The sequence below is a fragment of the Ranitomeya variabilis genome, chromosome 2 (assembly GCF_051348905.1).
Source record: "Ranitomeya variabilis isolate aRanVar5 chromosome 2, aRanVar5.hap1, whole genome shotgun sequence".
In the NCBI taxonomy this organism is placed as follows: domain Eukaryota; kingdom Metazoa; phylum Chordata; class Amphibia; order Anura; family Dendrobatidae; genus Ranitomeya; species Ranitomeya variabilis.
Window position 1 is genome coordinate 367,595,805 of NC_135233.1, and position 286,625 is coordinate 367,882,429.

Here is a 286,625-nt window from a genome sequence, read left to right on the forward strand (position 1 = left end):
ACACTTAGTACTTAGTTTTCTACAAGTAACAGAAAGGCTACTCTAATGCTTTCTTATTTTTTTTCCTTTCTTTTACTGTTTTACTATCTACTTGCAGTAGAAAATATGGACTATGGTACCAAAAATGGAAAGTGTGAAGAATACTACAAGTAGTAAAGAAGCTGGAGAATTTATAGCTGAAAGATGGAATATGCTACCAATGTTCCAATGTTGGAAAGAATGGAATATTTTTCAAGCGGTAGGAAGGCTGGAGCATTAGTGCTTGCAGTATGAAAGATAGAATATGGTCATAATAATGGAGAAGATGAAGTATGCTACAAGTGGTAGGAAGGCTGGAGTATTAGTACTTGGAATATGGGATATTCACTATAGTACTAATATTAGAAAAATTGGACAGAGATGAGCGAACCTTTCAAGGTTTGGTTCAGTTCAGCTCGGTAAACACCCCGATGTTCACCGAACATGTTTGTCGAAAGGTTCAATGAACATCTCCAAACCCCATTAAATTCAATGGGAGGCAAAACCAAATACATAGACAATACCTTTAGGGGGCCATCAAAAAGCTGCCAAAACAGCTCAAATTAGGGGCACACACCAGGAAAAGTGACATCAAGTGACCGATCAGTTGCGCTAGAAATATTAAAAAAAAAATTGATGTGGGTTCCCTTTTATATTTGAAAACCAGCCAGGCAAAACTGACAGCTGCGGGCTCGCAGTACCTGACTCATGGACGTTAATCAGTTTAGCACTGGCACTTGCAAAGAAAGAGAAACAACTGATATAAACTCAAGTGACCTTACTGTTCTTGTTGACAATTAAAAAAGTAATTGAAAAAAACACATGGGAATCCCCCATAATTTTCATAATCAGCAGAGGGAAAGCCAATGGCTGGGGACTGAAGTTAATATTCTGGGAAAAAGACAATATTCATAAAGGTGCCCAGGCTATTAATATCAGCTCACAGCTGTATACTTAGCCTTTCCTGGTTCTTAAAATGGGGGATCTCAGCCAAAAAATTACGTAGGCTCCCCCTATATTTAATAACCAGCAAAGGCTATGCAGACAGCTGCGGGCTGATATTAATAGTCTAGGAAGAGGCCATGGATATTGGCCCCTTCAAGACTAAAATCATCAGCTCTCAGCCACCCCAGAAATGGCGCATCCATAAGATGTGCCAAATCTGGCACTTAGTCTCGCTCTTCCCACTTGCCCTGGTGCGGTGGCAAGTGGGGTGATAGTTGTGGTGTTGATGTCAGCTTTGTATTGTCCGGTGATATCAAACCCAGAGCTTAGTAATGGAGAGGCACCTATAAGACACTCCCATTGCTAACTCCTAAGTTATTTTGAATAAAAAGAAACACACCCAGAAAAAAGACCTTTAATTGAAAGAAATACACAGAATCCTTTAATAAATCTAAATTAAAACATACTGACGTCATCGTCCAATCTACTGAAGCCATGGTCTCCTGTAACAATTAAAATAATAAACAGCAATATTCCTCATCTGTCCGCAGAGAAGATAATAATCCATTTGTCCCGCAACGGGTCTAGCTCTGCTACATCTAGATGGCAGGCTGCATGGTTGCATGATGCAAACATACAACCTGCCATCAAGTAGAGACACTGCGAACAGTATTGCTGATTCCCAGTCGCTGGTACATGTCACACTGACAACACACAGATGTCATCAGTGTGCACGTGTGCAGGACGTTTTGCCGCCCGTACTGCTACCGGATACACTGATGTCTGAAAGAGCCCTTAGTCAACTTGATCATTTACCGAACTTTGACTGACTTTTTCCCCTTTTTAGGGAAAAAAGCTCAGGAATCCGAACACGAATCCGAATGTGCAATGTTTGTTGCCGAATTTGAGATTGGTGAACGTTTTCCGATCAAGTTCGCTCATTTCTAGCTACGAGTGTTAGGAGGGCTGGAGTGCTAATAGGAAAGGAGGAATATGGTAGCAATAATGGAAAGGATGGAATATGTGGCAAATGACAGGAAGACTGGAGTATTGTACTTGAAGTATGAAAAATGGAATATGGTATGAAAAATGTAAAAGATGGTGCAAGGTATTTTGACCAGATTATAATGGATTTAGTATGCTAGGCACAGTGGAAAGCATGGACAGAGGATGAGATGTCTTCTTATTCTCTTATTATGTAGAGTATTTTCTTTCTTTGGTGCCAATCTTTTATAGGTGGGTCCAAAAATTATCTAACTTACTTTACTCCTTTTTTGAGTTTTAGTCACAATCATTCATTAAACGCCTCGCCCCTCTTGTTTCTCCATTGAATGTAATACATTGCATGATCTATCAGAGCTGGGGAGTCACCTTCACATGGAGTTCTGCTTTCATTATCCTCATTTTTAATCAAATCTGTCAGATTTTCATAGATTTTGTATATTTCTTACGTCGATAGTATTTTAATGAACTTTGTCTCTGCAGCTTCTCGGAAATACGGTCTAAAGTGCATTAAGCCAGCTTTGCTTATCGCTCTGTACCGATCGCCGTAATTTTATTCGGACTGTGGGAATTTTCCTATCGCTGGAATATTTTCATCATGAGGGAAACAAGTTGTTTTTATTTAAGATCTGAGAATAGAAAAAAGTGGATAAAAATACACCAGACAGGTTTATTATTGGAAGCCTGTCTAGAGAAGTCAACGCCATCGATGTCCCCTAATAGCAAGCCCATTTCCCACAATCCATTTTTCGGCCTCGAAAATGTAGTGAATCTCTGCACAAAACGATCTAGCAGGTTCCCAATAATTCAATGATGTGCCCTCTGTGAAGTGAGTTTCCCAAAAATGACCACTTACGTTTCCCACAATCTGCCCTCTTGCTTTAGAAGGTCGTGAAGTTTCCCAAAATCTAATTGTGCCTGAGTAAGATTTCTGCTCTGCCTAAACTTCAAGCTTTCCCACCATAAATCCATTGAGTTTTTTTCAATGTGAGGTCAGCTTCAAATATCTATCTGGGTAGGGTTATGTCAGAAACTCTACCCATAAATTTATAGCTTATTGGTTTTTACATCCCTTACTCTAAACTCACTCAATATTGCATCAAGTTTTTATGTTTGGTCCCAGTAGGTGGTAATTATGTTTAAAAGCACTTGGAAAATATTGGGTCTATAGTATAGAATAGACCACAAGGTGCATGTGTATTCACTAGAGGTAAATTAAGGACAGTGCTGTAGCAATAGAGATGCAGTGTGGTTGATGGTGACCATAGTGCAAATTTTGCTCAAAACTTCCATCTCATCTTCTTGGTTAATGATGAGAAGGAAAGAGGCCGTGGATCCTGGGCGTTGAAGTTGAAGAAAACGATTCCAAACTGTAAGTACAAAAACTGGTTTATTCTTGCATCACGTTTCGGAGTGGAATTTACTCCTTGTTGATGCCTGAAGTAGGGGTAAATTCTGCTCTGAAATGAGTTGCAAGAATAAACCAGTTTTCATCCTTATTGTTTGGAGTCATTTTCTTCAGCAGCAGCTCCCAGGATCTACCACCCCTCTCCTCCTCATCATTTACCTTGTCCTCCACCCATTGGGTATGAGTTTAGGGGTTGGAGCACCAGCCACATAATGGAATCAAATCCACTTTTCCACAGAGTTGTGCCGAACACAACTCATGTAAGCGACTAATTGTCTAGTCCATCCTCACCTACAAAGAGAAACCCCTTTTCCACTTACTTAAATTTGATCTTCTTGGGGACTTCTTACCCCAGCTATGGGTCTATAGAGTACCTCTCTGAAATAGTACATCATGTGTTATGAAGCCCATGAGATGTTGGTCTCCACAACAATATGACTTGGATCTCAATCTCCTTGGGGAAATCAGTACAAAAGTCATTAAACTCTTCTCTTCTTCAAGGAATGTAAAGTTGCATGGCGGGGCACCTGGCCCAGAATATGTCCATAAGATTGTGTGAGCCAGTGTGAACGTGTAATGGGAGGTCTTTTTCTGATCTATCCTAAGTAGCTTCCTCTTCACTATGTAGATCATCAATAAAGGGGCTCTAAAATGTATATTTATCAAACACATGTTCATATATAGAGAATTCTGAGATACCAAATGAGGAGCATCTTTTGGGTTAGGATTTTCATCTCTTAGCTAAAGAAGAGCACAGCTATAAAGATCATCTCTTGATGTGTAATGTGACCATTATTCACACAACCCACTGATTTGATGGTGTTGTTGAAAAAAAATGAACATTTAGTGCCTTATTTCCCATATTACATATAAACAGTTTATGATAAGCCTCTTGTCGAGAGATTTATCTAACCAATAAGGTCTTCCCTAAGCCGTAAATCTGTTTAAAGTGTAAAATCGTCCAACATTTGTTTGGATGTCACATATCCCTCCTGACCCCAAAGATATGTCACTCGTTAAAGCATAACTGTGTTCTCCCACTTTATACAAGAACAATTTCCCTCCATTATATACAGAAATGCGATCCTTATTGACGGAATGGAAATCACTCCCTCTCTCACTATTTGGATGCTTTTAAGCAATAAAAATGACTATCCTCCTAGAAATATTATATTTTTTTGAGACTTTACCAATATCAGTCCCACTCAGAGATTTACATGCTTTTCAAGCAGTCACTTTAAATTTCATATGGGCAGTAAGACGTCATAGAATTCCAAAGTCGGTAATGTTGGATGATAAAAATATGGGAGGTCTAGCGGCTCCTAACTTTGTTCATTATTATCGGGCATCGCACCTCCACATGTTTCATTGTGGTTTTCTAAACCTGCCTATAGGAAATGGATGGAGATTGAAAAATTATAGTTAGCCCCAGCTCACCCCAACTCCCTGATCTAGAATGGGGCTTACAATCCCCCTTCAGCAGACTCAATGGGTCCAATGATGCATACCAGAAATATATGGCAGGTCTGCTCTAAAAAATTTGCTCTTACTTTTCCATCCGAATTTCCTTGAAAGTTTAACCAACTTATTTACAGAGGTATAGACTAAATCTGGCTTGTTTAACTTCGCTGACATTCGCATACATTCCTATGATGAGCTGAAAGCAAATTTATGATTCCATTCTCTTACATTATTTCAATATATTAACCCCTTTCTGTCACTGGACGTACTATTCCGTCCATGTGGGGTGGGCCCTACTTCCCAAGAACGGAATAGTACGTCCAGCGCGATCGGCCGCGCTCACGGGGGGAGCGCGGCCGATCGCGGCCGGGTGTCAGCTGACTATCGCAGCTGACATCCGACACTATGTGTCAGGAGCGGTCACGGACCGCCCCCGGCACATTAACCCCCGGCACACTGCGATCAAACATGATCGCAGTGTTCCGGCGGTACAGGGAAGCATCGCGCAGGGAGGGGGCTCCCCGCGTGCTTCCCTGAGACGATCGGTACAAGGCGATGTGCTCACCTTGTACCAAGCGTCTCCTCCCTGCAAGCCCCGGATCCAAAATGGCCGCGGGGCTGCATCCGGGTCCTGCAGGGAGGTGGCTTCACAGCGCCTGCTCAGAGCAGGCGCCGAGAAGCCTCCCTGCTGTGCTGTGTGATCGCCGATCTGACACAGTGCACAGCAAAGTCAGCATCGGCGATCTGTCACTTTACTGTGATGTCCCCCCCTGGGGCAAAGTAAAAATGTAAAAAAAAAAAAATCCTAAATAAATAATAATAATAAAAAAATATTGTTCCAATAAATACATTCCTTTAGCTAAATAAAAATAAAAAAACAATAAAAGTACACATATTTAGTATCGCCGCGTCCGAAACGACCCGACCTATAAAACTATCCCACTAGTTAGCCCCTTCAGTGAACACCGTAAAAAAAAAAAAAAGAGGCAATAAACAACGCTTTATTATCATACCGCCGAACAAAAAGTGGAATAACATGCGATCAAAAAAGACGGATATAAATAACCATGGTACCGCTGAAAACGTCATCTTGTCCCGCAAAAAACAAGCTGCGATACAGCATCATCAGCGAAAAAATAAAAAAGTTGTAGTCCTCAGAATAAAGCGATGCAAAAATAATTTTTTTTTCTATAAAATAGTTTTTATCGTATAAAAAATGATATAAATGAGGTATCGCTGTAATCGTACTGACCCGAAGAATAAAACTGCTTTATCCATTTTGCCAAATGCAAAACGGTATAAGGGCCCCCTCCCAAAAGAAATTCATGAATAGCTGGTTTTTGGTCATTCTGCCTCACAAAAATCGGAATAAAAAGCGATCAAAAAAAGTCACGTGCCCGAAAATGTTACCAATAAAAACGTCAACTCGTCCCGCAAAAAACAAGACCTCACATGACTCTGTGGACCAAAATATGGAAAAATTATAGCACTCAAAATGTGGTAACGCAAAAAACATTTTTTGCAATAAAAAGCGTCTTTTAGTGTGTGACGGCTGCCAATCATAAAAATCTGCTAGAAAACCCGCTATAAATAGTAAATCAAACCCCCCCTTCATCACCCCCTTAGTTACGAAAAATTTAAAAAAATGTATTTGTTTCCATTTTCCCATTAGGGTTAGGGTTAGGGCTAGGGTTAGGGTTAGGGCTAGGGTTAGGGCTACAGTTAGGGTTAGGGTTGGGGCTAAAGTTAGGGTTGGGGCTAAGGTTAGGGTTGGGGCTAAAGTTAGGGTTAGGGTTTGGATTACAGTTACAGTTGGGAATAGGGTTGGGATTAGGGTTAGGGGTGTGTCAGGGTTAGGGGTGTGGTTAGGGTTACAGTTGAGATTAGGGTTAGGGGTGTGTTTGGATTAGGGTTTCAGTTATAATTGGGGGGTTCCACTGTTTAAGCACATCAGGGGTCTCCAAATGCGACATTGCGTCCGATCTCAATTTCAGCCAATTCTGCGTTGAAAAAGTAAAACAGTGCTCCTTCCCTCCCGAGCTCTCCCGTGCGCACAAACAGGGGTTAACCCCAACATATGGGGTATCAGTGTACTCAGGACACATTGGACAACAAATGTTGGGGTCCAATTTCTCCTGTTACTCTTGGGAAAATACAAAACTGGGGGCTAAAAAATAATTTTTGTGTAAGAAAAAAATATTTTTTATTTTCACGGCTCTGCGTTATAAACTGTAGTGAAACACTTGGGGGTTCAAAGTTCTCACAACACATCTAGATAAGTTCCTTGGGGGGTCTAGTTTCCAATATGGGGTCACTTATGGGGGGTTTCTACTGTTTAGTTACATCAGGGGCTCTGCAAATGCAACGTGACGCCTGCAGACCAATCCATCTAAGTCTGCATTCCAAATGGCGCTCTTTCCCTTCCGAGCTCTGCCATGCGCCCAAACGGTGGTTCCCCCCCACATATTGGGTATCAGCGTACTCAAGACAAATTGGACAACAACTTTTGGGGGTCAATTTACACTGTTTCCCTTGGAAAAATACAAAACTGAGGGCTAAAAAATAATTTTTGTGGAAAAAAAGGATTTTTTATTTTCACGGCTCTACGTTATAAACTGTAGTGAAACACTTGGGGGTTCAAAGTTCTCACAACAAATCTAGATAAGTTCCTTCGGGGGTCTAGTTTCCAATATGGGGTCACTTGTGTGGGGTTTCTACGGTTTAGGTACATTAGGGGCTCTGCAAATGCAACGTGATGCCTGCAGACCATTCCATCTAAGTCTGCATTCCAAATGGCGCTCCTTCCCTTCCGAGCTCTCCCATGCACCCAAAGTGCTCACCACACATCTAGACAAGTTCCTTAGGGGGTCTACTTTCCAAAATGGTGTCATTTGTGGGGGTTTCAATGTTTAGGCACATCAGGGGCTCTCCAAACACAACATGGCGTCCCATCTCAATTCCAGTCAATTTTGCATTGAAAAGTCAAATGGTGCTCCTTCCCTTCCGAGCTCTGCCATGCGCCCAAACAGTGGTTTACCCCCACATATGAGGTATCAGCGTACTCAGGACAAATTGTACAACAACTTTTGGAGTCCAATTTCTTCTCTTACCCTTGGGAAAATAAAAAATTGGGGCAAAAAGATCATTTTTGTGAAAAAATATGATTTTTTATTTTTACGGCTATGCATTATAAACTTCTGTGAATCACTTAATGGGTCATAGTGCTCACCACACATCTAGATAAGTTCCTTAGGGGGTCTACTTTCCAAAATGGTGTCACTTGTGGGGAGTTTCAATGTTTTGTCACATCAGGGGCTCTCTAAACGCAGCATGGCGTCCCATCTGAATTCCAGTCAATTTTGCATTGAAAAGTCAAATGGCGCTCCTTCGCTTCCGAGCTCTGCCATGCGCACAAACAGTGGTTTACTCCCAGATATGGGGTATCGGCGTACTCAGGACAAATTGTACAACAACTTTTGGGGTCCATTTTCTCCTGTTACCCTTTGTAAAATAGAACAAATTGGAGCTGAAGTAAATTTTTTGTGTAAAAAAGTTAAATGTTCATTTTTATTTAAACATTCCAAAAATTCCTGTGAAACACCTGAAGGGTTAATAAACTTCTTGAATGTGGTTTTGAGCACCTTGAGGGGTGCAGTTTTTAGAATGATGTCACACTTGGGTATTTTCCATCATATAGACCCCTCAAAATGACTTCAAATGAGATGTGGTCCCTAAAAAAAAATGTTGTAAAAATGAGAAATTGCTGGTCAAATTTTAACCCTTATAACTCCCTAACAAAAAAAAAATTTGATTCCAAAATTGTGCTGATATAAAGTAGATATGTGGGAAATGTTACTTATTAAGTATTTTGTGTGACATATCTCTGTGATTTAATTGTGTAAAAATTCAAAGTTGGAAAATTGTGAAATTTTCAAAATTTTCGCCAAATTTCCATTTTTTTCACAAATAAACGCAGGTAATATCAAAGAAATGTTACCACTATAATGAAGTACAATATGTCACGAGATAACAATGTCAGAATCACTGGAATCCGTTGAAGCGTTCCAGAGTTATAACCTCATAAAGGGACAGTGGTCAGAATTGTAAAAATTGGCCCGGTCATTAACGTGCAAACAACCCTTGGGGGTAAAGGGGTTAAAATTAGGCACTTTGCCTCATCATTATTCCATGGTCTACAGACCTCCATTCCTACCTCCTTCGAGAGACTGTGCAAGAATATTTCAACAAGAGGTTTAATATCTCATATTTACAATATTCTACAGGCTCCAGACACAGATTCCCTAACTAAACCCTCTTATATACTCCAATGGGAGGAATATCTTTGTAAAACACTGACCGTGGTAGAATGGAGAAATGTTTGGACCAGACTGCATCTTGAGTTTCATATAAAGAAAATCAGTACAAAATCCTTCATCTCTGGTACCACAAACCTGAATTTTTACATAAAATGGACCCATCTATTCCTTCCCTTTGCTGACGTTGCGTCCTCTCTAGAGGTTCTATATTTCACATTTTTTGGGACTGTCCACTGATTAAACCATTCTGGGTGATAGTCCAACTCCTCACTAAGCAAGTTTTAGGAGTGGATCTCCCATTAAGTCCTCAGCTCTTTATCTTAAATATTTTCCCTGAATCCATATCCAAGATATCTATTAGACTGCTTTCACATATGTTAATAGCAGCACGCTGTTTGTTTGCCTACCATTGGAAGAAAACCTCTCCACCTTCCCAACTAGATCTATATTCTCACATCAAGGATATAAGGAACATTGAATACCGGCAGCCCTTAATGACAATACTGTAGAGAGATTTAACCTTGTTTGGTCTCCTTGGGATTCCTTTTGGTCCATGTTAAATATATAACCTCTATGAGATATACCGTATATACTCGAGTATAAGCCGACCCGAGTATAAGCCGACCCCCCTAATTTTGCCACAAAAAAACTGGGAAAACTTAGTGACTCGAGTATAAGCCTAGGGTGGGAAATGCAGCAGCTACCGGTAAATGTCAAAAGTAAAAATATATACCAATAAAAGTAAAATTAATTGAGACATCAGTAGGTTAAGTGTTTTTGAATATCCATATTGAATCAGGAGCCCCATATAATGATCCATAAAGTTTATGATGGCCCCATAAGATGCTCCATATTAAAATATGCCCCATATAATCCTGCTTAAAGGTTAATAATGGCCCCATAAGATGCTCCATAGACACATTTGCCCAATATAATCCTGCACAAATGTTGATTATGGCCCCATAAGATGCTCCATAAAGATATTTGCCCCATATAGTGCTGCACAAACATTGATTATGGCCCCATACAGACACTTGCCCCATATAGTGCTGCACAAACATTGATTATGGCCCTATAAAGACACTTGCCCCATATAGTGCTGCACAAACGTTATGGCTCCATAAGAGGCTCTATACAGACACATGCCCCATTATAGTGCTGCACAAACGTTATGGCCCCATAAGATGCTCCATACAGTCATTTGCCCCATTATAGTGCTTCACAAACGTTATGGGCCCCATAAAATGCTCCATACAGACACTTGCCCCATTATAGTGCTGCACAAAAGTTATGGCCCCATAAGATGCTCTATACAGACACTTGCCCCATTATAGTGCTGCACAAACGTTATGGCCCCAGAAGATGCTCCATACAGACACTTGCCCCATTTGCTGTTGCTGCGATAAGAAAAAAAAATAAATCACATACTCACCTCTCCGTTGCTCAGGCCCCCGGCACATTCAATATTCACCTGCTCCTCGTTCCGGTGCCGCTCCATCTTCAGCGTCTTCTGCACTGACGTTCAGGCAGAGGGCGTGCACTAACCACGTCACCGCGCCCTCTGACCTGAGCGTCACTGCAGAAGACGCTGAAGATGGAGCGGCGCCGGAACGAGGAGCAGGTGAATATTGCGCAGCACTGCGCTCCCCTCCCCGTTATACTCACCTGCTCCTGGCGTGGTGCAGTCCCTGCTTCCCCGACGCTGCTGCTTCTTCCTCTACTGAGCGGTCACCGTTACTACTCATTACAGTAATGAATATGCCGCTCCACCCTTATGGGAGGTGGAGCCGCATATTCATTACTGTAATGAGCGGTACCATGTGACCGCTCAGTACAGGAAGAAGCTACTGGCGCCGGGGAAAAGACGTGCAGGGACCTCACCAGGAGCAGGTGAGTATAATTAGACAGCCCCCGCTCCCCTGCTGATCCCTGGGTATGACTTGAGTATAAGCCGAAAGGGGGACTTTCAGCCAAAAAAATGGGCTCAAAATCTCGGCTTATACTCGAGTATATACGGTAACTAGGTTGTAACATTCCACATCATTTCCCCACTTTCCTTTTATCTGAGTCTGTGTGTTTCTTTGTTTGTAAAATTTTACTCTTTATCTACTTGAAAATGTTTAACTATTACTATAGTATAAGATTGGTTGTTAACCTACAAATGATAGTGGAAAAAATCTAAAATGCCTAATTATTTTTCCTTTTGCTGTAAAGTTTGAAAAATTTCAATAAAAATTACAATATAAAAAAAATAACTGTGTCCTCAAAGGAGAAAGGAGAGAAGGCCACTACTAGGCATGATCACGTACAGCATATTGCCTGGGAACAAAACATTGCGCAGGTTGAATTCCAATATGCCCAATCCTTCTTTTCCATCTGGAGAGAGCCAAGACAACCCCATATGTATTCAATATTGGAAGGCTTGGATGACATTCATCTAATGTATATGGCCACCTTAGTGGTCATTGTGGTGGAAGTGAGGTTGTTATTGGCTTTCCTGAGGAGCTGGGTATTCAGGTTGCTTTTGATGTCTTCAAGAGGAGAGGAAGTTTGAGGAAGCATAGGGGAAATCTTGGAGATGGTTGTGTTACAAGATGAGAGCAAAGGATATCTTGTGAGGACCTGAGACTACATGTGGGGAGGTAGAAGGACTAGGTCAGACATGGCATGGAGAAGACAGGTTATGGACAGTCCTAACATCAGTCTTTTTATTATAGGGTCTCTCTGCAGACAGATACATGCACTAGCGCGCACACTAAACCCTGATCTCTATCACTGTACAGACATCTGGTGGACCTGCCCCGGTGACTGAGATCCTGAGATCGTGGTGACACCTTGCTCTATCTCTCAGGAAGTTACCGTGACTTTTCCCCGCTTCCTACAACTTAAATAAACTCATTTGTAGCGGTTAGATGCCAATAAGAATTTTTTGTAGCTTCCTAGTGGAAAATACCTTACTAGCGACAGTTCCCAGAATTTATTTTTTCAGTTGACTTGTATTCCGTTTAGCTCATAATGAATTCTTATTCGATAAATTGATTGAGATTTCAGGGGGAAGAATGGAAACAACTAAAACTTGCTAACATTTGATCAAATATGTGGTTGGTTCTTGAGTGAGACTTATAATGGTTGTGTGGTATTGTAGCTCAGTACCAGACTTTTACTCACGTGTCCGGGTTTCAGCGCCACCAGACTTTGCTTCCACATAACCCGGGGGATGGCTCTCTTTGTGCTAGTGCATGTTGGATTGTTTTTGCAACCCGGCGCCCACCTCTGATGTCATCATTCAAGCCCTTTTAAGTCTACTTTCGCACATCAGTTTTTTTTTTTCAGGCAGAATCCGGCAAATTTTTGAAAAAAACGGATCTGTCGCAAATAGTGAAAAACTGATGCGACGGATCCATTTTTATGCTGGATCCGTGTTTTTTTTTTTTTTTTTTTAACCGAGAGAGAGACCCTAGAACGGAAATTGTGCATGATTGTATGGAGGATGCGTGTAAAACCGGATTCGGAGGCTGGATTCATCATTTCACATGTCAGTTTCATCCGTTTATCGCTGGAACCGTCGCATGGCGTTTTTTCGCCGGACAGAAAAAACGTTTCTATGAACGTTTTCTCCGGCCACCAGAAAACTAATTTTAGACGGATCAGGCAAAAAACGGATGAAACGTGTGGCAATCAGGCGCAATACGGCACTAATACAACTCTATGAATAAAAACGGATCCGGCAGAAAAAAAAGGATCCTTTTTTTCAAAACTCGCTGGATTGTGCCTGACGGAAAAAACCTAATGTGTGAAAGTAGCCTAAGACTGGTTCATGCTGCTGCATGCTGCCTGAGTATTCAGGTGGCAAGTCCATGCTGTTACAACATCATTTCCAGTTTAGTCAATATTCCCACTTGGTTCTATGACAGCCAGGTGCCTCATTGCCTACTTAGCTGTTGTTTCTGAATGCTACATGGCGTCTGATTGTCTATTCAGCTCCTCTTTTCCTGAACCAAGTTCTACTTCAAGGTGCCTGATTGTCTGCTAGCTCTTCTGTTTCTGAGGGCTATTTGGAAACCCAGCTCTCCTACAACAGAGTACTCCATTGACTACTTATCTCTGTTGATTCAAGGTGCTGCCTGCAAACTCAGCACAGCTGCATCAAGGTACTTGCTTGGCTACTCTGTGCTGATTCAAGGAGCTGTCTACTCACACAGTTCTGCTGGATTTAACACTTACAGATCTGCTGATCGACGTGCCATCTTACCTCTTCAGCTCTACTGGTCTTCACTGTTCCATGTACCATCTGGCTGGTCTGTGCTGCTCACCTTGACCTAGGGATTAGCTAATCCACTTCAACAGGTGAACATATAACACGGACACAGCCTATGAACAAGAGCGGCACCGTTTATCCAAATAAATTGTAACAGAAGCTACACAACCACAGTATTTGGTCCTAATGCAAATGGTCTCCAAATTTATCAGCATCTGAATCCCAAATTACAGGACAATTGTAAGCTTTGGCCTGCTAATTCTGAATACCCTGCACCACCCATGTATACTATTGTTGGTAAGAAGAACATGAGCCTTTGACCACTATAAGTACCAAGGCGCTTCCCGTACCTACATCTACACTACATCAGGTTTCTTCTTATTCTCCAACCATTACTCTCTATAAAAGCTTCTTGAATCCTTTCTGCTGATGCTGGAGACAATATTGCATAGTCCCTTCAGACTCTTGGACATCTCCTAATTTGGCCCTGATATTTGATATATGTGTGACTTTCCTCTGTCATGGACTCATCTTTCACTACAGTGAAAAAGCTATCACGCCAGTATTTCTATTCCCATGGTTTTGAGTCTTCTGAGCCATAAAGTCCATTAGGAGTGAAGGCTACGACCCTCAGAAAAGTCTATAAACAAGAAATCGTGATTTCTCATCCAAACTTCTTAATATGCAACTAATTATTCAATGTTCCGCAAAGATACAGAATAATTATTATATTACGCATCAAGTACAGTGTCCCAATCCTAAAAATAACATCATACTCACTCTACAAATGTATAATAAAGGGGTTCACAAGTGGAGATTCGGTGTTGAGGCCTCTTAGGAATATACAGTGAACAGCAAAATGGTAGCAATGTTTTGAACTTTTGGCTTTCAGGCTCCATATCTCACCATCCAATTCTGCTTTTAAGATGAGACTTCCATAAGACAATCAACTTGGCTATCTCATACATAAATTAGACTTGCAGCTGATTAGTTAAGCAGATTCTTGTCATGTCACTGCATTGTTACTGTTTTGCTCCTAAAAATCTAAATTTTAATTTTTATCATTTTGTTAGTATTTTGTAAATCCTCCTTTGGCTTTCACCACTGCCTGAATCCTTCTGGGCTGCTCGCGATCAGATTGAAACATGTCTTGATCAAAATTTGATCCTAGATCTCTTCTACATGTTCCCAAAGTTGGTGCATACTGGTTGCCTCACTTGGGTATGTACAGTATACAGCTGTTTCTTCAACTCTACCCACAAGTGTACAATTGGGTTGAGATCTGGGGCTGTGGGGCCAATCCAGCACCTCTACTTCATTGTCAATTAACTTTTTCTTCGCTAATCTTGACATATATTTCAGGTTGTTGCCTGCTGGAACACTATTTCGTCCTTTTCGTGCCCATAGTACTCAAGTGTACGAAGTAATTCATCTTGTAGAATACTCACATGTAACTCAGCATTGAGACCACCATCGATCCTGGCCAAGTATCCAAAGTCTTTGGCTGTGAAATAACGCCACATCATCAGGCTTACTCCACTGAACTTGACAGTTCCTCTAATTTCTTGATCCATTAGGCCTTGTATCTTCAAGACCCATTTGCACCCATCAGATCATAGTCTATTGACTTTCTTCTGATCGCTTCAAGTCAGCCATTCCAATCTTGTACTGTCCTCTTTACGTACTTTTTTGCAAACTGGAGCCAATGCTCCTCATGACAATATTGCAGTCTACGCTTTCTCACCTTTTTTCGGGCCACCATTCCAGATTTGTGTAACATTTGCCGCACCGTGCTTCCATGAACATCTGTGATCTCATTATTATGAAGCATACAAGCCACCATCACTGCCATGTTTGTTGCCCCGGAACTGATAGACCTTGTGATGAGCCGACTTGTTGACTCTGATATTTTGCCTTGACGTCCACCTCTTGGCTTTTGAATAGATGAACGGACTTCATTTCGTATTCTTCCAACTATCATGGCGCTCATGCGGCGCGCCCCCACACCGCCGCAGGGCCGAGGGGTACCCGGAGCCGGGCCTCTAGTTCTCAGTCTCGGGGTTGTCACGGTGGCTAGACCCGGTCCGTGGCCCTGTCCGTCAGTGGGGGACGTCCGGTGTAATAGGTGGTAGTAATAGTAGCGATGGAGCGGTGCAGTTGTGGGGTGTAAGTCGCGGTAAATAACGAGGACACCAGGTTGCAGTCTCTTTACCTCTTTACTGGAGATCTCTGAGTCCTCAGTCCAGAACACGGTTCACCAGGCTACGCAAGTCCGGCCGGTCCAATGGCACCTCCAGAGTTCTCCTCTCAGGTGGAAATCTGTGCCTTCCTTCTAGCGCTATGTGTTGTAGTCCTTCCCTGCTGTGCTTACGGAAAGTAACCCCACAACGGTTGTGTCTGTTTCTTAAGTTCCCTCACAACTCGATTTGATGTTCCTCTGTAATCCACCCCTTCCCTGTATTCAGGTTGGAATGGCACCCGTTTGTCAGGTAGGCCTGGAGTTCTTCCGGGACCCTAGAGTCGCCCCTCTCCCGCAATTGCCCCCCAAGACTTCATAGGTGATATGTGGTAGACAGCCCGCCTGAGACTGACTGTCCTGCCGCTGTTTGGAGTATGGCTTGAAGCTGTATTCTAATCCACTCCCTCGGCGTTCCGGCCACCGGTATTGCGCCTCAGCAGGGTGCTGCCTCTTTCAACAAAACCCCTGCTGGTATTCTCCTTCTGCTTGATCTCGTTTCTCACTCAGCACAATCTGTCTCGCTTCTAGTCCTTTCCTTGAGTCCCGCCGCTTCCAGGAGCCTGCGCGGACCCGTTACGTTCTTTCAATGCCAAGCCTCTGCCAGGATCCCACCCCTGGCAGAGACCCTACAGTCTCTCCCTTCACAACACCCCCTGCCACAGGGTGTTGCTCCGTTCAATCCCGTCAGCGTTCTCTCTAACTTTCTGCCTGACCCCCAGTTTACCCACTATGGTGGGGAGTGGCCTAATGAATAGCACCCTTAGCTCCCCCCGGAGGCCCAGCTGTGAAACATATTGGTGTCTGTGATACCTGATTGGAGGAACTCCTTCGGTGCCATCGAACGTACCATGGCTCCCCTTAGCGGCGAAGCCACAGTACTGCAACGACCAGAACTCTGGGGCGCTGCACTCCCCCCTGGTTAAACACAGTACTCCGGGACTGGGAAGAAAAACAACAATACAGATTAGTAAACAGACATACAATTTTGTTGAGTGCAAAACAATAAGTATACTTGAACAGGCTTCCCTTTATGGGAGGTGAGGACACTTTTAACGTTACAAACATAGTCAACATTATAAATTACAGGCTATGCATAACTCCTGTTACCCAACCGGGTATTCTACTTAGTGCAAATTCGGGAACAATAAATTAACATTGCCTTTAAGAAACATACACTCTTAGTTTACCAAAGGCCTTCCTATAATCACATTACAGGGTAAGGTAACTTCACATTCTCCTACTTTGAACCTGCAGGACCGCCTGTCCCTATGGCACCAGACCTACTGCCTCTCCTTTCTTTTACAGGACCGCCCTGTTCATCCAGGGCCTACTGCCTTTCTCTACTATACATGGTATAGACATAACATTCCTTTCGTTTAAAGAACTCTGAGCCAGCTCTACTCGGCTCCTTTAAGGACTCACTCTCTAACCCCTACGGGTTCACTCTCTGTCCTTAGTAACAAAGTAACTTTCAATGGGGACGCGGGGTTTACCTTCTATCCTCACCTTCATTATTACTTCGCTTACTTTCAGCTATGCAGATCTCTATCTCTACCCCTACGGGCTCTCTGCATCTTTTCTTTCTGCAAAACATTATTTAGATTTCACATTTCAACAAATTCAACACATATAACTTAGCATGTAAAACAGTTACATTTCTTTTCAAGGCATCATTATGGCATTACTGTTCTGCAACAGTATCTCTCTCAAGTTCAGTTTCTCACATCCCCTTTAAGAGGAGACCAAGTCTTTCTAAGGTAGCTCGTCTTCTCAGCCTACCGGCCCATGCAAAGGTTCCGGCATGGTATCTTCGCAAAGTGTCTTTAACTAGAACCGGTAGGAAAGATATCTTCACAAAGTGTCTTTGGCTCAAACAAATAGGGCAAATATCTTCGCAAAGTGTCTTTGGCTAAAACCAGTAGGGAGCACCTTTAAGAAGGTGCAAACTATTTACAAGGGAAGTTCGAATCATGCACAGTCCATGATTTCTGCAGTTTGTATAACTTTTGTGCAACAACTTCAGAAAAGGAAAACAAACAAAGAGGATCCCGGGTCAACAGAGGGATCCATTAACCCTGGGCGGGTTTAGCAGCAACTTAAAGGAATAAAAGACAAACAGTAACTATTTACATTTTCACAAAGTGACTCTTCTTTCAGAAGTTTCCATGAGGCGCCTCCTGGCGGGCGGACCCCTGCAATCCAGGTTTCAGGTCCACTCCCGCTGCCAGATACACCCCATGGGTTCGGGTCTGTTGCACGACCAGGTCGTGCGCGGCGATCAAGGTCTGTGTTCCCACTTCTCTCTGTGCTGGCACATCCGGAACATCGGTCACTCGAAGGGGCACCTCCTTAGGCACGACAGTGGTGGCGGCGATCGGGTGGCAGATCGCAAGTTCTGTGGTCAGGCAGGTGGGGCCGACCAGGGTGGTTACAGATCGGTCACACGGCGGCACTTTGGCCACAGGGGCTGGTTTCTCTTTCTTGTAGACGTTCAGAGCGAACCACCCCTTTTCCCCAAGGTGCCGGGTGTAGGTAACACTGTCTCCCGGATAGAGGTCTCGATCGGGGTGACCCTCTCTAAGGTGTGACTCGACATCCCGTCGGTTAACAAAGACCTCTGCGTATAGTCCCGGTTCTTTGATGAAGCCCCAGCCTCCTTGGAGTTTAAAGACGGTGATGATGCCCTGCCTGCGCAGGGCCTGGTGAGTGGTGGGGTCCTTACGGGCCCGGTCCTTGACCGCCAAATCTTTTTGATGATAGGCCTCCCGTTTAGCCTGATGTGTTTTCTCTTCCTCTCGCCACCGCTGTTCTAGCTGGATCTGGTATTCCTCCCAGCTTAGGGCCTGTACCATTTCTCCCTTCTGGGTCTCCACCCCGGGGAACCCCATGAGATTGGATCCAGGGTTCACCCAGCGGCACACCGTGCGCTCCGCGCTGACCTCACACGGCAAGGGAGTAGGGGTGATTGGGGCTCGCATACGGTGTTCCATGCCCGTGGCTTCCTCCCATGGTAACAGGCGCTGAAGTCTATGGGTCCCCGGGAGAGGTGGTGCTGCTACGGGACCCACTAACACACCCTCTGCTAGTGGGGTAGGGTCGGCGGACTCACCCACTGGTACGATTCCACCTTCCACGACAGGTCCCGCTGGTTCTTCCGATGTCCGGGAATCCACTGCCGGTCCCACCTGATGCGGGGCCTGGACTCTTACATGCAGTTGGAGGAGCTGGTTATATAAATCCTCCATCTCGGCTCTCAGGAATTTGGTGTTATCCACGGAGGACAAGCTGCTGGGCTCAGCCGGGTAGTCAGGGGAGACTTCCACTTCAACCCCGCTGTCGGGTTCGGAGCTGCTGGCCATAGCGTCCTCCACGTGGGTCGCTTCCTGGTCTTTTTCCCGCTCTCTCCTGCGTGAGCAGTTTCGTTTTCTCTGCCTCCGCCCCCCATTAAGGATTAGGAGGCGGATCTCTGCTGCTGACGGACACGTCCTCACTGCACAGAAATACTTAGACTGGGCGGCCATTACTGTTCGCGCTCTCCAGCTCGGCTACGCCCACTCCACGCCCCTCTTCTCTTCCTGCGCTCTCCTCAGCGCTGCAATGGCGGCGGATTTTGGCGGCAAATGGCACAGCACAGTCTTTTCAATAAAGTACGGTTCAAGTACAGTAAATCACAGTCTCTAGGCACACATGACCTGATTCTTCAGGCTTAAGTAGATCCTGTTCGTGACGCCAAGTCTGCGGCGCGCCCCCACACCGCCGCAGGGCCGAGGGGTACCCGGAGCCGGGCCTCTAGTTCTCAGTCTCGGGGTTGTCACGGTGGCTAGACCCGGTCCGTGGCCCTGTCCGTCAGTGGGGGACGTCCGGTGTAATAGGTGGTAGTAATAGTAGCGATGGAGCGGTGCAGTTGTGGGGTGTAAGTCGCGGTAAATAACGAGGACACCAGGTTGCAGTCTCTTTACCTCTTTACTGGAGATCTCTGAGTCCTCAGTCCAGAACACGGTTCACCAGGCTACGCAAGTCCGGCCGGTCCAATGGCACCTCCAGAGTTCTCCTCTCAGGTGGAAATCTGTGCCTTCCTTCTAGCGCTATGTGTTGTAGTCCTTCCCTGCTGTGCTTACGGAAAGTAACCCCACAACGGTTGTGTCTGTTTCTTAAGTTCCCTCACAACTCGATTTGATGTTCCTCTGTAATCCACCCCTTCCCTGTATTCAGGTTGGAATGGCACCCGTTTGTCAGGTAGGCCTGGAGTTCTTCCGGGACCCTAGAGTCGCCCCTCTCCCGCAATTGCCCCCCAAGACTTCATAGGTGATATGTGGTAGACAGCCCGCCTGAGACTGACTGTCCTGCCGCTGTTTGGAGTATGGCTTGAAGCTGTATTCTAATCCACTCCCTCGGCGTTCCGGCCACCGGTATTGCGCCTCAGCAGGGTGCTGCCTCTTTCAACAAAACCCCTGCTGGTATTCTCCTTCTGCTTGATCTCGTTTCTCACTCAGCACAATCTGTCTCGCTTCTAGTCCTTTCCTTGAGTCCCGCCGCTTCCAGGAGCCTGCGCGGACCCGTTACGTTCTTTCAATGCCAAGCCTCTGCCAGGATCCCACCCCTGGCAGAGACCCTACAGTCTCTCCCTTCACAACACCCCCTGCCACAGGGTGTTGCTCCGTTCAATCCCGTCAGCGTTCTCTCTAACTTTCTGCCTGACCCCCAGTTTACCCACTATGGTGGGGAGTGGCCTAATGAATAGCACCCTTAGCTCCCCCCGGAGGCCCAGCTGTGAAACATATTGGTGTCTGTGATACCTGATTGGAGGAACTCCTTCGGTGCCATCGAACGTACCATGGCTCCCCTTAGCGGCGAAGCCACAGTACTGCAACGACCAGAACTCTGGGGCGCTGCACTCACATGAGGCAGTTTGGTAATTTTCTTGGCGGAGAGACTGCTATCGATGAGCTGGATGATTCTGTTTCTCTTTTCTTGGGAAATCGTCTTCATGACTGCGACTCGATTTGAAACAGTGACCTTTCGTTTGGGAATCGTCCTAATAATACACTGAGCAATTAGGGAATGTAGCAACAGGTTTTAGTTTATAGTATACAGGAAGGGAATATTTTTCCACCACCACAAGCAAAACAGTAGCAATGCAGTGACATCACAGAAATCTGCATAACTAATCATATGCTAAATAGGTGCAAGTCAAATTTATGTATGAGATAGCCACGATGATTGTCTATAAAATTATGGTAGTCTCACGTTCGAAGCAGTAGTGGTGAGATGGTGAGATATGGAGCATGATAGTCAAAAGTTCAAAACATTGTTACCCCTTTTGCTAGTCCCTGTATATGATACATTTGCCCCCTAGTTATCTATTTAGAGATTGTAGAAGGATGCATGCACAAGAGACAGACCAACAACAGCTTTACTCACCAAGAGATGACAAGCTTATTTGTTAAGAGTCATATGAGAGGCGACAAACTTGCTAGTTGCAGTCTTACAAAAGGTGACAAGGTTGTTTGTTCTGAGTCATACAAGAGGAGAGAAGCTTGTTACAGAGTCTTACAAGAGGTAACAAACTTGTTAGTTACAGAGCTTTATAAGAGGTAACAAGCTTGTTAGTTACAGAGTCTTACAAGAGATAACAAGCTTGTTAGTTACAGAGTCTTACAAGAGATAACAAGGTTGTTAGTTGCAGTCTTATTATGGTACCGTCTCACAGTGGCACTTTTGTCGCTACGACGGTACGATCCGTGACGTTCCAGCGATATCCATACGATATCGCTGTGTCTGACACGCAGCAGTGATCAGGGACCCTGCTGAGAATCGTACGTCGTAGCAGATCGTTTGAAACTTTCTTTCGTCGCTGGATCTCCCGCTGTCATCGCTGGATCGTTGTGTGTGACAGCGATCCAGCGATGCGTTCACTTGTAACCAGGGTAAACATCGGGTTACTAAGCGCAGGGCCGCGCTTAGTAACCCCATGTTTACCGTGGTTACCAGCGTAAAAGTAAAAAAAAAAAAAAACGTACATACTCACATTTCGGTGTCCTTCAGGTCCCTTGCAGTCTGCTTCCCGCTCTGACTGACTGCCGGCCGGAAAGTGAGAGCAGATCACAGCGGCGACGTCACCGCTGTGATCTGCTTTCACTTCACGGCGGCACTCAGTCAGTGCGGGAAGCAGACGGCAAGGGACCTGAAGGACACCGGAATGTGAGTATGTACTGTTTTTTTTTTTTTACTTTTACGCTGGTAACCACGGTAAACATCGGGTTACTAAGCACGGCCCTGCGCTTAGTAACCCGATGTTTACCCCGGTTACCCGGGGCCTTCGGCATCGTTGGTCGCTGGAGAGCGGTCTGTGTGACAGCTCTCCAGCGACCACACAACGACTTTCCAATGATCACGGCCAGGTCGTATCGCTGGTCGTGATCGTTGGAACGTCGCAGAGTGTGACAGTACCCTTACAAGAGGTGACAAGCTTGTTAGTTACAGAGTCTTACAATAAGTAAAAAGCTTGTTAGTTACAGAATCTTACAAGAGATAACAAGCTTGTTAGATTGTTAGTTACAGAGCTTTACAAGAGGTAACAATCTTGTTAGTTACAGAGTCTTACAAGAGGTGACAAGCTTGTTAGTTACAGAGTCTTACAAGAGATAACAAGGCTGTTAGTTGCAGTCTTACAAGAGGTGACAAGCTTGTTAGTTACAGAGTCTTAGGGTACCGTCACACATTGAAATTTCCATCGCTACGACGTTACGATTCGTGACGTTCTAGCGATATCGTTACGATATCGCAGTGTCTGACACGCAGCAGCGATCAGGGATCCTGCTGAGAATCGTACGTCGTAGCAGATCGTATGGAACTTTCTTTCGTCGCTTGATCACCCGCTGACATCGCTGGATCGTTGTGTGTGACAGCGATCCAGCGATGTCTTCGCTTGTAACCAGGGTAAACATCGGGTAACTAAGCGCAGGGCCGCGCTTAGTAACCCGATGTTTACCCTGGTTACAAGCGTAAACGTAAAAAAACAAACCGTACATGCTCACCCGTCGGTGTCCTTCAGGTCCCTTGCCGTCTGCTTCCTGCTCTGAGTGCCGGCCGGAAAGTGAGAGCAGATCACAGCGGTGCTGCGATCTGCTCTCACTGTACGGCTGCACTCAGAGCAGGAAGCAGACGGCAAGGGACCTGAAGGACACCGACGGGTGAGTATGTACTGTTTGTTTTTTTACGTTTACGCTGGTAACCAGGGTAAACATCGGGTTACTAAGCGCGGCCCTGCGCTTAGTTACCCGATGTTTACCCTGGTTACCCGGGGACTTCGGCATCGCTCCAGCGCCGTGATTGCAACGTGTGACCGCAGTCTACGACGCTGGAGCGATATTCATACGATCGCTGCGACGTCACGGATCGTGCCGTCGCAGCGATGAAAATTTCAATGTGTGACGGTACCCTTACAAGAAGTAACAAGCTTGTTAATTACAGAGTCTTACAAGAGATAACAAGCTTGTTAGTTACAGAGGTCTTACAAGAGATAACAAGCTTGTTAGTTACAGAGTATTACAAGAGATAACAAGCTTGTTATTGCTTTCACACATCAGGTTTTTTGTTTCAGGCACAATCCGGCATTTTTTAAAAAAACGGATCCGTTTTTTTTTACACGCCGGATCCGGTTTTTTCCCATAGAGTTGTATTAGTGCCGGATTGTGCCTGAAGGACATGCGTTTCATCCGTTTTGTGCCGGATCCATCCCTTCAGGCTTTTTTGCCAGACACAAAAAATGTCCCCTGCAACATTTTTTCTGTGCGGCGAAAAAGCCGGAAGGGACGTTTGCGGCAATAAACGCATGGAACGGATGTGTGAATTAATGGTTCCGGCTACCGAATCCGTTTTTTGTACACTGAGCATGCCCAGAAGCTTTGTTTTTGATTCTGGCATGGGAAAAATCTCTCTCTCTCTCTCTCTCATCCCCGCAATCAGGAAGTCAAAAATTCATGCGCAGTGAAGAAAGCTGGATCCAGCTAAAAAACGGGTCCGGTGCATCAGTTTTTCACAATTTACGCCGAATCCGTTTTTTTGTAAATTTGTCGGATTTAGCCTGAAACAAAAAACCTGATGTGTGAAAGCAGCCTTACAGAGTCTTACAAGAGGTAATAAGCTTGTTAGTTACAGAGTCTTACAAGAGGTAATAAGCTTGATAGTTACAGAATTTTACAAGAGGTGACAACCTTGTTAGGTACAGGGTATTACAAGAGATAACAAGCTTGTTAGATTGTTAGTTACAGAGTCTTACAAGAGGTCACAAGCTTTTTAGTTACAGAGTCTTAAGGCCCCGTCTCACTTAGCGACGCTAAAGCGATCCCGACAACGATACGACCTGTCAGGGATCGTTGTTGCGTCGCTATGTGGTCGCTGGTGAGATGTCAAACAGTGAGATCTTCCCAACGATCACTGCTGCGATCTCACTGTTTGACATCTCACCAGCGACCTGTAGCGACCTGTACAACGATGTCACATGGGAGCTATTATGACGATTCAGTGTCTGAGTCGTCAACGAGGTCGTTGGTAAGGTGTCAAACACAGCGATGTGTGCTACCCAGCGGGACCTCAACGATCAAAAAAAGGTCCAGGCCATTCCGACACGACCAGCGATCTCACAGCAGGGGCCTGGTCGCTGCTACGTGTCACACATAGCGAGATCGCTACTGAGGTCGCTGTTGCGTCACAAAACTTGTGACTCAGCAGCGATCTCGCTAGCGATCTCGCTTAGTGAGACGGGGGCTTTACAAGAGGTGTCAAGCTTGTTTGTTCAGAGTCTTAGAAAAGGCAACAAGCTTGAACAGTAGGTAAAATTTACTACTACAGTGGGTTTGCACATCAGACACCTTATGTAGCCTGGTGACAATCTTCACAGCAGCTCCTCTCTCCCTCTCTCATGGTCACCTCTCTTGGCAGCAGTGCACTGAATGTAGATTGTCAGATTGTCTGGCACTCTTGTGCACTCCCCTATGGCTTAGGGTACTGTCTCACAGTGGCACTTTTGTCGCTACGACGGTACGATCCGTGACGTTCCAGCGATATCCATACGATATCGCTGTGTCTGACACGCAGCAGCGATCAGGGACCCTGCTGAGAATCGTACGTCGTAGCAGATCGTTTGGAACTTTCTTTCGTCGCTGGATCTCCCGCTGTCATCGTTGGATCGGTGTGTGTGACACCGATCCAACGATGCGTTCGCTTGTAACCAGGGTAAACATCGGGTTACTAAGTGCAGGGCCGCGCTTAGTAACCCGATGTTTACCCTGGTTACCATTGTAAATGTAAAAAAAAAAACAGTACATACTCACCCTCTGATGTCTGTCACACGTCCCTCGCTGTCCGCTTCCTGCACTGACTGAGCGCCGGCCGTAAAGTGAAAGTACAGCACAGCGGTGACATCACCGCTCTGCTGTTAGGGCCGGCGCTCAGTCAGTGCAGGAAGCGGACGCCGGGGGACGCGAATGTGAGTATGTACTGTTTGTTATTTTACATTTTACACTGGTAACCAGGGTAAACATCGGGTTACTAAGCGCGGCCCTGCGCTTAGTAACCCGATGTTTACCCTGGTTACCCGGGGACTTCGGCATCGTTGGTCGCTGGAGAGCTGTCTGTGTGACAGCTCTCCAGCGACCACACTACGACTTACCAACAATCACGGCCAGGTCGTATCGCTGGTCGTGATCGTTGGAAAGTTGCAGAGTGTGACAGTACCCTTACTCTCATGGCTACCACATATCAGTCTCTCGCACTCAGTCACCTGTGTCTTTGCTATCTCTGATGTGGCAATCCTCTTCACATTCAGGCATCAGCATATGGCTCCCTCTAGTATGGCTATTCCTTGCCCTGTCAGTGGCTAATAATCACTTAGCCAGCTGATGTACTCTTTAGTCACAGTAATAAGCCTTTTCTGCTCCTCTTGGTGGACTGATTAGACTCACAAGCTGAATATAAACAAGGGAAAGGACAGGTTTACAAAAGAACACATCCCCCCCCCCCCCCGGAAAAATGTATACTTTATTAAATAACAAGAAAAATTACCCTCAGGAAAAAGTAGCCTAAATGGTAGGTAGGTAAAAAAAACTTTTCGGGAGATGTACTCCCCAGATATGACTAGAGTGGACTAATTGAAGTATTGTCAAAAAACAACCTCAATTAGCAAATAGAGGTATACCCACCCACATATAATAGTACCAGTGATACAACAGTGTTGACATTCACTTACTTATATAGATGTGCAGATATAAGTGAGATTTCCCTAGACACTACAAAACACCTGTATATACATATGCCTACCTAGATGCGGAGGTTGGCACCCTAAGAAATTCGAGAATGGCGCCCCCGCTCGTACGATGGCTGTCCCTACTCTCCTAACTACACCCTATAAGGAAACAGTAAGAAATAGAAGGCCAGATGGCTTGTAATACTTGAAATAGCGTATTGTGTGCTATAGCAGACATGAGGCCCACCCACAATGTGATGTGAGTAAAGGGACAGATCCTAATAGACAAATACTATGCACATAAATGTATATAAACAGGGAAACAAATAATTTAGGTACTCTGCAACATCATAATGACTTCAATGTAGCACCAAAGATAAAGTCATTACTTAATGGTACTACTATGATCACATCACATCACTAGTAGCCTCTATGCTGTAGAGCAGGGGTCCCCAACCTGTAGCTCGGGAGCCACATGTGGCTCGCGGTCCCATGAATTGTGGCTCGCGACTGTCTGCCAGCTTGATGCATTAGCTCCAGGTCTAGCAAACAGGTGTGAAGAGGACATCTAAAAATGGTGAATTTTTGAGTAGCCCTGCACAGAAGAGCAGATGTGGATTCACATATACTGGTCTTAGGGGTTTAGAGGTGTTTTTAGGTACGGAGGATGATATTACCTGTTAGAGGAGGTTCTTGAAGCTGGATGCGACAGTGTGTTGTCAGTCCTTGATGGGAGAATACTGAATTGGGGCATTGTGGTATCCCCTGGATCTCAGTGTACTGCTTTGGAATTATTTCTGTCGAAAAGCTTGGGTTATCATTGAACCCGTAATGGGGGCTTTGCTTGACACTACATTGAGGGGGACAGGAGCAGGATGTTGCTCTCGACCCGCTGTCAGTGCTGAATGAAGCTGGCGACCCTCTCTCAGTACGAATGTGGCTCTCTAGGTCAAAAAGGTTGGGGACCACTGCTGTAGAGCTTGCTCAAACTGCTTTGAAGCTGGCCGGCCAGATCACTGGATCCATCCAGCGCCAATGCCCATGCTCTCTTCTGATGCTGTTGACAGCCTGGGAGAGAGCACCGTTTGCGCCAGTGATGCGATCATGCTGTTGATACAAACTGTCAATCTTTGGGAGCGCACTGTTCTTCGGCAAAGCAGGAAGCTGGGAGGCAGAGTAGCAGTGTGCTCCCAAAAATTAAAGATGCAAACACTTCTTTAAGGGCTGGCTGGCAGATTCTGAGCCTGGGAATAAAGTCTGTAGGGAAGGAACTATGAGCTCATATCAGACATGTAGAATATCTACATAGACGATCTATACTAGGGGGCAGCACGGTGGCGCAGTGGATAGCACAGCAGCCTTGGTTCAAGCCCCACTAAGGACAGCATCTGCAAAGAGTTTGTATGTTCTCTCCGTGTTTGTGTGGGTTTCCTCCGGGTACTCCGGTTTCCTCCCACATTCCAAAGACATACTGATAGGGAATTTAGATTGTGAGCCCCAATGGGGACAGCGATGATAATGTGTGCAACCTGTAAAGCGCTGTGGAATATGTTAGCGCTATATAAAAATAAAGATTATTATTATTATACTTGTGTGTTTTTGTATGCAGCTTTTCTATACATGTTGACATGACATGGCCCCGGAATATGTGCGTGTGCCTGAAGAAGTAAAAATTCTGCAAGCTTATCTGCTACACTGGAGAGTAACGTCCAACTTTTCAGTAAAGTGCCACTTTTCATTCTTGGACATCTTTTCTTTTTCTTTCTCTCATTTGCTTCTCTGCAGGTTTATAACTTCCCCTCCTCCAGACAAGTTCTTGTGACCCTGGGAACTCAGAAGAGGACAGTCAGCCAAGCATGATGTCACAGTGTCATGTGGTGCTTTGCGCTCGCTAGAAGGGAAGCGAGCAGATGCTTTTATATGGCTATAAAGCAGTGAAGAGATATCTCATAAACGGAATACAGTTTATCAGATGGGGGACGTCTGGTCACAAAACCGATTTTCAAATACCATATTAGGGACTCATGAGAGAGGTCCCTATCCAGGACCCACAGCTATCAGCCAGAGCAAAGCATAGCTGAAAATCGCATCCACGCATTACACAAACAGCTCAATGACTTCAATGTGTATTGTGTAATGCCTCCTTTCACCTCTGGGAGTGCTGTAGGGAAAGTGAACTCTTCCTGCAGATTACAACAGCTGCACAGCATCTGATCAGCTCATTGTCCGAAGGTGCAACTCTCTCACATGATGACTTTTGGCATAAGGATGTCAGGTTTCTTATTCTCCAATGATGTCTTGATAACAAATCAACTCTCGACTAAACTGTGCGTCTCTGAGTGAACACTTTAAGTGGACAATAGGTGATACAGTTTTCTCACATATCTTTGCTATCTGTCTTTTTAATGATGTAGGAAAGCAGTGAAACGCCAAAGGGTAAACTGATCCAAGAATGGATCCCATATTTTGCCCTAGGATGATGATCGCCCACATCCATCTGACGTATCTGTTGCTGCATGCAGCGTTTTGTAATCTGATTTGCTGCAAAAACTGATGAAAAATCCTGAAAACGACTGATGCTATTTTTTCATGACTTAGATACATGGAAACCAGACCGTACATGTTGGCATTTAGAGACCTTGCAGCACTTTGATCGCTCTTGTCTGTGCCATGTAACCTCCGTCTTATGGACACTAAGCACTGACAAGTATGTGACTTTGTATATAGAAGTGACTGTCCTAATTGTAAAAATAAATAAAGTTTGGGGTAGTAACTCTCACAGCCTCTGTGTACCCGCGCTGTCTACACATGGCAGAGGGACAAGATTGGATCAACAAACGCCTGCAGTGGCATAGCTGGAATCTGGGGGATTGGTGACTGACGGGTATTTTGTCTACTAGTTCTGTGCAATCATTTAGAGAACGGTGACCCTCATCTGCTTCCGAAACTAGTGGGCCTGTGGTTAGGACTTTAGGTGCTGAACGCATGGGGGTCTCTATCCCAGAAATCCTCTACAATCTCTGCCCTAGATGTCCCCATCGGTGTCCATTCTCAATGTGTCCCTTTTAGTGTCTCTCCCTCAGGTGTGCCCTCCAGTGGCTCCGTTCCAGGTGTGCCCTCCAGAGTTTCTTTCCCACATATTCCCTCCATTGTTTCTATTCCAGATGTCTCCTCCAGTGTTTCTGCTCCAGATCTCACCTCCGATGTCTCAGTTTCAAATGTCTCCTCCAGTATCTTTGCTCCACTTGTCCCCTCCAATGTCTCTGCTCGAAATGTGCCCTCTAGTGTCTCTGTTCCAGGTATTCCCTCCAGTGTCTCTGTTCCAGGTATCCCCTCCACTGTCTCTGCTCCCCCTGTCCCCTCCAGTGTCTCTGCTCCACCTGTCGCCTCCAGGTATCTCCTCCAATATCTCCACCCCAGATGTCCCCTCCAGGTATCCCGTCCAGTATCTCTGCTCCACTTGTCCCCTCCAGTGTTTCTGCTCCACTTGTGCCCTCTAGTGTGTCTGCTTATCCCGTCCAGTGTCTCTGCTCTACTTGTCCCCTCCAGTGTATCTGCTCCACTTGTCTCCCCCAGGGTCTTTGCTCCACTTGTCCCCTCCAGTATCTTTGCTCCACTTGTCCCCTCCAGTATATTTGCTCCACTTGTCCCCTCCAGTGTCTCTGCTCCACTTGTCCCCTCCAGTGTCTCTGCTCCACTTGTCCTCCCCCCAGTGTCTCTGCTCCAGTTTTCCCCTCCAGTGTCTCTGCTCCCCTGGTCCCTTCCAGTTTCTCTGCTCCACTTGTCCCATCTAGTGTCTCTGCTGCACTTGTCCCCTCCAGTGTCTCTGCACCACTTGTCCCCTCTAGTGTCTCTGCTCCACTTGTCCCTTTCAGTATCTCTGCTCCACTTTTCCCCTCCAATGTCTCTGGTCCACTTGTCCCTTCCAGTGCCTCTGCTCCACTTGTCCCCCCCCCCCCCAGTGTCTCTGCTCCACTTGTCCCTTTCAATATCTCTGCTCCACTTTTCCCCTCCAATGTCTCTGCTCCATTTGTCCCTTCCAGGTACCCCCTCCAGTGTCTTTGCTCCACCTGTCCTCTCCAGGTATCCCCTCAAATGTGTCCACCCCAGATGTCCCCTCCAGGTTTCCCTCTCCAGTGTCTGTACTCCAGCTGTCACCTTTACTGTCTCTGCCCCTGGTGTCCCCTCCAGTTTTTTCCTCAAGCATACCTCCAGACTTTTTTGGATGGTCACAGATGGAAATATATAGTTCATTCCATGACAGATCCACTTTCAGTGCTTATGTTCTCACTTGTATAGTTTATTATTTACACCTTATCACAATACTAGTTTGGGTTTTACAACAAGTAAAGAACCAGACGGTTTTCTGGAAAAATATAAGAGATTTATGAATGATAATCTATTTATCAGTTCAAAAAGTCCAACAGTCGATATCAGAGGCTGGTGGGTGCACTCGGAGGATCGGCGAGATTCTGCGCATGCGTTTCTTCTCCGCCGTCTGCGCTTCTCTGCTGCTTACATCAGTCGGTATCAGACTGTCTCATCTTTGTGGTTGTGTTGCATTCAGTGTTGTGCACTTCGCAGCTGTTTTCTGCATCATCTGTGTCATTACACGATTACATAGCACAGTGGCTCGGGGATTTTTCAATAACATCATCACAGTACAGATATAAATTACTCACCAATCACCAAGGAATTCCTGCAGATCAGGATTAGGCACTTCAAGTTTTCCTGTTTCAGTAAATAAAGGATTGCAAAATGAAGCGTTAGAAAGTCTCCAATATTCGTCTTGTAACAGTTCACATCTCTGCTTGCAGTCACCAAATATAACCCACTACTGTTTACTTTCAGGGGTTAAAAAGTTAAAATCCCAGAGAACCCCAACCAATGAGTTGCATTTTTTTTTTACCTTTATGGGCCCTGCATCTGCAGAGCCGCTGAGGTCAGTGATTGTCTGAAACTCTTGAGACATCACAGCTGCAGGCAAACAGCAGAAACCAGGGAATTGACTGAGACTCAGCGCTGGACCTGGGGAGTGTGAGTGAAGCACAGTTTCTTTGTTTTTACATAATCATTGTAAGTTTGGTGAAGAGTGACAATACCTTTAAAATAGTGCATTGCAGCGCCATCACCACCCAGAGGAACACAGGAGGAGTTATGCTACATTTAGCTGAACTTGTTAAAGATATTGTATTTATTCTGCAGTTACAGTAACTCCATGTCCGTCCCTCCTCTTCCCTATGGACTAATCCAGACATTAACCCATTAACACAGTCAAAGTAACATAAAATAAAACAGGATTGTGTCAGGGCCGTGAGGTTCACAGTTCACAGTCTCACAACAAATCACAGTCTATTAGGCGCACATGACCCAGTTCACAGGGTCAGTCCATCCTGTTCGTGACGCCAAAATGGAACGCCCGCCAGGGCCGTGGGGTACTCAGTACCGGATCTGGTACTTAAGGGGATGTGTCACGGTGGCAGCAACCCGGTCCGCGGCCCTGGGTGTCCATGTAAAAGGGATTTGAATAAAGTTTGCGTTCGTGACGCCACCTGTGGTATTCGGTCAGTGTGGACCGACGCTGCTTAAAGGGGTCATCTGGAGTGATGGTATGGCAGCTAAGATGGTGTAACTTCCCACAGGTGAAGTTGGGTCCCCAGGGCTCCCGGTGTGTAGATGAAGATGGTGAGTGGCGCAATAAAGAAACGGAGGACACAGGTTTTCTATCTCTTTACATGGTTTACTGGAGACTTCAGGCAGCCACAGTCCAGGGCATCAGATCACAGGTAGAGGCAGGGTTCGGTCTGCTTGGAAATGAATTCAGAGTCCCCTTTACTAGGTGGAGATAAAAGCCTTCCTACTAGCGCGATGGTGTAGTCCCTTACTGCCTGTGGCTTCTGTCAAGGTCCTCACAGTTCTTTCTGTCCTCCTTAAAGGTGGGACACTAACCCGTATGACAGGTGGCTCGAGCCTTTTTACAAGGTCTCTATTATGACCCGGGCTCTATGCGCCACTGTGCCTCCTGGGTGTTAGGGCAGACAGGTTATGTGTAGTCCAGCTGTCCTGCCAGTTTCTGCTGGGCCCCTTAGAGTCTGACACAACCTCAGTCTTCCAGCTACCGGAATCTGCGCTCTGCAGGGAGGTAGCCCAGTCGCAGCTATCCTCCCCAGTTGTCACTCTCCTGTGCTTCGCTCTCCTGCACGCTCTCTACAATTTGTTCTTTCCTTCCGTATTCTCTCTATCCAGGAGCTGCAGCACCTCTGGCTGCACAGCCCCTCACACATCTCTCTGCCTCAGACAGCTCCAGTCTGCTGTCTGGCACCAACTAACTTTCCCTCTAAGCCAAAATATATACTGTATATAGGGGAGCCACCCATAAGCTGGATCAGAGCTCCCCCTTCTGGCCTGAAGTGTGAATATGTTGTATGTTTGTGTTTACCTGATGAAAGAGATCTTTGCTGGCTTCCAAGCGTGACATCACTCTCCCCGTGAGGAAAGCAATGCCACTGTAACAACCAGGACCCTGGGGTGTTAACAGTTCCACCATGTTTCACTTGGAAAGCTTCATCTGGTGGTGTAGGGTATTTGGTATTTAACCAACAGCTAACCAATGAGAAACAAAATGCAGACGTAAGTGCAGGTGTGAGTTATTAATACAATCTCCTACACCCATGATAGCATGCTGAATGCAAACCTACACGGATACCAGTCACATGCCCGTCAAGGTCACATGCATTAGATTGATCACTAAATACTACACTCCAGTGTAATAAATATGGCCTAATCATACTGACAATGTAATAAATTAACAAATGCTCCAGAACAAAAGATGAAAATACAAAGATAAAATCAATAATCTAGTGTGAAAACATCTGTTTATTTAAGCTGGAAATCAATTGAAGACCTAGCTATATACAGGACCTGGGTCACATGAATCATAAAATGATCACATAGTCGCACAGAGTTTACACATAGATACACTGCTCCAAAAAATAAAGTGAACACTTAAACAACACAATGTAACTCCAAGTCAATTACACTTCTGTGAAATCTACCTGTCCAGTTATGAAGCAACAAAGATTGTGAATCAATTTCTCCTAAACCCACAGAAGTTGCTCAGGAAGAGCAGCTCATCCAGGATGGCACATCAAAGTGAGCTGTGGCAAGAAGGGTAGCTGTGTCTGTCAGCACTATGTCCAGAGCATGGACCAGATACCAGGAGACAGGACAGTACACTATGAGACATGGAGGGGGCCTTAGGAGAGCAACAACCCAGCAGCAGGACAGCTACCTTCTCCTTTGTGCATGAGGAGCAGTGCCAGAGACCTGCAAAATGACCTCCAGCAGGCCACTAACATCCATGTGTCTGCTAAAACTGTTAGAAACAGACTCCATGAGGGTGGTATGAGGACCAAACATCCACAACAGGGTGTTGTGCTTAGAGCCCATCACTGTGCAGGGCAATTGGCATTTGTCAGAGAACACCAAGATTGGCAAATTCGACATTGGCGCCGTGTGCTCTTCACAGATAAGAGCAGGTTCACAACAGTCACCGTGTACATACATTACATTACTGATCCTGAGTTACATCCTGTATTACACTCCAGAGATGCACTCACTATTCTGATGGTGCAGTTACTGTGTACATACATTACTGATCCTGAGTTACATCCTGTATTATACTCCAGAGCTGCACTCACTATTCTGCTGGTGCAGTCACTGTGTACAAACATTACATTACTGATCCTGAGTTACATCCTGTATTATACCCCAGAGCTGCACTCACTATTCTGCTGGTGCAATCACTGTGTACATACATTACATTACTGATCCTGAGTTACATCCTGTATTATACTCCAGAGCTGCACTCACTATTCTGCTGGTGTAGTCACTGTGTACATACATTACATTACTGATCCTGAGTTACCTCCTGTATTATACTCCAGAGCTGCACTCACTATTCTGCTGGTGCAGTCACTGTGTACAAACATTACCTTACTGTTCCTGAGTTACCTCCTGTATTATACTCCAGAGCTGCACTCACTATTCTGCTGGTGTAGTCACGGTGTACATACATTACTGACCCTGTACTGATACTGAGATACATCTTGTATTATCCTCCAGAGCTGCACTCACACTTCTGCAGGCTTCAGAGCTTCAGTCTTGGGGCAGATTGAGTTAAGGGCTTATCCCGGGTGGAGCTACTGACTATAGACTCGGATGAAGCTGGATTTAGTTTGCTGTGTATTTAGTGATATATATTTAGCGCGTTGTTAAGGGAAACAGAAATAATATTTTCGTGCCTTTCTCTTGTGTTCCGAAATTATATATTTTTAGGCTGTTCTGAAAATAACCAGCTGTGCACAATATACCTGCAGGTCTGGTGACACATCCATGCCACTCATCCCCAATCCATGCAGCTATTTAATGTGAAAAAAAATCAGAAAAATGAGAAATGCCATAAAAATGTCAATATTAACTTTACAGTAAGATCTGACTGCAAAAAGAAACACAAAAAGAAAAAGTGAAAATGGAGTGAAAACCTCTCCTAGGTCCAGGTATAAACATAGGCCGGGTTCTGCCTGCACAAGCATAGCATACTGACCAATAATAGAGAGCAAAAGTGGAAAATAAAAAGCAGCCAGCTCTAGTCTGCTCCATTAGGAAAAGTGCATTTAGTGACCAGCAGCTCCTGCGCACATCTGTGATCCATGGTGTAACTAATGTCCAAAGGACCCTGGTGCAAGATTCGGACCTGGGTCCCCAGCTGTTTGTTGGTCAGAGGTATGTGCCCTTGTAGGGTACCAAATCCCATAAAGTCATATGTGTTCGCCTCTTAACCCCATGTAATAATGTACCTGATACTGAACCTTTTCCTGTAACAATGTCCCCATCCTGGGCCCCTTCTTGGTATAATGAGCCCCTTCCAACAATAATGCCTCCCATTCTGGGTTCCTTCCAGTAATAATGTCCCCAATTCTGGGTTCCTTCCAGTAATAATGTCCCATATTCTTGGTTCCTTGCAGTAATAATGTCCCCCATTCTGGGTTCCTTCCAGTAATAATGTCCCCCATTCTGGGTTCCTTCCTGGTATAATGTCCTTCATCCTGGGCCCAAACCTGTTATACTGTTCCCCATCCTAAGCCCGTTCGAGTAATATTAGTGCAGCGCCCCAGAGTCCTGGTCGTTGCAGTACTGTTGCTCTGCCACTAAGGGGAGTGATGGTACGTCTGATGGCACTAAAGGAGTTCACCTGACCAGGTATCACAGTCACACATTACACTTCACACTCCGGCCACCAGGGGGGGGGGGGGGGTTCTATCTAGTAGGCGACTCCTCACACTTGGGTAAAACTGGGGGTTGGACAGGAAGTCAGGGAGAAAGGAGCTGGGAAGAGCTCGAGGGAGGACCTGTCAGAGGTGGAATCCTGGCAGAGCCCTAGTGAACAGGAAAGAACGTTACGGAGCCGTGCCTGTGCTTACAGCGGCAGTCTCCTAGGAAAGGACAAGAAGCGAGGGGTATTGTGAAGGAGTGAGAAACGGGAATACAGCGCAGAGGTGATAGGACCAGAAGGAGTCGTGCTGTAAGATCGAGGCAACATCCTTCTGAGGCGCAAAGTCGGTGGCCGGAACGCCGAGAAAGAGACTTTAAGCATTTCTTCAAAACCACGGCAGGACAGCCAATTATAGGTTGGCTGTCTCACTTAAACACCTAAGCAGACAATGGAGGCAGCTGTGGGAGAGGGGCGACTCTAGGGTCCCGGAAGAACTCCAGGCCTACCCCGTCATACGGGTGCGTCCTAACCATATCATCTGGGGGACGGAGAGAACGAACATCAGAGACAGACACAACAGTTGTGAGGACTATCCCGGGGTGCTCAGCAGGGAAGGACTACAACACACAGGCGCTAGAAGGTAGACACTGATTCCCACCTGCTAAGGGAACTCCGGATGTGCCTTTGGACCGGCCGGTCTCAGCCAGCCCTGTTAACAGTGCTCTGGGTTGAGGATCCTGAAACCTTCAGTAAAGAGGTAAAGAGACTGCAACCCTGTGTCCTCGTTATTCATCGCACCCTGCACCACACATCATCACTCTCAACTTTCATTGGACGCCTGTTGTGAAATTGGATTTTGGGCTCCCCCGGTGGCCACTGGTGGAATTGAACTGGTGTGCATGATCCTCTCTGTTCACCTGTTTCCATCAGGATGTGGGAGTCGCTATTTAGCCTTGCTCCTCTGTCACTTCCATGCCGGTCAACATTGTAATCAGAAGCCTTTCTGTGCATGTTCCTGCTGCTAGACAACTCCCAGCTAAGTTGGACTTTTGTCCTTGTTTGTTTTTGCATTTTGTTCCAGTTCACAGCTGTAGTTTCGTTTCTGTGTCTGGAAAGCTCTTGTGATCTGAAATTGCCACTCTGATGTTATGAGTTAATACTAGAGTCTTAAAGTAATTTCAGGATGGAGTTTTGATAGGGTTTTCAGCTGACCATGAAAGTGCCCTTTCTGTCTTTCTGCTATCTAGTAAGCGGACCTCAATTTTGCTAAACCTATTTTCATACTACGTTTGTCATTTCATCTAAAATCACCGCCAATATTTGTGGGGGCCTCTGTCTGCCTTTCGGGGAAATTTCTCTAGAGGTGAGCCAGGACTATATTTTCCTCTGCCAGGATTAGTTAGTCCTCCGGCCGGCGCTGGGCGTCTAGGGATAAAACGCAGGCTACGCTACCCGGCTACTGTTAGTTGTGCGGCAGGTTTAGTTCATGGTCAGTTTAGTTTCCATCCTTCCAAGAGCTAGTTCTTATGTTTGCTGGGCTATGTTCTCTTGCCATTGAGAACCATAACAGTTTGACCGGCCCTAAAGGGTTAAATTAATTGACAGAGAAAGGAGAGAAAAGAGAAGTCTGCTGAAGATTTTTTATTTTTTTTTTTTCCTTCAGTTCTGAGTGTGCTAGTAATTGAATCTCTTGCAGGTCTGCCTATATTGCAGCCTTTCTCTCTCTCTCTCCTTCTAATCCTGGAATGGCTCTGTGTTCACCTGTTTAAAATGGATATTCAGAGTTTAGCTGCAGGTTTGAATAATCTCACCACGAAAGTTCAAAATTTACAAGATTTTGTTGTTCATGTTCCTATATCTGAACCTAGAATTCCTTTGCCTGAATTTTTCTCGGGGAATAGATCTTGCTTTCAAAATTTCAAAAATAATTGCAAGTTGTTTTTGTCCCTGAAATCTCGCTCTGCTGGAGATCCTGCTCAGCAGGTCAGGATTGTGATTTCCTTGCTCCGGGGCGACCCTCAGGATTGGGCTTTTGCATTGGCTCCAGGGGATCCTGCGTTGCTCAATGTGGATGCGTTTTTTCTGGCCTTGGGGTTGCTTTATGAGGAACCTCAGTTAGAACTTCAGGCGGAAAAGGCCTTGATGTCCCTATCTCAGGGGCAAGACGAAGCTGAAATATACTGCCAGAAATTCCGTAAATGGGCTGTGCTTACTCAGTGGAATGAGTGCGCCCTGGCGGCGAATTTCAGAGAGGGTCTCTCTGATGCCATTAAGGATGTTATGGTGGGGTTCCCTGTGCCTGCGGGTCTGAATGAGTCCATGACAATGGCTATCCAGATCGATAGGCGTCTGCGGGAGCGCAAACCTGTGCACCATTTGGCGGTGTCTACTGAGAAGACGCCAGAGAATATGCAATGTGATAGAATTCTGTCCAGAAGTGAACGGCAGAATTTTAGACGAAAAAATGGGTTGTGCTTCTATTGTGGTGATTCAACTCATGTTATATCAGCATGCTCTAAGCGTACTAAGAAGCTTGATAAGTCTGTTTCAATTGGCACTTTACAGTCTAAGTTTATTCTATCTGTGACCCTGATTTGTTCTTTATCATCTATTACCGCGGATGCCTATGTCGACTCTGGCGCCGCTTTGAGTCTTATGGATTGGTCCTTTGCCAAACGCTGTGGGTATGATTTGGAGCCTCTTGAAACTCCTATACCCCTGAAGGGGATTGACTCCACCCCATTGGCTAGCAATAAACCACAATACTGGACACAAGTAACTATGCGGATTAATCCGGATCACCAGGAGATTATTCGCTTTCTTGTGCTGTATAACCTACATGATGTGTTGGTGCTTGGATTGCCATGGCTGCAATCTCATAACCCAGTCCTTGACTGGAAAGCTATGTCTGTGTTAAGCTGGGGATGTAAGGGGACGCATGGGGACGTACCTGTGGTTTCCATTTCATCATCTATTCCCTCTGAGATTCCTGAATTCTTGACTGAATATCGTGACGTTTTTGAAGAACCTAAGCTTGGTTCATTACCTCCGCACCGGGAGTGCGATTGTGCCATAGATTTGATTCCGGGTAGTAAATACCCTAAGGGTCGTTTATTTAATCTGTCTGTGCCTGAACATGCTGCTATGCGAGAATATATAAAGGAGTCCTTGGAAAAGGGACATATTCGTCCTTCGTCATCTCCCTTAGGAGCCGGTTTTTTCTTTGTGGCTAAGAAAGATGGCTCTTTGAGGCCGTGCATTGATTATCGGCTTTTGAATAAAATCACGGTTAAATATCAATATCCGTTGCCACTGCTGACTGATTTGTTTGCTCGCATAAAGGGGGCCAAGTGGTTCTCTAAGATAGATCTCCGTGGGGCGTATAATTTGGTGCGAATTAAGCAGGGGGATGAGTGGAAAACCGCATTTAATACGCCCGAGGGCCACTTTGAGTATTTGGTGATGCCTTTTGGTCTTTCAAATGCCCCTTCAGTCTTTCAGTCCTTTATGCATGACATTTTCCGTGATTATTTGGATAAATTTATGATTGTGTATCTGGATGATATTTTGATTTTTTCGGATGACTGGGACTCTCATGTCCAGCAGGTCAGGAGGGTTTTTCAGGTTTTGCGGTCTAATTCCTTGTGTGTGAAGGGTTCTAAGTGCGTTTTTGGGGTTCAAAAGATTTCCTTTTTGGGATATATTTTTTCCCCCTCTTCCATCGAGATGGATCCTGTCAAGGTTCAGGCTATTTGTGATTGGACGCAACCCTCTTCTCTTAAGAGTCTTCAGAAATTTTTGGGCTTTGCTAACTTTTATCGTCGATTTATTGCTGGTTTTTCTGATGTTGTTAAACCATTGACTGATTTGACTAAGAAGGGTGCTGATGTTGCTGATTGGTCCCCTGCTGCTGTGGAGGCCTTTCGGGAGCTTAAGCGCCGCTTTTCTTCCGCCCCTGTGTTGCGTCAGCCTGATGTTGCTCTTCCTTTTCAGGTTGAGGTCGACGCTTCTGAAATCGGAGCTGGGGCGGTTTTGTCGCAGAGAAGTTCCGATTGCTCCGTGATGAGACCTTGTGCTTTTTTCTCGCGTAAATTTTCGCCCGCCGAGCGGAATTATGATGTTGGGAATCGGGAGCTTTTGGCCATGAAGTGGGCTTTTGAGGAGTGGCGTCATTGGCTTGAGGGGGCTAGACATCAGGTGGTGGTATTGACTGACCACAAAAATCTAATTTATCTTGAGTCCGCCAGACGCCTGAATCCTAGACAGGCGCGCTGGTCGTTGTTTTTCTCTCGGTTTAATTTTGTGGTGTCCTACCTGCCGGGTTCTAAGAATGTTAAGGCGGATGCCCTTTCTAGGAGTTTTGAGCCTGACTCCCCTGGTAATTCTGAACCTACAGGTATCCTTAAGGATGGAGTGATATTGTCGGCCGTTTCTCCAGACCTGCAGCGGGCCTTGCAGGAGTTTCAGGCGGATAGACCTGATCGTTGCCCACCTGGTAGACTGTTTGTTCCTGATGATTGGACCAGTAAAGTCATTTCTGAGGTTCATTCTTCTGCGTTGGCAGGTCATCCTGGAATCTTTGGTACCAGGGATTTGGTGGCAAGGTCCTTCTGGTGGCCTTCCCTGTCTCGAGATGTGCGAGGCTTTGTGCAGTCTTGTGACGTTTGTGCTCGGGCCAAGCCTTGTTGTTCTCGGGCTAGTGGATTGTTGTTGCCCTTGCCTATCCCGAAGAGGCCCTGGACGCACATCTCGATGGATTTTATTTCGGATCTTCCTGTTTCTCAGAAGATGTCTGTCATCTGGGTGGTGTGTGATCGTTTCTCTAAGATGGTCCATTTGGTTCCCCTGCCTAAGTTGCCTTCTTCTTCCGAGTTGGTTCCTCTGTTTTTTCAAAATGTGGTCCGTTTGCATGGTATTCCGGAGAATATCGTTTCTGACAGAGGTACCCAATTCGTGTCTAGATTTTGGCGAGCATTCTGTGCTAGGATGGGCATAGATTTGTCTTTCTCGTCTGCTTTCCATCCTCAGACTAATGGCCAGACCGAGCGGATGAATCAGACCTTGGAGACATACACTCACTGGCCACTTTATTAGGTACACCTGTCCAACTTCTTGTTAACACTTAATTTCTAATCAGCCAATCACATGGCGGCAACTCAGTGCATTTAGGCATGTAGACATGGCCAAGACAATCTCCTGCAGTTCAAACCGAGCATCAGTATGGGGAAGAAAGGTGATTTGAGTGCCTTTGAACGTGGCATGGTTGTTGGTGCCAGAAGGGCTGGTCTGAGTATTTCAGAAACTGCTGATCTACTGGGATTTTCACGCACAACCATCTCTAGGGTTTACAGAGAATGGTCCGAAAAAGAAAAAAAATCCAGTGAGCGGCAGTTCTGTGGGCGGAAATGCCTTGTTGATGCCAGAGGTCAGAGGAGAATGGGCAGACTGGTTCAAGCTGATAGAAAGGCAACAGTGACTCAAATCGCCACCCGTTACAACCAAGGTAGGCCTAAGAGCATCTCTGAACGCACAGTGCGTCGAACTTTGAGGCAGATGGGCTACAGCAGCAGAAGACCACACCGGGTACCACTCCTTTCAGCTAAGAACAGGAAACTGAGGCTACAATTTGTACAAGCTCATCGAAATTGGACAGTAGAAGATTGGAAAAACGTTGCTTGGTCTGATGAGTCTCAATTTCTGCTGCGACATTTGGATGGTAGGGTCAGAATTTGGCGTAAACAACATGAAAGCATGGATCCATCCTGCCTTGTATGGAGCATCTTTGGGATGTGCAGCCGACAAATCTGCGGCAACTGTGTGATGCCATCATGTCAATATGGACCAAAATCTCTGAGGAATGCTTCCAGCACCTTGTTGAATCTATGCCACGAAGAATTGAGGCAGTTCTGAAGGCAAAAGGGGTCCAACCCGTTACTAGCATGGTGTACCTAATAAAGTGGCCGGTGAGTGTATTTGAGGTGTTTTGTGTCTGCAGATCAGGATGATTGGGTTGCTTTTTTGCCTTTAGCGGAGTTTGCCCTCAATAATCGGGCCAGCTCTGCCACCTTGGTGTCTCCCTTTTTCTGTAATTCGGGGTTTCATCCTCGATTTTCTTCTGGTCAGGTGGAATCTTCGGATTGTCCTGGAGTGGATGCTGTGGTGGAGAGGTTGCATCAGATTTGGGGGCAGGTAGTGGACAATTTGAAGTTGTCCCAGGAGAAGACTCAGCTTTTTGCCAACCGCCGGCGTCGGGTTGGTCCTCGGCTTTGTGTTGGGGACTTGGTGTGGTTGTCTTCTCGTTTTGTCCCTATGAGGGTTTCTTCTCCCAAGTTTAAGCCTCGGTTCATCGGCCCGTACAAGATATTGGAGATTCTTAACCCTGTGTCCTTCCGTTTGGACCTCCCTGCATCTTTTTCTATTCATAATGTTTTTCATCGGTCATTATTGCGCAGGTATGAGGTACCGGTTGTGCCTTCCGTTGAGCCTCCTGCTCCGGTGTTGGTTGAGGGCGAGTTGGAGTACGTTGTGGAAAAAATCTTGGACTCCCGTGTTTCCAGACGGAAACTCCAGTATCTGGTCAAATGGAAGGGATACGGTCAGGAGGATAATTCTTGGGTGACTGCCTCTGATGTTCATGCCTCCGATTTGGTCCGTGCCTTTCATAGGGCTCATCCTGATCGCCCTGGTGGTTCTGGTGAGGGTTCGGTGCCCCCTCCTTGAGGGGGGGGTACTGTTGTGAAATTGGATTTTGGGCTCCCCCGGTGGCCACTGGTGGAATTGAACTGGTGTGCATCATCCTCTCTGTTCACCTGTTTCCATCAGGATGTGGGAGTCGCTATTTAGCCTTGCTCCTCTGTCACTTCCATGCCGGTCAACATTGTAATCAGAAGCCTTTCTGTGCATGTTCCTGCTGCTAGACAACTCCCAGCTAAGTTGGACTTTTGTCCTTGTTTGTTTTTGCATTTTGTTCCAGTTCACAGCTGTAGTTTCGTTTCTGTGTCTGGAAAGCTCTTGTGATCTGAAATTGCCACTCTGATGTTATGAGTTAATACTAGAGTCTTAAAGTAATTTCAGGATGGAGTTTTGATAGGGTTTTCAGCTGACCATGAAAGTGCCCTTTCTGTCTTTCTGCTATCTAGTAAGCGGACCTCAATTTTGCTAAACCTATTTTCATACTACGTTTGTCATTTCATCTAAAATCACCGCCAATATTTGTGGGGGCCTCTGTCTGCCTTTCGGGGAAATTTCTCTAGAGGTGAGCCAGGACTATATTTTCCTCTGCCAGGATTAGTTAGTCCTCCGGCCGGCGCTGGGCGTCTAGGGATAAAACGCAGGCTACGCTACCCGGCTACTGTTAGTTGTGCGGCAGGTTTAGTTCATGGTCAGTTTAGTTTCCATCCTTCCAAGAGCTAGTTCTTATGTTTGCTGGGCTATGTTCTCTTGCCATTGAGAACCATAACAGACGCCCCTTAGCAGGGTCACGGACCGGGTCTAGCCACCGTGACAATCCCAGAACTGAGACATAGAGTACCGGGTACCCCTCAGCCCTGCGACTGTGGGGGCGCTTCAATTTGGCGTCATGAACAGGATCTACTTAAGCCTGAAGAATCAGGTCATGTGTGCCTTGGAACTGTAATTTATTGTGCTTGGACTGTGACTTATTGCAAAGACTGTGCATTGCTATTGCCGCCTAGAGTTCCCGCCACAATTCGCCATCGCCGCGCACGGAGGGAGGAGCCTTAGCTTCGTGGGCGGAATCGGTCAAAAAGAGCGCAGAACGAGAAAGCGCGGTAAAGTGCCAACCCCGGAAGAGGAACTCCGACCTCCAGCAGGTTAGTAGGAGGAAGGGACGGCCATGTCTGAGTCGGGAGGAGCGGAGGCGGCAGTCGCAGCCGTGGACACAGAGGCAGCTCCGGTCCCCGCGGCGGACGTAGCCGTGGCCCTAATACCACCACCGGTTGCCGCAGAGCCCGCTGCCCCCATCAGCCAGTCGGAGACTGCCGCCACCACAACGGCCATAATGCCCTTCTCTATGCCGTACCTGCCCGGAGCGGCCTGGCTCCCGCGATACTCCGGGGAGTCGCATACATTAACTGACTTTAAAGAAGGGATCTGCAGCCTGCTCGAGTTGTACCCTTTGACAGAGAAATTAAATTGACTTTCTATGGATGCAAACAGAGACCGCAGGATAGCTTACGGGACTATGCCCTCAATCTCCAGGAGGCGCTGCGGGCCATTAAGCAGAGTGACCCCGGCAGCATGTGCAGCGCCCCAGAGTCCTGGTCGTTGCAGTACGGTGGCTCCGCCACTATGGGGAGCCATGGTGCGTCCGATGGCACTGAAGGAGTTCATCTGATCAGGTATCACAGACACCAATACATTTCACCGCAGGGCCTCCGGGGGGAGCTAAGGGTTCTATTCATTAGGCCACTCCCCACCATAGTGGGTAAACTGGGGGTCAGGCAGGAAGTTAGATCAGAAAGCTGACTGGATTGGACGAAGCAACACTCAGTGGCAGAGGGTGTTGTGGAGGAAGAGACAGTAGGGTCTCTGCCAGGGGTGGGATCCTGGCAGAGGCTTGGCATTGGAAAGAACGTAACGGGACCGTGCCTGCTCAGAATAGCGGCGGTGCCCTAAGAAAGGACTAGAAGCGAGATAGATTGTGCTGAGTGAGAAACGAGATCAAGCAATAGGAGAATTCCAGTAGGGGTCGTGCTGTAAGACCGGAGCAACACCCTACTGAGGCGCATTACCGGTGGCCGGAACGCCGAGGGAGTATTATAACATTCAGCTTCAAGCAATACTCTAAACAGCGGCAGGACAGTCAGTTTAAGGTGGGCTGTCTAACACATATCACCTATGAAGTCTTGGGAGGCAATTGCGGGAGAGGGGCGTCTCTAGGGTCCCGGAAGAACTCCAGGCCTATCCGACAAACGGGTGCCGTTCCAACTGTAACATCAGGAAGGGACGGAAGATTAGAAGAACATCATTTAATCGAGTTGTGAGGGAACTTAAGAAACAGACACAACAGTTGTGGGGTACTTTCCGTAACCACAGCAGGGGAGGACTACAACACATAGCGCTAAGAAGGAAGGCACCGATTTCCACCTGTGAAGAGAACTCTGGAAGTGCCATTGGACCGGCTGGACTTGCGCAGCCTGGTGAACCGTATTCTGGACTGAGGACTCAGAGATCTCCAGTAAAGAGGTAAAGAGACTGCAACCTGGTGTCCTCGTTATTTACCGCGACCTGCACCCCACAACTGCACCGTTACAACACCACTTATTGCACCGGACGTCCCCCACTGACAGACAGGGCCACGGACCGGGTCTAGCCACCGTGACAACCCCAGGACTGAGACCTAGAGGCCCGGCTCCGGGTACCCCTCGGCCCTGCGGCGGTGTGGGGGCGCTCCAAATCTTGGCGTCACGAACAGGATCTACTTAAGCCTGAAGAATCAGGTCATGTGTGCCTAGAGACTGTGATTTGTTGTGCTTGAACTGTACTTTATTGCAAAGACTGTGTGCTACCATTGACCAAGAGAAGTTCCCGCCAAAAGCCGCCGCCATTGCTACTTCGGAGAAGAAGTAGGGCGTGCTATGGGAGGAGACTACCAGAATGGCGCGAGAAATGGATACCGCCCCCTGCGCTTCTGGCTGCAAGGAGATGACCTGCCCCAAAGCAGAGGACAACCCCCTGATTTGCAACGGCGGGAAGCGGGTGATGGAGAAGCCCGACCTCGGAGAAATGGCGGAGTCAGATGCATGCATTGCCACCGATCAACAGATCATGATGAAGAACAGCGAGTGCCGGAACGGGGAAGGAGCAGTCCCGGCTTACCCTCGTTCACTGGAGGTGGACCCGTGTCCTCTACAGCCGGCAGATCCGAAGCCTTTGGAACAGATAGCGGAGCCGAGTCACCCAATCCTGGCCTCGGAGTCAGCGGAGGAGGAACCCCAGCGAGTGGAGCAGCGTTCGGGGTCCGCATTGGAAGAGCCGCGGACCGAGCAGCAGCCGACTCCAGCGTTCTTGTCAGCGGACCGATTCGGCACCAGTGGAACCACATCAGGCCCAGGTACGACAGATATCCCTGCCCCCACGCTCGGTCCCGCTCCCGCGACCGATCTTCCCCGCAGCAGTAATCATTCGTTCACTATTGAGCGGGTGGTCCTCGGCCCCAGTGCGATCGGGAAGTTGTTACCGCCATTACCAACTAAGTGGGGAGAGCCCATAGAAATGGACCCCGGTGGAGTGATGTTTCGGTGGGATACCCCCTGGGTCGAGCAGGACGGGGTTCCAGTGGATGGTCTCACTATTGCGATACTTACCTGGGACCAGTACAAACAATGCGTGCTCCAGCACTGGGGGCAGCGCAACGAAGTTGAAAAACGGGAATTGCAAAGCAAGAAGTTGATATATGGTGGAATGGATGTGGTAAGACGAGGAATTGTGTCGGCCTTCCACCCCAAGAAAGGATGGGGCTCCATTTGGGAGTCGGGTCTACCTACTGGCATCTTCGTTGCTGGTTACGACGTGGAAACTCCCTGCTGTGATCGAGAAGGCGAGCCACTACGGGAGGGAGATCAGGTGACGTACACCCGTCACCAGAATGCGCAAGGATGGCGTGCCCAGAGGGTACAGCGATGTGAGTCTGAGAGAGTCTCACCTGTGGCCCCAACTACGGTTGGTCCAGAGTTGCCGGATCTTGTTACTGTCTCCACTGTGCGCTTTGTAGTAGCTCCCGAGCTTGCCCGCCGGGTTAATCTTCAAATCCAGACACCGAGTGACCTGGTGGCCCCTGCGGGGCTTGCCGCTGGAATCCGTGCCACCGTGGACGGGGCCCAGGGGTCAAGGCCGCCTGAATAAGGATAAACCTCGGAAACCTGAAAATGTAAATAGTTTTCCCGTTAACTGTTTGTGAACTGTTTGTTGCTAAACCCGTCCAGGGTTAACAATTTATGGATCCCTTAGTTGACCCGGGATCCTTATTGTTTGTTTTTCTACAGTTTTGCACGAGTTTTACAAACTGAGAAATCATGAACAGTGCATGATCCAAACTTTCTTGTAAATAGTTTGCACCTTATTAAAGGCGCTTCCTACTGGTTTTATTTAAAGACTCTTTGCGAAGATACCGTTCTGGAACCTTTGCTGAACAAAGACTGGTAGGCTGAGAAGACGAGCTACCTCAGAAAGACTTGATCCTCTTTTAAAGGGGATGTCCAACAGCGTACTTACGAGAGATACTGTTTTAAGAACAATAATGCCATGGTAATGTTGGAATGAGAAAAGTTGTATGTGTTTTAACTGGTTAAATGTAAAGAAATACTGATGATGATGCTCTGGAAGAAATGTAACTGTTTTGCATATAGGAAAGTTATGTGTGTTCAATTTGTTTAAAATGTGAAACCTAGATAATGTTCTTTGAAAAAGAAAGATGCAGAAAGCCCGTAGGGGCAGATTTAGAGTTCTGCTTAAGTGAAAGTAAGAAAGTAATAATGAAGGTGAGGATAGAAGGTAAACCCTGAGTCCCCATAGAAAGTTAATAATGTGTTACTAAGGACAGAAAGTGAACCCGTAGGGGTTAGTGAGTGAGTCCTAATAGGAGCCAAGTAGAGCCGGCTCCATGTTCTCTAATTGAAAGGAATGTTATGTCTATACCATGTATAGTAAAGAAAGGCAGTAGGCCCTGGCTGAACGGGGCGGTCCTGTAAAAGAAAGGAGAGGCAGTAGGTCTGGTGCCATAGGGACAGGCGGTCCTGCAGGTTCAAAGTAGGAGAATGAAAAGTTAACTTGCCCTGTAATGTGATTATGGGAAGGCCTTTAGCGAGCTAGGAGTGTATGTTCCTTGAAGGCAATGTTAAATTATTGTTCATTTAATTGCACTTAGTAGAATACCCGGTTGGGTAATGAGAGTTAATTGTAGCCTGTTGCTATGATATTTAATTATGTTTGTAACATTAAAGTGTCCTCACCTCCCATAAAGGGAAGCCTGTTCAAGTATACTTATTGTTTTGCACTCAACAAAATTGTATGTCTTTTTGCTAACCTGTATTGTTGTTTTCTTCCCAGTCCCGGAGTACTGTGTTTAACCAGGGGGGAGTGCAGCGCCCCAGAGTCCTGGTCGTTGCAGTACGGTGGCTCCGCCACTATGGGGAGCCATGGTGCGTCCGATGACACTGAAGGAGTTCATCTGATCAGGTATCACAGACACCAATACATTTCACCGCAGGGCCTCCGGGGGGAGCTAAGGGTTCTATTCATTAGGCCACTCCCCACCATAGTGGGTAAACTGGGGGTCAGGCAGGAAGTTAGATCAGAAAGCTGACTGGATTGGACGAAGCAACACTCAGTGGCAGAGGGTGTTGTGGAGGAAGAGACAGTAGGGTCTCTGCCAGGGGTGGGATCCTGGCAGAGGCTTGGCATTGGAAAGAACGTAACGGGACCGTGCCTGCTCAGAATAGCGGCGGTGCCCTAAGAAAGGACTAGAAGCGAGATAGATTGTGCTGAGTGAGAAACGAGATCAAGCAATAGGAGAATTCCAGTAGGGGTCGTGCTGTAAGACCGGAGCAACACCCTACTGAGGCGCATTACCGGTGGCCGGAACGCCGAGGGAGTATTATAACATTCAGCTTCAAGCAATATTCTAAACAGCGTCAGGACAGTCAGTTTAAGGCGGGCTGTCTAACACATATCACCTATGAAGTCTTGGGAGGCAATTGCGGGAGAGGGGCGTCTCTAGGGTCCCGGAAGAACTCCAGGCCTATCCGACAAACGGGTGCCGTTCCAACTGTAACATCAGGAAGGGACGGAAGATTAGAAGAACATCATTTAATCGAGTTGTGAGGGAACTTAAGAAACAGACACAACAGTTGTGGGGTACTTTCCGTAAGCACAGCAGGGGAGGACTACAACACATAGCGCTAAGAAGGAAGGCACCGATTTCCACCTGTGAAGAGAACTCTGGAAGTGCCATTGGACCGGCCGGACTTGCGCAGCCTGGTGAACCGTATTCTGGACTGAGATCTCAGAGATCTCCAGTAAAGAGGTAAAGAGACTGCAACCTGGTGTCCTCGTTATTTACCGCGACCTGCACCCCACAACTGCACCGTTACAACACCACTTATTGCACCGGACGTCCCCCACTGACAGACAGGGCCACGGACCGGGTCTAGCCACCGTGACAACCCCAGGACTGAGACCTAGAGGCCCGGCTCCGGGTACCCCTCGGCCCTGCGGCGGTGTGGGGGCGCTCCACATGCAAGATGAGGATAAACTCCTGAAAGAGCGGTTCATTGAGGGGCTCCTGTGCAGTCATCAAAGGGGCCAATTGCACTTCCTGGCCATGCAAAATCCAGACCTGACTTTTGCGCAATTCAAGGATAAAGCCATCCAGGCGCTGCAGGAGCGACAGTCCAGCCGTGCGGTACCCCCCAGGCGTCAAGCCCTCACGTACCACCAGGAGGTGGCGCCAGATGCTCCAGTCGTCGCTGAGGCCGATGCCCAGAGCTTAGAGGACGATTCCCCCGCAGGACTCCGCCTCCAGATGCAGGAGCTGACCAAGAGCGTTGCTGCCCTAGCCCGGACTGTGCAGTCCCTACAGGAGGCCCCCAAGGAGAAGGTCCAGCTGGCCTCCAGACCAGAGGATGTCCCCTGGATGCGACAGAGGAGGACTCCGCCGACCAGAGGCCGGGACGATGATCGCTTCCATCGGGACGGACGACCTATCTGCCACCGCTGTCACCAGGTGGGCCACCTTGCAAGGTACTGTCCTTTAAATGAGCAACCCCTGGGGCAAAGGGCCAACCCCCAGGAGTAGGAGGATGAGGCCCGCAGCATTGGAGAGCCAAATATGTTGGAGGGCGACCAGTTCTTCCTGTTGTGATCGACGGTATCCCCATGAACGCTCTGCTGGACACCGGTTCTCAGGTGACGACTATGCCTTACGTGCTTTATAAACGGTATTGGGAGGACACCGATATTACTCGTGGCCCCGATGAAGATTTCACCATAATAGCCAGTAATGGTCAGCCATTGCCACAAGTGAGGTATAAAGAGGTCACTATCAAGGTGGGGCGGGTGGAATTGAAGGCCCAAGGGATTGTAATTGTTGATATTGACCGCCGTGAATGTAATCCCATGATGACTATCGGTACCAATGTTATAGAAAATTGCAGAAGTTATTGTCTTGTTACAACAGGTAGCAGAAACCGCTGGCTACAGTGAACAACGCGCCCTGCAAAAAGAAATCAGAGCTCTGATGCAGAGACAGCAGGTAGAGCTGACTGGTGGTGAAATTGGTCGTGTCACTGTGAGTGATTCAAACCCTATCACGATACCCCCCAGGAGTGAGATGTTAATATGGTGTCGGGCAGCCATAGGCCTCAGGGGTAAGGACTACCAGGCCCTGGTAGAACCCGTATATTCAGACAATAGGCCTACTCTCCTAACAGCTAGGGGGGGGGTGCCAGTACGTGTCCTTAATTGTGGGGAGGAAGAGGTCCATCTCACCAAGTATGCCACGCTCGCCAAACTGTTCGCTGTCAATAATAGTGTGATACAGACACCTGGACACTTGGTCCCGTCTAACCTGGCGGAGGACAACGGTTCTGCAGGGCATTCGAAAGATTGGTGTCGGGAATTGCATGTGGGCACTGACTCTACCCCATCCCACCAGAAACAGGGGGCCTACAGGGTGGTTCACGAGTACGAGCGGGTATTTAGCAAACACCCCTTAGATTTTGGACAGGTGAAAGGGATCTAACATCATATCCCCACAGGAGATCATCGGCCCATAAAAGAGAGATACCGCCCTGTACCCCCAGCTCATTACCAGTGTGCCAAGGACATGTTGCGAGAAATGAAGGAGGCTGGGGTGGTGAGAGACAGTTGTAGCCCCTGGGCAGCTCCATTAGTCCTTGTTAAAAAGAAAGATGGCACAATGAGGATGTGTGTTGATTACAGGCAGTTGAATCGCATCACACATAAGGATGCATACCCACTGCCCAGGATAGAGGAGTCTCTGGCTGCCTTAAAATCTGCTAACTACTTCTCTACCTTAGATCTCACCAGTGGGTACTGGCAGGTTCCCGTGGCGGAGGCAGACAAAGAGAAGACGGCCTTCACGACACCGATGGGTCTCTGCGAATTCAACTACATGCCCTTCGGATTGTGCAATGCCCCGGGGACGTTCCAGAGGATGATGGAGTGCTGTCTGGGGCACAAGAACTTTGAAACCGTACTGCTGTATTTGGATGATGTCATTGTCTTCTCTAAGACCTACGAAGACCATCTGAAGCACCTGGCTGAGGTGTTTGAAGCCCTGTCCAACTTTGGCTTAAAGGTGAAACCGTCCAAATGCCATCTGCTGAAACCCAAAGTGCAGTACCTGGGCCATGTGGTGAGTGCTGAAGGAGTGGCCCCAGACCCCGACAAGGTCACGGTGATTCAGGACTGGCCGAAGCCCAGCAACCTCCACGAAGTCCGGCAGTTCCTCGGGCTGGTAGGCTATTACCGGAGGTTCATTAAGGACTTCACCAAGAAGGCCGCACCCTTGCAAGACCTGTTGGTGGGCCAATCAAAGAAGACCAAGGGGAAGAACGCCCCATTTGATTGGAACGAGGGGCTGGAAGGATCCTTTACTTGCTTGAAGTCGGCACTGACGGGAGAAGAGGTACTGGCCTACCATAAATACGACCAACCGTTTGTGCTGTATACGGATGCCAGCAATGTAGGATTGGGGGCCGTGCTGTCCCAGGTCCAGAAAGGCAAGGAGAGGGTAATCACTTACGCCAGCAGGAAGCTTCGTCCCACGGAAAGGAACCCTGACAACTACAGTTCCTTTAAGCTGGAATTCCTTGCCATCGCCTGGGCAGTGACAGAGAGGTTCAAACACTACCTGGCTTCGGCGAAATTCACCGTCTTCACGGATAACAATCCGCTGACGCACTTGGATACAGCCAAACTCGGGGCCTTGGAACAGCGGTGGATGGCCCGGCTGTCCAACTACGACTTCACCATCAAGTACCGGGCAGGACGCAAGAATGCGAATGCCGATGCCTTGTCCCGGATGCCCAATTTGCCAGAAACGGGGGAGGACCTGGAGGCACTTGAAGAGGTAGAGCTGCCCACGTTCCATCGCCCCAAAGCCGCTCAGTACTCCCATCATGTGAAGAACAGGCACAAGAACCAACAGGATGCCACGCTAAATCCCCTGCCCCATCACGGATGGGCGGAGACCCAGGATGGTGACCCCGTGGTCCGTCGGGTGAAAGAGCTCTTGACGCAGGCAGGGTTGCATCCCGTCCCAGATGATCCACAGGAGACACGACAGCTGTGGAAGGGGAGAAGCAAACTGTTTATTCACGATGGTAAGCTATGCCGGAGGAGCATCGACCCACGTACTCATGAATTGGTATGGCAGATAGTGGTGCCAAGGCGAGATGCGCCCATGGTTCTGGGAGCCTACCACGATGGAGCCGGAAACTTTGGATGGAGGAAGCTGGAGAGGCTACTCCGAGGGAGGTTCTATTGGATTGGCATGAAGAGAGCCATTGAGAAGTGGTGTCGGGAGTGCGGTCCATGTAGCCTACGCAGGAAGGTCCGTGACAGCCAACGGGCTCCCTTGCAGCCCATCATCACCAAACGGCCGCTCAAACTGGTCGCGCTGGATCATGTGAAGCTGACACCTAGCCGGTCAGGCTATATCTACGCTCTTACCATCGTAGATCACTACTCCAGATTTTTGGTGGTTGTACCTGTCAAGGATCTAACAGCCAGGACGGCCGCCAAGGCCTTCCAGCAGTACTTTTGTAGGCCCCATGGGTACCCGGAGAAGGTACTGACCGATCAGGGACCAGCATTCGAAGCAGAGGTGTTCCAAGAGTTCTGCCATCTGTACGGGTGTAAGAAGATCAGAACCACACCGTACCATCCCCAAACCAACGGGATGTGTGAAAAGATGAACCAAGTGGTGATCGACTTACTGAAGACCTTGCCCGTAGGGGAATGGAACCTGTGGCCAACAAAGTTGCCTGACTTGGTGGACATATACAATCACATCCCAGTAAATTCCACCAACTGCACTCCAGCGTACCTGATGCGAGGAAGATCTAGCAAGTTACCCGTTGATCTGGACATGGGGGTCCTAATCTCCGAAGATACCTCACCGGATGCAGATTGGGATGCAGAAAGGCAGCGAAGGTACCGCAAAGTACAGGAGTGCGTGGAAAGAAGTCTCGCCCAGGCTAGACAAAAACAAGAAAGAGACTACAACCAGCACGCTCCTGCGATTCCCTTGTCACCCGGTGAGCAAGTACTCAAACGAAAGAGGAGGCTACACAAACTCGACGACCAATGGGAAGCGGAACCGTATACCATCCTGCCATCCGATTTCGACAACACGAAGGTCTGTCTCATCAGCAAAGATGGAGGGGAAACCTCAACGGCAATATCCAGAGATCACCTTAAAGTATGCCCCGATAAGTTGAGAGAGAGGGAAACAGATCCAGGAACCTCCCCACCTGTAGAAGAGGAGAAAATGATACACACTGTTCTTGGTGATTTTCCCCAGTCTTGGACTCAGATAAATCAGGCCATCGTGGTGCCCGTCCTAACGTTCCGTCAACCGAACCCACCAGAACTAACTGTGGTGCCAGATCATCCAGGCCCGCAATCTCAGCAGATCCCGCCTGATGATGCCATGCCAACCGTTGAGCCGGCAAGTCCTCCCTCTGCTATCAGCGAACCTGCCGTACCCACTGTTGGTAGCAGCAGCTCTGAGAGCTGCAGCATGCCAGTGCTACCCAGACTCACTAGAAGCGTAGCTAGAAGACAGTGCACTACACCAGCGGTAGCAAGCATAGCGGGCCCTGTTAGACCAATAGCAACCCCTGCACTGCGGAGATCGACACGCAGCACCAAGAATCAAACTCCACTTCGCTACAAAACTTGGAGATATTAATGAGGGCTGCTATTTGGTTGAAAATGTTTGTGTACATATCTTTTGTTACAGGTTTAAAAATGGATAATGGAGTAATGGACGGTGAATTGCTCCAAAACTTTCAAAAGGGGACCCCTTTGTTTACCCGGGGTCCCCGCTGTTTCAACCACTGGACTGGGAGTCATAAACTGTGCATGACCCAAAAATTTGCGTAACGTTCAAGTGTCCTCACCTCCCATAAAGGGAAGCATTGTTATATAGTTACTGGTTCATAGCATTTACTTGTTTATAGTGTTTCAAAGTTCTGTGTGTTTTCTACTAACATGTAATGTTGTTTTTCTTTTCCCATTCCGGGAGTACTGGATTTAACCGGGGGGGAGTGCAGCGCCCCAGAGTCCTGGTCGTTGCAGTACTGTTGCTCTGCCACTAAGGGGAGTGATGGTACGTCTGATGGCACTAAAGGAGTTCACCTGACCAGGTATCGCAGACACACACTACACCTCACACTCCGGCCACCAGGGGGGGTGGTTCTATCTATTAGACCACTCCTCACACTTGGGTAAAACTGGGGGTTGGACAGGAAGTCAGGGAGAAAGGAGCTGGGAAGAGCTCGAGGAAGGACCTGTCAGAGGTGGAATCCTGGCAGAGCCCTAGTGAACAGGAAAGAACGTTACGGAGCCGTGCCTGTGCTTACAGCGGCAGTCTCCTAGGAAAGGACAAGAAGCGAGGGGTATTGTGAAGGAGTGAGAAACGGGAATACAGCGCAGAGGTGATAGGACCAGAAGGAGTCGTGCTGTAAGATCGAGGCAACATCCTTCTGAGGCGCAAAGTCGGTGGCCGGAACGCCGAGAAAGTAAGAGACTTTAAGCATTACTTCAAACCACGGCAGGACAGCCAATTATAGGTTGGCTGTCTCACTTAAACACCTAAGCAGACAACGGAGGCAGCTGTGGGAGAGGGGCGACTCTAGGGTCCCGGAAGAACTCCAGGCCTACCCCGTCATACGGGTGCGTCCTAACCATATCATCTGGGGGACGGAGAGGACGAACATCAGAGACAGACACAACAGTTGTGAGGACTATCCCGGGGTGCTCAGCAGGGAAGAACTACAACACACAGGCGCTAGAAGGTAGACACTGATTCCCATCTGCTAAGGGAACTCCGGATGTGCCTTTGGACCGGCCGGTCTCAGCCAGCCCTGTTAACAGTGCTCTGGATTGAGGATCCTGAAACCTTCAGTAAAGAGGTAAAGAGACTGCAACCCTGTGTCCTCGTTATTCATCGCACCCTGCACCACACATCATCACTCTCAACTTTCATTGGACGCCTCTTAGCAGGGTCACGGACCGGGTCTAGCCACCGTGACAATCCCAGAACTGAGACAGAGAGGCCCGGTACCGGGTACCCCTCGGCCCTGCGACTGTGGGGGCGCTTCATTATCACCCTTCCTGGTATAATGCCCTCCATTCTCTGCTCCCTCCTGTAATAATATCCCCCATCCTGAGCCCCTCCTTGGCATAATAGCCCTCATCCTGGACCCCTTCTTGGTATGTTCTCCATTCTGAGCTCCTCCTTGGTATAACATCCCCCAACCTGGACCCTTGTTACAATATCGCCTATCTTGAACCCCTTCCTGGGAAAATGTCCCCCATCCTGGACCCCTTCTTGATATACTGTCCCCCACGTTGGGTCGTTTCCTGATATAATGTCCTCCGCTTTACCTCTGTTAGAAAAAATATATATATTCTCCTTACCCTCTTCCACTCTCTTGACGTACGACACTCTCTTTTACAGCTGTTGCAGAAGCCGTCAGTTGACTTCAATGTACCACCTATGGGTGACGCATGAAGTCACTGCCATGACCTGCCAGTGACGGGCACACTGACCGTAGCTGCTGGTCTCTGATGCCAGTGGCGTGAATTGCAGTGCAGGAACTGGTGGGTCTCTGCGCCACAACACATTTTAGCTGAATGTGGGTCCTTGGAGGCACATTCAGCTGAAATAGGAGCTGGCATTGCATGGAACCAGTCGCGGCTTCACCCTCTGCGACTGCGATCGTTATGACCCTGCCTGTGAAGCAAATGAAGCTGCCCACTGCCCCAGTTCCATCCGCAATTTGCATATATGGCTGGACCAAGTTTTGCAGCTGTCTGAACCAAGCTTTGCTCTCACAGATCGGACACAGGTAACAGTTTCTAAAACAGATGTGTGTATGGACTTATGAAACGCTATAGATCTATGAGAAAAAAAAAGTCACCACACAGACGTGTCTTATGGCTACATGAATGCTAGTGGGCCCACCAACATGTCCCCGACACTGGTTCTAGCCCGTCTCCTCTTTTCTGTCCAGCCCAGGCCCCTCAGGTAGCTCACGAGATGACAAATCCTGGCACTCCCTTCCTCAATCCTCAGGAACCCAGAGGTGAAGACCGCATCCTCGGGCCTTAGCTGCCCAGCGGAATCGTCTCGTTTCGTGCCACAAGCTCCCGCTCCTTCTGCTCCATTTCTCTGGATGCACCCTCAAAGGCCTCGCTTGATTCCACCATTTCTGCTCGTTGTCGTTGTCTCTTCCGCTTCCTAAGACCTGTCATGGGCCCGCCTTTCACTGGGTGGAGTCCCCCCTGACTCACCATCCCGTTTCTCAAAGATCCCTGCCCGTTTCCTCAGGGCATATGGAGCGCCCCCACACCGCCGCAGGGCCGAGGGGTACCCGGAGCCGGGTCTCTAGGTCTCAGTCCTGGGGTTGTCACGGTGGCTAGACCCGGTCCGTGGCCCTGTCCGTCAGTGGGGGACGTCCGGTGAAATAGGTGGTAGTAATGGTAGCGATGTAACGGTGCGGTTGTGGGGTGTAAGTCGCGGTAAATAACGAGGACACCAGTTTGCAGTCTCTTTACCTCTTTACTGGAGATCTCTGAGTCCTCAGTCCAGAATACGGTTCACCAGGCTGCGCAAGTCCGGCCGGTCCAATGGCACCTCCAGAGTTCTCCTCTCAGGTGGAAATCTGTGCCTTCCTTCTAGCGCTATGTGTTGTAGTCCTTCCCTGCTGTGCTTACGGAAAGTAACCCCACAACGGTTGTGTCTGTTTCTTAAGTTCCCTCACAACTCGATTTGATGTTCCTCTGTAATCCACCCCTTCCCTGTATTCAGGTTGGAATGGCACCCGTTTGTCAGGTAGGCCTGGAGTTCTTCCGGGACCCTAGAGACGCCCCTCTCCCGCAATTGCCCCCCAAGACTTCATAGGTGATATGTGGTAGACAGCCCGCCTGAGACCGACTGTCCTGCCGCTGTTTGGAGTATGGCTTGAAGCTGTATTCTAATCCACTCCCTCGGCGTTCCGGCCACCGGTATTGCGCCTCAGCAAGGTGCTGCCTCTTTCAGCACAACCCCTGCTGGTATTCTCCTTCTGCTTGATCTCGTTTCTCACTCAGCACAATCTGTCTCGCTTCTAGTCCTTTCCTTGAGTCCCGCCGCTTCCAGGAGCCTGCGCGGACCCGTTACGTTCTTTCAATGCCAAGCCTCTGCCAGGATCCCACCCCTGGCAGAGACCCTACAGTCTCTCCCTTCACAACACCCCCTGCCACAGGGTGTTGCTCCGTTCAATCCCGTCAGCGTTCTCTCTAACTTTCTGCCTGACCCCCAGTTTACCCACTATGGTGGGGAGTGGCCTAATGAATAGCACCCTTAGCTCCCCCCGGAGGCCCAGCTGTGAAACATATTGGTGTCTGTGATACCTGATTGGAGGAACTCCTTCGGTGCCATCGAACGTACCATGGCTCCCCTTAGCGGCGAAGCCACAGTACTGCAACGACCAGAACTCTGGGGCGCTGCACTCCCCCCTGGTTAAACACAGTACTCCGGGACTGGGAAGAAAAACAACAATACAGATTAGTAAACAGACATACAATTTTGTTGAGTGCAAAACAATAAGTATACTTGAACAGGCTTCCCTTTATGGGAGGTGAGGACACTTTTAACGTTACAAACATGGTCAACATTATAAATTACAGGCTATGCATAACTCCTGTTACCCAACCGGGTATTCTACTTAGTGCAAATTCTGGAACAATAAATTAACATTGCCTTTAAGAAACATACACTCTTAGTTTACCAAAGGCCTTCCTATAATCACATTACAGGGTAAGGTAACTTCACATTCTCCTACTTTGAACCTGCAGGACCGCCTGTCCCTATGGCACCAGACCTACTGCCTCTCCTTTCTTTTACAGGACCGCCCTGTTCATCCAGGGCCTACTGCCTTTCTCTACTATACATGGTATAGACATAACATTCCTTTCGTTTAAAGAACTCTGAGCCAGCTCTACTCGGCTCCTTTAAGGACTCACTCTCTAACCCCTACGGGTTCACTCTCTGTCCTTAGTAACAAAGTAACTTTCAATGGGGACGCGGGGTTTACCTTCTATCCTCACCTTCATTATTACTTTGCTTACTTTCAACTATGCAGACCTCTATCTCTACCCCTACGGGCTCTCTGCATCTTTTCTTTCTGCAAAACATTATTTAGACATTTCAACAAATTCAACACATATAACTTAGCATGTAAAACAGTTACATTTCTTTTCAAGGCATCATTATGGCATTACTGTTCTGCAACAGTATCTCTCTCAAGTTCAGTTTCTCACATCCCCTTTAAGAGGAGACCAAGTCTTTCTAAGGTAGCTCGTCTTCTCAGCCTACCGGCCCATGCAAAGGTTCCGGCATGGTATCTTCGCAAAGTGTCTTTAACTAGAACCGGTAGGAAAGGTATCTTCACAAAGTGTCTTTGGCTCAAACAAATAGGGCAAACATCTTCGCAAAGTGTCTTTGGCTAAAACCAGTAGGGTGCACCTTTAAGAAGGTGCAAACTATTTACAAGGGAAGTTCGAATCATGCACAGTCCATGATTTCTGCAGTTTGTATAACTTTTGTGCAACATCTTCAGAAAAGGAAAACAAACAAAGAGGATCCCGGGTTAACAGAGGGATCCATTAACCCTGGGCGGGTTTAGCAGCAACAGGAACAGTTAAAACCATAAAGTAGCAACTATGTACATTTTCATAACATTGGAAGCTATGTCTTACTGAGGTTCTGCGGGAGGTGACCTTCTTTCTGGCTTCACCAGACTCACAGATCGGCCCGGTGAGCCAGGACGCCGTTCTGGTCCCAGTAAGGATAGAATCCCTCTCCGGGAGGTCCTTCTCGTCGGTAGGCGTACCCGCCTCTCCGGGGCGCGGTGAGGTCGAACTTCCCCTGGTTCCGCGGGGTCAGGTCCCGCTGCCTTTCCTCCAGGACTATCCTCTTCTGGTGTCCCAGCAGCAGCCTGGAGGGCGACACATCGTTGGACCCCCCGGGCAAACCAGCCCGTCTCACTGGTGTTCTTTCTCCACCTCGTATAGGTGACGGCGTCCCCCGGCTCCAGATTGCAATCAGACCGCCTGCCAGAAGGTTCCACCTCTTCTCGGTCCACCCGGACCTGGATCGGCTCCCCGATCTCCTGTATGACCCCTCTCCCTTGCTGGGGATGGAAGGCCACCACAACACCCCAGTGTGAGGGCGAAATCTCGGGGACACTAACCAAGTCCACTTGTTCTGCAGGCTGGGGCCGGCTCCGCCACTCTGCCATAAGGCGCCGTAAGTGCTCCGCATCCGGCATGATCTTCAGACCCGGTGCAGGTAGGGCGCCTTCAGCCGGGTCCGGGTAAGGAGCAATGGGAGACAGCTTAATCTCGGTGGGTTGGCCCACCCGGGTGAGCACGCGGGCATCGGCCCTCAGTCGGCGGGTCAGCTGGCGGGCCTCGGCCGCAGCCACACGTTCCTCCGATAACGGCGTCGGAGGTCGGCCCATCGGGGACTCGGTAAGGGTCAGACCTCCCAGCAGCGGTGCCTCGGAGCCTATCTCGGACGCCGCGGCCTCAGACTGAGCCGACTCAGCTCCGCGTGGTGCTTCGGGTGCCGCCATCTTTTTCTCCTCTCCCGCGTCTTCTTCCCGCGGTCTCTTCCGTGGGCGGCCCCGTCCCCATGGTCTCCACCCTCCGACCAAGATCAGGAGGCGTACCTCAGCTGTTGACGGGCACGTCCTCAGGACACAGAAATACTTAGACTGGGCGGCCATTACTGTTCGCGCTCTCCAGCTCGTCTACGCCCACTCCACGCCCCTCTTCTCTTCCTGCGCTTTCCTCAGCGCTGCAATGGCGGCGAATTTTGGCGGCAAATGGCACAGCACACAGTCTTGCAATAAAGTACAGTCCAAGCACAGTAAATCACAGTCTCTAGGCACACATGACCTGATTCTTCAGGCTTAAGTAGATCCTGTTCGTGACGCCAAGTTGGAGCGCCCCCACACCGCCGCAGGGCCGAGGGGTACCCGGAGCCGGGTCTCTAGGTCTCAGTCCTGGGGTTGTCACGGTGGCTAGACCCGGTCCGTGGCCCTGTCCGTCAGTGGGGGACGTCCGGTGAAATAGGTGGTAGTAATGGTAGCGATGTAACGGTGCGGTTGTGGGGTGTAAGTCGCGGTAAATAACGAGGACACCAGTTTGCAGTCTCTTTACCTCTTTACTGGAGATCTCTGAGTCCTCAGTCCAGAATACGGTTCACCAGGCTGCGCAAGTCCGGCCGGTCCAATGGCACCTCCAGAGTTCTCCTCTCAGGTGGAAATCTGTGCCTTCCTTCTAGCGCTATGTGTTGTAGTCCTTCCCTGCTGTGCTTACGGAAAGTAACCCCACAACGGTTGTGTCTGTTTCTTAAGTTCCCTCACAACTCGATTTGATGTTCCTCTGTAATCCACCCCTTCCCTGTATTCAGGTTGGAATGGCACCCGTTTGTCAGGTAGGCCTGGAGTTCTTCCGGGACCCTAGAGACGCCCCTCTCCCGCAATTGCCCCCCAAGACTTCATAGGTGATATGTGGTAGACAGCCCGCCTGAGACCGACTGTCCTGCCGCTGTTTGGAGTATGGCTTGAAGCTGTATTCTAATCCACTCCCTCGGCGTTCCGGCCACCGGTATTGCGCCTCAGCAAGGTGCTGCCTCTTTCAGCACAACCCCTGCTGGTATTTTCCTTCTGCTTGATCTCGTTTCTCACTCAGCACAATCTGTCTCGCTTCTAGTCCTTTCCTTGAGTCCCGCCGCTTCCAGGAGCCTGCGCGGACCCGTTACGTTCTTTCAATGCCAAGCCTCTGCCAGGATCCCACCCCTGGCAGAGACCCTACAGTCTCTCCCTTCACAACACCCCCTGCCACAGGGTGTTGCTCCGTTCAATCCCGTCAGCGTTCTCTCTAACTTTCTGCCTGACCCCCAGTTTACCCACTATGGTGGGGAGTGGCCTAATGAATAGCACCCTTAGCTCCCCCCGGAGGCCCAGCTGTGAAACATATTGGTGTCTGTGATACCTGATTGGAGGAACTCCTTCGGTGCCATCGAACGTACCATGGCTCCCCTTAGCGGCGAAGCCACAGTACTGCAACGACCAGAACTCTGGGGCGCTGCACATACCTTATTGGGAGGATCTTTTCTTTCCACCTCACTCTGCGACAATAGCCATTATCCGGTGTGGGCAGGCGCTTTCAGTAGTTGTATTCCCCTCGGTAGGTGCGTCAGATGAGGGGTTGGACTCCGCTTTATGCCTTTTTGCCTCTGGCTCACCCACCATTGCTCCACTCACCACCGTCTTGCAGTCTTTGGCTCCATTTTAGACCATTCAATGGTCAGCATCTTGCCCGTCACTCGAGTCTTCTTTGCACTGCAGAGTCCTCACAGACGCAAGATGTGATCCTGCTGACTACACCAAGTGTAGCGCGACGCTGGTGGTAGCCTTGGGCAAGGCACTCGTGTTCTCCTGTTAGGCCCTGGCGCGCTATATGAAGAGTATGTCCTGGCTAGGTGTCGGTGTTGTGAGAGACGTGTGCCTGAACAGGCCGCCTGTAGCTGATGGTGTTGGCCACCCAGGACCAAAGGTTGCGCAGTTGAATAAAGGGAGACTCTCCCTCTAAGGCCGGCCTCACACTTGGCATAAGACAATACGCCACGTATTATACGTCCGTACTACGGCCGTAATACGGAGAAATGTTCCCAAAATATTGATCCGTAGTCAGGGTGTGTCAGCGTATTTTGCGCATGGCATCCTCCGTATGTAATCCGTATGGCATCCGTACTGCGAGATTTTCGCGCAGGCTTGCAAAACCGACATCTAATGGATTTATGTGCTCAAATGTTCGGGAAAACATATATACAGCACGGTGGCGCAGTGGTTAGCACAGCAGCCTTGCAGCGCTGGAGTCCTGGGTTCTAATCCCACCCAGGACAACATCTGCAAAGAGTTTGTATGTTCTCTCCGTGTTTGCGTGGGTTTCCTCCGGGTACTCCGGTTTTCTCCCACATTCCAAAGACATACTGATAGGGAATTTAGATTGTGAGCCCCATCGGGCACAGCGACGATAATGTGTGCAAAATGTAAAGCGCTGCGGAATATGTTAGCGCTATATAAGAATAAAGATTATTATTATTATTATTATTATATACACTCACCGGCCACTTTATTAGGTACACCTGTCCAACTTCTTGTTAACACTTAATTTCTAATCAGCCAATCACATGGCGGCAACTCAGTGCATTTAGGCATGTAGACATGGTCAAGACAATCTCCTGCAGTTCAAACCGAGCATCAGTATGGGGAAGAAAGGTGATTTGAGTGCCTTTGAACGTGGCATGGTTGTTGGTGCCAGAAGGGCTGGTCTGAGTATTTCAGAAACTGCTGATCTACTGGGATTTTCACGCACAACCATCTCTAGGGTTTACAGAGAATGGTCCGAAAAAGAAAAAAAATCCAGTGAGCGGCAGTTCTGTGGGTGGAAATGCCTTGTTGATGCCAGAGGTCAGAGGAGAATGGGCAGACTGGTTCGAGCTGATAGAAAGGCAACAGTGACTCAAATCGCCACCCGTTACAACCAAGGTAGGCCTAAGAGCATCTCTGAATGCACAGTGCGTCGAACTTTGAGGCAGATGGGCTACAGCAGCAGAAGACCACACCGGGTACCACTCCTTTCAGCTAAGAACAGGAAACTGAGGCTACAATTTGTACAAGCTCATCGAAATTGGACAGTAGAAGATTGGAAAAACGTTGCTTGGTCTGATGAGTCTCGATTTCTGCTGCGACATTCGGATGGTAGGGTCAGAATTTGGCGTAAACAACATGAAAGCATGGATCCATCCTGCCTTGTATGGAGCATCTTTGGGATGTGCAGCTGACAAATCTGCGGCAACTGTGTGATGCCATCATGTCAATATGGACCAAAATCTCTGAGGAATGCTTCCAGCACCTTGTTGAATCTATGCCACGAAGAATTGAGGCAGTTCTGAAGGCAAAAGGGGGTCCAACCCGTTACTAGCATGGTGTACCTAATAAAGTGGCCGGTGAGTGTATGTCATTGAGACACATATATATATATTCTGTATTTAGATTTCATTCAGCGCGATATCTGTGAACAGCCGGTAATTCAATTGCCGGCTTTTCATTTCTCCTGCACAAACCCGACAGGATATGAGACATGGGTTACATACAGTAAACCATCTCATATCCCCTTTTTTTTTGCATATTCCACACTACTAATGTTAGTAGTGTGTATGTGCAAAATTTCAGCGCTGTAGCTGCTGAAATAAAGGGTTAAATGGCGGAAAAAATTGGCGTGGGCTCCCGCGCAATTTTCTCCGCCAGAATGGTAAAGCCAGTGACTGAGGGCAGATATTAATAGCCAGGAGAGGGTCCATGGTTATTGGCCCCCCCGTGGCTAAAAACATCTGCCCCCAGCCACCCCAGAAAAGGCACATCTGGAAGATGCGCCTATTCTGGCACTTGGCCACTCTCTTCCCACTCCCTGTAGCGGTGGGATATGGGGTAATGAAGGGTTAATGCCACCTTGCTATTGGAAGGTGACATTAAGCCAGATTAATAATGGAGAGGCGTCAATTATGACACCTATCCATTATTAATCCAATTGTTGGAAAGGGTTAAAAAACACACACATGATTTAAAAGTAGTTTAATGAAATAAACACAGCGGTTGTTGTAATAATTTATTGTTCTCTCAATCCGTCAGGAACACCCTCGCTTGGAAAAATAATAAACGCACAAGATACATACCTTCTGGTGAACCGTCTCGTCCCACGAAGTAATCCATCTGAAGGGGTTAACTAATATTACAGGCAGGAGCCCTGCTAAATGCAGCGGTGCTCGTGCTTGTAATTCCCCGGCGAATGAATGAAATGTAGGTCATTGACCTACATTTCCTTCAGTCGCGGTGATGCGCCCCCTGGTGGATGTCCTCATATGACCTGGAGCGTGGGAAAAAGTTCCCAGGCTGCAGTTCATGAGAACATCCACCAGAGGGCGCATCACCGCGACTGTTATGACCCCAGTGGACAGGGTCTCAGAGGAACGTGTAAGTCTGCGAGATTCAAAAATCCAGCTCATAGGGCTGTGGTAACTGGGTTGACCAAATAGCTACTCCTAACGCCAACACTAGAAGTAGCCGGGGATCATGCCTACGGTGATCGCTAGATGACTCGCGCCAGCCGGAGAATCTAACTACCCCTAGGAGAAGAAAACAAAGACCTCTCTTGCCTCCAGAGAAAGGGACCCCAAAGCAAGATACAAGCCCCCCACAAATAATAACGGTGAGGTAAGAGGAAATGACAAACACAGAAATGAACCAGGTTCAGCAAAGAGAGGCCAGCTTACTAATAGCAGAATATAGCAAGATAACTTATCTGGTCAACAAAAACCCTATAAAAATCCACGCTGGAGATTCAAGAACCCCCGAACCGTCTAACGGTCCGGGGGGAGAACACCAGCCCCCTAGAGCTTCCAGCAAAGGTCAGGATACAGATTGGAACAAGCTGGACAAAAATACCAAACAAAACAAAAGCAAAAAGCAAGGAAGCAGACTTAGCTTGAAATACAGGAACCAGGATCATAGGACAAGAGCACAACAGATTAGCTCTGATTTCAACGATGCCAGGCATTGAACTGAAGGTCCAGGGAGCTTATATAGCAACGCCCCTGAACTAACGGCCCAGGTGAGGATATAGGAAAAGACAGAAGCTCCAGAGTCAAATCACTAATGACCACTAGAGGGAGCAAAAAGCAAAATCACAACAGTACCCCCCCCCTTAGTGAGGGGTCACCGAACCCTCACCACGACCACCAGGGCGATCAGGACGAGCGGCGTGAAAGGCACGAACTAAATCGGCCGCATGAACATCAGAGGCGACCACCCAGGAATTATCTTCCTGACCATAGCCCTTCCACTTGACCAGGTACTGAAGCCTCCGCCTGGAAAGACGAGAATCCAAGATCTTCTCCACCACGTACTCCAACTCGCCCTCAACCAACACCGGAGCAGGAGGCTCAGCAGAAGGAACCACAGGCACAACGTACCGCCGCAACAAGGACCTATGAAACACGTTGTGGATAGCAAACGACACAGGAAGATCCAGGCGAAAGGATACAGGATTAAGGATTTCCAATATCTTGTAAGGACCAATAAAACGAGGTTTAAATTTGGGAGAGGAAACCTTCATAGGAACAAAGCGGGAAGAAAGCCACACCAAATCCCCAACACGTAGTCGGGGACCCACACCGCGGCGGCGGTTGGCAAAGCGCTGAGCCCTCTCCTGTGACAACTTCAAGTTGTCCACCACAAGATTCCAGATCCGCTGCAACCTATCCACCACAGAATCCACCCCAGGGCAGTCAGAAGGTTCCACATGACCCGAAGAAAAACGAGGGTGGAAACCAGAGTTGCAGAAAAACGGCGAAACCAAGGTGGCGGAACTAGCCCGATTATTAAGGGCAAACTCAGCCAACGGCAAGAAGGTCACCCAATCGTCCTGATCAGCAGAGACAAAACACCTCAAATAAGCCTCCAAAGTCTGATTAGTTCGCTCCGTCTGTCCATTAGTCTGAGGATGGAAAGCAGACGAAAACGACAAGTCAATGCCCATCCTACTACAAAAGGATCGCCAGAATCTGGAAACGAACTGGGATCCTCTGTCTGACACAATATTCTCAGGGATGCCGTGCAAACGAACCACGTTCTGGAAAAACACAGGAACCAGATCGGAAGAGGAAGGCAGCTTAGGCAAAGGAACCAAATGGACCATCTTGGAGAAGCGATCACATATCACCCAGATAACAGACATGCCTTGAGACACCGGAAGATCAGAAATGAAATCCATGGAGATGTGTCCAAGGTCTCTTAGGGACAGGCAAGGGCAAGAGCAACCCGCTGGCACGAGAACAGCAAGGCTTAGCTCGAGCACAAGTCCCACAGGACTGTACAAATGACAGCACATCCCTAGACAAGGAAGGCCACCAAAAGGATCTGGCCACCAGATCTCTGGTGCCAAAAATTCCTGGGTGACCTGCCAACACCGAGGAATGAACCTCGGAAATGACTCTGCTGGTCCACTTATCAGGCACAAACAGTCTGTCAGGTGGACAAGAATCAGGCCTATCAGCCTGAAATCTCTGCAACACACGTCGCAGATCTGGAGAAATAGCTGACAAGATAATACCATCCTTAAGAATACCAACAGGTTCAGCGACTCCAGGAGCATCAGGCACAAAGCTCCTGGAAAGAGCATCGGCCTTCACATTTTTTGAACCTGGTAAATACGAGACAACAAAGTCAAAACGGGAGAAAAACAATGACCAGCGGGGCCTGTCTAGGATTCAGGCGTTTAGCAGACTCGAGATACATCAGATTTTTGTGATCAGTCAAGACCACCACACAATGCTTAGCACCCTCGAGCCAATGACGCCACTCCTCAAATGCCCATTTCATGGCCAACAACTCCCGATTGCCCACATCATAATTTCGCTCCGCAGGCGAAAACTTCCTAGAGAAAAAGGCGCAAGGTCTCATAACAGAGAAACCAGGGCCTCTCTGCGACAAAACGGCCCCTGCTCCAATCTCTGAAGCATCCACCTCAACCTGAAAGGGAAGCGAGACATCAGGCTGGCACAAAACAGGCGCCGAAGTAAACCGACGTTTCAACTCCTGGAAAGCCTCCACGGCAGCAGGAGCCCAATTAACCACATCGGAGCCCTTCTTGGTCATATCCGTCAAAGGTTTCACAATGCTAGAAAAGTTAGCGATAAAACGACGGTAGAAGTTAGCGAAACCCAAGAACTTCTGAAGACTCTTAACTGACGAGGGCTGAGTCCAATCAAGAATAGCTCGGACCTTGACTGGGTCCATCTCCACAGCAGAAGGGGAAAAAATGAACCCCAAAAAGGGAACCTTCTGTACACCAAAAAGACACTTTGAGCCCTTGACAAACAAAGAATTTTCACGCAAAATTTTAAAGACCATCCTGACCTGCTCCACATGCGAGTCCCAATTATCAGAAAAAACCAGAATATCATCCAGATAAACGATCAAAAATTTATCCAGATAGTTCCGGAAAATGTCATGCATAAAGGACTGAAAAACTGAAGGGGCATTAGAGAGCCCAAAAGGCATCACCAAGTACTCAAAATGACCTTCGGGCGTATTGAATGCGGTTTTCCATTCATCCCCTTGCTTAATGCGCACAAGGTTGTACGCACCACGAAGGTCTATCTTGGTAAACCACTTGGCACCTTTAATCCGGGCAAACAAGTCAGACAACAGCGGCAAAGGATACTGAAATTTGACAGTGATCTTATTTAAAAGCCGATAGTCAATACAAGGCCTCAAAGATCCGTCCTTTTTAGCCACAAAAAAGAATCCCGCACCAAGAGGGGAAGAAGACGGACGGATGTGTCCTTTCTCCAGAGACTCCTTGATATATGAACGCATAGCGGTATGTTCAGGTATCGACAGATTAAAAAGTCTTCCCTTAGGAAATTTACTGCCTGGAATCAAATCTATTGCACAGTCACATTCCCTATGAGGAGGCAATGCACTGGACCTGGACTCGCTAAAGACATCCTGATAATCAGACAAATACTCCGGAACTTCCGAAGGCGTAGAAGAAGCAATAGACACAGGCAGGGAATCCTCATGAATACCACGACAGCCCCAACTAGACACTGACATAGCCTTCCAGTCAAGGACTGGATTATGGGTCTGTAACCATGGCAGCCCCAAAACAACCAAATCATGCATTTTATGTAGAACGAGAAAACGTATCACCTCGCGGTGTTCAGGAGTCATGCACATGGTAACCTGTGTCCAATACTGCGGTTTATTTTCTGCTAATGGCGTAGCATCAATACCCCTAAGAGGGATAGGATTTTCTAATGGTTCAAGAATAAAACCACAGCGCTTAGCAAATGAGAGATCCATAAGACTCAGGGCAGCACCTGAATCTACAAACGCCATGACAGGATAAGATGACAGTGAGCAAATCAAAGTTACAGACAGAATAAACTTAGGATGCAAATTACCAACGGTGACAGGACTAACAACCTTAGATATACGTTTAGAGCATGCTGAGATAACATGTGTAGAATCACCACAGTAGTAGCACAAGCCATTCCGGCGTCTATGAATTTTCCTCTCATTTCTAGTCAAGATTCTATCACATTGCATCAAATCAGGTGTCCGTTCAGACAACACCATGAGGGAATTTGCGGTTTTTCTATCACATTGCATCACATCAGGTGTCTGTTCAGACAACAACATGAGGGAATTTGCGGTTTTGCGCTCCCGCAACCGCCGGTCAATTTGAATAGCCAGGGACATGGTATCATTCAGACCTGTGGGAATGGGAAAACCCACCATAACATTCTTAATGGCCTCAGAAAGGCCATTTCTAAAATTAGCGGCCAGTGCACACTCGTTCCAATGTGTCAGCACGGACCATTTCCGAAATTTTTGGCAATACACCTCAGCCTCGTCCTGGCCCTGAGACATAGCCAGCAAGGCTTTCTCTGCCTGAATCTCAAGATTGGGTTCCTCATAAAGTAAACCGAGCGCCAGAAAAAACGCATCAATATCAGCCAATGCCGGATCTCCTGGCGCCAACGAAAAAGCCCAATCTTGAGGGTCACCCCGTAAGAATTAAATAACAATTTTTACTTGTTGAGCAGAGTCTCCAGACGAACAAGGTTTCAGGGACAAAAACAATTTACAATTATTCCTGAAATTCCTAAACTTAAATCGGTCTCCTGAAAACAGTTCAGGAATCGGAATCTTGGGTTCAGACCTAGGATTTCTGGTAACATAATCTTGTATACCCTGCACACGAGCGGCAAGCTGGTCCACACTTGTAATCAAGGTCTGGACATTCATGTCTGCAGCAAGCTTAAGCCACTCTGAGGTAAAGGGGAAAAGAAAAAAAAAAAAATGAGAGAGGGAAAAAAAAAACTCAAAATTTTCTTTCTTATAATCCCACTTCTGCAATGCATTAAACATTTAATACTGGCCTGGCATACTGTTATGACCCCAGTGGACAGGGTCTCAGAAGAACGTGTAAGTCTGCGAGATTCAAAAATCCAGCTCATAGGGCTGTGGTAACTGGGTTGACCAAATAGCTACTCCTAACGCCAACACTAGAAGTAGCCGGGGATCATGCCTACGGTGATCGCTAGATGACTCGCGCCAGCCGGAGAATCTAACTACCCCTAGGAGAAGAAAACAAAGACCTCTCTTGCCTCCAGAGAAAGGGACCCCAAAGCAAGATACAAGCCCCCCACAAATAATAACGGTGAGGTAAGAGGAAATGACAAACACAGAAATGAACCAGGTTCAGCAAAGAGAGGCCAGCTTACTAATAGCAGAATATAGCAAGATAACTTATCTGGTCAACAAAAACCCTATAAAAATCCACGCTGGAGATTCAAGAACCCCCGAACCGTCTAACGGTCCGGGGGGAGAACACCAGCCCCCTAGAGCTTCCAGCAAAGGTCAGGATACAGATTGGAACAAGCTGGACAAAAATACCAAACAAAACAAAAGCAAAAAGCAAGGAAGCAGACTTAGCTTGAAATACAGGAACCAGGATCATAGGACAAGAGCACAACAGATTAGCTCTGATTTCAACGATGCCAGGCATTGAACTGAAGGTCCAGGGAGCTTATATAGCAACGCCCCTGAACTAACGGCCCAGGTGAGGATATAGGAAAAGACAGAAGCTCCAGAGTCAAATCACTAATGACCACTAGAGGGAGCAAAAAGCAAAATCACAACACGCGACTCAATGTAAGTACAGATCCAGCTTTCCTTTCAGCACCCGGGGATTACAGGTACGAGCGAGTGGTTTATCGCAGCTCATGCCTGTAATATTAGTTAACCCCTTCAGATGGATTACTTCGTGGGACGTGACAGGTCATCTGAAGGTATGTATCTTGTGCGTTTATTATTTTTCCAAGGGTGTTCCTGATGGATTGAGAGAACAATAAATTATTACAACAACCGCTGTGTTTATTTCATTAAACTACTTTTAAATCATGTGTGTGTGTGTTTTTTTAACCCTTTCCAACAATTGGATTAATAATGGATAGGTGTCATAATTGACACCTCTCCATTATTAATCTGGCTTAATGTCACCTTCCAATAGCAAGGTGGCATTAACCCTTCATTACCCCATATCCCACCGCTACAGGGAGTGGGAAGAGAGTGGCCAAGTGCCAGAATAGGCGCATCTTCCAGATGTGCCTTTTCTGGGGTGGCTGGGGGCAGATGTTTTTAGCCACGGGGGGCCCAATAACCATGGACCCTCTCCTGGCTATTAATATCTGCCCTCAGTCACTGGCTTTACCACTCTGGCGGAGAAAATTGCGCGGGAGCCCACGCCAATTTTTTCCGCCATTTAGCCCTTTATTTCAGCAGCTACAGCGCTGAAATTTTGCACATACACACTACTAACATTAGTAGTGTGGAATATGCAAAAAAAAGGGGATATGAGATGGTTTACTGTATGTAAACCATGTCTCATATCATGTCGGGTTTGTGCAGGAGAAATGAAAAGCTGGCAATTGAATTACCGACTTTTCACTAACAGCGCTGCGTATTTCTCGCAAGTCACACTGCAGGTCCGTGTGGAATCCGTATTTTTCTCGCCCCCATAGACTTTCATTAGCGATTTTTTTGCGCAATACGCTGACAAACGCAGCATGCTGCGATTTTGTACGGCCGTAGAAAGCCGTATAATACTGAACCGTAATATACGGCTAATAGGAGCAGCCCCATTGAGAATAATTGTGCCGTTTATTTTGCGAGTTTTACGGACGTAATTTCTGCGCTCTTACGTCCATAAAACTCGCTAGTGTGAGGCCGGCCTAAAACACAGTTTTACTGAACAGTAATCTTAGTAAGGGTTATGTACAAGGGTAGCAGGTATAAAGTATGGACGTTTCCATCACTGTGTAAAGCATTTTCACACACAGTTTCTGTCCATTGTAGTCTACTCCATGGCCTGTGAAGCACACTGTTTCGCCCTACTTTTTCACAGCCCAGCTTGCCGCCACAGTCCTGATGAGCATCAAGTCTCTATAGCTGCTCAGTTGTTCCATGTTCTATTTCTTCCACTACTGGTGCCCTGGATCTAACACTCGGGACCGTCCACTAGTCCCAAGAACTCAGTCCTGTTAACTTCAGCATTCACCAAGCTCAGGACTTCCTATCCAAAGACCCCTCTTGGGCGGAAGGCTACTCTTTCTCTTCTTCGGTCAGTTCAAGGTCGCACTGCTCCCTTGTCCCTTAATCTCCCTTTTCTTAGTAGTTCACCCACGATGGCAGCACTGGTCACAAATACTTCCAACTTGCACATGAACTTGTCCCTATCTTCCTAACTACAGGTAGCAGTCACTTGCCCTTGCACTAAGCCTCTCCCTCTATGGGCTAGTCCCAAACGTTAACTCCTAACTTAACCTAACATCAATATCTAACTACAGTCACTATCTTATTCTACCTATCTTATGTCCTAAGCCCTAAACTATGTCTTATCCTATACTTATCCTATACTGTACCCTACCTTCACTATACGTTAGCAAACATCCCATGACACAAAAAGACGCAGGACATAATTTACATGACGTGATTGGTGTCTTCAGGGGCAGGAATGCGACGGCACAGTCCGCACCTCTTACACACATTGTGAAAAATATAAGTGTAAATTGACAAGAGCTGTGGATGTCAGTGCAGATTTCATCCTTTGCCGTGCAATAAGTGAAGTACAAGGCGTCTCCGTACCTTCTTCGCAATGATATTTGCCGCGGTAAATGCTGCTGCAGATTTGGCTGCGGTGTTTCTGCCGTGGACTTGTGATTTGGGAACGTAGCTTAACGGACAAAATCCGCAATGAAAGCTCGTGGATAGAATTCACATTCTACTGCTATAGTAATCTGCTCCATTTTCTACCGACAGATCCGCACTGTGTGCATGCACTGTGACGGACACGTGTTTGAGGGTGCAGCTAAGGGGAGATATAAATAGGATCCATAAACGCATCTGCGGTAATTTAGGTTTATGCAGAGATAAATGGAGGCCTGGCAGCCCGGTGTGGTATATATAGGCCGGGTTCTGATCTCGCTTCTGCTGACACGTGTTTTATTTCAGGAGAATCTCATTTGTAGCGTCTGACATTCCAAGGAGATGAGCTCACGGCCATTGGGACCCCGGTCTCTCTCCCCACAGAATTTCTCTGTGATTACCAATGAATGGAGATCCCAGCCCGGAGACACAGGACTGCGGCTTGTATCCTGTTACCATTGTCATAAATAACCCCTCTCCGCAGCCTATACGTTATATGTATACAATGTCTGCTCCTCAGAAACATGGCCGGGCCCTCGCCTCATACATTACTAGTGTTTGTGTAGTCTGGATGCTCTGTAGACGTAACAGAGTCCTTTCATCTTGCACCACTAATCCCTTTTTCTTATAGGGTATTTAATATTTTCTGCCTTACCTGAATTAAAGGGGACTTTCCAGCCATCATGGAACCAACCTCATTGCTCTCAGCTCAATATTGCGCCAAGGCTTCCATTGTGATCCACAAAATACAGGATTCCAACAGAAACTCCAACAGAGCCATTCACTATTATGAGCCAAAAGATTCATGGTGGACACTGGCCTCCGTCCAGTCTTTTTCAGACATGCACAAAATGTAGTTGGCTGTCATGAGGGTGTCACAACCCCCTGGAAGACCTGGAGTTAGGCTCTCACGTCGGGTAATGAATCACAGGTCTTCCTTAGGGATAATGTGATTTGTGTTCCATATTAAATGGGTTTAGTTTCCTCTGGTGCTCAAGAGGTTAACAAACCTTTCTATGCTGGTCAGAACCATGCAGCTCCATTTTAGCTGCTTCTGATCTGGTCATTTCCTCTTCCTATAAAAACTAGACCTTCTTGTCTTGCCGGTAAAAGATTCGCCTTCCAGTGCTGTGTGCTAAAGCTAAGTGATTGGAGTAGAGTTGTTGTAATAGTGTTCTGTGGTTTGCTGTAGTACTTGTGTGTTTATCTCCTGTTCACTGTTACCATTTAGTTCCTCCTCCCTATTTTTAGTTAGTGCTTTTGTATGATATAGGTTTTTTGTTATCCCCGGTTTGGCTATGAGTCTTGTTTACCTTATATTTCTGTCCCATGCCTCATGGGGTGGGGAAGGTGACAGATCAGGGTTTAACAGGAGCATAGTAAGGACAAAGGCCATGTGCACACGTTCAGGATTGTTAGCGTTTTTTTCGCGTTTTTTCGCTATAAAAACGTGATAAAAACGCGAAAAAAAACGCTTACATAAGCCTCCTATTATTTACAGGGTATTCCGCATTTTTGGTGCAAATGTTGCGATTTTTTCCGCGAAAAAATCGCATAGCGGAAAAAAAAGCAACATGTTCATTAAAAATGCGGAATTGCAGGGATTCCGCACACCTAGGGGTCCATTGATCTGCTTACTTCCCGCACGGGGCTGTGCACACCATGCGGGAAGTAAGCAGATTATATGCGGTTGGTACCCAGGGTGGAGGAGAGGAGACTCTCCTCCACGCACTGGGCACCATATAAGTGGTCAAAAAATAAGAAATAAAATAATAAACAGTCCTATACTCACCCTCGATGTCTTGCCGCCTCCTCGCACGCTGCCGTTCGGTTTCTGTACCTGGTGTGCGCTGAAGGACCTCGCCGAATGACGTCACTGTCCTGTGATTGGTCGTGAGCGGTCATGTGACCGCTCACGTGACCGTGACGTCACGGGAGGTCCTGTGCGCACAGACCAGCTATACGGAACGGACGCCGGTGAGATGTCTGGGTGAGTATAAGCATTTTTTTTATTATTTTTAAACATTCTATCTTTTACTATAGATGCTACATAAGCTGCATCTATAGTAAAAAGTTGGTCACACTTGTCAAACGCTATGTTTGACAAGTGTGACCAACCTGTCAGTCAGTTTTCCAAGCGATGCTACAGATCGCAGGGAAAACTTTAGCATTCTGCAAGCTAATTACGCTTGCAGAATGCTAAAAAAACGCGAAAAAAACGGAAAAAAAACGCAAAAAAAAAAATGCGGATTTCTTGCAGAAAATTTCCGGTTTTCTTCAGGAATTTTCTGCAAGAAATCCGCAACGTGTGCACATGGCCAAAGACTTGGGCCTCTCTACCATCAAGAGTACCCATGGGACAGGGATACTTAGGGTCCCAGTTCCAGGGAAGGTTTGAGGACCCCCTTCTTTACCAAAGACCATCACACTATGACATCAGCACCTGCTGGGAGAAACTTACGATTGCAGTCCTGCGTTCTAGATTGAACCCCATTTAGACCCCACATATCACGTACATAGGTGATATACGATAATGGCTGGAATACCTCCTATACAGAAAGTGGGCGGCACACAAAGCACAAGGCCTCATTGGACCCTCATTGGACCACCTGCACTGGAATGCTGACGCCTTGTAGGCTTATAGCAACCCTATCACATAGGATCAAAAATGCATTGATGCCAATACAGATCAAAGTTGTGTTCACCTGGACAGAATTCACACTTCTTCCCAATCTTTGGCACTTGTGAAGCGACTGCTCCTTTGGATCCAGGGTTAGTCCTTAAGTGGCCCCCGGGTGCTCACTGGTTACATGTCCTGCATCGATCGTGTCACAAACATCCACCTCTGCAGCCAATCACTGGACTCCAGGATGATATTTGCATATTCGACTGTTGAGACTAGTGATTGGTTACAGCGATCCCATGGATGATGTCATCACTGCAGGGTGAGTAAATAAACACCATTGGGGACTGTTTTCTGTTACCTCACCCCTGAAACTTTTTCCCGTGACACATAATAAATTCTGTACATGGAAAGAATGAGTAACGACCAATTCAGAAGGTTTTCTGTGGATGTGATCAGTCGAGTATGAGAAAACGTGACAAGACAGAGGAGTCTCTACCAGTGGTGTCCTCAGCTCAGCTGTACCTGATGTTATCCAGCTGGAATACAGATCTGTAAAAAGATAAATGTGAGAAATCTCTAAAGGTCATTTACCTATGGACAGAATATCCATCTCAACCTACTTCGTTGGTGAGACCCTCCCAATGCCTTCTTTAAACTCATTTATTTTATCTGCCAATTGAACATATTTTTAAGTGCAAATCTGGGAGCATCTATGTACAATATATATAAATATATATACGGTATATATGTTCAGGAGGAAAAACAGAGGGAGAGCACAAGGCAGAAATATGAGAAAAGGTGCTGCAATGCTGTTGGCGGATCCTCTTTAACCAAGGCAATAAGCTGCTGTCATTAGTGTAGTGGTTTCTGATCAGACCAAGGAACATATGGACAGATGCATGGATGCTAAATTAGGTTTCTGCAGGCTGGAGGTGTTGATAGAGTCCTTGAGGAAGGAAGAAGCTACTTCTCGTGGTCATTTCTGCTTGGCCTTGGAAAATCCTTCTGGGTGGTCTCTTGGAGGGCTTGTTGATTGGCGTCATGGCCTCTTTAAGCACGTCCAAGTGTCCTTGTAGGATTCTTCGGCAACCCTGTCCTCAGAAGGTGGTGAAAGTATGGAATTCTTCTGCTCCAGTTTTGGTTGCCAAAGTTCTTCAGAAGGGATCTTCCTTGTTCTTCTGTCTTCATCACTAAAGTTGTTCTTGATTGAAGATCTTTCAAAGTCTTGGTCTCCAAAGTTTTCTCGATGATTACTTGGTGAAAGAATCTCTTCCTGAAGGTATTCATTGTTTATAGTACAAGTCGTAGACCGTGTTCTGATAAGAACAGGTCCTACACTTGATATTACACAACAAGTCAATAAGCGTTCAGTTCAGTAAGTAATGACGTATCACCAGGATTTGCCATCATTTGCTGATCCTTAACAACCACTAGAATGAAGGGGCCACAGCCATTCATGCCAACAGTCCAGAACTTGCCATGACTATTCTGATTTTTCAAAAACAGTTCCAGCAAATTTGCGATGTCCTGGCCCAAAAAGGGGTAGAACCAGACTAACCCCACCCATAAATGGACATTTCCGGGCATTCCAAAATGCCAATTCCATTGTTGATAAGTTTGGTCACCGATCTTCTCGCAAAAAAGACCTGAAGTCTCAGAAATGTAACCAATAATTTCTTGGCCCCAGCGTAAAATCTGTAACAGGACCACTGTTGTGGCATTGGTGTTTTCCTATCTGACAGTAGAGATTTAAAGCCTCCCCACCAAACATCATGGATCCAGTGCACCTACTACCTGTGACCACTATAGCTTTGCCCCTCCCCTGCTTTGCACATATTAACCAATCAGGTTTAAGACAACCTCAGAGGAATAGGTGCTGTAATCTGATTGGCTGAGATCAGCAAGCTTGTCCACCTTTTCTTTAAAATAGCTTACATGTAAAGAGACCCAAATTTTCCGGGCCTATCTAAATTCTTACAGTCCAATCCGGGCAAATTCGGGGCTGTCCAAAGACAATAAGGGTGGAGTTTTATGTTACTCTTGCCCCAAAGTAGGAACTTTGACTGGGATGTAATAATCTCTTTTTTCGCCTATATCAGTGTTGGTAAGTTTACGCTAGTTTTTATAAATCTCAGAGTTTGTGCAGTGACTGACCCCCACTGCGGAAGGAGTACAACCATCCCCATCTCAAGACGTATAGCCGCTCTGACTCTACTATTTACAGGCCCGGTGTCTGGCATTGTAGACAGGAAATTTTATAGGCTACAAACTTTTTACTGACTTTGTGGGATTTCTGCAAATGACATGTTCGCCCCAGATCACTTCCCCAGCCTGGATGTCAGGTTTAGATTAAAGCAGAATTTGGATACATCCTTACAGATCTTTCCCAGGACGCAAAAGTGACGACGTCTGGGAGAACATGAAGCTTATTCTGCTGACAAGACAAACATCTGCGCCTGGAGTGAGGCGACATCAAACAGCCCTCGTGTCACCGGCGCACTCCGCGGTCAGCGACATCTTCAGCCGGATCCCCAGCAATTGTGCTGCGAGATGGAACAAAAAAAAGGTCTGTAAAGTTTTCTCTTCTATTTTAGAAATCTGTAAGGTGATCCATCCGTCCATGGCAGCTGAATGAGGAGCCGAGCACTCAGCCTGGTCCAAATGAGGTGTTAACAATGCGAGACAGCCCGCTCGCAAGGATGTATTAATCTATGTTTATGGCACCGGGTGTGACAAAATCCGCAAAAGAGCTCAAGTTCTTATGGAGATCCAGAAAGTATTTAGGGAGGTTGTCCAGGTTTTTTTTTTCTATAATTCCCCAATACTGCCAAAAAATATATATATATTTACTTATCTGCCAATTTCTCTCCATACCGCTGCCAGGTCCCCAACGTTCTCTTCCAGTGGTGACATCATCTGATCGACTGCAGCGGTGAACACCATGCCGGAGATTGGTTGCACAGGTGACATGTCCATTTGACCAGAGTGGAATGGCAGCATTATAGAAGGGGATCAGAGGCGAATATATTTGTCTTATTTTTGGCCATGCTGTTTTAGGAAAAAAAAAGTACTGTACAACCCCTTTAAAGAGAACCGGTTACTTGTCAATAATATTTATTTATTTATTTGATGCAAATGCCGCTGTTCTCCTGAATCCGGCGATGTTTTTCTTTTGTTTCTGCGCCTCTCTGTTCCTGAGATATGGCCCTCTCTTTCTTGTACGTAAATCTAGTCCGTTTAGCCAAGTGGGTGTGGTCCTCAAGAAGTCACCTATGGACAAGTCTTTTGATCACAGCTGGGATCTTGGATGTCTAAGCAGATAGAAGCATGACTCGTACAAATATCACATACTCTAGGTATTTTTAGAATGTTCTGCATATGTTTTTGGTCAGAACAGGCTACAATACCCAGCCGCTTCTGTATTTTCCTACTTAAAGGGAACATCTCAGTAGGATATTACATAATAAAGTAGCGGTATGACTGTATAGGCGTTTTCCCCCAAATAAAAATGATACTTTTCTCGTAGAGATCCGATGTGCCAGTCATGAGAAATTGAGGATAGAAGTCTAAAGTAAATCAGGCTCAAAATACTTAGAAAAGTCTAAGACACGCCCTCCAGTGCACTTCCTGTCTGATTTGCATATGGCTTCTACTCTAGATATCTCATGATTGGCACATCAGATTTCAACAAAAAAGGTGTCATTTTTTCTTGGGGAACAAGTGTCTTCGCAGCTATACAACTACTTCCATATTTAAAAATATGATGATAGGTCCCTTTAAAGAGAAAATTATATTAAATAGTACCTTATATATTCAAAAGTACTAGGTAAGCTATATCTCTCCCAGCAGAAAATAAATCCTCATGCATATATATTGACGTACAAATGAAAGAGTTGGCTCTTCTGGGTGCTTCATTTAAAAATTGCCAATCTAGAGAGTTTTGAAGCTTTGGATGTGACTAGAGAAATGAAATAGCGATCACTGTCAAACATAAAATAAAAGTATTTGCAAATTTTCTACCATCGTATTGCGTCTCCCATCCAGATGTTGTAGGGACTGTCTCTACACAAAGAGACGGGGATGTCTAAGGATAATAGTTCCTGCCGGTCGCAAGATGTACGCAGCCTGAGAACTGTCTGCTGACAGACATATGCCCACCAGACGGCCATAAAAAAAAATACAACATAATATAATAATACTAATATGTTATATTATATCCCGTATACCCCAATTATGGGTGACATGATTTATTTAGTAACTTATTAATACTTTTATATTATTAATAGATATTTACTCCTCTTAATATACCACTCACAAAATAAATTTTATAACCGGTAAGCATCAAGAAGCTGCTGTTAATGGATCTTTATAAACCTTGGGATTCAAGTGAACATCAGTTGCTTGTGTATCAATCAGTTTCCATACAAGGCATGAGCATGATAGCAATAAAATAATAAGCTTTGTCAAAAGTAGCAGCTAGCCTCCATGCTGATGGTTTCCAAAACTTTAAAATATAACAGGGTCAGTGAAAACTAATGGTAAGTGATAGACTGCTAATGCAGCATTTTGTTGTGGGTAGCACATGCCCTGATTACACAGTGTGAGGTTGCTACTAAAAGCATTTTCTAGGCAGCAAAATAACACTGCACGCCTCATAAAATTTGCCGCCGTAGGCACAGGCCTAGGTTGCCTATAGGGTTATTGCAAACTAGCTGTACAAGGAAGTGACCTAATAGCACTTTGATTCAAAATATAATCTGAAAGACACCGGCAAACTTGTAAGATAAGTAACGCAATCCAGGGCCATTGGAGATGGATGTTTTACTTTTATTTCCTTTTGGATGGCTGATAAAATATTACAATACTTACAAGGCTGACTTTGCTGCATCTAAGCCTCATCCTAATATTGGCACCGGATAATAGGAAAGGCATAAGCAGCGGCGCAACGTGCCCCAAAGCTAAATCTCTATCATGGCCCCCATTACAGGTCTTTAGTGTTGGATTTCTGTAATGGGCCAAAGGATTTTTTTCATGGCCCCTTAGACTCCAGATCCTGGGTGTGACTGCAATTCCTGCACCCACTATAGATGCACCCCTTGGCAAGGGTCCCCACCACTTTGGAGACCTAAGGGACTCCCACCAAGTGCAAACTCTCAATCTATTGGTCGGGTGTGTACAAATAAGCCTTCATCTCCTTGCCTTTTGGGCCACCGGCTCATGTAACCCATGGCCACATCGCTTATATGGAGTAAATATTCAGGGCCAGGTGATGTCCTTATGAACTTTTTTGCTCAGTGGCCTCACCATGCCTAATCTAGCCTGGCCTGTCATCCATGATCAGAATCCCCCTACCTCACTTCAGAACTAAGTGACATAATTAAGATATTACAGTCAGCCATGCCCATGAAATATGTGTGTGTGTGTATATATATATACAGTATATATATATATATATATATATATATATATATATATATATATATATATATATATATATATATATATATATATATACTCATGAGTCACCGTTATACAGGGGAGCCCTGAGTCATTCTCTTCTCTCCACAAGATGTTTCCGGGAACGCTGGTGATAACCATTATAACTGCCATTAGAGCGCCCACAGGGGCCACATTTAAGTTTCCAGGATGGAAAATGACCACCATTAAGTGGCTACACATCCCTTCCTTCCCTTTCTCTTATATTTCTAAGTATCTAAGACATGATCAGCCTTAGCCTAATATTGTATAGCCCCCTTCCCCCCCCCTTGGCCACCAAAGCAGCTCTGACCCATCGGTCATGGACTCCACACGACCTCTGAAGGTTCCTCTGAAATTGGCACTAAGATGGTCACATCAAATCCTATAAGTTCTGTTTGTTTGTTTGGAAACTTGTGTTTCCAGCACATCCCATGGATGATCGATCGTACTGAGATCTGGGGAATATGAAGACAAGTCATCCGCTTGAGCTGTCTTATGTTCCTCGGAGAAGTCCTGACCAACCATTCTCCTCCTCAATAAGACTCCATAAGGGATTACCTCTGCCATGACGGGGGCGCTTGGTCTGTTATGTCAGGTAGATGAACGTGTCATTTTTACATGATACCAGGATCGGAGGTTTCCAGCAGAACGTTGCCCCATCACACTTTCCCCACCAGATTGTCTTCTACCATAGTTCATCCTGGTGCCACCTCGTTCCCAGGTAAGTGACGCACCCCATGATGGAAAAGATGATTGATTAGGCCAGGCCACGTTCTTGCATTGCTCTGTGGTCCAGTTCTGATGCTAATGTGGCCATCTTAGGTGCCTTTAGTGATTGAAAGTGGTCGGCATCGGTACTCAAGCCAGTGTGGAGCTACGAAGCTCTCCTGACATCGTTTGTTTTGGACATCGTCCACTCGTCCTTTCGTTTGCCCATTTTTCCTGCTTTCAGCTCCAATAGCTGACTGTTCACTTTCTGCCAAGTATTTCCCATTGTCACAATGAGATAAATGTTGGTAAGGCTGGCTAGTGCAAATGTGCACAATTATGTACCGGTCTTTTCTGCCATTTGATTCATAAACCAGGAGGATCAGGATGAACAATGCTCTACGTCCTTTCCAGATAGAACAACAGCTGGATACTGGATTTGTAGAAGGACAGACAAGAAAACCAAAAGTAAATAATCTATATGGACCTCCTGGGACAGATGTTGTCCGGCGGAGGATCCCGGAGAAATGAATGGAAGAAAACTATTTACTGTGTGGCTTGTGTCATTATTTTCCGCACAATGGACAAGTTTACATAACATTCATGAAAGAGACAGGAAAGACGCAGAAGACGAGACGGCAGGGGATGAAGTCCGGCTGCTGATGAGGGAAGCGGTGAGCGCACACGTACCAGCCGCCATCATACTCTGACCATAGTAATGTACGAAGTGCAGAGACCCCAAACATAGCGCCAAGTCGGATGCCATGAAAAAAACAATCCTAACTGAAAGTGAAGTGGACATTCAGGAAAATCCAGTTTTATGTACATCATTAACTTTGACAATTGATTTGTACTTATGTCTCGAGATTTCTGCTTGCTGTCAGCGAATGAAAACATTGAGCTGCTGTAAACAGGTTTATTCTTCAGGATACTTGGATGATTTTTGGGGAAAATAATGAAAACAGGGTACCATATTCCCCCGTTTGAGTAGGGCAGTGGTCACACGTTCATCCATGGGACTTTGGAAGTACAAGGCTTTATTACTTCCCTTTAAAGGGTTACCTGTCACATGCTGTAAATATGTAATTAGTTACCCTGTGTAAATGGCGCTGTTCTCCTGAATCCGGCGATGTTTTTCTTTTGTTTCTGCGCCTCTCTATTCCTGAGATATGGCCCTTTCTTCTTTGTATTTAAATCTAGTCTTGTGAGCCTAGTGGGTGTGGTGCTCAAGAATACGCCCACTTGACTAAAAAGGCAAGATTTATATACAAAGAAGAAGAGGCCATATCTCAGGAACGGAGAGGTGGATAAACACAAGAAAAACATCGCCGGATTCAGGAGAACAGCAACATTTACACCAGGTGAAATAAATGACATATTTATGGCAAATGACAGGTTCTTTTTAATACTCTTAAGTTGAGAGTTTTCTACTATTGCACTATTGTATATATTCCAGCTAACTCTTTATGAACTAAACATATAATGAATATAAATCACTCTTCTGAGGGTTTGCTGCAATGTATCAGCCATAAATCCAGGACAGGGCTTACAATTCAACTTCAATGTTTCCCTTTGGAAAAAAAATTTGGGGAACGATGACTCCAAAAACATCAAACTTATGAGCAACCATTTACTGTGTATTGATATTACCTTTAAGCCTTACTCAGGACTAACTAGATTGGATGCAATTGGAGCAAAGTCTCAGCTGTGGGAAGAACAAATCTGTACAGGTTTTTCAGGCTCTGGATATAAACAAAGTGTTTTCCATTCGCTGACAGGAAACAGAAATATTGAAAATTGTGGGCAAGTTAAAATATGATATAACATTTCATCACGGGGGGTATTTTTTTTTGTTAGTAGGGTCTCCTACAATATTTACTGTGGGTTATGTTTCTGGGACTCTCAGTGATCAGCTATAATCGTAAAGGAAATCTGTCAATAAGCGTTCAATTTCCCTATAGCACCTCCGCAGGAAAAACAAGGTATTACACCGTTCTTACTGAAATTAATGGTCTAATGTCACTTTTTTCACAAAATCAGCGGCACTATATGTTCTAAAAAATGTTGCTCTCTTGTTGTTTCAACATTACGATTCCCAACATGACTGTGGGGTATGCTGGGAGTTGTAGTATTGCAATAATTGGGGAACATCAAGGGGAAGACCACTGTTCTAAATAATGTTAAAAAAAATCCCTCTGGGGGCCGCTTTTTGGTAAACTTGGTGGGATTCACCAGCAGATATGTAATCCATATAATGCAGTATATACTAGGGGATGTTTTAAGGGGGTCTCCTACCTTATGGCACACCAATAAGAGGTGTGATCGTCGGATACCTGATTACTGGGACCTCCACGGTCTCACACTGCCATGCTCTCATTCTGCGGTGGACCCTACAGGTACCAGCACTATATATGAGAAGAACTCTAGTGAGGCCATTGTTGTATGACGAGGCATTCTGACAATGGACATTTCATCTCATAGACTTCGTCATGTCCAACTATTTAGTTGTGGCCCTGGCGCGCGATGATATAAATCGTTTTTGTCACTATAAAATCGTTTAGACATTTCCCTTATGGGTCATCGAGAGTCTTCGAATGTGACGTCTGTAATGAATTTCCGTGAAAGCGTTCCCATTATAGGACATCTGTGTGCGCAAGAAATGTTCTGATCATGATTAAAGGGAAACTCCGCGAAAGGAGGTCTTATAGCTGCCCTAATTTATAGACCTTGCCTTGCGCTTCATAGGCACCTCCTGTTTGCAGGGGGCAAAGTTTTAGCCAGGTCTCCCCCTCACCTGGGGTAATGGTGGCCATATCGCTGTTGGTCCCAATATAGCTACCCTAAATACTATGTGGCTTGTTCATGCCCAGCTACCTGCATCCTGGGCATATATCACCCCTGCAGCATAGTTATGTCCCTATGGGCATTTTTCCCCTTTTGAGTTTTTTCTTATGGGTAAATTTGGAAAGTGCAACTTTGCAATTTTTCCTCTTATTAAAAATCCTCTCCTTTCTCAAGAATGGAGGGATGTTTCATTCTATAGTTTATTCGAGATTAACGGCCACCTCTGCAGTCTATAAGCAGTGGCCGGTTTCCTAGGCAAGGATCATGTTCTTGCAATTATAGACACAGACAGAAGAGGGCCCTTGTGCAGGAACAATCTATGCAGCCCAATGAGTCATTGTAATGCACAATTCCACCTACGTTGGAGGTTGAAGTGGCCCCATTGGGTTCCTAGGTTTCACCAATGGTATGTCTGTCCCTGCTTGCTTGTAAGCTCTTTGCTATTCAGCTTGTAAGCGCTGTTCTGAAGCGGGCTGGATCACTCCACCAGTCCTGCAAAGTTGCTTTTACTAGCCGGAATGGAGGGTCCAAAATTTGGACCAGTCAGGTCACTAATAAGAAATGTCAATGATCTGGAGCACACCAGCCCTCCCGGCAAGCTGGAAGATGTGAGGCAGGGGAGGTGCGCGCTCCGGAACAAAGAACGTGACAATGTTGGAAAATGTGCTAAATGGATGAGTGTCTAAAAGAAAAAGATATATAATGAGCCCCCATAGCTATATATATATATATATATATATATATATATATATATATATATATATATATATATATATATATATATATAAAGTTGCAATTAGTTATCCGGTGCTGGCTAAACTGGGAAAGTAGCTGGTGCACAGTGGCTTCTAGTGAGATAGGTAGGTACCTGCGGAGACGTAGGTGGGCACCGGTACCAGCATACATGGCTTCCTGTCTGTCAGTACCTGCGGAGAAGTAGGTGGGCATCGGTACCAGCATGTATGGCTTCCTGTCTGGCAGTGGAGAGGTTAAGAGAAGCAGGAAACTTTTGAGAGTTTTGTTACTGCTCCAGCCCATTCTCCCCCTCTCAGCTGTGCCTCCCTCCCCCTGCTCCCATTCTCTCTCTCCCTCCCCTCCCTGGCTGATTACACAGCCCTGGCCCCTTATTTCCTCTGGATTGTCCAGCTTCTATCTCTCTCCATAGACCCCACCAGTCCCCTGTGACTTGAAGGAGACGGGCACCCCTGTCAATGAATCTGGCTTTATCCTTAAACTTGGATGCGGGGACCATCCTCAGGATTTAGTGCCAAACCTCCAACTTAGAAAAAGGGACTTCATCACTTCATGTGGATAAGGATGTGATTTTTTATTTTTTTAGGGGGGACTACCAGATGGCATTTGTCTGACCGGTAAACCTCAAACTGGGGCACAGAGAGTTGCACACATAAGGTAAGACCACTCTTACATAGAACAATAGGAGTATGGGGGCTGAGCTAGTAAAAGGGGGAGAGCACGAGACTTAAAATTGGCTGAAATGCAGACCTGGGATCTCCTCTTACAACTGGGGGTGACAAAACCACAAATGATATAGAGTTATATGTAGCTTGTTAGTATCATCTTATGTGGCATTGTCTCCTCTCATTGTGTCCTATCTAACAAGACCTGAGAGTCTATAGAGATAAATTGGTCAATCATTCCTACTGAGTCAGCTATGTTCAAGTAGGGGTGTATCTGGTTAGGTCTTCTGAGAATCTCATTATTCATTTTACACCCTCCACGCCCCACCAAGTGTCCATTATTGAGGCAGAACCCCTTAAAAATGTTCTCCAAGTCGTAAGATCCACCATTGTCCTCCTGACCTATGATCTTACTACTCCTGAGATTTTGAGAAGAAACAGGTGAAGCTGAATGGACAGACAATGGAACAATAGTGATGAAAAACAAGATTTTGGATTGACCCCTTAAGGTTTTCATGCTAATTCAGTGACAGTCAATATAGTGTAATGTTATAGAAGGAGGGAAACTAAGTGTACTGATACCGTCCCAGATCTAGGTAAGGTTACTTAACTTTCCAGCATTCTAATGTCCAGGTGACTTCCTATCGTGAATATCATTAGTCCATAGAATCCATTCAATGCCTTTGAGGCCACCACATTGTCTCATAAGGTCCTTCATCGCTTTACTGAGCTCACTCTGGAAAATTGGTGAAGACTTATGGCCCTCAGCATGGTAGAAGGTCTTGATCATTTGTCCTTCTTTGCGCTTTGAGATATAATGTCTCTGTAAATACAGCTGTTCATCAGATATACACTAATCCTCAAAATTGGTCAAGGCCTAAGCTTCTTTGTTAGATGAACATGTGTGTAAATATTGTGTTCTCAGCAAACGTAAGACGTTTAGATTAGAAGATTTACCTCACTTATACTTGTTGGTCTTTTCATACAATAAACATCATGTTTTTCACTTTTCGTCTAAGGTCTGTTTTACAGACCCCACCGATGTACTGCTTATTTCTAATCCTTGACTCATGGTCGAAACATCAGTGCTCACATCAGTTCCTTGTTAGCTAGTTACATGTTTAGGCCACATTTATCCAAGGGCAAATAGCCATCTTGCCTTTCCAAACAATCCCTTTGAGGGTCAGTTCTCAAATTCCTTTTCTACTGGTTGAAGAAACTTAAGAAAGTTCCAGAATTTCCTTTTTTGAAGAACTTTTAGCTACTAAAAGGCCCAATATTCTGAAATAGGACTTGTAGCTCATCCACTGCGAGAAGATTGACGCTTTTGAAGGTAGCCATTTACATAGTTGTTAAGTGAGTAAACCCTTGACATGTGAGTCAGGTCCGACTCTAACCCTTTAATAAACTAGACTGTTTTAGTATGAGTAAGACCAATGGTGTTGCATTATGTGTGACAGAGAACTCCAGGGGTGCTAGAATGTTGTGATGTGTCAGATAAATAGACCATACCAGAGGACAGCTGCCAATGTAATGTGTCATCAGGTAGGTACACTGTGTAGCATTACACACATCCATGGGATGATCCATATCTCTACCATAGGTTTCTATTTCAATGTTTGGCGTTGGCCTGATCAAGTCTTTAAATGAGGTTCCTCCATTGCAGTTGAACAGGGAGAGAGGGTGCTAGACAGAACCAGGAGAAGGTTCACTCAACTTCACAACCTACGAGGATACATATGGGTACAGTTCTACGATATATATACTTGGTGGACCATGTCTACAATTTTTCTGGCTTCACAGGAAATATTAAATCCCCCTGACTGTAATGTGGACTGGTTACCCACCAAAGTCTGCACCAGCTGATCCAAATGTGTACCTTGCATAGTAGTGCTTGCTGCCTTCAAGACATGCCAAGAATTCACATTGAAAAGTCATATGCACCATTGGTGAGCACAGCTGACATGTGATGTATACCACATGCCTATTGCAGCAGTCCATTGTACATTTCAGTGCATAGATTGTGTATTGTTTTTATTGAAAGTTTGGTGCCAGTGGGCATGTATCCTTTGGCACATGAAGTCCCTCCCTTACATTAGCCATGTGTCTTCCCATAGCATAGATGTCTGGAAAGAGCAGAATACAACTCTTCACAAGTCATGTCCACCTGGTGAAATCTAAGAAAGTGCTCACATCTAATGTGTAGACCTGAGGATCATCAAAATAAATAATTATGAGGATCTATTTTCCATCTATACAAATTAATTTTATCTACTATGTACATACAGTAATAGTCATATCACTGAAGGTTGGAATGGCTCATCACAACATTAGAGAACCCCCTGGTGGACCCAGGGACTGAAACAACATTGTCCTTTAAGACCCCTATATATATCAGTTGTCCGGATCAGCCAAACATCTAGTGTGTATGATGGAGCAGACAACCCCATTCGGAAGTTAATTCACGGGCAATCACTTGTATGTATGTCTCTTTCTTTCTTGACCATGGCCATAACCAACTGGAGGATCTTCTTGTGAGCCAGTCCAACCTCGGACCTCCGTTAGGTAAACATGTTAACATTAGACCCCGATTAGGTAAAAATGATCTAATAGGGGGTTTGATGAGAGATATCTCAAGCTATATCTTCTCATTACTCATCCTAATAGGTTCTGGGTACACTTGATAGTCCACCGTCTGCTTTCCATTGACCCTGTTTCCTTGACCGTTGGGTTACAATGAACCCTGCTTTCTTATGTTTTGCGTTCTTTTATAATTTATGATAATTTTGTCCAGTGACCAGCTCTGCGTTCTTGTAAGTATAATTGGTTTCACATGTATGATGGTCTACAGAAAATGATGCCAGTGAATTTTCTGATTTTATTGTGTATGACAGAAGTTTCCAATGAGCAAAATGGTTACTGAGTGAAAGTTTCACCTTCTGACATTGGGTAAATCTGCTTTTTATTATAAGATAGTGTTGTCCATTACATGACAATGGAATCCATTGAATCATTTGGGCTGCCATTAATTCCATTCCATCCTGAGTCTGTAGGTCAGATTTAGTGATGTAATGGAAATTGGCTAACGCTCAGATTTGAAGAGACGTCAAAATGCTCCTCCATGGCGAGAGAGGGATTTTAGGCAATTGGTAACTGCTCAGTAATCAAACTGCCCAGCATGCCCCTAATGATCGGGAAAGGCCCTACATTTTAGGCCATAGTTGTCATTTCTGCATGTAGTGGTGGAGGGCAAAACAATCCGAACAATAGTGGTATAGGGAAAGAACAAAGTTTACCAGATCCGGCCGTGCCAGTCCCATAGAGTAGATGCTATAGAGTGGATCCTATAGGTAGATGTCATTGACTGGATCCCTATAGTAGATAGCACAGAGTATGTGCCATAGAGTGGATCCGATAGGGTAGAGTAGATGCCATAGCATAGATCCCATAGAATAGATGCCAAAAAAGTAGATACCACACAGTTGATCTCATGGACTAGATACCATAGAGTAGATAACATAAATTGGATCCCATAGAGTAGGTACCATTAAGTAGCTGCTATAGAGTGGATCTCATAAAGTAGATACCATGGAGTGGATTTCAGAGTATATCCCATAGATTGAATCCCATAAATTAAGAACCACAGAGTGTATAACTTATAGGAGATTTCTTCTAGTAGATCCCATACAGTGGATCTCATAGAGTAAGTATATAGCTTATAGGAGATTTCTTCTAGTAGATCCCATACAGTGGATCTCATAGAGTAGATGACATGGAGTGAACCCCAGATAGTAGATACCTAAATATCTCTTTTTTACAGACTAAAGTAGGTAACATATAGTTGATCCAACAAAATAGACACCATCAAGTAGATAACAGAGTGGATATCATGTGATGGATCCCATTGAGTAGATACCATAGAGTAGATGACTTGAAGTGGATCCTATGAAGTAGGTACCATTGAGTAGCTACTGTTGAGTGGATCCCATCAAACAAATACCAAAGAATAGATCCCATATGGAAGGAAACATAGAGTGTATCCCACCAAATAGATCCAAATAGAGTAGATTCAGTAGAGTAGGAACCACAGAGTGGATCTCATTTTGCAAATCCCATGCAGCAGTTCCCAGACAGTGTATCTCATAGTGTAGATACCATTGAGTGGATCCCATATTGAGCAGATTCCATGCAGTAGATCCCAGATGGTGTATGCCATAGAGTAAATATCAGAAAGTGGATCCCAGAAAGTAGATCCCATAAATACATATATATATATATATATATATATATATATATATATATATATATACAGTCATATGAAATATATATATATATATATATATATATATATATATATATATATACAGTCATATGAAAAAGTTTGGGCACCCCTATTAATCTTAAGCTTAATGTTTTATAAAAATGGTTTATGGTTATAATGGTATAACAGCTATTTCAGTTTCATATATCTAATAACTGTTGGACACAGTAATGTTTCTGCCTTGAAATGAGGTTTATTGTACTAACAGAAAATGTGCAATCTGCATTCAAACAAAATTTGACAGGTGCATAAGTATGGGCACCCTTATCATTTTCTTGTTTTAAATACTCCTACCTACTTTTTACTGACTTACTAAAGTACTTTTTTTGGTTTTGTAACCTCATTGAGTTTTGAACTTCATAGCTAGGTGTATGCAATCGTGAGAAAAGCTACTTAAAGTGGCCACTTGCAAGTTGTTCTCCTGTTTGAATCTCCTCTGAAGAGTGGCATCATGGGCTCCTCAAAACAACTGTCAAATGATCTGAAAACAAAGATTATTGAACATAGTTGTTCAGGGGAAGGATACAAAAAGCTGTCTGAGATTTAACCTGTCAATTTCCACTGTGAGGAACATAGTAAGGAAAAGGAAGACCACAGGTACAGTTCTTGTTAAGGCCAGAAGTGGCAGGCCAAGAAAAACATCAGAAAGGCAGAGAAGAAGAATGGTGAGATCAGTCAAGGACAATCCTCAGACCATCTCCAGAGAGCTGCAGCATCAACTTGCTGCAGATGGTGTCACTCTGCATCGGTCAACTATACAACGCACTGTGTTTTTTTGCCGCCATGCATAACGCCTTTTTGTATTACCAAACAACTCAATCTTGGTTTCATGAGTCCACAGGACCTTCTTCCAAAAATAAATTGGCTTCTCCAAATGTGCTTTTGCATACCTCAGCCGACTCTGTTTGTGATGTGCTTGCAGAAACGGCTTCTTTCGCATCACTCTCCCATACAGCTTCTCCTTGTGCAAAGTGCGTTGTATAGTTGAGCGATGCACAGTGACACCATCTGCAGCAAGTTGATGCTGCAGATCTCTGGAGGTGGCCTGAGGATTGTCCTTGACTGATCTCACCATTCTTCTTCTCTGCCTTTCTGATGTTTTTCTTGGACTGCCACTTCTGGCCTTAACAAGAACTGTACCTGTGTTCTTCCATTTCCTTACTATGTTCCTCACAGTGGAAATTGACAGGTTAAATCTCGGAGACAGCTTTTTGTATCCTTCCCCTGAACAACTATGTTGAATAATCTTTGTTTTCAGATCATTTGACAGTTGTTTTGAGGAGCCCATGATGCCACTCTTCGGAGGAGATTCAAACAGGAGAACAACTTGCAAGTGGCCACTTTTTTTTCTCATGATTGCATACACCTGGCTATGAAGTTCAAAGCTCAATGAGGTTATAAAACCAAAAAAAGTGCTTTAGTAAGTCAGTAAAAAGTAGGTAGGAGTATTTAAAACAAGAAAATGATAAGGGTGCCCATACTTATGCACCTGTTAAATTTTGCTTGAATGCAGATTGCACATTTTCTGTTAGTACAATAAACCTCATTTCAAGGCAGAAACATTACTGTGTCCAACAGTTATTAGACATATGAAACTGAAATAGCTGTTGCAAAAAACCCAATTTTTATAAAACATTAAGCTTAAGATTAATAGGGGTGCCCAAACCTTTTCATATGACTGCATATATATATATATATATATATATATATATATATATATATATATATATATATTGTAGCGTGGCTAAAGGGTGTCTAATCGATGGGAGATATGTGTCGCATAGATGGCTTGCCGCTGTGATGTAGCCATAGCTACCTATATGTCTGTCAGGACCTGTGGTGATGTCACAACCACATGCCTGATCATGTGATGGGTTCTGGGTGTGGTTAGACCTATAAAAGAAAGCCTAATACTTAACACAGTGGATATGTGTGGAGCTGCTAGGCTCCTGAGTGTGTTAAAGTTCCAGGTCTGAGCCTGGTGGACTGGACACTTTGTTTTTCCTTTTCCTGAACTAAAGGCTATTTGTTTGCTGTTATTTTGCCACATGGTTTATGATGTAATAAACCTATGAACTTTTTAAAGGAACGTGGCTCCTGAAGTGTCAGCCATCGCACCTGAGTGAGTGAAACCCCTACAATTGGTGGTAGACGTGCGGGCAGCGTTCCCAGCGGAGACGAAAAGTCTGTTATTGAATGTCCTGGGTCAAGTCTGTTGTAAGTCAGCCGGGGAAAATGGAGGAACTGCTGAAACACTTGGTCCAGTTGCAGTCACAGCAGGAGCAACGGCAGCAGGTACAGCAAGAGACCAACAGGCTGTTGCAGTCACAGCAGCAAGAGACCAACAGGCTGTTGATGCAGCAGATACAACAGAGCCAGCAGGAGCAACGGCAGAGTCAGCAGGAGCAACGGCAGCAGATGCAGCTTCTGTCAACCGCCATCCAGGGCAAGATGAGCGCCCCAACCCCAGGTTTGGCTGATGACACCCACGTCCGGAAGACGGTAAGACGCGCATTACAGAAAATTACTCCCGGGGATGATGTTGAGGCCTTCCTGACGGTGTTTGAGAGGGTCGCTGAGAGGGAAAAACTTCTGCCAGAGCAGTGGGCAGAGGTGTTGGCACCTTACCTGACGGGGAACCTCAGAAGGCATACTATGATTTGACCTTGCAGGATGCCAAGGAGTATGACAAATTGAAAGGCTATAGAGAAAGACGGTAGAGACTGGGATTGTCTCTTACCCTATCTGATGTTTTCCATTCGTGACGTTCCACAGGCCTCCACAGGGTTCTCACCGTTTGAGCTTCTATATGGCCGACATCCGCGAGGACTCCTGGATGTAGCCAAGGAAACCTGGGAAGCCGAAGCCACGCCCCACAGAAGCGTCATTGAGCATGTGGCCCTGATGCAGCAGAGGATTGCAAAGGTGATGCCTATCGTGAAAGAACACCTCCTCCAGGCACAAGAAGCTCAGGCCAGAATCTACAACCGGTCTGCAAGAGTGAGGCAGTTCAATCCGGGAGACCGAGTTCTTGTGTTAGTTCCGACGGTGGAAAGCAAGTTCTTGGCCAAATGGCAAGGGCCATATGAGGTTGTCGAGAAACTTGGTGAAGTAAATTATAAAATTCACCAACCAGGAAGACGGAAACCATTCCAAGTATACCATGTCAACCTCATCAAGCCGTGGCAAGATAGAGAGCCGACAGTAACTCCATCGTTGTTAAGCAACCCAGAAGGTGAGGTTGGAGCTGTTACTATAGCGGAGACGCTATCGAAGACCCAGAAACAACAGTGCCGGGAGTTACTCCAGAAAAACAGGGACCTGTTTTCAGAGTTGCCAGGACACACGAAGGTCATAGCGCACGAGGTCCTAACAGAGCCACATGTGCGGGTGAACGTGAAGCCCTATCATATTCCTGAGGCTCGACGAGAAGTTATCTCCAAGGAAGTGGAGCGTATGTTGAAGCTTGGAGTCATTGAGGAATCCAAGAGTGGTTGGTCGAGCCCAATTGTCCTGGTCCCAAAACCTGATGGAGAGTGGAGGTTTTGCAACGACTATCGGAAGTTGAATGAGGTCTCCAAGTTTGACGCTTATCCCATGCCCCGCGTTGATGAGCTCATCGAAAGGCTTGGACCTGCCAGGTACATAACCACCTTGGATTTGACGAAGGGGTATTGGCAGATCCCCATGGCACAGGAAGCCAAGGAGAAGACGGCGTTTTCTACACCAGATGGATGTTTCCAGTATGTCCGGATGCCGTTTGGCCTACAGGGAGCTCCGGTGACCTTCCAGAGGGCTATGGATAGAATCCTTGCACCCTATAAGGCATACGCTGCTGCGTACCTGGATAATATCGTCATCTTTAGCCCGGATTGGGAGAGTCATCTGGAAAAGGTCCAAGCGGTGTTTGGTGCTATAAGAGAGGCCGGTTTTACAATAAACCCAAAGAAGTGTGCCTTGGGTAAAGAAGAAGCTAAGTACCTTGGATACATAGTGGGTCGTGGAGAAATAAAACCCCAAATCAGTGAAGTAGAGGCAATTCAAACATGGCCAAAACCAGTTTCCAAGAAGCAAGTTAAAGCCTTCCTGGGTATCGTGGGATATTACAGGAGGTTCATCCCAAACTTCGCCATGATGGCTGCGCCTCTGACTGACCTGCTAAAAGGGACAAAATCAGTAATGGTTAAGTGGTCCGAAGAAACAGAGTCAGCCTTCCAAGGAATGAAAGAGGCTTTGTGTAAGCAACCCGTTCTGATGGCCCCAAACTTCAAAAAATAGTTTATTCTTCAGACAGATGCCTCAGATGTCGGGGTGGGAGCAGTTCTTTCCCAGGAGCTACATGGGGAGGAGCATCCTGTCCTCTATCTGAGTAGGAAGTTGTCCTCGTCTGAAAAGAACTACTCAGTCGTTGAGAAGGAGTGCTTGGCCATAAAATGGGCGGTGGACACATTACGGTACTATCTGCTGGGACGTAAATTTAGATTGATATCCGACCATGCCCCACTTAGGTGGATGAGGGAAATGAAGGGTAGAAATGCTAGGGTCACCCATTGGTTCTTAGCCCTGCAGGACTTCTGTTTCCATGTGGAACATAGGGCCGGAAAGCTGCATGGTAATGCTGATGCCCTGTCAAGAATCCCTTGTCTAGTGGGGGAAAGTGCCAAGCCCCACGGCTTTAGGCAGAGGGGGGAGGTATGTAGCGTGGCTAAAGGGTGTCTAATCGACGGGAGATATGTGTCGCATAGATGGCTTACCGCTGTGATGTAGCCATAGCTACCTATATGTCTGTCAGGACCTGTGGTGATGTCACAACCACATGCCTGATCATGTGATGGGTTCTGGGTGTGGTTAGACCTATAAAAGAAAGCCTAATACTTAACACAGTGGATATGTGTGGAGCTGCTAGGCTCCTGAGTGTGTTAAAGTTCCAGGTCTGAGCCTGGTGGACTGGACACTTTGTTTTTCCTTTTCCTGAACTAAAGGCTATTTGTTTGCTGTTATTTTGCCACATGGTTTATGATGTAATAAACCTATGAACTTTTTAAAGGAACGTGCCTCCTGAAGTGTCAGCCATCGCACCTGAGTGAGTGAAACCCCTACAATTGGTGGTAGACGTGCGGGCAGCGTTCCCAGCGGAGACGAAAAGTCTGTTATTGAATGTCCTGGGTCAAGTCTGTTGTAAGCCAGCCGGGGAAAATGGAGGAACTGCTGAAACACTTGGTCCAGTTGCAGTCACAGCAGGAGCAACGGCAGCAGGTACAGCAAGAGACCAACAGGCTGTTGCAGTCACAGCAGCAAGAGACCAACAGGCTGTTGATGCAGCAGATACAACAGAGCCAGCAGGAGCAACGGCAGAGTCAGCAGGAGCAACGGCAGCAGATGCAGCTTCTGTCAACCGCCATCCAGGGCAAGATGAGCGCCCCAACCCCAGGTTTGGCTGATGACACCCACGTCCGGAAGACGGTAAGACGCGCATTACAGAAAATTACTCCCGGGGATGATGTTGAGGCCTTCCTGACGGTGTTTGAGAGGGTCGCTGAGAGGGAAAAACTTCTGCCAGAGCAGTGGGCAGAGGTGTTGGCACCTTACCTGACGGGGAACCTCAGAAGGCATACTATGATTTGACCTTGCAGGATGCCAAGGAGTATGACAAATTGAAAGGCTATAGAGAAAGACGGTAGAGACTGGGATTGTCTCTTACCCTATCTGATGTTTTCCATTCGTGACGTTCCACAGGCCTCCACAGGGTTCTCACCGTTTGAGCTTCTATATGGCCGACATCCGCGAGGACTCCTGGATGTAGCCAAGGAAACCTGGGAAGCCGAAGCCACGCCCCACAGAAGCGTCATTGAGCATGTGGCCCTGATGCAGCAGAGGATTGCAAAGGTGATGCCTATCGTGAAAGAACACCTCCTCCAGGCACAAGAAGCTCAGGCCAGAATCTACAACCGGTCTGCAAGAGTGAGGCAGTTCAATCCGGGAGACCGAGTTCTTGTGTTAGTTCCGACGGTGGAAAGCAAGTTCTTGGCCAAATGGCAAGGGCCATATGAGGTTGTCGAGAAACTTGGTGAAGTAAATTATAAAATTCACCAACCAGGAAGACGGAAACCATTCTGTTATGACCCCAATGGCGAGGGTCTCAGAGGTACGTGGAAGTCTGCAGAATACAAAAATCCAGCTCATAGGGCAGTGGTAACTGGGTTGACCATATATCTACTCCTAACGCCAACACTAGAAGTAGCCGGGGATCATTCCTACGTTGATTCTAGATGACACGCGCCAGCCGGAGAATCTAGCTACCCCTAGTAGAGGAAAACAAAGACCTTTCTTGCCTCCAGAGAAGGGGACCCCAAAGCTGGATAGAAGCCCCCCACAAATAATGACGGTGAGGTAAGAGGAAATGACAAACACAGAAATGAACCAGGTTTAGCACAGAGAGGCCCGCTTACTGATAGCAGAATAAAGAAAGGTCACTTATATGGTCAACAAAAACCCTATCAAAATCCACACTGGAAATTCAAGAACCCCCGAACCGTCTAACGGTCCGGGGGGAGAACACCAGCCCCCTAGAGCTTCCAGCAAAGGTCAGGATATAGATTTGGAACAAGCTGGACAAAAATACAAAACCAAAACAAATAGCAAAAAGCAAAAGGCAGACTTAGCTGATATAACTGGAACCAGGATCAGTAGACAAGAGCACAGCAGACTAGCTCTGATAACTACGTTGCCAGGCATTGAACTGAAGGTCCAGGGAGCTTATATAGCAACACCCCTAACTAACGACCCAGGTGCGGATAAAAGGAATGACAGAAAAACCAGAGTCAAAAAACTAGTAACCACTAGAGAGAGCAAAAAGCAAATTCACAACAGTACCCCCCCCTTAGTGAGGGGTCACCGAACCCTCACCACGACCACCAGGGCGATCAGGATGAGCGGCATGAAAGGCACGAACTAAATCGGCCGCATGAACATCAGAGGCGACCACCCAGGAATTATCCTCCTGACCATAGCCCTTCCACTTGACCAGGTACTGAAGCCTCCGCCTGGAGAGGCGAGAATCCAAGATCTTCTCCACCACGTACTCCAACTCGCCCTCAACCAACACCGGAGCAGGAGGCTCAGCAGAAGGAACTACAGGCACAATGTACCGCCGCAACAAGGACCTATGAAATACATTGTGAATAGCAAACGACACAGGAAGATCCAGATGAAAAGATACAGGATTAAGGATTTCCAATATCTTGTAAGGCCCAATAAAACGAGGTTTAAATTTGGGAGAGGAGACCTTCATAGGAACAAAGCGGGAAGAAAGCCACACCAAATCCCCAACGCGTAGTCGGGGACCCACACCGCGGCGGCGGTTGGCAAAGCGCTGAGCCTTCTCCTGTGACAACTTCAAGTTGTCCACCACATGATTCCAGATCTGCTGCAACCTATCCACCACAGAATCCACCCCAGGACAGTCAGAAGGCTCCACATGACCCGAAGAAAAGCGAGGATGGAAACCAGAGTTGCAGAAAAAAGGCGAAACCAAGGTGGCGGAACTAGCCCGATTATTAAGGGCAAACTCAGCCAACGGCAAGAATGTCACCCAATCGTCCTGATCAGCAGAGACAAAACACCTCAAATAAGCCTCCAAAGTCTGATTGGTTCGCTCCGTCTGTCCATTAGTCTGAGGATGGAAAGCAGACGAAAACGACAAATCAATGCCCATCCTACTACAAAAGGATCGCCAGAACCTGGAAACGAACTGGGATCCTCTGTCTGACACAATATTCTCAGGGATGCCGTGCAAACGAACCACGTTCTGGAAAAACACAGGAACCAGATCGGAAGAGGAAGGCAGCTTAGGCAAAGGAACCAAATGGACCATCTTGGAGAAGCGATCACATATCACCCAGATAACGGACATGCCCTGAGATAGCGGAAGATCAGAAATGAAATCCATGGAGATATGTGTCCAAGGTCTCTTCGGGACAGGCAAGGGCAAGAGCAAACCGCTGGCACGAGAACAGCAAGGCTTAGCTCGAGCACAAGTCCCACAGGACTGCACAAATGACCGCACATCCCTTGACAAGGAAGGCCACCAAAAGGACCTGGCCACCAGATCTCTGGTGCCAAAAATTCCCGGGTGACCTGCCAACACCGAGGAATGAACCTCGGAAATGACTCTGCTGGTCCACTTATCCGGGACAAACAGTCTGTCAGGTGGACAAGACTCAGGCCTATCAGCCTGAAATCTCTGCAACACACGTCGCAGATCCGGAGAAATAGCTGACAAGATAACTCCATCTTTAAGAATACCAACAGGATCAGCGACTCCAGGAGCATCAGGCACAAAGCTCCTAGAAAGAGCATCGGCCTTCACATTCTTTGAACCTGGTAAATACGAGACAACAAAATCAAAGCGGGAGAAAAACAATGACCAGCGGGCCTGTCTCGGATTAAGGCGTTTAGCAGACTCGAGATACATCAGATTTTTGTGATCAGTCAAGAACACCACACGATGCTTAGCACCCTCGAGCCAATGACGCCACTCCTCAAATGCCCATTTCATGGCCAACAACTCCCGATTGCCCACATCATAATTTCGCTCGGCAGGCGAAAACTTCCTAGAGAAAAAGGCACAAGGTTTCATAACAGAGCAACCAGGGCCTCTCTGCGACAAAACGGCCCCTGCCCCAATCTCCGAAGCATCCACCTCAACCTGAAAGGGAAGTGAGACGTCAGGCTGGCACAAAACAGGCGCCGAAGTAAACCGGCGTTTCAACTCCTGGAAAGCCTCCACGGCAGCAGGAGCCCAGTTAGCTACATCGGAGCCCTTCTTGGTCATATCCGTCAAAGGTTTCACAATGCTAGAAAAATTAGCGATAAAACGACGGTAGAAGTTAGCGAAGCCCAAGAACTTCTGAAGACTCTTAACTGACGAGGGCTGAGTCCAATCAAGAATAGCTCGGACCTTGACTGGGTCCATCTCCACAGCAGAAGGGGAAAAAATTAACCCCAAAAAGGGAACCTTCTGTACACCAAAGAGACACTTTGAGCCCTTGACAAACAAAGAATTTTCACGCAAAATTTTAAAGACCAACCTGACCTGCTCCACATGCGAATCCCAATTATCAGAAAAAACCAAAATATCATCCAGATAAACAATCAAAAATTTATCCAGATACTTCCGGAAAATGTCATGCATAAAGGACTGAAAAACTGAAGGCGCATTGGAGAGCCCAAAAGGCATCACCAAGTACTCAAAATGACCTTCGGGCGTATTGAATGCGGTTTTCCATTCATCACCTTGCTTAATGCGCACAAGGTTGTACGCACCACGAAGGTCTATCTTGGTGAACCACTTGGCACCCTTAATCCGGGCAAACAAGTCAGACAACAGCGGTAAAGGATACTGAAATTTGACAGTGATCTTATTTAAAAGCCGATAATCAATACAAGGTCTCAAAGATCCGTCCTTTTTTGCCACAAAAAAGAATCCCGCACCAAGAGGGGAAGAAGACGGACGAATATGTCCTTTTTCCAGAGACTCCTTGATATATGAACGCATAGCGGTATGTTCAGGTACCGACAGATTAAACAGTCTTCCCTTAGGAAATTTACTGCCTGGGATCAAATCTATAGCACAGTCACAGTCCCTATGAGGAGGCAGTGCACTGGACTCAGACTCACTGAAGACATCCTGATAATCAGACAAATACTCCGGAACTTCCGAAGGCGTAGAAGAAGCAATAGACACAGGCAGGGAATCCTCATGAATACCACGACAGCCCCAACTTGAGACTGACATAGCCTTCCAGTCCAGGACTGGATTATGGGTCTGTAACCATGGCAGCCCTAAAACGACCAAATCATGCATTTTATGTAAAACCAGGAAACGTATCACCTCGCAGTGTTCAGGAGTCATGCACATGGTAACCTGAGTCCAATACTGCGGTTTATTTGCTGCCAATGGTGTAGCATCAATACCCCTAAGAGGAATAGGATTTTCTAATGGTTCAAGAGTAAATCCACAGCGCTTAGCAAATGAGAGATCCATGAGACTCAGGGCAGCACCTGAATCTACAAACGCCATGACAGGATAAGATGACAGTGAGCAAATCAAAGTTACAGACAGAATAAATTTAGGTTGCAAATTACCAACGGTGACAGGACTAACAACCTTAGCTATACGTTTAGAGCATGCTGAGATAACATGTGTAGAATCACCACAGTAGTAGCACAAGCCATTCCGGCGTCTATGAATTTTCCGCTCATTTCTAGTCAGGATTCTATCACATTGCATTAAATCAGGTGTCTGTTCAGACAACACCATGAGGGAATTTGCGGTTTTTCTATCACATTGCACCGAATTAGGTGTCTGTTCAGACAACACCATGAGGGAATTTGCGGTTTTGCGCTCCTGCAACCGCCGGTCAATTTGAATAGCCAGTGCCATAGTATCATTCAGACCTGCGGGAATGGGAAAACCCACCATAACATTCTTAATGGCTTCAGAAAGGCCATTTCTAAAATTAGCGGCCAGTGCACACTCGTTCCAATGTGTCAGCACGGACCATTTCCGAAATTTTTGGCAATACACTTCAGCCTCGTCCTGCCCCTGAGACATAGACAGCAAGGCCTTTTCTGCCTGAATCTCAAGATTGGGTTCCTCATAAAGTAAACCGAGCGCCAGAAAAAACGCATCAAGATCAGCCAATGCCGGATCTCCTGGCGCCAGCGAAAAAGCCCAATCCTGAGGGTCGCCCCGTAAGAACGAAATAACAATTTTTACTTGCTGAGCAGAATCTCCTGATGAACAGGGTCTCAGAGACAAAAACAATTTACAATTATTCACGAAATTCCTAAACTTAAACCTGTCTCCGGAAAACAGTTCAGGAATCGGTATTTTAGGTTCTGACCTAGGATTTCTGATAACATAGTCTTGTATGCCCTGCACACGAGTAGCCAGCTGGTCCACACTTGTAATCAAGGTCTGGACATTCATGTCTGCAGCAAGCATAGCCACTCTGAGGTAAAGGGGAAGGAGAAAGAAAGAAAAAAAAAAAAAAACTCAGAATCTTCTTTCTTATAATCCCTCTTCTGCAATGCATTAAACATTTAATACTGGCCTGGCAAACTGTTATGACCCCAATGGCGAGGGTCTCAGAGGTACGTGGAAGTCTGCAGAATACAAAAATCCAGCTCATAGGGCAGTGGTAACTGGGTTGACCATATATCTACTCCTAACGCCAACACTAGAAGTAGCCGGGGATCATTCCTACGTTGATTCTAGATGACACGCGCCAGCCGGAGAATCTAGCTACCCCTAGTAGAGGAAAACAAAGACCTTTCTTGCCTCCAGAGAAGGGGACCCCAAAGCTGGATAGAAGCCCCCCACAAATAATGACGGTGAGGTAAGAGGAAATGACAAACACAGAAATGAACCAGGTTTAGCACAGAGAGGCCCGCTTACTGATAGCAGAATAAAGAAAGGTCACTTATATGGTCAACAAAAACCCTATCAAAATCCACACTGGAAATTCAAGAACCCCCGAACCGTCTAACGGTCCGGGGGGAGAACACCAGCCCCCTAGAGCTTCCAGCAAAGGTCAGGATATAGATTTGGAACAAGCTGGACAAAAATACAAAACCAAAACAAATAGCAAAAAGCAAAAGGCAGACTTAGCTGATATAACTGGAACCAGGATCAGTAGACAAGAGCACAGCAGACTAGCTCTGATAACTACGTTGCCAGGCATTGAACTGAAGGTCCAGGGAGCTTATATAGCAACACCCCTAACTAACGACCCAGGTGCGGATAAAAGGAATGACAGAAAAACCAGAGTCAAAAAACTAGTAACCACTAGAGAGAGCAAAAAGCAAATTCACAACACCATTCCAAGTATACCATGTCAACCTCATCAAGCCGTGGCAAGATAGAGAGCCGACAGTAACTCCATCGTTGTTAAGCAACCCAGAAGGTGAGGTTGGAGCGGTTACTATAGCGGAGACGCTATCGAAGACCCAGAAACAACAGTGCCGGGAGTTACTCCAGAAAAACAGGGACCTGTTTTCAGAGTTGCCAGGACACAAGAAGGTCATAGCGCACGAGGTCCTAACAGAGCCACATGTGCGGGTGAACGTGAAGCCCTATCGTATTCCTGAGGCTCGACGAGAAGTTATCTCCAAGGAAGTGGAGCGTATGTTGAAGCTTGGAGTCATTGAGGAATCCAAGAGTGGTTGGTCGAGCCCAATTGTCCTGGTCCCAAAACCTGATGGAGAGTGGAGGTTTTGCAACGACTATCGGAAGTTGAATGAGGTCTCCAAGTTTGACGCTTATCCCATGCCCCGCGTTGATGAGCTCATCGAAAGGCTTGGACCTGCCAGGTACATAACCACCTTGGATTTGACGAAGGGGTATTGGCAGATCCCCATGGCACAGGAAGCCAAGGAGAAGACGGCGTTTTCTACACCAGATGGATGTTTCCAGTATGTCCGGATGCCGTTTGGCCTACAGGGAGCTCCGGTGACCTTCCAGAGGGCTATGGATAGAATCCTTGCACCCCATAAGGCATACGCTGCTGCGTACCTGGATGATATCGTCATCTTTAGCCCGGATTGGGAGAGTCATCTGGAAAAGGTCCAAGCGGTGTTTGGTGCTATAAGAGAGGCCGGTTTTACAATAAACCCAAAGAAGTGTGCCTTGGGTAAAGAAGAAGCTAAGTACCTTGGATACATAGTGGGTCGTGGAGAAATAAAACCCCAAATCAGTGAAGTGGAGGCAATTCAAACATGGCCAAAACCAGTTTCCAAGAAGCAAGTTAAAGCCTTCCTGGGTATCGTGCGATATTACAGGAGGTTCATCCCAAACTTCGCCATGATGGCTGCGCCTCTGACTGACCTGCTAAAAGGGACAAAATCAGTAATGGTTAAGTGGTCCGAAGAAACAGAGTCAGCCTTCCAAGGAATGAAAGAGGCTTTGTGTAAGCAACCCGTTCTGATGGCCCCAAACTTCAAAAAAGAGTTTATTCTTCAGACAGATGCCTCAGATGTCGGGGTGGGAGCAGTTCTTTCCCAGGAGCTACATGGGGAGGAGCATCCTGTCCTCTATCTGAGTAGGAAGTTGTCCTCGTCTGAAAAGAACTACTCAGTCGTTGAGAAGGAGTGCTTGGCCATAAAATGGGCGGTGGACACATTACGGTACTATCTGCTGGGACGTAAATTTAGATTGATATCCGACCATGCCCCACTTAGGTGGATGAGGGAAATGAAGGGTAGAAATGCTAGGGTCACCCATTGGTTCTTAGCCCTGCAGGACTTCTGTTTCCATGTGGAACATAGGGCCGGAAAGCTGCATGGTAATGCTGATGCCCTGTCAAGAATCCCTTGTCTAGTGGGGGAAAGTTCCAAGCCCCACGGTTTTAGGCAGAGGGGGGAGGTATGTAGCGTGGCTAAAGGGTGTCTAATCGACGGGAGATATGTGTCGCATAGATGTCTTGCCGCTGTGATGTAGCCATAGCTACCTATATGTCTGTCAGGACCTGTGGTGATGTCACAACCACATGCCTGATCATGTGATGGGTTCTGGGTGTGGTTAGACCTATAAAAGAAAGCCTAATACTTAACACAGTGGATATGTGTGGAGCTGCTAGGCTCCTGAGTGTGTTAAAGTTCCAGGTCTGAGCCTGGTGGACTGGACACTTTGTTTTTCCTTTTCCTGAACTAAAGGCTATTTGTTTGCTGTTATTTTGCCACATGGTTTATGATGTAATAAAGCTATGAACTTTTTAAAGGAACGTGCCTCCTGAAGTGTCAGCCATCGCACCTGAGTGAGTGAAACCCCTACAATATATATATATATATATATATATATATATATATATATATATATATTTAGTTTATAGAGTAATGTTGCAGTTAATAGCACTTACCAGTGTGGGACTATTACTCTATGGTCATTACATCTGACACTCAAGCAGTCATGTAGCAGAGTTTACGGACTAATATATGGACATGAACTGAATTCATATGTTTTCAGAATGAAACGTAAAAAGTAAATCATGTCACTAGATTTGATGTATATTGACAGGTCACGCTTTTTGCAAGTAATTCAGTGTAATGGGCAACGTTCTGGAGATTACTGGAGAGGTCAATCACCTCCTTGGGGATTAAAGGAGTTGTATATTTTTATGTCAAAATGGGCCATATAACTGCACACATGTGGCGCTCTAACTGTGTTATATGGTCTGTGCTGCAATTTGTTCCCCGCGTGCTGATCTGGATGACCTGGGCCGCAGGGGTGGGGGTTGGGTATTCCCAATATGCATTTTCACACAGAAAGATGCAATATTTGGATGTTTGGAAATGATAAAAGATTAGTGTCATATGAATATACCATGAAGAATTAATTTGAGTCTTCTCATCTGTTAGCTACAGCAGATACCAGGGGGTTAAAAAGTGGAACCGCATTGATTTCAGTGGACTCCATGTAATGTTTTGTTTTCTCAGTGCTAAAAACAATAATTAAAAGGACTGTTCCATGAACAGCATTTATTAATTTTCCTTGGGAGAAATGATAATCGTATGATCCCTGAAGGACCGGCTGCCAAGAGCCTCATTGACCCTAAAAAGAGAATCTAAAGTCTATTGTGTAAATGAAGCAGTAGTGAGCATGTGCGACCACCGCTCCTGTAGTGGTCGCACATGCTCATTACTGTTTATTCACACAGTGAACTATAGGACCCCCTTTCTTGGCATCAGTGGGTGTCCCAGTGTTCAGAACCTCATTAATCATCACCTTATCCGTAAATAGGTGGATTATGGTGTTTATGGGACAATCTCTGTAAAAGTTCTTGCCATTAAAGGGAGTGAGCAGAATCAGAGAAAATATGTCAGTTTTTTTTCTCCCCAAAACAGTGCCACATGTATCCACAGATTGCAGTTCATTTTCTTGGAAGTGAATGGGGAAAAGCTGCAATACCACATACAGCCTGTGGACAGGGATGGTGCTGTTTTGGGATGAAAGCGAGCTGCCATGTTTTTCTAACCCAGTACGACCCCTTAAACATCGTGCGGATCCAAATATGGTTAGAAATAACTTCTCCTAGAGACGGTCAGGGGTCATCTCAAAGTAGACTCTGATCTTCTGCTCCAGCAATAACGATTTGGGTCAAGTGAAAAGAGCGGCTATGGAATAATCAAGCAGAAAACGGACAGGGAGCAATTACGCAAAGGATTTCTGAGAAATTCTGCTATCATTATTGCTGCCTTGTGATGTGTTTTATCATGTTCCCTATTCATCTAATGATTAAAATGAGCCCGGTAATTAGAGGATTGTAGGAAACAATTAGAGTGCCCCCCTCCCCGTCCTCAATCTATAAGTAGATGTGGATAAATAGTCCCAGCACTGAATTTTCACAGACCACATAGTTAATGTCCCATATTTTCTCCAACTCAGAGATGAGGGTCCTATTATGTAAAAGTTAGACACTTACACAAATATTGCCAGTCCTGTCGAAGTCTCTAAATCTCCATTACTATGTGGTCATCGCCCTAAAACATATGTGTACCTGGATATAATCATCAGAAACATGAGGTGGGGGATGAAGGGTAGGGTGCTCAAGCAATCCTAAAAAGAAGAATATTGAAATGGTCCATCTTAAGAGAACCTCCATATGCCACATCATCCAACCATATCCTTTTTGAATTGTATAGATGGTGCCAGAGATGGAGCATGTGCCTCCAAGCCTGGGTGTCCAAGAGTGTCTCTACAAGCCACTCTACATCAGTCAAGGTATCTAGATCCAGATCTTGGGTAGTCAACTGAATATTTGCCCGGAGTTGAGAAGCTCAAAGCTTCAACTTTGGTTCCTAATATTACTTGGAGAACATATGGAACCAGCTGTGGTATTCTCACTGAATGTTAGGAGATTTAGGATCATTGTGCTCTTCTTCAAAACAGACGATCCTAAGATGCTTCCTTTCCACCACTTAGATGATAAAGGAAGTTCTCTATGCAGGGCCGGCTCCAGGTTTTCATGGGCCCTGGGCGAAAGAGTCCCGGTGGGCCCTCTTTAACACATACCACAATTCATAATGCACCGATACGGCAGAGAAATATAGGTATAGTAAAATGCCAAAGATTTCACTTACTTCTTACATTACAAGAGTGATATCTATCGTACATTCTACATTAGCTCAGAAACCGGACAGTATAGTCCTCTATACAGAATAATGAGCCCCATATATTGCTCCAAACAGAATAATGAGCCCCATATATTGCCCCATACAGTATAATGGCCCCATGTAGTGCCCCATACAGTATAATTGGCACCATATAGTCCTCTATACAGAATAATGAGCCCCATATACTGCTCCAAACAGAATAATGAGCCCAATATTATGCTCCATACAGAATAATGAGCCTCATATAATGCTCCATACAGTATAATGGGCACCACAGAGTGCTCCATACAGAATGAGGCGCATATATTGCTCCATACGGAATTGATCCCATATAATGCTCCATACAGTATAGTGAGCCACATATAATTCTCCATACAGTATATGATGGGCCCCATCTATTGCTCCATATATAATGGGCCTCATATAATGCTTCATACAGTATATGATTGGCCCCATACAGTATACTGAGTCCCATATATTGCTCCATACAGAATGGGCCCCATATGATGCTCCATACAGAATGGGCTCCATATAATACTCCTTACAGAATGGGTCCCATATAATGCTCCAAAAATAATTGGCCCCATAAGATGCTCCATGTATAATGGGCCCCATATAATGCTCCATATATAATTGGCCATATAAAATGCTCCATATATAATTAGTCCCATAAGATGCTTCATATATTATTGGCCCCATATACTGCTCCATATGTAATTGTCCCCATATACTGCTCCATATTGCATTGGCCCCATAAGATGCTCCATATTAAATTGGCTCCATATTAAATTGGCCCCATATAATGCTCCCTATAGAATTGGCTTCATAAGATGCTCCCTATATTATTGGCCCCATAAGATACTCCATATAGAATTAGCCCCATATATTGCTCCAAATATTAAAAAAAAATTGAAATACTCACCTCTCGTTGCTTGATGCTGCTCTGGACTCCTTACCGTCGGCGTCTTCCTGCTCTCTGTGCTGCGACTGCTCAGGCAGAGGGTGCACACTGGTGACATCATCGCGCCCTCTGACCTGAACATCACAGTCAGAGGATGGAAGACGCTGCAGCGCTGGAACCAAGAGAGGTAAGTATCGCAAGTGCTGGGGCCCGGAGCAGGTATGGGGGTCCACTCGCGGGGGCCGGCACTATAGTGCGCCAGTGTCCCCTGCCTGCTCATGGCCCCGGCACTTGCCCGAGTGCGCCGGGTGCTGACGCCGGCCCTGTCTATATGCCCTGTCCTCAATGGATATTACTTGTAGAGAAGCCATATATCAACCAAGGATTTAAGATCTTCATTCCTTCTCAATCTTGGGTAGTGAAGAAGACAGAAGTAAAGCATAATACAAGATAGTGCTAAGAAGTTGTCATGTGGTGAAAGGGGTTGTCTCATGGATCTCATAGAAGATGACCTTCTACGCAAAAAGAAAGAGGGCAGAGTCATCTTAACAGAGAACAGCTCTCATTCTGATGGCACTGTCCCAGGCTACGTGTTACATGGTTGCCCATTAATTTGGTGTCTCTTTCGCTGGTAACGAAAGATGTTCACCAGTGGTGGGTCATGGAAATCAACTTGGTCTGCCAAAATAATTAATTGACAGAACAATATCCAAACTTCATTTGAGAATATGACTCATTCTCAGCCACAATGTCAAGGGGGTTTACAGAATAGTGTGAATGAAGACCTTCTATGATCTTGGACAGTCTATAGTCCTGGTTGGAGCCTCATGGACCTATGATGGAGGAATCTTTCTTTCATACATCTACTTGGTGCTCTACTGGGAACTCTGAACAAGGATAACTACAATCTCTACAGTCCCACAAGCTCGCTGCCTCGGGGTAATCCTTGAAGCTGATCTCTCCTTCAAACCACATATCTAAGCCCTTTCCACTTCCTGCCGACTTCAACTCAAAAATATTTCACGAATCCGTTCATTCCTCAACCAAGAATCTGCAAAAACCCTAGTCCATGCCCTCATCATCTCTCGCCTTGACTACTGCAACCTCCTGCTCTGTGGCCTCCCCTTGAACACTCTCGCACCCCTCCAATCTATTCTAAACTCTGCTGCCCGACTAATCCACCTGTCCCCCCGCTATTCCCCTGCCTCTCCCCTCTGTCAATCCCTCCACTGGCTCCCCATTGCCCAGAGACTCCAGAACAAAACCCTAACCATGACATACAAAGCCATCCACAACCTGTCTCCTCCATACATCTGTGACCTCGTCTCCCGGTACTTTCCTGCACGCAACCTCCGATCCTCACAAGATCTCCTTCTCTACTCCCCTCTTATCTCCTCTTCCCACAATCGTATACAAGATTTCTCTCGCGTATCACCCCTACTCTGGAACCCTCTACCACAACACATCAGACTCTCGCCTACCATCGAAATCTTCAAAAAGAACCTGAAGACCCACCTCTTCCGACAAGCCTACAACCTGCAGTAACCACCGATCAACCAAACTGCTGCATGACCAGCTCTATCCTCACCTACTGTATTCTCACCCATCCCTTATAAATTGTGAGCCTTCGCGGGCAGGGTCCTCTCTCCTCCTGTACCAGTTATGACTTGTATTGTTTAAGATTATTGTACTTGTTTTTATTATGTATACCCCTCCTCACATGTAAAGCGCCATGGAATAAATGGCGCTATAACAATAAATAATAATAATAATAATAATAATAATCTCTAGCTAAAAGTAAAATGCAGGGATATTATAATCTATATGGGGCGGAAGGATGGACTACGAGTGCTCATAGTAGCCACATTCTTGACCACTGCCCGTATGTTCTTTGGATGGCAAGGTCCATTGGTCCCCCAAGGTTGTGACATTCATGCAGTGCATGAACTGACTGTATACTATATATACTCTATATTAGTGGTCCATGAATACATCAGAACATATTGCCTGTGAGAAAACATGATTTTTGTTGGAGCTCTGAGGCCTCTCGCACCAGCTCATATTATGCAGAAAGCGTTTTACGATATCTGATCCCAAAAGTATTTTTGGAAACATGTCAGATATTTTGGAAACTGATTGTTTCCATATTTGGAAGGGTCAGAGAGCAAGATTTTAATGCGAGTGTGTAATGCACACCGCAGCGTGTACCAAAATGTCCTTTTGTGCGAAACGCGCTGCATCACGTGCACAGGAGACGCACCTCCCTTCTTGTGCGTTGGCGTAAACACATTTTGTATCGTCATGGGTTTTCTTTTTGTTTTTCTTCGGCTCGTAAGTTGCACAGTGTTAACATTATTGTGCCTGTTTCATGTATAATATTTGTAGCAAGTAATGAAATCCTGCGCAACATAAATGCAGGACTATCGGATGGATGTAGAACAACTATTAAAAAAGTTTTTAAACTTATTATTTGTTTTGCTCAACAAAGGGCACTTGCGATAGAAGAATGCCACACCACTGCTCTGAAAACCCATGTGTGAACAGTAAGTCGACCAACGCATTTTGGCTTCCAAACCCTGTTTATATTCGATTCCAATAAAAAAGGACAGGATAGATTCATCCCTGTGGGATGCTGGATGCTCGAAATTGGGCTGTGCCAACAGTCGAAAACCGTCACTAGCCATGAGAAGTTCTAATTTTGACTTTGTTTTCGGACCCTCCTCATAGTTTACCCCTGAGCATTGCCCTGAAACCTGAGCTGAACAGTCTGGAAATTAAAAGGATAAGAATTCTGAACACCAGCAAAATCCTTTGATTTGGGAATTCAGCCCCTCATGACCTAAGCAGACCTTTTAACACTTTAACGTCAGGAAAACCTACATAGAATATAATGCCTGATGGTGACAATGCTGTATAAGTTGTCATCAAATCATTAATTTAGGTTATTGGTTGCATGTCAGTTCTCTGTATACCTGCATACATCAAGTCCGTCAGGTCTGGAATTTATTTTTTTTTATCCCTAACTGAGCTGTTCATTTGCTATTTAGAGATACTTCAATTTACCAGATCTCCCACTCCTAAAACTTAGATTTACACCCTGTTAACATCAGTGACTGTAGGTTGCAATCACTACTTGGTCGTGGATGCACTATATTGATGACTAATGCAACTAGTGAATAGCAGGACTGCAGAGGTTACAATTATCATGGGGTTGTGATGGTTCCGTAGGACATTTATGACATGCAGAGTATTGATGACTAATACAAATGGTAAATAGCAGGACTGCAGAGGTTACAATTAATATTGGGTTGTGATGGTTCCGTAGGACATTTATGTGATGCAGAGTATTGATAACTAATACAAATGGTGAATAGCAGGACTGCAGAGGTTACAATTAATATCAGGTTGTGATGGTTCCGTAGGACATTTATGGGATGCAGAGTATTGATGACTAAGACAAATGGTGAATAGCAGGACTGCAGAGGTTACAATTAATATCAGGTTGTGATGGTTCCGTAGGACATTTATGGGATGCAGAGTATTGATGACTAATACAAATGGTGAATAGCAGGACTGCAGAGGTTACAATTAATATCGGGTTGTGATGGTTCCGCAGGACATTTATGGAATGCGGAGTATTGATGACTTTTTTTAGTTTTATCATGATGTCATCACTGCAGACTAGTACAAATGGTGAATAGCAGGATTGCAGAGGATACAATTAATATCAGGTTGTGATGGTTCCGTAGGACATTTATGGGATGCGGAGTATTGATGACTTTTTTTAGTTTAATCGTGATGTCATCACTGCAGACTAGTACAAATGGTGAATAGCAGGATTGCAGAGGATACAATTAATATCGGGTTGTGATGGTTCCGTAGGACATTCATGGGATGCGGAGTATTGATGAAAATTTTTTAGTTGTACAATGATGTCATCACTGCAGACTAGTACAAATGGTGAATAGCAGGACTGCAGAGGTGACATTTACCATTGGGTTTTGATGATTCCATTGGACATTTATGGGATGTGGAGTATTGATTACATTTTTTTAGTTGTACAGTGATGTCATCACCGCAGACTAATACAAATGGTGAATAGTAGGACTGCAGAGGTTGCAATTACTAACAGGTTGCGATGGTTACATAGGAAATTTATGAGATGCAGAATATTGATGATTAATGCGAATGGTGAATGTCAGGAGTGCAGAGGTTACAATTAATATCAGGTTGTGATGGTTCCTTAGGACATTTATGGGATGCAGAGTATGGATGACTAATACAAATGGTGAATAGCAGAACTTCAGAGGTTGCAATTACTAATGGGTTGTGATGGTTCCATAGGAAATTTATGAGATGCAGAATATTGATGACTAATGCACATGGTGAATAGCAGGACTGCAGAGGTTGCAGTTAATATTGGGTTGTGATCACTGGCAGACACAGACAGAAAATGAACCATGTACAAGAACAATATATGAGCCCTTTTCAGCCCAAGAGCTCCTAAAAATGCAAAATTGCACCTGCTTTGGAGGTAGAAATGGGACCCCTTACCTTTTGGACCCCTGTGCGGCTGCACAGGTTGCACAAATGATATGTCTGCCCCTGGTTGTGATTGTTCCATAGGACATTTATGGGATGAGGAGTATCGATGACTAACACAAATAGTAAATATCAGCACTGCAGAAGTTGCAATTACTAACCGGTTGTGATGGTTCCATAGGACATTTGTGGGATGTGGAGTATGGATGACTTTTTTTAGATGTACAATGATGTCATCACTGCAGACTGAAACAAATGGAGTATAGAAAAACCACTGACATTACAATTACTATTGGGTTGTGATGTTTTCATTGGGCATTTATGGAATGCAGAGTTTGGATGATGCTATTTTTGTTTTATAACAAAAATAGCATTATTATTTACACCACTGCAACCAATCCATCTCAACAATCCTTCTACCCTCTCATACTTACATTTGAGGAAGCCATAGTGATTTTATGGAAATCCCTGTTAGGATGGTCACGTGTAGCATAGTAGAACTGGCATGGCTGAGACATGGTAGAGAATGTTATTTAGACGTTGATATTCATTTCTTTTCCTTCAATGAGAGGATGCCGGTGAAAGAGGCCTGAATTGTCGAGCGCACAATAGTCTACGAATTCTTACTTTTGGTGTCGACAGCCTCAATCATTTTCTAACTCTGGGTGTGAGTCTTTTATGAGATTACACTTCCATTACCAATATGAGGAAATGAAAAGTAATTGTGTTAATGAATCCCGGGAAGCCAGGCTTTATTGGCACCGGGCTGTCGATTTATGTGAGATTCCTGGATATGTGGAAAGCAGGAGGTGAAGGGTGGGCAGGGTATGGGGAAGAATTGGGAGAGGTCCTGCTGATAAGGATACGGATGGCTAATTAACTGTGGAAGTTTAAAATGTAAATGTCCTGTGTATGGGGGACCGGCGAGCCTTTATAGAGCCACAATAATGGCTCGTTGCCAGCGGTCTTCTAAGTTCTAACCATAGAAGAACATAGCGGAAAAATTCTTACAAATATATGGCCGCCTCGATCCTACCTCTTATCTGCAGCCAACATGTAGCAAATAGGGTTTCACATAACACATCTCACAATTATCATGATGGGGGGCTTAAAAAAACTGTGTATAAGTGTTAGGGTCAGAGCCAAACTCAAGGTTTCCAAAGGGTTAATCTCAAGTTTGTCTCGGTCATCTCTATTCTCTCCACGCCTCCCACCGTCTAATACTTCTTGTTGTACCATTGGGTACTGGTGTCCTGGGTAATTACTGTTCACAGATTTTGTTTGATGATTTTTTTTTAGCTTAAATGCATGTATTTGGGACTAAAAATCATTTTTACAATTGGGTTCCATTTGAAATTGTGCACCGTTTGGCTTTTATCAGAACTTATTTTGCCAGCAAGTTCGTTTTTATTTTTGGTCTGTAGTCCTAAATGAGCTGGGAGGAGCTCAGAAGAAAAAAGATAAAAAAATTACAAAATCTCTTACTGGAACAACAGAATGAGCTCACTGATGGATACATCATACATGTGTCCTGCTCATGCCCATGTACACCACCAACACTCTACAGCAGTTGTGGCCCCCAAGACGAGCTCTTAGGGACCCAATTGTAGAAAAGGCAAATAGTGCAAAGTGTTTAAGGAACCCAACTGAATGCATTTAAGTAAGAAAAAATGGCAACCTCTTTAATGTCTACGCCATGCTATTTCACAAAATGACATTAAAATAGTAGAGCACATGTAGGCAAGGGTGGTCTGGATCTATGGGGTAATAGTAGAGCCATCCTGGTACTATGGCAAAGGAGTCATTTTACCCCATAGACGTCAGGTTGTCCACTTTTGGGGCCATTCTTCTTTTGTCACCTTAAACAATTTTTGGTGTTGTTTTTCATTAAAAAGAATCACCAATTTACCTTTATGGGCTGTTTTTTGCTCTACAAATTCTACCATGGACATGACCATGGACACCACCAACACCCTATTGCAGTCAAAGCCCCTAAGATCAGCTCTTAGGGACCTAACCGTAGAAAGAAATCTACTAGGAAGTGTCAGTACAACATGTGCTTTATTAGTTTACTGACATCCATTACATCCATTTCCATGTCTTACACATTAACCTTTACTTTCTGACCATCTAACATTTTCATATCTTTCCAGCTTCTGAGCTACTAGGCTCTTCATCCTCCTCAGAATTTACGTCCTCTCACAATGGGATGAAGATATCTGGCAGTGGCTATTTTTGGTGAGTCTCAGATCATTATTTCCGTCACGGTGAATGCCAATTTCCTCTCACATCCTCTATAATGTATATTCTATCCACCATACTAACAGCATCGTATTTTGTAGACCTCTAACCTGAAAGTCCCATAATAACTTTTCTAACTGACGTAATGGATCTTCAAAGCCAAAATCGATTTGGCGTTGGCTAGATTAGGGTGCGGAGTCTCAGTAATCTCCCTTTTTTTCTCCCTTGGTCCCAGTTTGCACTTTCACGGTTGGATTCTCAAGTCCTCCATGTAGTCACCAATTGGTAATGCAGGTGGCACCATAGCGTACCCAAAGGCCATGTCCAAGAACGTGGTCAGCATGGGACAAACCAGTGGATGAGATGGAGACGTAGAAGATGGGTAAAGGGTCAAAATGGGGATAGAAGAGGTACTAGGTCACAAATCTTAACTGATGAGTAGAAAACTTACACGTAAGGGATCCTAAAATCTAAGACCTCATTGAGAACCCTCCCTATTATCAGCATGTAAAGATCCCCCAGCTACTTCTAGGGGAGAATACAGAGCCTCACAGAAGCACCATATGGCACATAGAGCAATTACAGGTTCATAAGGACTGGTGTTGTATAGGATCCACGCTTGCTGTTTTGTGACGAGCATGGATGGACCCTAACAGGTTAAATCATTTTTTCTAAAGCCAAATTCTTCTAATCAGACCTGGTCAGGGGTGACTTGGCCCTTCCTTGTTTCGATCACTCCCACTACAATTAGTGTTTTTTTTGCTTCTTTTTTTAATATCTCGTCTCCACAAAGAGCTCATTGTCCTGTAAATGTCAGGGATGCCTCCATGCCTGTTGGTCTGTATGGGGATGTCCTGGACTGCAGATGTCCACGGTACTCCTACCACATTCGAACTATTGTTTATTTGCAGAGTTTACGGTGATGACAATCGGATTATTCATCTTCATACACGACCTCTGTGTAGAGCTGCTCCCTCCTTCATAGCTTTCATTTCTTAGAATTCTCAAAGGCAAACATTAAAAAAACAAAACTGTGCTCTTAAAGTATACAAAAACTTGACGTACATGGAGCAAAGACCTACATTATTGTAGGATTTTTTAATATGATAGGGGGCTGGCTGTGGGGGAATACAGCCCACTTCACTTCTTCCTTGGAGAATCCACAGCAAGTTTACAGTGCCCACTGGAAAATGGGAAGGGTTCAGCTTGAGGTAGAAATAGGCCTCTTTGTGGATCCCACTGCAGACCCCAAAGGCCCTTCTGAAATGTGATCTTAAATTTCATCTTTAGTGCACATCGCCGTTCATTATGAGTGATTGGACCCTTTTTCAAGTTGTCTAAATGGTTGACAAGTCAGACTGGTTAATAACTAGAGACAAGGATGCGCACATTAAGTATTGTAGGAATGCCCTAATGGGCCAGTGTGACTATATCCCAAGCATCAACAGCATGTGTGAGTTCAATATATGTAATTATCTAGGAAGCTGAGGACTGTTGTACATGAGTGATGTCATCACAGAGGAGCAATAGTATCACTTAAAGGGATTCTAGAAAGTAATTTTTAAATAGAGTCTTAAGGCATTCTAAGTTAATTCACTGGAACCTAGTCCATCGCTGCCAGACCAAAGCCCTGCAAACCTCTTACCTGTCGGCATCCCCAGTGCTTCTACTGATTAGTAGACCCAGAACAACGTCATGCTTGTGTCGCGCCCCCCGCCCACCAACAATAACGTCACGCTAGACCTACTAGACAGAATAGGTGCCAGGGATGCTGGCAGTTGGGGTGAGGATCACAAGGCTCTAGTTCATTAATGCAAACTTCTTCATAAATAGAATCTGTCAAAAAGATCAACCCACCAAAACCACATATGGAGACATGCAGGTCTCTGAAATGTAAATCCATTGACATTTTTATATGTTCTCTCTGCTGCTGTATTTCCAGGTAATTATTGTTTTTATACATATATAAATGTGGCATTAAGTGCTCTGGGTGTGACAGAGCACTTCCCAAGCAATTGCCATCCTATGTTTTCCCGCCCAGCACCAGCATCTTTAGCTTGATTGATAGCTCACTGTCTATGTGATGTCAGGAGCCAGGCAAGGAAATCAGACAGTAATGCCATGCCCAGATCACTTAATGGATTATTTCCATGATTTAAAATGCTACTTACTCGGCAATGCAGCAAAAGATAGGCAATGCAGCAACAGATAGACGATATAAAGGTGTTGATAGATTTACATTTCATAGACTTGCATATATATGTGGTTTGGAGGGGTTGATGTTACTGATTGATTCACTTTAAGCCCTTCATACACATTAGATAACTGTTGGTCGTTTGGCCGGCAGCTATCTTCCCCTATTCACCCATATGGGAGCCACCGCCAAAACTCCACTGGTGACAATTTATATTCCAGAGAACAAAAGGATCGGCCATTGGAGATACAACATGCCAGATCCTTCTCTTCCCAGACATAATCTGTCAGAGAATAGTCAGGAGGTCCCCATACACATTAGATTGTCTATATTGGCAGGTTTGGCCAACTTTAGCTTAATGTGTATGGAGGCCTTTAATTCTTATTGTCAGCATGGGGCAATAATATGCCAATGAGGAGGATAAGGGTGTGAGGAGCAGAGAGGAGATCATTAGAGGACCTTACTACAGAAGCTGGATGAGAGGAAGAGGGAGATTAGGAGAATGTTTACAGAAAACACATGAGAAGAGCTCAGAAAAGATCTGCCTTCTAGGCTCCTCTAATGACCAGATGTTGGGGAGAGGAGGAACACAAATTATTTCTCTTACTGAACCATGGCTGAGTGATTTCAGACTCCCTACTTTCCCAGGAAAGATTGACCTTCATTTTACAGTACAAACCCAATCAGTAGCTGTGAGGTTAGGAGGTATCTGCAAGGCTTCCAAGATGACCAGCATATACCAAAGTCCCTATTTAAGTCAATGTTTGACTTAGTTTCATTAGCCTGGTTACAAACATAATTGACTTTTGAATTCTCCATGGACACAGTAGTCCCGGTGGTGGGCTACCATCCATCTAACATGCTTTTTCATGCCTCGTCGCCCTCTAGAATGTCCTTCTTTGATATCCACATGCAACCATTAATTATCCTACTTGTTTACTCCCTCTGCATTTCTACCATAAAAACTTAGAAGGAAACTGACTTCTGAGAGCAAAATCTATCGTTTTTCATGGAAATTCAATTTGATCCAAAGGATACGACCTTACGACTGATGGGATGAGAACAATAAGGGGATAACACTAAATGGAGTCATCGGGACTTAGTTAACATTGAAGAAGTGGACATGAGAAGTAGAGCATGCCAGACCCCACCAATATGATATTAATGACCTCTCCTAAGGATTTCTAAATCCTGGTCATCATTCAATAAATAATCCTCTCATTCTCTTGGGGGATAAGCTGTTGCAAAAGATATTCTGCAGCACCTTGGTCCTCTCTCCCCACTGAAAATACGTGCTCATTTGTCATAGCTTTTGTGCTGGGAGGCAGCATTTTGGAGAAAAATCTGTTGAGTGTTGGGTCATTTGGCCAACAGCAATCTAAAGCCAGGCATACACGAGACAGTTGACGAATGACCATTCTACTCCGCCAACATCTATCTCTGCATAGACAGGACAGGACCGCTGGACTTGTGAATGGTTCAATGAGCAAAGAGGAGAAAGCCGCTGCCAGATGCCTCTAATTGTGGCTTCTTTACCCTGAAAACAAAAGGATAGGTGTTATAATTTCAATACCCCAGTCTTTCAATCACCTTGACATCATCTGTTGGTGGAAAGATAGGAGGTCCCATATATATCTGATGATCAGCTGGTCCTTGCCAAAATCGGATAACTTTCATCTAATGTGTATGGGGGTCTTAAAGTGTATATCAGCTATTATTAGCTAATGTATGGTAATTTGTAAATGTGAATCCGCCAAAAGGATCCAGAGATATGGGACTTTTAATTTAGTGCTTATTTTTATGGTCTTTATAAGGGGGCGTGGCTCACAGGCTCCTCTGGGGCGTGCCTTTGGGCTGCACTGCATAATTACCCTGTGGGTCATGCCCCCTTGTACAGACCATAAAAATTTTCACTAGATAAAGAGGCCGATATCTCTGGAACCATGTGGCGGATTTACATTCATAAATAATATAAGGGCTAAAACTAGCCACTTTTGTCACACACACATATATGTATATATCTATATATACACGTGTGTGTATGTGTGTGTGTATATATATATATATATATATATATATATATATATATATATACAGTGGAGAAAAAAGTATTTAGTCAGCCACCAATTGTGCAAGTTATCCAACTTAAAAAGATGAGAGAGGCCTGTAATTGACATCATAGGTAGACCACAACTGTGAGAGTCAAAATGAGAAAACTGATCCAGAAAATCACCTTGTCTGATTTTGCAAGATTTGTGGCTCTCACAGACCTGTAACTTCTTCTTTAAGAGGCTCCTCTGTCCTCCACTCATTACCTGTAGTAATTGCACCTGTTTGAACTTGTTATCAGTATAAAAGACACCTGTCCACACCCTCAAACAGTCACACTCCAAACTCCACTCCAGAAACAAAATTGTAGCCCTGCACCAGGCTGGGAAGACTGAATCTGCAATAGGCAAGCAGCTTGGTGTGATGAAATCAACTGTGGGAGCAATAATAAGAAAATGGATGACATACAAGACCGCTATAATCTCCCTCGATCTGGGGCTCCACGCAAGATCTCACCCCGTGGAATCAAAAGATCACAAGAGCGGTGAGCATAAATCCCAGAACCACACAGGGGGACCTAGTGAATGACCTGCATAGAGCTGGGACCACCGTAACAAAGACTACCATCAGTAACACACTACACCACCAGGGACTCAGATCCTGCAGTGCCATACGTGTCCCCCTGCTTAAGCCAGTACATGTCCAGGCCCGTCTGAAGTTTGCTAGAGAGCATTTGGATTATCCAGAAGAGTATTGCGAAAATGTCATATGGTCTGTTGAAACCAAAGTAGAACTGTTTGGTAGAAACAAAACTTGTTGTGTTTGGAGGAGACGGAATGCTGAGTTGCATCCAAAGAACACCATACCTACTGTGAAGCATGGGGGTGGCAACATCATGCTTTGGGGCTGTTTATCTGCAAAGGAACCGGGATGACTAATCCGTGTACATGAAAGAATGAATGGGGCCATGTAATGTGAGATTTTGAGTGCAAACCTCTTTCCATCAACAAGGGCATTGAAGATGAAACATGGATGGGTCTTTCAGCGTGGTAATGATCCCAAGCACACCGCCAGGACAACGAAGGAGTGGCTTCATAAGAAGCATATGAAGGTCCTGGAGTGGCCTAGCCAGTCTCCAGATCTCAACCCCATAGAAAATCGTTGGAGGCAGTTGAAAGTCCGTGTTGCCCAGCGACAGGCCCAAAACATCAGTGCTCTAGAGGAGATCTGCATGGAGAAATGGGCCAACATACCACCAACAGTGTGTGCCAACCTTGTGAAGACTTACAGAAAACGTTTGACCTCTGTCATTGCCAACAAACGATATATAACAAAATAATGAGATGAACTTTTGTTAATGACCAAATACTTATTTTCCACCGTAATTTGGAAAATAAATCTTACCAAATCAGACAAGGTGATTTTGTGGATTTGTTTTCTCATTTTGACTCTCATAGTTGTGGTCTACCTATGATGTCAATTACAGGTCTCCCTCATTTTTTTAAGTGGGAGAACTTGCACAACTGGTGGCTGACTAATGTGTGTGTGTGTATATATATATATATATATATATATATATACACATTATTATATGGCATATAGTGGTATCAATATACCATACTATAGGCTGATATATATATATATATATATATATATATATATATATATATATATATATATGATAGCAGTATACTTTATATAATATCAGTATTGCACAGTATGTTACATGTGATATCATATATATAATTGTCTAAGGGTCACTTCCGTCTGTCTGTCCTTCTGTCTGTCTTTCTGTCACGGATATTCATTGGTCGCGGCCTCTGTCTGTCATGGAATCCAAGTCGCTGATTGGTCTCGCCAGCTGCCTGTCATGGCTGCCGCGACCAATCAGCGATGGCCACAGTCCAATTAGTCCCTCCCTACTCCACTGCAGTCAGTGCACGGCGCCTGCTCCATACTCTCCGCAGTCAGTGCCCGCTCCATACTCCCCTCCAGTCACCGCTCACACAGGGTTAATGCCAGCGGTAACGGACCGCGTTATGCTACGTGGCTGGGCAATATACTACGTGACTGGGCAATATGCTACGTGGGCATGCATATTCTAGAATACCCGATGCGTTAGAATCGGGCCACCATCTAGTATTATATATTATCAGTATTGTACAGTATGTTACATGTGATATCAGTGTATATTATATAATATCAGTATTGTACAGTGTATTATATGTGATATCAGTGTATATTATATAGTATCAGTATGGTACAGTATATAATATGTGATATCAGTATATATTATATAATATCAGTATTGTACAGTATATTATAAGTGATATCAGTTTATATTATATAATATCAGTATTGTACAGTAGATTATATGTGATATCAGTATATATTATATAATATCAGTATTGTACAGTATATTATATGTGATATGAGCATATATTACATATCAGTATTGTACAGTGTATTATAAGTGATATCAGTTTATATTATATAAAATAAGTAGTGTACAGTTATTATAGGTGATATTGGTACATATTATGTAATATCAGTATTGTACAGTATATTATATGTGATATCAGTATATATTATGTAATATCAGTATTGTACAGTTATTATGTGTGATATCAGTAGATATTATATAATATCAGCATTGTACAGTGTATTATATGTGATATCAGTATATATTATATAATATCAGCATTGTACAGTGTATTATATGTGATATCAGTATATATTATATAATATCAGTATTGTACAGTGTATTATATGTGATATCAGTATATATTATATAATATCAGTATTGTACAGTGTATTATATGTGATATCAGTATATATTATATAATATCAGTATTGTACAGTGTATTATATGTGATATCAGTATATATTATATAATATCAGTATTGTACAGTATATTATATGTGATATCAGTATATATTATATAATATCAGTATTGTGCTGTATATTATATGTGATATCAATGTATATTATATAATATCAGTATTGTGCTGTATATTATATGTGATATCAGTGTATATTATATAATATTAGTACATTATATGTCAAATCAGTGTATATTATATAATATCAGTATTGTACTGTGTATTATATGTGGTATCAGTGTATATTATATAATATCAGTATTGTACACTGTATTATATGTGATATCAGTGTATATTATATAATATCAGTATTGTACTGTGTATTATATGTGATATCAGTGTATATTATATAATATCAGTATATTATATATTATATGTGAAATCAGTGTATATTATATAATATCAGTATTGTACACTGTATTATATGTGATATCAGTGTATATTATATAATATCAGTATTGTACTGTGTATTATATGTGATATCAATGTATATTATATAATATCAGTATTGTGCTGTATATTATATGTGATATGAGCATATATTACATATCAGTATTGTACAGTAGATTATATGTGATATCAGTGTATATTATATAATATCAGTATTGTACAGTATATTATAAGTGATGTCAGTGTATATTATATAATATCAGTATTGTACAGTATATTATAAGTGATGTCAGTGTATATTATATAATATCAGTATTGTACAGTAGATTATATGTGATATCAGTGTATATTATATAGTAGTATCAGTATAACATATTGCAGCCTGATATCAGCATTATACACTATATTATATATCATTGTTGTATGTTGCATTTTGAGGGGATTTTGTTATTATTTATCGCATCCTCATATCACTGTTGAGCATATAACATGAGGCACTGAAATAAAACGTACATTGACAACCCAAAATGAAATCTTTTGTCCCAGATGTTCTAAGAGGAGAATGATGGAGCGTTTCTACTATCCCCCATGATAGACACAGTGCTATAATACATATATGTGCGTAGGCTAAGCATGGAGCGTATGGAACAGTCTGAGAAGCTTGCGGTCTACTCTGTCTTGTAAGGATCTTCTTGCTGCTGCGGTTGTCTCCTCTGCTCCAGCTGTGGGGACATTGTGAGATTACTGCAGCATTCCTGTACACAGCCCCCTCCTCCCTGCACCAACATCCAAACCCTTGTCTCCTTCCCCTACTGAGCCCCCTCCAGATGGTTAACCCTCTCCTCATCTGGATGGCCAGCACAGACTCAGTGCTAAACTGTCAATTCAGAAAATAACTTTTAATACCCTAAAATGTGCTGTCCTAAGTCATCTAATCTCTTTGTGAGTACAGAAGTATGAGGGATGGCGCGGCCCTGCATGCCCTGTATACATAACCTATTGACATAGTTATTTTGAATGCACATAATAGTTCCGTGTACATAAAATGACCATGAGGTACAGAGTCCAAATAACAGTGCCATACAGAGTCCAAATAAAAGTGCCATACAGTGTCCGAATAACAGTGCTGTACAGTGTCCAAATAAAAGTGCTATACAGAGTCCAAATAAAAGTGCTATACAGTGTCCAAATAAAAGTGCTATACAGTGTCCAAATGACAATGGTATACAGTGTCCAAATAACAGTGGTATACAGAGTCCAAATAAAAGTGCCATACAGTGTCCAAATAAAAGTGTATACAGTGTCCAAATAAAAGTGCTATACAGTGTCCGAATAACAGTGCTGTACAGTGTCCAAATAAAAGTGCTATACAGTGTCCAAATAACAGTGCTGTACAGAGTCCAAATAAAAGTGCTATACAGTGTCCAAATAAAAGTGTATACATTGTCCAAATAAAAGTGCCATACAGTGTCCGAATAACAGTGCTGTACAGAGTCCAAATAAAAGTGCTATACAATGTCCAAATAACAATGGTATACAGTGTCCAAATAAAAGTGCCATACAGTGTCCGAAAAACAGTGCTGTACAGTGTCCAAATAAAAGTGCTATACAATGTCCAAATAACAGTGCCATACAGAGTCCAAATAAAAGTGCCATACAGTGTCCGAATAACAGTGCTGTACAGTGTCCAAATAAAAGTGCTATACAGAGTCCAAATAAAAGTGCTATACAGTGTCCAAATAAAAGTGCTATACAGTGTCCAAATGACAATGGTATACAGTGTCCAAATAACAATGGTATACAGAGTCCAAATAAAAGTGCCATACAGTGTCCAAATAAAAGTGTATACAGTGTCCAAATAAAAGTGCTATACAGTGTCCGAATAACAGTGCTGTACAGTGTCCAAATAAAAGTGCTATACAGAGTCCAAATAAAAGTGCTATACAGTGTCCAAATAAAAGTGTATACAGTGTCCAAATAAAATTGCCATACAGTGTCCGAATAACAGTGCTGTACAGAGTCCAAATAAAAGTGCTATACAATGTCCAAATAACAATGGTATACAGTGTCCAAATAAAAGTGTATACAGTGTCCAAATAAAATTGCCATACAGTGTCCGAATAACTGCTGTACAGAGTCCAAATAAAAGTGCTATACAGTGTCCAAATAACAATGGTATACAGTGTCCAAATAACAGTGCCATACAATGTCCAAATAACAGTACCATACAGTGTAAAAATAAAAGTACCATACAATGTCTAAATAACAATGCTATACAGAGCCCAAATAAAAGTGCCATACCGAGTCCAAATAACAATGCTATACAGTGTCCAAATAACAGTGCCATACAATGTCCAAATAACAGTGCTATACAGTGTCCAAATAAAAGTGTATACAGTGTCCAAATAAAAGTGCTATACAGTGTTCAAATAAAAGTACCATACAGTGTCCAAATAACTTTTCTATACAGTGTCCAAATAACTTTGTTATACAGTGTCCAAATAAAAGTGCTATACAGTGTCCAAATAAAAGTACCATACAGTGGCCAAATAACTTTTCTATACAGTGTCCAAATAACAGTGCTATACAGTGTCCAAATAAAAGTGCTATACAGTGTCCAAATAACAGTGCTGTACAGAGTCCAAATAAAAGTGCTATACAGTGTCCAAATAAAAATGGTATACAGTGTCCAAATAACAATGGTATACAGTGTCCAAATAAAAGTGTATACAGTGTCCAAATAAAATTGCCATACAGTGTCCGAATAACAGTGCTGTGCAGAGTCCAAATAAAAGTGCTATACAGTGTCCAAATAACAATGGTATACAGTGTCCAAATAACAGTGCCATACAATGTCCAAATAACAGTACCATACAGTGTAAAAATAAAAGTACCATACAATGTCTAAATAACAATGCTATACAGAGCCCAAATAAAAGTGCCATACAGAGTCCAAATAACAATGTTATACAGTGTCCAAATAACAGTGCCATACAATGTCCAAATAACAGTGCTATACAGTGTCCAAATAAAAGTGCCATACAGAGTCCAAATAACAGTGCTATACAGTGTCCAAATAAAAGTGTTTACAGTGTCCAAATAAAAGTGCTATACAGTTTCCAAATAAAAGTACCATACAGTGTCCAAATAACTTTTCTATACAGTGTCCAAATAACTTTGTATAGCACTTTTATACAGTGTCCAAATAAAAGTACCATACAGTGGCCAAATAAGTTTTCTATACAGTGTCCAAATAACAGTGCTGTACAGTGTCCAAATAAAATTGCCATACAGTGTCCGAATAACAGTGCTGTCCAGAGTCCAAATAAAAGTGCTATACAGTGTCCAAATAACAATGGTATACAGTGTCCAAATAACAATGGTATACAGTGTAAAAATAAAAGTACCATACAATGTCTAAATAACAATGCTATACAGAGCCCAAATAAAAGTGCCATACAGAGTCCAAATAACAATGCTATACAGTGTCCAAATAACAGTGCCATACAATGTCCAAATAACAGTGCTATACAGTGTCCAAATAAACGCGCCATACAGAGTCCAAATAACAGTGCTATGCAGTGTCCAAATAAAAGTGTATACAGTGTCCAAATAAAAGTGCTATACAGTGTCCAAATAAAAGTACCATACAGTGGCCAAATAACTTTTCTATACAGTGTCCAAATAACTTTGTTATACAGTGTCCAAATAACAGTACAATACAGTGTCCAAATAACAGTGCCATACAGTGTCCAAATGATAGTGCAATGCAATATCCAAAGAACAGTGCCATTCAGTGTCCCCAAAAAGTGTCATAAAGTGTCCAAATACCAGTGCAATACAATGTGCAAATAACAGTACCACAGAGTCTCCAAATAACAGTACAATATAGTGCCCAAATAATGTTGTACAGTGTCCAAAGAAAAGTGCTATAATGCCATACAGTGTCCAAATAACAGTGCCATATAATTTGAAATAAAAGTGCCATACAGTGTACAAAGAAAAGTGCTATACAGTGTCAAAATAACAGTGCGATACAGTGTCAAAATAATAGTGCAATTAAATATACAAATAGCAGTGCAGTACAGTGCCCCCCAAAAAGTGCCATACAGTGTTCAAATTAAAGTGATAAAACTGCCACATAGTGTCCAAATAACTTTGCTATACAGTGTCCACATAACACTGCCTTCCAGTGTCCAAATAATAATGCAATGCAATATCCAAATAAAAGTGCCATACTGAGTCCAAATAACAGTGTAATACAGTGCCCAAATAATAATGCGATATGTTGTCCAAATAATGTTGTAGAGTGCCCAAATAAAAGTGCTATACAGTGTCCAAATAACAGTGCCAGGCAGCGCTGAGCTTTTTCTGTCAACCATGAGCTGCCGAGCTCAGTTATTGGCTGCAGAGCTGGTGATAAGACGTTAGTGCTGGAGACAATAGCACACATCGGGAACAGCAGTGGAGACTCAGGACTGGACCTGGGGAGGGGGGGGGCAAGCAAGTTTGTCCTTTTTTTTATCAAGCTGCTTTTGGGGACAGGAGTTCTCCTTTATGAGAACAGGTCATGGAGCATTTGCCCCCTTTTCTCCCACATTTTCCAGCCCAAGATTTTTTGAAACGTATGAAGATTAATCAGACAATTTGGACAATGAGCTGGCCCATGGCCCAGAAATATGAGCCACAGACTCTACAATTCACAGGAATGAGGGCATGTTACATGTAGTGATGAGCTGACGAGGAGCGGACATGTCTACGGGTCTACAGCCTGTGACGGGATCTGGGATGAACACTGCGGAGATATTAGTTACATCGGGTCATTGTCGGGAAAGACATTTTCAATGGTTGGCAAAGTGTAATCATTGTAAAATGTGAGCAGTCTATGAAAGTTTTTCCGGAGTTCAACTGTAAGGACATAAAGCTTTTCTCCTAGTCGTGCACATGGGTGATGCCAAGACACGTCCTAATGCCACACACCGGACACCATGCCCAACCATAAATCCCAGCCATAGTCCTCTGGGCAGCATTACAGGGCAGAATAATCACTGTTCTGTTTATAGGAACTTTTTACATGCACACCACATTATAGTTATTGGCTACGTCTGGTTAGAGCTTGTGCAAAGCCACGGACATGGGTCCTCTATGGCGGGACATGGGTCCTCTATGGCGGGTCATGGATCCTCTATGGTAGGACATGGGTCCTCTATGATGGCAAAAAAAACAGTACACAGGCAGAGATGCTTACCTGTCCAAGGCCTCCAAACAATTACACTAACCAAAGTGCAGCGGGCCCAAGTTAAGATGGTGGATGACAGATACTCAGGCGCAATAATACCGATAATGCAGCCAGCCTACAATCAGGATTTGGCCGCCTGGCACACCTGTGCAAAATGATCTGTATGTGGCATGTTCACACAGAAATGCAGAGCATATGGCTTGGACAGGTAAGCATCTCTGCCTGTGTACTGTTTTTTTGTCAAGAATAGTGGAGGTTTTTTCCTCTATGATGGGTCATGGGTCCTCTATGGCGGAAAATGGGTCCTCTATGCTATGTTGGTGCATGGGTCCTCTGGTGGACATGGGTCCTCTATGGCAGGACATGAGTCCTCTTTGGCGGGGCATGGGTCCTCTATGGCGGAACATGGATTATTTATGCTAGGACATAGGTCCTTTATGGTGGGGCATGGGTCCTTTATGGCTGGACATGGGACATTTATGGCAGGGCATGGGTCCTCTATGGTGGGCCATGGGTCATTTATGGTGGAGCATGGGTCCTCTATGGCAGGGCATGGGTCCTCTATGGCGGGGCATGGGTCTTCTATGGCAGGTCATGGGTCCTCTATGGTGGGGCATGGGTACTCTATGGCAGGTCATGGGTCCTCTATGGTGGGGCATGGGTAGTCTATGGCGGGGCATGGGTCCTCTATGGCCGGTCATGGGTCCTCTATGGCAGGACATGGGTCGTCTATGGTGGGGCATGGGTACTCTATGACGGGACATGGAGTCCTTACAGGTCTGCACTACTATGTTCTGCACTAGGGTGTTCTACAAGGTCTATGTACTGTCATATGTTGTGCTGTCAGGTCCAAGTGCTGCTATATGTTGTGCTGTCAGGCCCATGTACTATCATATGGTGCACTGTCAGATCCCTGTATTGAAGTACAGTGTGCTGTGAGTTTTCCATAATGCCATATGGTGTGCTAACACATCTGTGTATTGCCATGTGATGTAATAACAGGTCTTTTATCCTACCCTTTACTGTACTGCCATATTGTGAACTGTGGGGTCAATGTGCTGCATTATGTTGTGCTATCAGGTCTCGGTACTTTGATATGCCATGAAGGCAGATTCACATACTGCTATACTGTGTATTGTTAGGTACGTGAGCGACAGTATGGCGTGAAGAGGTTTGGTGTGCTGGTAGGTCCGTGTACTTCCATATGTGTTGCCCCTGGGTTCACATATTGCAATATGGTATACTGACATGTATGTATACTGCTATATAGTGTACTGACAGTACTGTATACTGCCATATGGTGTGCTGTCAGACCTGTGTGCCGCAGTATGGTGTGTTATTATGAAAGTATACTGCCATATAGCGTACTGTCATGTTTGTATGCTGCATGTAGTGTACTGACAGTCCGGTGTACTGTCATATGGTGTGCTGCCATATAGTGTACAGTATACTGATATAACATTGCACCATACTACAGCACACAGATCTGATAGCACACCAAATGGCAGTACACAGGACTGTCAGTACACTATATGGCAGCACACCACATGGCAGTACACAGGACTGTCAGTACACCATATGGTAGTGCACAGGTATATTGGTATACTGCCATATGGTGTACTGACAGGTCACTGTGTTCTATAATGCACCATATTCTCTACTGAAACAAGGCAGCTCCATAGGAGGCACTAGGATGTACAATATGGGTCCATGGCAGACTATGGGCACCATATTATGGATCCATTACATGTGAGCAGGAGATCTATTAAGTCTGTTGTCTCTGGCTCTTTCAGTGGTTAGCTGTCGGGATTACTGGGTGGTAGATGTGAGAACATTCCCTTTAATGTTTTGGACCCTATATGTTACATATGAGCTTCCCCCACATCATATTACAAATCTGATCCTCGGCGCGGAGAACAGTAGGCATAAGCCAACGCTCGGTACAGAATCCAAATCTTTCCATGTTCAGAAGTGGAAACTCCTCATACATCATCCGGAATGAACTTGAAGACAGATTAAGCTTTTCATCAGAGACAAATTATATCAGAATCACATGTGAAGGAAGCAATTAAGATGGCGAAATGCTCCAAGCTGGGATGAAACACAAGCACAACCTCAGGCGTCGTCTGATATGTTGCCCAGGACTCAGAACAGGGATATTTCCTCTCCACTCACTGGGATCGGAGATCATCAATGGCTCTTTATGGTAGAGGGGGCTAGTAAGTAGAAGGGGCTTGCCAGATCCGGACCCTAATCTATTAAGTAGAGTAGAAAGAGGATGCAAAAAGCGTCTCTCTCTGTGGAGGACCTGAGAGTCCATTGATATCAATAGGTGCTATGTAATTCTTCTCTTCCCCAGTGGGGGTGCTGCAGAGAAATCAAACACTTGCTAAAAGGTTCTCTCAAAACTGATTGCTAGTGATCAGCCAAATATCATGGGACCCTTATAGTAAAAAGGAATAGGACTAAATGGACAAGACTACTTGGGCCCAACTATGGCAAGAATGGCAGGAAAGTCTGCGTTCTGCTAAAATGCAAGCAGAGGCAACTTTAAATTTGCCACCCATGGGAAAGTTTTATTTAGGACATTGATATATTTGGGATTGTGTTTTTTTGTATGTTTTGGCGTACTTTGTTACCTATTATCACCACTTGCAGTACCATTTTTCACCACTACTTAATGCATCAATTCTTTAGACATCAATGGAACAGCGCCCCCATCGATGAGCCATAACCTCATTGGGTGGTAGATCTTAAGGCTGATACAAAGAATATCTGTAAATATTTTATTTGTTAAAGTTAGTCATAATCAATCTGTATAAGTAGGATTCCCACATCTAAGATAGGGACAGCTATACTAGGTGGTAATTTTTCATTGAACTGATTCCTAGTAAAGGAAGAGGTATTTTTTTCCCCACATACAAAAATGTCTTATAAAATACATAACTTGTTCCACGAAGCTGGAATACAGGAAATTTGTGGCATGCAACAAAATATGGCTTATAAAATAGATAAATTTAGTTTGCACATGCGCACTACTGCCCAATGTCCCCTGTGTAGATTGAAGAGTAGTGAGCATGTGCAACAATTGCTCTATTAACTGTCTATAGGAGTGATGGTCACACGTGCTCACTACAGCTCCATCCTCACAGGGACCCTGGACTCCCTCTTCTCAAAATGGCTGCTTCCCCCCCATGGCCTTCGTTAACCTAGTAGTCCAGTTAGGACAACACCTTTAATGGTCAACCCAAAAGGAAGATGGATCCAAATTTAATGTGAGGTTTCCTAGACCCTGATAAAAAAATCACTAACAAGGCTCCTAACTATCACATGACATTTATAATTCCTCTTTTTAATGGCACGGAGGCCTAAAGATCGCGATACATCTTAAACACATGTTGGCCAAACTGAATAATTGTGGTGGACTACCTAAAGTGGTCTCGTGACTCACTTCAGATTAGAGCTGTCTGGTCAAAAAAGAATTCAGCATGTTGGATTTCATCCTTTGTTCCAGCCAGATGTTACAAATACCTAAAACACCTCGGGAAGACTTGGAAATAAGAGGAAGATCTGTCAGCTAAAGTAGGGTTAGGCTCACAGATACGACCACCTTTAGACAATCTCAGATATCAAGGTCAAGGTACAATTTCAACTTGTGCAACCACAATAATGACCCAACTTCCATCAAATTGGTCTCCCCTTTTGGTGATGGGTAAAGTGGTTTTTCGGGACTCACATATTAATGATCTGTCCATGGGATAGGTCATCAATATGAGATTGCATGGGGTCTGACAACCAAAACCCCCACCAAGAAGATGATATCTGCTTTAGAAGCCGGATGTAAGCAACGTATGTAACGGAAAACCACCACTCCGTACATTGAGTCGTGGCTGCTGCCGAATCCTGAACTTTATGTCACATTCAAGGGTCCACATTTTTCTTAAAGGACACTCTTTCAGCCTCTTTTCCAAATGACAATCAGCTGATCGCTGTCGTCCCAACATTGATACTTCTACCGATCACCTGTTTTCGGTGAAGGAGACTATGGACATGTTTTTGCTTTGGCTAACAGAAGGGGTTCCCTTCCAGAAGGTCAATCTAATTGACTAAAGGAGATATAGGAAGGGTTGCCCAGAAAGGTCTAACCCTCCTTGAAGACACATTGCAGTGTGCTATTGAGCTTCTTTATCCGAACACAAACACAAGAACAAACATACAAAGAAGTGAAATTTTCAGGAACCGCTTTTTTTGGTTGGCGGCGCATGATTTTTAGGCCGCACAGCTATTTCCTTTTCTTGCTGTCATTAAATTAGGTTGTGATAAATTACTGCATGCCTCGTTCCCACTTTTTTACCCCTTTCAGCACAGTTATATGTGAGGTTGGTGGGTTCACTTTAATTGCAGATATGGTCAATATAAACCAGTAGTAATAATACCGTTGGGCTGGAGGATTAGACCACAGGTTGTTAAATGCAGCCTTAGCTCCTCATCCGCTAAGTAGAAAGTAATTTGGTAGACCAGATACATAATTTATCTTTATAGATCACTGACCCATAGGATCTTGGCGTGAGCGGAGATCAGATCAATGGCGCTCCCTTACACAGTATGTACCGAAACATCGAACAAATGCCACATGTTACTAATTTTTATTACAGATACAACATATAGATACAGGCTCATATAAATTGTAATTTAACCATTTTTTTTGTATTTTAATTTAATATGTACCGTATTTTATTCCATTTTTTTTTACTTTAAACCCTACAAAATTAGAGACTAAGCAAGATCTAAATATTGCTTAACTTATCTAGCACTCTTTTTCACCACAGGACGGGGAGACCCCCATCTTTTCAACATGCCGGAAGGAGTCCTGAAAGGAAGCAGAAAGCGAACAGGTGAACAAGGTAGGTTCTTCAAAGAAAACTCTAGAAGACATGTTCAATTTTCTGAAGTGTCCTTTCTACCCCCTCACCTAACTTAGAGAAGTTTCAGTGTAAAATGCGAAGGGTAAATTTTTCAAAAATGTCTCTAATATAAAAGCAGCATAATTGGTGACCACACTGAACCTCATAAAGCATAGAGATCCAATGTGGGTAGTTTTGGTGGCAAGGTCTATTCGTTGGCAAACACATATTGCCTGGCAAGTTCCTTAGAAGATGGCCATTCTGAAAAGAGTAAAGAATTTACAGATGCATGCTTTAGATTAATCTTATGTCGTGCAAATGATTTTTCTTTTGTTTTTCTAAGTACTTGGTTTTAAACAACTGATGAGAATTTTAGCTTGATAATGTTGGGTTCATATAGGTAATCTTAGGCTATGTTTGGTAATGTTCTTTTAGTTGGGTAATATTGAGTTTGGACTAGGATCTAGGGTCAAGCTGGCTAATATAATAGGTTTAGTTTAGTAATGTTGTGTTTGGTTGGATAATGTTGAAATTAGTTTGTTAATGCTAAGTTTGGTTGGGTAATGTTGGGTTTAGTTGGGTAAAATTAGAATGATTTTGATAATGTTGAGTTTAGCTGGGTCATGTTGAATTTAGTTGGGTAATTTTGGGTTTAGTAGGATAATGTTGGATTTAGTTGGGTAATGTTCGATATCATTGGGTAATGTTAGGTTTAGCTTAGTTGGGCAATAAATTGGGTTTAGTTTGTTAATGCTAAGTTTGGTTTGATAATGTTGGGTTTAGTTGGGTAATATTAGATTTACTTTGATAACGCTGGGTTTAGTTGAGTCATGTTAAATTTGGCTGGGTAATGTTGCGCTTAGTAAGATAATGTTGGATTTAGGTGGGTAATGTTGGATATTGTTGGGTAATGTTGGGATTAGTTTGGTAATTTTAGATTTATTTTAATAATGTTGATTTTAGTTGGGTTATATTGGGTTTAGTTTTGTAATGTTAGGTTTAATAGGATAATGATGGATTTAGCTGGGTAATGTTAGGTTTCGTTGGGTAATATTGGGTTTAGTTTAGTTGAGTAATATATTGGTTTTAGTTGGCTAATGTGGAGTTTGATTTGATAATGTTGGCTTTAGTAGAGTCATGATAGATTTATTTTGGCAATGTTGAGTTTAGCTGAGTATTGTTGGCTTTGATTGGGCAATATTGATGTCACAGCTCAGATATCCCAGGGTTAGGTGCTCCTTCCCTATCCCTAAATTTAGAGGGCACCCTTGCTATCCCTGCTCCCCAGATTACTTATAATGGTGAACACGCCAGGGCCAGGTACCTTGCTGAGCTCCTAGTTCAGCCTTAAACTATCCCCTTCCCAAACCAGGAAAATGGGGAGTAGTAGCATATAAGAATACACAACCCAGACTAACAAGGGAATACGTAGAGGGATAAAGGAAAATACCAATCACACAAATATGCACTCACAGACAACAGAGCGGAACTCTAGGGAGTGAAGGAAAGGAAAAGAAAAACAAATGGGAGAGGATGAGGGTAAGCATACAGACAAAAACTTCAACCAACAGTCTTTAGAGCAACACTCCAACCACCTAATAAAGCAACAAGCTCCTCCACGCTCCTGAATTGGGGCAGAATTAACCTAACACTGACAATCCTAATTGCTACAAGAGAGTATATATAGGATAGGAAAGTGTCCAATACTGAACAGCTGAGACCATCAAAGCTGGAAGGCTCCAGCAACACTCAAGCTAAACCGATTATCCCCTGCACTGCTAACAGACACCTGCACCATTTATTATGACGGTGAAGTGCTTCTAATCGGTGCAGGAGTAGGAGAAATCAGACGCTGTGGTCTTCTGTTCTCTCTCTGTCACAGTAAACCTGTGACAATTGGGTTTAGTTTGGTAATGTTGAATTTGATTGGGTAAAATTATATTTATTTTGGGGTTTAGTTAAGTAATGTTGGGTTTGGTTGGGTAACAATGGGGTTTGTTTGGTAATATTGGATGTTGGGTTTAGTTCACTAATACTGTATATGAAGCTTAGTTTGACAAACTTGAACTTCTTTGGGTAATATTGGGTTTCTTAGCAGGGTAATGTTGGACTCACTTACCTTACTACCTGGCTGCTTTTTAGCTAGGATCTGTGACTACAGCCTAGCTACAGATTCTGCCCATAGTCTTGTCACAAAGATTTGAATAGTCTTTATGTAGAGAGATGCGGCCATAAGCCTCAGACTATTTGATGACTATTAGGCAGTCTATGAACATGGCGAATGTGCTACCACTGATCCAAAATCTAAAATAAATGTATCATGTTTTTTTCTAGCTGCCCCAAGGCCTTCATCTGTCAGTTCTCTGAGTGGAATAGCTGCCGGGATGTCTGGCAGCTGTACCTCCGTTAATACCGTGTGTTCGGACAGCGACCGTCCGGTTAGTCTCAGCTCTTCCACCTCTTCGGCCTCCCTTCAGGACAGTCACAGCTCATTTGGTAGCAGTGGGACCCTGGGATCCTCCCAGTACTGCAGCCCTTCCTATCCTCAGCAAAATGGCAGCGATATCAGTCTCGACCTTACGCCTGTGGCCCAGTTGGAGAGTGAACACAAGGTGCTGTCTAATGAACGAGCCTTTCTTGGCTGTACGTGGTCTCCGATTTTACGCAAAGCAAAGGATCCTAAGGCCAAGCTTTCGCACGTGGACAGAGTGGTGCTAGAAATTCTGGAAACTGAGCAGGCCTATGTCCGAGATCTAAAGAGCATCGTAGAGGTGAGAGGACCACTGCTTATGGCTTGTATCTTCTGGGCTTTTCCTATTTTTCCTGCATGTCTCACATTTTATGTCATTGCTGCATGCCAAGATGGTAGCCTGCCATTTATGTCCCTCAACATGTAAGCAGCCATGAATATTGCTGCAATTATTGCAGTGAAACTTTAGTAAACCTATTTGGATTTCATTAGGGCTTAGAAATACAGATTTACACCACACTGATCAAAGCAACAATCTGGTGATAAGTGTGGGCAGAGGGTCTAAGAAAGCAATTTTTACATTTTCATCAAGGACCTGACATGAAAAAGACGGATGTCCGCCCAGCTGTCTGTGCCACACACTTGTATTATTAGCTCAGAGGCAGCTGTGGCGTCATATTCCTCATAACTGGCATGTCTGTGCTAGAGAGCGGTGCCGTCTTTTAATGTCGGGAATTTGGGGATGTTCTGCACCCAACTATTCGCTGGTGTATCATTAAAGGAAAGAATTTTTAAACTTTCAGACATGATCAGCAGATGGTGTACCGGCTTCTGAGGAAATGTCCACAATTGCAATGCTATCAGTCTGGTCTCCAAGGGTTGAGATGGTAAAGATGGATCCAGCTGACACAATAGCTTACAGGGGTATTCCCAACCTTACCACTGAGGTAGATGAGGAGGTATTCCACAATTCTTCAACAGCTCAAAAACAATCATGGTAGATCCTTCAATAGCGTTGGACAGCTGCTGAGTGGTCCAACAACTAGGAGGGCCCATATCCACTGACACATAAAATCTACTGCATTATTTACAACTTCTCAGCAGCATTATGTTTTGGGTCATTCCAATGCTGTGACATCACTGTGAGCGTTATCCCTGTTTTGTGACATTATGTGTGCAACATTCTAGTACTATGACATCACTGTAAGTAGTATACCCGTGCTGTGACATCACTGTGAGCCCTACCCCTGTGCTGTGACATCATTGTGAGTGCTATTTCTGTACTTTGACATGACAGTGATCATTATTCTTGTAATGTGACATTACTGTGAGCATTAGTCTATTACTCTGACATCACTGTGAGCTTTATCCCTGTGCTGTGACATCACATCACTGTGAGTGCTATTTCTCTAGTATGACATCATTGTGGCCATTATTCTTGTACTGCGACATTATTGTAAGCATTAGTCTGTTAGTCTGACATCCTTTTGAGCATTATCTGTTTTCTTATATTACTGTGAGCATTGTCCCTGTTTTGTGACATCATGTGTGCAATATTATATTACTAACATCACTGTGAGCATTATCTGTTTTGTGACATATTGTGAGCATTATCCGTATTGTGACATCACTGTGAGCATTATGCCTGTTTAATGACATCATGTGTGCAATATTCTAGTACTAACATCACTGTGAGCATTATGCCCATGCTGTGACATCACTGAGAGCATTATCCATGTTTTGTGACCTCATGTGTGCAATATTTTAGTACTAACATCACTGTGAACATTATTCTTGTACTGTGATATTACTGTGAGCATTCATCTATTACTCTAACAACACTATGAGCTTTATCCCTGCACTGTGATATCACCAGGGCCGGACTGGGACTAAAATTCAGCCCTGGCATTTGAAGTTACACAGGCCCACTTGTCACATGGTGACTGTATAATATCTTTGTACACTTGTAGGCAGGGCCGGTTTTAGGCAAAGTGGGGCCCTAGGCAAAGTTTAAAATGGGTCCCCAAATGCTAACATATTGCACATCACACAGAAGCCTTTCTGTTGTATTTACGTGCGCTGAGTTCAGGCCGCTAAACGAGTTTGATCGACAATACTGAAGTTGTTCAACGCTTGTTTCCCGGCCTCTTTCCACCAGCTTAGGAATAATGATGAGACAGAACGATCACTAATAGATCACCATACAGTATCATGTTTTCAGCAGCACATCTACAGTTTACACTGGCAATGTGCTGCTGACAACAAGGCTTTTTGTTCCAGCAAAAACAATCCGAATATGCAGCATTTTACTTGTTTAGTAAAATACACCCCATAGTCCTCCATATATTATAATGTGCTCCATAGTCCTCCATATAGTATAATACACTCTCTATAGTCCTCCATATATTAAAATACACTGCTCAGTCCTCCACATAGTATAATACACTCCTCATAGTCCTCCATATAGCATAATACAATCCTCATAGTCCTCCATATAGCATAATACAATCCTCATAGTGCTCCATATAGTATAATGCACCGCCACAGTCATCCATGTAGTACAATTCACTTCCCATAGTATAATGCACCCCATAGTTCTTCATATAGTATAACGTATTCCCCATAGTCCTCGATACAGTATAATGCAGCCCACATATAGTATAATGCAGCCACCCCAGAGTATAATGCAGCCACCCCAGAGTATAATGCAGCCACCCCACAGAGTATAATGCAGCCACCCCAGAGTATGTAACCCCATAGAATATAATACAGCCCCCCTCCCCATAATATATAATGTAGCCCCCCATAGAATATAATGCAGCCCCCCATAGTATATAACGCAGCCTCCCCCATAGAATATAATATACCCCCACAATAGTATATAACACAGCCACATAGTACATAACATGGCCTCCCCCATAGAATATAATATACTCCCCATAGTATATAGCAAAGCCCGCATATTATATAGCACAAACCGCATAGTATACAGCACAGCCTGCATACTATAGCACAGCTCGCGTAGTAGATAACACAGCCCACACAGCAGTATTCAGCACAGACCACACAGTAGTATACAGCACAGACCACATAGTAGTATACAGCACAGCCCACGTAGAAGTATACAGCACAGTCCACACAGTAGTATACAGCACAGCCCACAGAGTAATATATACAGCACAGCCCACAAAGTAATATATACAGCACAGCCCACAAAGTAATATATACAGCACAGCCCACAGAGAACTATATACAGCACAGCCCACAGAGAACTATATAAAGCACAGCCCACAGAGAACTATATAAAGCACAGCCCAGAGTACTATATAAAGCACAGCCCAGAGAGTACTATATACAGCACAGCCCAGAGTACTATATACAGCACAGCCCACAGAGTACTATATACAGCACAGCCCACAGAGTACTATACACAGCACAGCCCACAGAGTACTATATACAGCACAGCCCACAGAGTACTATATACAGCACAGCCCACAGAGTACTATATACAGCACAGCCCACAGAGTACTATATACAGCACAGCCCACAGAGTACTATATACAGCAGAGCCCAGAGAGTACTATATACAGCACAGCCCAGAGAGTACTATATACAGCACAGCCCACAGAGTACTATATACAGCACAGCCCACAGAGTACTATACACAGCACAGCCCACAGAGTACTATATACAGCACAGCCCACAGAGTACTATATACAGCACAGCCCAGAGTACTATATACAGCACAGCCCAGAGTACTATATAAAGCACAGCCCAGAGAGTACTATATACAGCACAGCCCAGAGAGTACTATATACAGCACAGCCCAGAGAGTACTATATACAGCACAGCCCACAGAGTACTATATACAGCACAGCCCACAGAGTACTATATACAGCACAGCCCACAGAGTACTATATACAGCACAGCCCACAGAGTACTATATACAGCACAGCCCACAGAGTACTATATACAGCACAGCCCACAGAGTACTATACACAGCACAGCCCACAGAGTACTATATACAGCACAGCCCACAGAGTACTATATACAGCACAGCCCAGAGTACTATATACAGCACAGCCCAGAGTACTATATAAAGCACAGCCCAGAGAGTACTATATACAGCACAGCCCAGAGAGTACTATATACAGCACAGCCCAGAGAGTACTATATACAGCACAGCCCACAGAGTACTATATACAGCAGAGCCCAGAGAGTACTATATACAGCACAGCCCAGAGAGTACTATATACAGCACAGCCCACAGAGAACTATATACAGCACAGCCCACAGAGTACTATATACAGCACAGCCCACAGAGTACTATATACAGCACAGCCCACAGAGTACTATACACAGCACAGCCCACAGAGTACTATATACAGCACAGCCCACAGAGTACTATACACAGCACAGCCCACAGAGTACTATATACAGCACAGCCCACAGAGTACTATATACAGCACAGCCCAGAGTACTATATACAGCACAGCCCAGAGTACTATATAAAGCACAGCCCAGAGAGTACTATATACAGCACAGCCCAGAGAGTACTATATACAGCACAGCCCACAGAGAACTATATAAAGCACAGCCCACAGAGTACTATATACAGCACAGCCCAGAGTACTATATACAGCACAGCCCAGAGTACTATATAAAGCACAGCCCAGAGAGTACTATATACAGCACAGCCCAGAGAGTACTATATACAGCACAGCCCACAGAGTACTATATACAGCACAGCCCACAGAGTACTATATACAGCACAGCCCACAGAGTACTATATACAGCACAGCCCACAGAGTACTATATACAGCACAGCCCACAGAGTACTATATACAGCACAGCCCACAGAGTACTATATACAGCACAGCCCACAGAGAACTATATACAGCACACAGTAGTATACAGCACAGAGCACAGCCCAGAGAACTATATACAGCCCACAGTAGTATACAGCACAGAGCACAGCCCACAGAGAACTATATACAGCACAGAGCACAGCCCACAGAGAACTATATACAGCCCACAGTAGTATACAGCACAGAGCACAGCCCACAGAGAACTATATACAGCCCACAGTAGCATACAGCACAGAGCACAGCCCAGAGAACTATATACAGCCCACAGTAGTATACAGCACAGAGCACAGCCCACAGAGAACTATATACAGCCCACAGTAGCATACAGCACAGAGCACAGCCCACAGATAACTATATACAGCCCACAGCAGTATACAGCACAGAGCACAGCCCACAGATAACTATATACAGCCCACAGCAGTATACAGCACAGAGCACAGCCCAGAGAACTATATACAGCCCACAGTAGTATACAGCACAGAGCACAGCCCACAGAGAACTATATACAGCCCACAGTAGCATACAGCACAGAGCACAGCCCACAGATAACTATATACAGCCCACAGCAGTATACAGCACAGAGCACAGCCCACAGAGAACTATATACAGCCCACAGCAGTATACAGCACAGAGCACAGCCCACAGAGAACTATATATAGCACAGAGCACACAGTAGTATACAGCACAGAGCACAGCCCACAGATAACTATATACAGCCCACAGTAGTATACAGCACAGAGCACAGCCCACAGAGAACTATATACAGCCCACAGTAGTATACAGCACAGAGCACAGCCCACAGAGAACTATATACAGCCCACAGCAGTATACAGCACAGAGCACAGCCCACAGAGTACTATATACAGCCCACAGTAGTATACAACACAGAGCACAGCCCACAGAGAACTATATACAGCACACAGCAGTATACAGCACAGAGCACAGCCCACAGAGAACTATATACAGCCCACAGCAGTATACAGCACAGAGCACAGCCCACAGAGAACTATATACAGCCCACAGCAGTATAGAGCACAGAGCACAGCCCACAGAGAACTATATACAGCCCACAGCAGTATACAGCACAGAGCACAGCCCACAGAGAGCTATATACAGCCCACAGCAGTATACAGCACAGAGCACAGCCCACAGAGAACTATATATAGCACAGAGCAGTATAGAGCACAGAGCACAGCCCACAGAGAACTATATACAGCCCACAGCAGTATACAGCACAGAGCACAGCCCACAGAGAACTATATATAGCACAGAGCAGTATACAGCACAGAGCACAGCCCACAGAGAACTATATACAGCCCACAGCAGTATACAGCACAGAGCACAGCCCACAGAGAGCTATATACAGCCCACATCTCTTCTCTTCCTCCCCTCACCTCCTCCGAGAATGGCCCCACAGTCCAGAAAAAAAAAAAAACTCTCCTCACCTCTCCTCGTGCCCAGCGTTGCTTCCTGGTTCCTGCTCCTGTCTCAGCAGCTGCAGTCTGCACGGGACACAGCAGGTGCGCGATGATATGACATCATCGCGCACCCGCAGTGTCAGAGGCAGAGCGGGGAATGATGGGAGAGGAGCGTCTGTAGACGCTCTCTCCTCCATCATTGCATTCAACTGTACCGGCGTCTATACGCCGGTGTAGTTGAATGCGACGGCGGGGGCGGCGGATTGAGCGGCCCTCCACTGGCACCGGCCCTTCTGGCATTTGCCAGAAGTGCCCTATGGCCAGTCCGGCCCTGGATATCACTATGAGAATTATTCCCATTCTGTAACATCATGTTGAGCACTAGTTTGACATTACTGTGAGCATTCTTCCTGCACTTTGACATCCCTATAAGTATTATAGTACCGTGACATCACAGTGAGCATTACTCATGTACGGCGATATATCTGTGTGCACTATTTCTCTATTTAAACATTATTCTGACCATTATTCCTGTATTGTGACATCACTCTAAGCATTATGGTATTACTGGGACATCACTGTGAGCAATATTACTGTACTGTGAAATCAATGCCAGCATTATTCATATACTAGTACATAGCACTATTTGTGTACTTTACATTACTATGGCCTTTATAGTAGTAATGTGACATCACTGTAAGAATTATTATAGTACTGTGACATTACTGTGTGCTTTAGTTCTGTAGTGTGACATCACTGTGAGCTTTATCTCTGTACTATGACATCACAGTAACCATTATTATAATGTGATATTACTGTGTAGTTTATCCCTGTACTGTGACATCACTGTGAGCAATATTCCTATACTGTGACATCACTGTGTGCTTTATCCCTGTACTGTGACATCGCTGTGTGCTTTATTCCTGTACTATGACATCGCTGTGTGCTTTATTCCTGTACTGTGACATCACTGTGTGCTTTATCCCTGTACTGTGACATCGCTGTTTGCTTTATACCTGTTATGTGACACTAGATTGTGGCCCGATTCTAACGCATCGGGTATTCTAGAATATGCATGTCCCCGTAGTATATGGACAATGATGATTCCGACTGTGCCCGTCGCTGATTGGTCGAGGCAACCTTTTTGACATCATCGTCGCCATGGCAACCATTATGACATCTACGTCGATACTGTGCCCGTCGCTGATTGGTCGAGGCCCAGGCGGCCTCGACCAATCAGCGAGTGAATAAACGGGACAGACAGACAGACAGAAAAACCCTTAGACAATTATATATATAGATTACTGTGTGCTTTATCCCTTTACTATGACATCGCTGTGTGCTTTATTCCTGTACTGTGACATCACTGTGTGCTTTATCCCTGTACTGTGACATCGCTGTTTGCTTTATTCTTGTAATGTGACATTACTGTGTGCTTTATCCCTTTACTATGACATCGCTGTGTGCTTTATTCCTGTACTGTGACATCACTGTGTGCTTTATCCCTGTACTGTGACATCGCTGTTTGCTTTATTCCTGTAATGTGACATTACTGTGTGCTTTATCCCTTTACTATGACATCGATGTGTGCTTTATTCCTGTACTGTGACATCACTGTGTGCTTTATCCCTGTACTGTGACATCACTGTGTGCTGTATCCCTGTACTGTGACATTGCTGTTTGCTTTATTCCTGTAATGTGACATCACTGTGTGCTTTATTCCTGTACTGTGACATCGCTGCGTGCATTATTTCTCTACTTTGACATTATTCTGACCATTATTCCTGTTCTCTAACATCCGTGTAAGCATTATTATAGCAGTAAAATTATTGTGTGGTTTATTCCTGTACTGTGACATCATTGTGTGCTTTATTCCTGTACTATGACATCACTGTGTACTTTATTGCTGAACTGCGACATCATAGTGCATTATTCCTTTGCACTAGTGACACCAAAACAACAATGAGATTTTCAATATTTAGAACTTACTGCCAAAGATGGTCATAATGGAACAAAGCTCCAGCGCAAGTTTTGCTATGGTTCATGTTACACCCATGCTTATGTTGACCGTATACTTCGAGCAGTGAGACATTTCCAAACACTATGGAATGTAGGAGTCCATGACTTGTGAAGACCACTTAGTACTCTCACTCCGTAAAGGTGTCCACATACATTTGTTGACCAAACGCTTGTTTGTCCAACAGCTGTTTCTCTACCGCCCCCATAAAAAAAACAAACACTCTCCCTTGAGCCAAGCATTCATTCCCAATAAGGAGAAGGAAGAAAGCCCCTGGCTGACAACCTGAGCTTATCCTACTGGAGAACAAAAGGATTGGAGTGGTGAAATTCACCATGCCCCATAGTACTTTTCCTCACCGAAAACAGAGGATTTGTCCAACTTTTCTTTAATGTGCATGGGCTTTACAACTAGTCATCATTAATAGTTATGACTTTCCATCCTCGGGCAAGGAGGAACATTGAACGCTTAGACTCCCGTCGATTAGACTTCCTTAGCATTTCGTATACGATCATAATCATGTTTGGGGAAAACTCATTTTGGTCCAATTTTTTTTTTCTTTGCGTAAATTAATGGGCTCTTCTTTCCTCCTTGACATCCCTAAGGCTGGTTTCACACTTGCGTTTTGATCTGCAGCGTTTTAGCGCTAAAAAACGCATGCGTTTTTTTCCCTATACTTAACATTAAAAACGCATGCGTTTTTTAGCATGCGTTTTGACGTGTTTTCGGCAACGCATGCGTTTTTGTACGCGTGCGTTTAGTTGCAGAAATGCAACCTGTAGTAATTTCTAGTGGCGTTTTTTTGCCGCAAAAAAAGCATGCGTTTATTCGCCGCAAAAAAAGCATGCGTTTATTCGCGGCAAAAAAATGCATTGCTGTCTATGTAAACGCATTTTTTATAGAAAAACACAAGAAAACACAAGAAAAAACGAGAAAACCCTAACCCTAACCCTAAACACAAGAAAAAACAAGAAAACCCTAACCCTAAACACAAGAAAAAACAAGAAAACCCTAACCCTAACCCTAGGGTTGGGATCCCTAGTAACCCTAGGGATCCTAACCCTAACCCTAGGGATCCTAACCCTAACCCTAGGGTTACTAGGGATCCTAACCCTAGCCCTAACCCTAACCCTAAGGTTAGGATCCCTAGTAACCCTAGGGATCCTAACCCTAACCCTAGGGATCCTAACCCTAACCCTTAGAGTTAGGGTTACGATCCTAACCCTTAGGGTTAGGGTTAGGATCCCTAGGGTTAGGGTTAGGGTTAGGATCCCTAGGGTTAGGGTTAGGATCCCTAGGGTTAGGGTTAGGGTTAGGATCCCTAGGGTTACAAGGGATCCTAACCCTAACCCTAGCTATTTCTGTTTATAGTGGGTTTTCTAGTTGATTTTGATGATTGGCAGCTGTCACACACTTCTCAGCATGCGTTTAAAAAACGCAAACGCAGGAAAAAACGCATGTAAACGCCGCAAAACGCCACGATTTTTTTCTGCATGCAAAAACGCATGCGTCTAAAAAACACGGCGTTTTGCCGCGTTTACATGCGTTTTTTCACCACATGCGTTTTTTTTAAAAACCCTGCAGATCAAAACGCAAGTGTGAAACCAGCCTAACAACTTCTTCAGAAATGTAAAATTGAAAAATACATACCTTAGCCACGATCTCACGCAAAATACCAGTAGACATGACTGTCGACATTGTTGTACCCCAATTTTACCCTATGGTGGAACTTTTGCCAATCTCATTCATCTACTCTAGGTTTCTACGATTTAGGTGGTTGAGGGTGTTGCGAAAGACTATAACCAAAGCTAATTTGCAGCATTGGCTAGCTTTTTTCATCTTAATCCCTGTAATTCAACTAGGAAAAATTAAAAAATATGATACCACCATATTTTTCCATTAATTCTAGTTCCGAAAAAGTCATGATCCTCCTAAGAAAAATAGTTTAAGAGTGAGATATATTGCATTTCTTTTCTGATCTCTGATGGTGGGAGCCCTTACCAGAAGGTTGCAGTCAATGGTTTAAGGTTCCACATCTGCCCAATGATGGATGTGTAGTTACTCGAGCTGAATAAACTGGTGGCCAATGATATTCTTGGAATTCCAGAGATTGCTGAGACCCAGCGTCTCTCTGACACATTCCCACTGGGCAGAGGTCATTGTGTGAGGGAGAGCAGACCACACTAACGTAATATGGAGTCTTTCTTCATGGCTCTTCCTGCTCTTAGCAGTGGGAGAGTCACATTGTAAGAGGTTACGATTCCCACCGGGCAATGCTTCGCTGGCCTGTGCTCCTCACACTTATGAGGTCGTTCATATGGACAAGCCGAGTGACGTTGAGAAGAAAAACATTTAAAAAAAAAATCTATGTAAACTAGAATAGAAAGCAATCCAGAGAGTGACGGCAGATGCACAGGAAATATCTGTATACAGTAAATGTTTTTACACTGGGTTTTTTTCTTCTTGTGGATGATGAAGTTGTCTACATGTTCATGTGAACGAGCCATTTACAATAACAATGTCGTTGAATCTGAGCCATAAAGTAGCAAAGAATTTGCTCTCCTAATGTCCATGTAATCCTATAGTCAACTTGGAAAGAGGGGTTGTAAATCTATTGATGATTTGGATGTTGTTTTCCTTTAGGAAAGCCACCCCAGGAGGCCCCAAAAATGGAAACCGCTGATACTGCAATGACTTCTGATGACAATCTCTTGCTCTCAAGCACCCATCTCCTTCATGCCCCCATTTCATGGAAACTATGATAAAAGTAGAGTGGAAGCTGGCACACAAAGTAGGAACGATTGATGACATCTCATCGGGTGCATGTGGGGAAAGCTGAGTAAATCTTGCCATAGACTTTACATAGCTTCCCGCCAATGCTTCAGCTGATCATTTGGTCAGAAGACTCCTAGCTGACATTTATCTCCCAGGAGGAACTTCGGCCGTCCGAAATTGGACATGTGTGATCTTTATCTCCCCATATCATCTGTCGAAAAAGAGTCGAGAAGCTCCCATACACATTAGACTTTTGGCCAAACGGGTCAATATAGTTAGGTTCTGCTAACAGTAATCTAATGTGTATGGGGACCTTAACCTTGGCTAGTCTGGTCACAGTTTTTCCACAGGAAGAACAAAAAGGATCGGTTGCTGAAATTCAACAAGCCCGACCCTTATCTTTTTCCCACACACATAATGACAAGTACACGATGGTACCATTTTTCTTGACATGTACAGAAACATAGACTCACATTCACCATGCAGAGGCCAAAAGTAGGTTATTTTGGCTTCCATCTAGCAAGTACACATCTGCATGCCATTTGTTTTACTGTATGGGAAAGATTTCCTATACAAATGACCACTATAAAGAAATGTATACTGCTTGTTATACATTTTTTTTACAATGGGTTCATATGGTGGGCGGATGATGGGAATCGGCAGGTCCGGCCGCCTTTTATCAAATGGGTATAGGGGCCTCTAGACACCAAAATGAGTGGAAGATTAGCACTGTGGCTTCCTTTATTAAAGCAGGCATGATGGACCCAGTAACAACAGTTGCCCTTCATTTTCAGGATCATGGGTGTCCTAGAGATCAGGGCATCGCCAATCGTACAGTAATGTACATGAAAAAAGCTGGGTGACATCCAAAAGAAAGAAAGCTGTAGCAGCCTTAAATATGAGCGTGATAGATATTCTCGAAAAGGCTCCCATTTACCGATCATTTTCTTGCATAGTGATGCCTGCTTTACTACCTCTTTCCCTTCCTTTCTCCATGTATCTCCTCCATCCATGGTCTCCCTCTTGCTGTTGAGGCCTCCTATGAGATTCCAGAGCAGAGTTCCTGACCTCTAATCCGGTTTGGGAGAATTGCCCTATTTGTAAGCAAAGTTTCCGGGCATAAATCCACAGGGAATTGGCTCCTCAATTACCGAAGAGACTGCAGAAAATTACAAAATCTTATCAGCAGTTTGGAAAGAACATTTCTAATGACCGCCTTGTAAGATCTTGGACTTTCCAACTTTCTGAAGATCTTAATAAATAATCGCAGATTTGTTTCATTTCTAAAAAAAATAGTTTGCACATCTGAGTAAAGAGTAAAAATCACCAATATGACTACCATTAGGCTGGAGCTAAACAATGACTGTAGGAAATCAGCTACCTACGTCTCTATAATGCCACCTGGAATACCCTTTCAGAGGCCCGGGACAGCTGGGTTCAGTAATGGTGGCCATACTGACTTGTCCCAGAGCTGGTTCCTAATTGCTCCTTTCCACGGCTGCTCACATAATTAGTAGAACATCATTCATTTTGCAGGCTCATGTGTCCAGCAGATGTGCCTAGCCAAGAGGATCAAGGGCCCAGATGACTATCTTTTTTTATGGGTAGAATTCCGGGACCAAATTTATAATTTCTTGTGCACCATTTTGCCCTCTATTTGTTCCTGGGTCGGGATTGTAATAGGGCCATGTTGCATATGTTATTCGGGACAGTTGTACATGTGAGCCCATTCTTAGACTGTGACTATAGAATGGGTTCTAATTTGAGGCTACTATTTAAACAAAACGTCAGCTCAATGCCAAGCAGCAGCTGCAAAAGCAAATACAATTCTGTATGTGGAGTTCAGCTTCGGTCTGAACGCAGTAAAAAAGGACACAGGGGAACTGAAGTATAACTGGTGACTTTTTTCTGCCTTAGGCCATGTGCACACGTTCAGTATTTTTCGCGTTTTTTTCGTGTTTTTTCGCTATAAAAACGTGATAAAAACGCGAAAAAACGCTAACGTATGCCTCCTATTATTTACAGTGTATTCCGCATTTTTTGTGCAAATGTTGCATTTTTTTCCGCGAAAAAATCGCATCGCGGAAAAAAAAGCAACATGTTCATTAAGGGTATGTGTCCACGTTCAGGATTGCATCAGGATTTGGTCAGGATTTTACATCAGTATTTGTAAGCCAAAACCAGGAGTGGGTGATAAATGCAGTAGTGGTGCATATGTTTCTATTATACTTTTCCTCTAATTGTTCCACTCCTGGTTTTGGCTTACAAATACTGATGAAAAATCCTGACTAAATCCTGATGCAATCCTGAACATGGACACATACCCTATAAATGCAGAATTGCGGGGAGTCCGCACACCTAGGAGTGCATTGATCTGCTTACTTCCCGCTCGGGGCTGTGCACACCATGCGGGAAGTAAGCAGATTATATGCGGTTGGTACCCAGGGTGGAGGAGAGGAGACTCTCCTCCACGGACTGGGCACCATATAATTGGTAAAAAAAAAAGAATTAAAATAAAAAATAGTCATATACTCACCTTCGATGGCCCCCGGACTGTTCCCGCCTCTCACCGCTGCATGCTGCCGCTTCGGTTCCTAAAGATTGTGTGGTTCAGGACCTGCGATGACGTCGCTGTCTTGTGATTGGTCGCGAGACCGGTCATGTGACCGCTCACGTGACCGCGACATCATCGAAGGTCCTGAACCACACCATCTATAGGAACGGAAGCCGCTGAGGAGATCGGCTGTCTGCAGAGGGTGAGTATAACCATTTTTTTTATTTTTTTTATTAATTTTAAACATTCTATCTTTTACTATAGATGCTGCATAAGCAGCATCTATAGTAAAAAGTTGGTCACACTTGTCAAACACTATGTTTGACAAGTGTGACCAACCTGTCAGTCAGTTTTCCAAGCGATGCTACAGATCGCTTGAAAAACTTTAGCATTCTGCAAGCTAATTACGCTTGCAAAATGCTAAAAAAACAGCGAAAAAAACGCAAAAAAAAAAAATGCGGATTCTGACGCGTGCACATACCCTTACTTTGGTTCAGCCAGGTGGAAGTGAAGAAAGGCCCTAAGCAGCATCTTATTTTGACCTACATTTAAAAGGGTTGTCCAGTCCTCTGATAAAAGTCTGCAGTCAATCCATGGGACTGCAGATATCTGACTACTTAGGGTACCGTCACACAGTGCCATTTTCATCGCTACGACGGCACGATCCGTGACGTCGCAGCGTCGTATGATTATCGCTCCAGCGTCGTAGACTGTGGTCACACTTTGCAATCACGGCGCTGGAGCGATGCCAAAGTCTCCGGGTAAGGCTGGAATCACACTTGGCGTAAGACAATACGCCACGTATTATACGTCCGTACTACGGCCGTAATACGGAGAAATTTTCCCAAAATATTGATCCGTAGTCAGGGTGTGTCAGCGTATTTTGCACATGGCATCCTCCGTATGTAATCCGTATGGCATCCGTACTGCGAGATTTTCGCGCAGGCTTGCAAAACCGACATCTAATGGATTTATGTGCTCAAATGTTAGGGAAAACATATATACAGTATATATATATATATATATATATATATATATATATATATATATATATATATGTCATTGAGACACATATATATATATTCTGTATTTAGATTTCATTCAGCGTGATATCTGTGAACAGCCGGTAATTCAATTGCCGGCTTTTCATTTCTCCTGCACAAACCCGACAGGATATGAGACATGGTTTACATACAGTAAACCATCTCATATCCCCTTTTCTTTTGCATATTCCACACTACTAATGTTAGTAGTGTGTATGTGCAAAATTCCAGCGCTGTAGCTGCTGAAATAAAGGGTTAAATGGCGGAAAAAATTGGCGTGGGCTCCCGCGCAATTTTCTCCGCCAGAGTGGTAAAGCCAGTGACTGAGGGCAGATATTAATAGCCAGGAGAGGGTCCATGGTTATTGGCCCCCCCTGGCTACAAACATCTGCCCCCAGCCACCCCAGAAAAGGCACATCTGGAAGATGCGCCTATTCTGGCACTTGGCCACTCTCTTCCCACTCCCTGTAGCGGTGGGATATGGGGTAATGAAGGGTTAATGCCACCTTGCTATTGTAAGGTGACATTAAGCCAGATTAATAATGGAGAGGCGTCAATTATGACACCTATCCATTATTAATCCAATTGTTGGAAAGGGTTAAAAAACACACACACACATGATTTAAAAGGATTTTAATGAAATAAACACAGCGGTTGTTGTAATAATTTATTGTTCTCGCAATCCATTTCCAGGCCCTCGCTTGGCAAAATAATAAACGCACAAGATACATACCCTTTCTGATGTCAGATCACGTCCCACGAAGTAATCCATCTGAAGGGGTTAACTAATATTACAGGCACGAGCTGCGATAAACCACTCGCTCGTACCTGTAATCCCCGGGTGCTGAAAGGAAAGCTAGATCAGTACTTACATTCAGTCGCGGTGATGCGCCCCTGCTGGATGTTCTCATGAACTGCAGCCTGGGAACCTTTTCCCACGCTCCAGGTCATATGAGGACATCCACCAGGGGGCGCATCACCGCGACTGAAGGAAATGTAGGTCAATGACCTACATTTTATTCATTCGCCGGGGATTACAGACACGAGCACCGCTGCATTTAGCAGGGCTCCTGCCTGTAATATTAGTTAACCCCTTCAGATGGATTACATCGTGGGACGTGATCTGACATCAGAAGGTATGTATATTGTGCGTTTATTATTTTGCCAAGCGAGGGTTTGCAAATGGATTGCGAGAACAATAAATTATTACAACAACCGCTGTGTTTATTTCATTAAAATACTTTTTAATGATGTGTGTGTGTGTTTTTTAACCCTTTCCTACAATTGGATTAATAATGGATAGGTGTCATAATTGACGCCTCTCCATTATTAATCTGGCTTAATGTCACCTTACAATAGCAAGGTGGCATTAACCCTTCATTACCCCATATCCCACTGCTACAGGGAGTGGGAAGAGAGTGGCCAAGTGCCAGAATAGGTGCATCTTCCAGATGTGCCTTTTCTGGGGTGGCTGGGGGCAGATGTTTTTAGCCATGGGGGGGCCAATAACCATGGACCCTCTCCTGGCTATTAATATCTGCCCTCGGTCACTGGCTTTACCACTCTGGCGGAGAAAATTGCGCGGGAGCCCACGCCAATTTTTTTCGCCATTTAACCCTTTATTTTAGCAGCTACAGTGCACAAATTTTGCACATACACACTACTAACATTAGTAGTGTGGAATATGCAAAAAAAATGGGGAAATGAGATGGTTTACTGTATGTAAACCATGTCTCATATCCTGTCGGGTTTGTGCAGGAGAAATCAAAAGCCGGCAATTGAATTACCGACTTTTCACTAACACCGCTGCGTATTTCTCGCAAGTCACACTGCTGGTCCGTGTGGAATCCGTATTTTTCTCGCCCCCATAGACTTTCATTGGCGTATTATTTGCGCAATACGCTGACAAACGCAGCATGCTGCGATTTTGTACGGCCGTAGAAAGCTGTATAATACTGAACCGTAATATACGGCTAATAGGAGCAGCCCCATTGAGAAGCATTGTGCCGTATGTAATGCGAGTTTTACGTACGTAGTTTTTGCGCTCTTTCGTACGTAAAACACGCATATGTGACCCCAGCCTAACCAGGGTAAACATCGGGTTACTAAGCGCAGGGCCGCGCTTAGTAACCCGATGTTTACCCTGGTTACCAGCGTAAACGTAAAAAAAACAAACAGTACATACTTACATTCCGGTGTCTGTCCCCCGGCGTTCTGCTTCTCTCCACTGTGTAAGCACCATAGCCGGAAAGCAGAGTGGTGACTTCACCGCGTCACCGCTGTGCTCGCTTTCCGGCCGGCAGGCGCTCACAGTGCAGAGAAGCTGAGACGCCGGAGGACAGACACCGGAATGTGAGTATGTACTGTTTGTTTTTTTTACGTTTACGCTGGTAACCAGGGTAAACATCGGGTTACTAAGCGCGGCCCTGCGCTTAGTTACCCGATGTTTACCCTGGTTACAAGCGAACACATCGCTGGATCGCTGTCACACACAACGATCCAGTGATGTCAGCGGGTGATCAAGCGACGAAAGAAAGTTCCAAACGATCTGCTACGACGTACGATTCTCAGCAGGGTCCCTGATCGCTGCTGCGTGTCAGACACAGCGATATCGTAACGATATCGCTAGAACGTCACGAATCGTACCGTCGTAGCGATGAAAATGGCACTGTGTGACGGTACCCTTACAGCTTGCGGTGCGCATTCTGCCAGGATTCACCAGTATTGCCAACAAGCCAAGCAGCCACGTGACGGCGTGCATGCAATTTGCATGCTTCCGGCCACATTCCAACTAGACGTTCTCGGCCACGCTCAATTCCAATGAATGTGGTCACAAGAATGCAGATGAGATATTTAAGGTCACGCGATTGCCCGCTCTCGCTGGCAATTCCCAAGAATCCTGAGAGCCTGTAGTGAGTACGCTATATGGATTCAGACGTCTACAATCATATAGACTGACTTCAGACTTTTATCAAATGCCTGGACAGCCCCTTTAAATAGGGCCCATCACTTGCACTTTGTGTCATTTTTTTTGCCTGGTGTAAACGCTGCTGTTCTCCTGAATCCAGCATTGTTTTTCTTTTGTTCCTGCTCCTTTCTGTTCCTCCTCTTCTTTGTATGGAAATCTAGTCTTTTTAGACAAGTGGGCATGGTAAAAATCTTATTATTAGGAAACCTCTTGATGTCCACACCCACGTGATAACAAGATTAGACATATTTACAGGAAGCAGAAGAAAGACAGATTCAGAACAACGACATCTACACCATGTAAACAATACATACCATAATTATGGCAAGTGTCATCAATGTTTAAGTGCATATTTGTGAATATGATGTCCCTACATCATTACATTCTATCCTTATTAAAGTATAGAGCAAAAATGCACTCCAGAATCAAGGATTTGTAAGCTGCTGCCTGGCATTGATGTTATGCTGCTGCTATGCAGGGAGATGCAAGCTCCACTAGAAGGCAATAGAGTGGTGGGAGGATTGATCACTGCAAGAGCAGACCTGCAGCGCACCAGGTGGCAGTAGGATAGTCAAACAAGCCGGGTCGACATAGGTCAGTAGCGCAGTACCAAAGGAATAAAGAAACACAGAGTCAGAGAGAAGCCAAAAAGGTCAATACCTGTCAGGAGCGGAAATACCAAAGACAAGAGACAAAAGCAGGTCAGGGTCCAAGCTGAGTCAAGTACCCAGTAGTCCACACACGAAGGGGAAACACAGTGTCGGGACAGGAAGAGGGGAGTAAACAGACATGGGCACAGTCAGCAAAGGCAGCAGGACAAATCAGAGTTTAAGCAGGGACAGCTACTCACGCTTTAGCAGAAAATATAAATGACACCGCCTGCAGGACTCAGTGGAGAGAAAAAGTGGACCAGACACCAGAAAAAGGCAGAGAAAAGTTAATCCTTGACATGACCAGACCGGGAAGGGGAGAATAGGTCTCAAAACCTGGCCTGGATCATGACAATTGAGCTCTCTATTACAGTATTCTTACCCAAGCTTTTCTGTTTTACTTCACCCTTTGATGCATTTTATACAACACATAATTATTCAGGGCCAGAAGAAAGTATTCGAATAAAGCCATGTGAATGAGGGTTGCAGATTTAAGGATGAAGTAGAAACGATATTTCACTTATTGGATGGTGATGTCATCTGGATGGTTTCCCTTTGTCAGCTTATCTGTCTGATGAGTACTCATTCAACACTTGCTGTCCAAACCAGGAAATCAGCAATAATGTTGGAATGTCTGCCTTCAAGTATGGTTGAGTAGATAAGTGCATGATTCACCTGCTTCTACACAAAGGTGCCATGTTTGCTGTATGCACATATTCAGCATAGAAGAAATGGTATGGATTAGGTTGGAAAAACCAAACAACACTTTTGGGAAGCAACCAAGTCTCACTTTGCTGCATACAGGAATATGACTACTAATACATCAGCTGTTGGCTAGACTACTTCAATAAGAGACAGTACAGGAAAAAAAAACATCTGTCCTTGATGAAAAGTAATAGCGGGTTCCACTGAGGGTACTGGAGAAAAGTTCAAGAGCACTGAGTGTGTACTAGACATGGGATCAGATTTTCTTGGACGTACATAATAAAGTTTTTTTTTTGTCATTTCTTTCAACATTTGAAGCCTACTCTACTCAAAATCTAAAAAAATCCGATTTGGGTTAACCCTAGTGTCCTATGATTTTTTTGTCTAAAGACCTTCATACACATTACACTAACGCCAATCAAGCCCTTCAAACTCGAAGGGCTCACCTGGCAGTCTAACATGTATGGCTCTACCCTGACTGATGATGATTGGGCAGATAAGGATCCTGAATGTCTGTTTTTGGATTGTTGATCCAAAGATGATGCCAAAGAACACAGGTGTGTTTGGCAAAGAAAGTGCTCCTGTGTGTGGAGGTGTCGGGAAAGATGGATTGATCGGCTGAACCATCATTCGGCCAAGTGCTATCTATTGTGTATGAGGACCTTAATTCACAATTTTTCAGGAAGCCAATATATAGGCAGCTGTTTAGTGGTATCCCCCTGACTGAAGAGTTGTTTGAAGGTAACAGCTATCGATAGGATAAGCCATAAATATCCGATAAATGTCGGTACTGAATCTATCTCGAAAACAGAGTTCTGTGTGGCAGGTAGCAGTGTACGAGTGACGTCTAGTCCTGAGCTTCCATGAAACAGTGACATTTTCATCTATCAGACATTTATGTGATATCTTATCAATACACCATAAATGGCCCCACGTTGGAGAGGTATTGCAAGTACAAATACTTATCTACTACATTAGGAGATACTCTAGATTGGTAGTGGTCTGATAGCTGAGACCTCCACTGATCACCAGAACAGGGCACTTTTACTCTTGGTGCACATCTATTCAGTCTTTATGGGACTGCCAGAGAAAGCAAGGCACTGTACGTGACCGTCTTCTTTTTTACCAATGACATGGAGAGAACACTGTCACCTGATACCAATGGATGGATAGTGGCTAGAGATCAATAATTCTGCTCGACCAGCCCTGGTCCGTTGTTCATTCCGGTCTTCACTTCTAAGCCCGACATCCTTGGCACCTTTTGCGCTTACTATGCAACGTCATTGCTTTGTGGAGACTTTTCTCTAGACCTTGTGACGTCATCAACAACCTAGTAAGCATCAAAGGGGTCCAGTATGTTGGGCTGAGGTTGTCAGGCGCAGAAGTAAAGACCAACTTGGAGGACTAGACTGGACTTCAGACGAGGGGTCGTGGCCCCTGCAGACAGTCTGGCATAAGTCTCAGTGGTGGAAGTTCAAGCTCACAAGCCCCAATGCAAAAGCTCCAGCGGAGACCCTAATTATTGAAAGTCTTTAATAGTATTGGTCTTTTCACGTAGGCCAAAGAGACTTTTTGGGCCACTTAGGCCCCAGGGCCCAGGGGCAACTGCAACCCATGCATCTGATAGGTCTGTAGGTCTGATCACAACTAGAGATGAGCGAGCCTGCTGGGATACTTATCCCAGCACGCTCGTTCACCACTACTAATCACAACCTCTGCACCCCCACAGCTGCACTCCTCCATTGGCAGCCATGGCAGTAGTACTGACCTTAAACATTACTAACGTATGACATGCAATATTGGACGGCTATCATCTCTGTGCTTTAATGTTCTGTCTCCCATGCTTTCTCTTTACAGGATTATTTAGGCTGCATTATAGATTGTGGTCAACTCCCCCTGAAGCCCGAACAAGTCAGCACTTTATTCTGCAACATAGAAGATATTTATGAGTTTAACAGGTGAGTTTGATTACCACAAACCCTGAGTAGTAGCTGCGTGACCTCATTTTAGTTTTTTTTTTCTTCAAGGAGTACTCCAGAATTAAACATACGGTAGTTATTAAAACAGGTTTATAGGAAAAGCAGAGAAGTCACCCATAGCAACCAATCAGATTGCTTCTTTCATTCTCAAACAGGGCCATAATAAATAACAGCTTGGATCTGATTGGTTGCTATAGGCAGAGCCTCCACTTTTCCCTAGCAACAGGCCTAAAAAAAAAAAAACATGGCTGCTATCTTCCAAAAACAGGACAGTATTGCAACTCAGTTCCATCAAAGTGAATGAGATACTGGTAAGTTTTTGTCAGACAGCCGCCATGTTTTAGATTTCTCACTGTGGTACTTGAATAACTGAGTTTAGTTCCACTTGGTTTACGAGTAAAAAAGTCTGTTTATTCATAGGAACTAATCACAATGAAGAAATATATTTTTCCAGAAAAATGTAAGAAATAGATTGATTTTACATGGAAGCAGTGATAAAATCCGTAGTGGTCGCCCATTGACTATATAATCGGGCCTCATTCACCAAAACTGTTTACAAGTAACACTATCGGTGACGACCATAACAACCAATCAAAGCGCAGCTTTCATCTTTCTAGAGCAGTTTAGAAAATGAAAGCTGAGCTCTGATTGGTTGCCATGGGCATCAAAGTCAATCTTAGGCCACGTTCACACGGTTAGTATTTGGTCATTTTTTTACCTCAGTATCTGTAAGCCAAAACCAGGAGTGGGTGATAAATGCAGAAGTGGTGTATATGTTTCTATTATACTTTTCCTCTAATTGTCCCACTCCTGGTTTTGGCTACAAATACTGAGGTAAAATACTGACCAAATCCTGACCGTGTGCATGTGGCCTTACCATTAGGGCTCATTCAGAGGACAGCAGATGGTCCAATACAACTGAATGGGGTAGTTCAGATGAATGCTGGACCGCACATAAAAAAATCACTGCACCTGTTTTTTTGGGTCATTATTGCCCATTAAAGTCAATGGGTGCATAAAAAAGTGACTCCGCCCACATTTAATCCATTTTTAATGGTTCCATTGTAAATATTACTAACTGTCTGCTCTTTTACAGCGAGCTGCTTGAAGAGCTGGAGAACTGTACGTCGGCTCCCATGATTGCTGAGTGCTTTGTCATGAGGGTAAGACGCCCCCTGCTGCTCGTGTTAAGTGTCGCCAGTACCCAAACTTGGACTGGAGGAGACACCTTTCAGTATTTCGGCGCTTTCCCATGTTTGTAAAGTAGGGTGTTGAGTCGGAAAAAGGTTACAAGCCCCCCAGAAGTCATAATGTATGTCTATAATGTGCTGTACAGGCAAGACACAATGTCACCCCAATTACTGGGGGGGTTCGGGTCGGAACCAGTCGCAATGTACAAGACGTAATTGGTGGGATCTGCATAAAAGATTTTTCGTGGTACGAGCTTGTGATCTTGGGGAGAAGGATTTTTTTTTCTTGCTTTTTCTATTTGTTGTAAGTAATTTCAATTGACTCAGCGGTTTCCCAGACTGAGTGGCTGATAACAGAGAACAGAGAGTGCCGCATTTAACATCACGTCAATTGGGGTTTGGTTTTTACTCTGATCTCAACTTTTTTTTTCTCAGAGTGAAGAGTTTGACATCTATACGCTGTACTGTATGAACTATCCCAGGTAGGGGTTCATCATATAAGACAATTTAATATCAAAGAATCAAATGGAATGGAATACAATATAATAAAGTATAATATCCTAATATATATATATATAATACAATATATGGTAAAATGATATAATATGTAATGTAATATTATAGAATACAATATAATCTACTATGTAATTATCTAAGGGTCACTTCCGTCTGTCTGTCTGTCCTTCTGTCTTTCTGTCACAGATATTCATTGGTCGCGGCCTCTGTCTGTCATGGAATCCAAGTCGCTGATTGGTCGTGGCAAAACGCCCACGACCATTGCCATGACCAATCAGCGATGGGCGCAGTCCGATGGCAACATGGCCGCTCCTTCCTCCCCGCAGTCAGTGCCCCCTCCATACTCCCCTCCAGTCAGAGCTCACACAGGGTTAATGGCAGCGCTAATGGACCGCGTTATGCCGCGGTGTAACGCACTCCATTAACGCTGCTATTAACCCTGTGTGACCAACTTTTTTACTATTGAGGCTGCCTATGCAGCTTCAATAGTAAAAAAAATCTAATGTTAAAAATAATAAAAAAAATTTAATAAAATAATAATAATAAAAAAATCATCATATACGCGCCTTTCCCGCTCCTCGCAACGCTCTGGTAACGCCTCCATGCATTGCAATCTCACGAGATGATGACGTAGTGGTCTCGTGAGACCGCTACGTCATCATCTCGCGAGACCGCAATGCACTCTTCAGACCGGAGCGCACGAGGAGCATCGGTAACCACTTCCTGGATCCAGGGGCCAACGGAAGGTGAGTATATAACTATTTTTTATTTTAATATTTTAATTTCATTTTAAATATTTTTTTTTACAGGGATATCATGCCCACATTGCTATATATGTGGGCTGTGCAATATACTACATGGGCTGTGCAATATACTACGTAGGCTGTGCAATATACAACGTGGGCTGCGCACTGTACTACGTGGGCTGTGCAATATACTACATGGGCTGTGCAATATACTACGTGGGCTGTGCAATATACAACAAGGGCTGCGCAATGTACTACGTGGGCTGCGCACTGTACTACGTGGGCTGCGCAACTTACTACGTGGGCTGCGCAATATACAATGTGGGCTTGTACTACGTGGGCTGTGCAATATACAACGTGGGCTGCGCAATGTACTACGTGGGCTGCGCACTGTACTACGTGGGCTGCGCAATATACAACGTGGGCTGCGCAATATACAACGTGGGCTGCGCACTGTACTACCTGGGCTGTGCAATATACAATGTGGGCTGCGCAATGTACTATGTGGGCTGCGCAATGTACTACGTGGGCTGCGCAATATACAACGTGGGCTGCTTAATATACAGCGTGGGCTGCGCAATGTACTGCGTGGGCTGTGCAATGTACTACGTGGGCTGCACAATGTACTGCGTGGTCTGCGCAATGTACTACGTGGGCTGCGCAATGTACTACGTGGGCTGCGCAATGTACTACATGGGCTGCGCAATGTACTACGTGGGCTGCGCAATATACAACGTGGGCTGCGCAATATACAACGTGGGCTGCGCAATGTACTACGTGGGCTGCGCAATGTACTGCGTGGGCTGCGCAATGTACTGCGTGGCTGTGCAATATACTACGTGGGCTGTGCTATACACTACGCATACATATTCTAGAATACCCGATGCGTTAGAATTGGGCCACCATCTAGGATAGTATAATATCCTTTTATTTATATATATAATTTATAATGCTAAATGATACAATATTTGATAATACAATATAATGTAAAATAATATATAATGCAATATTATAGAATGCAGAATAATAGAATAAAAGGCAATATGATAGAAAAGAACAAAATACAATAAATTCTAATGTGATAGAGTAGAATAAAGTATCATATAGTATAATACAAACTGATGCAATATGATACGCTATGTTATACAATACAACTTAATGCAATGTAAAATAATATAATATACAATAGAATATAAATAATAGAATAAAAGACAATATGATATAAAATAACATAGTATAATAGAATTCAATATAATTTAACATAATATAAAATGCAATAGAATGTGATGGAATACAATAAAATATAAGACAACACAATAGAATACAATAATATAATGTAATACTGTATATTATATAACTTACTGACATTTATTTGCCTAGTCTTTCCCCTCCATGTGAAATGTCTATGTTATCATTAGCATTTACTGTGTATCCATATCATACATCTTCAGCTTCTGACTCTCAAGCTGTTGGGAAACTACAACTCCCAACAGGTCTCGACAGCTACTGATAGCTATAGTTTTTCAACAGCTGAAGAGCCACAGATTGGACACCACTATATGTAATAAAGCATGCAATACATCTACGGTATCCCATGGCTCTTGGAATTACAGGGGCATTCCCATCTCCAAGATCCTATCCCAATATTTAGAAGGTGTAATAATAATAATATTAGCAAATACCTCCAATTAGAATTGTTGCATAGTTTTTCTGATTAGCTATGTCACTTACCCCATGTGCAGGTCATTGCAGTAAAGTATCCATGGTTACGACCACTAACAACTAACTGTCACTATATGAGTGGTCATAACCATGGATACCTAAACTACTGCAATGCCCTGCACATGAGGTAAGTGACATAGCGAATCAGAAGAACTATATTATATTTCTAATTGGAGGTATTTGCTATTATTATTATTATTAGGATCTTGGAGATGGGAATATCCCTTTACCGTTAACAAATTTTTCACAGTACATTTGCCGTCAGAATACCCTAAATACCCCGTGGGGGCACATGGATGATTTGCTAGTTGGGGCGACACCTGTAAATTGTAGGACGGACATTTTCTTATATTTTCATGGCATATTAGTGAATGATCCCTTGTGCGGTGTATTTACCTTCCTTCCCATCAGCTCGGTATCTGTCCTCCGTGAATGCATGAAAAACGAGGAACTCGTGCAGTTCTTCAGGGAGCGTCAGGCTGTGTTGTGTCACTCGCTGCCCCTAGAGACCTATCTCCTGAAACCTGTCCAGCGGATTATGAAGTACCACCTTCTTCTGCAGGTGAGACACAAGCGTGGGATCTTAGACTGATGAAATGGACGCCACTATTGCCAGAATCCTCAGCATTCAGATGTTGTGGGAGAATGAACCATTTTACTGGGGACTAGTGATGAGCGCAAGTGCTTGTTACGCGAATTTGCCCAGGGTGCTTGGGTATGCACTGAGTATTGCGGGTGCTCGAGTGACATGTTCGAGTCCCCGCTGTCGCGTGTTTCGGCGCTGTTAGACAGCCACAAAACATGCGGGGATTGCCTGGGTTTGTCAGCCTTGAAACATACGGCCGCGGGGACCCGAACATGTCATTCGTTCACCCATGATACTCGGGGCATACCCGGGCACCCGGGGCAAACTCCAGTAACAAGCACTTGCACTCATCACTACTGGGGACATACAGCAACCATTACCTGTATCATCACAACGTGAAGGATCACAGGAAGGATTGAGACGCCATATAGTACAGTAATAAAGGTGTTAAATGGCATCTGAACCACGGGCAGCATGTGCTGTATCAGACATTGCCTCAATCATTTCAGGTAGGTTTACTCTGAACACTGCCACATTTCAGAGCAAAAAACTAAGCCACTCGGGTGACTTGTCCAAAAAGCTGGTCGTGGGCAAAAAGAGAGACCTGTCACTCACGTAGAGCAGACAAGAAGAAGCTTGTTGCATAAGAAAAAGAAGGAGGGCACTCACCGATCTGAAGCTTCACTTGACTTTATTAAATGTCCATTAAAACATCATGGCCGGGAGAGTGAACAAGGAGCTCATGTGAGCAGTGTGAAGACGATGGCCGTTTCGCGCTCTCACTGCGCTTCCATGGGTCTGTACGCCATGATGTTTTAATGGACATTTAATAAAGTCAAGTCAAGCTTCAGATCGGTGAGTGCCCTCCTTCTTTTTCTTATGCAACAAGTTGATCTTCATGTGGTTTTCCGGAGGAGCACCCGGTAGCTTGAGGTGGAATTTGGACTGCTTTTTTGTATGAATGCACTGGATGTGCATAGAAGCTGAAGGTCTTCACGTGTAAGGTAGTGCCGTCCCTCTTTTTCTCTTTTTTTCGTCAAGACAAGAAGAAGCTACCCAAGATTGGCCTTTTGGACTAGTCACCCGAGCGGCATGGTCCCTGGTCGATTTACTCTGAAATGTTGCAGTGTTTCAAAGTTAAGCACATATGTATCAGCCGTCAGGTTCCCTTTAACAAGATCTAAGTCTGCTCAGGATAGTCCCTCCACCGTATAAGCCTTTAGCTGTTGTATACTCCCAACAACCACACGCACTCTGTCCTATATAATGATGTCTGCCCAATATACTGATGTCTGACCTATTTATCTGCTCTGGGTTATATGGCAGGAGCTGGCCAAACACTTTGATAAAAATGTTCCTGGGTACGAAGTGATGGAGGAAGCCATTATCACTATGACGGCCGTGGCCTGGTACATCAATGACATGAAGAGGAAGCAGGAGCACGCTGTCCGGCTCCAGGTATGCTGCCCCCTACAGATAGTGAAAGGTGGCCCCCTGATTTGAAAGTGACCATAGACCAAGGAGATATCTACTCTCTTACAAGTTTTCCACAATTATGGATTTTTGGGGATTCAGTTTGCAATACCCCAGCAAAATACTGGCCACCCAGCTGCCATTTTGCTGGATTCTGAAGGCCAATAACGTCCTGTGATTGCACCTATGGGGGTAGTAAGGTCTTGACTTTCTTCTGATCCCAAGCCTTCTACTATGAGGACAGAATCCCTCATGTCAATGATATCAATGGCGGCTCCCACCAAAGACCTAGAACGAGGGGAACGCTGTAGAGGAGCGATTGTACGACTGGCTGCCTCTTTGTTTGGTACAGAATTTATATGATGTGGAATCTGCCTAGTTCTTTTTACGGGAGTTTTGGTGTAACCAGCTCCATTCTTTCCAGGGTGGGAATGAGTGGCTGCCCGATACATTTGGTATCAATGGGACGAAAACTAACTCGCCCAGTATTCCTCATCTTGGTGGCTGTTGACGGATCCTGATGAAATTGGCGGATCTTGACTACAAAGGTCTCATGCTTTTGCCTGTTTTGTCTCCAGGAAATCCAGAGCAAACTTGTAAATTGGCAAGGTCCAGACCTGAGCGGGTTTGGGGAGCTCATCTTGGAAGGGACGTTCCGTCTTCAACGCGTCAAGAAAGAGCGAGCGTTCTTCCTGTTTAGCAAGATGCTGCTCATCACCAAGAAGAGGATGGATCTGTTCATATACAAAATGCACATCTTTGTAAGTCCTTCTGTCCCGAACAGCTGGCACTCTAACACTTTACAACCTCTCGCTTTTCCTTAGATGATGGAACATCTCAATCCCAATGTCCTCAATCATGTAGACATGTCATCATATTACCAGTCATGATCCATATGGATGAATAAAGCCATGCGTGTGAAATCCAAGCCTCATCGCTCAGCAAAAGTGGCATTTAAAGGGACTCTGTCAGCAAATCCCATCCCTATAACCTCCTTTATTGCATGTATTTGGAGCTAAAGATCATTTTTGCAATTGGGCTTTATTAAAAATTTAAATAATTTAGCAGTTTGCTGTCTATAGTCTCAATGTTGCAGCTACTGTAGAATGAGTTAACTGACAATCTATCAGTGAGTTCTTTTCTGACACTCTTTATCAAAACTGGTGTAGGGCATCCTTGCACTATGCCAGTCTTGATGGAGTAAAAGAGGTGCTAAATTCATTAAGAAAGTGGACAGACCTCCATTTTTGTTCTCCTTTTAGTGCTGCAGCCTGGCCTTGACTGAACATCTTAAGGACAGCTTGAGCTTCCGGGTATCGGACCTCACCATCCCCAAACACCAGCAGCTTATTCAGGTAAGACCTCCCGTTGGAGGTATACAAGGCAATGAAAATCATATTTATCCAGATCCGCTGCCACCTTCACACCGAAAACCCACGCGGTAAAGTAGTGGGAAGATGGTACTGTTGTTTTTATCTTGCGTGGTCTGGAGTCTTATTATACCATAATAATAAAAAAAAAAACGTGACTGCCCCCTTGTGGTTCTGAATAATTACCCCTCTCGTCATCAGGCCAGAAACCAAGAGGAGAAACGTCTCTGGATTTATCACATAAAGCGACTCATTGTGGAAAACCACCCGGCGTCCATTCCTCAAAAGGTAAAGTAGCGTTAATACAGCCGGCTGCGTCTGTGGTCAGCTCTTTTTTAATTCGGCATGATTTCCCAAAGACATTTTGTTTCCGGGACTGACAACATTGCTGTCTGACAAGTACTGTTGACCATTTTATAAAATTCATTTCTAAGGGTACTGTCTCTTTAAAAAAAATGTTTTAATTCTTTATTTCTTAAGGGTTCAGGTTGTTTTTTTAATTTATTTTATTATTTTTAACTATTTTTTTGCTGTTTTCTTTTTCAAATCTCCATATCACTATTTATATTTTTATACTGGCCGCCACCAGGCCCAGTACTATCAATACTACAGGTCCTTCTCAAAAAATTAGCATATAGTGTTAAATTTCATTATTTACCATAATGTAATGATTACAATTAAACTTTCATATATTATAGATTCATTATCCACCAACTGAAATTTGTCAGGTCTTTTATTGTTTTAATACTGATGATTTTGGCCTACAACTCCTGATAACCCAAAAAACCTGTCTCAATAAATTAGCATATCAAGAAAAGGTTCTCTGTCTAAACGACCTATTTCCCTAATCTTCTGAATCAACTAATTAACTTTAAACACATGCAAAAGATACCTGAGGCTTTTAAAAACTCCCTGCCTGGTTCATTACTCAAAACCCCCATCATGGGTAAGACTAGCGACCTGACAGATGTCAAGAAGGCCATCATTGACACCCTCAAGCAAGAGGGTAAGACCCAGAAAGAAATTTCTCAACAAATAGGCTGTTCCCAGAGTGCTGTATCAAGGCACCTCAATGGTAAGTCTGTTGGAAGGAAACAATGTGGCAGAAAACGCTGTACAACGAGAAGAGGTGACCGGACCCTGAGGAAGATTGTGGAGAAGGACCGATTCCAGACCTTGGGGAACCTGAGGAAGCAGTGGACTGAGTCTGGTGTGGAAACATCCAGAGCCACCGTGCACAGGCGTGTGCAGGAAATGGGCTACAGGTGCCGCATTCCCCAGGTAAAGCCACTTTTGAACCATAAACAGCGGCAGAAGCGCCTGACCTGGGCTACAGAGAAGCAGCACTGGACTGTTGCTAAGTGGTCCCAAGTACTTTTTTCTGATGAAAGCAAATTTTGCATGTCATTCGGAAATCAAGGTGCCAGAGTCTGGAGGAAGACTGGGGAGAAGGAAATGCCAAAATGCCTGAAGTCCAGTGTCAAGTACCCACAGTCAGTGATGGTGTGGGGTGCCATGTCAGCTGCTGGTGTTGGTCCACTGTGTTTCATCAAGGGCAGGGTCAATGCAGCTAGCTATCAGGAGATTTTGGAGCACTTCATGCTTCCATCGGCTGAAATGCTTTATGGAGATGAAGATTTCATTTTTCAGCACGACCTGGCACCTGCTCACAGTGCCAAAACCACTGGTAAATGGTTTACTGACCATGGTATTACTGTGCTCAATTGGCCTGCCAACTCTCCTGACCTGAACCCCATAGAGAATCTGTGGGATATTGTGAAGAGAAAGTTGAGAGACGCAAGACCCAACACTCTGGATGAGCTTAAGGCCGCTATTGAAGCATCCTGGGCCTCCATAACATCTCAGCAGTGTCACAGGCTGATTGCCTCCATGCCACGCCGCATTGAAGCAGTCATTTCTGCCAAAGGATTCCCGACCAAGTATTGAGTGCATAACTGAACATTATTATTTGATGGTTTTTTTGTTTGTTATTAAAAAACACTTTTATTTGATTGGACGGGTGAAATATGCTAATTTATTGAGACAGGTTTTTTGGGTTATCAGGAGTTGTAGGCCAAAATCATCAGTATTAAAACAATAAAAGACCTGACAAATTTCAGTTGGTGGATAATAAATCTATAATATAGGAAAGTTTAATTGTAATCATTACATTATGGTAAATAATGAAATTTAACACTATATGCTAATTTTTTGAGAAGGACCTGTAGACTCACACTTCCTGTTCTGTACAGATGACTGTATCACAGCTCACCTCCTCCCCCCTCATGTAGATAATTTTCTGATGACGTATTCCCTTTAAAAGGAATCTGTCAGCAAGTTTTTGCTATTCCATCTGTTAGCAGAATAATGTAGGGGCTGAGAGCCTGATTTCAGCGATGTGTCACTTGCTGATCTGCTTGCTGCTAATTTGAATGCTGAGACCCGTATAATCCCACCCACACACCTGATTGGCTGCTTTCTGTGTACACTGTTCATAGGCAGAAAGCTGCCAATCAGTGTTTGGGGGTGTGGTTGGACTAAGAGGCACGAGACGCCTAGTCCTGTAGCGATAATCTCCTGCTGATAAAACACTGATTTTATTGAAACAGCAACGCAGAGCCCAATAAGTGACACATTACTGGACTCAGGGTCTCTGCCCCTACATCATGCTGCTCTCAGATTACATAGCAAAAATCTTCACAGTAACATTAATTTATTTTTAATAAAGTTTTGTCGTTATGAACTCAGATTGGTAATTCATTGTTACAATTGTTTATTTTCCAGGCAAAACAAGTTCTGCTTGAAAACACATTCCAAAGTAAGACGACATTCGTTGCCCATATAAAAGTCCTAAAAAACTCTTTTAAAGGGGTTTTTCCGGTTTCAGACAACCTCTGTCACCAAGTGCAGTTTAAAAGAAAAAAACAATATGAGCTTTACACCCCTTCCTGGGTCCAGTGCTGAGTCTCCGCCTCTGCTCCTGGTGTATGTTATTGTCTGCAGCGTTGATGTTACGTCAACAGCACTGCAGCCAATCAGAGAGCTGAGTGCCATCTACTCGGAGTCGGACACAACCGATAAGCTCAGTTATTGGGTGTCGACTTGATGGACAAAAACAGACACCAGGAGCCTCAGTGCTGGACCCGGGGAGGAGGAGTAAAGCACTGATTTTTTTTTTTAAGTTATTATATATATTTTTTTTTAATAAACAGACTGCAGTTGGAGGACAATGGTTTTCTGGACACCCCTTTAATGTGATCTTCTGAATCTTTTCTTGCCACAGACTCTATGGATGTGCTACCTACGTCTGACAGCCCAAAATCTCCATGGATGGAGGATTTGTGGACGTTTCCCCGTAACCGGAGACAATCGGGTAGGGATCTTTTCTTTACATGAGGACTTAAAGGGAATGTACAGTTTTGCAACCATTTTTTTCCTCCAAAGAATCGTAAAGGGAATCGACTTTGACTTTTAAAAAAATCTTCTGTTTTGTGTATACAGCTCCTGTGCAGACCTATGCACTTACTCTGAATCTGCAGTCATGTATTCATCTCTTTCTTTTCCATATATAAGAGAAAAACATATCAGTGCAGGCTCTGACTACAGCATTTGTTTGCAGTCTGTTACCATGGAGACACATGGGTTGGTAATGCAGCTGTGTACACAATATGGGTGAAGGTTTGTTTTTTTTTTAAACTATTTGCAAATTTGATCTATTTTTTTTCCGATGCACTGGATCAATACAAAACCATTTTGTATAAGCTGTGACCTCCCCGAGTGACTCATTCCTGGCAATTTTGGATATAAATCTGCAAATGTGAGGTCTGTAATATCGCTGCAGATGGCTACAATCTCTACAACAATGCCTTTCTAGTTCCATTGTGATTTTTTTTCAGGAACAGAAACAAAACCACAAAGGGCCAGGTCAGGTCACAACCATGGGAGCGGCATGAGAAAAATGTCATTTCCAGCCAAGAATTCCTAAAATCTTAGAAATGCTTGGAAAAAAAAAAGCAATGAAACATGATCCAGTAAACATGGATCGTTATACAGCCCCTCTGAGAATTCGGACTCTTTTTTTTTTTTTAGAAACAGCGCCACTCTTGTTCTCTGGCTGAGTCTGGTATTGCAGCCATCCATCGTAGTGAAATATACAGACAGATAATTGCATAGCTAATCTTTGCTGAAAGATGGGATAAAGAACTTAAGCTGGCTATACCCAAAGAATAAGGGTAAATTATAAGAAAAAGGCAGATGTACCCCTAATTTCAAAGGATCGGGGTGTGCAACTCTTTATGCAGATGGGGAAAAGAAGTATTGGTCATATTGGATTTTAACATGTCCAATCATTTTTCTCAAGGACATAAGTCATTGCCAAAAGTCTGGCCTCTATCCAATGAAACACATGTATGTAGGTGAGACGGTGATCAGGTATTGAAGGCAATCTGACACCTTAAGAGACCTCCTACCTCCCCTCTGATGCCAGGAGGAGGTAAGATCGGGCATATTGAACTGTAACATGATTGATTGTTTTGACAGAATCCACCAATTTTTGCCGGACTAGTCTGCCATCAAATGCCAATAAAGGGAAGGATTGGGCATGTTGTATTCAATATGCCTGATCCTATGCTCCCAAGAGAGCAAGAGAGTTAAGCACTGACAGAAGGTGAAAGGGGGTGTCCTCCTTGGGAACTTATCTATCTATCTATCTATCTATCTATCTATCTATCTATCTATCTATCTATCTATCTATCTATCTATATACATGTATTTTGGGCTAAACAATTTTTTTGCAATTGGGATTCATTAAAAATGTTGCACTTTTTTTTTTTTTTTTTGCTTTTCCAAGTTTTTTTTTGTCTGCACATTCCACATTAATATGGTCTATGGTCATAATTCAGCCGAGAGGCGCCCAGAAACAGACAGATAAAAGAGCTACAAACTACCCAATCAGACGTCATTGCGGGCTCACTGTAGAAGGCTGTAGAAGGCTGTAGAAGGCAAACGGTGTGAAATGTTTAGTGGAACCCATTGGGAAAAATGAATTTTTTAGCCCAAAAGTAATGCATTTAAGTAAAAAAAAAAAAAAAAATTGGCCCGAACAATGGACAACCCCTTTAAGGCCTCCATACACAATAGATAGACAAGAAAAAAGGCAGACATATAGAAAAATCTCCATTTCGTCTGTATCCACGTCACCCTTGAGGGTCGTCTTATGTCTTGAAATTGTCCTTTCAGAGCCGCCTCTGTACATGTGCAGCCCGGGAAAGACCAAGAAATCGTTCACTCTGCAGAGTCTGAGCGCCGGCTCTCAGCACCGCCGGGGGCGCCGGCTTTCTGGTAAGAGTCACGGGTCACACAGGCATCGTGGAGGGAAAACTCACAAGTCGTCACCAAAGTACAAATTCATTATAAGACTTGGAATATTCTCAATATTAGTTGTAACATATTTCTTACTTCCCACAGAGCCGGCCAAGGAGATCCAAGCAGCATTCGAACAAAGCGGTGCGTAACGGATATGTAATATTTTTTTTAATAACATATTAAGATAAAACAGCTGCGTGAGTAGAGATGGGCGGACCCCTGGATGTTGAGGTTCGGCCGAACAGTTAAAAAAAAGTTTGGGTTTAGGTTCGGGTACCAGAACAGTGCCATGACTCGAAACTGAAGCTGGACCCCATTCACTTGAATGGGTGGTCCGAACATCCAGTGTTTGCCACAATGTCATGTAAACGACAGTGTGTCAAACACCGCTTCTGATCGGCGGTAAAATCATTATGACAGCGTGAACCCGCAGCTGTGATCGGAGGTAAAAAGTTTACATCCAGTCATTGGCGTCCGCTGATCAGGGACTACTACTCCCATCAGCCTACTCCCGCTGCCGCTAATAACAGCGAAATCAGGCATCAGCTGATGAGAGTATTCATCAGCCGGTGCCTCTAAGGCTATGTTCACACGATCCTTTTTTTGATCCTTTTTTCTTCAGGTCCTGATTTGGAAAATCCGCAGTGCAAAACAGCACTGCTGATTTTCCGACTGTTTCTTCTGCAGATTCCTCTGCGGGTTTTCAACAGCACTTTCCTATTGGTGCATGTTGAAAACAGGAGCGGAATCCGCAGAAAGAATAGACATGGTACTTCTTTTTTTCTGCAGGCAAATCCGCGCGGATTTGCCTGGGAAAAAAAGGATAGTGGGCACAGCGGATTTTGTTTTCCATAGGGTAACATTGTACTGTACCCTGCATGGAAAACGGCTGCGGATCCGCAGCTGAAAATCCGCTGCGGATCCGCAGCAAAAAAAGGATCGTGTGAACAAGCCCTAAATAAATAATTTAAAAAGAAAAACGTTGTGAGTTCCCCTGTATTTGTGATAACCAGCCAGGCAAAACTCACAACTGGGGGCCGCAACCCTCAGCTGTCAGCGTTAGCAAGGTTGGTTATCAAGAATAGAGGGTTCCAGACTCTGTTTTTAAAAAAAAATTATTTAAGTAAATGATTTAAAAAAAAAAAAAAAACATGGGGTCCCCCCATTTTTGACAACCAGCCAAGCTGAAGCTGACAACTGGGGGATGTATTCTCAGGCTGATAAGAGGCCATGGACCCCCCAAGCTTCCCAGAAAAGGCGCATCTATTAGATGCGCCAATTCTGGTGCTTTGCTCGGCTCTTCCAAATTGCCCTGTAGTGGTTGCAAGTGGGGTTGATGTCACCTTTGTGTTGTAAGGTGACATCAAGCCCACAGCTTAGTAATGTAGATAGGTGTCTATAAGACACCTATCCATTACTAATACTATATTTGTATGGTAAATAAAGACACGGCCAGAATAAAGTCTTTATCTAATATATAAAGCTGAATGTGTGTGTGTATGTATGTGTGTGTGTATGTCCGGGATTGGCATCTGCACTGTCGCAGCTACAGCCACAAAATTTTGCACAGTCACACGTCTGGACACCGAGAGCGTCATAGGGTATGTTGTGAGGCAAAATTTTAATCCCGCGCGTTCCAATTCACCAAACAATTTTGCCCCTATCTACATAATGGGGAAAAAGTGAAAGGAAAAGTGTTGGAGGCAAATTGACAGCCAGGAGGAGATGGCATACAGGTATATACTATATACAGGGGAGATGATATACAGCTATATATTATATACAGGAGGAGATGACATACAGGTATATACTATATACAGGGGAGATGACATACACGTATATACTATATGCAGGGGAGATGACATACACGTATATACTATATACAGGTGGAGATGACATGCAGGCAGCTATATATTATATACAGGGGAGATGACACACAGGTATATACTATATACAGAGGAGATGACATACAGCTATATATTATATACAGGGGAGATGACACACAGGTATATACTATGTACAGGGGAGATGACATTCAGGTATATACTATATACAGGAGATGACATACAGGTATATACTATGTACAGGGGAGAAGACATACAGGTATATACTATGTACAGGGGAGATGACATACAGGTATATACTATATACAGGGGAGATGACATACAGGTATATCTAATATATAAAGCTGAATGTGTGTGTGTATCTGTGTGTGTATGTGTGTGTGTGTATGTCTGGGATTGGCATCTGCAGCCACAAAATTTTGCACAGTCACACGTTTGGACCCTGAGAGCATCATAGGCTATGTTGTGAGGCAAAATTTTAACCCCGTGCGTTCCAATTCACCAAACAATTTTGCCCCTATCTACATAATGGGGAAAAAGTGAAAGGAAAAAAGTGTTGGAGGCAAATTGACAGCTGCCAGATGTGAACAAGGGGGACTTAAAGAATGAGAGCGATGGCGCCAAAGAGTATATACTGTACAGTTGCTAAGGTGGGACCCTGACATGGGATACTCCCCACACATGGGGATATGAACACACACACAAAATGCGCCACACACTACCATGTGCTTGAATACATATACTACCCTCAGCACACATTTCACCACACATACACCAACCTCGCCACATAAAAGTCGAAACACAAAAGTCACCGCTCAAAACTCGCCACGCGCAAAACTCGCCACATGCAAAACTAGGCTCATGCAAAACTCACCACACGTGCAAAACTCACCTCATGGAAAACTCGCCACACGCAAAACTTGCACATGCGGAAAAATTGCCACATGCACAAAAGTTGCAACACATGCAAAAGTTGCCTCACACAAAACTTGCACATACTCAAAACGCACCACACATAAAACTCGCCATGCGCAAAACTCGCCATGCGCAAAACTTGCTGCACACAACTTGCTACACTAACCTGTCACATGCAACTCGACACACAAAAAGTTGCTACACGCATGTCGCCACACACAACTCATCTCACAAAAGTCGCTACATGCATGTCGCCACACGCAACTCAACACACACAACTTGACACATGAAACTTGCCCTAAAACACACACAAGTCTGGTACTATCCTTCAAAAATAAAAATCTGATTAATAAGCAGACAAACTACAAGAGCAACCAATGTACCATATAGGAAATACGGCAGCTGTCAGTCACATGACCTGTCTATTATGTGTATGTGTGAGCTAATATATACTGCCAGGGGGGAGGGCTTCCTGTTGGCTGGGGATTTATCAGGCTGCCAATTTAGCTTACAAATACTGAGGTAAAAATACTGAGCAAATAACGTGTGAACGAGGTCTAATACAGGAGGAGATGACACACAGATATATACTATATACAGGAGGAGATGTGTTATGATCCCAATGGCAAGGATCTCAGAGATTACAGCAAAGTCTGCAAACATAAATACCAGCTCATAGGGACGTGGTAACTAGGCTGACCATATACCTGATCCTAGCACAAACACTAACAGTAGCCGGGGAACGTGCCTACGTTGATCCTAGACGTCTCGCACCAGCCGGAGAACTAACTAACCCTATCAGGGAAAATAAGACCTCTCTTGCCTCCAGAGAAAAGACCCCAAAGTAATACAAGCCCCCAACAAATAATAACGGTGAGGTAAGAAGAAAAGACAAACGTAAGAATGAACTAGATTTTAGCAAAGAGAGGTGTTGTGTATCCGCTTTTTGGGCTCCCCTGGTGGTTGCTGGTGGTACTGGTGACTTGTTTGCACTTTGCTGCTTCTGTTCACCTGCTTCCATCAGTGTTTGGGAGTTTCCTATTTAGCCTTGCTCTCCAGTCATTTCCTTGCCGGTCATCATTGTAACCAGAGCCTTCGGTTGCATGTTCCTGCTACTAGTCTGCTGATCAGCTAAGTGGACTTTGTCCTTTTGTTTTGTACCTTTTGTCCAGTTTGCAGTTTTTGTAATTCTCTGTAGCTGGAAGCTCTTGCGGGCTGAAATTGCCACTCCTGTGTCATGAGTTGACACAGGAGTCTTAAAGTAATTTCAGGATGGTTTTTGAAAGGGTTTTCAGTTGACCGTGAAGTCCTCTTTTGTATCCTTCTGCTATCTAGTAAGTGGACCTCTCTTTGCTAAATCTACTTTCATACTGTGTATGTCTTTTCCTCTTAATTCACCGTTATTACATGTGGGGGGCTGCTATCATCTTTTGGGGTATTTCCCTAGAGGTAAGCCAGGTCTGTTTCTTCCTCTACCAGGCGTAGTTAGTCCTCCGGCTGGCGCGTGGCATATAGGAAGCCGTAGGTATGCTCCCTGGCTACTGTTAGTTGTGTGGTAGATTTAGCTCACGGTCAACTCGAGTTTCCATCACCCGAGAGCTCGTTCGTTACTTATATGTTTCTTACGTTCCCTTGCCATTGGGAACCATGACAGTATGACCGGCCTGTGTTAAACTTATTGGCAGAAGAAAGGAGAGAAAAAAGAAGTCTGTAAATTTATTTATTTTTTTTCCCTTTTTCCTCTATGCTTGCTCCATAGTTGGATCAGTTGTATTTCAGCTTTAATTACAGCCTTTGCCTTTCTCTCCTTATAATCCTTGAATGGCTCTGAGCTCACCTGTTTAAAGATGGATCCTCAGAGTTTGGCTGCAGGTTTAAATAATCTTGCTACGAAGGTTCAAAATTTACAAGATTTTGTTATACATGCTCCTATTTCTGAACCTAAAATCCCTACACCAGAGGTGTTTTCCGGAGATAGATCTCGGTTTTTGAATTTCAAATATAATTGTAAATTATTCCTTTCTCTCAGACCTCACTCCTCAGGAGATCCTGTCCAGCAGGTTAAGATTGTAATCTCTTTGCTGCGAGGTGACCCTCAAAATTGGGCATTTTCATTGGCACCAGGGGATCCTGCGTTGCTCAATGTGGATGCGTTTTTCCTGGCTTTAGGGTTGCTTTATGAGGAACCTAATTTGGAGATTCAAGCTGAAAAAGCTTTGATAGCCCTATCTCAAGGGCAAGATGAAGCGGAGATATACTGCCAAAAATTTCGTAGGTGGTCTGTGCTTACTCAGTGGAATGAGTGCGCCTTAGCGGCAAATTTCAGAGAGGGCCTTTCTGATGCCGTTAAAGATGCTATGGTTGGGTTCCCTGCGCCTACAGGTCTGAATGAGTCCATGACAATGGCAATTCAGATTGATCGGCGTTTGCGGGAGCGCAAACCCGTGCACCATTTGGCGGTATCTTCTGAAGAGACGCCAGAGAAAATGCAATGTGACAGAGTTATGTCCAGAAGCGAGCAGCAGAATTATAGGCGTAAAAATGGGTTATGCTTCTATTGTGGTGATTCTGCTCATGTTATATCGGCATGCTCTAAGCGTACTAGGAAGGTTGACAAGTCCATTTCAATTGGCACTTTACAGTCCAAATTTATTTTGTCTGTAACCTTGATTTGTTCATTATCAGTTATTACCGTGGATGCCTATGTGGACTCTGGCGCCACTCTGAGTCTTATGGACTGGTCCTTTGCCAGGCGCTGTGGGTTTGATTTAGAGCCTCTGGAAGTCCCTATACCTCTGAAGGGTATTGATTCTACACCTTTGGCTTGTAATAAACCACAGTTCTGGACGCAAGTGACTATGCGTATGACTCCAGACCATCAGGAGGTGATTCGCTTCCTTGTGTTGTACAATTTACATGATGTTTTGGTGCTTGGATTACCATGGTTACAGTCTCATAACCCAGTCCTTGACTGGAAGGCTATGTCTGTGTTAAGCTGGGGATGTCGGGGGGCTCATGGGGACACTCCTATGGTGTCCATTTCGTCATCTATTCCATCTGAGATTCCGGCATTTTTGTCTGATCGTGATATTTTTGAAGAGCCTAAGATTGGTTCACTCCCTCCTCACAGGGATTGTGATTGCGCCATAGATCTGATTCCTGGCAGTAAATTTCCAAAGGGTCGTTTGTTTAACCTATCTGTACCTGAACATGCTGCTATGCGCGAGTATATTAAGGAGTCCCTGGAAAAGGGACATATTCGTCCTTCTTCATCACCTTTAGGAGCCGGTTTTTTCTTTGTCTCTAAAAAGGATGGCTCTCTGAGGCCTTGTATTGATTATCGTCTCCTGAATAAAATTACAGTCAAATATCAGTATCCGTTGCCTTTGCTGACTGATTTGTTTGCTCGCATAAGGGGGGCTAAGTGGTTCTCTAAGATTGATCTTCGTGGGCGTATAATTTGGTGCGAATTAAGCAGGGGGATGAGTGGAAGACCGCATTTAATACGCCTGAGGGCCATTTTGAGTATTTGGTAATGCCTTTCGGCCTTTCTAATGCACCTTCTGTCTTTCAGTCCTTAATGCATGATATTTTCCGTGAATATTTGGATAAATTTATGATTGTGTACTTGGATGATATTTTGATTTTTTCTGATGACTGGGAGTCTCATGTTCAGCAGGTCAGGAGGGTTTTTCAGGTTTTGCGGGAGAATTCTTTGTGTGTAAAGGGTTCAAAGTGTGTTTTTGGGGTTCAAAAAATTTCATTTTTGGGGTATATTTTTTCCCCTTCTTCTATTGAGATGGACCCTGTCAAGGTTCGGGCTATTTACGACTGGACGCAGCCTACTTCTCTGAAGAGTCTCCAGAAATTCTTGGGCTTTCCTAATTTTTATCGTCGATTTATAGCTGGTTTTTCTGGCGTTGCTAAACCTCTGACGGATTTGACTAAAGAGGGTGCTGATGTTGCCAATTGGTCCCGTGCTGCCGTGGAGGCCTTTCGGGAGCTTAAGTGCCGCTTTTTGTCTGCCCCGGTGTTGCGCCAGCCTGATGTTTCTCTTCCCTTTCAGGTTGAGGTCGATGCTTCCGAGATCGGAGCGGGGGCGGTTTTGTCGCAGAAAAGTTCCGACTGCTCAGTGATGAGACCTTGTGCGTTCTTTTCGCGAAAATTTTCGGCCGCTGAGCAAAACTATGATGTTGGTAATCGGGAGCTTTTGGCCATGAAGTGGGCATTTGAGGAGTGGCGTCATTGGCTTGAGGGTGCCAGACATCAGGTGGTAGTTTTGACTGATCACAAGAATTTAATTTATTTGGAGTCTGCCAGGCGCCTGAATCCTAGACAGGCACGTTGGTCGTTGTTCTTTTCCCGGTTTAATTTTGTGGTCTCGTACTTACCGGGTTCTAGGAATGTGAAAGCAGATGCTCTTTCTAGGAGTTTTGAGCCTGACTCTCCTGGGAATTCTGAACCTGCTGGTGTTCTTAAGGATGGAGTGGTTTTGTCTGCTGTCTCTCCAGATTTGCGACGTGCTTTGCAAGAATTTCAGGCGGATAGACCTGATCGTTGTCCGTCTGGTAGACTGTTTGTTCCTGACGAGTGGACCACTAGAGTCATCTCGGAAGTTCATTCTTCTACTCTGGCAGGTCATCCGGGAATTTTTGGCACCAGAGATTTGGTGGCTAGATCCTTCTGGTGGCCTTCCCTGTCTCGAGATGTGCGTGTTTTTGTGCAGTCTTGCGATGTGTGTGCTCGGGCCAAGCCTTGTTGTTCTAGGGCTAGTGGGTTGTTGTTGCCCTTGCCTATTCCGAAGAGGCCTTGGGCGCACATCTCTATGGACTTTATCTCGGATCTCCCTGTTTCTCAGAAGATGTCTGTCATCTGGGTGGTGTGTGACCGTTTTTCTAAAATGGTTCATTTGGTGCCATTGCCTAAGTTGCCTTCCTCATCTGAGTTGGTCCCTCTGTTTTTTCAAAATGTGGTTCGCTTGCATGGTATTCCGGAAAACATCGTTTCTGACAGGGGTACCCAGTTCGTGTCTAGATTTTGGCGGGCAGTCTGTGCCAGGTTGGGCATTGATTTGTCCTTTTCGTCTGCATTCCATCCTCAGACCAATGGCCAGACGGAGCGAACTAATCAAACTTTGGAGACTTATTTGAGGTGTTTTGTGTCTGCGGATCAGGATGATTGGGTTGCCTTTCTGCCGTTGGCGGAGTTTGCTCTTAATAATCGGGCTAGTTCTGCCACTTTGGTTTCTCCTTTCTTTTGCAATTCAGGGTTTCATCCGCGTTTTTCATCTGGTCAGGTTGAATCTTCGGATTGTCCTGGAGTGGATGCGGTGGTGGATCGGTTGCATCGGATTTGGGGACAAGTGGTGGATAATTTGGAATTGTCCCAGGAGAGGACTCAGCAGTTTGCTAACCGTCGTCGTCGTGTTGGTCCCCACCTTCGCGTTGGGGACTTGGTGTGGTTGTCTTCCCGTTTTGTCCCTATGAGGGTTTCTTCTCCCAAATTTAAGCCTCGGTTCATCGGTCCTTATAGGATTTTGGAGATTCTTAACCCTGTTTCCTTTCGTTTGGACCTCCCGGCATCTTTCGCTATCCATAATGTGTTCCATCGGTCGTTGTTGCGGAGATATGAGGTACCGGTGGTTCCTTCTACTGAACCTCCTGCTCCTGTGCTGGTGGAGGGTGAATTGGAGTACGTCGTAGAGAAGATCTTGGACTCCCGTATTTCCAGACGGAGACTTCAATATCTGGTTAAATGGAAAGGCTATGGTCAGGAAGATAATTCTTGGGTAACTGCCTCTGATGTTCATGCCTCGGATTTGGTTCGTGCCTTTCATAGGGCTCATCCAGATCGCCCTGGCGGTTCTTGTGAGGGTTCGGTGCCCCCTCCTTAAGGGGAGGGTACTGTTGTGTATCCGCTTTTTGGGCTCCCCTGGTGGTTGCTGGTGGTACTGGTGACTTGTTTGCACTTTGCTGCTTCTGTTCACCTGCTTCCATCAGTGTTTGGGAGTTTTTTATTTAGCCTTGCTCTCCAGTCATTTCCTTGCCGGTCATCATTGTAACCAGAGCCTTCGGTTGCATGTTCCTGCTACTAGTCTGCTGATCAGCTAAGTGGACTTTGTCCTTTTGTTTTGTACCTTTTGTCCAGTTTGCAGTTTTTGTAATTCTCTGTAGCTGGAAGCTCTTGCGGGCTGAAATTGCCACTCCTGTGTCATGAGTTGACACAGGAGTCTTAAAGTAATTTCAGGATGGTTTTTGAAAGGGTTTTCAGTTGACCGTGAAGTCCTCTTTTGTATCCTTCTGCTATCTAGTAAGTGGACCTCTCTTTGCTAAATCTACTTTCATACTGTGTATGTCTTTTCCTCTTAATTCACCGTTATTACATGTGGGGGGCTGCTATCATCTTTTGGGGTATTTCCCTAGAGGTAAGCCAGGTCTGTTTCTTCCTCTACCAGGCGTAGTTAGTCCTCCGGCTGGCGCGTGGCATATAGGAAGCCGTAGGTATGCTCCCTGGCTACTGTTAGTTGTGTGGTAGATTTAGCTCACGGTCAACTCGAGTTTCCATCACCCGAGAGCTCGTTCGTTACTTATATGTTTCTTACGTTCCCTTGCCATTGGGAACCATGACAGAGAGGCCCACTGACTAATAGCAGAAAATAGTAAGATGACTTATATGGTCAGCAAAAAACCCTGCAAAATATCCACGCTGAATATCCAAGAACCCCCAAACCAACTAACGGTGAGGGGGGAGAATATCAGCCCCCTAGAGCTTCCAGCAATATCAGGAATCACATTTTGTACAAGCTAGACAAAAATATGAACAAGCAAAATAACAAAAAATAAGAAAGCAGGACTTAGCTTATCTTGCAAAGAACCAGGACCTGAAGACAGGAGCAAACAGAAATGAACTGATTACAACGATGCCAGGCACTGGACTGAGAATCCAGGAAGTTTAAATAGCAACACCCCAGGCCTAACGAAGCAGGTGAGTACCAACCTGGTAAAAGACAATCCAAGTGCCAAATCACTAGTGACCACAAGAGGGAGCCAAGAAGTATAGTTCACAACAGAGATGACACACAGGTATATACTATATACAGGGGAGATGACACACACATATATACTATATACAGGGGAGATGACACACAGGTATATACTATATACAGGAGGAGATGACATACAGGTACTGTATATACTATATACAGGAGGAGATGACACACACATATATACTATATACAGGGGAGATGACACACAGGTATATACTATATACAGGAGGAGATGACACACTGGTATATACTATATACAGGGGAGATGACATACAGGTACATACTATATACAGGGGAGATGACACACAGGTATATACTATATACAGGGGAGATGGCACACAGGTATATACTATATACAGGGGAGATGACACACAGGTATATACTATATACAGGAGGAGATGACACACAGGTATATACTTTATACAAAAGGAGATGACACACAGGTATATACTATATACAGGGGAAATGACACACGTATATACTATATACAGGAGGAGATGACACACAGATATATACTATATACAGGAGCAGATGACACACAGGTATATACTTTATACAAAAGGAGATGACACACAGGTATATACTATATACAGGGGAAATGACACACGTATATACTATATACAGGAGGAGATGACACACAGATATATACTATATAGAGGAGCAGATGACACACAGGTATATACTATATACAGGAGGAGATGGCACACAGGTATATACTATATACAGGAGGAGAGGACATACAGGTACATACTATATACAGGAGGAGATGACACACAGGTATATACTATATATAGGAGCAGATGACTCACAGGTATATACTATATACAGGAGGAGATGACTTACAGGTATATACTATATACAGGAGGAGATGACACACGTATATACTATATACAGGAGGAGATGACATACATCAGGTATATACTATATACAGGGGAGATGACATACAGGTATATACTATATACAGGAGATGACATACAGGTATATACTATATTCAGGAGGGGATGACATACAGGTATATAGTATATAGGTGAAAATGAGGGGTGTGAGGTGAAAATGAAAAGGTGTGAGTGCAAAATGAGAGGAGTGAGGGAAAATAGTGGAGTGATTGGAAAATGACAGATGTGATGTCGAAGTGACAAGTGTTAGGGGGGAATGAGAGGAGTGAGGGGGGAATGAGAGGAGTGAGGGGGAAAATAAGAGGAGTGAGGGGGAAAATGAGAGGTGTAAGGGAGAAAATGAGAGATGTGAGGGGGAAAATGAGAGGCGTGATGGGAAAATAAGAGAAGTGAGGTGCTATAACTAACCACAGATATTTACTATGCCCAGGCAACGCCGGGCTCTTCAGCTAGTTTGAAATAAAACAAAACACACTTTTACTTTTTTATTTAAAAATAACAAACACAGTTATACTCACCTAATACCCATTCCATTGAATCCCTCATCTCCTGTAATAAAAAAACAAAACAACAATATCCTTCACCTGTCCGTCGTTCTGTCCCACGCCGTAATCCACGTCTGGGGGAGAAATAGTTTTCAACCTGGATGGTGCCAAGATGCGACCGTCCATTCTGAGAACCACTGACGAATGAGCTTCTGCGAGCGCAGCGTCAGTGACTGGCGCTGATGTCATCGAGGTTACCACCGGTCACTGAGGCTGCATTCCCAGCCGGGCCAATGAACTGAGAAATTTCTCACAATGAACTGTGGTGAACTCACCGCTGCACCATGAGACATTTTCTCATTCTGCTAGCGGTGATCACCATAGTCCAGGGGCCCGCTTACTGCAGTTCATTCTTCCTTGCTTGTCACTCGTATGATGCAACCGTTCATGCTGAAGACCATATGTTGCACAGATGGATTACAGCGTGGGGCACTATGCATTGCAGCCATCCCTGCATCCATCCCTCATTCATCCTTCCATCCATCCAGCCATACCTCCAGCCATCCGTCCATTCATCTACCCCTACAGCCATCCCTCCATCCCACACAGCCTCAGTGACCGGCAGTAACCTCGATGACGTCACCGCTAGTCACTGAGGCTGCGCTCACAGAAGCTCATTCACCCAGTGGTTTTCAGCCTGGACGGCATTTTGGCACCGTCCAGGTTGAAAACTGTTTATCCCCATACATGGATTACAGCGTGGGACAGAATGATGGACAGGTGAGGGATATTGTTGTTTTTTATTTTTGTGTTATTACAGGAGACGAGGGATTCAGTGGAAATAGGCGTTAGTTGAGTATAACTGTGTTTGTTATTTCTAAATAAAAATGGAAAAGTGTGTTTTGTTTTTATTTCAAATAAAAGACTTTATTGTGGCCGTGTCTTTATTTACAATGCAACTTTAGGATTAGTAATGGACAGGTGTCTTATAGACGCCTCTCCATTACTAAGCCGTGGGCTTGATGTCACCAGACAATACAAAGGTGACATCAACCCCACAAATATGAACCCCACTTGCCACCGCTACAGGGCACGTGTGAAGAGCCGGGCAAAGCGCCAGAATTGGCGCATCTTTTAGAAGTGCCATTTCTGGGTGGCTGTGGGCTGCTATTTTTAGGCTGGGGGGGCAATATCCATGGCCTGCCTTAGCTTGGGGACACCTCTATTCTTGAAAACCAACCTTGCTAACGCTGACAGCTGAGCGTTGCAGCCCCAGCTGTGAGTTTTGCCTTGCTGGTTATCAAAAATACAGGGGAATCCACGCCGTTTTTTTAAATTTAATTATTTATTTACAGAGCAGGGGCCGGCTGATGAATCCTCCCATCAGACGCCGCCTGCTCTCCGTTAATAGCAGCAGCAGACGTAGGCTGATGGGAGCACTAGTCTCATCAGGTGACACCAGTGACTGGAGGTAAACTTTTTACCTCCGATTACAGCTGTGGGCTCACGCTGTTATTTGACAGCGTGGGAACCACAGCTGTCCGACCGGAGGGGACGATTTTACTGTCGATCAGAAGCAGTGTTTGCCGCGTTGTCATGCAAAAGACAGCGCGACAAACACCCAGTGATCGAGGGGCCAAACCCGAACAGTAATACGGACTTCCTGGTGAAGTCCGTGTTTGGTGTCAGTGCCGGAATGGTAGGTGTTCAATACGGACGCCGAACTTTACTGTTTGGGTTCACCCATCTTTATTCCTTATATGTCGTGTTCATCAATTAGAGGATTTCCAGAATTGCAAAAAAATTCTGAATTTTTTTTCGGCCACATTTTATCATGTGTCATCTCTGATAATATAATATTCAATGAAAGAGTGACTAAGGGAAATAGGGGAAAAGCCTGGAGGGGTGGAGGTCACTTACATGCAACTTTTTTATGATAATGAAGATAAATTTCCTAATACACTAATTTGAAAAGATACATGAGTTTACATGCTAATAAAAAAATAAAGTTTTGATAGTTTTTAAATGTTATGGCAGAGAGTTGGGCTGGCTTAGCTATTATATTAAGCAGTCAGCCAGCCCTCAGGCCTTTTTTTGCTGGACCTGGGAATTTATCAGCTGGTTTTTCCTATGTAATCCGAGAGCAACTTTATGTAGGGACAAAGAGCCTGATTCCAGCGATGAATCACATACTGGGCTGTATTCAATAAAATCAGTGTTTTATCAGCATGAGATTATCACTGCAGGACTAGGGATCTTGTGCCTCCTAGTCCAACCACGCCCCCCTAACACTGATTGGCAACTTTCTGTATACTGTACACAGAAATCATCCAATCAGTGGTGTGGGCGGGGCTATACAGAGCTCAGCATTCCGAGATTTGCAGCAGAGAAGACTGTGATTTTATCACTCAGTAAACTAAGTGATACATCGCTGGATTCAGGGTCTCTGCCCCTACATCATGCTGATGTCAGATTACATTACAAAATCCTGCTGACAGAGCCCCTTTAATGTTTGATAATTTATTGCTCATTGGATTTGCAGAAATGACCAGATTGTTCTAATAGTCTTTTATTTATTTATTCTAGGTTTGGCGCAGATGAAAGTAAGTTTGTGTAATAATAAACTTTATTTTTCATCTTTTATGCTGACATTTTGCTCTTTGTTTTTTGACACTTTGGCAAAGCAAAAAAGAGAAATCTTTTCTTGCTGTCCTGCATGTGAGCATGTTATATGAGTGTATGGATACCATCGGGAGGCCAGGGTTTTGTTTTAAATTTATTAAATGCAAGTATTTTGGGCTAATTTTTTAAATTTTTTTTACAATTGAGCTTCGTTCAAATTTTGCAACATTTGGAAGTATACAGGCTCCATGTTGAATTGAAGATCCATCAGTGCGGAATTTTTTTTATGCTAATTTTCAGCTCTGTTTTACAGTACCAGCAAAGTCTATGAGATTTCAGAAATCTCATGTACACAATGGTTTTTTTGACATCAGTATTTTGTGCTTTGCGTGGTTTTATGGACACTTCTTTCCGCGTTTTTCACCCTTTGACTTGAATGAGCGGTGAAAAAAAGGCTGAAAAAACGCACCAAAAACGCAGGTATCATGTTTTGCTGCATTTTTTTGTGTCAAAACCTAATTCTATGGAATAGGACTTTTTTTCAACACTAAACTTTATCAGCATGCACAAGAGGCAAATCTAGCATGCCAAAACTGCATCAAAAACGCAGCAAAAATTGCAAGAAAAAACAAGGAAAACATGATATTTTTCTGCAGCTTCTTTCCTGCCAAGAGATCAGATTTTGCTGCAGAAAAAAAAAACGCTGCAAAAACGCCTAGTGTGAACATACCCTTAAACAGACACTTCAAACCCAGCGTGAAAATGATAACATTTAGGGTATGTGCACACGCTGCGGATTTTCTGCAGAATATCCTGAACAAAACCGGAGATTTTCTGCAGAAATTCCGCATGCGTTTTACTCGCGTTTTTTGCGCGTTTTTTTTTCCGGAGCTTCCCAATGCATTTTAATCCGCGAAAAATCCGCAAAATTAATGAACATGCTGCGTATTTTTCCGCATTGCGTTTTTATTGCAGAAAAATACGCAGCATGTGCACAAAAATTGCGGAATGCATTCAAAATGATGGGATGCTTAATGTATGCGTTTTTTAAGCATCTTTGTCGCGGAAAACCACCGAAAAAACGCGCAAAAAATGTGAAAAATCCAGAACGTGTGCACATACCCTTTGACTTGAATGGCTGGTGGAAAAAATGCACCAAAAACGCAGGTATCATGTGTTGCTGCATTTTTTTTGTGTCAAAACCTGATTCTATGAAATAGGACTTTCTTTCAACACTAAACGTTTATCAGCATGCACAAGAGGCAAATCCAGCATGCCAAAACCGTATCAAAAACACGGCAAAATTTGCAAGGAATACGTGCCTTTTTTTCTGCAGCATCTTTCCTGCCGAGAGATCAGAAAAAATAATGCTGAAAAAACGCCTAGTGTGAACATACCCTTTTAACCCCTTAACAACCGCCGATACGCCTTTTAACGGCGGCCGCTAGGGGTGCTTAAACCACAGCGCCGTTAATTCACGGCACTGTGGAAAAAGTGAATAGCGCCCCCCAGAGTCGGATTTTCTCTGGGGTCTCGGTTGCCGGGGGTAGCCGAGACGCCAGAGAACATGATTCGGGGGGGTTTTACCGACCCCCGAGTTGCGATCGCCGGTAATTAACTGTTTACCGGCGGTCGCAACAAAAAAAACCCGCGATTTGCCATTTAATTTCTCTGTCCTCCGATGTGATCGCATTAGGGTTACTGTTGTGAATTCCGCTCTTGGGCTCCCTCCGGTGGCTGTAAGTGGTACTTTTGTGAGTTCTGCTCTTGGGCTCCCTCCGGTGGTTTTGAGTGGTATGGCTGCTTCTAGGATTTAGCATCAGCAGCTGCTTCCACTGATCGTCTTTCTGGCTTGGCTATTTTAGTCTGCCCTTATCCCTCAATCAATGCCAGTTGTCAATTGTTCCTGCTTGGAGTCACGGCTCTTTTGGATTTCCCTGACACTCTGACCTGTTCAGCAAAGATAAGTCCTTGCTTGTCCTTTTGCAGTCCACTTGTAGTGGACTTTATTGTTCAGCACATTCTATGTTTTTCTCATTTGTCCAGCTTATCAGTATGGATCTATTCAGCTAAGCTGGAAGCTCTGGGCAGCAGATTTTGCCCTCCACACCTTTAGTCAGGTGTGGAGATTTTTGCATTCTCTGCGGTGGACTTTTTCTAGTTTTTATTACTGACCGCACAGTGTTCTGTCCTGTACTATCCATCTAGCTAGAAGTGGCCTCCTTTGCTACATATTATTTCATTCTACGTATGTCATTTCCCTCTCCACTCACAGTCATTATTTGTGGGGGGCTGTCCTATCCTTTGGGGATTTTCTCTGAGGCAAGATAGCTTTCCTGTTTCTACCTTTAGGGGTAGTTAGCTCTTAGGCTACGTTCACATTAGCGTTAAGCTAATGTGCGTCGGGTTTGCGTCGGCGACGCAGCGGCGACGCATGCGTCATGCGCCCCCTATACTTAACATGGGGGACGCATGCGGGTTTTTTTGTTGCGTTGTGCCACACATGCGTCTTTTTTGCCGCAAGCGTCGGACCAAGAAAACGCAACAAGTTGCATTTTTCTTGCGTCCGATTTTCGGCAAAAACCGACGCATGCGTCGCAAAACGCAGCGTTTTTGCGTGCGTTTTGCCGCGTTTTTGCGTGCGTTGTGCGTTGCGTCGCCGACGCAGCGGCGCACAACGCTAGTGTGAACGTAGCCTTAGGCTGTGACGAGGTGTCTAGGGGGAGACAGGAACATCCCACGGCTACTTCTAGTGTTGTGTTAAGATCAGGAACTGCGGTCAGTATAGTTACCACCTGCTCAGAGCTAGTCGCATGTCGCTCCTAAATCACCAGTCCATAACAGTACAACTGGCCAAAAATGAGTTGAATGCATCTCAAAAGAAGGAAAAGAAAAAGAGTTCTGAGCCATTTTTTTTTTCTTTAGTCTGTTTTGTCTTTTTCCTTCCTCTTAATCTCTGGGTGGTTCAGGATTTGGGCGCGGGCATGGATGTTCAGGGTTTGTTTTCTCGTGTGGATCAGCTTGCTGCAAGAGTACAGAGTATCCAAGATTATGTTGTTCAGACTGCGGCTTTAGAGCCTAGAATTCCTACTCCAGATTTGTTTTATGGGGATAGATCCAAGTTTTTGAACTTTAAAAATAACTGCAAATTGTTTTTTGCTCTGAAACCCCGTTCCTCTGGAGATCCCTTTCAGCAAGTTAAAATAGTTATTTCTCTGCTGCGTGGTGACCCTCAGGACTGGGCATTCTCCCTTGAGTCAGGGGATCCGGCATTGCTTAATGTAGATGCATTTTTTCAATCGCTCGGATTATTGTATGATGAACATAACTCTGTGGATCATGCGGAAAAAAACTTGTTGGCCCTGTGTCAGGGTCAGGAAGCGGCAGAATTATACTGCCAGAAATTTCGAAAATGGTCTGTGCTCACTAAATGGAATGAGGACGCTCTGGCAGCAATTTTCAGAAAGGGTCTTTCTGAAGCCCTTAAAGATGTTATGGTGGGGTTCCCCGCGCCTGTTGGTTTGAGCGAATCTATGTCTCTAGCCATTCAGATTGATCGGCGCCTGCACGAGCGCAAAGTGGTGCATCATATGGCAGCGTCCTCTGAACAGAGTCCTGAGTGTTGTGAATTTGGATTCTGGGCTCCCCCGGTGGCTACTGGTGGAATTGAACTTGTGACATCATCTTCCCTGTTCACCTGTTCTGATTAGATCTGGGTGTCGCTATATAACCTGGCTTCTCTGTTAGATGCTTGCCGGTCAACAATGTTATCAGAAGCCTCTCTGTGCTTGTTCCTGCTCCCAGACATCTACTAGATAAGTTGGACATTCGTCCATGTTTTGTTTTTGTATTTTGGTTCCAGTTCACAGCTGCAGTTTCGTTACTGTGTCTGGAAAGCTCTTGTTGATCAGGAATTGCCACTCTGGTATTATGAGTTAATGCCAGAGTCCTAAAGTAATTTCTGGATGTGTTTTGTTAGGGTTTTCTACTGACCATGAAAGTATGCTTTCTGTCTTCTGCTATCTAGAAAGCGGACCTCAAATTTGCTAAAACTATTTTCCTGCTGCGTTTGTTGTTTCATCTCATATCACCGCCAATATATGTGGGGGGCTTCTGTCTCCTTTTGGGCATTTCTCTAGAGGTGAGTCAGGTCTTATATTTCCCTCTGCTAGCATTATTTAGTTCTCCGGCCGGCGCTGGGCATATAGGGATAAAAAGTAGGACATGCTACCTGGCTACTTCTAGATGATGCGGTAGGTTTAGTTCATGGTCAGTACAGTTACATCTTCCAAGAGCTTGTTCCTATAGAGGCTTATGCTAGTTCTCTGGCCATGGAGATCATGACAGTTTGACCGGCCAACTAAAGGGTTAAAATCCTTGGCTGAGAAAGGAGAGAAATAAGAAGTCTGCTGAGAGTTTTTTTTTTTTTTTTTTCCTCTGTGCTCTTAATTGGATCACTTGCCAGTCTGTCTATGCTGCAGTCTTTCTTTTTTTTCTCTCTCCTTATAATCTTTGAATGGCTTTGTGTTCACCTGTTAATAATGGATCTTCAGAGTGTAACTGCAGGTTTGAATAATCTCACCACGAAAGTACAAAATTTGCAAGATTTTATTATTCATGCTCCGGTATCTGAGCCGAGAATTCCTTTGCCGGAATTCTTCTCAGGGAATAGATCTAGCTTTCAGAATTTTAGAAATAATTGTAAGCTATTTTTGTCCCTGAAATCTCGTTCTGCTGGAGACTCTGCACAGCAGGTTGGGATTGTGATTTCCTTGCTCCGCGGCGACCCTCAAGACTGGGCTTTTGCATTGGCACCAGGGGATCCTGCGTTGCGCAATGTGGATGCGTTTTTTTTGGCCTTGGGCTTGCTGTATGAGGAACCTCATTTGGAACTTCAGGCAGAAAAAACTTTGATGTCCCTATCGCAGGGGCAAGATGAAGCTGAAATTTACTGCCAAAGATTCCGTAAATGGTCTGTGCTTACTCAGTGGAATGAGTGTGCCTTGGCGGCTACTTTCAGAGAGGGTCTCTCTGATGCCATTAAGGATGTTATGGTGGGGTTCCCTGTGCCTGCGGGTCTGAATGAGTCCATGACAATGGCCATTCAGATCGATAGGCGTCTGCGGGAGCGCAAACCTGTGCACCATCTGGCGGTGTCCACTGAGAAGACGCCAGAAAGCATGCAGTGTGATAGAATTCTGTCCAGAAGCGAGCGGCAGAATTTTAGACGGAAAAATGGGTTGTGTTTCTATTGTGGGGATTCTACTCATGTTATATCAGCGTGCTCTAAGCGTACTAAAAAGCTTGATAAATCCGTTTCCATTGGCACTTTACAGTCTAAATTTATTTTGTCTGTGACCCTGATTTGCTCTTTGTCATCTATTACTACTGACGCCTATATCGACTCTGGCGCCGCTTTGAGTCTTATGGATTGGTCCTTTGCCAATCGTTGTGGGTATGATTTAGAGCCTTTGGAAACTCTTATTCCTCTGAAGGGGATTGACTCCACCCCATTGGCTAATAATAAACCACAATACTGGACACAAGTGACTATGTGTATTAATCCGGATCACCAGGAGACTATTCGTTTTCTAGTGCTGTATAATCTACATGAGGATTTGGTGCTGGGATTGCCATGGCTGCAGTCTCACAACCCAGTCCTTGACTGGAGAGCTATGTCTGTGTTGAGCTGGGGATGTAAGGGGACTCATGGGGACGTACCTTTGGTGTCCATTTCATCATCTATTCCCTCTGAAATCCCTGAGTTCCTGTCTGATTATCGTGACGTCTTTGAAGAACCCAAGCTGGGTTCACTACCTCCGCACCGCGAGTGCGATTGTGCTATAGATTTAATTCCGGGTAGTAAATACCCAAAGGGTCGTTTATTTAATCTGTCTGTGCCTGAACATACTGCTATGCGAGAATATATAAAGGAGTCCTTGGAAAAGGGACATATTCGTCCATCGTCATCTCCCTTAGGAGCCGGTTTTTTCTTTGTGTCAAAAAAAGACGGCTCTTTGAGACCATGTATTGATTATCGGCTTTTGAATAAAATCACGGTTAAATATCAATACCCATTGCCGTTGCTGACTGATTTGTTTGCTCGCATAAAGGGGGCCAAGTAGTTCTCTAAGATTGATCTCCGTGGGGCGTATAATTTGGTGCGGATCAGGCAGGGGGATGAGTGGAAAACCGCATTTAATACGTCCGAGGGCCACTTTGAGTATTTGGTGATGCCTTTTGGTCTTTCTAATGCCCCTTCAGTCTTCCAGTCCTTTATGCATGATATTTTCCGCGATTTTTTGGATAAATTTATGATAGTGTATCTGGATGATATTCTGATTTTTTCGGATGACTGGGACTCTCATGTCCGGCAAGTTAAGAGGGTTTTTCAGGTTTTGCGGTCTAATTCTCTGTGTGTCAAGGGTTCTAAGTGCGTTTTTGGGGTTCAGAGAATTTCCTTTTTGGGATATATTTTTTCTCCCTCTTCCATTGAGATGGATCCTGTCAAGGTTCAAGCTATTTGTGATTGGACGCAGCCCTCTTCTCTTAAAAGTCTTCAGAAATTTTTGGGCTTTGCCAACTTTTATCGTCGATTTATTTCTGGTTTTTCGGATGTCGTTAAGCCATTGACCGATTTGACTAGACAGGGTGCTGATGTTGCTAATTGGTCCCCTGATGCTGTGGAGGCCTTTCAGGAGCTTAAGCGCCGTTTTTCTTCTGCCCCTGTGTTGCGTCAGCCTGATGTGACTCTTCCTTTTCAGGTTGAGGTCGACGCTTCTGAGATCGGAGCTGGGGCAGTGTTGTCGCAGAAAAGTTCTGACTGCGCCGTGATGAGGCCTTGTGCCTTCTTTTCCCGTAAATTTTCGCCCGCTGAGCGGAATTATGATGTTGGGAATCGGGAGCTTTTGGCCATGAAGTGGGCGTTTGAGGAGTGGCGCCATTGGCTCGAGGGGGCCAGACATCAGGTGGTGGTATTGACTGACCACAAAAATTTGATTTATCTTGAGACCGCCAGGCGCCTGAATCCTAGACAGGCGCGCTGGTCATTATTTTTTTCTCGGTTTAATTTTGTGGTATCGTACCTACCAGGTTCTAAGAATGTTAAGGCGGATGCCCTTTCTAGGAGTTTTGAGCCTGATTCACCTGGCAACTCTGACCCCACAGGTATTCTTAAGGAGGGAGTTATCTTGTCAGCTGTTTCTCCAGACCTGCGGCGGGCCTTGCAGGAGTTTCAGGCGGATAGACCGGATCGTTGTCCGCCTGATAGGCTGTTTGTTCCTGATGATTGGACCAGTAAAGTCATCTCTGAGGTGCATTCTTCTGCGTTGGCAGGTCATCCTGGAATTTTTGGTACCAGGGATTTGGTGGCAAGATCCTTCTGGTGGCCTTCCCTGTCACGAGATGTGCGAGGCTTTGTGCAGTCTTGTGACGTTTGTGCTCGGGCCAAGCCTTGTTGTTCTCGGGCTAGTGGATTATTGTTGCCCTTGCCTATTCCTAAGAGGCCTTGGACACACATCTCGATGGATTTTATTTCAGATCTGCCTGTTTCTCAGAAGATGTCTGTCATCTGGGTGGTGTGTGACCGTTTTTCTAAGATGGTTCATTTGGTTCCCCTGCCCAAATTGCCTTCTTCTTCCGAGTTGGTGCCCCTGTTTTTTCAAAATGTTGTTCGTTTGCATGGTATTCCTGAGAATATCGTTTCTGACAGAGGAACCCAATTTGTGTCTAGATTTTGGCGGGCATTTTGTGCTAGGATGGGCATAGATTTGTCTTTTTCGTCTGCTTTTCACCCTCAGACTAATGGCCAGACCGAGCGGACTAATCAGACCCTGGAGACATATCTGAGGTGTTTTGTGTCTGCTGACCAGGATGATTGGGTTGCTTTTTTGCCATTGGCGGAGTTCGCCCTCAATAATCGGGCCAGCTCTGCCACCTTGGTTTCCCCGTTTTTCTGTAATTCGGGGTTCCATCCTCGATTTTCCTCCGGTCAGATGGAATCCTCGGATTGTCCTGGAGTGGATGCGGTGGTGGAGAGATTGCATCATATCTGGGGGCAGGTGATGGACAATTTAAAGTTGTCCCAGGAGAAGACTCAGCTTTTTGCCAACCGTCACCGTCGTGTTGGTCCTCGGCTTTGTGTTGGAGATTTGGTGTGGTTGTCTTCTCGTTTTGTCCCTATGAGGGTCTCATCTCCTAAGTTTAAGCCTCGGTTCATCGGTCCGTATAAAATATTGGAGATTCTTAACCCTGTTTCCTTCCGTTTGGACCTCCCTGCATCCTTTTCTATTCATAACGTTTTTCATCGGTCATTATTGCGCAGGTATGAGGCACCGGTTGTGCCTTCCGTTGAGCCTCCTGCTCCGGTGTTGGTTGAGGGTGAGTTGGAGTACGTTGTGGAAAAAATCCTAGACTCCCGTGTTTCCAGACGGAGACTCCAGTATCTGGTCAAGTGGAAGGGATACGGCCAGGAGGATAATTCTTGGGTCACTGCATCTGATGTTCATGCCTCTGATCTGGTTCGTGCCTTTCATAGGGCCCATCCTGATCGCCCTGGTGGTTCTGGTGAGGGTTCGGTGCCCCCTCCTTGAGGGGGGGGTACTGTTGTGAATTTGGATTCTGGGCTCCCCCGGTGGCTACTGGTGGAATTGAACTTGTGACATCATCTTCCCTGTTCACCTGTTCTGATTAGATCTGGGTGTCGCTATATAACCTGGCTTCTCTGTTAGATGCTTGCCGGTCAACAATGTTATCAGAAGCCTCTCTGTGCTTGTTCCTGCTCCCAGACATCTACTAGATAAGTTGGACATTCGTCCATGTTTTGTTTTTGTATTTTGGTTCCAGTTCACAGCTGCAGTTTCGTTACTGTGTCTGGAAAGCTCTTGTTGATCAGGAATTGCCACTCTGGTATTATGAGTTAATGCCAGAGTCCTAAAGTAATTTCTGGATGTGTTTTGTTAGGGTTTTCTACTGACCATGAAAGTATGCTTTCTGTCTTCTGCTATCTAGAAAGCGGACCTCAAATTTGCTAAAACTATTTTCCTGCTGCGTTTGTTGTTTCATCTCATATCACCGCCAATATATGTGGGGGGCTTCTGTCTCCTTTTGGGCATTTCTCTAGAGGTGAGTCAGGTCTTATATTTCCCTCTGCTAGCATTATTTAGTTCTCCGGCCGGCGCTGGGCATATAGGGATAAAAAGTAGGACATGCTACCTGGCTACTTCTAGATGATGCGGTAGGTTTAGTTCATGGTCAGTACAGTTACATCTTCCAAGAGCTTGTTCCTATAGAGGCTTATGCTAGTTCTCTGGCCATGGAGATCATGACACCTGAGCCTATGCAATGTGATAGGATTTTGACTAGAGCAGAACAGCGGGGATACAGACGTCAGAATGGGCTGTGTTTTTACTGTGGTGATTCTGCTCATGCTATTTCTGATTGCCCTAAGCGTATTAAGAGGGTCGCTAGGTCTGTTACCATCAGTACTGTACAGCCTAAATTTCTCCTGTCTGTGACCTTGATTTGCTCATTGTCATCCTTTTCTGTCATGGCATTTGTGGATTCAGGCGCTGCCCTGAACTTAATGGACTTAGAATTCGCCAGGCGCTGTGGTTTTTCTTTGCAGCCTTTGCAGAGCCCTATTCCTTTGAGGGGTATTGATGCTACACCGTGGGCCAAGAATAAACCTCAGTATTGGACTCAGCTGACTATGTGCATGGCTCCAGCACATCAGGAAGATTGCCGTTTTCTTATGTTGCATAATTTACATGATGTTGTTGTACTGGGTTTTCCATGGTTACAAGTACACAATCCAGTGCTGGATTGGAAATCTATGTCTGTGACTAGTTGGGGTTGTCAAGGGGTACATAGTGACGTTCCTTTGATGTCAATTTCCTCTTCCCCCTCTTCTGATGTTCCTGAATTTTTGTCAGATTTCCAGGATGTATTTGATGAGCCCAAGTCCAGTTCCCTTCCTCCACATAGGGACTGTGATTGTGCTATTGACTTGATTCCTGGCTGTAAGTTCCCTAAGGGCCGACTTTTCAATCTGTCTGTGCCAGAGCATGACGCCATGCGGAGCTATGTTAAGGAGTCTTTGGAGAAGGGGCATATTCGGCCGTCTTTGTCACCATTGGGAGCGGGATTCTTTTTTGATGCCAAGAAGGATGGCTCCTTGAGACCCTGTATTGATTATCGCCTTCTTAATAAGATCACGGTCAAATTCCAATACCCATTACCTTTGCTTTCTGATTTGTTTGCTCGGATTAAGGGGGCTAGTTGGTTTACCAAGATTGACCTTCGAGGGGCATATAATCTTGTTCGTATTAAACAGGGTGACGAATGGAAAACTGCATTTAATACGCCCGAAGGCCATTTTGAATAACTTGTGATGCCTTTCGGGCTTTCTAATGCTCCTTCTGTGTTTCAGTCCTTCATGCATGATATTTTCCGCAATTATCATGATAAATTCTTGATTGTGTATTTGGATGATATTTCGATTTTTTCCGATGATTGGGAGTCTCATGTGAAGCAGGTCAGGATGGTATTCCAGATCCTTCGTGATAATGCCTTATTTGTGAAGGGGTCTAAGTGCCTATTTGGAGTTCAGAAGGTCTCTTTTTTGGGGTTTATTTTTTCTCCTTCGTCTATAGAAATGGATCCTGTTAAGGTCCAAGCCATTCATGACTGGATTCAACCCACATCTGTGAAGAGCCTTCAGAAATTTTTGGGCTTTGCTAATTATTATCGCCGTTTCATTGCCAACTTTTCCAGTGTGGTTAAGCCCTTGACCGATTTGACGAAGAAAGGCGCTGATGTGACGAATTGGTCCTCTGCGGCTGTTGAGGCCTTTGAGGAGCTTAAACGCCGTTTTACCTCTGCCCCTGTGTTGCGTCAGCCGGATGTTTCTCTTCCTTTTCAGGTTGAGGTTGACGCTTCTGAGATTGGGGCAGGGGACGTTTTGTCACAGAGGAATTCTGATGGTTCCTTGATGAAACCGTGTGCCTTCTTTTCCCGAAAGTTTTCGCCTGCGGAACGCAATTATGATGTCGGCAATCGGGAGTTGTTGGCTATGAAGTGGGCATTTGAGGAGTGGCGACATTGGCTTGAGGGAGCCAAGCACCACATAGTGGTCTTGACCGATCATAAGAATCTGATTTACCTCGAGTCGGCCAAGCGGCTGAACCCTAGACAGGCTCGATGGTCCCTGTTTTTCTCCCGTTTCGATTTTGTGGTCTCATATCTTCCGGGATCTAAGAATGTTAAGGTGGATGCCCTCTCTAGGAGTTTTTTGCCTGATTCTCCTGGAGTTCTTGAGCCGGTTGGCATTCTTAGGGAAGGGGTGATTCTTTCTGCCATCTCCCCTGATTTACGGCGGGTGCTTCAGGAATTTCAGGCTGATAAACCTGACCGCTGTCCTATGGGGAAGCTGTTTGTTCCTGATCAGGGCCGGACTGGCCATAGGGCACTTCTGGCAAATGCCAGAAGGGCCGGTGCCAGTGGTGGGCCGCTCAATCCGCCGCCCCCGCCGTCGCATTCAACTATACCGGCGTATAGACGCCGGTACAGTTGAATGCAATGATGGAGGAGAGAGCGTCTACAGACGCTCCTCTCCCATCATTCCCCGCTCTGCCTCTGACACTGCGGGTGCGCGATGATGTCATATCATCGCGCACCTGCTGTGTCCCGGGCAGACTGCAGCTGCTGAGACAGGAGCAGGAACCAGGAAGCAAGGCTGGGCACGAGGAGAGGTGAGGAGAGTTTTTTTTTTTTTCTGGACTGTGGGGCCATTCTCGGAGGAGGTGAGGGGAGGAAGAGAAGAGATGTGGGCTGTATATAGTTCTCTGTGGGCTGTGCTCTGTGCTGTATACTACTGTGGGCTGTATATAGCTCTCTGTGGGCTGTGCTCTGTGCTGTATACTACTGTGGGCTGTATATAGTTATCTGTGGGCTGTGCTGTATACTGCTGTGGGCTGTATATAGTTATCTGTGGGCTGTGCTCTGTGCTGTATACTGCTGTGGGCTGTATATAGTTATCTGTGGGCTGTGCTCTGTGCTGTATACTGCTGTGGGCTGTATATAGTTCTCTGTGGGCTGTGCTCTGTGCTGTATACTACTGTGGGCTGTATATAGTACTCTGTGGGCTGTGCTCTGTGCTGTATACTGCTGTGGGCTGTATATAGCTCTCTGGGCTGTGCTCTGTGCTGTATACTACTGTGGGCTCTGTGCTATATATAGTACTCTGTGGGCTGTATATAGTTCTCTGTGGGCTGTGCTCTGTGCTGTATATAGCTCTCTGTGGGCTGTGCTCTGTGCTGTATACTACTGTGGGCTGTATATAGCTCTCTGTGGGCTGTGCTCTGTGCTGTATACTACTGTGGGCTGTATATAGCTCTCTGTGGGCTGTGCTCTGTGCTGTATACTACTGTGGGCTGTATATAGCTCTCTGTGGGCTGTGCTCTGTGCTGTATACTGCTGTGTGCTCTGTGCTATATATAGTACTCTGTGGGCTGTGCTGTATACTACTGTGTGCTATATATAGTTCTCTGGGCTGTGCTCTGTGCTGTATACTACTGTGTGCTCTGTGCTATATATAGTACTCTGGGCTGTGCTCTGTGCTGTATACTACTGTGTGCTATATATAGTTCTCTGGGCTGTGCTCTGTGCTGTATACTACTGTGGGCTGTATATAGTACTCTGTGGGCTGTGCTCTGTGCTGTATACTACTGTGGGCTGTATATAGTACTCTGTGGGCTGTGCTGTATACTACTGTGGGCTGTATATAGTACTCTGTGGGCTGTGCTCTGTGCTGTATACTACTGTGGGCTGTATATAGTACTCTGTGGGCTGTGCTCTGTGCTGTATACTACTGTGGGCTGTATATAGTACTCTGTGGGCTGTGCTCTGTGCTGTATACTGCTGTGGGCTGTATATAGCTCTCTGAGGGCTGTGCTCTGTGCTGTATACTACTGTGGGCTGTATATAGCTCTCTGTGGGCTGTGCTCTGTGCTGTATACTACTGTGTGCTCTGTGCTATATATAGTACTCTGTGGGCTGTGCTCTGTGCTGTATACTACTGTGTGCTATATATAGTTCTCTGGGCTGTGCTCTGTGCTGTATACTACTGTGGGCTGTATATAGTACTCTGTGGGCTGTGCTCTGTGCTGTATACTACTGTGGGCTGTATATAGTACTCTGTGGGCTGTGCTCTGTGCTGTATACTACTGTGGGCTGTATATAGTTATCTGTGGGCTGTGCTCTGTGCTGAATGCTACTGTGGGCTGTATATAGTTCTCTGTGGGCTGTGCTCTGTGCTGTATATAGTTCTCTGTGGGCTGTGCTCTGTGCTGTATACTACTGTGGGCTGTATATAGTTCTCTGTGGGCTGTGCTCTGTGCTGTATACTACTGTGGGCTGTATATAGTTCTCTGTGGGCTGTGCTCTGTGCTGTATACTACTGTGTGCTGTATATAGTTCTCTGGGCTGTGCTGTATATAGTACTCTGTGGGCTGTGCTGTATATAGTACTCTGTGGGCTGTGCTGTATATAGTACTCTGTGGGCTGTGCTGTGTATAGTACTCTGTGGGCTGTGCTGTATATAGTACTCTGTGGGCTGTGCTGTGTATAGTACTCTGTGGGCTGTGCTGTATATAGTACTCTGTGGGCTGTGCTGTATATAGTACTCTCTGGGCTGTGCTGTATATAGTACTCTCTGGGCTGTGCTGTATATAGTACTCTCTGGGCTGTGCTTTATATAGTACTCTGGGCTGTGCTGTATATAGTACTCTGGGCTGTGCTTTATATAGTTCTCTGTGGGCTGTGCTGTATATAGTTCTCTGTGGGCTGTGCTGTATATAGTTCTCTGTGGGCTGTGCTGTATATATTACTTTGTGGGCTGTGCTGTATATATTACTTTGTGGGCTGTGCTGTATATATTACTCTGTGGGCTGTGCTGTATACTACTGTGTGGACTGTGCTGTATACTTCTACGTGGGCTGTGCTGTATACTACTGTGTGGTCTGTGCTGTATACTACTGTGTGGTCTGTGCTGAATACTGCTGTGTGGGCTGTGTTATCTACTACGCGAGCTGTGCTATAGTATGCAGGCTGTGCTGTATACTATGCGGTTTGTGCTATATAATATGCGGGCTTTGCTATATACTATGGGGAGTATATTATATTCTATGGGGGAGGCCATGTTATGTACTATGTGGCTGTGTTATATACTATTGTGGGGGTATATTATATTCTATGGGGGAGGCTGCGTTATATACTATGGGGGGCTGCATTATATTCTATGGGGGGCTACATTATATATTATGGGGAGGTGGGCTGTATTATATTCTATGGGGGTTACATACTCTGGGGTGGCTGCATTATACTCTGTGCGGTGGCTGCATTATACTCTGGGGTGGCTGCATTATACTCTGGGGTGGCTGCATTATACTCTGGGGTGGCTGCATTATACTATATGTGGGCTGCATTATACTGTATCGAGGACTATGGGGAATACGTTATACTATATGAAGAACTATGGGGTGCATTATACTATGGGAAGTGAATTGTACTACATGGATGACTGTGGCGGTGCATTATACTATATGGAGCACTATGAGGATTGTATTATGCTATATGGAGGACTATAAGGATTGTATTATGCTATATGGAGGACTATGAGGAGTGTATTATACTATGTGGAGGACTGAGCAGTGTATTTTAATATATGGAGGACTATAGGGAGTGTATTATACTATATGGAGGACTATGGAGCACATTATAATATATGGAGGACTATGGGGTGTATTTTACTAAACAAGTAAAATGCTGCATATTCGGATTGTTTTTGCTGGAACAAAAAGCCTTGTTGTCAGCAGCACATTGCCAGTGTAAACTGTAGATGTGCTGCTGAAAACATGATACTGTATGGTGATCTGTTAGTGATCTATTAGTGATCGTTCTGTCTCATCATTATTCCTCAGCTGGTGGAAAGAGGCCGGGAAACAAGCGTGGAACAACTTCAGTATTGTCGATCAAACTCGTTTAGCGGCCTGAGATCAGCGCACGTAAATACAACAGAAAGGCTTCTGTGTGATGTGCAATATGTTAGCATTTGGGGACCCATTTTAAACTTTGCCTAGGGCCCCACTTTGCCTAAAACCGGCCCTGCCTACAAGTGTACAAAGATATTATACAGTCACCATGTGACAAGTGGGCCTGTGTAACTTCAAATGCCAGGGCTGAATTTTAGTCCCAGTCCGGCCCTGTTCCTGATAGATGGACAAGTAAGGTAATTTCTGAGGTCCATTGTTCGGTGTTGGCCGGTCATCCTGGGATTTTTGGTACCAGAGATTTGGTTGCTAGGTCCTTTTGGTGGCCTTCCTTGTCGCGGGATGTGCGTTCTTTTGTGCAGTCCTGTGGGACTTGTGCCCGGGCCAAGCCTTGCTGTTCCCGCGCTAGTGGGTTGCTTTTGCATTTGCAGGTCCCTGAGAGGCCCTGGACGCATATTTCCATGGATTTTATTTCGGATCTTCCTGTGTCCCAGAAGATGTCTGTTATCTGGGTGGTTTGTGACCGGTTCTCTAAAATGGTCCATTTGGTACCTTTGCCTAAATTGCCTTCCTCCTCTGATTTGGTTCCATTGTTTTTTCAGCATGTGGTTCATTTGCATGGCATTCCGGAGAATATTGTCTGACAGAGGTTCCCAGTTTGTCTCTAGGTTTTGGCGGGCCTTCTGTGCTAGGATGGGCATTAATTTGTCTTTTTCTTCGGCGTTCCATCCTCAGACAAATGGCCAAACTGAGCGAACTAATCAAACCTTGGAAACCTATTTGAGATGCTTTGTGTCTGCTGATCAGGATGATTGGGTGGCTTTCTTGCCGTTGGCCGAGTTTGCCCTTAATAATCGGGCCAGTTCGGCTACTTTGGTTTCGCCTTAATTTTGGTTTCCATCCTCGTTTTTCTTCAGGGCAGGTTGAGCCTTCTGATTGTCATGGTGTGGATTCTGTGATGGACAGGTTACAGCAGATTTGGACTCATGTGGTAGACAATTTGACGTTGTCTCAGGAAAAGGCTCAACGTTTTGCTAACCGCCGTCGGTGTGTTGGTCCTCGGCTTCGGGTGGGGGATTTAGTCTGGTTATCTTCTCGTCATGTTCCTATGAAGGTTTCTTCCCCTAAGTTCAAGCCTCGGTTTATTGGTCCTTATAAGATTTCTGAGATTATCAATCCAGTGTCTTTTCGTTTGGCCCTTCCAGCCTCTTTTGCCATCCACAATGTTTTCCATAGATTTTTGTTGCGGAGATATGTGGTACCCGTTGTTCCCTCTGTTGATCCTCCTGCCCCGGTGTTGGTTGAGGGGGAGTTGGAATATGTGGTTGAGAAAATTTTGGATTCTCATTTTTCGAGGCGGAGGCTTCAGTATCTTGTCAAGTGGAAGGGTTATGGCCAGGAGGATAATTCTTGGGTTGTTGCCTCCGATGTCCATGCCGCCGATTTGGTTCGTGCTTTTCACTTGGCTCGTCCTGATCGGCCTGGGGGCTCTGATGAGGGTTCGGTGACCCCTCCTCAAGGGGGGGGTACTGTTGTGAATTCCGCTCTTGGGCTCCCTCCGGTGGCTGTAAGTGGCACTTTTGTGAGTTCTGCTCTTGGGCTCCCTCCGGTGGTTTTGAGTGGTATGGCTGCTTCTTGGATTTAGCATCAGCAGCTGCTTCCACTGATCGTCTTTCTGGCTCGGCTATTTTAGTCTGGCCTTATCCCTCAATCAATGCCAGTTGTCAATTGTTCCTGCTTGGAGTCACGGCTCTTTTGGATTTCCCTGACACTCTGACCTGTTCAGCAAAGATAAGTCCTTGCTTGTCCTTTTGCAGTCCACTTGTAGTGGACTTTATTGTTCAGCACATTCTATGTTTTTCTCATTTGTCCAGCTTATCAGTATGGATCTATTCAGCTAAGCTGGAAGCTCTGGGCAGCAGATTTTGCTCTCCACACCTTTAGTCAGGTGTGGAGATTTTTGCATTCTCTGCGGTGGACTTTTTCTAGTTTTTATTACTGACCGCACAGTGTTCTGTCCTGTACTATCTATCTAGCTAGAAGTGGCCTCCTTTGCTACATCTTGTTTCATTCTACGTATGTCATTTCCCTCTCCACTCACAGTCATTATTTGTGGGGGGCTGTCCTATCCTTTGGGGATTTTCTCTGAGGCAAGATAGCTTTCCTGTTTCTACCTTTAGGGGTAGTTAGCTCTTAGGCTGTGACGAGGTGTCTAGGGAGAGACAGGAACATCCCACGGCTACTTCTAGTGTTGTGTTAAGATCAGGAACTGCAGTCAGTATAGTTACCACCTGCTCAGAGCTAGTCGCATGTCGCTCCTAAATCACCAGTCCATAACAGGTTACATTTGGGATTAGGGTTAGGTTTGGGATTAGGGTTAAGGCTAGGGTTGGGATTAGGGATAGGGGTGTATTGGGATTAGGGTTAGGTTTTGAGGTTAGGGTTGAGATTAGGATTAGGGGTGTGTTCGGTTTAGGGTTTTGATTAGGGTTATGGTTAGCTTTGGGATTAGGGTTAGGGGTGTTTTGGGGGTTAGGGTTGTGATTAGAATTATGGATCGGGTTGGGATTAGGGTTAGGGGTGTGTTGGGGTTAGGGTTGGAGTTAGAATTGGGGGGTTTCCACTGTTTAGGTACATCAGGGGGTCTCTAAACGCCACAGCCAATTTTGCGCTCAAAAAGTCAAATGGTGCTTCCTCCCTTCTGAGCTCTGCCGTGCGCCCAAACAGTGGTTTACCCCCACATATGGGGCATCAACGTACTCGGGATAAATTGGACAACAACTTTTGGGGTCTAATTTCTCCTGTTACCCTTGTGAAAATAAAAACTTGGGGGCTAAAAATCTTTTTTGTGGAATTTTTTTTTTTTTTTTTTTTTCACGACTCTGCATTATAAACTTCTGTGAAGCACTTGGGCATTCAAAGTTCTCACCACACATCTAGATAAGTTCCTTGGGGGGTCTAGTTTCCAAAATGGGGTCACTTGTGGGGGGTTTCTACTGTTTAGGTACATCAGGGGCACTGCAAATGCAACATAACGCCCGCAGACCATTCTATCAAAGTCTGCATTCCAAAACGGCGCTCCTTCCCTTCCGAGCTCTGCCATGCGCCCAAACAGTGGTTTATCCCCCACATATGGGGTATCAGCCTACTCAGCATAAATTGCACAATAAATCTTGGGGTCCAATTTCTCCTGTTACCCTTGTGAAAGTAAAAATTTGGTGTGAAAAGATCATTTTTGTGGAAAAAATATGATTTTTTTTATTTTCATGGCTCTACATTATAAACTTTTGTGAAGCAGTTGGGGGTTCATAGTGCTCACCACATATCTAGATAAGCTCTTTGGGGGGTCTAGTTTCCAAAATGGGGTTACTTGGGGGGTTCTACTGTTTAGGTACATCAGGAGCTCTGCAAATGCAACATGACACCCGCAGACCATCCCATCAAAGTCTGCATTCCAAGCGGCGCTCCTTCCCTTCCGAGCCCTGATGTGTGCCCAAACAGTGCGCCCCCCCCACATATGGGGTATCAGCGTACTCAGGACAAACTGGTCAACAGATTTTGGGGTCCAATGTCTCCTGTTACCCTTGAGAAAATAAAAAATTGCAGGCTAAAAAATCATTTTTGAGGGAAAAAAAAGGATTTTTTATTTTCACGGCTCTACGTTATAAATTTCTGTGAAGCATTTGGGGGTTTAAAGTGCTCACCACACATCTAGATTAGTTCCTTAAGGGGTCTAGTTTCCAAAATGGGGTCACTTGTGGGGAGTTTCTACTGTTTAGGCACATCAGGGGCTCTCCAAACGCGAAATGGTGCCCGATCTCAATTCCAGCCAATTCTACATTGAAAAAAGTAAAACGGCACTCTTTGGCCGGCGTCACACTCAGCGTAAGACAATACGGTCCGTTTTTTACGGCCGTAATACGGCCGTAATACGGAGAAATATTCCCAAAATAGTGGTCCGTATGTCATCCGTAGGCAGGGTGTGTCAGCGTATTTTGCGCATGGCATCCTCCGTATGTAATCCGTATGGCATCCGTACTGCGATATTTTCTCGCAGGCTTGCAAAACCGACATCTAATGGATTTATGTGCTCAAATGTTCGGTAAAACATATATACAGTATATATATATATATATATGTAATTGAGACACATATATATATATATATATATATATTCTGTATTTATATTTAATTCAGCGCGATATATGTGAAAAGCCGGTAAATCAATTGCCGGCTTCTCATTTCTCCTTCACAAACCTGACAGGATATGAGACATGGTTTACATACAGTAAACCATCTCATATCCCCTTTTTTTTTGCATATTCCACACTACTAATGTTAGTAGTGTGTATGTGCAAAATTTGGTTGCTGTAGCTGCTAAAATAAAGGGTTAAATCGCAGAAAAAATTGGCGTGGGCTCCCGCGCAATTTTCTCCGCCAGAGTGGTAAAGCCAGTGACTGAGGGCAGATGTTAATAGCCTAGAGAGGGTCCATGGTTATTGGTCCCCCCTGGCTACAAACATCTGCCCCCAGCCACCCCAGAAAAGGCACATCTGGAAGATGCGCCTATTCTGGCACTTGGCCACTCTCTTCCCACTCCCGTGTAGCGGTGGGATATGGGGTAATGAAGGGTTAATGCCACCTTGCTATTGTAAGGTGACATTAAGCCAGATTAATAATGGAGAGGCGTCAATTATGACACCTATCCATTATTAATCCAATTGTATGAAAGGGTTAAAAAACACACACACACGTTATTAAAAAGTATTTTAATGAAATAAACAAACAGGTTGTTTTAGTATTTTATTGCTCTCTCAATCCATCCGGAAGACCCTCGCTTGGCAAAATAATAAACCAACAATATACATACCTTCGGATGAACTGTCAGGTCCCACGAAGTAAATCCATCTGAAGGGGTTAAATAATTTTACAGCCAGGAGCTGCGCTAAAGCACTCGCTCGTGGCTGTAAAAACCCCGGGTGCTGAAAGGAAAGCTGGGTGATCTGTACTTACATTGAGTCGCGGTGAGGCGCCCTCTGGTGGATGAACTCATATGAACTCGAGCGTGAGAACTTTTCCAAGGCTGCAGTTCATGAGAACATCCACCAGAGGGCGCCTCACCGCGACTCAATGTAAGTACAGATCACCCAGCTTTCCTTTCAGCACCCGGGGTTTTTACAGCCACGAGCGAGTGCTTTAGCGCAGCTCCTGGCTGTAAAATGATTTAACCCCTTCAGATGGATTTACTTCGTGGGACCTGACAGTTCATCCGACGGTATGTATATTGTTGGTTTATTATTTTGCCAAGCGAGGGTCTTCCGGATGGATTGAGAGAGCAATAAAATACTAAAACAACCTGTTTGTTTATTTCATTAAAATACTTTTTAATAACGTGTGTGTGTGTTTTTTAACCCTTTCATACAATTGGATTAATAATGGATAGGTGACATAATTGACGCCTCTCCATTATTAATCTGGCTTAATGTCACCTTACAATAGCAAGGTGACATTAACCCTTCATTACCCCATATCCCACCGCTACATGGGAATGGGAAGAGAGTGGCCAAGTGCCAGAATAGGCGCATCTTCCAGATGTGCCTTTTCTGGGGTGGCTGGGGGCAGATGTTTGTAGCCAGGGGGGGCCAATAACCATGGACCATCTCCTGGCTATTAATATCTGCCCTCAGTCACTGGCTTTACCACTCTGGTGGAGAAAATTGCGCGGGAGCCCACGCCAAATTTTTCCGCGATTTAACCCTTTATTTTACAAGCTACAGCGCCCAAATTTTGCACATACACACTAATAACATTAGTAGTGTGGAATATGCAAAAAAAAAAGGGGATATGAGATGGTTTACTGTATGTAAACCATGTCTCATATCCTGTCGGGTTGGGGAAGGAGAAATGAAAAGCCGGCAATTGAATTACCGGCTTTTCACTAACACCGCTGCGTATTTCTCGCAAGTCACACTGCTGGTCCGTGTGGAATCCGTATTTTTCTCGCCCCCATAGACTCTCATTGGCGTATTTTTTGCGCAATACGCTGACAAACGCAGCATGCTGCGATTTTGTACGGCCGTAGAAAGTCGTATATTACGGATGCGTTATATACGGCTGATAGGACCTGACCCATTGGGAATAATTGGGCCGTTTGTTAGGCGTGTTTTACGGACGTATTTTCTGCGCTCTTACGTCCGTAAAACTCGCTAGTGTGACGCCGGCCTTTCTCTTCCAAGCTCTGCGGTGCGCCCAAACAGTGGTTTACCCCCACATGTGGGGTATCGACGTACTCAGGAGAAATTGCACAACAACTTTTGTGGTCTAATTTCTCCTGTTACCCTTGTCAAAATAAAAATTTTGGGGCAAAAAGATCATTTTTGTAGAAAAAATGCTATTTTTTATTTTCACGGCTCTACGTTATAAACTTCCGTGAAGCACCTGGGGGTTTAAAGTGCTCACCACACATCTAGATAAGTTCCTTAAGGGGTTTAGTTTCCAAAATGGTGTCATTTGTGGGGGGTTTCCACTGTTTAGGCACATCAGGGGCTCTCCAAACGCGACATGGCATCCGATCTCAATTCCAGCCAATTCTACATTGAAATAGTAAAACGGCACTCCTTCTCTTTCAAGCTTGGCAGTGCGCCCAAACAGTGGTTTACCCCCACATATGGGGTATCGACGTATTCAGGAGAAATTGCACAACAACTTTTGTGGTCTAATTTCTCCTGTTACCCTTGTGAAAATAAGAATTTGTGGGCAAAAAGATCATTTTTGTGTAAACAAATGCGATTTTTTATTTTCACGGCTCTACTTTATAAACTTCTGTGAAGCACTTGGGGGTTTAAAGTGCTCACCACACATCTAGTTAAGTTCCTTAAGGGGTCTAGTTTCCAAAATGGGGTCACTTGCGGTGGGTTTCTACTGTTTAGGCACATCAGGGGCTCTCTAAACATGACATGGCATCCGATCTCAATTCCAGCCAATTCTGCATTGAAAAAGTCAAACGGCGCTCCTTCTCTTCCAAGCTCTGCTGTGCGCCCAAACAGTGGTTTACCCCCACATATGGGGTATCTGCGTATTCAGGAGAAATTGCAGAACAGAATGTATGGTTAAATTTCTGTTTTTACACTTGTGAAAATAAAAAAATATGGTTCTGAATTAAAATGTTTGCAAAAAAAGTTAAATGTTCATTTTTTCCTTCCACATTGTTTCAGTTCCTGTGAAGCACGTAAAGGGTTAATAAACTTCTTGAATGTGGTTTTGAGCACCTTGAGGGGTGCAGTTTTTAGAATGGTGTCACACTTGGTTATTTTCTATCATATAGACCCCTCAAAATGACTTCAAATGAGATGTGGTCCCTAAAAAAAAATGGTGTTGTAAAAATGAGAAATTGCTGGTCAACTTTTAACCCTTATAACTCCCTTACAAAAAAAAATTTTGTTTCCAAAATTGTGCTGATGTAAAGTAGACATGTGGGAAATGTTATTTATTAAAGGGAACCTACCACCCCGTTTTTTAAAAATTAGATAAAAATAGTGTGAAATAGGGGCAGAGCTGGGCTTTACATTAGGGCCTTTTCGGTGCCTTTACACCCCCGTTAGGCTGCCCAAATACCTTTGTGAAGTGGCCGTTTTCTGCTGTCACTCAAGTGGGTCAGGTCGGATGGGCGTGGTCACAGCGCTGTTTGTCCCCCAGGATCCTGCTCATCATTACGTTGGTGGCGTAGTGGTGTGCGCATGTCCAAAGAAGATCCACTGCCCAGGAGATGAATAACGGCGCGGTCTTCGCTATTCAGCCGTTTACCGGTGGGCGCGGCCATCTTTCCTGTGGCCGCGCCTGCGCAGATGGAGCGCTCTGCTGCCCGGGACTTCAGGAAAATGGCCGCCGCGATCTCCATCTGCGCACGCGCGGAATCCCGCGGCTATTTTCCTGAAGTCCCGGGCAGCAGAGCGCTCCATCTGCGCAGGCGCGGCCACAGGAAAGATGGCCGCGCCCACCGGTAAACGGCTGAATAGCGAAGACCGCGCCATTATTCATCTCCTGGGCAGTGGATCTTCTTTGGACATGCGCACACCACTACGCCACCAACGTAATGATGAGCAGGATCCTGGGGGACAAACAGCGCTGTGACCACGCCCATCCGACCTGACCCACTTGAGTGACAGCAGAAAACGGCCACTTCACAAAGGTATTTGGGCAGCCTAACGGGGGTGTAAAGGCACCAAAAAGGCAGTAATGTAAAGCCCAGCTCTGCCCCTATTTCACACTATTTTTATCTAATTTTTAAAAAACGGGGTGGTAGGTTCCCTTTAACTATTTTGTGTGACATATCTCTCTGATTTAAGAGCATAAAAATACTAATTTTGAAAATTGCAAAATTTTAAAAATTTTCGCCATATTTCCATTTTTTTCATAAATAATCGCAAGTAATATCGAAGAAATGTTACCACTAATATGAAGTACAATATGTCACGAAAAAACAATCTCAGGATCAGCGGGATCCGTTAATGCGTTCCAGAGTTATAACCTCATAAAGTGACAGTGGTCAGAATTGTAAAAATTGGCCCGGTCACTAAGTACCAAATTGGCTCTGTCACTAAGGGGTTAAACAGACTCTTCAATCTGAGTGTGAAAACGATAACATTTACTCAACTCTTACTAAAAAAAGCAAAGTTCTTTGGCCTTTTTTTAAATCATCAATTGATGAATCGATACGCAGTGAATCAAAAGTCCAGTTGCCCTAATAATTCATGTATGACACTATTTTCTTTTTCTTGCATCCCTGCTGTGCGATCACACACTACTGTACAGTTTCTTCACTGTGTTATGGCTTTCTCTCCCTAGCTCTTTGGCTGAGCTGTGACATATTCTCACTATAAAGATTCACCACAAAATAGCTGCTGCATTCCCTGCCTCAGCTTTTATACAGGCTATGATAGTCCTTTTCTGATTGACTGTGCTTTACCATGTGATGTGATAGCTGCAAGGCATTATGGGGAAGTCTGCTCAAAGTCGTGTGATCCTTTTCTGGCTGATGCAATCTTCTACAATTCAATTTTTTCTTCTTTTTCAAATAGTATTGTCTTTATCAGATTGGGGCGGCCGACACCAGGAACTCTGTCTAATCAGCTGTTATTGTGACTCAAGTGTACAATGCTGGATTAGCACAGCGCCACACACTGTGTAGTGGCCATTCACAGGTACTGCAGCTCAGTTCCGATTGGAGTGAATAGGATTTGAGCTGCAGTACCTGAGAATGGCCACTACACAGTGTGCGGCGCTGTTATGCTCTTTTTACAGAATTGAATTGTGGCTGCTGCAAAGAGCTGAGAAAAGCCCATCAATATCAAAATCCTGGGCAAACCCAGCCCTGTCAAAGAGTTGAATGGTCTAATTAACTTTCTACTTCTAGTAAAAAAGTAATCTCGAAAATAGAGGAATGATCCAGTGTTTCTTTCTTTTTAACCTCCAGCACGCAGGCAGCGAGGGGGAACTCTTCCCATCCACTACTTCTCTCCAGTCTTTGGACAGCATATGTACTCTGGAGTCTTGTATCCTGGAGGCCACAGGGGAAAGTGAAGGCTGCGAGGACAATGCTGACGATTCGGCCTTCTGTTTACCAGAAGATGCTCTTTCTGGGAGTCTTTCCATCACGGATGAAATAATGGAGCTGCTGAACCAGAGAGGTCTCCGGACCGACCCAATCAATGGCGAAACCAAGGCTTCATCAGTGGAACGGGCAAAGCCTGAGGAAGAGGAGCAGGTATCTCTCTGGGACTGAACGTCCATCTATCTCTGCAAAAAATTTGGGGGGGGAGGGCAACAGAGTTAACAGTGCCCTGTGTGGATGGCGCTATTATTGGGGGGCACTGTTATCGGGGGGCACAGTTATCGGGGGGAGGCACTGTTTAGCTGTATGAGTTTCCTTTTAAGGAACTTAAAGAAAATAAACCAAGAATACCGGTTCTTGTGTTACATTTAGTGCAGCCCATTCCTGAGTCCCCACCCAAAAAAAAGTAATAATAATAAATACAATTTTACAATATAAAATATTCATAATCTAAAATATAAAGCTGAATGTGTGTGTATATCCGGGATTGGCATCTGCACCGTCGCAGCTACAGCCACAAAATTTTGTACAGTCACACGTCTGGACCCCGAGAGCGTCATAGGCTATGTTGTGAGGCGAAATTTTAACCCCGCGCGTTCCAATTCACCAAACAATTTTGCCCCTATCTACATAATGGGGAAATAGTGAAAGGAAAAGTGTTGGAGGCAAATTGACAGCTGCCAGATGTGAACAAGGGGTACTTAAAGAGTGAGAGCGATGGCGCCAAAGAGTATATACTGTACAGTTGCTAAGGTGGGGCCCCAACATGGGATAATCACCACACACGGGGATATGAACACACACACAAAATGCGCCACACACTACCACGTGCTCGAACACATATACCACCCTCAGCACACATTTCACCACACATACACCAACCTCGCCACATAAAAGTCGAAACACAAAAGTCGCCGCTCAAAACTCGCCACGCGCAAAACTCGCCACATGCAAAACTAGGCTCACGCAAAACTCACCTCATGGAAAACTCGCCACACGCAAAACTTGCACACGCGGAAAAATTGCCACATGCACAAAAGTTGCAACACATGCAAAAGTTGCCTCACACAAAACTTGCACATACTCAAAACGCACCACACATAAAACTCGCCACGCGCAAAACTCGCCATGCGCAAAACTTGCTGCACACAACTTGCTACACTAACCTGTCACATGCAACTCGACACACAAAAAGTTGCTACACGCATGTCGCCACACAAAACTCATCTGACAAAAGTCGCTACATGCATGTCGCCACACGCAACTCAACACACACAACGTGACACATGAAACTCGCCCTAAAACACACACAAGTCTGGTATTATCCTTCAAAAATAAAAATCTGATTAATAAGCAGACAAACTACAAGAGCAACAACTGTACCATATAGGAATCCGGCAGCTGTCAGTCACATGACCAGTCTATTATGTGTATGTGTGAGCTAATATATACTGCCAGGGGGTGGGCTTACTGTTGGCTGGGGATTTATCAGGCTGCCAATAGCAACCAATCACAGCTCAGCTTCTATTTTGCTACAGTTAATTAATCTGAGCTCTGATTGGTTAATGTAGGCAACAAAGACATGCTCAGTATAACAAAGCTAATATATGTTGTGAAATGCTTCTATTAGCTTAGTTTTTGCCTTTTAATAATTACATTTCTATCTATTTGTTTTGTGGTTTTTGTGTGCAGAATAAATTTTTGTTAAAACATTCTATTTTGCTAACAGCAGTCATTAACCCGGGCGAAGACGGGTAGTACAGCTATTCAATAAACTGTAACTTGTTCTGCACAACATAAGCACACACACATTAAAAAGGTATGACTCTTTCACAGAAGTGATTAAAACACAAAATGATAAATTGCGGTCTTCAAAGCCCAAATTGGTTCTTCCTTAAGGCATTACAGGAAACGGGTCATCGGAAAACGACACACTGGTTAAATTAAGATGTTGGGCTACATGTATTTTTTGAAAATCTTTTGACAATTTTAACTTTTCATATCAATATCTACAATTAAAAATAAATAAATAAAAGTCTAAAAATGTTCACACTGATCATTAGGCTGATTATTGGACTCATAGTTACTGTTGGGCACATGGACATTAGGAGTAATATATACCTGTGACATCACCTACTGTGGATGATGGATCCTGTGTTATCTACTTTATATAGAGGAGTTATCAGTCATTGTACAGGAGGAGGAGGAGGTGAGCTGTGATATCACCTATTGTGAATGGTGGATCCTGTGTTATCTACTGTATATAGAGGAGTTATCAGTCATTGTACAGGAGGAGGAGGAGGTGAGCTGTGACATCATCTATTGTGAATGGTGGATCCTGTGTTATCTACTGTATATAGAGGTGTTATCAGTCATTGTACAGGAGGAGGGGGAGGTGAGCTGTGATATCATCTATTGTGAATGGTGGATCCTGTGTTATCTACTGTATATAGAGGTGTTATCAGTCATTGTACAGGAGGAGGAGGTGAGCTGTGATATCACCTATTGTGAATGGTGGATCCTGTGTTATCTACTGTATATAGAGGAGTTATCAGTCATTGTACAGGAGGAGGAGGAGGTGAGCTGTGACATCATCTATTGTGAATGGTGGATCCTGTGTTATCTACTGTATATAGAGGTGTTATCAGTCATTGTACAGGAGGAGGGGGAGGTGAGCTGTGACATCATCTATTGTGAATGGTGGATCCTGTGTTATCTACTGTATATAGAGGTGTTATCAGTCATTGTACAGGAGGAGGAGGTGAGCTGTGACATCATCTATTGTGAATGGTGGATCCTGTGTTATCTACTGTATATAGAGGTGTTATCAGTCATTGTACAGGAGGGGGAGGAGGTGAGCTGTGATATCACCTATTGTGAATGGTAGATCCTGTGTTATCTACTGTATATAGAGGTGTTATCAGTCATTGTACAGAAGGGGGAGGAGGTGAGCTGTGATATCACCTACTGTGAATGGTGGATCCTGTGTTATCTACTGTATATAGAGGTGTTATCAGCCATTGTACAGGAGGAGGAGGTGAGCTGTGACATCACCTATTGTGAATGGTGGATTCTGTGTTATCTACTGTATATAGAGGTGTTATCAGTCATTGTACAGGAGGAGGAGGTGAGCTGTGATGTCACCTATTGTGAATGATGGATCCTGAGTTATCTTTATCTTTTTTGTTGTAGTTTATTCTTTTTGAAAATTGAAAAACAAAAACATTATCAAAAATTAAAAATACACTACCGTTCAAAAGTTTAGGGTCACCCAGAAAATTTTGTGTTTTCCATGATAACTCATACTTTTATTAATCAAATGAGTTGCCAAATGAATTGAAAATCTAGTCCAGACATTGACAAGGTTAAAAAAAAGATTTTTATTTGAAATAATAATTTTCTCCTTCAAACTTTGCTTTAGTCAAAGAATGCTCCCTTTGCCGGAATTACAGCATTGCAGACCTTTGGCATTCTAGCAGTTAGTTTCCCGAGGTAATCGGGAGAAATGTCACTCCATGCTTCCAGAAGCCCCTCCACAAGTTGGTTTGGCTTGATGGGCACTTTTTGGTACCATACGGTCAAGCTGCTCCCACAACAGCTCAATGGGGCTGAGATCTGGTGACTGCTCTGGCCACTCCATTACAGATAGAATACCAGCTGCCTGCTTCTTCCCTGTATAGTTCTTGCATAATTTGGAGGTGTGCTTTGGGTCATTGTCCTGTTGTAGGATGAAATTGGCTCCAATCAAGCGCTGTCCACAGGGTATGGCATGGCGTTCCAAAATGGAGTGATAGCCTTCCTTATTCAAAATCCCTTTTACCTTGTACAAATCTCCCACTTTACCAGCACCAAAGCAACCCCAGACCCTCACAATACCTCCACCATGCTTGACAGATGGCGTCAGGCACTCTTCCAGCATCTTTTCAGTTGTTCTGCGTCTTACAAATGTTCTTCTGTGTGATCCAAAAGCTTCAAACTTGGATTCATCTGTCCATAACACTTTTTTCCAATCTTCCTCTGTTCAATGTCTGTGTTCTATTGTCCTTATTAATCTTTTCCTTTTATTAGCCAGTCTCGGATATGGCTTTTTCTTTGCCACTCTGCCCTGAAGGCCAGCATCCCGGAGTCGCCTCTTCACTGTAGACAGTGACACTGGTGTTTTGCGTGTACTTTTTAATGAAGCTGCCAGTTGAAGACCTGTGAGGTGTCGATTTCTCAAACTACAGACTCTGATGTACTTGTTGCTCAGTTGTGCAGCGGGGCCTCCCACTTCTCTTTCTACTCTGGTTAGAGCCTGTTTGTGCTCTCCTCTGAAGGGAGCAGTACACACCGTTGTAGGAAATCTTCAGTTTCTTGGCAATTTCTTGCATGGAATAGCCTTCATTTCTAAGAACAAGAATAGACTGTTGAGTTTCACAAGAAAGTTCTTTTATTTTCTGGCCATTTTGAGAGTATAATAGAACCAACAAATGTAATGCTCCAGATTCTCAACTAGCTCAAAGGAAGGTCAGGTTTACAGGTTCTCTAATCAGCCAAACTGTTTTCAGCTGTGCTAACATACTTGCACAAGGGTTTTAAAGGGTATTCTAACCATCAATTAGCCTTCTACACAGTTAGCAAACACAAAGTACCATAAGAACACTGGAGTGATGGTTGTTGGAAATGGGCCTCTATACACCTATGAAGATATTGCATTACAAACCAGACGTTTCCAGCTAGAATAGTCATTTACCACATTAACAATGTATAGAGTGTATTTATGAATCATGTAATGTTAGCTTCATTGGAAAAAACTGTGCTTTTCTTTCAAAAATAAGGAAATTTCTTAGTGACCCTAAACTTTTTAATGGTAGTGTGTATATTTACCATAAAAATAGATTTAAACCATATTCCATTTTCTGATAATATGTCCCCTTTAAAGTTTCATTGCAGCCTACAATTTGTCTATGTGGCCCTCAACAGCAGAACATGTTGTACACCTCTGCCTTAACCAGTCATTGACTTCACCTAACTATCTAAATAACAATTTGTCTCAAATAAACATAAATAATATATTCTTCCTTCTTCTAGGAATCTGAAACCAGAGAACTGAGACAATCTAGATCCACAGAAGATCTCGCTGAGACTGAAAGAACAAGCTCTGCCTCACTTGGTGAGACACCAGAAGTATCCTCGAGTGCAGATTTTGCTTCTTCGGACTCTGCTGATTTGGAGCCTAGTCAAGATGGTTATGAGGTTCCTTCAGACAAAGACTTGCAGAACAAAGAAAATGGAGAGTCACCTGTGGAAAATACTCAGTTGGAAGCGCCTAAGCAAGCAGCCGGTGACACCGTCATCTGCAGAACGGATGAAGCTAAACTTGAGAAGGTTCAACTCTTGGTATTACCTGGTGAAGATGAGGAAGAGTCTTCCAAGACTAAAGAGAAGGATGAAGGAAGGGAAGTTTCTGAATTACAAGATAAAGGGAAGATCGTCCCAGAAAAGAAAGAAAAAAACATGAAGGTGAAAAGAGATTCCACCCTGACGCCGGATGATCGGCTATTAATTGAAAGGATCAAAAATTACTATGAGACTGCAGATGCTGGAGCGTCGTATCTGAGCAAAGAGGAAAGCATCTCCTACATTCCCACCGGTGTGGTTAAAGACTCCATCCTGAGATTCAATTACATTCTGCAGCAAGAGGTCAAAAAAGATCGAGAAAAGAGCAAATGCAAGACAAATGGGTGTGCTACAGAGTCAAAGCCGGCAAACTGCCAAAGGAAACCGCCGTCCCAAGCTGCCGAAGTAGCCAAAATCAAAGCAGAATCGAACAATGAAGGATCGGAGCAAGAATCAGAGTACAAATCCTGTGCCGAGATACGAAAGGCCTGGAAAGAAAAGGAAAAGCCAAGCAATGAGGAAATGGAACGAGTGCTGAAAAGAGGGAAACTGAGGAAGAAAGATATGGAGGAACTCGGTGGTGAGCTGGTCATTGTCGAAGAGTCTGATTTAGAAACTGGAAATCAGTCGCCAAGAGAAAATCCTCAGATGAGAGAATCGGCGAAGGAACCACAGAAAGTCACTTTGGAAGATAATCTCAACAAGCAGGACTTTCAGGCGAAGGATTTGCCTACTGACACGAATAAACCCACTTTCTGTTCTTCCAGTATTAGCCTCTATGACGCGGATGATATATGTCTCATTGAAAACTCAGAGAAAATAATTAACAAAGTGCAACTGCTGGCAAAGATGTACAGCGAGAAGATTGGCAGGATGAAGACTCAGAAGAAGAATGGAGGCACCAAGACATCAGAGGCTCAGAAGAAAGCCACAGTAAAAACCCAACCTCAGGTCATGGAGGAAAGCACTGGGGAAAGAAGAGTGACAGGTAGGGATAACAGGAGGGTTGTGATGTGACTTATAATCAGAGTTTTAAAGGGCTTGCTTGAAAAATAAGTCAATTCAGCACCCCTGGTGCTCAGCTACACATTTCCTGTTCAGGGAAAGTCATCCATATATGTGGCCTTCTATGTAATGCGTCGTTGCACTTGGTGTACCAGAGTAGATCTCCATTCTGGCACTTTTATCTTGGGAACCCTTTTCCCCCTTCTTTATGCCATATAGAGCATGGGTTGTACTTAAGAATAAATGTCTCCCAATGATTTCTCCTTGCCTGGCTGAACATGATTGACAGGTCTCTCCCAAGGAGAAGCCCAAAAGGTGGGATACCATTTGATGTTTCTCCTGAGATTTTCCATTATTGAACTATAATTTCTCTAAAACACACGTTCCCGCTAGACCAGAGCCCACTGAACCTTCTTCTACCTACTGGCAGCCCCTGATTAGTAGGACATCATCATTGCGGTATGATACAAGCATGACCAGATGCCAAGCCTACTAATTACAACAGGCACCAGGGATGTAGGTAGGTAGGAGAAGGTTCACATGGCCTTCATCTAGCGATCACGGACTACCAACGTAGGGTCCTGCTAATCTTTTTGCTCAACTGTACTACATGTCAATATATTTGTTTTCATGTGTGTTTTTTTTCCCTTCATATAGAGCCCAAGCTGTATGGACATCTGATGATTCATGAAACTTTGCTTCATACTAATTGCGTTCAAGAAAATGGTGTCATCCATCCTGCAATACGTGAGAGTGCTTTGGATCTTCTCAAAAAGCAGTATTTAATGACTACGTACCCTGCAAAGGAACAAGCCTCAGAGTCATTACTAAAACCACCTGAAATAGATCAAGTAGTTCTACCAACACAGGAAGGGTCTCCTACAGAAATAAAGGAATGTCAAGAGCTGTCGTTTACTGTGTGTAAACAAGAAGAACTGCTCACAAATTATGACTCTGCTCCTCAACCAACATCAGCATCCAACGAGAGCTTTTCAGACAACTTCTGTGCATCCACAACATGCTTAGCAGATGATAAGGAGACACCTGTGACCCGCGATGGTTATGAGGAAAGGGAAATAAGTGCATTAGAGATCAATGTGCCTGAAACAGTCAACTACTTAATGGCACCAAATACACTTCATGATGAATCATCACCGGCCATTTCAGAAATCCATGAAGAAAAGCAGATCGAATTATTGACATCCGAGGGATCCAACAACCACTTAAATGCTCCTGACGTAACAAATAAGGCAGGAGAAACTTCTGATGAAGGCCCAGAGACAAAGATTGTCATAAATATGAAGGAGCACATAGATACAGTGCCAAAAACTGAAGCCAAAAGTGATGACCCACAAGCAGGTCTTCCATCTAGTAATTCGTATGAAACCAACTCTCATTCTCCTGCAAACACTCCAGAGACTAACAACCATTCAAGCACAGACTATAACTGCATTACATCATACAGCGGACCTGAAAGTAACACCTCCGAATCGCAAAAAATCCAGAAAACCAAGGGAGTGTCCTCAGCAGTTATGGATGTGATGCAGCGTCTGCAGCTCGACTCCTCACTTTCTACTCCATCCCCCAAGAACATAAACGCTTCAAAGAATCTAAATATGGCTACTCGTTCATCATCATTCAAAGGAAACACATCGACGGCCAAAGAATTTCAAACCATAGCCAAGCCAAAGTCTCAAAATAAAATACAGCAGGCAGTTGTAGCAACCCCTGGCCTTTTATCTCCTTCCATTTTGCATAGGAAATTGTCTAGAGCAATAGCAATGTCTAAAAATGACCTTGAGCCTCTGCAGGCCCTTCCTAGAAGACCCCTCATGACAAAGTCTAGAAGTTCAGACAGCGACACACATACTCCGGTCATAAAGTCCCAACTCTCCAATCCTGGCCCATCGCCATACAGAAATTCCCTTTACTCTGGACTTTTACTAAGTGATCCAAAACCCAGAGGCATTAAGAATACGTTGTTGGCAGAGAACCAAAAAGATGGTGAGCCGAATCAATTAAATTCCAAAATAACAAAAAGTATTTCATCAAATGAAGGATCACACAAACCTTTATCGTCAGTTTACCAAAAGGGAAATAATGCAGACAGACCATTTTGTCTTTCTCCTGGTTCACCGGTCCTCATAGCAATTCCTTGTCCTGCATCCATTAGGAAAACTCCGGCATCCACAGTTTCTGAACCAAATTCACGGGTCCAATCCCCTCTGACATTGCGCTCTAGAATGTTTTCTCCTCCTCCAAGCCAAAACGCAATATGTCCAAAATCTCCTCGTGTCCCTTCCTTCTCTAAGACAAGAGCATGTTCATTTACTCCACTCTCCTTTAGTAACTTAGAGCGTTCATCTTCATCATCTGCAAACTCTACTCCAACGTGCACAAGCCCCCCATCTCGACCATGGTCTCCTGGATTCCCTATCCATTCCAGGAAATCCTGTGGCGGTAATGTACACAGCGCTGCAGACAATCCGATCAGCCCAAGGGTGCCATATTCACCTGTTGGGTCATCGAACGAAGAAAATAATTTTTGGTGTTCGAGCAGATCACCTCCATGTTTGGCTTCTGATTCGAATTCCCATACCATTGGAATCAGTGCTCACGAGTTAACCAGCATCCACTGGCCTGATGTCCGAGAACTACGCACAAAGTACGGGCCCTTCAAAACCCCAAAATCATCAAGTCTAGAGAAGAAGTATGATTTGAGGTCTCCATCCTCATTCAGACAATGCAAGTCTGTGGATGAAGGACCAAACCTATTCTTCAACAACATGAGTTCTTTGAATTTTGCAGCTTCACATTCCCCGACAATAGAGGCTGGCGAAATCATGGAGCTTTATGAAAGTACGGAGAAGTTGGACTCTTCTGACCCAAAAGAAAAATCCACCTTAAAAGCAAGTTATTCTACCACTGTTAACATACAAATCGGTGGTAGTGGCAGAATTGCATCTTTTAGTAATGCTCAGGTGAGTCTAACGCACCCCCTGCTGCAAGCTCCAGAGACTCTCTCTTCAAGGAAGATAAACATTAATGGAAGCACCTTAGAGCATAAAAATGTGAATTACAGGAAAAAATGAGGAGGGAGGGGGGTCTTCAGTATAAGACACGTTCTCTAGAGGAACAATGAAGAACAATGATACATGCCAAAGATAAATCACAATATTTTACCAGTCTGCACTTTCTATGTAAAGCATTGTTATCATGTGCTAATATGGCGGACCACAAGTCTGTCGAACAGAAGGACTTAATATTAGTAGTTTCCTTGATATTGCACTTAATGATCTGTCTGAAAATCTTTGTATTGCCAAACGTACCCTAAAGAAAACATATTAACCCTCTGTACACATACCCTACATCCACCCTATCAATATGGACGCGAGACGATCTTTTACGACGGTCATTTTATCGCGTTGTGTTCTGTCTCATAGTACAGGGTATGATGGATAACCTTATGGGATACACACTGTAGCAATCGCTGATTATACGCGTAAACGTACCATCTAGAAAAACCAAAATGTTCAGAATTGGAAGAAAGTTTTGTTGGGATTGAGCTCTGACTCCTGGTGAATGTTCTTTCTTCACCAGATCAATGTCGGACTACTCTTATCCATCAAAATATAACGATTTGAGGGGTAAATTCAGCCAACATTTGAGTGAAAATAGGTTCTTCTGCTGGACCTTCTGGGTGCTGGTGTAGAAATGTCTGAGCCTGGGACATCCAGGGGTACCACGTCTGGTGGGCTGGTCCGACACTTCAACACAAAGGGTATTCTCATTCGAAAACATCAGTTTTGTGTCTTCCATCGTTTAATCTAATTTTAACTGATGCCGGTCATACCAGCAGTATATATAGCGATGATTTTGGCATACAGGAAAGACCCAAGGTTTTCTCCGTGAAGAAATACTTGCTACTTACTGAAAGGTCTGTAATAGTTGTGGTCTTAAAGCAAGCGCATATTCAACTGTGTCTTCTATGGGTAAAGAAGAGAACAACATTGTTGCAAATTTGCTAAAAAAAACCTCCCGTTATCCAAATTACTCCAAGCTTGAGCAATCTGAAGACAAAGTAATTAACATTCTCATTAGCATACGCATCCCGTCAGCAGGCCAAAAACTCTTCTATCTGCGGCCTGCACGCTATGGAAAAGTGTAGATTCCTGAAACGAGCGTGATGACAAAGTAATGAGCAACTTTTTACACCTTTAGCCACTTTTTGAAGGTATCATGACAGATTCTTATGGTGCTTATCCAAAAAACGGGTGTATTGCATTTCGACACAATCACTTGTCTTACTGTCAGTTGAGAAACCTATATTGTACTAAACATGCAGGCTTGGTCAAGCATGCATATTTATAGGGAGGTTGGAGGAGATATCGGCCAAATTACGCTTTTTTCTGACAAACTTAAGGTGTCCATACACACAAGGTCGGCCCAATACGCTGATTTTGGCTTCACTGGCCAACTGTCTTATATGTGTGCAGGTGTGCTTCTTCCCAGACAATAGACATTAATGGAAATAAGGATTGGACATGATGGACTTCAACAGCCCCAATCATTTATTCTCATGGGACATAAACTTGTTACCTTCTCTGCATTGATACGAGATGCGTGAGAGTCGGGATCTATAGCTGTCGAATAAACAAGCATTTGGACGACAACTATTAAAAGATGTCCGTCATGTTCTCCACCAATATTTTTCACCAACTAGACCAATAACTTACCATACAGTGAAATCTGGGCCAGGTGTTGCATCTGCCATATTCTGAGCACTTATTGTAGTGCCTTTACCATAGGAGCGGCTTAAATCAAATTCTTAAAAAAACACAACCTAATGTTTACATGTCCTCGTCCTCCGGTCACATCTTTTTTTAGTTTCAATAATTTTATTTTTCAATAACATAGTAATTGAACAACACTTTCCCTTACAAGGGAATTCAATAAGAAAAAACATACATATATTAACTCAAATTCAAAGATACAAATATGACAAGACAAGAACATGGGGAGACATAAAAGAGGGAAAATGGGGAGGGTAATGAGATGCTGCACTTTATTTTGAAGTCACATCTTTTTTTAACCAATACCTCCAATAAGTAGCGGAGCTTACATTTAAAAATTGTAAAACAAAAAATTGTCAAAGGGAAACCAATGAATAGATGTTCGTACATTGTTATGACAAGGACAAAAAGCGATCACATATGTCTCATGATCTAGCTTGTCCAATGCCTCGTCTCGCAGGTGGTGGAGCTATATTCCTCCCCACAGTTTACAACTGATCTCTAGGGATCCTAGCAGTAGATCTAGACCCAATACATAAGCCCTCTAACACAAAGTGGAGAACCCCTTTAAGATTGTGTTTTTTTGTTTGTTTATTGAAGTTGGTGGCAAGTTTAGAGAATGTAGAAACCCGGGAGATGCAATGTAAGGTATGTGTGCGCTAGTTAGACTTGGCTTAAGATTGTGATTATGCTTTGTCCTGGGAACAGCTTACTTTAAAAGGGTTGTTAACTATCCGCAGGATACATAATATGTGTGTGATCGTTGGGGGTCCGGCTGCTGAGCTCTTCCACTAATCTCCAAAACCAGGAGTTGAGTCCCAAAGTCCCATAATTGAATGGCGAAGCAGTGAGCATGTGCAACAAGAACGCTAGATAGCAATAGTCGCACATGCTCACTGATGCCCAGCCACACAGGGGACCTGCAATCAGCCCCTCAACCATACATTTATCACTTATCCTTAAGAAGCAGTGGCTGTCCACTCTGGCTAATATTTGCAAGCCCCCGTTAAGTTCAAATGCTCTAAAAGACTCTTTGTAGAGAAGTGTTTTATTTGGAACAATGCTGTTAATTTAGAATGAAAAACTCTAAATGTATGCGTTATATTCCGGAGCTGCATTCTCAATTCTGCAAGGCTTCAGAGCTGACATCTGCCGGCATCCCCAGCTGACTCTGTACAGCAATATACCGTAGTGTAGACAAAAGTATGCCTCTGTCTATTAAGTGCAGACTGTACATGTTGGGGGATGTGTCAGCAGAACTATGAATGCAGCTCTGGATTATATAATACAGGTTGTGACTTGAGATTAGCACAAGATGACGAAGTAACAATCAACTTTTTTTTACACCTCTATCCAGTTTTTGGAGGCAGCAAAAAAAGTGAGTGAAGCTCGGCATTAAGAGGAGGGCAGTGTGCGCCTCTTAATATAACGATAGAACACCAATCTTCCTAAATTTTCCCCTTAAGTGTCTGGAAATTCGCATCTAGTGAAAGATAATTTCCTATAGCAAACCACGGAGTATAAATCCACCCAAAAGACTCAATATAAAATCGTAACACCTCTTTATTTGAAAATATATATAACATAAAGATAAAACACTTGACAGACAGGTTACATTAATAGTACGTGTATGGCGGACAAGAGGACACTCACAGTGGCACCAGGGAGACAGGAAACGCCAGTGATTTACCAGGGCAGGTGAGAGCCGTCATGAGGTATATCATGTATCATTAAAAGTGCATAGTGCAAATGGGCACCACCACTACCTGGTGAATCACTAAATGTATTAATATACCTCCATATCCGTGTAGTTTAATGGCAGGCAGTCATATGGGTGTGTATGGCACAAGTAGCCAACCAAGTATACTGCCATACCTAATTGTTTGCCATAGAGGTCAGTGCACAGTAGCAAAAAGAGGCTTAGCCCGTCTTACCCGAATATCTCGGTGCTGGTGTCAGTCCGGCGGCCCCGACGCGCGTTTCGCGTTAGGCTTCCTCGGGGGGTCGTATTTGTGTGTATGCCCGGGCCTGTGTTTTAAAGCTAAATGGCAGCTGTATAGAAGGAACCGCCATAATTGGCGCATGCGCACCGCCATCACTGAGCGCACTACAGACATCACTTCCAGCATTTCCGGTGGACAAGGCAGGCGGGGAAAATCTCCCTCGTGACGTCATTTCCTGCCCTGCCACTGATGGACAGCTGTAGGTATGTCCGCTAAACCCAGTCGTGGCGCGCATGCGTACCAGCGGTATTACTCACTTGCGCTATCAAAATGAGTCACAGTAAAAGGCCCATATAACAGAAGTCCCGTCATAACGCTTAGGTGTAAGAAAAAAATGAAAAGGTCCCGTTATGACGCATAAGCGTCGGACCATACTATATAATACAAACAGGGAACTAATGCCGTAATGAACGATCCCTTTACAGCGCACAAGCGCACGAAAAACAGTAACCCTTATAACCAAGGGGAGATGAAAGTGGGACATTAGTGCGCTATATCGCACTCAACATACTGCAATATAGGTATAATAACCAAGCATCTATATAAAAAAGAATCTAGGTGGCAGATATTGTTTGCTGGAAAACATAACAACATGTGAGACGAAAAAAATGTGAAAAATGGGGGAGAAGTCACTTAACCCTTCAACATCAGTGTTGAAGTGAAATAAAAAACAAAAACAAAAAAGAATAATAATAATAAATGTAAAGTGCAAATAGTGTAGTATAGAAAGTGAGCACATAATGTGCCAGCCCAATATAGACAAATATCCAATATAAATAGACTATAATATAAAATGTATATATATATATATACAAACATAATATCAATAAACATGTATTAAACATAATCTTATTCATAACACTAATACAGTGTACAAAATAAGGTGACATATAAAACCCAAAGTCCAGCAAACCTATACTTTGACTATCCCAACCCATAACCACCTCATATTCACAATACGATGAATGATATATAACGCAAGGCAAAATTGCTCATGTTCTTATCCACTCCGTTTCTTCCACCAGGGGATACTGCTGTCAACGTCTCCAGATGTCATACACAGGACCAGGATAACAGGCAATTGATGGAATAAATACGTGAAGTACAGGTACTAAAATAAACATAAAAACACACAAAATTAAAATCCAGACACAAGGGATTATAAACGGACCCAGCTCTTCATATCTATAAAAATGGAGCAAAACTAAGTTGTTCATTCAAGCAGTGAGGGGACAACGTCCCCAACACCGAAATCCATCGACATTCAAGTTGTGCTAATTTTTTCTTTAAGTCTCCACCCCTTATTCCACTCCTCACATGATCTATACCGAAGACACTTAGATCTTTAGGGTTACATTGGTGATATTTGTAAAAGTGTCTAGGTATCGTTTTGAGGGAACCCACATCCTTTGTTTCTTTCGCTGCCATAATATCTCTAATGTGTTCCCGAGTCCTGATCCTCAACTCGCGTGAGGTCAGTCCCACGTAGGATAGGCCACATGTGCATTTTGCCATGTAGACAACATAAGAGGTACTGCAGGAAATATAGTCCGTTATTTTAAATTCTTTTTTGCCGTCAACAGAAGCAAATGATAGAGTCCTCACATGATTGCGACATGCCAAACAACCTCCGCATGGGAAAAATCACCACTTTTTCTTCCCAGTACCAAATATAGGTGGAGCTTTTGAGACATAGTGACTTCGAACCAAGATATCTCTCAGATTTTTAGATCTCCGTGCCGTCATCAGGGGTTCATCTGAGAGACACTTGGCTAAAGTTGGTTCTGTTTTTAAGATAGGCCAGTGTCTTCTAAGGATGGTTCTCATTAACCCCCATTGATGGTTAAATGTGGAGATATATCTGATTTTCCCATCCTCCTTCTTTTTAATCTTAGGTGGTTGTGATAGTAACTCACACCTTTTCTGATTTTTGGCCCTATTGTACCCACGTTTAATGCTCCTGTTACTGTACCCACGTGACCGAAATCTCTCCCCAAGGTCCACAGATTGCCTCGTGAATGCCTCCTCTGTAGAGCAAATCCTCCTCATCCTCAAAAATTGCCCAATAGGGATGGCTCCAATCGTGGAGCCATTATGGGACGAGGAGGCATGGAGTAGTGCATTGACTGAGGTTTCCTTCCTGAATACGTCCGTGTTAATGGAGCCGTCCGCCTGGATCACAAGCAGAATGTCGAGAAAAGGAATACTCACCCTACTGAAGTTATATGTGAGCTTGATGTTGAGGCTGTTACAGTTCAAATCCTGCATGAACATATGGAGCTGGTCAGCCGACCCTTGCCAAATAAACAAAATATCATCTATGTACCGATACCACCCGAGTACTTGGGGGGCGGAGTGTGCGCCTCCAAAAAGGGACCTCTCCCAGTAGCCCAAAAACAAGTTAGCATATGAAGGCGCACACGCCGCCCCCATCGCGGTCCCGCGACTCTGGAGGTAGTATCGGTCCTTAAAAGTAAAACAATTATGTGTCAGGATGAACTGCAAGAGCCTCAGCACCAAGCCCACCACGTCTGCATCAATGCTGCTAGATTCCAGAAAAAAGTGGTAGCCTCTAAACCATCATCATGGTTGATGGAAGTGTAGAGTGTCTCGACATCTGCTGTGACCAGTAGCATGTCCGGCTCCAAAGACATACCATCCAGTCTCCTCAGGACGTCCGTAGTGTCCCTGACATAGGAGGGTAAAGTCTCTACCTGCGACCTTAGATAATAGTCTATGTATTTACATACTGGATCGCAGAGCCCTCCCATGCCAGAGACAATCGGACGTCCCGGGGGATTCACAGGGTCTTTATGGACCTTGGGGAGGAGATAGAAGGTGGGCAGAACAGGGCATTCTACTATTAGACCATCAAAGGTTTTTTTTACTAATTATGCCCTGATATAACGACTCCTCCAGAATATCCACAAGTTCACTCATAAATTTCGGCAATGGGTTGTGAGGCAGCAGGGTATAAGTCTCTTTGTTGCGCAGTTGTTTGAATGCCTCTCTTTCATATTTATCCATAGGCCAAATAACCACGTTCCCTCCCTTGTCTGATGGTTTTATAACAACGTCCCGTAGATCACGGATTTCTTGCAAGGCCAACCTCTGACCTCTCGTGAGATTGTCTCTTTTATGTTTATTACTAATAGTTTTCAGATCGGCAGCCACTAAATTAGTAAAAATTTCTACTTGGGGGCATAATGACAGGGGAGGGAACGTGGTCGACCTAGAACAAATAGATGGGGGGGGTATACCTGTACAAGGATTGGCTGATTCGTGTTCCAGTTCTTCCAAAATGGCGATAGCCTCTTGCTCAGATATCGAAGTCCCCTCAGAGGAAGAGCGGGAATGAAGTTTTTTCAAAACAAGTTTTCGGGAAAATAAATTCAGGTCCTTTAATGATGGTTCTGGGTCTCGGTCTTTCATTTTCCCCTTGCAATAACTATGATTACTTTACAGCATTAAAGGACCTGAATTTATTTTCCCGAAAACTTGTTTTGAAAAAACTTCATTCCCGCTCTTCCTCTGAGGGGACTTCGATATCTGAGCAAGAGGCTATCGCCATTTTGGAAGAACTGGAACACGAATCAGCCAATCCTCGTACAGGTATACCCCCCCCCCATCTATTTGTTCTAGGTCGACCACGTTCCCTCCCCTGTCATTATGCCCCCAAGTAGAAATTTTTACTAATTTAGTGGCTGCCGATCTGAAAACTATTAGTAATAAACATAAAAGAGACAATCTCACGAGAGGTCAGAGGTTGGCCTTGCAAGAAATCCGTGATCTACGGGACGTTGTTATAAAACCATCAGACAAGGGAGGGAACGTGGTTATTTGGCCTATGGATAAATATGAAAGGGAGGCATTCAAACAACTGCGCAACAAAGAGACTTGTATACCCTGCTGCCTCACAACCCATTGCCGAAATTTATGAGTGAACTTGTGGATATTCTGGAGGAGTCGTTATATCAGGGCATAATTAGTAAAAAAACCTTTGACGGTCTAATAGTAGAATGCCCTGTTCTGCCCACCTTCTATCTCCTCCCCAAGGTCCATAAAGACCCTGTGAATCCCCCGGGACGTCCGATTGTCTCTGGCATGGGAGGGCTCTGCGATCCAGTATGTAAATACATAGACTATTATCTAAGGTCGCAGGTAGAGACTTTACCCTCCTATGTCAGGGACACTACGGACGTCCTGAGGAGACTGGATGGTATGTCTTTGGAGCCGGACATGCTACTGGTCACAGCAGATGTCGAGACACTCTACACTTCCATCAACCATGATGATGGTTTAGAGGCTACCACTTTTTTTCTGGAATCTAGCAGCATTGATGCAGACGTGGTGGGCTTGGTGCTGAGGCTCTTGCAGTTCATCCTGACACATAATTGTTTTACTTTTAAGGACCGATACTACCTCCAGAGTCGCGGGACCACGATGGGGGCGGCGTGTGCGCCTTCATATGCTAACTTGTTTTTGGGCTACTGGGAGAGGTCCCTTTTTGGAGGCGCACACTCCGCCCCCCAAGTACTCGGGTGGTATCGGTACATAGATGATATTTTGTTTATTTGGCAAGGGTCGGCTGACCAGCTCCATATGTTCATGCAGGATTTGAACTGTAACAGCCTCAACATCAAGCTCACATATAACTTCAGTAGGGTGAGTATTCCTTTTCTCGACATTCTGCTTGTGATCCAGGCGGACGGCTCCATTAACACGGACGTATTCAGGAAGGAAACCTCAGTCAATGCACTACTCCATGCCTCCTCGTCCCATAATGGCTCCACGATTGGAGCCATCCCTATTGGGCAATTTTTGAGGATGAGGAGGATTTGCTCTACAGAGGAGGCATTCACGAGGCAATCTGTGGACCTTGGGGAGAGATTTCGGTCACGTGGGTACAGTAACAGGAGCATTAAACGTGGGTACAATAGGGCCAAAAATCAGAAAAGGTGTGAGTTACTATCACAACCACCTAAGATTAAAAAGAAGGAGGATGGGAAAATCAGATATATCTCCACATTTAACCATCAATGGGGGTTAATGAGAACCATCCTTAGAAGACACTGGCCTATCTTAAAAACAGAACCAACTTTAGCCAAGTGTCTCTCAGATGAACCCCTGATGACGGCACGGAGATCTAAAAATCTGAGAGATATCTTGGTTCGAAGTCACTATGTCTCAAAAGCTCCACCTATATTTGGTACTGGGAAGAAAAAGTGGTGATTTTTCCCATGCGGAGGTTGTTTGGCATGTCGCAATCATGTGAGGACTCTATCATTTGCTTCTGTTGACGGCAAAAAAGAATTTAAAATAACGGACTATATTTCCTGCAGTACCTCTTATGTTGTCTACATGGCAAAATGCACATGTGGCCTATCCTACGTGGGACTGACCTCACGCGAGTTGAGGATCAGGACTCGGGAACACATTAGAGATATTATGGCAGCGAAAGAAACAAAGGATGTGGGTTCCCTCAAAACGATACCTAGACACTTTTACAAATATCACCAATGTAACCCTAAAGATCTAAGTGTCTTCGGTATAGATCATGTGAGGAGTGGAATAAGGGGTGGAGACTTAAAGAAAAAATTAGCACAACTTGAATGTCGATGGATTTCGGTGTTGGGGACGTTGTCCCCTCACTGCTTGAATGAACAACTTAGTTTTGCTCCATTTTTATAGATATGAAGAGCTGGGTCCGTTTATAATCCCTTGTGTCTGGATTTTAATTTTGTGTGTTTTTATGTTTATTTTAGTACCTGTACTTCACGTATTTATTCCATCAATTGCCTGTTATCCTGGTCCTGTGTATGACATCTGGAGACGTTGACAGCAGTATCCCCTGGTGGAAGAAACGGAGTGGATAAGAACATGAGCAATTTTGCCTTGCGTTATATATCATTCATCGTATTGTGAATATGAGGTGGTTATGGGTTGGGATAGTCAAAGTATAGGTTTGCTGGACTTTGGGTTTTATATGTCACCTTATTTTGTACACTGTATTAGTGTTATGAATAAGATTATGTTTAATACATGTTTATTGATATTATGTTTGTATATATATATATACATTTTATATTATAGTCTATTTATATTGGATATTTGTCTATATTGGGCTGGCACATTATGTGCTCACTTTCTATACTACACTATTTGCACTTTACATTTATTATTATTATTCTTTTTTGTTTTTGTTTTTTATTTCACTTCAACACTGATGTTGAAGGGTTAAGTGACTTCTCCCCCATTTTTCACATTTTTTTCGTCTCACATGTTGTTATGTTTTCCAGCAAACAATATCTGCCACCTAGATTCTTTTTTATATAGATGCTTGGTTATTATACCTATATTGCAGTATGTTGAGTGCGATATAGCGCACTAATGTCCCACTTTCATCTCCCCTTGGTTATAAGGGTTACTGTTTTTCGTGCGCTTGTGCGCTGTAAAGGGATCGTTCATTACGGCATTAGTTCCCTGTTTGTATTATATAGTATGGTCCGACGCTTATGCGTCATAACGGGACCTTTTCATTTTTTTCTTACACCTAAGCGTTATGACGGGACTTCTGTTATATGGGCCTTTTACTGTGACTCATTTTGATAGCGCAAGTGAGTAATACCGCTGGTACGCATGCGCGCCACGACTGGGTTTAGCGGACATACCTACAGCTGTCCATCAGTGGCAGGGCAGGAAATGACGTCACGAGGGAGATTTTCCCCGCCTGCCTTGTCCACCGGAAATGCTGGAAGTGATGTCTGTAGTGCGCTCAGTGATGGCGGTGCGCATGCGCCAATTATGGCGGTTCCTTCTATACAGCTGCCATTTAGCTTTAAAACACAGGCCCGGGCATACACACAAATACGACCCCCCGAGGAAGCCTAACGCGAAACGCGCGTCGGGGCCGCCGGACTGACACCAGCACCGAGATATTCGGGTAAGACGGGCTAAGCCTCTTTTTGCTACTGTGCACTGACCTCTATGGCAAACAATTAGGTATGGCAGTATACTTGGTTGGCTACTTGTGCCATACACACCCATATGACTGCCTGCCATTAAACTACACGGATATGGAGGTATATTAATACATTTAGTGATTCACCAGGTAGTGGTGGTGCCCATTTGCACTATGCACTTTTAATGATACATGATATACCTCATGACGGCTCTCACCTGCCCTGGTAAATCACTGGCGTTTCCTGTCTCCCTGGTGCCACTGTGAGTGTCCTCTTGTCCGCCATACACGTACTATTAATGTAACCTGTCTGTCAAGTGTTTTATCTTTATGTTATATATATTTTCAAATAAAGAGGTGTTACGATTTTATATTGAGTCTTTTGGGTGGATTTATACTCCGTGGTTTGCTATAGGAAATTATTAATAGTGGAGTCTTGCCCTGTTATTTATTAACTGTCCTTGATAGGGTGCAACCCCATGGTAGGTCTGCACTGATATGCATCAGTGGTATCTGTATCTAGTGAAAGATGTTTAGAATTGAGAGTCCTCAGTGGTTGATACCTTTTAATGGCTAACTGAAAAGATGGTAACAAATTGCAAGCTTTCGAGACTACTCAAGTCTCTTCATCAGGCAAAGACTAATACAAATTCTGAAGAATCACATATTTAAGCACAACATAGCACAGAAAAAAAAAAAAAAAAAAACCATGGATAAGACAGGTGGCATGAAGCAGAATTACCATGAGTGATAAACAGTTATGTCCATAAATGTTGGGCCAGTTCTTAGATAAGGAATGTTTTATTGTCCTGTGATTAGGGTCTCTGTTGTGATGACCCCTTATAGTCTGAGGGGCAAGTTCCTTAGTTGATGTAAAAAGACATAAATCCGTGCGACACATTCATTCCACCACTAAGACAGTCAAAGGTCGTCATCAGTTTATATTCCCAGACTCTTTTGTCTGAGTTTTAAAGTTACCCTTTAATACAAGTAATTTCATGTCCATAATGCTATGATTTGGGAGACAAATGTATTGCCACAGGTAGATCCATTCTTTTTTCTCTTATTGTGTGGCGGTGAGAATTCATCCTTGTTCTAAGCTTTTACCCTGTCTCCCCCACATAGAGACCCCAATTGGACATTTAGTACATATAATTAGGTACACCACATTAGATGTGATGCAGCTGAAAGAACCTGGTATCTTGTAGTCCTGATGTGAGTTGGGGATCTTTATCTTGTCCGTGGTCATTATAAATGGACAGGTTTTACATTTTTTCTGATTGCAAGGAAAGGTACCTGCAGCTGTTGGAGAGGACAGGGAGCTCGTGACAATGATGCTTCTTAGATTTGGGGGCTGCCTAAAACACAGTAGTGGGGGGTCTGGAAAAATGGATTGCAATCGGGCATCTTTTTGTAGTAAAGGTTGTAATTTCCGTGCAGCTCCCCTTAGCACCTCCAGATTCCTTGTCTAAGAACTGGCCCAATATTTATGGACATAACTGTTTATCACTCGTGGTAATTCTGCTTCACGCCACCTGTCTTATCCATGTTTTTTTTTTTTCTGTGCTGTGTTGTGCATAAATATGTGATTCTTCAGAATTTGTATTAGTCTTTGCCTGATGAAGAGACCTGAGTAGTCTCGAAAGCTTGCAATTTGTTACCATGTTTTCAGTTAGCCATGAAAAGGTATCAACCACTGAGGACTCTCAATTCTAAACATCTTTCTATCTACTGGCTAACACGGTACCAAGATATATATCTTTCCTGCAGCTAGTGAAAGTACACTCATTAGAGACATCACTAGCTGATTTTGTTGGAGGAGACTCAAACAAATGGCTTAAGTTTGTCATAGAAGGGGATCCTAGGCAGGTGAACCCCAGAAGATGTCTGCACAAAACAACCTCTTTAAAGGGGTTGTCCAGAACTATTTTATTTTTTTACTATGGGCCTAAAAACTAACAGGCAAGTAGTTGCTAATTACCTGCCTGTTCTACCCGCCATGTGCTCAGAGCAGCCACCGGCCGCTCCTGCTGGAGATTCAGCTGCTCCACGTCGGCAGAGCAACTCTTCTTCTGGGCTGCTCTGTCTACGTGGTGTGACTGCTGATGTCACACTGATTGACAGCAGTCTCCCTGCAGTTTGGCAGTGGGGAGCCGGCTGTTAATCAACATGACGTCAGCAGTGAACAGAGCAGAGTGGAAGAGAAACCGCTGCCCTGTCGATGTGTCGTCTGCGGAATCGCCAGCAGGAGTGGTCTGAGACCACTCAGTGCCAGCAGAGCACAACAGGTAGGTAGTAACAACATTGTGCCTGTTAGTTCTTAGGCCCATTCTAAACAAAATTAAATAGTCCTGAAAAACCCCTTTAACTAATCGTTGAAGCTACAACTCCATGTCCAGACTGAGGCACAATCCGAAGCCAAACAGTCGATATTTATTCATGAGAAGATCTCATCCAGCAATTATTACAGCCTTACATATAACAGGCTTGAACACAGTATTCAAGCAAGCTGAAGACACTCTGTTAGCCCCCGAGCATGCTGAGATAACACCTTATCCGAGCACGTGCGCTCATCGCTATTTAGTATCTTAATAATAATAAGCACTTTCCTATATAAATCCATATCATCTTTCCTCTATGAAGCGTAAAAAAATACTGGCGATTTTGCCCTAAAATTATTATTATTTTTTTAAAATGCAATATAATCAAAGAGGGGGAGAAAAAAACACAAAACAAGTGATACAATACAATAGTGCAAGATTACAAAAAAAAAGTCTCCCTTTGTCCAAAAACAGCACTGACCCTGTCTACAGCTCGTGCCCGATATTAGAACTGGGCTCCATTGAAGTGATGGTTTCAGAGGTGCAATACCACACAAGGCCTGTCCACAGAGGTGGCACTGTGTTTTGCAGATAGCAGTCATGTCTTTCTAATCCCAGACAACCCCTTTAATCAGTATTAGACCTTTATTAACTAATTTTCAGCTGCGTGTGTGATGCAATTTTGCGTATAATGGTACCACAACCGAGAAAATGTATCATACATGCCGAAGATTGTCGGACCAACGCTGATTTCAAGCTTTTGTCTTAAAAACCAAAGTCATTCTTGGAGACTACCTACATAACAAATCAATCAGCACGCTACAAGAAAATTTGGGTTGCAGTTTGGGGGAGCAGGTGACAAGTGCTCGCCCTTTAGGCCACATTACAGTAGGGTTATGGCGGGGGACACATTCTCGCCACTGTGGTGTTGTACAGTAGAATATTTGTGGACCAATTTGACTCCACTTCCAAAAGGTACGTAGCAATAATGTGTGGTGATATCACATATTCTTGGCCTCCGTTGTGAGATCAGGCCGCACTATGGACTGAGCCCCGGGGTATGTATACTGGGGTGGTGTAATATAGACTCACCCGTGTAAATAACCATGAGCAGTTATTAATCCTCATTACTTGTCGGCTCATTTTATATAAGTGTACATTACATTTCTGTAATCGTTTTGTATTGTCAATAAAAGAAGCTCTTACCATTACCGGAATCCCTCTGTGCTCGTTTATTTCATGGACCTGCTAGAAAAAAGTCCCGTGCAAACAGCCCACAGCGATGCACGTGCCCCGTACATCACCAGAGCCCGGACCGTTCTGTATTATAGCAAAACCCCTCCGAAGATTTCTTGATTATGAAATACTTGAAGTTTTTTTCCACTTTGAACGAAAAGTGGATCCCAAAAGCCTGGATACTTGTAAAAAAAAAAAAAAAAAAACAGAAGGTGCTCACCCTCCCCAGGTCCAGAGCTGACTCCCCGATGCTGCTGCTGTGTTTTGGCTGCACCGGTGACATCATGACTGTAGCACACATCACTGCAGCAGCCAATCACTGAGCCTAGTGACCCCGCCGATGTAGACAGCACAAGCCACCAAGGTCAATGATTGGCTGCAGTGGTACTGTGAGCTGCAGTAGGGACTTCACCGCTGCAACCAAAACACAAAAACTGGAGCAGCGGGTGAAAGCCAGAGCTGAACTGGAGGAGGGGGCGTGTCTTTATCTCTGCAGGAAGTGGGGGCATGTCTTTATCTCTTTAAGAAGTGAGGACAGGTCCTTATCTACAGGAAGTGGGGCCGTCTTTATCTCTCTACAGGAAGTGGGGGGGTGTCTTTCTCTACAGGAATTGGGGTGGGTCTTTATCTCTCTAGGAAGTGTTGGAGGGTCTTTATCTCTCTACAGGAAGTGGGGCCGTGTCTTTATCCCTACAGGAAGTAGGGATAGGTCTTTATCTCTCTACAGGAAGTGTTGGAGGGTCTTTATCTCTCTACAGGAAGTGGGGAAGGTCTTTATCTCTCTATAGGAAGTGGGGGAGGGTCTTTATCTCTGCAGGAAGTGGGGGCATGTCTTTATCTCTTTAAGAAGTGAGGACAGGTCCTTATCTACAGGAAGTGGGGCCGTCTTTATCTCTCTACAGGAAGTGGGGGGGTGTCTTTCTCTACAGGAATTGGGGTGGGTCTTTATCTCTCTAGGAAGTGTTGGAGGGTCTTTATCTCTCTACAGGAAGTGGGGGCGTGTCTTTATCCCTACAGGAAGTAGGGATAGGTCTTTATCTCTCTACAGGAAGTGTTGGAGGGTCTTTATCTCTCTACAGGAAGTGGGGAAGGTCTTTATCTCTCTATAGGAAGTGGGGGAGGGTCTTTATCTCTACAGGAAGTGGGGGTGTGTCTTTATCTCTACAGGAAGTGGGGGAGGGTCTTTATCTCTCTACAGGAAGTGGGGGCGTGTCTTTATCTCTTTAAGAAGTGAGGACAGGTCCTTATCTACAGGAAGTGGGGCCGTCTTTATCTCTCTACAGGAAGTGGGGGGGTGTCTTTCTCTACAGGAATTGGGGTGGGTCTTTATCTCTCTAGGAAGTGTTGGAGGGTCTTTATCTCTCTACAGGAAGTGGGGGCGTGTCTTTATCCCTACAGGAAGTAGGGATAGGTCTTTATCTCTCTACAGGAAGTGTTGGAGGGTCTTTATCTCTCTACAGGAAGTGGGGAAGGTCTTTATCTCTCTATAGGAAGTGGGGGAGGGTCTTTATCTCTACAGGAAGTGGGTGTGTGTCTTTATCTCTACAGGAAGTGGGGGAGGGTCTTTATCTCTCTACAGGAAGTGGGGGCGTGTCTTTATCTCTTTAAGAAGTGAGGACAGGTCCTTATCTACAGGAAGTGGGGCCGTCTTTATCTCTCTACAGGAAGTGGGGGGGTGTCTTTCTCTACAGGAATTGGGGTGGGTCTTTATCTCTCTAGGAAGTGTTGGAGGGTCTTTATCTCTCTACAGGAAGTGGGGGCGTGTCTTTATCCCTACAGGAAGTAGGGATAGGTCTTTATCTCTCTACAGGAAGTGTTGGAGGGTCTTTATCTCTCTACAGGAAGTGGGGAAGGTCTTTATCTCTCTATAGGAAGTGGGGGAGGGTCTTTATCTCTACAGGAAGTGGGGGTGTGTCTTTATCTCTACAGGAAGTGGGGGAGGGTCTTTATCTCTCTACAGGAAGTGGGGGCGTGTCTTTTAACGATGAAGATATTTGTTGGGAATCTCTCTCAGGCAAAAGTAATGGGACCAGAAAATTCTTATCTTTTCTTGCTGACAACTTTATCTTTCAAAAGGTAGAAGAAAGAACAAGAGGATCTGCCATCTTGTACCTAATTCTTAACAACAGGGAGAAAATAGTTGAAGACGTAAAGGTGGCTGGTAATTTAGGGAGCAGCGATCATGCTATCCTCGAATTTGGGATTTAAAGAGGAGGAAGACCAGCAAAGACTCAGACTTTAAGGTTGGACTTCAGAAAGGCAGATTTTAATGGACTCAGAAGGAAGGTTGGAATGGTCCAATGGCCGGATGTTCTAAAGGACAGAAATGTCCAAGAAGGATGGGAGATTTTGCTAAATGAAATTCTTATCGCACAATCGGTAACAATCTCGAAAAGAAGGAAGAATTGGAAGCATTTAAAGAGACCAGGGTGGATGAATACAGAACTTAATCACTTGTTTTCATGGGACCCTTTAACATATACCATGATTTATGATGCACAGATACGTTGGAGAAATGTAGGTATAGTACAATGCCAAAGATTTCACTTACTTGCAACAGGAACAGAATAGCCGGTCTCAGGAACGCAGAAGGAGAACACAGACACCAGTTAGGGTAAAACTACAACGCTTTTACTCTAACTGGTGTCTGTGTTCTCCTTCTGCGCTCCTGAGACCGGCTATTCTGTTCCTGTTGCAAAGTCTTTCTCCCCCGTTGTGGGGTATCCGGCTGGAGCTGCGGGAACCTGCGCACTTATTTCCTCCTCATTGGGACGGCCGCTAGCGCTCCTTCTACAAACCGCCATTTGTTGTTTCACAAAGATTTCACTTACGTCTTACATTACATGAGTGAATTTCATTGTAAATTCTATAATAGTTCACAAACCGGACAGTATAGTCCTCCATACAGTATTCTGCGCACAACATAGTGCTCCATACAGAATAATGAGTGGTAATAAGTGGTTGTACATTCAATTGGAAGAGTGTTACCCCAATTGAAACACTCAATGTCATTCAACATTTTTATAAATCATCTAGATAAGGGAACTGAAGGTAAACTCATCAAATTTGCAGACGATGCAAAGCTAGGAGGGATAGCTAACAGTATAGAAGACAGAGAGAGAGGATTCAGAAGGATCAAGATAAGAATGGTTTTTAACGGAGAAATGCAAGATTCTATATCTGGGCGCGAAAAACGAAAATTAAATCTTCAGAATGGGAGGAATAGAACTAAGCAACAGCTTAGATCACAGACTACACGAGTCAACAGTGTAATGCAGCAGCAAAAAAGGCAAACAGAGTTCTAGGACATATTAACCCCTTAATAACCGCCGATACACCTTTTAACAGTGGTAGTTAAGGGTACTTAAACCACAGCGACGTTAAACCACAGTGCCTGTGGAAAAAGTGTATAGAGCCCCCCAGAGTCGGATTTTCTCCAGGGTCTCAGCTGCCGGGGGTAGCCGAGACCCCAGAGAACATGATTCGGGTCGGTTTTTACCGACCCTCGGGTTGCGATCGCCGGTATTAAATGGTTACCGGCGACCGCAAGAAAGAAAAATAAAAGTCCGCTGTGCCATCTAATTTCTCTGCCCTCCGATGTGATCACATATCAGAGGACAGAGAAATAAGGTTCCCGAACCCCCCCCCCCCCCCCTGGTGCTCCTCATGCTTCTCCCCTTGGGCCCGCCATCTTCTTCTGGGAAGAAAATGGCGGGCGCAGTGCGCCCGTCGAGATCTGCCGGCTGGCACCTGGCAGATCTCAGGGTCTCGGCTGCTGGGGGTAGCCGAGACCCCAAAGAACATGATCAGGGTCGGTTTTTACCGACCCCCGGGTTGTGATCGCCGGTATTAACCATATATCGGCGACAGCAAAAAAAAATAAAACCCACTGTGCCATTTGATTTCTCTGTCCTCCGATGTGATCGCATATCAGAGGACAGAGAAATCGGGTCCACAATCGCCGCCCGATACTTACCAGTGTCTCCCGATGCTCCTCGGCCCTCCTGCATTCCCCCATGGGCGCCGCCATCTTTATCAGGGAAGAAAATCGTGGGCGCATGCTGTCAGGACTCTGAACATTTTTTACCTTTTGTGTATTACTGCCCTTTTCCAACATGGCGTCTTTGGTCTCATGTGCACTTGTCTTCCTGCTATAAAACTCCACCCCAGCCTTCAGTCTGTGCTAGATTATTCTGCTTTGCATCCAGCTCCTGATTACTCCCTGGCCTTGCACCTGCACCTGCTCCTATGAACCTGTGTTGGAGATCCTGCCACTCTGCTCTGAGTTCCTGCTGCATACACCAGTGTTCAGTAATCCTCCTTCATCTGCTGCTCGTGTTACTTCCATCTGCATTTGCTGGACATGTAAGCTGTGCTGCTCTGCAATAACCTAAGACTATTAACCAGGCCTTCCTGGTTGTGCTAAGATATTATTTGAACTGCCTTATAAGCTTATCTATCTGTGTCTGGACTAAGTCAAGGATCTATTTGTGTCAAGTTTCCTCAAGAATAACTGTGTTTCATAGACTTTCTGTTTGTTTGCATCTACCTCTGAAGTTTCCTATTGACTGCTAAGCTGCGTTTATTATTTGCACCAAGTGTTGTGGACTTGAGTTTCTCTCTGCACTTGTTTGAATCACCGTGTGATAATATAAACTTTACCACTTATAAAACTGTGTCCTGTTGTCTTGTTCCACGCAAAGAGTCTCCTGAATTATCCCCTATAATTATTACACATGCGTAGTGCGCCCGCCAAGATCGGCCGGCCGACACCCGGCAACAATAGATTTTTCCTATTGGTTCATTTTGGTCACTGTGATAGACCCTATCACAGTGATCAAAATAAAAAAATAGTAAATAAACTCCCCCTTAGTTAGGAAAAAATTATAAAATAAAGAAAATGTATCTATTTCCAATTTGGGGATAAAGTTAGGGTTAGAGTTGTGATTAGGGTTTGGATTAGGTTGAGATTAGGGTTGGGATTAGAGTTAGGTTTGTGATTAGGGTTAGGTTTGGATTAGGGTTGAGATTAGTGTTAGGGTTGGGTTTAGAGTTAGGTTTGGGATTAGGGTTAGGCTTGGGATTAGGGTTATGGTTGGGATTAGGGGTGTATTGGGATTAGGGTTGGGATTACGGTTGGGGGTGTATTGGGTTAGTGTTTTGATTAAGGTTAGGGTAGGGATTAGGGTTGTGTTGAGGTTAGGGTTGTGATTAGGGTTATAGTTAGGGTTGGGATTAGGGTTAGGGGTGTGTTGGGGTTAGGAGTGTGTTGGGGTTAGGGTTGTGATTAGGGTTATGGTTAGGATTAGGGTTGTGATTAGGATTGGGATTAGGGGTGTGTTGGGATTAGGGTTGTGATTAGGGTTATAGTTAGGGTTGTGATTAGGGTTGGGGGTGTGTTGGGGTTAGGGTTGTGATTAGGGTTATAGTTAGGGTTGGGATTAGGGTTAGGGTTGTGATTAGGGTTATAGTTAGGGTTGTGATTAGGGTTAGGGGTGTGTTGGGGTTAGGGTTGTGATTAGGATAATGAATAGGGTTTGGATTAGGGTTAGGGATGTGTTGGGGTTAGGCTTGGAGTTAGAATTGGAGGGTTTCCACTGTTTAGGTACATCAGGGGGTCTCCAAACGCAACATGGCGCCGATTCCAGCCAATTTTGCGTTCAAAAAGTCAAATAGTGCTCCCTCCCTTCTGAGCCCTGCCATGCGCCCAAACAGTGGTTTACCCTCACATATGGGGCAGCAGGGTACTCAGGATAAATTGGACAACAACTTTTAGGGTCCAGTTTCTCCTGTTACCCTTGGGAAAATAAAAACAAATTGGGGGCTAAAAAATCATTTTTGTGGAAAAAAAAGATTTTTTTATTTTCACAGCTCTGCGTTATAAACTTCTGTGAAGCACTTGGGCATTTAAAGTGCTCACAACACATCTAAATAAGCTCCTTGGGAGGATCTAGTTTCCAAAATGGAGCCACTTGTGGGGGTTTCTACTGTTTAGGCACATCAAGGACTCTGTAAATGCAACATGATACTCGCAGACCATTCCATCAAAGTCTGCATTCCAAAACGTCACCACTTCCCTTCTGAGCCCCGTGTGCCCAAACAGTAGTTTTCTCCCACATATGGGGCATTGACATACTCAGCACAAATTGAAAAACAACTTTTGGGGTCCAATTTCTCCTGTTACCCTTGGCAAAATACAAAAATGGGGGCTAAAAAAATTATTTTTGTGGGAAAAAAAAGATTTTTATTTTCACAGCTCTGCGTTATAAACTTCTGTGAAGCACTTGGGGGTTCATAGTGCTCACCACACATCTAGAAAAGCTCCTTGGGGGGGGGGTCTAGTTTCCAAAATGGGGTCAGTTGTGGGGGGTTTCTACTGTTTAGGTACATCACCGGCTCTGCAAATGCAACATGACGCCCGCAGACCATTCCATCAAAGTCTGCATTTTAAAACGTCACTACTTCCCTTCCGAGCCCAGACGTGCGCCCAACCAGTGGTCCCCCCCATATGGTGCATCGGCGTACTCAGGACAAACTAGACAACTTTTGGGGTCCAATTTCTCCTGTCACCCTTGTGAAAATAAAAAATTGTGGGCTAAAAAATCATTTTTGAGGACAATAAATAGATTTTTTATTTTCATGGATCTGCGTTATAAACTTCTGTGAAGCACTTGGGGGTTCAAAGTGCTCACCACACATCTAGATAAATTCCTTAAGGGGTCTAGTTTCCAAAATGGTGTCACTTGTGGAGGGTTTCAATGTTTAGGCACATCAGGGGCTCCCCAAAAGCGACATGGCGTCCAATCTCAATTCCAGACAATTCTGCGTTGAAAATGTCAAACGGCGCTCCTTCCTTTCCGAGCTCTGCCATGCACCCAAACAGTGGTTTACCCCCACATATGGGGTATCGGCGTACTCAGGACAAATTGCACAACATCTTTGGTGGTCTAATTTCTCCTGTTACCCTTGTGAAAATAAAAATTTGGGGGCGAAAAGATCATTTTTGTGGAAAAAATCTGATTTTTTATTTTCACAGCTCTACATTATAAACTTCTGTGAAGCATTTGGGGGTTCAAAGTGCTCACCATACATCTAGATAAGTTCCTTAAGGGGTCTAGTTTCCAAAATGGTGTCAATTGTGGGGGTTTCCACTGTTTAGGCACATCAGGGGCTCCCCAAAAGTGACATGGCTTTCGATCTCAATTCCAGCCAATTCTGCATTGAAAAAGTCAAATAGCGCTCACTCTCTTCCAAGCTCTGCCATGCACCCAAACAGTGGTTTACCCCCACATATGGGGTATCGGCGTATTCAGAAGGAATTGCACAACAAATTTTGTGGTTCACTTTCTCTTTTTACACTTGTGAAAATAAAAAAAATTGGTTCTGAAGTAAAATGTTTGTTAAAAAAAAGTTAAATGTTAACTTTTTAATTCCACACTGTTCCTGTGAAGCACGTAAAGAGTTAATACACTTCTTGAATGTGGTTTTGAGCACCTTGAGGGGTGCAGTTTTTAGAATGGTGTCACTTTTGGGTATTTTCAGCCATATAGACCCCTCAAAGTGACTGTAAATGTGGAATGGTCCCTAAAAAATAGTTTTGAAAATGTTGTTGTAAAAATGAGAAATCGCTGGTCAAATTTTAACCCTTATAACTCCCTAACAAAAAAACCATTTTGTTTCCAAAATTGTGTTGATGTAAAGTAGACATGTGGGAAATGTTATTAACTATTTTGTGTGACATCTCTCTCTGATTCAAGGGCATAAATATTCAAAGTTTGAAAATTGCATAATTTAAAAAGATTTCGCCATATTTCCATTTTTTTTCATAAATAAACGCAAGTAATATTGAAGAAATGTTACCACTAACATGAAGTACAATATGTCATGAAAAAACAATCTCAGAATCAACGGGATCCGTTAAAGCGTTCCAGAGTTATAACCTCATAAAGTGACAGTGGTCAGAATTGTATAAATTGGCCTGATCATTAATCAGCAAATTGGCTCCGTCACTAAGGGGTTAAGAGAAGCATAGAGGCTCATGCATTGAATGCTATACGCTGGTCTGACTCCAGCCTTATACTCCCCTCTGTTGGAAATGTCATTCCAGTAGCTTCTGTGGCATTATGTCACACAATCGGTGTGGCCAATCAGCGCTGCCTTCACTCTCTCCCTCTTCAGAAAAAATAATGAAAAGAAAACAAGGCACTTCTGGAAAAATAGTGGTGCATAAGATAACTATATCCGTGAACTGTCATTTAGAAACACTGGGCACTCGTTTAGATGTGTTCAACAAGGAAATTTATTAAGCGTAGTAAATAGTAATGAGCGAGTGTACTCGTTGTTCAGGTTTTCCAGAGCACGCTCGGGTGATCTCTGAGTATTTATGACTGCTCGGAGATTTAGTTTTTGTCGAGGCAGCTGGATTATTTGCAGCTGCTAGACAGCCTGAATACATGTGGGTATTCCCTAACAACCAGGCAACCCCCACATGTATTCAGGCTGTCTTGCAGCCCAAATCATGCAGCTGCGTCGACAAAAACTAAATCTCCGAGCAGTCATAAATACTTGAACTCGAGTAACGAGTACACTCGCTCATCACCAGTAGTAAATCCATAAAAAATAGAGACGTTGTAGTCAACACAAGACCTTCATCAGTCGTCTGAATAGAGGAAAACCGTGTATAGCAGCGCCATGTGGAGGTCTGCGGTGGCCACCTCTAAGACTAGAAGCACAACAATGTCCTTGTTGGACACAACTAAACTATGGCCAGGAGTTTCTACATTTCAGACACATTCAGGCGTCCGGAGGAAGAGAGCTGCTTTCTCATGTCCTCCAGATGTCAGTTCTCTCCATAGGAAAGTAAAGCCAGCGCTTACTTGCCTCAGGGATGGCGTAACACAATGCCACATGAGCCCTGGAGAGCGAGTAATGGCGCCGCTGCACCGGAGGTGACTATGAGCGTTAGTATTTTACTGGAGAGTCAGAAGAGGATGACGGAGTAGAAGGACAACCCCTTTAAGTAATAAAACAAACACTACAGGCTACATATCACCGTAATGGCACTGACCCGAAGAATCACGTTAGCATGTCATTTTTTTTTTTACCAAAAAACAAACTCTGTAAGAAAAAAAAAACAATGGCAGAGTTTTTATTTTTTTCGCCACTGGATTTTCTGCCCTGTTCTTCAGCACATTTTATGGTAAAATGAACGGTGTCATCGCAAACCACAGCTCGCTTACCGATCCCGTCCTCGTGGCCCAGAGCAACCAATAAGAACACAGCTTACATTTTTCCAAAGCATTTTAAAAGAAGAAACCAACTCTGGGATTGGTTAATATCGGTAACAACCATCCGTTTACTGCTAAAAAGTTTTCATCAGTAAGTTCTGCGGTGACGGCACCGAAAATTGGTGCAAATTTATGGCAAATGCAGAAATAAAGCCTGGTGACACGAAAAATGTCTGCTGGGCAGTTACACCTCTGCTAGTGAGTGTACAGGCTGACAGAGACACCGGCTGATAAAGTGTCCCCATTTGTGAGGACAGAATCCCAATCACACAACCGGCCACTTGCACTCTCTCAAGCTCATCCCCAGCCAGTTAACTGAATGTGGTGACTACTTTGCTACGGGATGCATTTTTTTCTCATCCGATTGGTAATTTCAGACCACGTGGTACAAAACTCTCTCTTAGCACTGTACGTCTGACGTCACATCCTGCGCGCCTCTTTCACGTCTACGGTCCACTTGCGGCGCGCAGCCTCACACGTCACATCCGCGCTAGTCCGGAAGTAGTTGCAGGTGGTGAGCTCTCCGCTGAGCGGGCCGTCTGTCGGGGCTGCGCGGTGAGTCTTGTGTACGGTGCCGTTTACACAGCAGTATTAGTGTCTGTGCTGGTGCACCGGCCCACGGGGCCCGGGAGTGGACTGTGCTGTGTGCCTGTATCCTCACTGCCGCCTACTGCAGCCTGTCTGCTGGGCCTCACTGCCTCTGAGTATGGACGTGTGACAAGTCATACTGGAGAGGAGGAGAAGAGCCATGGGGAGCTGTAGTGCTCCCGTCACCCTGCTGCCTCACACTGTACTGCTCCCGTCACCCTGCTGCCTCACACTGTACTGCTCCCCCCGTGCTGCCATACACTGTACTGCTCCCCCCGTGCTGCCATACACTGTACTGCTCCCCCCGTGCTGCCTCACACTGTACTGCTCCCCCCGTGCTGCCACACACTGTACTGCTCCCCCCGTGCTGCCTCACACTGTACTGCTCCCCCCGTGCTGCCACACACTGTACTGCTCCCCCCGTGCTGCCTCACACTGTACTGCTCCCCCCGTGCTGCCACACACTGTACTGCTCCCCCCGTGCTGCCTCACACTGTACTGCTCCCCCTGTGCTACCTCACACTGTACTGCTCCCCCCGTGCTGCCTCACACTGTACTGCTCCCCCTGTGCTGCCTCACACTGTACTGCTCCCCCCGTGCTGCCACACACTGTACTGCTCCCCCCGTGCTGCCTCACACTGTACTGCTCCCCCCGTGCTGCCACACACTGTACTGCTCCCCCCGTGCTGCCTCACACTGTACTGCTCCCCCTGTGCTGCCTCACACTGTACTGCTCCCCCCGTGCTGCCATACACTGTACTGCTCCCCCCGTGCTGCCATACACTGTACTGCTCCCCCCGTGCTGCCTCACACTGTACTGCTCCCCCCGTGCTGCCACACACTGTACTGCTCCCCCCGTGCTGCCTCACACTGTACTGCTCCCCCCGTGCTGCCACACACTGTACTGCTCCCCCCGTGCTGCCACACACTGTACTGCTCCCCCCGTGCTGCCACACACTGTACTGCTCCCCCCGTGCTGCCTCACACTGTACTGCTCCCCCTGTGCTACCTCACACTGTACTGCTCCCCCCGTGCTGCCTCACACTGTACTGCTCCCCCTGTGCTGCCTCACACTGTACTGCTCCCCCCGTGCTGCCACACACTGTACTGCTCCCCCCGTGCTGCCTCACACTGTACTGCTCCCCCCGTGCTGCCACACACTGTACTGCTCCCCCCGTGCTGCCTCACACTGTACTGCTCCCCCTGTGCTGCCTCACACTGTACTGCTCCCCCCGTGCTGCCTCACACTGTACTGCTCCCCCTGTGCTGCCTCACACTGTACTGCTCCCCCTGTGCTGCCTCACACTGTACTGCTCCCCCCGTGCTGCCACACACTGTACTGCTCCCCCTGTGCTGCCTCACACTGTACTGCTCCCCCTGTGCTGCCTCACACTGTACTGCTCCCCCTGTGCTGCCTCACACTGTACTGCTCCCCCTGTGCTGCCTCACTGTACTGCTCCCCCTGTGCTGCCTCACACTGTACTGCTCCCCCCGTGCTGCCACACACTGTACTGCTCCCCCCGTGCTGCCACACACTGTACTGCTCCCCCCGTGCTGCCACACACTGTACTGCTCCCCCCGTGCTGCCACACACTGTACTGCTCCCCCCGTGCTGCCACACACTGTACTGCTCCCCCCGTGCTGCCACACACTGTACTGCTCCCCCTGTGCTGCCGTATACTGTACTGCTCCCCCCGTGCTGCCACACACTGTACTGCTCCCCCCGTGCTGCCACACACTGTACTGCTCCCCCCGTGCTGCCACACACTGTACTGCTCCCCCTGTGCTGCCGTATACTGTACTGCTCCCCCCGTGCTGCCACACACTGTACTGCTCCCCCCGTGCTGCCACACACTGTACTGCTCCCCCCGTGCTGCCACACACTGTACTGCTCCCCCCGTGCTGCCACACACTGTACTGCTCCCCCCGTGCTGCCACACACTGTACTGCTCCCCCCGTGCTGCCACACACTGTACTGCTCCCCCCGTGCTGCCACACACTGTACTGCTCCCCCCGTGCTGCCACACACTGTACTGCTCCCCCCGTGCTGCCACACACTGTACTGCTCCCCCCGTGCTGCCACACACTGTACTGCTCCCCCCGTGCTGCCTCACACTGTACTGCTCCCCCCGTGCTGCCTCACACTGTACTGCTCCCCCCGTGCTGCCTCACACTGTACTGCTCCCCCCGTGCTGCCTCACACTGTACTGCTCCCCCCGTGCTGCCTCACACTGTACTGCTCCCCCCGTGCTGCCTCACACTGTACTGCTCCCCCCGTGCTGCCTCACACTGTACTGCTCCCCCCGTGCTGCCTCACACTGTACTGCTCCCCCCGTGCTGCCTCACACTGTACTGCTCCCCCCGTGCTGCCTCACACTGTACTGCTCCCCCCGTGCTGCCTCACACTGTACTGCTCCCCCCGTGCTGCCACACACTGTACTGCTCCCCCCGTGCTGCCACACACTGTACTGCTCCCCCCGTGCTGCCTCACACTGTACTGCCCCCCCCGTGCTGCCACACACTGTACTGCCCCCCCCGTGCTGCCACACACTGTACTGCCCCCCCCGTGCTGCCACACACTGTACTGCTCCCCCCGTGCTGCCACACACTGTACTGCTCCCCCCGTGCTGCCACACACTGTACTGCTCCCCCCGTGCTGCCACACACTGTACTGCTCCCCCCGTGCTGCCGTATACTGTACTGCTCCCCCCCGTGTCACCGAGCTGCCGTATACTGTACCTCTCCCCCTCGTGTCACCGAGCTGCCGTATACTGTACTGCTCCCCCTGTCACCGTGCTGCCATATACTGTACTGCTCCCCCCGTGCTGCCACACACTGTACTGCTCCCCCGTGTCACCGAGCTGCCGTATACTGTACCTCTCCCCCTCGTGTCACCGAGCTGCCGTATACTGTACCTCTCCCCTCGTGTCACCGTGCTGCCGTATACTGTACTGCTCCCCCTGTCACCGTGCTGCCGTATACTGTACTGCTCCCCCTGTCACCGTGCTGCCGTATACTGTACTGCTCCCCCTGTCACCGTGCTGCCGTATACTGTACTGCTCCCCCTGTCACCGTGCTGCCGTATACTGTACTGCTCCCCCTGTCACCGAGCTGCCGTATACTGTACTGCTCCCCCTGTCACCGTGCTGCCGTATACTGTACTGCTCCCCCTGTCACCGTGCTGCCGTATACTGTACTGCTCCCCCTGTCACCGTGCTGCCGTATACTGTACTGCTCCCCCTGTCACCGTGCTGCCGTATACTGTACTGCTCCCCCTGTCACCGTGCTGCCGTATACTGTACTGCTCCCCCTGTCACCGTGCTGCCGTATACTGTACTGCTCCCCCTGTCACCGTGCTGCCGTATACTGTACTGCTCCCCCTGTCACCGTGCTGCCGTATACTGTACTGCTCCCCCTGTCACCGTGCTGCCGTATACTGTACTGCTCCCCCTGTCACCGTGCTGCCTCACACTGTACTGCTCCCCCTGTCACCGTGCTGCCTCACACTGTACTGCTCCCCCCGTGCTGCCACACACTGTACTGCTGCCCCGTGTCACCGTGCTGCCGTACACTGTACTGCTCCCCCCGTGCTGCCGTACACTGTACTGCTCCCCCCGTGCTGCCGTACACTGTACTGCTCCCCCCGTGCTGCCGTACACTGTACTGCTCCCCCCGTGCTGCCGTACACTGTACTGCTCCCCCCGTGCTGCCGTACACTGTACTGCTCCCCCCGTGCTGCCGTACACTGTACTGCTCCCCCCGTGCTGCCGTACACTGTACTGCTCCCCCCGTGCTGCCGTACACTGTACTGCTCCCCCCGTGCTGCCGTACACTGTACTGCTCCCCCCGTGCTGCCGTACACTGTACTGCTCCCCCCGTGCTGCCGTACACTGTACTGCTCCCCCCGTGCTGCCGTACACTGTACTGCTCCCCCCGTGCTGCCGTACACTGTACTGCTCCCCCCGTGCTGCCGTACACTGTACTGCTCCCCCCGTGCTGCCGTACACTGTACTGCTCCCCCCGTGCTGCCGTACACTGTACTGCTCCCCCCGTGCTGCCGTACACTGTACTGCTCCCCCCGTGCTGCCGTACACTGTACTGCTCCCCCCGTGCTGCCGTACACTGTACTGCTCCCCCCGTGCTGCCGTACACTGTACTGCTCCCCCCGTGCTGCCGTACACTGTACTGCTCCCCCCGTGCTGCCGTACACTGTACTGCTCCCCCCGTGCTGCCGTACACTGTACTGCTCCCCCCGTGCTGCCGTACACTGTACTGCTCCCCCCGTGCTGCCGTACACTGTACTGCTCCCCCCGTGCTGCCGTACACTGTACTGCTCCCCCCGTGCTGCCGTACACTGTACTGCTCCCCCCGTGCTGCCGTACACTGTACTGCTCCCCCCGTGCTGCCGTACACTGTACTGCTCCCCCCGTGCTGCCGTACACTGTACTGCTCCCCCCGTGCTGCCGTACACTGTACTGCTCCCCCCGTGCTGCCGTACACTGTACTGCTCCCCCCGTGCTGCCGTACACTGTACTGCTCCCCCCGTGCTGCCGTACACTGTACTGCTCCCCCCGTGCTGCCGTACACTGTACTGCTCCCCCCGTGCTGCCGTACACTGTACTGCTCCCCCCGTGCTGCCGTACACTGTACTGCTCCCCCCGTGCTGCCGTACACTGTACTGCTCCCCCCGTGCTGCCGTACACTGTACTGCTCCCCCCGTGCTGCCGTACACTACTGCTCCCCCGTGTCACCGTGCTGCCGTATACTGTACTGCTCCCCCGTGTCACCGAGCTGCCGTATACTGTACCTCTCCCCCTCGTGTCACCGTGCTGCCGTATACTGTACCTCTCCCCCTCGTGTCACCGTGCTGCCGTATACTGTACCGCTCCCCCTGTCACCGTGCTGCCGTATACTGTACCGCTCCCCCTGTCACCGTGCTGCCGTATACTGTACCGCTCCCCCTGTCACCGTGCTGCCGTATACTGTACCGCTCCCCCTGTCACCGTGCTGCCGTATACTGTACCGCTCCCCCTGTCACCGTGCTGCCGTATACTGTACCGCTCCCCCTGTCACCGTGCTGCCGTATACTGTACCGCTCCCCCTGTCACCGTGCTGCCGTATACTGTACCGCTCCCCCTGTCACCGTGCTGCCGTATACTGTACCGCTCCCCCTGTCACCGTGCTGCCGTATACTGTACCGCTCCCCCTGTCACCGTGCTGCCGTATACTGTCACCGTGCTGCCCCGTGTCACCGTGCTGCCGTACACTGTACTGCTCCCCCCGGTGCTGCCGTACACTGTACTGCTCCCCCCGGTGTTGCCGTACACTGTACTGCTCCCCCCGGTGCTGCCGTACACTGTACTGCTCCCCCCGGTGCTGCCGTACACTGTACTGCTCCCCCCGGTGCTGCCGTACACTGTACTGCTCCCCCCGGTGCTGCCGTACACTGTACTGCTCCCCCCGGTGCTGCCGTACACTGTACTGCTCCCCCCGGTGCTGCCGTACACTGTACTGCTCCCCCCGGTGCTGCCGTACACTGTACTGCTCCCCCCGGTGCTGCCGTACACTGTACTGCTCCCCCCGGTGCTGCCGTACACTGTACTGCTCCCCCCGGTGCTGCCGTACACTGTACTGCTCCCCCCGGTGCTGCCGTACACTGTACTGCTCCCCCCGGTGCTGCCGTACACTGTACTGCTCCCCCCGGTGCTGCCGTACACTGTACTGCTCCCCCCGGTGCTGCCGTACACTGTACTGCTCCCCCCGGTGCTGCCGTACACTGTACTGCTCCCCCTCATGTCACCGTGCTGCCGTATATTATACTACTCCCTTGTCACCACGCTGCCTAGCACTGTGTTGCTCCATCGTGTTGCAGTGCTGCCATATACTGTTATGCTCCCCCGTCGCCGTGTTGTATACTGTGCTGCTCCCCCCTGTCACCGTGCTGCCATGTACTGTACTGCTGCCCCCTGTCACCGTGCTGCCATGTACTGTACTGCTCCCCCCTGTCGCCGTGTTGTATACTGTGCTGCTCCCCCCTGTCGCCGTGTTGTATACTGTGCTGCTCCCCCCTGTCGCCGTGTTGTATACTGTGCTGCTCCCCCCTGTCGCCGTGTTGTATACTGTGCTGCTCCCCCCTGTCGCCGTGTTGTATACTGTGCTGCTCCCCCCTGTCGCCGTGTTGTATACTGTGCTGCTCCCCCGTTGCCGTGTTGTTTACTGTCCTGATCCCCCGTGTCACTGTGCTGCCGTGTGCTGTGCTGCTCCCCAATGTCGCCATGCCAGGGCTGTGGAGCCGAAGTCGGTGTCCATTTTGGTGGATTCGAAGTTGGTATAAAATGTAACGACTCCAAAAATATATAATATATTGGGTTCAGTAGTACAATGCAGCATGTGCTCAAAATGTCATAAGAATCTGGGAAAGTTCTAAAATGTCGGTTCTGTTCCTGATGTAAGGATCTCTGCTTTTAGTTGAGACTAGCTGTTTCCAGCCAGCTAATGCTCGGCATGCTCATTGCTATCTAATTAACGCTGCTAGTGATTAAACTAAAGTAAATAATGACAACATTCAATAGCGCTTACGCAGGTGGTAAATTAACTTAAAATGAAGTTAATAATAATAATTAAAAATCAGAATAATACTAATACATTTTATTCACAGTGTAAAATCAAAAGCAAACTGGATTTGTGTGGTAATGTGTGGGGACAGAGCCTCGTGTGGTAATGTGTGGGGACGGAGCCTCGTGTGGTAATGTGTGGGGACGGAGCCTCGTGTGGTAATGTGTGGGGACGGAGCCTCGTTTGGTAATGTGTGGGGACGGAGCCTCGTGTGGTAATGTGTGAGGACAGAGCCTCGTGTGGTAATGTGTGGGGACGGAGCCTCGTGTGGTAATGTGTGGGGACGGAGCCTCGTGTGGTAATGTGTGGGGACAGAGCCTCGTGTGGTAATGTGGGGGGCGGGATTGTATATGGTAATGTGGTGGGGGCTGGACTATGTGTGGTAATGGGGTGGGGGGCGGGACTATGTGTGGTAATGGGGTGGGGGGCGGGACTATGTGTGGTAATGGGGTGGGGGGCGGGACTATGTGTGGTAATGGGGTGGAAGGGCGGGACTGTGTGTGGTAATGGGGGGTGGAAGGGCGGGACTGTGTGTGGTAATGGGGGGCGGAAGGGCGGGACTGTGTGTGGTAATGGGGGGCGGGACTGTGTGTGGTAATGGGGGGCGGGACTGTGTGTGGTAATGGGGGGCGGGACTGTGTGGTAATGGGGGCGGGCCTGTGTGGTAATGGGGGCGGGACTGTGTGTGCTAATGGGGGGCGGGACTGTGTGGTAATGTGGTGGGGGGCGGGACTGTGTGGTAATGTGGTGGGGGGCGGGACTGTGTGGTAATGTGGTGGGGGGCGGGACTGTGTGGTAATGTGGTGGGGGGCGGGACTGTGTGTGGTAATGTGGTGGGGGGCGGGACTGTGTGTGGTAATGTGGTGGGGGGCGGGACTGTGTGTGGTAATGTGGTGGGGGGCGGGACTGTGTGGTATTGTGGTGGGGGGCGGGATTGTGTGGGGGTTGGGGCGGAGCTACTGTGCAGGGGGCGGGCTTATGTGTGATAATGTGGTGGGGGGCGGGATTGTGTGTGGTAATGTGGTGGGGGCGGGATTGTGTGTGGAAATGTGGTGGGAGTGCGGGATTGTGTGGTAATGTGGTGGGGGCGGGATTGTGTGTGGTAATGTGGTGGGGGGGCGGGATTGTGTGTGGAAATGTGGTGGGGGCGGGATTGTTTGTAATAGTGGGATGGGGGCGGCATTATGTGTGGTGATGTGGGGGGGCAGAGCTACTGTGCAGGGCGCGGGATTAGCGAGTAATCACGATGCTATGTATATATATATATATATATATATATATATATATATATATATATATATATAATATGAATCTGTGCTGCACTTTATGCACATGCTCAGTAGTGACCAGGGCTGTGGAGTGAGAGAGAAATCGGGAAAACTGAGGAGTCTGAGTCGGAGGTTTAGCTTACTGACTCCACAGCCCTGCGCCGTGCTGCTGTTTATATATGTTTTATGCTCCGTACAAGTAAAAAAGCGCAACTAAGTCAATAGAGCAGCGAATCCTCACAGGATATACGAGCCGGCATGTTCCATTCTTGACGCTCTGCTTTAATCCATCACACGTTCTTTCCTGCAGTGTGTACTGAGTCTAGGACCCGCATGCAGCTGCGTCTCATCATGCCAGTGTTTGGTTGTTTTTGTTTTTTTTTGTCTCCTCAGCACATAACAGAATAAAATGTCAGACAGCGAGGACAGTAACTTCTCCGAGGAGGAGAGTGATAGGAGCAGCGAGGCTGAAGAGGTGGAGGACGCTGAGGTGAGATGTTCTGTCATCTTGACAATCCCTACGTAGAAGGGTCCCTTGACACGCAGGTTCCTCTGCTGGGACCGACGGCGATGTACTGTAATCTGTGAGGAAATGTGGCAATTTTTGTTGAGCAAAAAGATTCACAGCCATGTTGTTAGTCTGTGGTGGCCGGGCCAGGGCCCTGTGATAGTGATCTGATTTTGCCCTCGGCCCACAGATTAGGAGAGAACAGGCTGTGGTCCTGCAGCCACAGACTGCTAATATGGGGTCCTGCAAATCTTTTTTTCTCAATTCTACTGGCAATAAATGTTACGGTAATTTACAGCAGCACCACCACCACATAGAACATAAAGTTTAACTTTGTGCCCATTCACAATAGTGGGCTGCTTCTGTAATTCAGGACGCTATAGAGCTTGTAAGCTCTGCGCTTTTGCTGGCCAGACTGCCAGAGCTACGGTGGCCCTGCGCTCCTCCAAAATGAAAAAAAGATAAATACAGCTCACCCTTTAGATGAATTTCCTTATGAGTCAAGGAAATCTGGAGCACGGATTCGCGTCTCTGCCAGACGCCTAGAGATGCACATGTGGGAAAAAGCGAATCCGGCTCCAAGAGATGAAATCACTTAACTTTAATAGTGATTTGACTGAGACTAACACTTGTGTGTTCGAAACGCATACAGTTTATACAGGCACTCTCCTTCCGGTATATCCGGTTTTTGTATGTCTAATAGCCTATTTTTATTTTAAATGAATACTATTAAAGTTAAGTGATTTTATCTCTTGAGCTGGATTCACTTTTTTCCCCATGTGCTCCTCCAGTGTTGCATTGTGCTTTCAGCATGGTAAAGCGCAGAGTGTGTGACATCGATTTTGACACTATTAAAGAGAACCTGTCAGCAGGATTTTGCTCAGTAAACTACAGGCACTGTCCTGTTGGCGTTGTTACACTGATTCAAATGATACCTGGGGTGAAGAAATCTGTTTTGTGGTTCTAGCGTATTCTTTGTTTTGAAGTTTTCATTTGATGATATGCTCGTGCTTAGGGGGGACTATAGGCAAACAAACCAAGAAAGGACACGAGCATGGTCCTCATCATAGGAAAACTGACGAGTCTCTCATGTGCTCTGTGCTGCTGTGGCGGGGTCTCTCACATTTCCTGTGCTGCTGTGGCGGGGTCTCTCACGTTTCATGTGCTGCTGTGGCAGGGTCTCATGTTTTTTGTGCTGCTGTTGCAGTGTTGCGGGGTCTCTCACGTACTCTGTGCTGCTGTTGCGGGGTCTTTCACATACTCTGCTACTGTGGCGGGGTCTGTCACATATTCTGTGCTGCTGTGGCGGAGTCTCGCGTACTCTGTTGCTGTGGCGGGGTTCTCTCAGGTATTCTGTGCTGCTATAGCGGGGTCTCTGACATCTGCAGTGGTGGGGTCTCTCAGGTACTCTGTGCTGCTGTGGCGGGGTCTCTTGCGTACTCTGTGCTGCTGTGGCGGGGTCTCTTGCGTACTCTGTGCTGCTGTGGCGGGGTCTCCTGCGTACTCTGTGCTGCTGTGGCGGGGTCTCTTGCGTTCTCTGCTGCTGTGGCGGGCTCTCTCGCATACTCTGTGCTGCTGTGGCGGGGTCTCTCATGTACTCTGCTGCTGTGGCGGGTCTCTCATGTACTCTGTGCTGCTGTGGCGGGTCTCTCATGTACTCTGTGCTGCTGTGGCGGGGTCTCTCGCGTACTCTGCTGCTGTGGCGGGGTCTCTCGAGTACTCTGTGCTGCTGTGGCGGGGTCTCTCGCCTACTCTGTGCTGCTGTGGCGGGGTCTCTCGCCTACTCTGTGCTGCTGTGGCGGGGTCTCTCGCCTACTCTGTGCTGCTGTGGCAGGGTCTCTCGCCTACTCTGTGCTGCTGTGGCGGGGTCTCTCACGTTTCCTGTGCTGCTATGGCGGGGTCTCTCACGTTTCCTGTGCTGCTGTGGCGGGGTCTCTCACGTTTCCTGTGCTGCTGTGGCAGGGTCTCACGTTTTTTGTGCTGCTGTTGCGGGGTCTCTCACTTACTCTGTACTGCTGTTGCGGGGTCTTTCACATACTCTGCTACTGTGGCGGGGTCTGTCACATATTCTGTGCTGCTGTGGCGGAGTCTCGCGTACTCTGTTACTGTGGCGGGGTTCTCTCAGGTATTCTGTGCTGCTATAGCGGGGTCTCTGACATCTGCAGTGGTGGGGTCTCTCAGGTACTCTGTGCTGCTGTGGCGGGGTCTCTTGCGTACTCTGTGCTGCTGTGGCGGGGTCTCTTGCGTACTCTGTGCTGCTGTGGCGGGGTCTCTCGCGTTCTCTGCTGCTGTGGCGGGCTCTCTCGCATACTCTGTACTGCTGTGGCGGGGTCTCTCATGTACTCTGCTGCTGTGGCGGGTCTCTCATGTACTCTGCTGCTGTGGCGGGTCTCTCATGTACTCTGCTGCTGTGGCGGGTCTCTCATGTACTCTATGCTGCTGTGGCGGGGTCTCTCGCGTACTCTGTGCTGCTGTGGCGGGGTCTCTCGCCTACTCTGTGCTGCTGTGGCGGGGTCTCTCGCCTACTCTGTGCTGCTGTGGCGGGGTCTCTCGCCTACTCTGTGCTGCTGTGTCGGGGTCTCTCGCCTACTCTGTGCTGCTGTGGCGGGGTCTCTCGCCTACTCTGTGCTGCTGTGGCGGGGTCTCTCGTCTACTCTGCTGCTGTGGCGGGGTCTCTCGCCTACTCTGTGCTGCTGTGGCGGGGTCTCTCACGTTTCCTGTGCTGCTGTGGCAGGGTCTCACGTTTTTTGTGCTGCTGTGGCGGGGTCTCTCATGTACTCTGTGCTGCTGTGGCAGGGTCTCTCGCGTACTCTGTGCTGCTGTGGCAGGGTCTCTCGCGTACTCTGTGCTGCTGTGGCGGGGTCTCTCGAGTACTCTGTGCTGCTGTGGCGGGGTCTCTCGAGTACTCTGTGCTGCTGTGGCGGGGTCTCTCGCCTACTCTGTGTTGCAGTGGCGGGGTCTCTCGCCTACTCTGTGCTGCAGTGGCGGGGTCTCTCGCCTACTCTGTGCTGCTGTGGTGTTGTCTCTCACGTTTCCTGTGCTGCTATGGCGGGGTCTCTCACGTTTCCTGTGCTGCTGTGGCGGGGTCTCTCACGTTTCCTGTGCTGCTGTGGCAGGGTCTCACGTTTTTTGTGCTGCTGTTGCGGGGTCTTTCACATACTCTGCTACTGTGGCGGGGTCTGTCACATATTCTGTGCTGCTGTGGCGGAGTCTCGCGTACTCTGTTACTGTGGCGGGGTTCTCTCAGGTATTCTGTGCTGCTATAGCGGGGTCTCTGACATCTGCAGTGGTGGGGTCTCTCAGGTACTCTGTGCTGCTGTGGCGGGGTCTCTTGCATACTCTGTGCTGCTGTGGCGGGGTCTCTTGCGTACTCTGTGCTGCTGTGGCGGGGTCTCTTGCGTACTCTGCTGCTGTGGCAGGGTCTCTTGCGTACTCTGTGCTGCTGTGGCGGGGTCTCTCATGTACTCTGCTGCTGTGGTGGGTCTCATGTACTTTGTGCTGCTGTGGCGGGTCTCTCATGTACTCTGTGCTGCTGTGGCGGGGTCTCTCGCGTACTCTTTGCTGCTGTGGCGAGGTCTCTCGAGTACTCTGTGCTGCTGTGGCGGGGTCTCTCGCCTACTCTGTGCTGCTGTGGCGGGGTCTCTCGCCTACTCTGTGCTGCTGTGGCGGGGTCTCTCGCCTACTCTGTGCTGCTGTGGCGGGGTCTCTCGCCTACTCTGTGCTGCTGTGGCGGGGTCTCTCGCCTACTCTGTGCTGCTGTGGCGGGGTCTCTCGCCTACTCTGTGCTGCTGTGGCGGGGTCTCTCGCCTACTCTGTGCTGCTGTGGCGGGGTCACTCGCCTACTCTGTGCTGCTGTGGCGGGTCTCTCATGTACTCTGTGCTGCTGTGGCGGGTCTCTCATGTACTCTGTGCTGCTGTGGCGGGGTCTCTCGCCTACTCTGTGCTGCTGTGGCGGGGTCACTCGCCTACTCTGTGCTGCTGTGGCGGGGTCTCTCATGTACTCTGTGCTGCTGTGGCAGGGTCTCTCATGTACTCTGTGCTGCTGTGGCGGGTCTCTCATGTACTCTGTGCTGCTGTGGCGGGTCTCTCATGTACTCTGTGCTGCTGTGGCGGGGTCTCTCATGTACTCTGTGGTGGGGTCTCTCATGTACTCTGTGCTGCTGTGGCGGGGTCTCTTGCGTTCTCTGCTGCTGTGGCGGGCTCTCTCGCATACTCTGTGCTGCTGTGGCGGGGTCTCTCATGTACTCTGCTGCTGTGGCGGGTCTCTCATGTACTCTGTGCTGCTGTGGCGGGTCTCTCGCGTACTCTGTGCTGCTGTGGCGGGGTCTCTCGCGTACTCTGTGCTGCTGTGGCGGGGTCTCTCGAGTACTCTGTGCTGCTGTGGCGGGGTCTCTCGCCTACTCTGTGCTGCTGTGGCGGGGTCTCTCGCCTACTCTGTGCTGCTGTGGCGGGGTCTCTCGCCTACTCTGTGCTGCTGTGGCAGGGTCTCTCGCCTACTCTGTGCTGCTGTGGCGGGGTCTCTCACGTTTCCTGTGCTGCTATGGCGGGGTCTCTCACGTTTCCTGTGCTGCTGTGGCGGGGTCTCTCACGTTTCCTGTGCTGCTGTGGCAGGGTCTCACGTTTTTTGTGCTGCTGTTGCGGGGTCTCTCACTTACTCTGTACTGCTGTTGCGGGGTCTTTCACATACTCTGCTACTGTGGCGGGGTCTGTCACATATTCTGTGCTGCTGTGGCGGAGTCTCGCGTACTCTGTTACTGTGGCGGGGTTCTCTCAGGTATTCTGTGCTGCTATAGCGGGGTCTCTGACATCTGCAGTGGTGGGGTCTCTCAGGTACTCTGTGCTGCTGTGGCGGGGTCTCTTGCGTACTCTGTGCTGCTGTGGCGGGGTCTCTTGCGTACTCTGTGCTGCTGTGGCGGGGTCTCTTGCGTACTCTGTGCTGCTGTGGCGGGGTCTCTCGCGTTCTCTGCTGCTGTGGCGGGCTCTCTCGCATACTCTGTGCTGCTGTGGCGGGGTCTCTCATGTACTCTGCTGCTGTGGCGGGTCTCTCATGTACTCTGCTGCTGTGGCGGGTCTCTCATGTACTCTGCTGCTGTGGCGGGTCTCTCATGTACTCTATGCTGCTGTGGCGGGGTCTCTCGCGTACTCTATGCTGCTGTGGCGGGGTCTCTCGCGTACTCTGTGCTGCTGTGGCGGGGTCTCTCGCCTACTCTGTGCTGCTGTGGCGGGGTCTCTCGCCTACTCTGTGCTGCTGTGGCGGGGTCTCTCGCCTACTCTGTGCTGCTGTGGCGGGGTCTCTCGCCTACTCTGTGCTGCTGTGGCGGGGTCTCTCGCCTACTCTGTGCTGCTGTGGCGGGGTCTCTCGTCTACTCTGCTGCTGTGGCGGGGTCTCTCGCCTACTCTGTGCTGCTGTGGCGGGGTCTCTCACGTTTCCTGTGCTGCTGTGGCAGGGTCTCACGTTTTTTGTGCTGCTGTGGCGGGGTCTCTCATGTACTCTGTGCTGCTGTGGCAGGGTCTCTCGCGTACTCTGTGCTGCTGTGGCAGGGTCTCTCGCGTACTCTGTGCTGCTGTGGCGGGGTCTCTCGAGTACTCTGTGCTGCTGTGGCGGGGTCTCTCGAGTACTCTGTGCTGCTGTGGCGGGGTCTCTCGCCTACTCTGTGTTGCAGTGGCGGGGTCTCTCGCCTACTCTGTGCTGCAGTGGCGGGGTCTCTCGCCTACTCTGTGCTGCTGTGGTGTTGTCTCTCACGTTTCCTGTGCTGCTATGGCGGGGTCTCTCACGTTTCCTGTGCTGCTGTGGCGGGGTCTCTCACGTTTCCTGTGCTGCTGTGGCAGGGTCTCACGTTTTTTGTGCTGCTGTTGCGGGGTCTTTCACATACTCTGCTACTGTGGCGGGGTCTGTCACATATTCTGTGCTGCTGTGGCGGAGTCTCGCGTACTCTGTTACTGTGGCGGGGTTCTCTCAGGTATTCTGTGCTGCTATAGCGGGGTCTCTGACATCTGCAGTGGTGGGGTCTCTCAGGTACTCTGTGCTGCTGTGGCGGGGTCTCTTGCATACTCTGTGCTGCTGTGGCGGGGTCTCTTGCGTACTCTGTGCTGCTGTGGCGGGGTCTCTTGCGTACTCTGCTGCTGTGGCAGGGTCTCTTGCGTACTCTGTGCTGCTGTGGCGGGGTCTCTCATGTACTCTGCTGCTGTGGTGGGTCTCATGTACTTTGTGCTGCTGTGGCGGGTCTCTCATGTACTCTGTGCTGCTGTGGCGGGGTCTCTCGCGTACTCTTTGCTGCTGTGGCGAGGTCTCTCGAGTACTCTGTGCTGCTGTGGCGGGGTCTCTCGCCTACTCTGTGCTGCTGTGGCGGGGTCTCTCGCCTACTCTGTGCTGCTGTGGCGGGGTCTCTCGCCTACTCTGTGCTGCTGTGGCGGGGTCTCTCGCCTACTCTGTGCTGCTGTGGCGGGGTCTCTCGCCTACTCTGTGCTGCTGTGGCGGGGTCTCTCGCCTACTCTGTGCTGCTGTGGCGGGGTCTCTCGCCTACTCTGTGCTGCTGTGGCGGGGTCTCTCGCCTACTCTGTGCTGCTGTGGCGGGGTCTCTCGCCTACTCTGTGCTGCTGTGGCGGGGTCACTCGCCTACTCTGTGCTGCTGTGGCGGGTCTCTCATGTACTCTGTGCTGCTGTGGCGGGTCTCATGTACTCTGTGCTGCTGTGGCGGGGTCTCTCGCCTACTCTGTGCTGCTGTGGCGGGGTCACTCGCCTACTCTGTGCTGCTGTGGCGGGGTCTCTCATGTACTCTGTGCTGCTGTGGCAGGGTCTCTCATGTACTCTGTGCTGCTGTGGCGGGTCTCTCATGTACTCTGTGCTGCTGTGGCGGGTCTCTCATGTACTCTGTGCTGCTGTGGCGGGGTCTCTCATGTACTCTGTGGTGGGGTCTCTCATGTACTCTGTGCTGCTGTGGCGGGGTCTCTCATGTACTTTGTGCTGCTGTGGCGGGGTCTCGTGTACTTTGTGCTTCTGTGGCGGGGTCTCTCTTGTACTCTGTGCTGCTGTGGCGGGGTCTCATGTACTCTGTGGTGGGGTCTCTCATGTACTCTGTGCTGCTGTGGCGGGGTCTCTCATGTACTCTGTGGTGGGGTCTCTCATGTACTCTGTGCTGCTGTGGTGGGGTCTCTCATGTACTCTGTGCTGCTGTGGCGGGGTCTCTCATGTACTCTGTGCTGCTGTGGCGGGGTCTCTCATGTACTTTGTGCTGCTGTGGCGGGGTCTCTCATGTACTCTGTGCTGCTGTGGCGGGGTCTCATGTACTCTGTGCTCTCGCACTTTGCACTGACGAGGGGCAGTGCCCCGAAACAGTGTCTGTAAATTGATATTCTGGTTTGGTTTTTGTCCTAAGTCATGTGACAAGGCTCTTTAAAGGGTCGATATTGACTGTTAGGATTGCTACTTCCAATAGGTGGCGCTACAGTTCCAGTCCTGTTCCTCTGTGAAGAGACAATTTACAATCCATACACGAGAATCACAAGACGTATTCCTTCACGCCAGGTATCGTTTTAATCAGTATAAGGCTATGTGCACACGTTCAGGAATACTTGCAGAAAATTCCTGAGAAAAACCTGAAATTTTCTGCAAGAAATCTGCATGCGTTTTTTGCGCGTTTTTGCCGCGTTTTTGATGCGTTTTTTTTTCGGATATTTCCCAATGCATTTTATAGTGGGAAATCCGCAAAAAAAAACTGCAAAATTAATGAACATGCTGTGTTTTTTACCGCAATGCGTTTATTTTGCAGAAAAAAACCGCATCATGTGCACAAAACATGCGGAATTCATTCTAAATGATGGGATGCATATTGTATGCTGTTTTTTTGCGGTTTTATAGCGTTTTTATCGGGGAAAAAATGCGAAAAATCAGCACCGTGTGCACACAGCCTAAGGGCGCCGACCTGACAATGACAGTAGTTTACTGAGCAAAATCCTGCTGACAGGTTCTTTAAATTAAAAAAAAATCACATTAGTCCCCCCGATAGCCATATAATTTTTGTGAGCAGACTCCTGACGCTATGACATTCCCATGTAATTCTTTGCGATCCTTTGTGCCTTCATGCAGATTTGCATTAAACATTACACTTAAAAAGTTCAGTAAGTGCACAGTTCAGTTTTGACATCAGTACTTAAGTATTTTTTTATTTTTTTTTGTATCTGTACACCATCAGGAAGTCGATGAAAGGGCTAGTCCGGTTGCAAGCGAGAAAGGCGAAGAAGCAGAGGAAGAAGAGGTAGAAGAAGACGAGGATGAGTACGATGAAGAGGAAGAAGAGGAGGATGACGACGACCGTCCAAGAAAGAAACCAAGACATGGGGGATTTATCCTGGATGAAGCCGGTATGATTGAATATGTACATGCAGTCCTTGCAGCCTGAGCTGTACTTGTAGGAGACTCACTAGATGCCTTCTTTCTACACAGATGTTGATGATGAGTATGAAGATGAAGATCAGTGGGAAGATGGAGCAGAAGACATTCTGGAGAAAGGTACTTTCTGGGACGCTCTGACCAGGTCTTCTCTTAGCCGTGCACACAATCGACTGCATTGTGCACACTTGTGTATGCTGAATGTGGTGTATAAAGACTGTGTGTGAAGTCACAACTTAGGCCGGCTGCCACATGATTGAATGGAGTGTCTGTAAAATGCCCCTGGCGGTGAGTGGGTCCTGGTCTGCGTGTGTCTGATGGGAACATGCGCTCAGTCCTGTCATCCTTATGACAATTTACACTGGTTTGGAGCCACTTTACAGATTATATTGGAGATTTTACACATTAATGTGAGTCTTAGCCCCGGTGTGAACCTATATAAGATTATGCGGAGTAGTCGGCTTCATACACACATTATGGCAACCTGTACTAAAGGTGTCTCAACACAAGGCTATTCTCTAGCGCAGTGTTCCCCAACTCCGGTCCTCAAGAGCCACCAACAGGTCATGTTTTCAGGATTTCCTTAGTATTGCACAGGTAATAATTTCATCCCCTTGGCAGGCAAGCATTCAATCACCTGTGCAATACTAAAGAAATCCTGAAAACATGACCTGTTGGTGGCTCTTGGAGTTGGGGAACACTGCTCTAGTGAGTCTTCAATTTGAGCACGATTTTGGTTCCTTAAAGATCTTGTTCCGTAAAATCAAGTTGTCTATCCATGAGGTGTGAGAACTTGGCAGCTCATCGATCAGATGAACGAGGGAACTTGTATCCCCCTTCGAATGGAGCCAGTGATCATGACTTGATTGCCGCTCTATTCCTTTCTTGTGGGCTGCCGAGCGCTGTGCTCTGCTTTTCTGGAACAATGGTCGGGTTTGGAGAGCCGCTGGATGCCGTGATCCGTGCCCATGTAATGCTGGTTTGCCTTCCTTGTATCACTGCCCGGTTAGTTACAGACCGACATTGTCGTCGCCCATTATGAGTTGATGGCTGAATCCTGGTGGTGGGGAGTGTCTGACTTTCGGGGTCATGACTCGGTTGCTTTTTTTTTTTTTACCTTTTATTTTCTGTATGTTAGGTCTTTTATCACTCAGTTTATCTTCTAATTCCTTGCATGCCTTCTCTCAGTGTCTGGTAATGATTCTCTCTTCTTGTTGTGTGTCGTGTTGTACAATGTAGTGTGTGCGCCCTTGTGATGTGTCCTCCCCGCCTTGTGTTCATGCTGGAAATCGGACGCCGTGGTAAAGTCTATTCATCCCTCCCAGCGGAGGGGACAGACCCCGGCTGTAGACTTTACCAGGCACCGTAAGAACGCAGAGCTCCACCAAACATCTGACTCTACAACTTCATTGCGGTTTCTCTTTCCCCTAAATTATTTTTTCTGACCTTCCCTTTTCTAGTGGCAAATATGAGGGCGGGCGGCTCCAGCAATGACAGACATCCAGTGCAGAATAAGGATTATTCTTAAGCATTGAAATGTTCTTCTAAAAACGAGCCACTTTGCAATTTACTTGTTAGTGAAAATTCTCAATCTCCTTTTTTTCCCATGATTAAAGTTGTTGTTCACTTAAAACAAGAACAGAAACTCGCTTACTAGATCCTACCACTGCCTGTGTTTCCTGCCGGTTCCCTCGCTGCTTCTTTTTTTTTTTTTGGTGGCAACTGATTGGCTGCAGTCTGGATGTTTTGTTAAAGCCAGAAGAAGACTGACTTTTGTAACATGAAGGCTGCAGGCAGTCACGTGACATCCTCTGTCGGAAAAAGGAAGCAAAGACACCGGCAGGGGACACAGGCAACGGTTGGTGTCTGTTATCTAAATACCCCCTCCAATAGCACCATTTTTAGTATAATATGTAGCGGACAGCCCTTTTAATATAGATGTGACTAAAGCCTGACATTGAGCCGTCAGGAGAGCCGCCATTTGGTCAGACTCCTGCTGACGTCCCTGAATGACTGAGAGCCGCCCCCGAAGTTGCGTTTTCAGGTTTTGGTGAGGGTACCCCTTTCCATCGGACACGTCTAATTCCTGTGTGTGAGATTAGTGACATGCGTTGTCCTCTCACCCGTTGTGTGGCGTCCATTGAGCTGACCAGTGCTGGTCCCTGTGTGTCCTGTATGTGACAGCGCCGTGTGAGGTTTCCGTGTAGTCGGTGGGTGTCGTGGTCAGCAGAGCTGCCTCCTTCCTCCACCCCCCTTAGTACAGGGCCATACAGCGGGGTCTCCTACGTTACAGCCCAGGCTACAGCATTGTTTCTGTTTGCACGTGATATCTTTCGTTATAAATGTCTCCCATTGCTTTCGCTCCCACCCCTCACATTAGGTCCTGCTTCCGACACCCTTCCATGCTGCAGCTTTTGCCACACATTTTTAATTTTTCCCTTTCCCCTCCCCATTTTCCGGTCCTTCATCTCCGTCTCGTGGTTGATTTTGCCGATATGTTTTGCACCATTAATGTCTTGGCTTCATCATCGATCACAGCAGAAGAAATTGAAGGTAAGCGTTCACATCATGGTCACCAACCATTTTTGATCAGCTACCCTAGGGGATGACTGTAGAGGGGGTTAATGGGTGGGGGTGCTGTGCTATATATCAAATTTTGTCTGGTCACAAGATATCCATGAGCTATCCTTGGGTCATCAATAACATATCGTTCGTGGACCGACACCTGACACTGTCACTATTCAGAGGTGTGCGGTGTCCATGACATTAACGACCACCTCCCACCACTCACGTCCTATTCTAATAAACAGGACAGTTGCCAAATATCTGCTGACGGGTCCAGAACTTTGTGCTAATGTACATTTGGTAGGTTAGCAAGAAGTAGACGACAGATAGGCGGCAAAATGGCTGCAGGATCCGACCACGCAGAGTTTTTGTCTTTTACCATGGAGGCACGCAGATTTGCATAGAAGCTATAGAAACTTAAGAATCATTTTTTTTATTTATATTATTTTTTTACATGGAATAATTTTTTTTTTCTTGCAAAAAGCTTTTTTAAAATAACTTACGTTTTCCTCCTTATACAAGCCTGCTTATCCATTGTAACAGACAACAAGCTCTGAGCAGTCTGATCCCGCCGTCACATTCCCTCCCATCTGTCCTCTAAAGAAAGTATGTGACTGCAAAATTACACTTTGTGTTCTGTTGCCGTGGAGACACATAGTCTGCGTAGGAGCTGTAGACAAAATAAATAAAACATTTTTCTGGACCTTTTTAATGAAGACCCAATGTACATAGTTGCTTCACTTTATATTTGTTGGGACAGCGGGAATACAAAAACATTGCTTTGGAAAGATGGACTTAGCCTTTTATAGGGCATTACCGCATTGACTACATTTTTTTACTTTTCTGACCTGTCAATGGGGAGAATCATGAAAGTAATTTAGGTTTCCGCAGCTTTGCCGGTAAGGAGGGGATCTCTAAATGTCTGTCCTCAGCTGAGGAGAGACTGAGCATGCTCATCCTGCTAGAGAGCAGCTGAGAACGAGGATTTGTGGGGGTCCATCGTTCTCGGTAACAGTAGGGGGGTCACCTTTTTAAGATTTGTCACATTGATGATTGATCTTAAAAGTACAAAATTAGTGTTTATTTCCTTGTAGAATGGCCGCTGTGTGGGTTCATTATACGTTAATCTTACAGAAAATCTTCTCTTCCTGCAGCGTCCAACATTGACAATGTCGTCCTGGATGAGGATCGCTCCGGGGCCCGACGTCTCCAGAATCTGTGGCGGTGAGAGTCGCGGCGTCTCTACGCTTCTCCGGCAATACATGATATCTGGGGTTTTCTCATATGAAACTGCAAATATGTTCTCTCTCCACAGAGACCAGAGAGAAGAGGAGCTGGGGGAATATTACATGAAGAAATACGCCAAGTCCTCCATGGGGGAGCAGTGAGTTATTACTTCATTATATTAGTGCAAAGGAATAGCCCTAATCCATGTGCAAATCTCTAATTATCCATTTTCCCCCAGTATATATGGTGGCTCGGATGAACTTTCAGATGACATCACCCAACAGCAGCTTCTTCCTGGAGTCAAGTAAGTCATGTGCAAGCCTCCTCCGCAGTCCTTCGGGGTAGTTTATTTGTTTGTTTATTCCCATATCTGTGATAATTTATACCAGTGTCTCCACTTTTGGTGACTTTGTCCTGGTAGTTGTAGTGCGGCCGGTTTGGAGGCCGGTAATAGTTAGAAGATAATTACTAATGACACCTTCCTTTTCCTTTTCCAGAGATCCCAATTTGTGGACAGTGAAATGTAAGGTGAGTCTGGTGGAAGGTTTTGCTCGCAGTGATGAGGACAGTCACATAGTTAAAGGGAACCTGTCACCCCCCCCCCCCCCCCCCAAGCGTTTTTAACTAAAAGAGCCACCTTGTGCAGCAGTAATGCTGCATTCTGACAAGGTGGCTCTTTTAGTTATTGGTGCTGTAACTGCAGAAATAATCCGTTTTGTAATTTGTCCTAAATACCTTTCTTCAGTCCTGGAGGCAGGCCTTTCCCTACCCCTGCTGCAGACACCACACAGCCGTCACTCAAGTCTTCTTGGCGCCGGGCGCCGCCTCCTCGGCGCTGTTTTGAAATCAGCCAGCGCCTGCGCTCTTTTGTCATGCCTTGGGCAGGCGCAGTGAGCGCTGCCCATCCTCTGTCCTCATATGCAGTCTAGCTGACTGCGCCTGTGCGGCCGCCCTGCCTGTGAATCCCAGCCCCGCAGTGTCTTCTGATTTATTCTCATTGCGGGGCTGGGATTCACAGGCATGGCGGCCGCACAGGCGCAGTCAGCTAGACTGCATATGAAGACAGAGGGCGGGCAGCGCTCACTGCGCCTGCCCAAGGCATGACAAAAGAGCGCAGGCGCCGGCTGATTTCAAAACAGCGCTGAGGAGGCGGCACCAAGAGGACTTGAGTGACGGCTGTGTGGCGTCTGCAGTAGGGGGAGAAAGGCCTGCCTCCAGGACTGAAGAAAGGTATTTAGGACAAATTACAAAACGGATTATTTCTGCAGTTACAGCACCAATAACTAAAAGAGCCACCTTGTCAGAATGCAGCATTACTGCTGCACAAGGTGGCTCTTTTAGTTAAAAATCCTGGGGGGGTGGTGACAGGTTCCCTTTAAGAGTCAACTCTTTAAATCCTAGACAATAAAAGGGACCTATATGCTATAACCTGCAAATACAGGGTAAATCTGTAGGTTAATAACGTTCCAAAGCTGCCGATTGCTGTACTGAAAACCTGGCTGCCGGGATTAGCCAGTGATTACACAGTGAGCGTCGACTGTAAGCACACACTGACACATTGAGTGACCACCATCTTTGCCCAGAAAGCGGTCAGTCAATGCACCAGGGCATTACACAGATGCCACTCACTGTATACTGAGTAGTCACCGAACCTTTTGTTTAGTTTTTGCGCTGGTAGAGGTTTGTGAATTGAATTGTAGGACACCGGTCCGGCTTTCATATCAGTAGTCCACATAATGTCTCGTCAGGCCTACTGATCAGAAGAGGCACCAGAGATGAGGCAGGTCACAGGGCTTCCATCCTACAGCTGTGGATCACTCGCCTGGCCAGTGCACTTGCGAATCGATTCGTTTCTAGTCATTGGCTTTATTGCAACAGATATTCATGTTAGATGTTTATTGCACTTAGTTTAGGTCCAACTTTATTAGATGAAATGGGCTGTATGGTCCTAATTGCTGCCCAGTATGAAGGTGTCTGCATCAGCACTCCATGTCGGTGGATGGGACTGTTGCTTTTCCCTGCACAGTGGATGGCCGAGGGTATCGCTGTGAAGAGGCCACAGCCCACTCATTGTAGTGATGGTGGGGATCCCAGAGAGATGCCATCAGTTTTTATTATTGTGGGAAGACTCTTCATTAGAGCATAAGATATATAGGATCATTGTATGTGACTTTCTGCTGACTATTTTTCTTTGCAGATTGGAGAAGAACGTTCCACCGCCATCGCTTTGATGAGGAAATTCATTGCTTACCAGTTCACAGACGCAGTAAGTGTGACCAGTTCATCACCGTGTACTCACCTCCACATTATCTTTATATGCCTTCTCATCTCTTAAAAATTTCCTTTACTAATATTTATGTCACTTGTCTACAGCCACTCCAGATCAAATCTGTGGTTGCCCCGGAGCACGTGAAGGGTTACATCTACGTTGAGGCGTACAAGCAAACTCACGTCAAACAAGCCATTGAGGGAATAGGAAACCTGCGCATGGGCTACTGGAACCAGCAGATGGTGCCCATCAAAGAAATGACCGACGTCCTAAAGGTGGTAAAAGAAGTCACAAACCTCAAGCCCAAGTCTTGGGTCCGGCTCAAGAGGGGCATCTACAAGGATGATATTGCTCAGGTAAGAACAAACATAAAACTAAACCTAAGGCGGCGTGTCGAAAGGCAGACTCATGTCTGTGAGAGTTGACGTTCACCTTCAAACACCCTTTAGCCATTTGTAGCAATGTTCCTACAAACCCTTTCCACAAATCCCATTAAAATAACATATATAATTTTCCTCCTCTGTTTACTAATGCAATTCAAGCGGTTCCATGGGCATTTCCAAATTGTGCTCAGACCCAATCTATGCCTATAGTTGGCACCTTCCACCTTTGATTGACGAGGATGATGTCTCCTACATTATCCATATATCTTGCCCGGTGCATGGGAGCAAGATCTATACAAGCTTCTGGATAACACCCAGGAGGGGATTATGGGAACTGATGGGTGATGAGCAGAGTCTGGATTTGCCCCTCGGACCACTCGGAGGCCATTAGTATACAATGTGGGACAATTATAAAAGACAATTTATGAGGTGTGCAGGGGAACTAACTTTATATATAGTGGTCTGGGCGTTGCCTAAGGGTAAGGTCATTATTTAGAGAGTTCATTAAACGGCTATTTGATCTCCTAAAATTTATAGCTCTGGATCTGTCCAGTGATGTAAAGCTGAATTTATTCCTCTATTTCTAGGTGGATTATGTGGAGCCCAGTCAGAATACAATCTCTCTCAAAATGATTCCCAGAATCGACTACGACCGGATCAAGGAACGAATGAGTCTGGTATGTGACCGACTTTTCTGACCACCTTCACCAAATAATTATCTCTGATGTTATCGAATTGGCTTTTCTTTTATCATCCTTAAAAACTTAACTATAAATATATTTGTATTTATCCAATATATAGAAAGACTGGTTCGCCAAGAGGAAGAGGTTTCGCAGACCTCCGCAGAGGCTTTTTGATACGGAAAAGATCAGGTAGGAGTTTCTTACGGGGTCCTATTTTATTTCTGTGCTTGTAATATTTCTCAGCGCTGACTGGTGATCCCCTCATCTGCACAGGTCTCTTGGGGGAGATGTCTCATCAGATGGAGATTTCCTCATTTTCGAAGGTAATCGCTACAGTCGCAAAGGTTTCCTCTTCAAGAGCTTTGCCATGTCCGCTGTGGTAAGTGGACGATCTCATACGTGAGGCATAAGACCATCCTTTAGAAATTTGCATGGGGGGTATAACTTAGACGTTTAATTTTTTTATATTTTTTTTATAGATCACAGATGGCGTGAAGCCGACTCTGTCCGAATTGGAAAAGTTTGAAGATCAACCAGAAGGGGTTGACCTGGAGGTGGTGACAGAGTCTACAGGTAAGAGTGGCTTAGAGATGTAAACTATTAAGAATTACTAAGATGTAGGTCCTGAGTACACAGCACAACTCTGCAGTTTGTCAGTTCCATATTATTTGATAGAAGGGGCATCGTGCTACTTGATCCCCTACGTCTTTCAAATTCACTTTCTAGGGAAAGTAATCCTATCCTGTAGAGCCAGTGTACCACAACTCCAGTCCTCGAGCCACCACAGATCAGGATTTCCTTGGAATGGTCACCTGGGTAATACCATTCCCCGTGCAATAATAAGGAAATTTTGGAAACGTCTGTTGGTGGCTTTTAAGGACTGGAGATATGTATCACTGCTGTAGAACATACCGTGGGGTACGGAGCTCTCCACATAGTCTTACATAGTTTGCTTTAGGACTTTTCCACATCTATACAATTACTCCAGAACGGATGCTCTGGTCGTTAGATCACCAGGGTCCTACAAACCCACAGAAAAGTCATTAGAAAGTCTATATATCCTCCCTCATCTGCATATTGATTGTACTTTCCCGTAGGCAACACCATAGTTACCTCCTTAAGAAACCGATTTGTCCCATTTTCTTACAGGAAAGGAACGAGAACATAGTCTGCAGCCCGGAGACAATGTGGAAGTTTGTGAGGGAGAGTTGATAAACCTGCAGGGTAAAATTCTCAGTGTGGATGGAAACAAGATTACGATCCTGCCAAAGCATGAAGATCTCAAGGTGACTTCTCCTTTAAGAGCCCATACAGTTTTATGTACAGGGCTTTCCTTTGGGGATTTGTGCTGCTGTTGGAGACCTAGTGACTAACATTGTGATATACACAAAGCGCTCATTCCCTGATCCTCAACTCCAAGGGACTTTCATAACCGTAAATGTCTTCTTCTAATAGGACATGTTGGAATTCCCGGCTAATGAGTTGAGGAAATACTTCCGAATGGGGGACCACGTCAAAGTGATCGCAGGACGCTATGAGGGGGACACGGGCCTGGTCGTTCGGGTTGAAGAAAACTTTGTCATCCTCTTCTCTGATCTCACTATGCACGAGGTGAGGACCATTTTGCCCGCGTTTTTTTGGATTCTAGTTTCGATCGCACAAAGTAACTTCGCTACTCAGTTTCCTAATTCTTCTTTCCTCCCATAACAGTTAAAGGTCCTTCCTCGAGACTTGCAGCTTTGTTCAGAAACTGCTTCAGGAGTCGATGTTGGTGGACAGCATGAATGGGGGGAGTTGGTGCAGCTAGACCCACAGACAGTGGGAGTTATTGTACGTCTGGAGAGGGAGACCTTTCAGGTGAGCGTCCCGAGATTGAAGATTCTCCCATGACTCGGTATATAGTGCAAAACAAATAAATCCATAGTCTCGTGTGACCTTGTGCCATTGTATGGACACTCGTACCTCCCAGCCCTAGTTTAATCTGGACTTTTTTTTGTTTTGGAAGGTCTTGAACATGCACGGTAAAGTGATCACAGTCAAACACCAAACCGTCAACAGGAAGAAGGACAATCGCTTTGCTGTTGCTCTAGACTCTGAAGAGAACAACATTCATGTGAAAGACATAGTGAAGGTCATAGATGGCCCGCATTCGGTGAGGACAATTAATATTCTTGTTTTCGCTTACATGTGATGTGTATGTATGTTAGACATCGAAAGCGGATGTCTAGCGCCAGCTCATGAGCTGCTGCCTGCTGTGTTTTACAGCCAGCATCTGCTTGTAACAGCAGCACCAGGAGCTCACTCCAATAGCAGCATTTAAGTGGTTAAACCTAAGCAATCGGTCCCTTTATAAGTGGTGCAGTGTCAGTGGGGCACCTTTTTTGCCATTAATTAGAAATCGCGGGGTGCCAATGGATTTCCATCACCGTCTAAGACCCCGTCACCACCATGTTTTGTACCATATTTTTTTATAACCCTATACAACTTTGGTATCACTGTAATCGTACTGACCCGAGGAATCATGCTGACAAGTTATTTTTACCTTGTGCCTAAGAAAATAAAATCAAAGCACAAAAAACAACTTTCTCCTTCGCCTTATTGGGGGACACAGACCAATCATCCCTCTTGGATTGACTACATTTTATGGCAAAGTGAATGATGTTTAATTAAAACTGCAACTTTTCCCACGATTAAAAAAGGCCCTCACACGGCGGCCATGTTTATGAAAAAGTAAAAAAAAAATTTTCACAATATTCCAGTGGTTTTACACATCCTTCATCTCTCTGTTTGATTTTTATTTCAGGGCCGTGAGGGCGAGATCCGTCATTTATTCCGGAATTTCGCCTTCCTTCACTGTAAGAAGCTGGTGGAAAACGGGGGAATGTTTGTCTGTAAAGCGCGTTACCTGGTCCTGGCCGGGGGCTCCAAGGTAAGGTCCTTCAAATCTGGCGGTCATTGTCTGATGTATTGTCTTGTTTGGTCATTCTGCTTTTCTTCCTCCATAGCCCAGAGATGTGACCAACTTCACTATTGGAGGATTTGCTCCAATGAGCCCGCGGATCAATAGCCCGGCTCACCCCAGTGGGGGAGGTAGGATGGCTTAGTGCTAGTCCCTTTCTGTAATGCTGCTCATTAGTATCCATAATATAATATAATGTTTCACCACTTCTGACTTCATCCCAGGACAGAGAGGGAATATGGCCGGTGGAGGAGGACCAGGCAGAGGAAGAGGCCGCAGGGACAACGATCTGATTGGTCAGACTGTGCGCATTTCTCAAGGTCCCTATAAGGGTGCGTCATATCGTGCGTATATACCGCTACTAGTATGGATAGAGATATATATATATAACACTGGATTGACACTGCCATGTCTTTTCTTTCAGGTTACATTGGAGTTGTCAAAGATGCCACAGAATCCACGGCTCGTGTTGAACTTCATTCCACTTGTCAGACGATCTCTGTGGACAGACAGCGTCTCACCACCGTGTTAGTGATCGCCTGCGCTAATTGTTTCTTCCTATCTAATATGGATCCAGTATTCACAGTCTGAGCATGGGTCACAATGTGTTTGTCTTCTGACCCGAGCTTGATAACCTCAAGGCTGTTGGGCTGGAGTGAGGAGACCCGCATGTGTCTGTACTCGAACCATGAATGCCAGTCCCGGGAAACTTGCCTTAGTCTTGAAGTATTCGCTCCTCAGTCGCCATGTAGGATGGGTGTCAAATTAGTATTTAGCACTCGGCCTGACCACACTTCAAAACATGCAAGCCCTTCTTTTGCAGTGCATGCATGTTTATCCAATAGGGAAGTGAGAAATGATCTCCAAGCGGAAAACTCTTAAAATTCTTCTGTCTGAAGACAACTAAACATATCCGATCCCACCAGGACTAATCTAATGATTCTGGACGGCTTTTGTCTGGCATGGCAAAGCCAAGTTGACTATTTTGCATTGGAACCAGAAATTAAGTACTTAGTTTTCCTTAGTGGAACAAACTTCTGGCTCTTTAACCTCCGTCCTTTTCTTTACAGCGGTGCTCGTCGCCCAGGAGGAATGACATCCACTCATGCCAGGACACCTATTTATGGCTCCCAGACCCCGATGTACGCTACTGGTTCCAGGACGCCAATGTACGGTTCCCAGACGCCGGTTCACGAGGGTATGTTTGTCCCCTGACTCTTGGTACCACGTGGTTTACGCTGATAAATCGCTCCTCACTCCCCGGTATCTTTTCTCTTCTGTTTTACAGGAAGCCGAACTCCTTACTATGGGTCTCAAACGCCTGTCCACGATGGAAGCCGAACTCCTGCTCAAAGTGGAGCCTGGGATCCCAACAACCCAAATACCCCTTCAAGGTGCAATTTTGTTTTGTTTTTGTTTAAAGGGGCAAAAAACGTGAAGAAATGTATTCGCATGCCCAATCAGATCGTATGGACATTAGAGGAAGGTGCTGCTCTATGAGCCAGAGCAGAAAACCACTCCAATACTTCAGACGTCATGGACTACCTTGGCTGGCTGTAATAATTTTAGTAATATTGTTTATTCCTTTATTGATTTTTGCAGGGCGGATGAAGAATATGAGTTCAGATATGATGATGAGCCGTCTCCATCCCCACAAGGCTATGGAGGGACCCCAAATCCACAAACTCCAGGGTACCCCGATGTACCATCTCCACCGGTCAATGCACCGTTCAATCCCCAGACACCAGGAACACCTGCAATGTGAGTCCTCAGTGCATTACTGCTAATCATTACATGGGTTCATTTCCCTTACCCCCCACCTGTGATTACAGGCTATATCGGTTGTTTACCTGATGTGTTATGTAATGGCTTTTTAAAGGGGTTTTTCATAAGTTCTTATCTTCAAGAGTGCACCGTTCTACAGCCACCCAACTTTCTGTTTGCGGAGGCACCGGTGCGCTCCTGAAGATTGACAAATTGGACCAGCGGCATTGTCTGTGCACTCGACGCTACTATCAGAGACCGCTTTGACTCTGCAACATCGGAAGAGTGCTGATTATCTGTAGCAGTTGCAAGCTGTATAGCAAAGAGCTTACAAGCACACACTCCTCCCCTAGGAAACTGGACATTGCTGGCAGACTACAGAGGTGGCTGGTAACCTAGGCAACGAACTGTGCATAATAGAATTGATAATCCCTCCAATATTGAGTACCGAGAGGGTTGGTTTTTTTAAGTAAGAAATAAGTCGCAAACTTGTTTTTTGCAATTCACGAAATTAGACGACCCCTTTAAGCTGCGACCTTATACATTCTCCAGACTGGAGCTGTGTAAACTCGGAGATGAATGATGTCAGTTAACATTTAACCTTTGGTGGTTACTGCAGCATGTAATTCTGACATGATTCTCCATCTTCCTGTTGTCGTTCTTGACAGGTACAACACAGACCAGTTTTCGCCCTACACCGCTCCTTCTCCACAAGGCTCCTACCAGCCTAGCCCAAGTCCACAAAGTTACCATCAAGTGGCTCCAAGTCCTGTCGGTTATCAGAATACACACTCTCCAGCAAGTTACCATCCGACCCCATCACCCATGGCTTACCAGGTAAGTGCCTCTCTTGCATTTAGTTAGTACATACTTTACTGACAAAACGAATACGTGACAGTGTTCTGATTTATTTTCCTCCAGGCCAGTCCAAGCCCCAGCCCGATGGGTTACAGTCCAATGACCCCCGGGGCACCTTCTCCTGGTGGGTACAATCCCCATACACCAGGCTCCTCTATAGAACAGACCACCAGTGACTGGGTGACCACCGACATTCAAGTGAAAGTTCGAGACACCTTCCAGGACAATCAGGTCGTGGGACAAATGGGAATCATCCGTAGCGTCACCGTAAGTGATATCAACCGTGGCGGCAATAATACTCTCATACGCTGAATTATAATCGGCTGTCTACTGCACATTTCTTGTGTCGATCTGTTCTTCCGTAAGTAGAAAAATTTCTCTAGACACTAATCTTATGTAATCACTCAGTAATTGGTGGCGAATGACCTCTTGTAATTTTCCTATTCCTCAAAATTCTCTCCTCAAGAACTGAGGGGTTTAGAATTTTTTAGTTTCCAGCTCATTGCCTAGGTTACTGGCCACTTCTGCTATCTCAGTGGTGGCTGATGTCCAAGGCAAAGAGTGATGGTGCAGAACATAAAGGCTCTGAAGCTGGACGAATCTATGGATTCAGCTCATGTGCTCCTTCAATGCTGCAGAGGTAAAACTTACGGCATGGCCCCCGGCATGCGGGGAACGGTGTGACCCTAAAGAACAAAGATCAGAAGGTTGTCTATATGGCATGGTCTGATACTGCAGCGCAATCCCTTTGTTCTGCCAGTTTTCTAGGTATAAATCATTACTCTTCTTAAATGTGTATTATCAGGTTGTCTTCTCTTCCTACAGGGTGGACTATGCTCGGTGTTGTTAAAAGACAGCGACAAAGTAATCAGTATTTCCGGAGACCACTTGGAAGCAGTCACACCCTCCAAAAATAATCGAGTAAGCAAAAATATTACCATCCGCAATCTGATATTGATAGCCTACCTCACCGTTCGGTGATGAATATCCTAGTCCTGGACAACCCCTCCATTATTTTAGTGCTACAATAAAGGGGCATCAATGCTTATTTTCATGCTGTGAGGACAGTCCGTTTATTATAGTTAGCGCATTGTTCTTCACCAGTCGCACAACTCCCAGTCATGTCTGACTCGTGTCCTTCTCACTTTTTACAGGTTAAAGTCATTTTAGGAGAAGATCGTGAAGCGATGGGCATCCTCCTCAGTATAGACAATGAAGATGGCATCGTGCGGATGGATCTGGATGAGCAGCTTAAGATCCTCAACCTCCATTTCTTGGGAAAGCTCGAGTCCTGAATCTAGCTGTGATGCTTCCCACACCAGGGCCTCCATTTTATTTGAACAAATAACCCTTCATGTACGGGGCAGTGCTCAGGTCACACACTCGCTAGGGGATTTCTAGCAACAGATCTGAAATATAGAAATAATGCAGATTCCTTTTATGACTGCGAACTGCAGTCCGGGCCCAAGTTACCCCGCGCTCTATGTTAAATCATAGCGTTTTCAGCAGTTGTCTTTATTTCTTCTCTTTCAGCAGATTCATTCGCAGAATTGTTTTTATTTTTAATGTTTGCAGATAGTGATATTTTTTCTGGTGCAAGTTCCACTGTGTAATATTTATATGGTGCAGTCAATAAACCAGGAGAATGGTGTCCGTGTGATCGTGATGCTACTGAAGCAGTAAGATATTCTGCAAGCAGCAAGTCGTCTTCTTGTCTGTCCAATCTGCTGTGATGAGGCATGGCATTTACTCAGGATGTGTATATGATGTTCTGCAGCAGCTATCACCAGGCTTTTTATAGTGAGAGGAAGTATCAACGAGAGCCTCGCAACACTGTCCACTATAGCGTCTAGCTCATTCCTGGACAACCCCCTGTAGATATGTTTTGACTGTATGTTAAAATTTGGATCACTTGAAACCACCGGTAGTAATGATGAAGACAGTTTTACACTTAAGAATTTGCAAGAATAATTTGAGGTATCTTGAGGCTACTCACTGTAAAATGTTTCTTGAGCCCTTCATTGGGGGATGCAGGAAACCACAGGATGTCCAAAAGCAGTCTCAAAGGTGGGCGAAAAGACGGTACTCTGAAGTCTGAGTTTGGGCCTCTGTGGCCTGCAGGACCATTCAACTGAGGCTCACATCCACCCCTGTAGAAATTAGCAAAGATATGAATAGAAGACCACATAGCAGCTTTACAAAGCTGCGAGGCTGATGCCTGGTGGTGGATGGCCCAGGAAGCCCCCACTGCACGAGAAGAGTGAGTTTTGACCCTGAGTGGATGCGGTCCCTCATAGGCTTGCAGAATGGACCCAACGAGCGATGGTAGACCTGCAAGCAGGGAGGCCTCTTTATGGATCTTTGGGAATTATGAACGGAGTCTGCCCATCTGAAGGGTCCTGTCTTGGAGAGGTAAAATAAAAAGTGCACTCACCAGGTCCAGTTTGTTTAGTGACCGCTCCTGAGGATGAGAGAGACAGAAATAAGGAAGTAAGATGTCCTCATTGATGTGAAAGGAGGAAACCACCTTAGGAAGAACAGATGGGATTGGATGCTGGACCACCTTGTCCTGGAGGAACAGCAAAGCAAGAGAAGAAGACACTCGTCTGATGGAGGTGATTGCTGCCAAGTAGGCAACCTTCCTGGGGAGGAAGGAGAAAGCGATTACTCGCAGTGGTTCAAATGTTAACTTCTGAAGGACATCCATCACTAAATTAAGGTCCCAAAATTCAACGGGGTTGGTAAGGGAGGACTGAGTGCGCAACCCCTTGAAGGAAGGTCCTTATCTGCAGCCAAGATGCCAGATTCTTCTGAAAGAGAAAAAGGCCAACACATGCCCCTCAAGGGACCAGAGGTACACGCCAGATTCAAGGAACTCCTGCAAAAAATACTAAATTAATGCATAGGAGCAGCCTGGTTGGCTTCACACTAAGAGAAAAATGCCTTCCACATACGGTGGTGAATGTGAGAGGAAGGCGGCTTACTTGCTGTGATCATAGTCTGAATATCCTGATCAGAGAAACCGGTGGATTTCAGTACCGCGGCCTCAACAGCTATGCTGTTAAATTGAGCATTTGAAAGTTGTGGTGGAAGAGAAAGCCCTATGAGGGAAGATCCAGAAGGCAGTTGATTACTTCTGCGTACCAGGATCCTCTGCCAGTCCGGAGCAACAAGTATGATGGATCCTCCATTCGTCTTAATCTTCTTGACCACGCTGGGGATCAGTGGTAGAGATGGAAACCAGTATGGGAGGGAGAACTGGAACTAGGGAATTGAAAGCGCATTGAAGCCAGTCGCTAGAGGATTTCGAGATCTGGATACAAACTGAGGAGCCTTAGGCTGCCGTCACACTAGCAGTATTTGGTCAGTATTTTACATCAGTATTTGTAAGCCAAAACCAGGAGTGGGTGATAAGTGCAGAAGTGGTGCATATGTTTCTATTATACTTGTCCTCAATTTGTTCCGCTCCTGGTTTTGGCTTACACATACTGATGTAAAATACTGACCAAATACTGCTAGTGTGACGCCGGCCTTATCGTTAAGTCTAGATGCTATCAGATCAACGACGGGAGTTCCCTCACCTGAGATATATCTTGTGGGAAACAGATGGCTTCAGGGACCATTCGTCGGCGGTGAGACCTTCTCGGCTTAGAGAGTCAGTGGCCTAGTTGTCCACTCCCATGATGTGTACTACTGAGATTGCTGGTTATTTCCGCTCTGCTCATAACTGAATTAGAGCCACTTTAGACATATCTGCTCGATTTTGAGTTCCTCCTTGGTGGTTGATGTATGCCACTGCTGTGCCATTGACAGTTTGGACTCATATTAGACAGCTGGGCAGTGGAGCATAGCAAGGAAGATTGCTCGGCGTTCCAGAATGTTGATGGGAAGGGACGTTTCTTGAGCGTTCCATTGGCCCTGGACTGTCGGGTCTTGAAAAACTATAGAGTATATTGGCATCCGTTGATATGACCTTCCAAAGCATTAGCAGAAACTAGCTTCCATGATGGACGAAGTGAGTGTATCTCCACCATTCCAGAGACTTTTTTTTGATATGGGAGGGGAGTGTGACAAGCTGATCCAGGGAGCGAGTCAACTTGTCCCTTCTTGCTTGAAGAAAGAGCTGTAGAGGGCATGTGTGGAACTGAGCAAACGGAACTGCTTCCATCGAGGCTACTATCTTGCCCAATACGGACATGCAGAAACGCAGAGTGCATGGGAAAAGACCCCTGAGAGTGCAAATCCCGCTTATTAGAGCTGAGTATTTTTCTTTGGGCAGGAAAATCGTTGCCCACACAGTGTTGAACAGCATTCCCAGAAAAACAATGCCTTGGACCAAGATCAGAGGTGATTTTTGAGGTATTGATGATCCAGTTGAGACAAGATTGGGTGTCCAGAATGCTCTGCATACTCTCATGACCTGCTGAGGGGGATGGAGCCTTGATGAAAATGTCATCCAAATAAGGGATGACGAAAATAGCTCTGGTCTGAAGAATGGCCATGACTGTTGCCATTGTTTGTGGAAACCCTGGGTCCTCACCGAGAGCCCATCATCCCAGAACCGAAGATGGCCTCCCAGCAAGAGAGGTTTACCAGGTGGAGTGCCCCGAAATGCCAAAGAATATCTGCTGGATGCGGGCCTCGAAGACCAACGCTGGTGGGTTCGTGGCCTGAAGTGAAGGGCCTGGAGTGAGAGGGCCTGAAGGGAAGGTCTTCTCTTTTCCTGGTGAACCAGAGACTTATCCTGGTGGTTGCTGTTTCGGACCAGAAACTTCCAAAAGGTACAAAACTGTACTGGGCATCTCTTGGGAAGCAGGCACTTGGCCCTATGTTGTGGAAGCAAAGTACTCTTACCCCCTGTAGTGTCAGAAAATAGCTCTTCTCTGAAAAAGTCAGGAGGCTGGTAAGGCGTTCCATGCATTCAGCCATAAGACCCTGTTGATGGTGACTATGTTGCTGGCTGAAAAAATACATACCATGAGATACTGCCTTCCCAAAACCCTGTCTGATGACAAATGCACACTTAGCAGGATGCAGCAGGCCTCCACTGATAAAGGCAAGGGGCGGCACAGGTGCAAACTACTTGATAAAAACAGCCACCCCCACACCAACCAAACATTGCAGGGGTTGGCTGCCTAGTAGAAAAAATGCACATTAATATAACTCACATAGGACGCCAGTCACACAGGTAAGTGTGATGCACAGTGTCTGGTATGCAGCCTATTAATGACGCCCCTTGTATTAACAGGCGGTCTGCCCAGCACCATAGCATGCAGCACACTGTGACAGACGCCCAAAAATACCTAACCAACAAAAAGAGGCCTGGCCACATCCTGCAAAAAAGAGATATGATATAGTGCAAAAAATTAATGCATATGATAAACACATACATTATGAGGTATTGGTTTAATATTTTGGCTAAAATAAAGTAAGCTTGCAACCCAACGTCAAGGGTCCTCATAATCTTGCGAGTCCTACCACTAATATCAAAAAACAGCTAACAGAGAAAAAAATCTGAAAAAATACCATGAGATACAGCCTTCCCAAAACCCTGTCTGATGACAAATGCACACTTAGCAGTATGCAGCAGGCCTCCACTGACAAGATTGGGTGTCCAGAATGATCTGCATATTCTCATGACCTGCTGAGGGGGATGGAGCCTTGATGAAAATGTCGCCCGAATAAGGGATGACGAAAATAGCTTTGCTCCGAAGAATGGCCATGACTGTTGCCATTCTTTGTGGAAACCCTGGGTCCTTACCGAGAGCCCGTCATCCCAGAACCGAAGATGGCCTCCCAACAAGAGAGATTTACCAGCTGGAGTGCCCCGACATGCCAAAGATCTGTTGGATGCGGGCCTGGAAGACCAACGCTGGTGGGTTCGTGGCCTGGAGTGAGAGGGCCTGAAGGGAAGGTCTTCTCTTTTCCTGGTGAATCGGAGACTTCTGGTGGTTGCTGTTTTGGACCAGAAACTTCCAAAAGGTACAAAACTGTACTGGGCATCTCTTGGGAAGCAGGCACTTGGCCCTCTGTTGTGGAAGCAAAGTACTCTTACCCCCTGTAGTGTAGTGTGAAAATAGCTCTCTGAAAAGCCGGGAGGCTGGTAAGGCGTTCCATGCCTTAAGCCATAAGACCCTGCTGATGGTGACTATGTTGCTGGCTGCCATGGCTGAGTAGGCGTCTGCGTCAAGGGAAGTTGACAGGAGATACTTCCCTGGTTCACTCGATCCAACAATTCGGAACAGAGAGAGCCCAACAGAATACATTGGTGGAGGAGCATTGCCCAGGACAAAACCGACATGGATATCCCTGGCCTCAAAGGCTGATTTGACGAGATCCTCGGTGTGCCTGCCGGAGGGCTCCTTTAGCGAGGCTCCATTAGGAAGGGGGGCGGATGGCGTTAGTGAAGAGCCAGGGGAATCCACTGAGGGAGACTACTCTTTTCTGAAGCAGGTCAGAAAAAAAGACCTGCATGTGTTTTCTTCTCTGAAAATTCTGGGTGCCCCTATTCCCTGGTAAAGATTCCATTGAATTCTTTGTGGTTAGCGAAAACCCGGGGAAGACGCTTTGTCTTTCTGAAGGATATGGTCTGCTAAGAGGCTGAGTCCTTTTTGTTAAGGCTACTTTCACACTAGCATCATGCACTGCACGTCGCTATGCGTCGTTTTGGAGAAAAAACGCATCCTGCAAAAGTGCTTGCAGGATGCGTTTTTTCTCCATGGACTTGCATTAGCGACGCAGTGTGACGCTTTGCCACACGTCGCAACCGTCGTGCGACGGTTGCGTCGGACCGTCGCCACCAAAAAACGTTGCTTGTAACGTTTTTTGGTGCGTCATTCCCGTCTTTTCTGGCCGCGCCCCCTACTCCCCGCACCTCACAATGGGGCAGCAGATACGTTGAAAAACAGCATCCGCTGCCCCCGTTGTGCGGCGCTTGCACAGTATGCGTCGGTGCGCTGCAACGTCGCATTGCACGACGCTAGTGTGAAAGTAGCCTAAGGGTCTGATTAACAGAATTAAACTACGGTACCAATCATGTTCTGTAGTTTGTAGAGCTGTTGGGAGTCTAGATCAGAATCTGACTCAGAATGGGAGTCTGACTCCTGAGCCGTCGGAGGAGGGGGAGAGAGAGAGTGATGGGATCCTGGAGGATGACTGGGAACTAGACGATGAGCTAGTGTGGACATTCTTTTTCGAACTCCTGCATGTTGCGTTTGGGAAACCGGAGGATCTGGAATGCCCAGGGAGGCGGATGAGACCCCTGTGGCGGAGGCAGGATTGGGGAGCTGTTCTATAAGGGAGACCAAGGTAACTTTGGTTAGGGCAGCAACTGATCGATAGAGTGCTCTCGGCCCACTCAGGGGCCACACTTGTTGTGAGCTCTTGGGGGGGCTGGTATGGCGAGTGGTTTGCAGGGAGGAGCCCTGACCAGAGGGAAACCTTTCGTTAGAGGAAAAATATGCAAAATGAAGGACAATAGGAGGAGGATGGGAGTCAGATTCCCTGGGGTTAGGCATGGAGAGAGAGAAAGAGAAATGTGCCAAAGGGAGCCTTAATAGGCTGAGTGCGAAAGCCAGCGCATGTGACTGGCCAGGTTACGTGGCGTGGCCCAGCCACTGGAGAAGGCCTAGGTCAAAGCTAGATTTTTAAAAGGAGGCCGGAGAAAAGTACCAGGGTGTCACTACGTCCCCTTTCCTTTCTTTCTGTTCTTTTTTTTTTTCTTTTTTAAAGTTTGGAGCCCCCTTCACTGCCACGCCTGTGTATATACCCTGAAGATCCCGAATCCTTCGGAGACTGGTGATGGAAGACAGACATCAGATGTCCCAGGCACAGACTTTGAGGCAGCTGACAGGTAACAGATCCATCTTCCCTCCTTCTGGCTCAAGGTGAATGGGCAGGGGATTGGTGGCAAGGACCAGCCACCAGGAAGTCCCAAACACTCTTGATGTTGTACAGGTTTAGGGTCCTTCCTCGTAGACCAGAGAGGATACAGTGGTGACACAACTCCACACTGTGCTCTCGGTTTGTAGGTGGAGATAAGAGTGATACAACTGTCGCCCTCACAAGCCGCATCTGAAAAAGAAAGGTAAATCGTTAAAAAAAACCTGCAAAATGTAAGAGAGAAACAGGCCTAGGTCCAGATCCGTGTCTGCCTACTACAGACACTAAAGCTAAAACTGATTAGCTTTGTGTCGGTGGGTGTATACTGCTGGGGAGGAGGTAACTTTTTTGCATAGTGTCAACCTCCTAGTGGCAGCAGCATGCACCCATGTTTTCTTGTGTCCCTCATGAAGTGATAGAGCAGTGATGGCGAACCTATGACACGCGTGTCAGTGCTGACACGCGTAGTCATTTTCAGTGACACGCCGGCCGCGGCCCCATAGAAATTGCTTCTTTCCCAGGGTCTGAAGGAGAGGAAACTCTCCTTCAGGCCCTGGGAACCATATTAATATGTAAAATAAAGAATTAAAATAAAAAATATTGCTATACTCACCTCTCCGACGCAGCCTGGACGTCCGCGAGGGAACCGGCAGCGTTGTTTGCTTAAAAATCGCGGTTTTCCTTCCTTACTTGAAGTCCCGGCTTGTGATTGGTTGCGTGCCGCCCATGTGACCGAGACGCGACCAATCACAGCAAGCCGTGACGTAATTTTAGGTCCTTCAGGATTTTAAAATTACGTTCCGGCGTTGTGATTGGTTGCGTCGCCCATGTGACCGCACGCAACCAATCACAACGCCGGAACGTAATTTTAAAATCCTGAAGGACCTAAAATTACGTCACGGCTTGCTGTGATTGGTCGCGTCTCGGTCACATGGGCGGCACGCAACCAATCACAAGCCGGGACTTCAAGTAAGGAAGGAAAACCGCGATTTTTAAGCAAACAACGCTGCCGGTTCCCTCGCGGACGTCCAGGCTGCGTCGGAGAGGTGAGTATAGCAATATTTTTTATTTTAATTCTTTATTTTACACACATTAATGTTGTTTCGATACCGATACCCGATACCACAAAAGTATCGGATCTCGGTATCGGAATTCCGATACAGCAAATATCGGCCGATACCCGATACTTGCGGTATCGGAATACTAAACAATGGCATCCGATCCGATTTTTTATCGGATCGGATGCCATGCAGGAGGTCTGTGGGTCCAAACAACAGAGCTCCGGTGCAGAGCGTCTAGGCCTGGGACTTCCGGTAGGCCAGGCGCAGCTCCCGGAAGTCCCAGGCCTCTGCGTCGGATCTGTGTTGTTTGGGCGACATTGCGCTGCTCCCTGCTGCGCCGACCAGAAGTCCCAGGCTGCACTTCTGAGGCCTGAGGAGATAGCTGTCTGGAGGCCCTGTGATAGCTGTCTGGAGGCCCTGTGATAGCTGTCTGGAGGCCCTGTGATAGCTGTCTGGACTCAGGCCCTGTGATTGCTGTCTGGACTCAGGCCCTGTGATTGCTGTCTGGACTCAGGCCCTGTGATTGCTGTCTGGACTCAGGCCCTGTGATAGCTGTCTGGACTCAGGCCCTGTGATAGCTGTCTGGACTCAGGCCCTGTGATTGCTGTCTGGACTCAGGCCCTGTGATTGCTGTCTGGACTCAGGCCCTGTGATTGCTGTCTGGACTCAGGCCCTGTGATAGCTGTCTGGACTCAGGCCCTGTGATTGCTGTCTGGACTCAGGCCCTGTGATTGCTGTCTGGACTCAGGCCCTGTGATTGCTGTCTGGACTCAGGCCCTGTGATTGCTGTCTGGACTCAGGCCCTGTGATAGCTGTCTGGACTCAGGCCCTGTGATAGCTGTCTGGACTCAGGCCCTGTGATTGCTGTCTGGACTCAGGCCCTGTGATAGCTGTCTGGACTCAGGCCCTGTGATAGCTGTCTGGACTCAGGCCCTGTGATAGCTGTCTGGACTCAGGCCCTGTGATAGCTGTCTGGACTCAGGCCCTGTGATAGCTGTCTGGACTCAGGCCCTGTGATAGCTGTCTGGACTCAGGCCCTGTGATTGCTGTCTGGACTCAGGCCCTGTGATTGCTGTCTGGAGGCCCTGTGACTACTACAGCGACCATCATCCAGTGAACTGTGGGGTGTCATTGGCCATTACTGAGATAAGTGAGAGGGAGGCATCAGTGATGGCGAACCTGTGGCAGTCCAGCTGTTGCAAAACTACAATTCCCATCATGGCTGGCCATTCAAAGCAAAGGCTTTGGCTGTAAAGACATGATGGGAATTGTAGTTTTGCAACAGCTGGAGTGCCACAGGTTTGCCATCACTGGAAGAATTCCCCCTCCCCCTCACTTATCTTAGTTCACGGCACCCCACACAAGTTAAATAATAGCAAGACCAACAAAAGAAACCAACTGACAGATGAACAAAGAAGTCACTAAGCAGGTAAGTTAATTCTAATTATACATATTTGTTATTTAAACTATACATGTCGCAAAATTATGTTTTTTTATCAAGGTGACACACCACCCAAGTTATGCTCGGTTTTTTGGCGAATTTTGACACACCGAGCTCAAAAGGTTGCCCATCACTGTGATAGAGAAACATTGATTTCATCTGCTTCCGATTAGAAAAAGCTGTCAGGGCAGGCCCTGCAAGTGAGCTCGCCTAAAGGTACCGTCACACTAGGCGATATCGCCAGCAATCCGTGACGTTGCAGCGACCTGGATGGCGATATCGCTGTATTTGACACGCAGCAGCGATCTGGATCCCGCTGTGAAATTGCTGGTCGCTGCTAGAAGGTCTGCACATTATTTGGTCGCTAGGTCGCCGTGTATCGCCGTGTTTGACAGCAAAAGCGACGATACCAGCGATATTTTACACTGGTAACCAGGGTAAACATTGGGTTACTAAGCGCAGGGCCGCGCTTAGTAACCCGATGTTTACCCTGGTTACCAGCGTAAAAGTTAAAAAAACAAACAGTACATGCTCACCTGCGCGTCCCCCAGCCTCTGCTTCCTGACACTAAAGCGCCGGCCCTAAACTGAAAGTGAAAGCAACAGCGGTGACGTCACCGCTGTGCTTTTTAGGGCCGGAGCTCAGTCAGCGTCAGGATGCAGAGGCTGGGGGACGCGCAGGTGAGCATGTACTGTTTGTTTTTTTAACTTTTACGCTGGTAACCAGGGTAAACATCGGGTTACTAAGCGCGGCCCTGCGCTTAGCAACCCGATGTTTACCCTGGTTACCCGGGGACCTCGGCATCGCTGGTCGCTGGAGAGCGGTCTGTGTGACAGCTCTCCAGCGACCACACAGCGACGCTGCAGCGATCGGCATTGCTGTCGCTATCGCTGCAGCGTCGCTTAGTGTGACGGTACCTTTAGTATCATCTGTTCTGGTGGGAGCAATGTGGAGCTTATGAGAAGATTGTGCGGAATCCGCCACCCAGACAGATGTGTATGTAGAAGTTTGCGTCTTTTGGCCAGGGGGAGAATAATTCTATCAAGACAGGATGGATGCTTGGAAGGAGGAAAAATGATGATCGATGCTCTACTTGCTTTTTGAATGTACCTAGAATGAAGGCAGGCCATTAGAAGTGGAGCCTCTGGGACAAGAGCAGAGTGCCGGGGGAACAGGAGCAAGGTAAGTATGTCTGTTTTGTTTTTTAAATTAATATGTGGGATGTGAGGACTCGTATTATTTATAGGAGGCTATATACACGCTGTATACAGGAGGCTATATAGGGATTCATACTGTATATAGGGGCTCATACTGTAAATAGGAGGCTATATGGGCTCAAGCTGTACACAGGAGGCTAAATTGGGGCTCATACTGTATATAGGAGGCTATGTGCAGTCTCAATGTATATAGGAGGCTATATGCGTGCTCGTATTGTATACAGGAAGCTATGTGCAGGCTCATATTGTATATGGGAGGCTATGTGTGGGCTCCTACTGTATACAGGAGGCTATATGGGGGCTCATACTGTATATATGGGGCTCACTGTATATCGGGAGCTATGTGTGGCTTATACTGTATATAGGTATTTATGTCAGTGCTCATACTGTATCTAAGTAGCTATATGGGGGCTCATACTGTATATAGGACACTGTGGGGGCTCCTACTGTATATAGGTAGCTATGTGGAGATTATATGTTGGTTGGCTATATGGGGGCATATTGCCTTGGTGTGGGAGCGGTTATCCTCTTTGCAGTACAGCTTATGGTCTCCTTTTCTTGTCCTGATTGAAGGAATCCCCCCCCCCCCCCATGAAACCCTGAATGACCAAAAGAGGGGGTAAAAGCCTGTTTTCAAAGCCTGTTTTCACCTTCCTGACTGGGCCAAGTATGTCAATTCTGACCACTGTCCCTTTATGAGGTAATAACTCTGTAACGCTTCAATGGATCCCACTGATTCTGATTATTTTTTTGTGACATATTGTACTTCATGGTGCTAGTAACATTTCTTCGATATGACGTACGTTTATTTGTGAAAAAAATTGGAAATTTGGCAAAAATGTTGCCATTTTTAAACTTTTAGTTTTTATGCCCTAAACTCACTGATTTATGTCACACAAGATAATTAATAAATAACATTTCCCACATGTCTACTTTACATCAGCACAATTTCTGAAACATCTATTTTTTTAAGAAGTTATAAGGGTTACAAGTTGACCAGCAATTTCTTATTTTTCCAACAAAATTTACAAAACCATTTTTTTTAGAGACCACCTCACATTTGAAGTGACTTTGAGGGATTTATATGACAAAAAATACCCAAAAGTGACACCATTCTAAAAACTTCACCCCTCAAGGTGTGCAAAACCACATTCAAGAAGTTTATTAATCTTTCAGGTGCTTCACATGAATTAATGGAATTTGGATGGAAAAAAAATAAACAGTTAACTTTTTTTTCACAAAAATGTTCCTTCTATTTTTTTTTACTTTCACAAGGGTAACAGGAGAAAATGGACCATACAATTTGTTGTGTGATTTTCTCCTGAGCATGCCGACACCCCATATGTGGGGGAAAGCCACGGAGGGCTCGGAAGGGAAGGAGCGCCATTTGACTTTTGAATGTAAAATTTGCTGGCATAATTAATGGATGCCATGTCATGTTTGGAGAGCCTCTGATGTGCCTAAATGGTGGAAAACCCCGACAAGTAACATTTTGGAAACTAGACCCCCCAGGGAACTTACCTAGATGTGTGGTGAGCACCTTGAAACCCCAGGTGCTTCACAGAAGTTTATAACTTTAAGCCGTGAAAATAAAATTAAAAGAAAAATCACATTTTTCCCACAAAAATGTTTTCTAGCCCCAGATTTTGCATTTTCACAAGGGTAAAATGAAAAATAAACCCAAAATTTGTTGTGCAATTTCTCCAGAGTACAACTATACCCCATATTTTTTCCCACCAAGATTGCAAGATTGTGTGTTAGCCCCAAATTTTACATTATACAATGAATAGGTTAAAATGGCACCAAAATTTGTCCCACAATTTCTACTGAATGTGGCAATACCCCATATGTGGCTGTACAGTACTGCTTAGCCACACGGAGAGACTCGGGAGGGACAGAGCGCTATTTGCCTCCTGGAGCGCAGATTTTCCTATAATAGTTTGCGGATTCCATACAAAAGAGCTCTTAAGTGCTAGAAAAGCAGAATCTTCCCTCAAGTGACTCCATTTTGTAAATTATACCCCTTTGGGAATTTATCTACAGATGTAGTGACGATTTTGACTCCATGGGTGTTTTCCAGAAACAGGCAGCAGTGAATGTTGCTGAGTGAAAACTGCAAACTGTCTTTGTAGTGACCAGAACGTTGTAGTGACCAGTACATTATGCCCAGCTCACGTTTCTGTAGATTAGGCGGGCTCTCATCACTACAGAAATGCCAAACATGTGGACACTAACTGCTGTTTAGGCACACTGGGGCTCAGAAGGGAGGGGGGGGGGGCATTTTGATTTGGGAGTGCAGAATTTGCTGAATTTCTTTTGAAGGATGTGGAGCCATTTTGCTTTTCCAGAGCCTTTGGGCTACCAGTAACATGGAAGACCCTATATTTCCATTAACAGATGACAGACCGAAGTGAGGACTTGCTTTTTGTGTGGCTTGAGTTGAACTTTTTATTGGGAACTTTTTACATAACATTTATGATCACAATTATATGGCGCTCTACGCTGACCACTTACTTTGGGGTTTCCATCTAAATCTGTGAGTGACATGACAGATCCATTTACTATAATGAGGCAGCAGAGTTACTCTTGACTCAGTCTGGCCTCTGTTCAGCGGTGTCCTTTTCAAAAGTGTACAAAACTGTGGTCGACTGCGCTTTTATGCTTGCCTAAAAAGATGGACACCACTGGATCATAGGTCCTATGGCGTCCACAATGCCTCCATCTGCCTCATTATAGGGAATCTTCCGCTGGGGGTTCCATCTGAATCAAGTATTTCAGAGATTTACATGGAAACCCTGGTATATTAGCACTCAGCATAGGTGGCAGGATAAATGTGAGCCAATCCTTACCGCGGTCTTTTGGGAGGCGGAATAAACAAATCAATAGCAGGTGAAGAATTGGTTTTATTTATGTTTCACGCCGTTCCTCATGAGGTATACGTGATTAGGTGACTTTATTCTTCGGGTCGGTGCGATTACAGCAATACCAGATTTATATCAGGTTTTTATGTTTGGCTGCTGTCACACACTAAAAGACGCTTTTTATTGCAAAAACTAGTTTTTGCATCACCACATTTTGAGATTTTGAGAGCTATCATTTTTCCACATTTTGACCGACAGTCAAGTGAGGGCTTCTTTTTTGTAGGACGAGTTGATGTTCTTATTGATACTATTTTCAGCACATGACATTTTTTGATCGCCTTCTATTCCTATTTTTGGGAGGTAGAATGAACAAAAACCAGCAATTCAGTAATTGTTTTGGGGTTTATTTTTAATACTGTTCCACATGTGGTAAAATTGATAAAGCAGCTTTATTCTTCGGGTCAGTACGATTACAGCGATTCCCCCATTTATATTGGCATTTTATGTTTTGGCGCTTTTACACAATAAAAACTATTTTATAGAAAAAAATATTATTTTTGCATCGCTTCTGAGAGCTATACCTTTATTTTTATGCTGACGGAGCTGTATGGCTGTGATCGTGGCTCCGTACTTATATGCCAGCTTGTGGCAACGCAGCTTGTGGTTTATTTGCTCTGCCACTTGACCATCCATTTATGATCTGAAGGATTATGCTTTGTATGACAAGGACATTATGTATGTTTCTTCTGGGACTTTGGTCCAAGACCCGTGGAAGCGCATTTGCGCGAAACGGCTGTCGTCTTGTGGAAGCCCCTGTTTCCCTGCCTGTCCTGCATTTGACATGTTGTCAGAATAAAGTTTGGATTTTACCTGGATGGTGAGTGCCCGCTTTTTCTTCTACTTGCAGCGGTGATTTGGACTTGTTTCAAGCGTGAGCACCGGACATCCGTTTTTGCTTCTTGGTATCTGAGTCACACGCAGATAGCTCAGGTGATAGAACCAGCTGGTAGTGTGGTTTCCTTTTTCTGTTTTTGGATTTCTTCTTGGACTTTGTTGGGCTTTTTTTTTCTGGTCAGATTGTTTAAAAATATTATATTTACAGACTTCCTTCTCACCCCCAATGGGAGTGGTCTTTTTTGTCCTGTCCTCTCCTCTATCTCGCTCTCTTTTTTTGTTGTTATGGTTTACATGTATGAGGGCTTCATATTATTTGTTATATTCATATTGAACAGAATTAATTTCTTACTATTGCTTCGGCCTCCACAATAGTCATGTTCTGTCATGTGGCTCCTTGGGAAAATTTATCTCCCACCCCTGATCTATTTTGTATAGCACTATGTTATGTATAGTGCCGTACATAAAGGAAAAATTTGCGCGGCGTGTACGGATGTGCCCCAGAGCACCTGTGTGTTACATGACCTATCGGGGGATCATGTGACATGTCATGTGATACATCGGGTACCTGGGGAGGGGGGCCACACCTTCTAAACCGCCCCGGGGCCCTGACTACTCTTAATCCGCCCTTGGGATCCGTTCATCCACATCGCAGAGGGCCAGGTCCAGGGCCGGACTGGCCATCGGGCAGTTCTGGCAAATGCCAGAAGGGCTGGTGGCAGTCGTGGGCCGCTCGCCAGCGCTGACTCCACCCCCCACCGCCGACTCACCCCCCTGCCGCAAACTCACCCCCCAGCCAGCGCCGCCGCCTTCAACTATACCGGCGTCTATGATGCCAGTACAGTTGAATGCAATGATGGAAGAGAGAGCGTCTGCTGTCGCTCCCTCTCCCATCATTCCCCGCTCTGCCTCTGACACTGCGGGTGCGCGATGACGTCATATCATCGCGCACCTGCTGTGTTCCGGGCCGACTGCAACTGCTGAGACCAGAGTCAGGAGCAGCGCGGGGCACGAGGAGAGGTAAGGAGAGTGTTTTGTTTTTTTTTAATATAGCAATGAGTGATAACTGGATTGTGGGGCAATTGGGGGGGCTGCATTACATTCTATGGGGGCTGGCTGCTTTACATTCTATGGGGGCTGTGCTGCATTACATGCTATGGGGCGCTGGCTGCATTACATTTTATGGAGGCTCGGCTGGATTACATTCTATGGGGGCTGTGCTGCATTACATGCTATGGGGGGCTGGCTGCATTACATTCTATGGGGGCTGTGCTGCATTACATTCTATGGGGGCTGTGCTGGATTACATTCTATGGGGGCTGTGCTGCATTACATTCTATGGGGGCTGTGCTGGATTACATTCTATGGGGGCTGGCTGCATTACATTCTATGGGGGCTGGCTGCATTACATTCTATGGGGGGCTGGCTGCATTACATTCTATGGGGGCTGTGCTCCATTACATTCTATGGGGGCTGTGCTGCATTACATTCTATGAGGGCCTGTGCTGTATTACATTCTATGGGGCTGTGCTGCATTACATTCTATGGGGGCTGTGCTGCATTCCATTCTATGGGGGCTGTGCTGCATTCCATTCTATGGGGGCTGTGCTGCATTACATTCTATGGGATCAGGTTGTATTACATTCTATGAGGGCTGGCTGCATTCCATTCTATGGGGGCTGTGCTGCATTACATTCTATGGGATCAGGTTGTATTACATTCTATGAGGGCTGTGCTGCATTACATTTTATTGGGGCTGTGCTGCATTACATTCTATGGGGGCTGTGCTGCATTACATTCTATGGGGTCAGGCTGCATTACATTCTATGGGGGTTGGCTGCATTACATTCTATGGGGGCTGGCTGCATTACATTGTATGGGGGCTGTGCTGTATTACATTCTATGGGGGCTGTGCTGTATTACATTCTATGGGGGCTGTGCTGTATTACATTCTATGGGGGCTGGGCTGTATTACATTCTATGGGGGCTGGGCTGTATTACATTCTATGGGGGCTGTGCTGTATTACATTCTATGGGGGCTGGGTTGTATTACATTCTATGGGGGCTGGGCTGTATTACCGTACATTCTATGGGGGCTGGGCTGCATTACATTCTATTAGGGCTGGCGGCATTACATTCTATGGGGGCTATGCTGTATTACATTCTATAGGGGCTGTGCTGTATTACATTCCATGGGGGCTGTGCTGTATTACATTCTATGGGGGCTGTGCTGTATTACATTCAATGGGGGCTGGGCTGTATTACATTCTATGGGGCTGGGCTGTATAACATTCTATGGGGGCTACATTATATTCCATGGGGGTTGAATTATAATCTGTGGGGAGGTGGGCTGTATTACATTCTATGAGGGGCTGTATTACATTCTCTGGGGGGCTGTATTACATTCTCTGGGGGCTACATTATATTCTATGGGGGGCTGTTTTATATTCTATGAGGGGTGATTGTGGAGCGGCCCCCAGACGCAGGACGACGGGGTACTCAAATCCGGGTCTCGGTTCTGGGGATGTCACGGTGGCCCGACCCGGTCCGTGGTCCTGCTAAGGGGCGCCCAATAAAAGGTGTAGGTGGTGGTGTAGGTTGCAGTAAATAACGAGGACACAGGGTTGCAGTCTCTTTACCTCTTTACTGAAGGCTTCGGCATCCGCAATCCAGAGCACTGTTAACAGGGCTGGCTGAGACCGGCCGGTCCGAAGGCACATCCAGAGTTCCCTTTGCAGGTGGAAATCAGTGCCTACCTACTAGCGCCTGGGTGTTGTAGTACTTCCCTGCTGAGCACCACGGGATAGTCCTCACAACTGTCGTGTATGTTTCTGTTCTTTCTCTCCGTCCCCCAGATGATATGAATAGGACGCACCCGTATGACGGGGTAGGCCTGGAGTTATTTTATAGGGACCCTAGAGACGCCCCTCTCCCACAATTGCCTCCGTTGTCTTCATTAGGTGATTAAGGTGAGGCAGCCAACCTAAAATTAACTGCCCTGCCGTTGGTTTGAAGTAATGCGTAGAGCCCAATACTTCCTCGGCGTTCCGGCCACCGGCTACGCGCCTCAGTAGGATGTTGCCGATC

At 45.6% G+C, this 286,625-nt stretch overlaps 2 protein-coding genes and 1 long non-coding RNA gene across 7 annotated transcripts; 2 read left to right on the forward strand and 1 right to left on the reverse strand.

Moving 5' to 3' along the window:
• Positions 1 to 30,097: 30,097 nt before the first annotated feature.
• LOC143809433 (uncharacterized) lies at positions 30,098 to 83,972 on the reverse strand. 2 transcript variants are annotated; one of them, XR_013222275.1, is made up of 4 exons: positions 83,859 to 83,972; positions 30,803 to 30,921; positions 30,576 to 30,624; positions 30,098 to 30,493 (listed from the first exon to the last, which is right to left on the reverse strand). It is a non-coding gene; the product is annotated as an uncharacterized LOC143809433 (long non-coding RNA). The 2 variants fall into 2 exon arrangements; XR_013222274.1 differs by having other exon boundaries at positions 83,917 to 83,959.
• A 220-nt stretch (positions 83,973 to 84,192) lies between these two features.
• PLEKHG2 (pleckstrin homology and RhoGEF domain containing G2) lies at positions 84,193 to 217,919 on the forward strand. Of its 2 annotated transcripts, XM_077285887.1 has the most exons (20): positions 84,193 to 84,400; positions 112,499 to 112,583; positions 130,170 to 130,244; positions 132,579 to 133,015; positions 153,570 to 153,670; positions 154,788 to 154,854; positions 155,317 to 155,363; positions 158,277 to 158,427; positions 159,778 to 159,909; positions 160,503 to 160,685; positions 161,187 to 161,279; positions 161,496 to 161,582; positions 164,079 to 164,112; positions 164,578 to 164,667; positions 166,533 to 166,634; positions 166,761 to 166,799; positions 180,430 to 180,446; positions 204,985 to 205,275; positions 210,193 to 211,489; positions 212,164 to 217,919. In XM_077285887.1, exons 3-20 carry the CDS (start codon positions 130,196 to 130,198, stop codon positions 214,596 to 214,598), a joined length of 5,652 nt encoding a protein of 1,883 aa, XP_077142002.1. In that variant the 5' UTR covers positions 84,193 to 84,400; positions 112,499 to 112,583; positions 130,170 to 130,195; the 3' UTR covers positions 214,599 to 217,919. The 2 variants fall into 2 exon arrangements, with proteins under 2 accessions (XP_077142002.1, XP_077142004.1); XM_077285889.1 differs by lacking the exons at positions 84,193 to 84,400; positions 112,499 to 112,583; positions 130,170 to 130,244; positions 132,579 to 133,015; positions 153,570 to 153,670 and adding an exon at positions 153,923 to 154,002 and having other exon boundaries at positions 212,164 to 217,917.
• Positions 217,920 to 238,526: 20,607 nt separating this feature from the next.
• Positions 238,527 to 269,834, forward strand: SUPT5H (SPT5 homolog, DSIF elongation factor subunit). 3 transcript variants are annotated; one of them, XM_077285890.1, is made up of 30 exons: positions 238,527 to 238,662; positions 246,972 to 247,068; positions 255,279 to 255,447; positions 255,530 to 255,595; positions 258,014 to 258,028; positions 259,195 to 259,264; positions 259,356 to 259,424; positions 259,506 to 259,571; positions 259,765 to 259,795; positions 261,465 to 261,533; positions 261,641 to 261,892; positions 262,507 to 262,596; positions 262,721 to 262,791; positions 262,876 to 262,981; positions 263,082 to 263,175; positions 263,752 to 263,888; positions 264,058 to 264,213; positions 264,313 to 264,459; positions 264,608 to 264,754; positions 265,406 to 265,531; positions 265,608 to 265,692; positions 265,786 to 265,893; positions 265,986 to 266,088; positions 266,632 to 266,759; positions 266,850 to 266,955; positions 267,164 to 267,322; positions 267,994 to 268,162; positions 268,247 to 268,450; positions 269,009 to 269,104; positions 269,338 to 269,834. In XM_077285890.1, exons 2-30 carry the CDS (start codon positions 246,988 to 246,990, stop codon positions 269,476 to 269,478), a joined length of 3,261 nt encoding a protein of 1,086 aa, XP_077142005.1. In that variant the 5' UTR covers positions 238,527 to 238,662; positions 246,972 to 246,987; the 3' UTR covers positions 269,479 to 269,834. The 3 variants fall into 3 exon arrangements, with proteins under 3 accessions (XP_077142005.1, XP_077142006.1, XP_077142007.1); XM_077285891.1 differs by having other exon boundaries at positions 258,017 to 258,028; XM_077285892.1 differs by lacking the exon at positions 258,014 to 258,028.
• Positions 269,835 to 286,625: the final 16,791 nt, after the last annotated feature.

Excerpts from the sequence above, each read along its gene's own strand:
- PLEKHG2 (XM_077285887.1), top strand. The coding sequence starts at position 130,196 with ATGCCGGAAGGAGTCCTGAAAGGAAGCAGAAAGCGAACAGGTGAACAA. Across the intron at positions 153,671-154,787 it reads GATATTTATGAGTTTAACAG|CGAGCTGCTTGAAGAGCTGG; the intron begins GTGAGTTTGATT and ends GCTCTTTTACAG. Across the intron at positions 166,635-166,760 it reads CCGGGGGCGCCGGCTTTCTG|AGCCGGCCAAGGAGATCCAA; the intron begins GTAAGAGTCACG and ends TACTTCCCACAG.
- SUPT5H (XM_077285890.1), top strand. The coding sequence starts at position 246,988 with ATGTCAGACAGCGAGGACAGTAACTTCTCCGAGGAGGAGAGTGATAGG. Across the intron at positions 265,532-265,607 it reads TCCTGGCCGGGGGCTCCAAG|CCCAGAGATGTGACCAACTT; the intron begins GTAAGGTCCTTC and ends CTTCCTCCATAG. Across the intron at positions 265,693-265,785 it reads GGCTCACCCCAGTGGGGGAG|GACAGAGAGGGAATATGGCC; the intron begins GTAGGATGGCTT and ends ACTTCATCCCAG.